We start from the raw sequence: 241357 nt of genomic DNA on the forward strand, positions 1-241357 counted from the left end.
CCTGATGCTTTTACCTATCGAATTGCAGACTTCTTCAAAGGAGAAGGAATAAGCAGTTGTCATAACAACAAAGCTCTTCATTGCCACAGGAACCTTTGACAGCTTTATTTAAAACATTAAAAAAATTAAAAGAAAAATCCAACCAATTATTTTTATCAGTCTGATTCATGTTCTTCTTAAACAGATTACAGTGTGTTCTCTAGCAGTTACACTGTGAAGGGAGTATGGCATGAATATTTATGATAATGTAAACTTTGGGGAAAAAAATGAAAAGTGAGTTTGTTGTCTTTATGAGCTTCCTGTGGCAATAGCTCACCTTGCCTTTTAATTAGAGGATATGATGTGAAATTTAAAGGTAGAATTTTTCTTTTTTCTCACATATGTAAAGCAAAATGATCATGGCATGAAATAAAATACTGAGTTAGTCATCCATGTGTCCTAGAAAATTATGTCTTCCATTTTTCAAGCCAAAAAAAGGATATTAGGATCCTGAAGCTAGAGGAGGAGTGATTTGTTTGTTAAGAGGTGGAGGCCCTTTGCAAAGTTTAGAACTGTTCTGTTTTTAATTTTCAGTTCCCTGAAGCTGAAGGAGAAGAGGACAAAAGATCAAGTATTACTGTCCCATCTTACAGGAGAGAAAATGCAGGGAGGTGTTGTCCACTCCCAAGAAATAGCCTGTTTAGTGGGAAGAGTGACTTGCTGGGGCAGGAGAAGCAGGAGGCTGATCTGGGGGCAGAGTACTGCCTGGCCACAGGAAACAGGAGCCAAAGAGTTCTTGTATTTTTTCACACAAAGGAGGTAAATAGCTCCAACTTCTTCCTGTTTAACTTGTGCACTCAAACTTGAAAGATGCTTTTCTGGATTTCACATTCTAATTCTTAGTCTGAAATAAAGGCTAAATGCTTTTCATGCGTTCAAGTCATTTATAGTATCCTTAGCAAAAGGATTTTTTTTTAACAGCAAAGTGAAGGATAATAGTGGAATTGTTAAACTCGTACCCTTAAAATAAGTCACATTTGTCCTCAGTTTGAACAGTGATGTTTCTTGCTGAGCGTAATCAACAACTTAATTCTCTCCCTAAGCCAAGGGAAGAATGAATATCTGCAGAGACCTATCATTCTGTCTTCCATCCATAAAGGAATCTAACAAGCAGCTGTTGCATTTATCTTAAGAAGACGATAACTGTAAATTGCCTCATCTCACAAGCACTTCTCCTGCGGATGTCCACATTTTCTCCATCAAGAGGATGACCATGAAAAGCAGGGAAAATCCCAAATATATAAGGTCAGCCTCCTCTCCCACAATAGTAGATTACTTAACCTCAGACATGTTGGGACCGTGTTTTCTGCCAGTTTGGGGGCAGAGAGGTTTTTATTTACCTTTAAAAACAGGCTGGCCACATGCAGCAGAACTTGTTTTCTCCCTGAGCAGAGGGGATGGGGTGCTGTAGGTATTATTTCCTTATTTCTTTCGTCCTCCATCTACCCACAGGCTGCGTTTGATGGCTTCCCTCCGAGGGGGAATATGGCCCTGGCTCTCCCGTTACACGAGCTGGTGTTGGGAGTTATTATTTAATTATGACAACTACACACATACAAGGCACTGCATTAGGAAACACACACACACCATCTGCTAGATCCCAGGATTTAGCTGTGGGCGTACAAGAGTGGAGTCTTATGAGCATTAACTTTATTCCAGGAGACCATAAATGCAGGTCTCCTTGCACAGGGGGAAGAGCATTCCTCCATGATATAGCCATTACTGCTTCAGCAAGATGTTAATTTTTACAATAAATAAGCTTAATCTTTTTTTATGCAGATCATTTTAGAAAATAAACAGGCCGTTTTTATGAGCTACTCAGAAGCGGGGCTGGGATGGGATTTGTGGTAAGGTCCTGCATACACTACAAATTGTAAGCAATTTTGAATTCCTGGGGAGCTACTGCAGTTCTTTTTTTTCTTGTGGGTTTTTAAATAGTTTATAAATGCAATATTTTTGCTTGTTTCAGAGCATTTAGAAAGCAGAATCATTGCCTGGTGGAAGTCAATTCCTGATTACTAAAGAAAGAAGATGACCGCAATCCATGGGCTGAGCTTGTAGTTTTACCACATTACCTTTCTCTGATTGCTTCTGGAGAACTTATATGGAAAATAGGGACTGGGGGACCTGCTGTGGGTGGGAGACTGGGACCACCTTGGGCTTCAGTGTGGTCTCCTCTGCTAGCCATATTTGTAACTTCAGCAGAGGTTAGCAAACAGCAGGAAACCCAGTTCAGGTATCTTTAACCACAGACCTGACTTTCAGAAAGAAAGTAATAATGCAGTTTTGCACCCCTGAGGATATCAGTATCCTGCCTGACGTGGGCTGTGAATAGTAATGTACAATAGATGTGTGATTCTGATGTGAATTGTTGATTAATGTTTGCTGAAGGAATAATGCAGCTGTTGTCTTGAGGATAACAGAGATGTTGCTTTTTTCATGAAATATTAGAGAAAGAAATTATATTACTAGCCAGAGTTAGGCATTTAATATCTCACATGACTAAATCTCAAGAGGGGACTGATTTTGCCTTTTGGCCAGCCCTGAGATGAATTCATTTGTATGACAGCCTCTGTTCTGACACTAGATATGATATCATGTCCTGGCCAGAAGGTTTCACAGATTTGGTGAGAACCTGTGAAGGAGATTAATCATTCCAGCCCAAAACTAGCCTGGCTTTCAGAAGACAAAAGTGGCCTCCAGGTTCAGCTGCTCCTGTTGACCTTGTGAGACGTGGGCTAAGTTCACTGATTTTAAAATCATAGAATGGTTTGGTTTGGGAGGGACCTTAAAGTTTATCTAGTTCCAACCTCCCCTGCCATGGGCATGGACACTTTTCAATAGATCAGGTTGCTCAGAGCCCAATCCAGCCTGGCCTGGAACACTTCCAGGGATGGGACATCCACAGCTTCTCTGGGCAACCTGTGCCAGTGCCTCACCACCCTCACAGTAAACCTGCCTTGTGTCTGCCTGGGAGTCTGTGGATAAGGCTGTGCAGCCTGAGCCTTCATTCCTGTCTTGTAAACAAGCTGATTTCATATTGTTAGGAAATCTCATTTTCTCTTTATCTGTGGAAATGACGCCCAGGCACTGTGGAAAAGGGGATCACATAACCAGGTTAGTTTTGGCTGCATGCAGGCACACGTTGTGTCACTCCATCACAGAAGCATCATCATTTCAACAGCTACAAGTTTATGTAAAACACTTCTGTTCCCCATGACAGGAAAGTTTATTAGCATTGTATTCCTCCTCTTGCTATCCACTGAGCCAAGCAGCTGTGTCTCACAACAACAGAAAGAAAAAATATAATATCTGGGCTGGCTTTCCTAGTGTTCCACATCCTTTACAGGACACGGGATCCCACTGACATCAGGCAGCAGCCCTGGTTTGCCTGTCCAGCTCTGGATACAACAACAAGACAGCAACAGAGGCCCTGTTAAAAATCCAAGCCATGAACTGGAACTAGAACAAACTGGCAGCAAACTGAAGCTGACCCTAGGGACACACCTGGGACATTCTGAATGAACAGTGCTCCCTCCACACCCTTGGGCACAATCACTATGGGATCTTTAAACTCTGCAACAGTCAAAGAAACCACTTATTTTAAAACATTGGCTTTTAGTCAAATTCTAGGCAAAATAGCAAGCACACAACAACATCAAGAGTTTCATTTGCTAAGGTAGGTAGAGGTGTTTGTGAGTATTTTTTTTTAAACATGTTTTATAATGCAAATACAACCAGGATGAGAAAAAGAAAAATTGTTTCCATCATGAAAGCAACTGTAATTCTCAATTAAACAACTCCTAATAAATGTTGGTATTGTTCAGTCTCCGTGGAGGCCACCACTAACATCATACAGCATGTAGGCCCCCAAAGCTCTTGTTTGTTTCTAAAGCGATCAGGTCACACCACTCAGTTCCCCCCAATTTATTTAAATCTGTTACTTTATTTCAAGTGCTAATTATCTCTCACAACAAACAGAGCCTTGTCAGCTGCAATTACTGGCATTACAATAGATTATCAACAGAAAAGTGTGTCTTGAAGCAAGAAGTGTTGCCTTGGTTACCAACTCAAAACGCTCCTGGATTGCATCTGTAACCACAATTTCCTGATTATACCTGAAATATTTCACGAGCCCTCTTTTCCTCCTAAATTAGTACAGGGCATCACGAGCCAAAATTTTACCCTCCAGAACCGTGATTTAAATCACAACAGAGCAAGGTTGGAGCCAATGGCAGCATATCCTAAAGGCAAAAGGAAGGGGCTACATTTTGCATAAGTAGAGGGGGATGAATTTTGCTCTTGTAGTTAGCGTTAGAACAATTCCTGTGCCTTCCCAAGCACAAGTATTCCAAGTTGTGCCTGGCTTCTTAAATGACAAGAGGCTCTTGCCCAGCGAAGCCAAGCGAAGCAGGTGTGTTTCACAAGGCCCTTCTCCTCCCTCCCGAACACTCTGACACGTGCAAAGAGCTGGCACGCGCTGGGGAGCCTTGGGCTGGTTGTGAATGCAGCTTTCAGGATGGCTGTGAGTGAGAGAGGGGCTTGATTTGCCTTGGCAGAAGGAGAAATGTCAGCCGCGAAGGAAGCGCGAGTTCAGGCGAGAAGTTGGGAGGTTGGGCGCATCTCTCATCCTTGTGTCACGCAGCCAAAAGTGAAATGCCTCTGCCTGAGAAGTGTGTGCTTGTCTTTCAGCCCACGTAGACTTGTTTCAAACAGGAGGGAATCAAAGCCCAGCACGGATGCAGTGCTGGAACTTTGTGACCTGGAACTTTGTGACCTCGTCAACTGAACGGGGCTCCAGGGCCGCTCAGGGATGGTGACAGCCTCCAAAGGGGAAGACAGGAAAGAGCTGGGGTGCCTAAGCATTATTTCCTTTAAATGCCAAGTATATCCTAAACTGCAGTCCTGCTGAGCACCATTTATTTGGACCCCCAGGTTGTGACTCTTAATCTTTTATGGGCAGCTTTCCCTTCCTGTGCTTCCTAAAAACCTCATGATCCATCTGAATGCTCAGGAATCAGCTTCCTAGCCTTGAAATGGCTGACCAGCTCTTTGACTATCTTTATGCCTATGCCTGATCAAGATCTCTGAACAATACATTTGTTTACCCTAGAGGAATCTAAAAATTTGGGGAATCTAAACATTTTGGGTAAAATATGGTCAAAGTCTTTGCTTTTCTTTAAGTTCTTTTATAAACTGAGATTTTCTGGTCCTGTGAGTGGCATAGTGTTAGGAAATTTAGCCAGAGAGGAGGAGCCCTGGACCTGTTTCCACTCCTCTCTTCTCAAGGTATGGGTCTGAGCTGCCAGCACAGGGCTGCATTTTCCAACCTCCCTTTGGGTAGCTGTAACATGGCACAGGATAGATTTAGTGGGTGAGAGGGAGGGAGAACATAGCCAGCTGTGTGGTTGTGGTATTTTGCTTAAAAGATGCTGAGTTCCAGTCTCAGCTCTTTCTGTATTTTATCTGCGTAAAATCCATGCAATGCAAAAAAGATTAGGAGCAACCTAGGAGGGCACACTGGGACCAAATACTCTTGCATGGATTATGTGTTTCTTGCTTATGCACCATCTTTCTCCCCTCTTCCCAGCTCAATTCAAACTGAAGCTCCTTGGTTTTCAGAGGAGCTCCTAGCTTCACTCACAGGTGTTATGGCATACAGGAGAGCACTCCCACACCTGTGGAGGTACCGTGTCCCTGCTGGGCTGTCCCTTGGTGCTAAGGGAAGGACATGCAGATCTGGGCCCTCTTACAATGAAAAAAGACATGTCTGGATGTGCCGAGTCTCTTCAGGTGCTGTAACACTGCAAAACCCAATGGCCAGTGGTGGCAAATGAGGGTGAGCCAAATTTTCCTCCCCGAGTCTCTCACAAGGGCTGGATCAGTGGGACTGCTAAGAAAAATAAATCACTGCTGATGGAAATACCACCTTTGAACCAATCGAAAACCACTCTAAGGAATATGTTTTTATTTCAGCTTTGGAATCACTGTCTAGGAATAAATAAGAGGGTTTGGGGGCATTCTGCAGTTCATTGGAGAGCATACTGCAGAGTCTCATCTTCACTCACATTTTTCATCCCCTCAGTTTGCACAGCAGGAGCACTGATTTGTACTCACAGCAGAACTGGTTTCTGTTTATCCAAACCCAAATATAAATATTTTCACAAAGATAAAAAATTAATGCAGGGCTTTATGACAAAGGCTGCTATTTGCAGGCTTGCCATTAACAAATCCATGCTGCTGTGGTTTAAATGGAAAAAATTAGGGCTGATTATAAAATGTTGTAATCAGGTGCAGCTATGAAAATATGATAATACCTGAACTAGAGGCAGAAGGTCCCGTTGGGGATGGAAAAGCAGAGTGAAGGACTAGAAGCCTAAAAGTGCACAGCCAGTTTCTAGCATGGCAGCACCATCTGAAGAGCATTATGAGTTGCATGGTAAGGCTCTCCCCCAGAACAGACTTCTATGAGCAAACCCAGGGAGAGTATGGGAATCAACACAGCTCCTTCACAGATACATTTTTGCCACTTCAAAAATTAACTCATTAATTCTAAATAAACAGAAGTTCAAATAAAAGTAAGGTTCTTTAAGAGAGAGTAACTGGAGCAGAGAGAAATGGTAAAACAGCAAGAGAAAAGTCTGGATACCCAGAGAGGGACAGGTTAGTCCATTATGATCTTACTAAAATGAGACTCTTCCCATTTTCTCCTAGCTTTGGTATATGCATTAGTTTTGATAACATCCTCTTTGATATCCTAAACACATCCTAAGGAAGTAGCACAAAAGGATTGCAGCCAGGCTCTGGTGTTTGCTGAGCCTGCAGAGGAGGAGGAGGAGAGCTGGCCACAGTGTGTGGCACACAGGGCTGCTTGGGATGGCGTGGGCATGAGCAGGATTCTGTGATTCCTCAGATGTGGCATTTGAGTGGCCTTTAATGTGTTTTGTCTGCATGAAGCCAGCCCTGGAATATGTCTAAAAGGCTCCCCTGCCAGAGTGCAACAGGTTTTGACAGCCACCAGTGCTCAGAGGAAGAACAAATGTGTGATTTGGGCCATTGTTGAGGATTTTTTCCCTGCAAAGAGAGTTGTCACATTGCAAAATCGTAAAGCTTCATATAATGGGATGCTGACTGCACAATATGTTACAGCTGTGCTCACCTATTATTTAAGAATTGGTTATTTACCAATCTTAGATTGCCAAACCACAGAGAAACAAAACTATGTGAAAAACTTAGCATGTCTTAAGCAAAAAAATTGTTCTATCTCAGGCCATGTTATTATATTTTAAAATTTTATTAAGAAATAAACTTATTGAACATTGTTTGCCTTAAAGGTGAGTGGTTCTGAAACTCTATTTCTTGTTTCCATGTAACCATGCTTCAGTAAATTTTGAAGTTTTAACAAGAGTTTGGGGTCAGTTTCCTTAGGCAAGCTGAAGAAATTATTTCTGGTGATTTAGTTAGTAGTGGTGCTGTAGTCTTCTGTAATCATACATCAGGCAGCTGGAATGAGGTGGGGAAATTGATCTCTGGAGCACCTTTAGAGTAGATGGATAAATCCAAAAGAAATTAAAAGACAAGCATAACTTTAGACTGATTCTGGAACTACTTTTTTTTTCTGCATACACTAGAAGTTTACATTAAGAAGACTGAGTGAGAGTCACTGGAAAAGTTAAAACAACTCCAATGGATAGTTTTCCCATCACAATCTAGAATTAACAACATGGCACTGTGCAAGCATAGAACAGAGGGAGCTACTTTATCCCATAGACTTTGCAGTAATTAAAAAAAAAAAAAAAAAGGCAATTTTAAAATGCAGCCTTTGATTTTCTCTGAATGTCCTCTATTTGTAATGCTTGCTTCTGCCTTTCTGACAACCCCCAAATTCCTCAACTCCAGGAACTGTGGACACAGGAGGGCTGGCAGATCAGGCCTTGGCTTTCCTTCCTTTGGAACATGCTCCCTTCTCAGATGGGGTGCTGCTCCAGAATAGAAACAACTAATGACAGTGTGACTGCTTGAAAGCCACATGGAAGGAGGGAGGAAAGAGATGCTATTCACTTCAGCAGTGCAAATAAAGTGAGAGCTTTCTTTCTACAGGCATGTGTGGGAAGGGCATCAACAGAGCAATTACATGGTGGGTGGGAAAGGGGATTTTGTCACTTTGGCAGTGCTGGCAGACAGAAATAAAGTGCTTCTAGGGGAATAGCAGGGTAAGAACTTGCACATCAAGAGCATAAGCAGAATTAAAATGGGCCCTTAAGGGGATTTATTGAGAGATTTTTTTTAAGTGCCTAAGGCCCCTCCTACTTCACTGTGTGCAAGGCAAGAATTAGAAGCAGGGTGAAAAAGTGAGCAAGTTGCATCAAAACTAGTGAGAAACTGCTCTGACTGCAAGAATTTGATGGCAACCCTTACGCAGCTGCTACAGATGTGGCAGAACAGCACATTCAACATACAGGGCTGGTGAGAGGAGTAGTGGTCAAGAAAGCTGCATGTAAGAAACCCTCTTCCTTTTTGAAACCAAAAATGGAGTCAACTTCCTCTTTTTTACAGGATAGGATAGGATAGGATAGGATAGGATAGGATAGGATAGGATAGGATAGGATAGGATAGGATAGGATAGGATAGGATAGGATAGAATAGAATAGAATAGAATAGAATAGAATAGAATAGAATAGAATAGAATAGAATATGCTGAGTTAGAAGGGACCCATCAGATCACTGAGTCCAACTCCTGGCCCTGCACAGGACACCCCAAGGACTGCACTCTGTGCTGGAGCTGCTGGTGCTTTTTCCTGGTTTCCATGGAATTCCATATTACTCACATGAACACACAAGGCAAAGGCTGCTCCAGGTTGACTGGAAGAGGGAAAGGAAGCATTGCTGCTCTGCAGCCACAGCTGCAAGGTGTGCTGGTCTTTTCTGGGAAATAAAAAAAAAATCTGGCATGGGTTGCAATGACAGTAGATCACTGATAACACATCCGGGTGGTGGAGGTGGTTTTGCTTTTTCTCATGTTTTTTCTTGCTAAAAGAAAACCAGTAGTGATGTCCACCAGGGTAGATGAACACAGACAGCTGTAATGTGATAGTGATGAATTGGAAATTGCAGATTGCTTCAAAAGAAAGATAAGAAATCCAGCGTGTGGAACAGAAAGGGGTCCCTTCACATGTAAAACACACTGCTATTTCATGGACCCCAGATGCCAACAACCAAATTTGAGTCACTCTTCATTTAGTGGAGCAACTCATCACACTCATCTGGTGCAACATTGCTCCTAACAGCAGGCTGGGCTGCCATGCAGAGCACTGCAGCTGAGACAGAACAAACCTGCCTTCAGCTAGACAGCCTCGAGACTTTTTAGATGGCAGATGATTGGTGATGTCACATAAAATTGACAGCTCTTCAGACAAAAGGAAGGAGCTTGACTTAATGAGTGCTATGGGTGGGTGTATAAGCAAAGACTTTTCTAAGAATTATCATTACCTAGGAAAGGCAATTTTCAGCTGAATTGACATTGCAGTAATTAAGGGCCAACGTAGAGAATCTTGGTCATTATAACTATTTAAATTTCCAAATTGCTTAGTTTAGAATTGCTTATGCTTGAACTGCTACTGACAGCCCCATCACTTTCTATTCTCAGCCAGCTTGATTGGCAAATTGATGAGGTCTGTACCTCACAGCCACAGTTCCACCTTGGTGCCAAAAGTCACTAGCTGGAGCAGAACAGCAAGTACCAACCTGGGTCAGATCAAACCACAGTGAATCCAAGTTTTAAGTTCCCTCCTTGATAGTGGAAACGTACATTAAATGGGTCACTGGGTGGCAGATGCTTGAAACCCGTGGTGAAGGATGTCTTCATATTTCAGTATTTTAAATTTACCTTACCTGTGAACGATCAGCCTAGTTGGAATCCACACTGCTGGGCTAGTAGAGAATCTAATATTTTTTTCTGATTTTTTTTCCTCTGTGTTGCCAGACTTGGATGGACAATGCTTTTCAAATGGCAAATGCTCCTCTGTGGTCATAGGAACTTTTTTCAGAGATGGATAAAAGAAACATCTGAACCATCTGAGGGGATTGCATTATGTCTTGAAGCAACTCTCCTAATTCTAAAAATGAATCATTATAGGTCATACCTGCCAGTTGCTGTAATTCTCTTGTCAGAGCAAAGTCAGAGAGACTGGGAGACACAAACCATATTTTTATTTTAACAATTTAGAAGACTTTGTGCATTATTCTGCAGGAGTGGAGGTACTGGTCTCCTTTATCTTTGGCATGTTAGCCTCCTTTTTTTTTCCCTTGTAAAAATGTATTATTGTGTACTTATTGTGTACTTTTTTTCTACCAACTTAGAGAGAGAGAATTTTTTTTTAGCCCCTCTTTCTCTGTACTGTCACTTTTGATTCACAGTTGCTAAGCGTTGCAAAAGCTCACCAGAGGGACACTCTCATGGTGTGATTTGCAAACTTTGAAATAACACCCACCAGCAGAAGCACCATATGCTACAAAGTTGCACAGTAAACTGACAGCAGTATTTCATTTATAATTTGAATTTCCAAAAATGTCAGCATTTTTCACATCAACAAATGCCTCTCAGCTTGCAGTGCATGACTCTTTCGTCTGAGTGGACATTAAATTGTGCTAATTCTGCTTGAATTTCTACAGACTTTATTAATGACAGACACATTAAAATCAATTTGCCTTTATTATGGTAACTTGTCCTATTGAGACAAAATAAATCTGTGAATTTTCTGAATGTGCAGATATGTCACTGGGCTTAAATGCAACCCAAAATGTGTGTGTAGTTTATGGCACGTGGACTTCGTGTCTCTTTGTAACACTGATAATCCAGTGCACCCTCTTTGATAATAAAATAAAGTACTAAGGAATAGTTTTTTAATCAATCAAAGGCAAACTTCACATAAAACACAAGCTGTTCCCTTTGTGGTTAATTTTCATCCAGCTGCACTTAAGTACAACAGAGCCAGCAGAGAAAACTACTTGGCAACACTTCCTAATTAGGGGACGTTAATTACAGCTAAATACTATACAATTTCTATGTTATAAGAGTTCATCTAAATCAATGTTATTATGGTACTAAAGGAATTAATAATGATTTCATACGTAGAAGCTGTTGCCAAACTACCCATTAGTTCAGAGTTTAAAATGACTTTACAATGAAATCCCTAAATCTGCTTTGCATAAAGCACTGGAGCACTCGCAGACAATCACACATGGCACTTGCATTGTGCATTAATAACTGTGCCTGATGGCATCCCCTGCTCCTGCTGGAGTGTTGATGGGCTGGGCGAGGGAGGCAGGCAGGGAAGGGCCCTGTAAGACAAGGCATACGTCCCACAGAGCTCCCTGAGAGCAGAGATCTGCCCGTCCCTCCACGGGCAGGTTTGGTCCTGATTTTATGGGGCAGAGCCCCTGGCAAACCCACAGACACTTCCCAGTTCAGGTCTCAGGGCCGAAACAAAAACTGGGGGATCACAGTGTAGGGTGGGATCACAGCCCCTACCACAGTTCAGACATGCTCATTCACCTAGGATAGAGAATTTCTTGTGGAGCTGATCCATGCTAAAGTGTCCTTGACTGCATCTACTCATATTGTTGCTTTAAATGCAACACAAGGATTAAAACACTTTTTCTTGCACTTTGCCTGTCTGGCAGCACCTGTCTTGTTAAAATTAGGGCTTAGCATTTCTAAATCAAATCCACATTTCCAAAAAAGGGAGGAAGATTAACGTACTATGCAGACACAGAATTTCTCCCTGATTTATTTATTTATAGACAATAATATTATTTTATTATTATTTTAATATTTATTTATTTTATCCTTAAATAGAGATCTATTAATATCATAGCAACCACAACAAGGCTCAGCAGCCTTGTAAGTAAACTGGGAAGAGAGATCAGTGCTGGCCTGGATGCACAGAGCATACCTGGTCTGTACAGAGCCAGGGAAAGCACGAGGGTGCAGTTCCTCAGCTCAGGCTTTGCACAAAGCAGACCTGGATGGTTTAAAGCCCTCTTTAAGCCATTTAAACATCATCTTTAGTGCCCAGCTCCTCTTTCTCCCAATCTGCCCCTTTTGTTCACCGTGGTGGATGAGGTCTGATAGGTGCAAAGAGATACCTGAATTTGGTGGATGGCAGAGGGGAGCTGCTTTACAACTTCATTGGTTTATTTCTCAGAAGTAGACAGAGAAAGATTTGTGGTTTTGCAGGGAAAAGCTGCTCAATTCATGTTTTAGAGCAAATCAGGATCAAAGCAAGTTACTGATTTATAAACGCCGGGTAATTAACTGGCAATCAGTGAACTATAAATCCAGGGCCAATATCGGCACCACAACAGATAAACCACAGCACGAGGTGCTTTCAAAATGCAAATAAACGCTTGTAAATCCAAAGAGAGCCTTCCACACCTAATCCCCAAAAGGCTCCCACCACATTCTCCCTACAGGAGGGTGCAGAGGGACCCCACCAGGCTGCACATGCAGCTTTAGGTCCCCTGAACTCTCAGTCCACTCAGGCTGTGTGCCCACAGGGAGAGGGCCCTCCTTGCCCTGCTGGGCTGGGGATGTCAGGGGCTCTCCCCAGAAGGGTGAGGGAACCTTGCAGGAGTTGAATGCCCAGCACAGGAAAAGTCACGTTCAGCAAACACACGCAGAGTTTTCTAAGGCAGCTCCTGAGCTGCTGGGCTTTGAAGAGCCGACCTCCAACCAAGTTATAAAAGTTGTTTTGCTGCACTGCCCCAGGATGGGAACATCAAAAAGATCAGGAGATGGATGCAAAATTAACCCTTTCTAAGGAGTCAACTGTGAGAACGTGTGGAGGAAATGTTTGTAGATCAATACAGGTATCACTAAAGAAGGCAGGCAACACTGGGTGATGTGCAAGCCTTTACCTGAAATCATTACCTAGGCTGACTTCTTTTAGAGTTTTGATCCATCTGGGGACAGTAATGACCACGTGGGGCTAATCCAAGTGTATTCCAACACTGGGTACTGTGCATGGCAGCCCACTGGGACACCCCCTTGCCACCCCAGAAGAACAAGAGGCCAAGCAGGGAAGCCATGCTTGCAAGAGCAGAAGCAGGCAAGCAGGAAAGCTGCAGGGAGGTTTTTGTCCATGGCCCAGGGTGTCACTGGCTTGGGGCAGGGTCACCTGACGTGCCCAAATCTTGGATTTCCCAGATATCCCAGTCTTCACTGCCATTGCCACTGCTCTTCCTTGGATAACCAAGAGAGCACTCTGCCTGCAAACCAGAGTGTTTCGCCTTTCACTCTGTCACGAAAGCACTTTTTGTTTAAGAAAACATATCTGTATCAGCACTAGAATTGTATTTTAGTGAAACATTCAGCAATATTTACACTAGCAGAACACTAACAGATAGTGCTGCATCTTTTACGTATGGAGCAAAGGGCTGACTTGCAACAGACTGCTATTTTGATAAGAATACCTTCTGCTTAGGAACTATTCTTAAGTTTATTTTTCAAGTGTTATTCCAAATCCATGCTATAAAATGTTTATATGTGCACTTAGGAACATGGTTATGGTATAGATGTAAAAAGAAAAAAAAACAAAACCAACACCCCACAACTGGTGTCTTTTCTCATACTTAAAAATGTCAGAATGGATTTGCAGCTCTCTCACCCACGGGCTGTGTAAAGCCAAGCCTCACAACTCAGGGGATGCTGCTAAAGTGCCCATATGCCCCCCAACCCCCAGCACCGTAGTGCTCACATCCACAGGATAGCCCAAGAAATCCAGAGGGAAGCAGAATGGGCCTGTCACCTTAAGAATGTGAAAGGAGATGTTCCCGTGACAATAAAAGCATTCCTAAGTGCACCTCCAATCATAAATCATCTTCAAAATTGCTCCTGGCTTTTTAATTTCTTTCATTTGGAGGATTTATAGTGCTCTGATGTGCCAGAATGTTTATTCCATGGGCTGCCCGTCACGTGGCACCCCACTGGCACAGCACCAGGCTCCAGTCCCTGTTAATCTAAACCTCTGCAATGATCATCTGCAGCTTCTAATAAATGACTGATAACTCTGGGTGTAACTCTTGCAGTGATTAAATTTAACATCAGCACAGAGTGCTTCAGCATTTCAGCCTCTTTTTGACGGCTATTTGCCATTCTCCCTTTTTAGTATTGCCATCACTGAAACAAAAAGCTTCTTGTTTGAAAATTATTTATGGAGTGTTGCAGTGCTTTATAAGATTTTCATACAGCGCTCTGTGAGCTGGGATCCTTTTGGATTGGAGTGTACTCTCAATTTCAGTCCACGGATGAGAATGACTTGATTTCTTTTCATAGTTTGCAATTCCAGAAATGGTCATGAATATGTATTCTGTCTTTTGACACTCCTTTGTGCTGGCTTTTGGGGAAGGCCGTACAGGATCTGAAAAGTTAAAGGTGGAGTGGACCACAAGACCCATCTGTCTTCCTGTGCAGGCTTGTGCTTGCTGAATGTGGCCCTTTTGCATGGTCGGGTCCCAGCTGAGGGGCTCCTGCTGCCTCCCCAGTGGGCTGCCAAACCATCTTAGATAATGACTTACAGAAAGACTTGCTGGCACACATCCTAAACTCCTCCTTTGCTATTTTTGCCTGGTGCCTCTGATATAAACCAAACACTTTGTATCAAACCATTCTCCTCCACTGCTGGAACTCACATTTACCTTCACGGACACTTTTGCTTCTATGATGTGCAAAGGCTCCAGCCAAGAACCACAACACATCCCAGCAAGGGCTGTGTGAAAACGGGACCAAACAATCAATCCCTGCCTCAATGAGTCAATTTCCCAGATGAATTAAATTTACCAGCTGTGACAGGAAACAAGGAATAAGCACTGAGGTCTGGAGAGCAAAGCATTTCAAAGTTATAACAGACTAAGTTGCCCGTGCAACCATCTCTCAATCTTTGTAACTTTCAGTGACAATGTTGTTTCCTGGTCCATCTGTCTGTCTTCCAGCCATTCCCAAAACTGAACTGGGAGGAGACTGATTGTGAGCCATTTTCTTTTGGTCCTAGCATTCCTCCTCTCCAGACGAGGAACCATGTTTCTGGCAGGTTCACTTCCACTCTTCTTGGATCACCTCACTCTTGCTCTGCATCTAGGGCTTCTGAGTCATTTCCTTCTCATGCCTTTCCTTCCACTTTACCGGTTCCCCCTGGCACTCCCTGTTTCCTTTGTTCCTCTAACCTGTGCCAGTGCCCTCCTCCATCTCCAGTCCAGCTCTTGCCTGCTGGTGGAATTACGCTCTGCCTGGCACCACAAAGGCAAGTCCTGAGCAGCAGGATCATTCTCCCCCTTGCCACGGGCTCATGCTCTGAAACACTGGAATTCCACAGATCTCAACTGCCCCAGTTTCTAGGTGTGGGCTGAAAACTCCCAGCCCACTCCTTATTTTTATTCAGCTTTAACTTCTGACACTCCTTTTGTAAGGAAGTTCAGGCAAGAAAGACACCTACCTGGAAATTTTCAGTCCAAGCAATTAGCTCGCCAGCGCCACAATTGGAGCATAATGGAGAATAAAACGTTTATGACTCTTATAAGTGTTTGAGACTGTAACTTCTGCCTGGAATAAGTGTAATTTCTGAGGAAGGATTTAAAGCTCTATTTGTGCTTTGCTCATGCACTTCACTCCTGTTCTCTGGAAACATACCCTATTGACCAATTACGCTGTGTTCAAACACACGGGCAGCAATTAACTTACTCATCTGCCTCACCTGTCACACGTGTATTTAAAATTCTCTCTTAGCATCTCAGCGTTTCTTAATCTCGTCAGCAAAACCCAAAGCACTGATGTATTCTTAGGCACAGCACTTTTTTTTCTGCTCTCTCCGTGTGTTGCACCAGTTTTACACCCCATTGAGTTCAGGAGAGCTATACAGCAGGAAATTAGGCCCAAAGTACATATAGAGGTTTAAATCCAATCCTAAAACACTGTAACACACTGCTCTGAGGCCCTCTAATGGAGGCAATGGCAGCCACGATCAGCAAAATGAAGTGGAATTAACACTAAACAAAGGAATTTCCACTGGAGGAGGGAGCTCAGGGAACACATACTCAGTGAGGAGTGGATAGATACTTCTCTGCAGTTGAAGTGATTTTTATTTATGTATTTATTTGTTTATTCAGAGCAGAAGGTCAAGAGGATTTTTATTTTTTTTAGAGAAGCAGGGGTGGGAAGTGAATGAAATTTGATCAGAGGGAAGAGTACAGGTGAGGTCTCTTGAAAACCTCTGCCTGCACAACTTTGGTGGGGAGGTCATTGCTACTAGGGACATCCCTGCTGTATCTCAAAGGACAGTCTGTCCACCCTCTCTGAAAATCCTGCCTGATTTCCCTGCAGTCTCACAAAACACATTTAAGCAGCTCTGTACCCTCCTGTGTTGTTAACACGCCCCTTTCACCCTGACTGGCTGTGTGGAGCCGCTTTGGGCCACATCTGCTCCTTCCTCTCTGGCAAATCCTAGGCCAGCACAATGCCAAGATCCTGCTACTCATCAGCAGCTCTTCTTAGGGATCTTGCATTGGGATCTCACCTGGCATTGTCAGGGCAAGCTTAAGAAATGTTTCAGAAATTATGAAACAGCTTTGACTTCAGTCTGCTGGGGATACCTTTTTCTTCTGTCTCAGCTGCCTCCTCCTCACCTCCTCATCTTGCCTTAAAGAAATAGGAGTTGTGGTAATTTGCTCAGGGTAATGGTAGAGAAAAGTAAAAGTATTTTTCTCAATCACTGTAGGAATATAGTTGCACTGGATGCCATCAAGCTGTTTGAATATGTTGGACATCCACACGATAATAGCAGCCAAAGATATCTGTCATTTCTGACTCTTTCCGTAAGCTGAAGCATTAGTCACAGAGCTGTGCTTTTTCATTTAAACCTGCATTCCACACTCAGAAATAAAGAAGGAAATCATGTAAAGATTATTCCCATTTCATTAGCTGACCTGAGGAAGCCAAGCAACCCATGCCACCTCTCCAAGAAATGGCTCGCTGTCCAGCCTCAGTATGTCTTCAGGTATTTATTTAAAGCTCCTTGAGCTTTAAACAGGTACAGGGCAGGTCACTTGTCAGGTCATGAGTTTTTAGGGGCCGCTCTGAAGCACATTTAGCAGAAGAGACCTGGGATGACACTGATTTACGGACTAGCACAGGCATTCTGTGAGCATTTCCTATCTCCAAGGATGGGTGCGGTTTGGACTGCCATGTGGGGAAAAATATGTGTCTGTGTAGATGTTCCCACCTCTGCTGTCATCAAACACGGAAATAACCCATTTAAAAGTGCTGAAGAAACCAGAAGTCAGTCCCTGGTGCCTAGATCTATAGTTAGAGGGGTATTACTGGATGATGTGATCCTACCAGAATGCAGAGTTTATTTCTTTACAACATTAGAGGACTTGTCAACCCTGAAGGGAGTAAGGGAGGGAGGATGGAGAGGATGAAACCACCTGGATGAGCAGCACTGCAGGTTTAAAGCTCCAAGTCCCAGAGCTAGGCTCACACTGCATCTATTTAACATCCTTGCAGCTTCTGGGCTTCAGCCTGAGAATTGCTCCAGCACCATGAACCACAGAGCCTCCCCTCTGTGCCTGCATTAGGCTTTTCTTAACATTCAGAGGGAAACAACAAAAGTTCCCCTTTTCCTTTACAGCTCTTTCACTTTTTGCCTAATGAAGGTGGAATATAAAATGTTGAAGGAAAAAGCAGTTTTTCCCCCTACAGTAGAATTTCTTTTTCAGTTATTTTTAATCTGACATCTGTTTTAACATGCATTCACATGCTGCATTTATTTTAATTTTTTCCCTCCCTTGTGTTTTATTATTTACCTCCCGTTCCAAAGAGATCACAAAAGATTACACTTCAGTGAAGCAATAACAGTGGTGGCAATGATCTCCCTTATTCCTCACAACTTTTCTTTACACCCCTCTATTTTTCCTTTATCTATATCTTCCAATCACAGCCATCCCAGAGGCCTCATTACAGTTGCTATCACTCGGGGTAGAGGCATTCATGGGTTTTTTTTTGGAATTGGACAGATATGTGCTAACTAGAACACAAAGCCTTCTTGTTCACAGCCCTTATAGTCATCCTTTGCTTCTCATGTTTCAATTCATGCCTTTAAGAAGTTCTACCAAGAAATCATGCTCTGGGTCAGCTGTGGTGCCTGTGCTTTGAAGAAAGCCCCAGACCCTGCAGAAGGCAGCAGAAAGCAGCCAGCACTGAGACATGCCAGCCTTCAGCCAGCCTTCTGACATGATGCTGGCTGAATGTTTCATTTCCCCTGGAAATGAAGATAACATCCTTAATCATCGTACATGTAATTAAATTAAATTGTGGAGCATTACGCATTCCTCGCCTTCTCCTCAGGAGCTGGTTGCTCAGGTCTGAGTTTTAGGGTGGAAAAAAAGAAGAGTTCTCGATGGACCAGTAAAGACTACAGAGGGTTTCAGCACTTTGCAGCCCCAGGGCAGCCTCTCAGGCAGTGAGAGCCTGGGCTGGCTGCTGCAGCTGGCAGGCTTAGAGGTGAAGCTCACCCAGCTCCTCCACCATTCTATTTTCTCTTCAGGTTGTGACAGTGGCAAGGACCTCTAACCTGTTGGAATCCTGGAAACTGAGAGTTTGGGGCTTTGATATACAGAGGTGTGTAGGGGGAAATATGGAGGATTTAAGGTGTTGTCTAAGTCCTTCTTCTTCACCTTCTTCCTTCCTCTTCATGGGTTTGGGTGTTTTTCTGTAATTTGTTAATGAAGTCCACATTGTGGATTTCAAGTGGTTAGTTACTGGGTTTAAAGTATAAATAATTAAGGTGGCATTTCATAATTGGATGGATTGTCCTTGAAAAGACCTTGTAGAGACAGAGAGGTGCTCCATTTTACCTTCGTTTTCTAACTTGCCGGTTAGAGCTCATGGCTCCCAACCATGGCAGAAAAGAAGCCAGAACTATCACACCAACCCATGGCATTACCAAAACAGCCTTGGCCCAGACACAGGGAGGGAACTGGTTCCCTGATTTGCTCATTTGCTTGTTTAGCAAAGAGGTAAGAACTCCTTTAAGACTTCGAGTAAAAACAGAGTTCATGCTATTACTGGGATGGAGAAATCCGGTTATGAAGCTTTCCCTCATCCTTCTGGACGAATCATCATCCATCTTTTGGTTTTGTTTGGTTTTGGTTTTGGGTTTGGTTACTGTGGAGAGTAGAGATGATCCTCATCTCCACCAAAGGGCCTGTTCGGCTTCAGGACGAGGTGACTGAGAGGAGACTTCATCAATTGCATTAAAATCTGAAGGGAGAGTGTCAGAGGATGGGGCAGGCTCTGCTTTGGTGGTGCCCAGCAAGAGGACAAGAGGCAGAAACTGACACCCTGGAAGCTCTACATGAACACGAGGAAGAACTTTCCTGTGCAGTGACCAAGCATTGAACAGACTGACTAGAGAAACTGTGGAGTCTCCCTCACTGGGGATATTCCAGACCCCTCTGGACACAATCCTCTGCTGTATGCTCTGGGATGGCCCTGCCAGAACAGGGAGGTTGGGCCACCCATGGTCCCTTACAACCTCACCCTTTCTGTGATTCTGTGATTCCTCTACTCCTCCCATACAGAAAGCAAGGCTTGAAAAAACAAGTGTAATAATTTCCAGTATGGCTTCCTCAGTTTGTTAACATTGCTTAAAAAGCCCTTTGTTTTCATCTCAGCTAAAAAAGCAATTTTAAATTTATGCTTCCTCAATTCAGTGTTTTCAAACACTCCCTGTGATCTTGGAGATCTGAAACTTTTATGTCTCAAGAAAGCTTTGCTGTATTTTTCTGCAGCCATCACCTACTTACTCCTGCTTTTAGGGAGTGCAAGGGCTGCAAACGTTATTAGTGCTTCTTTCTAAGTCATATCACCTCTTAATTTTACATTGTTCTGACTTTCTGGGACTTTAAAAGTAACAGGAAATCAGTAATTTTACCAACAGTGTCTTTATATAATAAGAATACACTTCTCTCTGGTAGCCCTGTTACATAAGGACTGACCAGAAGGACAATATTCTTCCTCTCCTGGGCAGGTTGCACCTAAATAAAAGCAGTTCCCTCCTTTTACTCCTACCCCACACAATACATATCCAGCTGTGATTTCAGCAAAAGCTCATCAAGATTTGGATAAAACTTGCTGTTGTTGTTTAGGGTTTTTTTTCTCCCCAAGAGAGGCGAGGAACCAAAGTTCCAACTGAGCAAAATAAAATTAAAAGTAGATCAGATTTTTCGGTCTCAGTGGCATGTGCTATGGTATATAATGTATGTTCCTGCTTCACAAAGGAAATGAAAGAATGAACTTATATGACTGATGAAATAAAGATATCAAAGTATTACTTGCCCCAGCTGATACGTGCACTTCACATATAATTACTATTTAATATCTTTGTTTCCTACAAACCAGGAAAAAAGCTTACCCTCTCTCCCAATTCCCTCTTCTAGTAAATAAGCTGATGCAGAATATTCTAGATTTGCAGCTTCTACTTTACTTTCTTCTTGATATTATTCTCTTCTTTGCAAAGTAATGCGGTCTACAAAATGAAGCTATTTAAAATCCTAAATGAATAAGTGTTATAAAAATAATAAATTAGTATACAAGACTGACTTGCACAAAACATATGCTACACTCTGAAATATATTTAGACATGAGTGCATAATTGCCTGTTCCTTTTCTAATGGCCTGAAGCACAGAACTAAATCGGAACTTTTCCCAGAGTCTGTGCAGTGACAGAGCTGCACGCTTCCCGGGAGTTCAGGTCCTCACGTGCTGCTGCAGCGTCCACAAACTTCAGCTGACCGCAGCTGAAGAGTAGCAAATGGCCAGCAGGAAAAAGATGGGAAAGGTGTAAAAAAGGGCAGTGAAGGGTTAAGATGAAGGGCAGCAAGCCTAGGAACCAGCACACCCAGCTCCTGATGGGTGGGAATGAAGATCCTGCCACACCACCTACAACCTCAGCTCAGAACTTAGGGGAGTCCCAGTATTTGGCTCTCTCACAGGCTCAGTGCTGGCACGAGCCCAGGAATGCTTCTGGCCCTGCACAGAAGCCCCACTCAGCTCAGCCGCCCTCCAGCTCTGCCCCATCCTGGGATAGATCCCATCCCTGCTCAGCTGGCAGCAGTCTCCTGGACATGCCCCTGGGATAAGCCTCATTCCCTGTCCCCAGCCCCGTCCCTTGATGCTCCTGATGGCATCCCTGGCCCAGGTTCAAACCCTCACATCACCAAGGGCTGTCCGCAGAGTAATTCTTGGCTGGTACCAGCAGCTTCTGCAGGAAGGGTGAGAGACAAGGCTCTGGGTTGTGTTGGTGGCCCACAGACAGACAATGTGAATATAACTTGAATCACCACAGAGTTAAACAAAGACAAGCAGTTGCTCTGAAACACTGAGCCTTCTGCTAATTTCTTGAAAAAGAACAATCCCCAAACCAGAATAATCTTTATTTGGATGTGTTTACAGACTCTGTTACTTTTTTTTGTTTTTTTTGACAAAAGGTTTCAGCAGAAAAAAAAAAATGTATAGACTACACTCCAGTCCAGCTTCTCTGAAAACAATGGTTGGCTTAGAGTTGCCCAGTATTTCACATAGGTGTGTTTTTAACATTCATGGAGAAGGGAAGTGGCAATCCTCAACTCTTCAAGAACCTCTCCCTCTGCAAACAGAGCTTTCACCCCTGAAGTCACCACCAGCAGCCCATGTGCACATCAAAACTGCCGACAGGATTCCTCCTGGCAACTTCTTTCATCAACAGAGTTCCCATGGAGACAGGGAGGTTGTTCTCAGAGACTCACCTTACACAGTGAGGTGGCAAACTTGGACCTCCATTAATTTTAAGGAACTACACAGAGTCCTCCACCTAGAAACTAAAGCATCTCCAAAAAAATAGTGTCTATCTTCACCATAATTGTCTGAAAGACAGCCAACAACAAAAAACTCTGGTTTGCAAGTGGCGTTACTTCCTGCTATGAAAGTAGGGACATTTATAACATTAATAACATTTACAGAGCTTGAGCAACAAAATACAGTGTGTGGTGACTGGGAGGGCACGGCAGAGGGTCAGACTGGCAAAAACCTGGTGAGAGCTGACTTCTTGTAAGAGAAATTTCTGAATTTCTGAATGCTTTCTGTATTTCTGAAAAGTCAGCAGCAGAATTTTCCCCTCTGTAGGCAGACAGGCACTTGGATTTTTCCTTGATGAAATTGTCAATGAAAGCAGAAAGAAAACTCATGGTAAAAATGGGCCATTTTCAGGAAAACAAATGTAAAAACAGTCACAGCTTAGCCTTACCTTCTGTGTTGAGACCTAAAGCAGAAAAAGACTGAAAGCCCTGGATGAACTATGTCCTGAGAAATTAAGGCCCATTTTTAATCCTGAGCACTTCATATAGGATTTTGCTTTCTGTATATGTTGTTTTTCTTGATTTTTTTTTCCTAATCAGCTTTCCTATCTGTCCAAGGTGTTTTGTAGCACTCTAGTGATTCAGGTGGTACAGCCAGACAAATAACAGAGTTATTATCTTTACAATAAATCTCTTTGTAATAAATGCACCTTGTAGCTTGATTTACAGCAAAATCATCCTCCTCCTCTTACTTCCATGATGAGACCTACTTAAGTCAGTGAGACTAGTCATGATGATAAGATAATTAAGTTTTTAGTACAACTCTGGTTAGTGAGCAGAATGCAGTTCTGATATAATGAATCTACTAGCTCCAGTCTGATATTCAAAAGATGTTGGTGATTTGCGTGTTGTTCTTAAAGTGCTCTGAAAAAAAGCACTTTTTTTTTTTTTTAATCAAAGCATTAAACCCCCTATAGGACACAATTTAAATAATCTTTAAAATTAAAGTATTTCTTTTAGAATGGCAAAGTTGAAGTTCAGCCAGCCTAGCACTGACACTTGCAAACTGACAGTCAAACCCCCCTACATTAAAATGGAAAGATTTGCATGAATGTGTTTTAAAATGACAGGAGACAGGAATTGAAGCTTCTAAGCAAGTTAGACTAAAATTTTAAGAGTGAAATGCCTAAAAATAGGCCCCTGAATGCATAGTTAGGCACCTATATAGAGACTGCTTGATTTTCAGTTGTTCTGATCACCCAGAGCTCCCATTAACTTCAGGAGCAACTGTGGATACTCAGCTGTTCTGGAAATCAAGCCACTTTTATTCAAGGGTCTAAATATGGATGTCTGTGCCCAAGTTTGGGGGGGAAAATACAAAAAAAAAAAAAAGAGGACTGGTTGCCTTTTTTTTTTTTTTTTTTTTTTTTTTTTTTGCTACAGGAGATTTTATAAAAGAGGAGTAATAGCCAAGTTTCATTCTTTCCCGTTACAATGGTTTAAACTGAATCAACAGAACAATTAATAGTGCAACACATCTGTGCCAGAAGATTTTATCTGAGGTCAATGGAAATCTATTCCAAGATCAGTAGCTCTTAATTAGCAATCTGAAACATTCCATAGATATTTCATATTCTGAGACTGCAAAGTGTTACCAGGCCACCTAAATCTTTTTCATAGTATTTCAGCGTTGCCATTAATGAGCTTTTCAGGCTAGTCTGAGAGATTTTGCAAGATTAACTTTGCAAATCTGTATGTATTAACCATTTAACTATTTCAGAAATGCCACCTTTTTTCTGCTTTTGGATCAAGTACAACCAGCAGACTTGAGCATATTTTTAAATACCATAAACTATGAATAAGGGAGAATTAGTCCTTTACTTCTATCATGTGCACTTGGTTGTCAGAAGACTTCTGAATGCTGTTTGCTTAAAGACTTCTTTTGTAAAAGTAATCCTGAGTTGGTTTTGTGTCTAAGCCATTGCCAGTTCATGCTGAAGTGCATAAGAGCCAGTCACATGATAAAAAATCTGCAAGAAAAAAAGAAAATTTATGATGGAATTATATATGACTATAAAGCTGCAAGTGTCAAGGAAGTAACAAATTAAAGGCATGCCAGATGAAGATGATAGATATTTGTTTGTGTGTGTGCATAAAATAAGATATCCCTTAATGTATTTGCTTGTAGGATATGAACTAAGGGCTCTTGCTGCTCTGTTTTGAAAGAAAAAAGTAAAAAGCAAAGACTCTTATTGCTCTTAACTAAGATTTCAAAAAGAGCCAGGTAGAAGTCAATGCTTTCCTGTGTCATCTGGCTTTGACTATTTCAGTATGCTTGTTTAAGTGCATATTGACTGGGACATTTTATGTTTTTAGACTGCATAGAACAGCAGAGCTTTGGTCATGGCTGGGGCATTTGTGCTATCCCTGGCAGATAAAAGACAGAACCCTTAAGAAATCAGAACAAATGGTGTAACAAAATCACTGGCTGTGCTCTAACACCCAGCAGTGATAGCAGTGGCAAAGAGAAAGCTCATGCTGCTCTGTCATAACCAGGGACATAATTTTAGGTCAAGAGTGAGGCAGAGGGAGCAAGACAATATTATTCTCATTGCAAGAGTGAGCCAGGGGTTTACAGCGGTCATGAATATTAACCTGACACCTCTCAGCTGTTCTTAAAACATTTCTTAAAATGTGTCAGTATTTCAATTGCTGGGAAAGGTGAGGAAAGGAAAAGATTGGTGCTTTTGTCCTCCCCCAAACCCCCTATACCTTATGTTTTCCCAGCAGCCCAAACAGGATAATCACTCTCAGATATTTTTCTTGGTTAAAGGTAATATCATCTCCTTTCCTGGGCTTAATGAATATGGGAGTCAAGACCAGAAGCCTTCATGTTTTGGTAGTTCCTGTGACCCTACAATGTTCCAAATTGCACTACATCCTTCGGGGTTGATACCCTGTGCCACTGCTGTAGAGATCATGGATGAATAGGTCAGAATCTTTCCTCCCACTGGGAACTTCTTCCCCAGGAAACAACCAATGTTAAAAATGGTCTACCAGTAGCACCCATATGTAGAATGAGATGTGATTTTCTCCACAGGATGGCAATGCACCCTGAGGAGTTGTGGCACAGGGAAATGAGGGGTCTGCCAGGCTCAGTCACAGCTGGGATTGAAGAGAAGAACACTGGCATGCATTTGAAAAGACTCTGTACATGTGCAAACTGAGCCCTTTTTGCCCAAATTTTGTAAAATTTTACACTGCAAACATGGCCCAGACCATGGTCAGCTGCCCCAACATCAGATCCCCAGATGTCTGTACGGACAGCTCAAACTTAAAGAAATACTGAGCTGGAAGTGAACCTGTCATTAATAATGAATTAGATGGATGTTCCATTTCTGCAGAAGCAGTGAGCCAGCACATTTAGAAAGATTACTTTTGTTCTGCACGAGCTGTGAGCTGCCAACAACCCACCTGTTGCTCAATGTCTCCCAGTAAACTACTGGCACCCAGGCGGAAGAGCTCTGGTGTCAGCCACTCTACTCCCAGCTCCTCCTTCACCAGCATTAGCCAAGTAATAGCTTCTTTGGCTGTCCTAATGCCCCCTGCAGGTTTAAATCCAACCTTGAGAGAGAGAGAAAAACAAAAACAACAACAGCAACAACATTAAAAAGAAGTGCAATCCACATTTTCATCCATCAGCAACCCCGGAAGAGCAATCAATGTTTGTACTGCTGCAGCCTCCAAGTGTTGGTGATGTAACAGCTCTACCTGGTAAGGACCTGGTTGCAAACAGGACAAGGTCTGGACTAGCATTGGGAGCCATCAAGCCTCAGCTATTAGTCAAAGAGAACATTTTCATCCTGAGGGAGCAATACTTTTGACCCCTGTGCACTTTCTCAGGAGCTGGGCTTGAGGTCTAATGGGAATACCTAAATCCCCAAGAACAAGGGCTTTAGGCAGGACTGGGATATCTGCATATCTCAGTCATATCTGCATATAATCACATAGTGCAGATATCCCAGATATCTGCATATAACCACACAGTGCCCAAGTCATCATCACCTACTGCCAATCTAATTCCAAATATAGAACAAATATACAACAATAACATAACACTAAAGATGCTGCACGTGAGGTGGCTGACTCAGAACTGGCTGCTATTTTATAAAAAGTCTGTGCAGCACAGTTACATATGGTTTGGCTGTACATTCATACCTATCAGAGGTTTAATTTTCACTAAAATTTTCCAAATGAGAATTAAATTATGTCTGTTTTCATCAAAAAATTGAAAGGTCTCTACTTCACAGGAACTGCAAAATTCCTGTCCCCCACCACAGGCTGGACGTGCTTTCAGCCCCTCGGTGTGAGATGTGTGTTATATCTGAAGGTGAACTGCCATGTCTGCAAAGGCACAAACATGAAGTAAAACTTTTTTTTGAGGTAAAACATGTCTTGAATACCATGATGGACCTGCTGTGCACTTGGCATACACCACTAATGCCAGTCCCTTGGTTATGTGCCATTTAAACACGTCTCGTCCTGAGATAGAGCTTGTGACACTCAGCTATCAAATCCCTCATCACAAATGCCAAAATGTTGGCCTGTTTAACTACCTAAACTCTTGAAAAGAAAGGAGAATCAGGAAAAATTCTTCCTGCATTTAAAAAAGTAAATCGGAACAAAATGTAGCACACAATGATTCTTCCTATGTTTCCTTCTGCCATCAACCTTTACATTCTTCAAGAATTATCATTTTGTTTTTGCATGTAAGCTCCCTAAACCTCAGTGCACTGAGGATTTCTTTGTGCCTTATGGATATAACAGTGGAATCAGAAAGTATCTGTTTTTAAATGTGTTTGGTAATCTGTTTTATATAGTGATTTCAGGACCAACAAACACAGAATAAATCCTTCTCTCATGCTGGAGCATTGTGATAATGGCATATTTCCAATAAGATTAAAAGGAACAAAAGCAGGAAAAGCTTGATAAATCCAAACCACGAAGACTGTGTTTTGTGGATCGACAAATAGATGTGTGAGTGTATGCATGCATCTGTTAACATTAGATTTCCAAAAAGAATTTAAAGCCCAGCAACTGGAAAAGCATCTTCTAGATAATAAACAAAAATAGTTGGAATGTGTTTTCCCTCAGGAAGAGAAATCCTAATGAAATTGGAATTTAGATCTCTTCCTAGAAATACTACGTCTTGTTGAGATAATCTGTGCCAAAAACAAGTGAAACAGAGTTAGTAAGAGAATTAAAACCATCATTCAGAATTCCTTCCCCTTTTAGCAGATTCTGAAAGCTCTTTTCTTTGCAAAAAAAGCTGACAAAGACAAGCCTGTCCTCTCCTCCATTTACCAGCTTTCCAAACAGCACATCTGACTGCCATAAAAAGGTAAAAAAGAAGGGGGGTTGGAATTTAATTCAAGAGCAGTACAAAGTCCAGCTACCACTTTCCTGCTGTTTCACGGCATTTCATTATTTTGCTTAATAAGTTCATCTCCTCAAGAATTTTCTCTTCACCTTACATTATTAAAAGTAATAAGTTTTTCTGGATTGGGGGTTTTCCCAACAGAAAAACCAATTTATGTATGTCCTTCAATAATGACAGGAAAAGATTATTTCCCATTATATTGCACACTTTTCATATCACCACCACAGCTTATCAGTCAATAAATGTTACTCTGCAACTTGTTCCTTTCCTTGAAGAAGTTTAATTTCTGTATTAACCTGTTTTTCCCAGGCAACGCCTTGCTAGAAATCATCCCTACAGCAGCAAAATTAGTTTGTTAAAGAAACCATTTAGAATTTCCTTGTCACTGATAATATTGTCTTGGGTTAATAAAAGTACATAAAGTCAGTTTACATCTAATTCACTGACACGCACATGCACACGGACACAAGCACTTACTCTTAACAACACATTTCATACCATGAATGCCTTCTTTGGAAGCAAAAGGTGAATTCAACATTTATATCCAATTATGGGGACAAAGCTGTGCTAATGCAGCAGGGACCAACTTGTGGCACACAGCTCTGGTGCCCAGGGGAGCCGCTGCCCCCAGGGATCTGCCTCACGCTGGGGCACTCATGGTGCACCCACAGAAGCAACTATTGGAGCTGCTTAAATTATTGTGTGGCAGAGAGAGAGGCAGGAGGGGGAAGGAGGAGTGGGGACAGCCCGGGGATCCATGCTGGCCTCATCTAGATGGCTCCAGAGAGTGGATGGACACACATCTAAGCTGGTGCCACATGTTCCTCCAGCTCCCACAGCCCCAACAATCTCCATCTCACTGCTCATCCCATGTCCTGACACTGTCCCTTGAAAGGCCACCTGCAGAAGGGACAGAAGGAGAAGCTGGAGAGGAGGGAAGGGCGGCCAGAAATGGGAAGAGGCTCTTAGCTAGAGATGTGGCTTCCCGCCCTGGTGCTGAAGGTGATGAAGCCCACTGCTGAACACCAGCACCAGATCCAACTGGCAGCCCCCACCTGCTCATAGAAAAAGGAAGTGAGAGGTAGCTTTAGGCCCTCCTAGGAATCTCCTCCTTTCTCAATCTTTCAGCGAAAGGATGAATGTTCATCACTGGCTTTGCTGTACATTCCCCTTTGTCTACGGACCTCGTTTGATAGCGACCTGATAGCTAAACATAATGTTCTTCCAACCCCTGTTCCCCCTCTCCTTTCTTCCATCCCAGGCAATGGGATACAACTGGATCTGCCTCCTTGACCCCTCGGGAAGCCCCTCTGGCAAGGGAGGAAAGAGCAAAACGTATCCCTTGGGTTGCCAGGACAAAATCAGAAAATAGAGTTGTGTACACCAGACAGACTCAATGGCTCTACATTTGCATAGCTCTGATGAGGTTTATGGGAGCATGTCAGCCATGGTCAGCCCTGTTATTGAGGGACACGGCCACTAAAATGGTGAAACAAAATTCAAATCCAGATGCAGCAGGGAACACTTTGATGGCATGAGCTTTTACGGAATGAATAACAATTCTTCAAGGGAGAAAAGATTAAAGTAAAAAAAAATTAATAATAGCAAATCAATCCTATTACATTCTTATTTCTTTCTGAGTGAGCCTGTTTGGTTAATTTCTACAAAGGAAATGAGAACTACCTTGTAGCCAGTTTGCCAGTAGTACTCCTTAATGGCTCTCATCATGACTATGCCAACGGGAAAGGTTGCATTTTCCACCTCCTTTCCTGTAGACGTCTTTATAAAATCAGAACCTGAAAGGAAGGAAAATGTTTTATAGAAGTTTTAGAACAGGAGTCCCTCTGCACATACAGGTTCACAGCCTCAAAGATGCCCTCCTGCTTCACAGCAATTCTGAAGCATTCCTTTGCACAGATGTCCCTGTGGTGTACATAAATCAACATTTTAGTATTTCCACAAGGATCTTTGAGAATAGAAACGATTTTCATCTGTTTTTTTTTAATTCAACTTCACATCTACTTGGTCTCACGTCTGACAGTCTGCTATTGTATCTGCTGCAGCTGTTTTTAGGAGAAGGGGAAGATATCTCATATGTATTTACTAAACCAGCTGTGTAATACTGCAACCAGAGGGAAAACTCTCTTTTTATGCATTTTTCAATTATAACACTGCAAGTTACTATACTTAAATCTACAGTCTGATTTAATGTAGTAACAAGGTCAAAACACCTGTGTTCTTTAAAGGACAAGAGTTAGCCCTGGCTTATTTTTTCCTGTTTTTTCACTAGCGAATAATATTCTCCACTGCCTATCTTAATACTTGTGTAACATTCTTGTGTATTCTTGCTGTTCTGCCTTGGCTTGAAAGAAATCCTGAAGCACAGTGTAACAAAAAGCTAAGAAACTAACAAAAAACTATGTGCCTTGCAGTGCATGATCCAGCATTGACAGAACACAATGACAAAACTTCTCTAATTTCATTAGGACGCACTTCACCCCTAGGAACCTACTTCTTAGAAAAGGTGTACTGTGGGATCATTAATTATCAAAAGTAATTGGAAGAAGAAGAGGGATAATTCAAACATCATGTAGTAGTGCATCATCCACTTAAGTCAATTGGAACTGCATCTGCTTCCACTTCAAATTTGGCTTGGGGTCCATTTTGTCTCTTATGTGAATGATGATGCCTCTACAACATCCCCTGGAGTAGGGAAGGGAAGTTTCAGCCCTGGCTCCAAGGAGCTGCCTTGACTGCATTCTGTGAGCTGCAGCTCCCTCCAGAGAGTGCCTTCCTGCTGGCACAGCTGACGGCCACACAGATGGGTCTCAGCCTTGAGGGCAAGGCAGCACAAAGCCAGGCATGCTTCTGTGACTTTTAAACACAATCAGATGGTGTCACCAACTTTGGGGTTTCGAAGACCACAGTTTTCTCTGTAGGCTTCCTGACTAGGCACCATGTCTGCCCAGTGGTGATTCAATTGCACCCTCCTGTGACAACTTCCATCCTGGAGAGAAACAGCTATTTGCAAGAAAGATTCTAACTCCACAGAAAGTGCAAAAGAGGCAATTAATAGTTGACAGAACTTTGCAAAGAACGGAGCACACAGGAGAGACAATTGAGTTGCACATTTCAGAGCTGCTCCCTTCCAGAGAGACACTACGGACATCTGATAGTCACATTAAAACAAGGAGCAGTGGAAGTGAAACTTCAACATCACCAAATTATATTTTTAATTTCCCTTTCGAAATGTAGCACTTAAAGTCCTTCAGTGCAATACTTCTCATTTTTTCTGCTATAAGGTAAGTCAAAGCTTTTATAAGTCTTATAATTACAAATCTCTATGGTACAGTTTCATTAAAAACTTTCATTAAACAACAGCTGCCCTTGTATATGGTCTTCTAATCAATTTGGTCAAACAGAATGACTTCTAATCAGCTGTTGATAAAAATAGAAGATGAAATTTTAATTCTAATAGATTAACCACAAACTCAAGATAGTCTTCAAAATCCATCTAGTTCTATTCTCCAGTGGATTTAACGACTATTCAGCAACTCATTACTAAATAGAACAAGATGAACATTTTCCAGTTCATTAAAGAAATGTACTATGTATTTTTGCATTGTCCTCATGATTCGTTACAGGGAGTCTTAATTACAAGATAATGGATAATGGTTATTAAATGCAGACTCCAGTAATGAAGCTCTATTCATTTGCGAGCCTCAGAGACTGCAAAGAGGGGAAAATAAAATTACTAGCTTCAAAAGATTAACGGATCAAATTATTATTCAATTTTGAAAATCTCATTCAGACTTCATAGAAACAAGAAGAGATTAAAAACTAGTATTAGTACAAAAGTTGTGCATTTATATATTTATTTTTAAATAATATCTTAAGGCTATTACGAGAATAATCAGCTTTAGATGTGATTATTAGACAAACATACAGCCAATTTGGTAGCATCCTCTAACAATGAAAACAATACATTTTTATTTCCAGAACAAATTCTTTTTATGACACAAGAGCTTGCTAACAGGACTGCAGGCAGCCTCTTCCAGGAGACAGAGGACTCACATTAGCACGGAGAGCCACGATGGAAGGTGCTATTAATGTTTGGATTTCAGCAATGAAAAAGGAAATCTAAAAATCAAGTGCTGCTGTAAAGGGCACCTCAGTAAGCAAACTTTATGCCAGCCTTGTGATAATAAGGGCGTTTCACCCATTCCATTTCTTATTCAAGTTTCTAAAAAGACAAATTTATGGAATTAAGTTCAGAAGGAACTTCACCTGGAAATTTAGGTGATGATTTAGAACCCAAGTTTCATCACCCATCTTCTCAGCCTCCTGTGAATGAATGCACTCAAAAAATCAAGGCTAAGGCTTTCCTCTCCCTTCCAGTAGATGACACGATTCAATGAAGCATTAAATCCAAGATTTTACAAAATCAGTTATACAGGGTAGATTTCTAGGCCCAGTGAGCCTCGAAAAGACCACTCTTTCTACTTTTAATTTCCACTGTGAAGCCACAGCAGTACATTTCCTTTCAAGGCAGCAAGTCATGTGAGACTCACTGAACCAAGGAGATGGGATGAGCTCAGTTGGTTAGAACATGATGCAATAACACCAAGGTTGTGGGCTCAACACAAACAGGCCCTTTACTTCAGAGGAATTCCATTGTATTTTTTCTCTTCTAGATACACAACCTCATTTATGAATGCTGTGGTCTCCCAAAAGGTCAGAAGGGCTTCCAGAACTGGCCTACCCTATGGTTATCCTGTACATCTGCAGAGATTTCCAGTCCATGTAACATTGAAGCAGAGCATGAGAAGTGGAGAATCTTATTTAGATGACAGCATCCAAGAAACATACTCTGATTCCATAATTAAGCAATAAGGAATAATAAGCGGTAGAGCAATCGTGGAGTAATCACAACCTTTTGGTTGTGAAGGGTTCCAAATGCCCTTGGGGAATGATTATCTCCTGATACCTACAGACTCTATGTTGCTGCCTTAGTCTTAATAAAGAACAAAGATGTGGCTGGTAGTTTTAAACAATGGTTTAGAGAGAGATGCTTGCAGAGGGACAATTATGCCGTGCTACTTTGTAAGTATTTACAACGAGCATAGATATATCTTCATTGCTACAACTGAGATATAACAACATGCAGTGACACAGGGAGAACACACATCCTTCCAAGACTTCCAGGATTTTTGCAAAAAGTGGCATTCTGCTCAGAGGACCTGCAAACCCACCTGCTGTTTCTGCTGACAAGGCAGCAATGACAAAATAGTACCGTATCAAATGTGCATGAAGTCCCATTAGCAAGTCATCTTTCTATTTTATGAGCACCTAAACTAAGGGTCTTCAGATTCACACACAATTAGTCTTACTAGGGGTGACCAGGTTAACAACCCTCTGAAAATAAGAGGCAGGGCAAGATATAAAAGGCTAATGTAGCAGCTAATTCTTGTCAGTTGAGTCATCCTTAATTGTCCCACTTACATGTACTCATCCTTAACTGTCCCACTTACACGTCCTTATCCTGCTCCAGCAGCAAGATGAAATACATTCCCCATTTGCTTAACTTTACTATCCAGGAGAAAAGAATAGAAAGCTGTGACAACTCACTTGAGCAGTAGCTCACCAGGTAGCTTTAGCTCCATGACAAGAGGCTACACTGCCAGACCCTTTGGTGAGGTGTCTATGAATGTTTTCACATGCCTGTGTCTCAGCTACCATTGAAAAATGCTGGTTATTAACTTGGTCTGCTGAGAATTTTTTGCAACTCTTTTCAAAAAAGTGCCTGCACAGAGGGGAAAAAAAAAAAAGTAAAAATCCCATCATAGGACTTCATGTTTAATGTCTGTTTACAAGTAGGACAACCTTCTGAAAACCCATCCTTCCAGCCTAGCTTGGTTTCCAAGACTGAGAATGGATGTTTCCTTTCTTGAACAGCACCTCCAGCAACAGGGGTTCTGCAGGCCAAACTATGCCCTTAGGAACACACTTACACATGCACACAAAGGACAAATTATCAAGTCCATATCAAGTTATGCAAAATTCTCTGTAGATGATGTCTGACAGAATTCAGCATTGCTGAATTATGCACAGCTTGCTAATGCACTGTTGCAGCGTCTACCACAGGTCTCCACAGAATACTATTACTTAATTAGTATTAGTTTCTTGTGTGTTCATTTAAAATGTTTCTTCAGAAGGTTCAGCAGGAAGAGCCACACCACCTTCTGTTGCTCAGCTACATAGCATAGGCACTTGCTATTTTTAGAGCATTCCTTCCAACCCAATCCCTACGTGGCATGGAGAAAGAGGAGATAAATAATTGAGATGTGTTGGAACCCTGGGCACTGAGAATTTTAGACTTTCTGTGCTGACAGGCACTGACCCCCAAGAAAACACTGCATTTCACCTGAGGCTTGGAGAAGGCTTCCAAAAATGAATGACAGCGCGAGGATTATGGGTGTGTAGTTTGAGTAGAAGTGTGTAATATCATATGGTGAAAAACTTAGAGTTTAAGGTTTTAGAATATAGTAATACATATAAAGCAAGATGGAGGTTTTAGGGTGGAGGCTAAGTCCTTTTCCACCTTCTTTTTCGTGGGTTTGGGTGGTATTTTGTAATTGGATAGAAAAGTCTGCATTTCAGGCCACGGGTGGTTGGTTATTGGGTTAAAAGTAAAATAATTCAGGTGTCATCTCTTAACTGGACAGTTTATCCTTAAAAGGCCTTGTAGAGAGAGAGAAAAGCTCCATTTTTAGTTTGCTAGCTAGAAGTGCTGTAGCACTCACGGCTTGTGAGACTGTAATGTAGATAAGAATTAATAAACATCTGAGTCCAAACACAAAATACCATCTTGAGCATTTAATCCTGACCCTGAAAAAAAAGGAAGATAAAACATGACAGACATGTGCTCTGGATCCAAAGACCACAGCTGGAATCCCTGTCACTGGTGGCAGCTGGCTTGGAGCCACACTGAAGCCCAGAAGGAAAAATGCTCCCAGTCACCTCCCCGCATTGCTGTGCAACAGCACTGCTGGGACATGCCAGGGTTCAGGCACTTATGTGCTGCTGGAACAGCCATTCCTCTTCCTCTCCAAGGAGGAAGCAGCAGGAGTGGCTTGTTGTGAGACAACAAGGAATTCCTGTATTTTAACCCTCTTGTTAAATCTCATGTTTCTTTACCAGGATCCCATTTTTCCTCTTTAAAAGGGCGTACCACATACTGCACTCAGGGGTGCTACAGTGTATGACCTACATTAACCTTATTTCTTTTTGCAGATGGCACTGCTGGAACTGCTGAAGCAGTTTGCCTAATGACATATGTCAAGCCAAAGGCTTGAAAGAAGAAATAAATCAAGGCATCCCAACACCTAATCCTAACCTTACCATCACTGGGATAAACCAGACCTTTCTCTCAGCTTACCCACCTGCAGTGCTGATTTCCTCCACAAGCCATTCTGTGGGCTATTTTTTCCCATACTGCTGATTTTGGGCAAGATTCAAAATACAAGAGACATCAGTAGAAACCTCCTGTGTAGCACAGCTTGAGAGTGCAGCACGGTGCACCCAAGGCAGGAGGCAGGACTGACAGAGTTCTGGCCCCAGATTCCCAAATCCATGGCCTCCTACAGCAATTACTGATGAAGAAACATAAAGCTTGGCCTCTCCTTTCAGACTGAATGCAAGCACTCTCAGCACTGAGCCATGGGCTCTGGCTAGGATGAGAGGGATAAAAACCCCAAAACTAAGTGGGAGAAACTGGACTCAATTTGAAAACCTCTCCCTTTAAGCTTGCTTTACAAACACTGAAATGCATTGCATCACTTCCTTGTTCACACTTAAATTAAGCTGAACAATGATAAACTAGCTTAAACTGTAATATAATTAAAACAGCACTGGTCTAGGTCAGGCTTTTTCCTTCTTGGCATTCTTGGTTTTGGATCAATACATCTCAGACTCTCAAAATGTTGTTCTGGACATGACATATTACAGACTCAGGCTAAAACCTGATATATCTACCAGTAATAGCAATTGCAATTGGAAGAAAATAATAAATATGCATGATGGCTTAGAACCACAGCAAAGGTATATTGCATTCCATGTTTAAGTAACTACATTTAGCTTTGTGCTTTTTAACGTTGATAACAACTTTGAAACAATATGTTAACATTAAAGCTCAGGTACATTTAGGTATTGTCTATTAGCTTGTAACAAAATTACTCAAATTGAAGAAATAGCTGTTTAAAATCAAATTGGAAATACTCCACACTGAATAGCAAGCAGAAAATCAGTCTACTTTATCAAAAAGGTGCTATGATTTTAAAGATTTTTAAAAATCTACCATCCATAATACAGCCAAAATCATGACACTTCAATGTCATTTTGAGTGTTTTTCAACACCTGATGTTAAAAGCAGTTTAAGATTCTGTTCCTACGCCAACCCAGAGAAAGGCAGGATTAATTGTTGAGATTTAAAAGTCCGTGTCTTAGTGCCACAGTCAGAATCTATCCAGCATCCAGCCTCTTTGTCAAGCAGAGGACAAACCGCAGCATCAGCCCCTCTTCCACACTGTCCCCTGCAATCAAAGGCAGCTAGCACAGCTGAAGGCTCCAGGGGGACTTCCAGGATCAAAGGCATTTTCCTTGGGCAATTGGAAGGCTCAATGTTTTGGCTTCTGGCTTTGCCTGAAAACCAGAAAATAAAGGAGGCCAGAGCTCACCAGACTCATCTGCAACCTGTTTGTTTCCACCTGGCTTTTACAATTCAGGTAGAACAGATTTCTTGAGGGCTTGCATAGAGGGATGAATATTCCACTTGATCACACAATCACCAGGAAAATATGAAGCACTTTCAGCTTATTTTTTGTGACACTCAAACATCTTCAACACCAACAAGTTGCAAACACATCGAATTTATTATGGACTTCCTGGATTTCCTGATGCAAAAAAATATCCAAATGGGAACATCCTGGATGGCCTTACCTATACATATAAAGCATCACAATGCTTGTTTTTAAAGTGCACAAATCTTACTTAAAGCTCCTACTTTTCAGGAAATTTTGTGCCCTCAGAGCGTTTCCTTTTTCTTTCTCCACCTTCATAATTCGGCAAAACTGCAAAAGCCCACATGTGTAGGCTGCAGTGTAGGTGAGAACTTCCAGGTACAGACAAATGTTTTCTGTCAGTAGAGTTGTTTTCAATGTTCCCAACTCTTCAGGCAGCCTGAATACCAAAAAACCTGACAGCTCCCTTCAATGAAAAGAAACAACCAAAACCCCTGACTGTGCAGCCCCACTCCAAGAGGAGGCACCTCTCTGCTGGTGGCCAGGGAAAGACACTTCTGGTTTTTTAAGAAATCCTTTTTTCCTCCCATTGCATTATTAACAATGCTCACATGACAAAACTAACAATTTTATTTCAAAGGGATGCTTTATGAAGGTGTGTTGCTTGATAAATTCAGCCAGACTTTTCTGGCATAACATCTGCTGAGCACTACCTGAATGAAGGAAACAAAAAAGACCAGTAAGCACCATCACAAATATGGAGCAACTCATAAAAAGGTATTTAATATGCCAGGGGATTGTTTCTCCATCTCCCTTTGCCAACAGCCTGTGTGCTGATCTTACCACAGACTGCAATTATGGTGAGTATCTCAAACCAAAAGCACCAATGATATGATTAAACAACTGCATGGGTTTGGGTTAAAAAAAATATATATTGAAACCAATGGAGAAATGCTGATTTCACCAGTCCACTTGCAAAACAAAGACGATATTCCAGTCTTCAAAATTATATTTTATAGATAGGTTTTACATTTTTAAAAACTTACACTAAATACATATTATTATTTTGAGCTTTGGCATTCCACTCTTTTTACTGAAACACTGTGAATGAAAGAAATGGAATATCAAACTCTCTTTGTGATATATATAGATATATATATATCTCCTCACAGGTACTTAGTGGCAAGTTATTAAATGTCACTCCTCATTGAGACAGCACATTTTATATCTTTCTTACAGGGATAAAGGAAAAAGCAACAAAATCCATCTATGTAAAATATGTCAGAGCCTCACTCTGGTATCAATGACTTCTTCACTCAGATGTTCAGGAACAGAGGTGGTCAAGCAGAACATCCCCTGTGTTTTGCTGAGCTGTCAGGTGCCAAACTGCAAGAGGCAGTGGGAAGCGCGACCACCCTGTCTGCACCTTTCCTTCTGGCACAAACAGCGGAAGAAGCCTGGAGGAATTCCGTGTTCAGCATTTCCCAACATCAAATCACACGCAAAGGTGTCTGATAAGTATTTACATTGGAAGATGCTGTTCTGGGGTGAAGTACAGCAGTGTTACATATTCCTTATCTACCAACTAAGCACTGTATTCACCTCCGCGGAGGGCTTTAAGGCCCCCAGACATTAGCCCGAAGCAAAACCACATTGTCTCCATTTAATTACCTCTCTTTTCATACTTACTGTGATCCAAATGACTGAGTTAAACAAAATGGTAACTAGTAACAGGAGACCATTGATAACCAGCAAGCTGAGGTGAGTGTACGTGCATAGAGTTCAAAAAGAAATGATGCTGCTGCCTGCTGTTTACTACTCCAGCATGAATTTATAAAGTGAATTAGCAAGAATTAAAAGGATTAAAGTCCCAGGAACCGATGAAGTCAAAGAGAAATAGAAAATGGATGCAGTCCTAAAAAGATAAAATTATTTAACAACTTATTAAAACAGTTCATCACTGTAATTAAAATCCAAGTGCCTAGAAAAAAGTGCCAAAGAAAGGTAATTATTTATGAGGAGACTTTAAAAAGCCATTCACAGTGAATTTGGGAGAGAACCAGCCTGAAAGAGTTGGTAGTAAAAAGAAATTGTTTGTTTATTCATAAAACTTATTTTGGTCTAGCCTACCACTAAGAATCCCTAACATCTGCTCAATGGCAGCTGTAAGTAACATTAGGAACACTCAGCCAATTTATATCTTTCCTTTTTATTAAAAAGTAAACAGGTCTTTTTAAATTATTCACTAGTAAATTAACATAAAAATCAGTGCTGTAGCTAACCACATTTTGTGGAAAGGCATCTGCAAGCTACACATGATCATGATGATCTCCATCTTTCTACATTTCACTGACTACTTTACTCTTTATGTGACGCCCCACCCAATTTAGCAAATGAAAACCTAGAAAACTTAGAAGCCATACAGGAGTCACTGCCATGAATAATACAAAATGCATCACTGATACCTCAAAAGCCATATTAGTTGTCCCCTTCTGACTTTAACTGATTCTGTTCTTATCTTTCCTTTTCCTTCCACTGTATAAAAATTCCTCTCAAATAATCTCACATCTCTCCTGCTTCTGTCTTTCACAAACAAGACATTCATTGGACAGGAAGGAATAACAAAATACAGTGGTGTTACTAATTAATAATTATTTGTTCTCATCTGCAGCACTTTCATACATAAATCACAAAGTGCTCTGCATGTTCCCATGTTTCACTGCAAAACTGTGTTCTTAAGACAGTAAAAAAGGCACAGGAACACTTCAAACCAAAAAGCTTCTCTTTATCTCTCACTACCTTTATTTTTTTACTCAATCTCTTCAACATTTTGGAAGAAGAATATATTACTTTCTTCTTGAGTTTCTCTCCCAGCTTCAGTTCTTACTTCATAATACAAGCAAGGGCCTGCAAATGAACTCACCAAGAAGCTGTTCAAGGGCATTGAGTAGCTCTGTTTATTTTACTAGGATATTTTTGTTTTGCTTCTAGGGAAAAAAAACCCAAGCATTTCTACCTAGTCTAAAGCTGAGCTGTAATTCTAACCCAGGCACTGGAAATGGCCTGGTTACAACAGCACAGAATTCACCCAGCTGAAGTTCCTGCAAGATTCTGCCTTGAAGCTGCAAGCTGTGACCAAGCAAGCTGCTGAGAAGCTGGATCTGCTGAGATCCAGAGCAGCTGCAAGCACAGTGTCTGCTTACAGCATAAACCTAACCAGTTAGCTGTCAACAGCATGTATGTGGTATCTGGATGGCAGGGAACCAGCTGAACAATGCCACCCCTTTTCTTCATCTCTCTCCATCATCACCCACAGAGCTGCTTCCACATCCTGGGGTCAGGTCTGTTCCAAAGCTCCATTTATGAGTCAGGCCTTGTGGTTCCTTTGAGTTCTCCACAGGTTTACTTTCCAGGAGTAGTGAGAAGGAGGCTTTTGGAGATATATGCCTTAAAATCTCATATTCCATAATTTAAGTTCAGTGTGATGCATGGAATATGGAACATCATCCCTCATTTCCTTTTTGGTCCATTAGAGATGAATTGACACATCTTGGGTGGCAAACTACAAGATTTCACTCCTTCACTACTGTGATATTTGGGATAGGCTGGTAAATTGGACATTGGACTGGCAACATGACTGCAAAGGTGATGGAAAGAAGATGTTATACTCAAGGAGAACTCCTGGTATCACCAAGGAGGAATCTATCCTACACCTTAGCTTTAGGGAGAAGTCAACTTTAGAAATCAGCTGCAGCTGTACACTGCAAAGAAATCACTTTATAGCCCAAAAGGTAGCAGGAAAGAAACATCAAAGGTACAAAAGACAATCAGATGTCAGATCCCTGTTGACTTGCCATGAAGACTATGGCCTTTGCTGTCAATTTAGTCTTTGAAAAAATCCCTCAGAAGGAGGACTACTACAGACACCTCTGGGAAAGTTATAGTCCTTAGTAACTATAAAGTACAGGCAGAAATCTTAAATTGTTTTATCTGATGCTGAACTTTAAAGCTACAATTTCTGAAAAAGAATTTAAAAAAACCCCAAGAACACCAAATCAGGAGCATTTCCCAGGGGATGAAATTTCAAAGTATATTATTAAAGAAAGGAATATCTTCCATTCTCTCCAAGATCTCCCCAACACAATCTGAGCTGTAACAACAAGAACCAGAGAAAAGAAATTCAAGTTCCTTGTGTAACCCATAAAAAACACTGCAAAACAACCACAGAGGCAAGCTGGAAGAGTCTCTTTCCAAACACCATTGAAATGAGTACATTCCATGATAAATGCTTTGCATTTGACCAGTCCTGTGTAGCTCAGTGAGGAATGTGTTCATGCAACCCAGCAGTCAGCTGGGGTACCCAGTGTTTCTCTGCACTTCATGATGTAACTCTTCAAAATGCAACATCAGCACCATCGGGACATGATTTGATAAAGGCTCATGGATGTCTTTATATTGATATCAGTGTGTTTCAACATACAGCTTTAACATTCAGATAAGGAAAAGAATCCATGCCTCCTTATGGGAAACTTCTTCGTTTTTGTCCTGCTTTCATGCCTTAACTGGCATTTCACTTATGTTTGTGCTCATCTCTTGTTATGCCTCTTTGTTTTTCCCTGTGTCCTTATGATTAAAAGGTATATTCAAGTGAGTATCCATAGTCTTTTGAAATAGCCTAATGGTGTTCAAGATCACATATTCCTGATGTATTTTTCCACTCAACACTTTTCTTTTCAGAAGTCTAAATCCACACTGCTGCTGCCAAGAGCACATGTCTTCAAATTAGACAGGCACAACCACCAGGCCTTGATATCTTAAAAAGCAACACCAAACAAAACAAAACAAAACCCAAAACAAACAAAAAAATGACAACCCCCCCCCCCCCACAAAACCCAAAACAACAACAACAACAACAAAAAATACAAGGCTTAGTTTATTTCCACATTTATATTAAGTTTCTGTTAAGGAAATAGATTTTCTAACCAGTGTTCCTATTTGCAGTCTCTAAAAAGATACTTTAATATTTCATAAGCCAATTTTATATAATTGATAGGTACAGTAAATTAAATATTTATTTATATATTTCACTGGTTTAGTAGAATTTAACACCTGCTGCTGACAGAATAAAAAAAAAAAAAAACCTGAAATATCAGAGAAATAAATAGTACCCAGCACATCTCTTGATTTTACATAATATTTCCATGTTTTAAAATTTCATTCTCTCAAACCATTACCTTCAATACCAGAGCTTCACAGATGCAAAGTTTTTTGCCAGGAAGCCCTGTTATTTTGCTGGCATGTTTGACTTGAACTATTCACTGTGCAACAATTTCTGAGTCTGAGGTGATATGAAACTTCAGAAGTTTTAATTCAAATTCTAACAAGTTATTTAACATAGAGACAAGGTTTCATTCATGGGGAAAATTAACCCAACAGGGGTGCTTTCTCACCTCCCTGCATCAGTTGTTATAAATTGAAAGTATACCATTTAGATATTCCATAATTAACATGTTTTGGAAAGATCTTGAATATCAGCAAAAGCAAAGTACTACTCAGGCACTGAGGATAATTTGCTAATAGAAGGTTGACCCCTCTCAACAGTGTGCTACTCTGTCAGTACCTGCCCACTCACTGCAGCCTGCTATTTCACAATCAGTTCCAAAGCACAAAGAATATAATAAAGAACAGACCCTTTCTTAAAGGTCAAGAAGCAGAAATCAGCACCCAGACCTTTACCCTCAGAGAGAAGGACAAGCCTGGGATTTCTAAGGAGCTGTCACACTCCTGCCCCTCTGCAATTCCACTTTGCTCAGGGCAGGGAGAGCACCAAAGCACGACAGAACTCTTCCATTTGGAAGCACATTTTAGGCAGAGTGCTGTGAGACAGCTGCAGGAAGGGGACCTCTCTGCTGCTCCTGTCTGCTGCAGTGCACAAAGCACCAACTTGGAGCTCTGCTGGCTCCCACCACCACCGTCACTCCCAGGGTTGGTTGTACCACGAAATCACAGCCAGCAGCTCCCACCAGAAAATGTCCAGACCTTCTCTTGCACCATTTCCCAGTCTGAATCGTGATCAAGCATTCCATCTTCAGGCACAGGCACAAAAATTTCTACCTTCTAACAAGGAGAACACATTCTGGCTTATATCTTAATTTACTAAGCCTCAGAGAGGTTCTATAAAGTGCACAAATGTTAATTTTGCACACAGAAAGCCAGAGAGGCAAGAAGAGTTGTCAAAGTGATGATATGCTAGAAGTCATTCTGCAACCTCAAACCCATCTCCTGGCTTCCTGACTTGGTGTTCTTCTGGTGAGAAGTGATTGGAAATAGCATTGATTCTATTTGTAAGTGGAGATGGTGAAGGGAGAAAGTCAAGTGGTGGTGTGGGTAACACAAAATCAAACAAACAGGTATAGAGCTGACAAGTTTTACACTGGTATTTCTTCTTTGACTTCACTGGAGAGTACATATTCTTATTTTCTGACTACAGGAGAATACAATTAACAGAACAGACCTAGCACAAAATTAGCAGAGTTGCCAGGCATCCTGCTCTGACAAATATGAATGGCCCCAAATAAAGATCTCCCCTCAGATATGGCTGTGTAGGCAGGCACACAGTTCAGTAAGCACATAAATAAATGCATAACAAAATGTGCCATTGCATGCACGTCTGGGTTTTTAACAAACTGCAAACAAATGAGGCTTAACTGTACGCACTCTAACTCTGTTCTCACTTCACAGACTCTTTGTATCTTTATTTTTCCCCCAACATCTTTGTTTCTTTTAAGTGTTACTTCTGTCCTCTATTTACCCATGCAGGGTCTGTTGACTCAACTGGAAAGACTTTTCATGAGAGCCTGCCCTAGCCTGTCTCAACCACTTTCCATTCCTTCACTTCTGATTCCCTATACACATATTACTTAGCTCAAACAGATTTTTAAGTCTCATTTCACATTCCTTCAAGGTCTGCTTTACTCAGGCTGATTTTTTTTTTTTCCTTTCTACTAGTCTTTGTATGGCCTCTCATCAGCAATTCAGACCTGAGGATATTGTGATTGCATTGTTGGAACTTTTCAACTCCAAGCTTATCTATCACGCCTACATTATTTCTAGTGATTAGCTGCAGTATCACTGTAAAGCTTGTAGGCAATTACCTCATTTAAGGAGCATCCTTGTAGTGCCTCACTGAACATGCTGTTATCTGCATTTTCATACTGCTGGCTTTTTTTATTTCTCCCCATTCTGTACCAGAACAAATGAAGTCACTTGTTTCTGTTCCAACCTCTTTTTGGCTGACGGTATTTAAAGATACTCCATCTTTTGATCTTACTCCTAACTCAATAACTTTGTTAGTCCATGATATCATTCAAAACTTTGAGACAGATTGTCATGCTGCATCTTAGTCTTCCACAGCACATTTTGAGCTTGTTCCTTGCACTAAACTTCCAGTGGTGTTAACTAGAGCTCTGAAGGTGCAGAACAACCATGGACTATGCAAGAATTCAAGATATCTGCTGCAGCAGACAGGGAAGTGATCGACTCCCAGTATAATTCCACAGCAATAATCACTGTCCTGATAAGCCCCTTAAGCAGCCAACTGCAACCACCTCTACATTCAACACAGTGTCCAAGAAAGCCTCAGTTACCATCAGTGCTAAGCACTCTTCCCACACACTCCTAAGTGTAAGAACTCCCTGACTTGCCTCCAGCCCCACACCGGATCTCCAGAGCAGAGCTGAACATCATCTGTCATCCTGAGGAGCATTCAGAGACAGATCACATCCTTAGAAAGGAGTTGCTTCTAGAAGACAGACACACATTGCCCCTGGTTTCTGACGGATATTTTACAGGTAGAGTGTACCCTTTACAGACACGCCATAAACTCAACACACTTGGTTGTATTTCAGACAAGTGAAACAAGACACAAAGTGAGATTTTGTTTGTGTGTTACCAAGCCTCTTCCCTTGGCCCTATATGCTCTGGGCTCTAATAACTGACTGACTTGCTATCAAAATACAGCTGAAGTTGTAGACACACCATTAAAACAACTCATAATACAACTCACATACTACTGAGGGGAGACCCTTGATTTTTGGATTGAGCAGGAGATTTAAAGCCAGAAACTCACAACTGATCTCAGTTTGATTTTTGCTTTGTCTGTTATTATCTTTGTCTCATATTTTACAAGGCAATTGTAAGATTTACTCTGCTAATGTCAGTTATGTGCTTTGAAGACATAAGGTACTAAGTGCCAAGTATTATTGCTTATTCAGTAGTCTTGTTTCCTATATTAGTAGCATTTGAGCAAAGCATGCCTTGCTTTTCAGTCAGTTTTGCTACTTTGCTTTCCTTGGTCTCTCATTTTTCATGAAACAGTTATTTGGCAGAAGTTTTGGTTCATAGCAGTCCACATCCAGCAGAAGGAAGTCAGCCCTTGAACTCAGATGACTTCTAGCATGTTTACAGCCACACCTCATAACCCTGCTCAGAACAAATCTGTGCAAGAAAGTGCTCAGAAAAACAACAGCTATTGGCATCTTAGAGTTTGTCTTCCCTAATATTAATCCCAGGATAAAAATCTTATTTAGAGCTGAGGTAAAAGCTTTGTGTTGCCAGGCATTATTTTGTGATGTTCCAAACCATCCCTCTCTCCTGTGAGCTGCAACACAAAGCTTTTCCTCACTGTTTTGGCTATGTTATTTCTGTTCACTTTGGAATGAACAGCATCAAAGGATCTAAACCCACTTCTGCTCACATATTCAAGGTGTTTTAATTTTCTCCTTCTAGACAACAGAAACCTTATTGCTTCAGCCACCTGCTGCTACTACTTGCAGGATTTTTAAGACTTTAGAAGTTGGTTTATTTTAGTACTAATTCCCTTCTTAAATTCAATGTTTACATTTGTCAGTATCTCCGCATATCACTTATTTGAATAATTCTTTAATGACCTATAAAAAATTTGTTTTAAACCCACACACCAGTAGAGCTGCAGAAGAACATAAATCACTGTTTCCTGATTTTTACACAGGTACTTGTTCGGATATATATAAAGAAAACAAGTATCTTTCAAATGTCACTGCTGTGCTCCCTCAGCTTCCCAAACTGTGGTGTAAAAGCAGTTCTCACAGTCAGTGACAAATTTTTGTCATTTTGTCTTGAAAAGATCAAGTTTTCACTTTCAAAGTACCTTTACTTAATCACTTCCTCCCCCTCTTTCCTGGCCTGTGTATCTTAATGATTACGAATTGTTACACAGTACAGTAAAGACTAGTAATTAAGTAATATGGTTTTCCAGAATAAAAATCCTATATATGAGCAAAATACGCAATTAAGTCATCAACAGCTTTACTGAAGTATTCCTTTCCCACTGCAAGTTCATCTTTCCCTTCCTTGTCTGCCTTCCTTGGCTGTTTCTGATGTTTGCGGCAAGAAACAGAAGTTTAAAAATGGTCCACCTCTCACACTATGTACAAGAATTGTTTCTTGAATGTTCTCAAGAAGAAATTGAGAAATGTCCTCTTGAAAACTCCCAGTGAAGTAATATGTAATAGTTACAATTAGCATGGGGGAGTCAGGCAGCCATTTGTGTTCCTTAGGATTGTTCATTCCAAGAGATTACTTAGGCACAGACCTGAGTGTCTCCTGTAGAAATGGACGTGATTGACACAAGGATACACCAGACACTGAACACCACTAAATACTTTACTCTCTGTCCCCAAAGCACAGTCAAAAATGCAGTCAGTTTTCTTGAGAAGCTCATGCACTCAAACCACCACCAGGACTTGAAGAAGCACAAGAAATGGCAGTGAATGTTCTAAACCAATGACCCAAAATTCCTTGATTTGGTGCTAGACATTTGTCTCCAAAAAATCAATGTCCTCCTTTGGCAGTGGGAAAAAGGCACTGCTGTGCAAAGCTCCCTGCCATCCTGTCCTCCTCAGCACTGCAGAGATTATTCTTGCCAGGTGAGTCACTGTCCTTAGAGGGATGTCAGCCTCTTTCACTCAGAAATAGCTTCTTAAATATTCCACAAGAATTTATGGCGTGTCAGTCAAGTTGGTAAAGGCATGGTTAAAAGAATTTAAAATAACTGTGTGTCTCCTCCCATTCTGATGCCTTTCCCCTTGTGGACTGTACTGGAGAAGGAAGAAAAAGTAGCCATGTAGAATTATTTCAGAGACAACAGGAGTCAAGAGCCACCAGTTCAAATAGAGGAAAATTATATATAGTTTATATTATATAGCATATAAACTTATATGATATATCATATAAACTTATATTATATGTATTATATATAATACAAATATATATATTATATATAATACAAACTATAATATAGCATAATATAATATTATGTATACTAGTTTATATTATATATAATATATCTAACACATATCTAGTATCTAATATAATGATAATAATAACATTAATATTGTACGTCTCATATATTTAAATTATATTTATATAATACCTCTGGTGGCTTTGTTCTTCAGGATTTTTGGTGAATGTGTGCATGCTCAGCAAGGCACTACAAACATCTGTAACCCCAGGATTTTGTGCTCCCCACATGATAGGCTGGCATCGTGGATAGTGGAGTGAGAACACTTCAAGGACTGCACTGATAGAACTGCCTGCAAAGCAAGGCTGTGAACCAAATTACTGAGGATGTGACCATTTAAAAAAAAAAAAACCTAAAACACTGCCAACGAATCAAAAACTGCACAGCAAACTAGTTAACCCTTTTCTGGAATAATTTTCAACTGTAATTCTTTGCAAACTCAGCTTACAATGACACATGAGAAGCAGTTCTGACAGCACAGCTGAGGGAACTGTATTTTGCTCTAAAGGACAGGAGGAACAGGTCAGAGGCAGCAAAAACTTCTAAAGCCAGTTTTTCAGTTGAATCCACTATACTGTGGATTCACTTTCTCTCCAAAGTAATACAAATATACAAATAAAACAAAATTCAACTGGAATTCAGGGCTCTCAGCAGTTCTGACAAGTTGGAGTCTGAATGCCTGGACCTCAATGCATGTATGTGGAGCACAAATAAATTTTTATTTTTATGCATACCCACAAAGAAAAAGCAAAAGATTGAAATAAGGAAATTACTGAATATATTCAGATGGATAAGTATCTTGTAAAGTGAATAACTAGGCAAAGAAAAATCATTAACAATAGAGCCATCTGCTGTATTTCAAAAAAACTACAGCAGCAAAATTCTGAAAATGATAAAATGCTTTATAAGCTGAATTCTTTACTACTCAGTGGAACAAAAAGTGATCATAATGATTAGTGCATCAGTTTAAATAAGAAGAAATGTGTATTTCTTACACCTTTTCTAATTAAAAGCAATATTTAGTGGCATAATACTGATCCTCTGTGTCTAGTGATACTAATTGACATTGTAGCTGGGCTTGTTAGAAGCCTGGAATGCTCTTCATTCCACTCGAATCACAGAAGCACAGAACTGTGTATGGTAACAGTGAGGTCAGCAGCAAGCTGGATATTTATTTAAATATTGACAAGACACTAGATTATTTTCTTGCTTTAAAGTAAGTATTTCAATCTGAAAAAAAAGGAGGAAAAAAAATCAACACAAAAAATGAGGGGAAGTTTAGAAGATAGACTAACCCAAGTGGTTCTTAGAAGTGTGATTGCCCTAAATGCCTTTATTAAATATTCTGATCAGATCAGATGTATGACAGCAAATTTTACTTGTTCCTACAACCCTTGCCATTCAGCAGTTTCTTACTTAACATTTCATGCAGGTTTTTTGTAGGTTACACAAAACAAGTGACACTTCATTACTCCACCTGCAGCTTCAGTAATTGCTACACAAGTTTTTTTCCCACGATTGACAAAACCAAACTTCCACGACTGGAATTTTTTAAGCCTCATAAATAATATAGCAGAGACATTCTTAGTTTAAAAGGAGAACCAAGAGCTTTTTACCTGCCATCATAGCTATCATGCTGGCTTTGTAGACATTGGCAAGGGAGCCCAGTTCACCTGTAGCCAGTATGGTTTTCATGTGAGCTTCTCCACAGGCAGCGCGGCACAGACGGATCTCCTCATACAGACCTGGGGACAAAGGCATGTGATCAAATGAAATGATCAAGGTTGCCTGAGAGGTATTTTCAAATATGGCTGTAATTTCCACTTCTGGATTAATTTCCAATCTTATAATTAGTTGTAGCATGCAGGAACTTCAGTTTCGTAAGTTCAACAAATTACATGACTCGAGGTAATTAACAACACCGTGCAGTTTCAGACTTTGCCTAATAGCTATTAATGTCCGATTTCTCCAAACTACAAATGTACAAAATATCCAAGAATACATCAGCAGTAAAAGATGCTATGACAGTAAAGATTGATCTTAAACCAGCTGGTTTATATGGTAGTACATTGAATCAGTACTCAGAGATAGCTTTGTTTTCCTCTGCACCTGGCCAGTGAAGCCCTCCCACCCTTCCTGGTAAAATTCAGCAGTGCTCCCACAAAAGTTTACACACAGGGAGACTAAAAGAGCTAAAAATAAATGTGAGAAGTTGGCTGCTTGGGGATATTTAAGATTGCTCCAGTGTGGGGAGAAAAGCAGCTCTTACAGTGCAAAGTCACCATTTCTGGATTTTGAACTTTAAAAAACTAAGATGCAAAATAAAGAAACATTATGCTTTGCATGAGGGTCGTTTTGACAAACTACTCAACATTCAAATACATAATCAAAAAGTTCTTTGGCATTAGGCTAAAATGCAGCTTTAAATAGGTCTTGCTAAAACAGTCCAGTCTATGAAGACTTTTTTTTTCCAGCAATACTAGACTTCTTTTTTCCTCAGCCCTTAAGTGAGACCTGGAAGCAAAGAGCAGGGTTTGCCAGCTGCGGCAGGGCTCTCATCTGACTGATGCCATGGGCACACCAGGATGTCCAGGGCTGGAATTGCTGGGCTGGCCTTCTGAGACATGCTGCACACATTAGCAGACAACTGGCTGATGCACTTAGCAAGTCCCTTTATAGACACCAGGCTTCACCTTGTTTCTTACTGTGTACCAAAGGTGTGAATTAATCAGTACTAGCATGCAGTCTAACATGTTTTATTGATCAATTGATGATGCTCCAGAAACCTACATCAAATCAAGGCTCAAAAAGGAAACACAAAGGACCTGTGCTATTTTTTCATGTGTGTGCATTTAATAACCCTGCTCATGTTAGATCCAAATGAAATCTCTTTTAGTAGGGTGACTCCTTCCTGAAGCTTTTGAAAACCCAGAGAAGTCAGCTTTCTTCTTCTGCTAGTTTCGGTAACAAGAGGAAAAAAAGTTTCCTCTACCTTTGAGATACACTACCAAAAACGTCAAAATAAAACCAACAAAATGTACATTTAGGTTGGATTCCATGAAAAGAAATTACTTCCTCACAGCTGTTGCTCCCTGGCAGTGCAGCTCCATCACCCTCCCTCATAGTTGGAAGGTACTTTTACATGCAATTAGCGTCAGGCTCGTTTGAGCAGGCTCACTGCCTGCCAGCACATATCATCCCACGGACAGGAACACTCAGGATCCTCACTCATCCATGTCTGCCAGGTTAGCTGAGGTGCAGGAGAAGTGGGCACACTTTAATGGGGCAGGTGTGTAGGTAAGAAAGGCTGTTCTTTATTCAGAGACCAATTATTGCAAGCAATAGCTGACATTCACAGGGCATTTTCAACCCCACAGTAGAAGTACAGATAGAAATGCAGCTACATTTGGGACAGAGCAATTTAACCCAGTCCCAGTGCAAGCTGGAAGTTCTGCCTTGATACAGAACAAGGGTAAAAATTCCTACTCTTTTTGATGCCTTAAGTTTTAACTTTCACGTATTTCACATTCTGTGCTGCCCAGGGGTGCAGCTCTGAGCCTCACATTCAGTGTCAGTCAGCTCTCTGCACAGAGTAGGGAGACAAAACAAATCCTTTTCCTGCTGAAGACCAAGGACAACTTTCAGGCCCAAAAGCACAAACAATGGTGGCTGAAGGGAGGAACAAGAAGGATGGGACCTCACAACCTGAAGCTGTAATTGGACAATTAAATCCCAATATGCAAATGGACCAAAACTTATAAAAACGTAAGATCTCGTGACCGTTTGCCCTCGGTGTAGCCCTGGTCAGGCCCTGTCCTGCCCAAGGTGTACCCTAAAGGCCTTTCAATAAATACCTGCTTTATTCTCTAGCTCTGTCCAGTCTCTGTTTCAGGCCAGCCTTCCCAAAGCATCACTTTCAAAAATAAAAGGAGAATTTTCAGTATTCAGTCAGATATAAATCAAGGTACAAGTAACATGATTATCCTGAAAATCCTGAGCAAATATGAAGTATGGGTGGGGTTAGTCACCCTTCAAAATGTATTCAGTGTTCAAGGAGTGCTGGGCTTCCTGTGGGACAGTCTGTGCTGCCAAAAATCCAGCACTGAACGACACAGTTCCATCAAGCTGAATAGCAGCAGGATTAAAGCTAGATGCTACAAATGCAGGAATATCTGTGACCTGTGCAGAACACCAGCAACTGCCCCAGCAAACACAGCACCTCTGGTTAGCAGCAGCGGCACAACGATTTTTGTCAAAAAATCTATCATAGGAAACTCTGCAGGCATATTTTCAACTATGAGCTAAGAGCACCATGAAGAGGCTGCGAGAGACTTTCTTTTTGACTGTTAAAAACAAAGAAAAATCAAAACCTCTCAAAGCGAATATCCCGTACTCTCCAGCATATTAAACAAAGCACTAGTATTATTCATTCTAAAAGCAGTCTAAATCTTAAGTCAGAAAAAAAAAAAAGAAAAAGGCAAAAAACCCAAGAAACCCCAAACCAATAAACCCACAAAAAACTCCAAAGCAAGTCAATCTATATAGAATATACATGGAGCCAGCTGCTCACTAATATAGTAATGCAGTAGCTCTATTGACCTGGCTGTTAAAATGAATTTAACACAAAAACTCTTCTACTTTGCACCACTTGAGATACCTGACAGTTTTCATGAACTTTAGATCTGCTTTTACTAGACGCATTTAGAGAAGTCAGAAAAATTCAGATTTTGTAGGGGAAGAAAAATTCTTTTGTAGATGTGGTTTTAATTTCGCTGTTACAATACACAAGAGTTTTAAGCTTTCTTGTAATTTTACTAACACTGTAAATATTCAGTACATTATATTGAATGTTAGCAGCTATTAAGTACAGCAAAGAAAATGTTCCTTTCCCTATTACATTTCCCAAGCAAACATCCCTGATAATTTCTGCTGGCTGTAATCTGCACTAGATTGTCTAGATGGTGTTACTTTGCTGTAATACATTAGTCCTAAAAAATCACAAAATACAGGGGATAATCCAGATCTCCTACAAAGGAAATGAAGATATTTAAGGAGGAAAAAAAACATACTGCCTAATTTTTTATGGAATAGCTCTTCTTCAAAAATGTGGTCATAAAATCACTTTAAAAATCAATTTCTTCAGCATTTTTATCTAGTCAGTCACAATGACTGAAGTCAGGAGTAGAAACTGAGATGAGAAGATGTTTGGATTTCTGTTAGCCCAAAAAGATCAAGGTGATTGTGACGGGGACACTGCAAAACGAGCTGGAGCTCCTTCTGTCTGGCATGTTAATGGCAGGTTTGTTCACAAAATGACAAGCACGAGGCTATCAGCACAACACAGCCCCCTCAGCCCTGCTCCCATATGTGCAACTCCAGGCTCCAGGGATTCACACGGAGCTGGAACACAGAGCTTGGCTTCAGCAGCCCGAGCTGCTGCTGACAGCACCAGAAAGAAATCCTGCAGCAAGGCAGCCCGAACATCCAGGACTGGTAAATCCAACCACAACCTTCCTGAACAACGTGTGGAGTCTTCTCCAAGTCTCTGGAGCAGGGAAGGTGTTTTGCCTGCGCTGTTTATGAAGTTTGTAGGGTCCCAATCCCTGATCAAAGCCTCTAAACATGTACCTGGAAAATCAGCATAAATGAAAAGCACTTTCCATAATGAGGTTGTACCATGGATGCAGCCACGCTCAAATTTCTCAGAGTATAACTTGGTTTTTTTTTCCCTTTTCTTACAGGAAAATTCAACTGTCCCAGAGCAAATGATGGATTAATAATGCTCCTGAAGCCCCTGAGAGTGTAGCAGGTATTTGCTAACAGCTGTGGAATTAGCACCAACATTACTGCACGCCACACAACCTCAAGGAAGTACAGCAAATATTGATAACGGAGAAAAAAGATTAATAGATCCAGTTGTTGCGGATTTTCTTAGAGAGTGAGGACATGATTTATATTTGGATTGAGGGTTGAGCAACCACAGACTGAGCCTTTGTCCTGCAAGGCCTGTGGGCCCCTGGGCACAGGTGAAAATTCATGTTAAGGCATACCCAGGGAATAGTGGTTTCTAGATGTAGTGTTGTGGCAAGAACAGTTCAGCCACCTTAAGAATAGGATTAATAGTGTTTGTTTGCATTCTTTGCAAACAAACCTACCATTTTAAACTATACTAAGAATCTATATAACCCATCGTCTGAGAGAGAATGAACGGAGAATGCCATGATAGCCACATTGTGCCATGATAGTGTCGTTTTGCTCTCTGACCTCCTATTATTTAGAGTCTTGGTCAACATCCAGTCAATCTCAACAATTTGTTGGCCAACTTGATCGCTCCTTCCATAAAGACTCCACATTCTGTGTCTAAAAGAAATACCCAAATTGCTAATTTATGTTTAATCCATACTTTGTCAAGTAATTAATACAAGACAATAGCTGAGTAAACTACTTTAAAGCAGTACTGCTTTAAAAGGTCATAAAAGGTATGTAAATTCATAAACTTCTATTTCATTTAATGTTATTTTCTGATGTAATTTCGCTGTCCAATAAAGTTACTTTCATATTCAGCATTATTTAAAAGATCTTAACAATTACTTCGCAAAGATCTGGAAAATACATTCTGAGTGTCATAAAGAGCTCCAGCAATATTCAAGAACTGCTTTAAAATAACTTGACATAATTGGACATGCACTAAAATATTTAATAACCAAACAAGCCTTTGAAGCAAATCACAAAGCAACACTATTCTACTGTGGTGACCCCAATTATTGCACAGGCTAGAAGAAAAGCTAAAAATGAACAGTGAGATAAAGCACTCTACCACACAGATTTTTTTTCAACAACTTCTGAAATTGTGAAGCCTGTCAGCATAAGAAAATACTCATAGAAGTTTATTGTTGCTATTGTTATTAATAATATTATTGTTATTATTACTATTACTATTAGCATAAGTTATAATAGAACTGCAAGGCAGCTTAGTTGATGAAGCACCTTAAACACAGGCACAGGAACTGCACTACCTAATTTTATGTAATATAAATAAATTAGATTTAGCCTAAAAATCCTTCTTTCTCCCTTTTTCTAGATTCCTTTAATGTATTTTATAGATTATTCTGTATTATCCCTAATGACACAGGTAACTTATCTATTGAAAGCTAAACAGTAAAACAGAACACTAGATTTTCACCAAAATATCCAGATTACCTAAAGAAATACTTTTTTTTCTTTTAAATAGGAAAGTTAAATATTGTAATTTTTCACCTTCTGGCATCTCTGTGGCAAGTAAATTCTGTTCCTGAAGTAGCTTTTATTCAAGAACATGTAGACATGTATCACAAACAGATTCAGATTCATTAATAAATGTAAGAAATCATTTTAAAATAATTTGAATTCTGCCATTGGTGAAAAAGAAATAATATATATATATATAAGCCATGCCATAATGAGGATGGCTTTCAACCTTGTCATGACTTCAGCTCTGGATAAAAGAATAAGCATACCAAATTAAAAGCCATCCCTAATTTACTTACTTAGTAAACTGACAGGTTTATATCACATCCATCATTGCTGTGTTTGTGTACTCCTCCCTAGTGATTTGAGGCCACAAGGAGTAATTCATCTCCCATGCAGAGAAAGCTAACAATGTATGTCCAGCTCATTTCAGCCATGATCCAAACTCTGAATCCAAGCCCTGACTGGATCTGAATCCAAGCCCTGGATTTCTCCTCTGTATTCTCCTTCACATAATCCTTAAACAACTAAGACCAAAAGTATGGAGATTGTAAATACTTCAAAAGAGGCCAAGATACTATATAGCAAGGAAACCAATCCTGAAGACACAGATGCAGAAATATGTGGGGGTTTTGGTTCAGTTTTAACTGTTAATTGAAAGAAGACCAGAAAGCATGATCTATTACCATGATTTCTGTTATTTTCTTAAATAAAGTCAGGTACCAGGAGTCCATTAGAAAGTCTTCCAAGCAAATAGGATATTATGGCACTGCATTATACAGCTAAATGGAAAATTCATTCCAAGACAATGATGTGGCTACCTTCACATGGAGATTAGTTATAGAAGCACTGTCAGCACTTAAGGCAAACCATTCACAGTACATTAAGGATGCAATTAGAGCAAAAACCATCTTCAGCATTATTGTTCTTACTAATTAGTAGTAGTCTGCAGACGCCAGAACATCAATAATAATAGGAACAGTCAATTTGTACCCTCAACTTTCAGGAAAAAGAAAACAACTCAAATACGTGTTTTCATCAAGAATTGAAACATGTATATTTAAAAAGGTATCATCTACATTAGCAGCCCCTTGGGCTTTCTAACAAAACTCTTCAAATAATTAGGCTTTTACTTGCTATTTTTTTTAATGCTGTACACAAAATCCTCTATAGGCACAGAGGGAATAGACCTGAATTTTCAAACCACAAAGTCATTCCGCCTGCCCAGCCTGACACAACTTCCAACAGCATTCCTCTCAAAAAAAATGCAGCCCTTTGCCATAAATCGATTAAATAATTTTTATTTAGCTCAGAGCCCCAGATTATCAGTTACTCTGAGGTGAGAAACCAAATTCTTCAAGGACTGATGGAGAGATTTGGGGAAGAGACAAAGACAGAGTTTGCATGTTCGTGTAGAAAGCTTTAGGTTCCTTGCCACAGGAACTTCTTTACTTACCTTCCCACTGGCCAGTCAGCACCAAACTCCTGCTGATGACAATGTCAATCTCTCGGGCACCATATTCCACTGCCAGCCTTATTTCAGTCAGTTTGGCCTCTAGAGGAGTTTGTCCAGATGGAAACCCAGCAGCCACTAGCATGAAAGGGGTGCAGGTAGAGGGATGAAATGTTTTATGAATGTGTTGAAGTTTTATAAATTGACCAGTTTTATAAATTGACCAGTTTTATAAATTGACCATAAATTGAAAATACCAGTGATATACCAAAAAGTTTGAATGTTCTTCTTTTTCTTAATGCTTGCCATAATTCAAAAAATCTAAAGGCACCTCATCCTACCCTCTCTTCATCCACAAGAGGCATTAATTATCTCTCCCCTCAAAAACCAATGTCCAGCAAGGTAAGTGCATCTTGTGAAAAGAACTTTCACGTGCATTGATGCTTTCCAGACCAGCTTACATAAAAGCACAGTATCTACTGCTTCCAGCAGAATTGAGCAAGCAAGGAATGAGCTCAGATATGAAGCAATATGTGAAATTTAATTTTCTCCAATTATTTTAAGTAGTTATTTGAGTTAAATCATAATAATATTGTTTAACAGCTAAATCACTATATAGCAAAAATTGCCTTCAGTGTGTTCTATTTAAGATTATGTTTATGATGTTAAAGTACAAAACCCAAAGGTTTACTTTGGAAATGGGAAAAATAATGTCTTTGTCAGAGATTGTCTTTCTCTCCGACATATAAATGCATTAATATGTATTTTTCCCCTACACAGCAATGAAACAAGAACAAAACCTCACATGTATCTTAGCATAAAATGCCTGATCTAACTTCAAAGTTTGCCCCTGCTTTGAGCAGGGGGTTGAACCAGATCACATCCAGGGCTCCCTTCCAACCTGAGTAACTCTGATTTTACTTCTTGCTTCCTGTACATTCAGGACTCGTCTCTCATGTGCAGTGACTGGAGAAGAGCTGACCCTGTTAGATTTGGGATGTGAAAGTCCTGAACCTGTGGCTGCTCAGCAGGCAACACGCCCTGGCCCTGCACACAGCTTCCTCGAGGTCAGCCAGTGGGATGTGCTGACTTGGGCTGGGATTGTTATCCTCTTTGTAGCTTGGGTAGTTTGGATTTGTGCAGGAAGCAGCATTGGTTCCACAGGGATCTTTTGGTAATTACAGCACAGAGTCAAGGCCTTTTCTTCGTGAGTGGGCTGGGAGTGCACAAAAAAGCAGCTCTTATCTGAAACCACAAATTTTCTCACTTCTACTCTTCAAATTCTCTTTTTCCCTCCATCCTTCAAATGGGTATATGAGCCAGCAGCTCTGTGGCACACATTTGCTGGCTTGGGCTAAACCTTGATACAGGATTATACTTACAAGTCAAACATGTTAGGGAAAAGAAACCTTTATTAGACCTCCCACCATCATCATCATCATCATCTACTTAGCGTACACTGATACTTGTCCAGCATTCTATCTCAATTTCTTATGTCCAGGTGAGAAAAACACCAATATATTTTAAAGGCCTCTTTGAAGATCTCCCAGCAAAAAGACTTGGCATTCCTGATAAGCTTGAAGTTGAAGGACAACAAATATTATACCAGAATAAAATCCTCCTTCCATTCCTTTCCCTCCACCTGTTACCTTTTCACTTTACTCCCTGACACAAAAGCAAGTCCAAACTTCTGGATTTTTCCTACATATTTTAAAACATCAAATTATTTAATGGGATATTTTTGAATAAAGCTTACCTGAAGCCACTGGTATGTTACAACCAGCAGCCTTGAGGGTGTTCACAGCATCGGAGACTCTTGCAGGATACACACAAACTGCTGCAGCAGTGATACCTGCAAAAGCCACAGTTCCCTTTTTCATATAGAGAATTCCACCTTCTCCATGACCTCCTGTGCATTGTCCTCACCTCCCACTCCTGTGTTCTCACAAGGATCTTAAGCACTACACTGGGGATGTCTGTTATACTGCTCAAACAATTCAGATAATTCTCGTGCCATTTCCTCCCTCACATTCCTTCACCTGACCCTGGGAGCAAGTCTGCATTAGCAGGAGTTAAAACTCCAGCATTTTTATCCACAGACTCACAGTTTAATGCCAACACACAGAGTTTAAGACATGCTTGATCAGCGAACTGCTGCAAGAGAAGCTGCACTGCCAAGCTCTGTTCTTACTTGTGGAGCCAGACTGAGCCCAGTAGCAACTGAGCAGTCTTTATGTTACTGCAGCCCTCCTGCATTTCTAGTAAAAATGCTCTCCTCTCAAACTCTCAAATGCTTGACCTCATATTTTATACTTCAACCATCTGAAGAGCCCATAAATTCAAGAAAGACTTTGATATTTTATGAGTATGGCTTCAATCAGAGGCCTGATTCCCTCTTTGGTCCACACAACTTCCTTCAGTGGACCAACACCCTTTCCAAAAAGTGAGGAAATAACCAGGAAATGCAGACATTTCCTTCACAAAACTCGCACACCAAAATCTACCATACCTTTATCATGCATGTCCAAGGCTTTGAGCAGATCCTCTCTGATAGGGTGCTTTGCTTTAAAACACAGCCTTTGAACATTTGAAGGAGTGTCGTCGCCTGAGAGGGTGGTGAGGTCGATACAGGTGACAGCTTTCAGCAGCCAAGCTGCCTGCAAAGGGAACAAAGCAAGGAAAGGAGCACTTCTGTGCACACTTCCAAAGCCAAACTGCCTTAGAAGAGGCAGGAATCAGAAGCCTGGCTCTCACTCTGGCAATGGAGAAATGTATAGGATATAACATGGAGGATAAGCAAATAATGGGTTCAGACAGACAGGGCTGGCAGATATTTATTTTTTCATGTCTTCAGCAGTATCTAAGATACAGAAAGGATCCACTTCCTTTTTGTGAACCAGGAATAAAGAAACATCTCTAATTTTGATGGGGAAAAAAACCCCAAACAAACCAAAAAAAACCCCAAAAAACCCCAAGAGGTAAGTGACAAGGTTAAAGCACTTGCTAGGTGGAAATGCTTCAGAATTTTAAAAGACTTACTGATCAAAGAATAGAATGAAGCATACCTAAAAATTTTATCAGTTGGTTTTGGTTTTGTTTTTTTTTTTAATTTCCTGAATGAAAATTGAGCTTAGGACATTTTCAAATATCTGTTGAAGGTCTTCCAGAAAATGCTCATTTACAGTGATGCCCTCACTCAAAGCTGAATTCTCTTACACAGTACTTGTACAGGGGGAAAGTTTGCAATGGCAATGGAGTAATGAACCACCACTGGCCTCTGTTAAAAACTAACTGTTTCTGGTTTCTCCTTTCATCCTATAATTCTTTGAAAGGGGTTTTCCCATGAAAGAGTTTTATGTTACTTTTTCTTGGACTTTTTTTATCCTCTGAGGGAATTTTTGTCTCCTCTCTTATGACATGAATCATAGTCTTCAAGACAGATGTAGTGAGGGGGTTTCAAGAATTGGTATAAACTTCAGATTTTTTTTAACGGGTTTTTCAATCAAGTATTTTGGGAAACAGGCTACAGAATTTGAATCTGTGATGCTGCTTGCATTCAAACATGTGCACGTTCAAAATCACCTCTGTTAAGAAAACAGCACATGACTGCCCTGCAGTGACAATGTTCAAACAGAGGAGAGATGCTTCTGACACCCTTCGAAGAAAACCTTGTTCAAGTACTGGTGCTTCTGCACAGTAGAGGGGAGAAGAGTTAGGAATAAACATCAGTCCTCCAGCTGTGTTGTGGGAGTGACACTAAAACCCTTTCTTCTCAATAAGTCTCTGTAATTAAAGCCTATGGCTCTCTCTCTTTGTCATTTACATGGTAACCTCAGTCAAAGGAAGACTTTGTTTTTACATTTCTGCACCTGCAGTATCTGAGGATAGCCATGGTTATGGAATACTATCTGGACCTTCTCACTGATGCTATTTCCCAGCTCAGAGCCACTGGACTGATAAACCTGATACCAAGTATCTTTTTATGCATAAGAAACTCTGAAGAAATGCTGAGCTGGTGTCTAAATCTCCTCTGTTATCTCCATTTTTTAAATCCAATCATAACACAAAAAGCACAAACTTTCAGGATGGAAAAACAGGCAGGAAATTTTTTTCTATCACTTTCCAGTGGCATCTTACATCTACATCAAATTATTCCCAAACTGTAATCCCAAAATCTGTGCTCGTTGTGAACACAGCTTCAGCTACTCCAGAATGGTTGCATGATGTCAACTACTTTTAACAGCTTTTTTTAAGAATTATGTATAATTAAATGATTCTTGCTGTGTTCTGTTACGTTCCCACTCTTAAGATTGATCCTTCATCCCCTCCATCCCTCCTGCTTCCAGGTTTTCAGCTACTGTTGCACATAACCAACTTGGTCAGTGTGCAGAGGGGAGGCATCCCAAACACTGTTTGCAGAACAGCTGCTTGGTGAATGGAGAAACAGTTTGTCTTTTTATACTAAGGTGGACAATAATCAACCATTTACCTTATCTCAGCAGCTGAAAAGCCAGTTTTCCTAACATTAGTGGGCTCCTTCCCCCCACCAAATGCCACAGCCAGTCAGGATTTTTGAATTTTAGCTAAAAAACTAGTTAAGCAATGAAATCGCACACGCTGAGAATGTTTAAGCAAAGAAAAATCATCCAGGTAGGTCAAACTTGACAGGGACCATGATCATATCTTACAGCTTTAAAATTAAAAAATAAGAAGGCAGCATGCAGAGAAGTCTGTCTGGGAAACAGAATAAATGTGGAGGGATAGTAATATACAATTTAATCCACTCATGAATAAAGATGACTTAAATCCATTTGCGGTTTTGCCAGTCATGAGTTATAAGGTTTTTAACTTGTTTGGATAAATGCGTCACCTTATTCCATCCCATCATCATCAAATACAAATTACTAAAATAGGACATGGACAAGCACATCTTTTAAGTTTACATGTATCTTGAAAAAAATTCAATATTACAGCCTGGAGAGAGAGAGTGACTGCTTTAAAAATACAGGAACAGAATGCATAAGAAGAGCACTTACTTGCCAATTACCTTTCACAGTTTTCCATTTTTTAATTTGTTCTGCATGCCTCACCACTGCAGGTCGATTCACATATACTTTTGAGATCCAGCCAAGTTCTGGGGGGAGAAACAAACAAACAAAAAAAAAGCCTCGTCTATTTCTGTGTCTTTTTAATATATGGTGGTACTTCAGAAGAAAGTTGTACAAAGTTAGGAACCTCTGAGGTGCATGTCATCCTTCTAAGGGCTTGTGTATTTAGCAGCAGCCCAAAATAAGCTCAGCTTCTGTTAGGGGATGATCTGAGTATTTCACACAGCATGTTTTGTGTGCCATTACAAGTGAATTAACTGAGTGCTGATGAGACAGAGACACTGTGCTGCCAGCCCTGGACTGAGAAGTTTATTATGCATGTAGCATGAAAAACAAAAGCAACCCACAAAAACCCAAAAACAATGAACAATGAACAAAACAGCCTTCTGCCATTGCTGGATGACTTACTTCTAGATTCCAGAATTCCCAAAGAGCAGCAGATGCTCAACATGTACTAAAATAATGAAACTGTCTAGAGCCAGAAGAACAAAATATTGGCCACTGCTTAACTCACTGATAAAGGAGAACTGAGGGCTCAGGCTCTTGAATCTTTACATTTCTGCTTAGTTTGGTAAATCCAGAGTGTAATTTTTAATATTAACAAACACAGACTGCTCATAAGAGTACACAGGAAAAAGAAACTGGAATATCTTTAAAATCTCTCACATCCCAAAACATAAATAATTCTTCTAAATACCGATCGTATGAGCATTCCATGAAAGCATTCTGTAAATAACATCAGCAATCATTAACCAGCAATCATCAGCAAATCACCACCATCAATCATCAAATATCATCGCCAGTTAAGGTCAGAATATGAACATGGGCATAGACAGATACTAGGAAATAATAATTCTGGGTGACTGAATTTATTAAGAGCATGTCACTCTATGAATCTTCTTTACTACAGTGTTAAATTGCATTTCCCTTGAGCATATTGATTTTTAAAAAAAAAAGGTTTAAAACTTAAAAAACCTACCAAAACTGGTAGACAACATCACTAATTTTGTGCAGAAATCCTATACTTATTTTTTTCTTCCTACTGAATAGCTTTAATAGCAAAAAACAAACAAAAAACAAAAAAAAAAACCAAAACAAAACAAAAACCCGAAAAGAAAAAGAAAAAGGAAAAAAACCCCTAATATACTAACCAAAGTATGTGTAAATAAAAGCTTGTTTTCTGAGATTTACAAAGACCAATTTAGGGTAAAGATGACTCAGTGGAAATGCAGGACAACATGAAACAGCTGAACAAAATCCTGTTCTGATCATAAGTAACCTACTGTGCTACCACTCTCCTATTACCACCACATATTAGTGAGTGGTACCCACATAGTATTAGCTAAAAGCAGAAAAAAATAAATCAGTGAAGGAATTTCAAAGGGATCCTAAAGTATTAATGGATTTTTTTTCTTTAAGAGTTCAGCATCAGGCTCACTGCACTGCGACAAGGAAGAGGGGGAGCTTGGAAAGTTGCAAGGGAATAAAACAACAAACCCTTGTTACTTCTTTTCCAATTTCAAATCCACAGGTTTATCCCTTCTGCCCCCAAGGCAAGGAGCTCACATCAGCAGACTTGTAGAAGGCAGCTGAGAAAAGCTATTGCTACAAAAACTATGGCTACAATTTTCCTCCTTTTTTTGCCTATCAGTAGACACATAGGATATGTTTGACAAAGTCCATGGAGGAGGAAAACACAGATAAATAAATAAATAGAGGAAGGACACACAAACTCTGTATTATGATTCTTCTGCTATGTGCCAAGTGCTGAGATAGCATCATTTAATCATAATCCCATTTATTATAATAACTTTTGAACCGTCCTGGGTGCACAGTGACCTTTCAGCCCCTTTGGAAAATGTGATAAAACCAAAGGAAGCAGTTTAAATGAGCAACTCAGCTTCTCCCTCTCTAACAAGGATCCTTTCAGTTGGTCTGCTCTAACCTACTCCTTCTACATTTTTGAAGATAACAGAGAAAATCAACTAGTAAGTGATTTATAAAAACAATTCTTTGGGAGAACACGAAGACAGTGCCCAGTCTCTTAGGGAAAATTCAAGTTTGAGATGAAAATTTAAACGAAAGGACACAAATTTTATCCATGAGTAGGTTAATTCTTTATTAGTCATTGTTTGTAGAGGATTCAGTCTCTATAAACAGCTGTTGTATCTACCCCACCTGACTCTTGAGCATCCTGACTCAGGTCTAAGCAATCTTTTTAGGATGTAGAGCCCTGCACACTAGATCAGCTTAAAGGAAATAATCAACTACAAAGCCATTTGGAGAAAGGGAAAAAATTTTTTTTAAAAATGGAAGAAGACAATTCATAATGGGAGAAAAGGTGTGGATGGAGAGTGGAAGTGGAAATGAGCTACTACTTTTGCTTTGTCCAAAGTCACCTGTGAAAGTCACCGAATATCAGCTGATCAGCAATAGCTTACTGCATGCTCTTTCAAATATGACAAAATCCATTGGTTTAAGTCCTTTTCACTGTCTGACACATTTTAGTGTTTTCAGTGACTCAAAGCTAATCACAAAGGTAGCTGACACATGGCAACTCAGTAATGTCTAATACCTAATTTTAGTGAATGGGATGCAAGACTGTCTGAAAGACCACAGAATTTGGATCTCCAAGTATTTTTTTTGAGCATGGGAACTCTGCACAGCACAGGCAGAAAAAAAATTAAAAAAAAAAAGTTATAATGTAACAAAAAATCAGAACTCCATCCTTTGTGTACAACTTAATGTGAGACATCATGCAGCTTACTACAGGAAATAAAATGGTGCAATAAAAATGGTACAGCAAGGAAGGACAAAGGTTCTGGTAATATGCAGCAGCAGATGGAGACTTCCATATAACACAGACCTTTTATTCAAGCCCATTCCTACATTAATTAAAGCAATGGGTAAGTGAAAACAAATATGTCTCAGCATAATTGTCTCTAAATAGACTTTCAAAGTTTGCCATGTGAAGTCTCATCAAATCTTTAGATCTAAGTGCCTTTATTCAGAAAAATCACTCACAATTCCAGCTTTTCTCCTTTTTTTCATTAAATATCAGAATAAAACCAGTTTTTGAAATAGAACTGACTGCCTTTGGATTCTTCCCCTCCCTCATTTCCCCAAGCTTTATGATTTAGTATCTGGCTAAGGAAAACTATATTTAATTAGGCTCATTAACCTTGCAGTGTGAACATGTCTTTTTTTTTCTTTTTTTTTTTTTTTTTTAAGTAAGTCATCTGCTAGTCATCTGCACAGTCATGTGGCTTCAGGGATAAAAGTAATTAAAGCAGTTACACTACAGCTAATTAGCCAATATTCTGTAATCACTCTTTTAGTTTACTTTTTTCTCTGAAGACATTTGAAAAAATCATATTCAATTCCTTAACAGGAAATTCATCTCCTCTCTTTGAAGAACACAAATCCAAAAATACCAAGCATTTCCTCAGAAAACAATAAATAAAACCACTTCATTAGGATAATTACATAAATATCTAAGCCTCCTAACACATTCCTCGTAAAGCAGACTAAGCTTTACAGAAGCTTTTAAAAAAATGTGTTGATGGCATCCCTTCAGATGGTGAAACAGAAAGCTCAAGAATGCCCGAGGCGGTAGTTTCACAAGCATTTTAAGGCAGCACTGTTCCTAAAAGGAGCTGCCCCCCTCAACTGGTTATTTCATTTTATGTGCCAGAGACAGCATGTGTGCTCCTGCTCTTACCATGAGCACACGATGAAACAGGGAAGGGAAGTGATGAAAGCTGTTATTTTGGGAGAAGAGCCTGAAACTGCGTCCTGAAGCTTCCGTGGAGAAACGAGGAGTTCAGCTGGACACAGGCTGACCCCAGCTGGCCACGCAGAGCTGAGCAAAGCCACTGAAGGGAAAGAAAAGGCTTTGGGATCAGGTCTTGTTACAGTTGTCTTACCATGTAAGCTGTTCAGAGATCTGGGGGTTATTCAGCTTTGTCATGCCAGAAGCCGTAGGTATTCTTCCATAGTGACACTTGAAATGGACCAATAGATGTTTATTTCATGTGGGTCTTCCTCTATACCACAGAAGTTCAGTCTCCAAGTTATCAGTACCCAGGTACTCAAAGCAGCACATCAAGGCATGAGAAAGAAGAACTGAACAAGAAATCAGCTCTGCTGTCTTGTGCCACCAGTGACATCACACGGTGCTGCCCATGGATCACACAAAATGGATCATGGCATCCTCCTCCAAAGCACTTTGGAACCACCAGCAAACCTTCCCTCAGGAAGTGAACATCAGGACCTGGTTTCCTGCAGGTCCAAGCCCCTTGTTGTTCCTTCTATTCTTTCCTGGCGTGAGAAATCTCCTCACCCCAGAAACCCAGCTGTCCTCATGTGGTCTTTATGACTATGAGTGAAACAGGACTCAGTTACTTGCACAAAGGCCAAAGTAAAACAGTCGCAATGAAAATTCATGTAATTGCTGATCTGTACCTGACTTTCCCTCAACAAAAAGTGATTTGGTCCCTCCACCCAGTGCCTTACTTATTTCCAAGAACATCTACTAGTTCTTCCAATTTGATTAAAATTACCCAGCAGATTTAAAAGGCGTTAGAAAGGTGAAGAACCAGATCCACAGTACAGGCTAAAACCAGCTATTAATATATTAGAACAGGATTATGCTGTCTTGAAAAGGGATGTAACACTTCATTATCTAAATGCCACTTACCAACAGGCTAGCTCTCACATGTACACGGCTCAGAAATACCAACTATAATTAAAAATATCAATTGAAACATAATGAATGTATTTTTGGTCCTTCAGCTAGAGGGTCTGAACCTCACAGACAGATAATGGGGTTTTTTTTGAATCCAAGAATATTGCAAAACAACTGCAATTAATTACTCATTGCTCAAAAAACATACTTATATGTGTGCATATATATATATATATACAGAGGCAATAAAACACATAATCATAGAATAATTTGGGTTGGAAGACCTTTGAAGATCAATTGTCCAACCTCCTGTGCAATGCAGCATCAGCTCTGAGGTCAGACCAGGCTGCTGAGAGCTTTATTCAGGTGGGTTTTGAGGGTCCCCAAGGATAGAGATTGCACAGGTTCTCTGAGCCCAGCACCCGATTGTTCTGCCCCAAGTTTCCCCTCATATCCAGTATGAACTTCTCTGCCTCAGGACCCCTAAACCTCATTTCCCTGGGCTAAACCAGCCCAACTCTTTCAGCCTTTCCTCACAGGGCAAGTGCTCCAGCCCCAGCACCAGAGGAATTGTGCTGTTCCTCTGCTGAAGCTGGGACAGTTTAATCAAACTCTCTTTCCTACTGGAAAGAGAAACTGGACCCAATTTTCCATTTACATTCCAAGTGCTAGGCAGATGGGCTGGTCCCTGTGTCCCCACACATCTGCATCCCCACAGTTAAACCAAAGCAGTGTGCTACTAGCTTGCACTTCCAAAACAGATGCCCACTGCTATGTCCCAGTATTTCCTTGTGAAGTGACATTAAAAGTTGCTTTGTCCAGCTGATTTACATGACTCTTAGATGGCAAATGTATCAGTGTCTGAGCCTCTGACTGTGCACATCAGAGTCTTTTCATCTGTGTAACATCTTTATTCCAAGGAAACACCACCTCCTACTAAGACACAGTGATGGGCATGAAGGAGGAATAAATGAATTTTACAAAAATGTATTTATTAAAAAAAAAAAAAAAAAGCACACAGGAAAACACTACATGCCATGATTTGTGAAGTTTGGCTTGTTAGTGATAAACAAACTGGTCCTCCCTAATGGCAACATCAGAGACCTACTGCTGCAATAATGACACTATTAAGTGTCAAGCACAGAAACAGCAGACATAGGAAAGGACACAATATATTTTTAAGTAAAATATATTTTACCACTAGATGTCCCTGTTAACTATAATTCTACACAAAGCTGTGTGGGAAACAGGGCAAATCACCCGAATTAAAGCTGTTGGCACAGGTTTGTAAAACCTTCAAAAGCTGAAGTGTCTAAGTCACAGAAGCAGTGAGTATTGTTAGCAACCATGAAAGATAAAGGTAAGGGTTTACTCTGTTCTTTCTGAGTACTGCTACTAGCTAAGGTAAAGCACTAAGATATGTTAAGTGCTGTGTATGCTACTGTATTTCAGAGAGATATTCAGTGGGAGAGCAAATGGCAGGGAGGTGCAGTTCTCTCTTTAAAGCAGCCAGCATAAGGCAGGTGCTAGAAGCTGCCACTTAAACATGCTCACAGGCACACCATTCCCTTTCCTACACCTGCCCTGAACATCTAACGCAGCTCATTTCGACCACAAGTGGTTCAAACAAAGATCACGGGGAAGGGATGGCAAGAAGTGTCAGAACTGAGCTGACTTCACTTTCATGTTCCTGGACTCCCCACACGTCAATTTTAAGCTTGAATTAACTAAGAAAAAGCATGACACACCTCTAACTTTAACTGGAGTGCACTTGCAGACTTCTGTGCTAGCAGTTTTTCCTAACAGATAATGATGTTTTGTCACTACAAATTATTATGTTTTTAAACTATTAATGTTTTTTTCAGCTCTTCAGACGGCTGCAGTTTAAACTCACCTAGAAGCAGCCCATGAACAAGGACATCAGAGAGCAATTAGAAAGACAGCTCTCACTTGTCCATCCACAGGCTAATCATTTAAACTGCATGTTGGCTCCGTAAAAAGCTCCTGTGCTTGTTCTCATGACAGGCATGTGATGCCACAGCCTCCTGAACTCTGCTCGTGCCAACTTCGAGACCCACCTGTCCCACAGAGGCTGGCCTTTGCTCCCCCTCTTCGCTGAGGCCACCCCCGTGTCTCCTCCACTTCATGGTCCACCTCCTCAAATGACCAAATCATCACCCCTCAGAGGCAGGCTGTAGGAAGTCTCCCCCTTTAACTCATCCCCACTGCTGCAGCCAGGTTTTGCCGAGGAAGCTGTAGCACTTTCCCCTTCCCCAGCAATGAGGAGAAAGGGAACTCCAGGAAAAGGCAGAGAAAGTCCTTCTTGGCTGCTCTCTGCCTAACCTGAGGCACAGCCCTTTAGGGCCTGGAGACCACCTGCAAACAGCTGGAAAATCCCTACCACTCCTCAGAGTGCAAGCAACAAGAACGACCAAAAGAGGTGGAGTCTCGAGTTTGCAAATCAGAGTCCAAATTAAGTGGTTTTAATCTCTTAGTGAGAAAGAGGGGAGGAAGGATTATCCCGAGAGAACCAGAACGGCGTGCAAGGGAGAACCATGTCCAGCTCCGTGACAAGACCAGGGATGCGGAGCCGCTTTACAGCCCCTGACCCTGCTCGAAACCCCTCAAGCCAAAGCCACGTGTGACACGGAAACTCGTGTGTAACCCAAATCCTCCTCCCGGCGTGCGTCAGAACACCCACAGGAAACCGTGGGGCTGTTCCTGTTTCGGCTTTTCGTAGGAACACGGTTCGGCAGCCGCCGGGAGGAGGCTCGGCCGGGCGCGGGGAGCCGCCGGCACCGCCCCGCTCCGCCCCAGCGGCACCGCCCCTCCCGCACCGGGGACCCGCAGCGCCCACCGGGGACCCGCAGCGCCCACCGGCGATGCCCGGCCGGGCCCCGGCCCCGCCGGCCGCCGCTTACCCAGCTCGGTGCCCGGGTTCCGCCCCGCCATGGCCCGCGATGGCCGCCCCCGCGGCCCGGGCAGACTTCGGCCCCGCCGGCCCCGCCCCGCACGGGCAGGAAGCGGCGGGGCCGCCTCGGGCGCGGAGCTCCGCCACGCGTGGGGACCGGGACCGGCAAGGCGCACACAGCCCAGGAGCTGCGGGGATGTCCCTTTCCCCTGGTGGTACATGGACATTCCGTTTCTCTGGCAGTACGCGGATATCCCGTTCATCTGGAGGTACATGGATATTCCGTTCCTTTGGCGATGCGTAGCGCTGATCCTGCCGTTCGCCTGGTGATTGACTCAAAGCGCTGTCTGGTGTCTTCGTGTTGACTCCTCAAGGAGGAACTAGTGCCACTCTCACACACGGGGTCAAAAAAGCTACCAACCTGTAAAGCTTCTAATGGTACCTGCAGAATGAATTTCTGGTAACTAAGCCACTGAAAACTTCAAGGCTTTTTTTCCAGACCTGGAAAAACGCCACAAAGTCTTAGGAAAAATATGTTGTACCTTGTTAATATTGTTCAGGTGAAACAGTTTCCAATTTAGAGAAACCTCAAACTCCCAATGACATCGGGTGAAGCAGGAAACGGCCATAGCTCTGAAACCCGAGGACATTTCTTTTTTGCTTTTCCCATACCAAAACCACACGTGTGCTTTGAGAAGCAATGGTTTCAAAGACAGCAGCCACTCTAGACCTACATATCATTTGCACTGTGTACTTTAGGACCCGTCAAAGCAGTCCGAAAATCACAAGCTTTCAAGTACTTGTGGTGTGCGTCCTCCTCCCCCTTTTCCAGGCCACACTGTCATCTAAGAAATACTTGTGATGCCTTAGCCTTGACAAACAGCATTGAGGTCAGCTCCTCTTGAGCCCATCAGAAACAGGCTGCCTTCAGGAACTGCTGCTGTCTAGCAAGCTCTTGTTTTCTTCATGAACGGCGTTGGAAATTATTTTTCCTGCCCAAATGGCATTACATCCCTGCTATCACACTTTCAAACTAAGTGCCAACACTAACTGTGTCTGGGATAAAACACTGTTACTCTAGATGTCTAAGGCTTGTAAATCCTAAATTAGGTTAAATACTGTTAAGTGTTCTTCTCTGTTAAATTGTTACAGGAAAGTTCTAAGTTAAGCTAGGTGTAAATTAAGCGCCATCCATCTGTAAAGTTGTTAGGTTTAGGAGTTAATATTACTGTTGGGTGCGGTTAAGCTTTTAGGCCTCACTCTTTTTTTGTCGTTGCCCTCACTATACCGCCCACATCCCTCTAGCCAGTTTTTGGTTAATTTCGGTTTGGCTTGCCTGGATTTTGTTCGGTTTTGTTGTTGCTTGTTTTTTCCTCGGCGTGCCTTAACTGTCCTGTAAGTAGTAGAGTGAATCTTGCCAACGAAGTTTGTTGTTCTGTTGCTTAATATTAAATATGGGTTTTGCTGACACTCTTACTGGTGATTTTTCAAACACTTGTTGATAACAGGACTTCAGTTTTGTCAGGTTTTTTTTCATTTCTTCCAGTATTTTAGTAGCCATTACTAAATATTAGTTTTTTATGACTATTAGCTGTTTAATTTTTATGCATCACAGAGCAAGTTGTAAATGCAGAATGAGGGACATGGTTTTCACGTGAAGTAGGGAACAACTAGGTTAACAGTTGAATTTGTTGGTAAAGGGTTTTTTTTTTTTTTTGCCAGATAAATGATTCTGAGATTCTATTCCAGATCTATCAAATGCTATAAAGCTTATTGCAAATATGGAATAAAACCCACAGCATGCAAGGAGTTTCACCCCGGCCTAAGGTGTTCCAAGTTCCTAATTTTAAATGCATACAATTTGTAAATGTTTTTTTTTTTTATGTTTAAGTACTAGATACAGAGCCCTCATAAGCCTTACTGGAATTAGCCAGAGTGAACCATTTAGCTCTAAATCTGAGTTGCTTGTTTTCAGAATAAAATTCAAACAGGTAATTGCAAATACGTGTAGTCTGCAAAAAAACAGGACAGTAAGGAAAAGTATGACTATGAAAAAATAAAAAGGTGTGTAAATAAATAAACCTCTAACTTTCTTCTTACCACACAGAATGCATTATGTAAAGCTTTCAGCGTAACATTAAAGGAAATGACAAGTGGAAGAATGGCAATTACTTTCTTTAATGAAGAAAATATGATTTGTAACCTTGAAAGAGTAACTTTTTTATCCAGTCAGGAGGACTAAACCCAAGCTTTACACAGATTTGCAGCCAGCCTCTGATATTTTCATGTACAACCAAATACTTCAGGCAGCACGTTTAATTTAGGAATTTTCACTGTTTTTCTTTTTAGAGACTCATGTTTACATTCAAACTTTAAAGAATAAAAAAGATACAAAGCTTACAGATCAAAGAACTTGCCACCCTCTGTCCCAACACTAAAACATTCTTTTGCTTTCTCTCTGTACAGTGTAAACCCAAGATGCCAAGGATTACGTGATTAATGTGGTTGGCTTTTCCATTTCATGAACCCAACGCTCAAAAATAATGTACGAGTTTGGAGAGGCATTTTATTTAGACAACTGAAAACAGTTAAACATTCAGAAGCAGCATACAATGAAACAAAACCCAAACCAAATACTTTGAAGTACATAATCCCTTCTTTTCAACTAGAGCCAATTTTTTCCAACTTTCAAGGAAAAAAAAAAAAAAAAAGGTAAAAGCCATTGTATCTCTTCTTCGTAATAATGAAAACACACTACAATGGGTCTAATTGAGATTGGAGAGACTGGATCTTGGCTTGCACACTTCTTTGAAAAGACAGTAGGCAGTTATGCCAAAAAGCCAGCAGAACTCTACTACTTGTCTTTTGGGTTTTTATTTGGATGCTCAGTTCTCTTACAGACAACACCTAGCCAGTTCCACCGCACTCTCATCAATTACTGCCCATCTTTGCCCCGGGAGGGAGCGCTCTCTGGAAGGCTGCTGTCTGTCACTGCTCGCTTGATTTAGTCTCACATGTCCGTGTGCCACGTAACAGCTGCAGTCATCAGGCTTTCACTTCAGGAGTTGAGCTGTACACTGTATCTGAGTTTTCAGAGGCAATCTCTTCTGCAACTGAATAAAAAAGAGTGGTGTTTAACTTCCCTTTAGATATATAAGCCGAAGGAATGTTGCAGGGATTGCTTAAAGAGACCAATTCAGTTTGTTTTCCCATTCAACCTGATCCAGCTGTTCTACCCAATCTGTTCTGCCTGCACAGCTCCAGTCACCAGTCTGACACCACATAATGAATGTCAGGCAAATGCATTCAGAGACCTTTTGAAAAGAGTGAAAAATACCAGAAAGCACTTGAGGGAAAGTACTTCTTCCATACTAAGGAATGCTATCATCCTGACTATCTTTTAAAACAGTTGAATCTGACAGTTCAGTTCATTACCTATTTCCTCCTCTGCAGTTCCTGGAAGGGTAGTCCTTGCTTTTGCTGCTTCTGCATTCTCCTCTTCTGTAGAGAAAGAGTAGAAAAACAAGCAATCAATACCTTCAGTTTCACCCACTGACCTTAATTAAAAAAACAAACAAACAAAAAAAAAACCAACAAAAGCCATTTCCATGTAATTCAGTGTTGAGGAGAAACACTTGAGCAAGCAATTCTGTTAATGAATATCCACAAGTAGTTATTGCTTCCCTCTCTGCAAGCTGAAAGAACCAATATAAAATACAATACAATATAAAAGTAAACAATTTATATACAATATAAAATACAGTACAGTATAAAATAAAACTACCATCCACACTTCTTTCTAGAGAGCCTCTTTCAGAATTATAAAAGTGGTATCACATATTTCTCACTCTCTAACATAAAAATACATCAGGCTCTTGGAATGAATATCCACAGTGTCTATATTCAAAAAGCTTACAGGTGTGATGTTACATGACAGCTACAGAAGTACATCCTTCAATCTAACAGATTTGAGTAGATCAGAAACCCTCAGAAGACAGGAGTTACTGCATGAAACTCATGATATTACTTGAAAAGTGCACATGGAGTTGCGAAGTTTGAGAAGGACCAAGCACACACTTACCAGGAACTACACACTTCCAAAGGCCATAGGTTTTCCCTACTGTTGTCTGCCACAGCCTTAGTGTACCATCCTCAGAGCCACTGGCATATAACTCTCCATCGGGGCTAAATCTCACGCAGTGAATGGGACCAAAGTGCCCTTTGTAAGATTCTGAAGGGAATAATATGTCAAGACCATCAATTTCAAATTTCAGCCAACAAATGAAATTTAGGTACAAACAGAGCAGTCTCTGATACAAATGAGAGTTTCCAAGTATGGGTGTGACAGCAATGGTTACTTCAGGCAAGATACTAATGTTTCATTAACTTCAAGGAAAAAGGTGCTTAGTTACTCTAGACAAAACTGAAAAGCAAGCCAGCAGCATGGAGTTCACAAGCTCTGTTCCTTCAACCAACTCTTTCCACAAACAAACAATTTTAAATGAGGGCTGCATTAATGAGAAAATCTGCCTTTTTTTTTTTAAACAAATCTGGCCAACACATATTTTCACAAAATGTTGTAACTGACGTAGCTAATGAATAGAGTGACAATTTAACATACAGCCATCACAGCAATACAGAATGAGAATTTTTTTAAAATAGGTGCAGAATTGTTGAATGGATGCTTTAATTAGTTCTAAATAATATTAGGCACACTGTGATAGCAAAAAATTTTTAACTAATTATATACCTTTTCATCATCTCTTGCACAGCAGCATGCTATGCTAAAACCTCATCTGAGTTCAACAATTTCATTTACTGGTCATTATTTTATTAATACCTATTTCAGATCACCTTTATGATTATAGGAGACAAACATACCTAATTCTTCTCCTGTATTATAGTCATATTTATAGAGTTTAAAATCTTCACCACCTGCAACCAAACATTCTTTCGCAGGGTGAAGTGATGCAGAATTGATTGTAGCAGGTGCTTCAAATGATTTAATCTGCTCTAGACTAAGAGAGAAAAGTTTGTTAACGAAGTTCATATTTAAAAAAAAAAAAAAAATCCTGAGAGCAAAGAAACTGTGATTCTACTGATCTCAATCTGCTTTTACCAGAAATAGAATACAATCCCACAGAGTTTCTGAAACAAGTTTTGATACTTGCAAATCATGCTTTTCAAGTTAGAAATGAGCTTAGAATAAGCAAAACAAAAGCTCACGTAAACTCAATATGTTTCAGCATGTAACTTCCTTTCTTGAAACATCACAGAGATGCCAGATTTGACAACCTGATGATTCTGGCCTTGTAGAGCCACTTTTTCCTCACAAGAAGCCCATTACTCCACATGTGAAAATTTGAGTTGTGGACTCACGTTTCTGCACTATGAAAAGCAATAGTCTTCCCATAGGTTATCACCAGTATCTGTCCTTCTGGAACATACTCCATGCTGCTCACTGACATTGCCACATTTAGTGACTTCACCTCAGTCATGGTACTCCGGTCCCAGAGACTTAAAAGGAAACAAAAAGGGGAAAAGAAAAAAGACTGTCAGACTTCTGCAAATCAAACAATTTCCACCTCACATCCATGGCAAGACCTGAATCAAAAAAGGCACCCATCAAGAACGTGGTTTGATTCCAGAGGTACTTTAGATCTTCAGTGGCTTTATCTGAATTCTCACCTAGTCTGAGCTTAAGACACATTCTTTTTTTAAAAATACAGCTCAATGCCACAAAATTAAATGGTATCCACACACCATTTAACTACTCAGTGTTTCTCCTGGAGATTAAAAATCATGGTTTAAGTCTCCTAAGCAATAGATCCTGAAGCAAAGCTTGAAGATTCTATTTCTGTCTTTTTACTTCCAAAGACAAAGAGCTACTAATCCAAATTTACAGAGGTTCATTAAACATAATACAGTTTTCTATCTAGCAGTGCAAGAAGTATCTAAACAGAAATTAAATTGTGCCGCTGTGACAAACAAAAACTTGTATTCACTAGCTGACTGCTGCATTTCTACTCCTACAGTTTTGACAAAAACAAACAGAACCAGGCTCTTGCCTCTCTTGAAGGCTAGGAAATTGAAGAAGACAAAGGAGCAATAGCTCAGGACAGTGTGTATGCAAGAGACTTCATCTATAAATTCATCTTCTTTAGGATGACAAAAGGCATAAACTTATTCTATGCAGTTCTCAAAAATCACCTCTTCTTATAAGGGAGAACACAACTATGAGGAGCACAGGTTTATGGGTTAAATTAGAACTATTAGTAAAATGATCTCTGACAGCAAAACAGAGCTGTATCAGGCATACAAATACAATAATCTAGGATCAGGTAACTTGTGTTACTCATTTCCTTTACCATAATAACATAACTATATCCTCACACAGAGCATGACAAATAAATAAAACTGAAAGTTACTTTTTCTTACCGGACAGTTTTATCATCAGCTGAAAGAATCTGTTTATCATCACTGCTCCATAAGGCTTTTTTAATGCCAGAAGTATGTCCACTGACAACATCAGGTTCTTAAAATAAAGTGAAATATTTTAATACATGTAATCACATGAAATAATGGCATGCAGCAGTCTGGGGGTTTCCTTAAGCTACATAAATTTCCATCGACTAGAGACTGTACAATTACTTCAAGCACTTAGGATCTGATCTGTAAAACTTATTCCAGGAATAGGATAAATGCAAACTGGGTATCTGATTGCCTAGCTTTCAAAAACTTCACTCGGTGTACATCAAGGTTCTCTGGCTTCCCATCAACCATCAATAGTTGAGCATCTACATGAATTTAAACATGCTTACATATGTGGAGTCGTTTCTTTCAGATGACTAAATCTTAATTAATTAGACCAATTTCTAGTGTGTCTGCACTGAACTGAAACATGCTCTGCTTGATGTCTCATTCCTGGAAGTGTTCAAGACCAGGTTGGATGGGGCTTTAATCAACCTGGTCCAGCAGTCCCTAGAACAGAGTTTGGAACCAGGTGATGTTTAAGGGCCTCTCCAACCCAAGCACAATTCTGGGACCCTTATATACCAAAAGGTTATAGACATTACATTTGTAAAACAATTCTCAGCATTGTTCTTTGTGATTCATAACAGAAAGCAGCCCCTTAATTTCAGAACTTTTACTTAACAAAACAAAAGCCCCCAAGAATCAGTTTTAAAAGCAGACTCACCTGCTTCTGGCTTGCTCAAGTCATAGATACGCAAGAGCTTATCTTGTCCACCTGTTAACAGATAATTGCTATCCTGAAACAGAAGTTATAGAGAGTCAACTCTATTTTGAATAGAAATACAGCCTTTGTCTGTGAGTTAAAATCACAGATTTCTCTCTCAGACAGCCTCTAACACTCTTGTGACATTAACCCTACAATCTTAAAAACGAGCAGCAGTATTTTAGATTATTTACCTGTTAAGATATATAATAAAAAAGCAAAAAAGTAACTAATAGCAAAACATACTCAAGAGCTTATTTCCCTGGTGAATAAAGTACAAAGGTTTCTCATACCTGTGTAAAATCCACACTTTTGACAATGTGTTTGTGAGCCAGTGTGATCAGTTCATCGCCTGACACAGCATCCCACACTTTGCTAAACAGCAAGAGGAAATATTCATATTTTAGAAGCACCAAGACAAATGGACAGTCAGATGAATTTGTAAGAAATCTTTCCTGATACCATCACAACATTTTATCCTAAGTGCTACAGTCTTATAAGTCGTAACCCAGTTAGTCAGTAAGAATTTTTTATATTTTTTTACTAGAGTTTTTTTTTAAAATGTCCCACCACTTTCCTTTATGTTCTTCTTCAGGACCACAAAAACTAATTAACATTTTAGGTTGAAGACAAATGTGGCGCTTCCTGCAACTTCATTAATAGAATTTGCCCTCTACTAACAAGATGCAACTTGCAAAAGATTCATTAATACTGCAAACAGCACAAACAAACAACAAAAAGCATCAAAGAACTGATTCACTAGAAGTTTCTTGTAATAAAAAGAGGCTAACTGGAAGATGAAAAATAAAAATCCCCCTCTCAACTCTGCTATAACTACAGTGCCAGAGATGAGAGCTGCACAGAAAAGTTAAGTAAGCCAGTATGACAATCAAGCACATCAAGAAGCAATCATAAGTTGTTTACCATGACAGGACTAACTGTAGCTGCATTCAAGAAGGTAAAAGTCTAGGTTTCAATTTGACCAGCCAAAAATAAGCTAACAGCTACTAAAGAGAAACAAACAAATCAGTAATTTAGTACAGCTATGCTGTCACCGAAGAGTTACAGAATAAAATCAAAATACAGACCATGAAGACAGCTCATCACTTACGCTGTAAAATCTGCTGCTGCTGTGGCTGCTTTAGTGGCATCCGTGTTCAGGGTGGCACCCCAAACAGCACCTTTATGGCCCAGAAACGTGCCAATCCAGTCTCCTGTGTCTCCTTGGCGCAGCATAGGCTTCCCATCTTCACAGAAACAAAACCAATACTCAGGTAACGTGGTAAAAGGAGGAAGCAGTTTTTTAAAAGGAAAAAAAAACATTCCCTTGCACTGGGGCGTGGAAGTCCCCCACACTTTACGAAGCCACTCCTTGCAGAGGGGTTTAGCTGTAGAGTTTAGACGTGCAGCTGGACTGGCTGCATGCACCTAACTCTACCGATATTCAAACGCTACTGCAAATGAGATAAAACTTCCCTGGTAAGAGTCTGTGACTTTGTTTTAAGATAGACGGAAGGTCTATCTTAAAAGGTATATTCTTTAGAAAGGAATATTTCACTTAGGTTTTATTTTTACTATTTTTATTTTTAGTTTTCTTCAGGCAGGACAGATTTGGCTTGCCTTTTTTTTACTTTGGAACAATATTATGAAGTCATCAGTATGTCAAGTCTCATGGTTGTAGTGAGACATGATTAAACCATACAGCGATATAAAAATGAAGTAGTAATAGGAAATCTTTCTATCAACAGCTTTTTCTGGAAAGCTATCGAAGAGTTGTTCACACAAAATGAAGAGCTGAACTGGAAGCATTTCAAGGCAGAAGGGAATGCCCTTAAAAACTTAAGCATGTAAAAAAGATTTAAGTATACATGTACGAAAACAAAATGCTATTCCCGCAGAGAGCTCTCATCACGCCGTGCACAGCAAGGCAAGGCAGCTGCCCTGGCCAAAGCGGAGCTCGCTTTAAATCTACAGCCTCTGTGCACGGGCGCTGGAAACGGGAAGTTTTACAAACAAACCATCCCGGAGACATCCCACCCCCTCAACAGCCGGGATCCCACCCGGGCGCATGCGGGCTCCGATACCCCCGGCTAACCCGGCAATGGAGCAGGAAAGAACACCCGCTGCCCGCTCCCTTCGTCATTCCAGCGCACACTGAGGCGGTGTCACCGCCCTGAGCGGCCAGGACCAACCCCCGACACCTCTCCCGCCCCACCGACACCCCTCGGAGCGGCGATGCGCGGCCTACGAGCGGCGGGGCTCCCCCACGCCCACCCCCGGGGCGGGGGATCCCGAACAAAGCGGCCCGTCCCGCTCACCCTTGCAGGCGCTGATGAGGAAATATCCGTAGGGGGTGACGCCGCTGAAGGCCAGGTCCACCACGGGCCGCGTGTGGCCGGAGCAGGTGAGCGGGGTCTGCCTCATGGCCATGGCGGCGGCGGCGGGGGCCTGGGCAGGGCACGAGTCCGGCGGCCCGGCGGGAGCGGCGGCGGCGGCGGCGGGGGAAGTGACGGGCAGGAAGCGCTTCCCGGCGGACGCGCGTCACCGCGGGGCGCGGCCGGCACCGCCCCGCCGGGGGCCGGGCCCGCGCTGCCCCTCGTCCGCTCCCTGAGGGAACGGCGGCGGTATCCCCGGCCCGTTCGGCCGCCGTCCCGCTCCCTGAGGAAACGGCGGCGGTATCCCCGGCCCGTTCGGCCGCCGTCCCGCTCCCTGAGGGAACAGCGAGGTCCTCGCCGTCCTCTTCATCCCCTCACCCCGCTCCCTGGTGGAATGCCGGGCTCTCCGCCGTCCCGTTCAGCCAGCATCTCGCTCTCTTGAGGAACAGCCACCATATCCCTGTCCCGGTCATCCTGTCAGGAAAGTTAATCCACGTACGCCAGAGGCTTACGTCCAAAGAGGAGACGGAGGAGTCCTGTAACTTCATTCGAATAAAGAGAGAGGTCATGGGCATTTCCCATGGGGTCTCTCAAATTATTAGAGGACGCAGCCTCCTTTTTATCCTAATTTCTAGGCCACGTTTCCTCCTCTCATCTCCCATTTGCTGAGGTACTTGAGAGGCACGGACTTCCCGAATCGCTTAATATAGACCCCTTTGTAATGTGTATCTCCCCTGCCCTTTTCTTTTTCCTTGTGTTCTTTTTATTTAGATCCAGAGATTTAGCACAGTCTTAAGTGAGTAATAGTCTCTGTCAATTAGTGGAATTTATGATCTCCCCCTTTGCTTCTTTCACCTCTCAGAATCTGGCCTTACCTACCATCAGGCACACAGTTTTTTGGTGGAGACATCTCTTTCCTTTCAGTCCCCTCATCCCTCTTCCTGAAGGAATAGCTACCTCATCACCATCCAGTTCATCCTCTCATCCTGCTCAGGGAACAGCAAGCTCCTCACCATTCCATCCAAACATCCATCCATCCAACAATCTATCCATCCATCCATCCATCCATCCATCCATCCATCCATCCATCCATCCATCCATCCATCCATCCACAGTCATCCCCGTGGCTGCAGCCAAAGCCCCTCTGTGCCCTGCTCGCTCCTACGCCAGCAAGTTACTCCTGGCAAAAAGGCAACCCCGCTTTTCCTGCAGGGCCAGCTCCCCTCACAGCTCACTGTGGGGCCTGCTCAGCCTTTCCAGCCGGGAAGGCAATGGCAAAGCCTGCAGGATGTGGGGACTTCAGGGATACATAGCAGCACCCGCCTGTTTGGGCATTTTTATGCCAAAGACAAGCTGCTAGTGGTGTCTGGACTTGCCCTCAGAAGCGTCTAAGGATGGCACTTGAAAATGTGTCACCGTCCTGACTCAAAGATGAGGAAAGGTGTTTCTCTTAACTAAGAATCAGAATGACTGACAGTTAATCATCTTTTTCTCCTAAGCCTTACAACTAGGAGAAGTATTTAAATCATTAACCGAAAATTGAAGTTGAAGCTAACTGCAGACTTCCACAACTTTTTATTTAAAAGCTAGGCACTGTATTTCACGTTCTTCTAGTATTTTTATTCTCATCCCAGGGTTCTCAGAAGTAGCTCCTAAAGATTTTGTAACTTCATGACTCATTTTCAGGCATACTGACACTGTATCATAGATAACCAGTTTTTCCATTCAGAGCCGCAGGTTGCCACGTGGACCTTTGCAGTATCTTTAAGATTTTCTGGATTTTTTCCAAACAAAAAAATTATTACTTCTACATGTACATTTTTCAAAATTCTATCTAAGCATAGGGCTATGTCTCCTTGCTAGAAACACTATTTAGGTTTACATTTTAAAAAGCTCTTCTGATAACTGATTTTGTCAGCTTTTTCAGTGGGAAAAAAAATGATCCTAAGGGTCAGTACAAAGAAAAACTTAGTAGTAGGTTTAAATTACCTGCTTAGATTTCAAAGTTGAGAAACAGAAAGAACGGGAAGATTGTGTTAGGGGATGTTTACTTTTAATGATTTCATAGCTTTGATTGATTTTGTCTTCTGTTAAATGGAGCATGATTTTCCACCTGCACAAAGCTTATGACATCCACTTAGGAAGACACAAAATCCATAACGGGCAGAGAAAGGCAGAAATATTTCAAATTTGCCAGTAAGTAGCTGAAAATCAGAAAAGGAGAAAAAATATGGAGATGTGAAACCTATAAAATCTAGACATCCCACTAGGCTGAGCAGAACTACAAGGTATTGGAAAATATGACTAAGGACATATGGAATTAATTTTGGAAATAAACCTGTCTACATTTTTCCTTGAAGTCTCCAAAGTTGGTGCTAGGCCTAACTCCGGATTCTGTTTCTTTAGCAGCAGTCTCAGGCTTTCTCCCTTGAAACAGTTTATTCCCCACTGTCTGAAAATGTTTGCTTTAAAAATATACTAATTCTGTGCCCTCAGAAGGCACAACCCTCTGGGGCTGCTTCGCTAAATACAGAAGTTTTTTAAGGAGGTAGGAATGGTGAAATAGGCTTTGGTTTTTCAAGAGAGTCTAGACATGGTACAAGAAAAAGAAGGAAATATGAAAAAAAAGTTATTACTTACAAATGGAAGTTTAGCAAGCTTAAAATAAAATAAAATAAATTGTAATACTGAGTTCTATTGTTTTAAACAGGGCCATTATGTATCACACTCCAGTGATTGAATTCTCTCAGTAATGTTGCTGACAATAAATAAAGCTATCTTAGTGAAACGCTATGATTCTAGTGCTATGATTACGATGAATAATGCAGAGAGTCAATTAAGTAGCTGTTTTAATTATACATATTTACATTTCCAAGACTCCTTTCTTCTCTTGTAGGTATTACAGTTGAAGATACATTGTCTTGCCACTGAGTGGAGCTCCTTACGTATTTATTAGTACGGTAAAGCTCTCACAGAATTCCTACTGGGAGGGGACCTAGTGATGGTTATTTCAGCTTGTGCCTGGCAGCTGTGTGGACACAGCGCTCAGGAAGTTACCAACTGCTTAATTCTCTAAAATTAATTAGCTAAATAGGTAAATGGAAATATCCAAGACACGGCAGCAGGGCAGACCCTTTGTTAGTAGACCTCAAATATGAGTTATTTTAACGAATGGTGAAACATTCAGTGTAGTCATTGATGTTCTCTACCTCTGGGGTTTTTTTTTTTTTGTTGCTGTTTTATTTTGTTGGTTTTTGGTTTTGGTGGTTTTTTTGGGTGTTTTTGGTTGGTTGGTTGGGGTTTTTTTTTTGGGGGGGGGGGGGTTGGTTTGGTTTTTTTGTTTTGTTTTTTTTGAGAAATGCCCTGCACTAATCTGTACAGCTAATTTGGAGGGGGGGGGGGGCGGGAAGAAGAAAAAAAAAAGAAAAAGAAGAGGATTTGCTGTTTTCTGAAGGATGATGTGTTACACTACAGATGCTGCATGCAGATATGTGAGAGCAATTGCAGAGCATGTTGCTGGGTTTCCACCGGGGGGATAATTAAAAATGAGTGCCAGCCTTGAGCAGTCAATTATCACTGAGTAACAAGATGAAAGATAAAAGGGAGATGTAATCATATTTCACAAATAATACATCAGTGTGCCTCTAGTTAAGGAATCCTTTCTACATCAGCTTTTCACAGCTAGTGACCATATTTTTTCTATTTTCCTGCAGCTTCTTTTAGCATTCATCTAGGGAATGTGAGTGCTGGACCACAGACACTCTTGTGATGGGTGTCTGTGGCTGGACAGTCTACTGCAGTGTATCCTGAGAACATTTGGGTAGAAACTGGGGATCCAGTTCCTTTTCTTGGATTGCGCAAGTTTGGTAGTACAGTTTATGTGTGTGATAGAGACCAAGGGGATTAGACAGGGAAATGGGATATAGAGGAATAGGGAAGGGTGTGAAGAGGAGTTAGAGACAGCAGCAAGGAGGAGAAGTTGTTACTAGGAGAAATGGCAGCTGGATAGGAAGGAAAATGGGAGATTTATCAATTGTGTTCCTCACAGTTGCATTTGTACCTTTTTTCCTGTCTCTTCTGGTGAGGTCACATATAAGATCACTTCTTTATCCATGTTAGTGCCAGGATCTCAAAATTATTTGCTCTTATGAGAAGAACATTGTTCCTAACATTGTCAAGAACCTTTCCATCTGTCTGGAGGGCAGGGATCCAGCACATTCAGTGCATGCACCAACCATAGAATGATAAGACCAATAAGGGATATTTAAAATTGTTTTATCTCTGCCATAATAGCTTCTCTGTCCCTCAGTCTTCAGGTCCCTTTCTGGTTTTTTGAGAGGTAACAGTTGGTAGTTTTGGCCAGATAGAGAGGAGATTAAAAGGAAATGATTTCCCAGTTTCTATCCAAATGTCTTCAGAACGTAGTGTTGATAAAGGTAACCCTCAGGAAATAAAGAAATGTAAAGTAAAAATAAATGTAATATTATTTTGCTGCTTCTATTCAAGCCTCATATTGGACCCACTTGATATCTCAGGCCAGCTAAATACACATTTACCTCTGCAAAAAGAATTTCCATTCATAATAAAACCGAATCCAATTGTAAAGCTCTCCTAAAGCAGAATTAAAGTTGCCTGTCTGTTTACTTGCTTTCCAGGGAACAGCTTAGCAAAATTCTTATTCTCTAAGGATCATCACAACTGTAATACCTCTCTGTGAGCTTACTGCACAGTAAGAAACAGCAAGACAAGTTTCCAGGAATGAGCTTTACCTGAGCTGGTTCATAATTGTAGGCTGCTTTGATGTTTTCACTTGGAAGATGTTTTTCACAATGCAAGACATTTGTACTCGCTATTCTAGAAGATTAATTCCAACATCAGCCTCTGAAAATCAGCCAGAGCAGACAGTCCTACTATCCTAGGAACATTTGAACTGATCTGACATAGAAAGGACATTGGGATTTTTCCTTGTTTTCAGAGGTAAAAGCTTTGCTGACAAGACAGAAGCTAACCCAGGTAACATCAGTCAGGCTTGTCAATAAGGGTTTTCTAATCATTTTTTGAACAATCATGCAGACTTTCTTCAGATTCTGTTTTTTAGCAGTCACTTGCAAGTGCAGTTTTTGTACCAATAATATTAGCGGTATAAAACACTCTAATTTCTAATAAGTAAGACTTAGTTTGTAACTCCACTGTGAGCCTCTCTTCACCAGGCAATGTGACATTTGCTGGTTTATGAGAGCAAGTCTGGCACTGCAGAGAACTGGAACACAAAAATGTTGTTCTGCTACTACTCGCACAATAATTTAGCTTCGAAAAAATAGATTTTTTTTTTATTATGGAAATTACTATGTACTAGACTGTGTCTCCCTATTAGGACACACCAGAAAAATAGATGAGCTTGAAAATAGAGGATAGCAAGAAAAAGAGAAGAAAGACTGGTATGTGGCATATATTTGTGTTATTTAGAAAAAAAATACTAGATTCTGTAAAATTTCTTTGCATAAGCAGCAATTCATACTATTCTCTCCATTCTCTGGCCATAAGAATCTCAACTTTTAAAGAAATATTGTTGCTCTTCTGAGATTTGAGAATATGTTCCATTTCAAAACAACTTTAAGCTACATTTGTCTCTGGACTGAATCCACCAATGTCATCACTATTAGGTCATGGATTAATTTGGCTCATGGTGTTATGCTTGGAGTAACTACTGTTGTGGGGTTTGGTCTTTTGCCATGATCAAACTTGGAAAGAACTTAATAGCACTGATGGTAGAAGATGATGGCCATGCTTTTACATGTAGGGGACAGAAGACAAAGATTTGCAAAGGGTTTTTCTCATTATTACTGAGATAAGACAAAGATTTGCAAAGGTGTTTTTTTTATTATTATTATTATTACTGAGATTTTGGGGAACAAAGATTATTGTCCCAAGATGCATAACAATTATATAACTGGGAGGAACTGAAGATATTTAATGGTGGAGTGAGTCAAAAGGATAGGAAGTACCTTCATTACTCTTGAATAGAATTTCACCCACTATGCTTATACAAATATTTGGAAAATTCATTAGTGCAACGAAATTATTTGCCAGTTGGGTTTCTGTGAAACTTTCCCATTTGGTGCTACACATCCACATCGCTACGATGTGTAAAGTACAGACTAGGAGGATTCCCAAAAGTGCATTTCATGTTTCTTTCTTTTTGTTTCTTGATGATGACACAGGAACAGCTTGACAAGATGGAAGAAGACTTTAGTTCACCTCACTGCCACGTCCAATCCAGTCTTATACTAGTAACGGGTCACCTGTCATTTCAAGCGCTAAAAACAAGAATCTTATTTGCATCTGAATGTCGGTGTCACCCAGGTTTTGTATAGCATTTAATATAAATATATAAATAGTTTCATATAACACAGCAGTTGAGCTTTGGGCTAGAAGTGGCTGTCTCTCAGACCGGGTAAAAATAAAACAAATAATCTGTGGACACCCCTACTGCTTGATTCCATGTGAAAATACCATTTTTGCTTCTAGTTAGAGGTTCATCAGCTGGCTGAGCATGAAGCAGGGAGAAATCAACAAGCTCCCAAGACAACTTCACACCCAACAAGAGCCTTTGAAGTTTAACAACAAAGCCTGACTCTAAGGGCATAAGTATTGGGCCACGTACGGAAAAGTCATTAAGCAAGTTAATATTAGGCCTTATCTCAAACTACTCCATTTCTATGGAAACTGAGTACTTGGCTCTGAACACCGGAGCATATCCCATTGTAAGAGTATTGGGGCAGAGATATCCAGTTCTGCCAGCCGCGATAACATTCTCTAGTTCTGCTCGTCACCTCGTCATCCCTCTCCCCCGATCTCCCCCACACCAGTTTTATAACTAATCCTTTAACTTGATTTTTGTCCTCGTGATTTACATCTTTGTGGGCACATTAAAGCCAAAGAAAGCACTGCAGAGGTGTTCCCTGAGATAGTTGGGGCACCCTTGATTTACTAACGTAAAGAGGATCTCTGTGGGAATTTTATCAAGCTCAGGCTTTTGGGAAGGAGTTTTTCTGGCAAAGAAAAAAAGTCTTTTTACAGAGCTAGTAACACTCTACAGCTCCTACAAATCCCTTGAACATTTTGACCACTTAAGAGTTGACAGCTGCAAACAGACAGAGGCAAAGCTCTCTATCAACAGTAGCATATCTGGGGTTTTCAGCTTGATGTTTTTATAGAAATAATATGCCTAAAAATAATTAATGTGAATATAGAACTATAATCAAAAACATGCTTCCAGTCTCATTTATTCGAGGCACTGAACAAAAAATCGTATGTGAAGTGGGAAATGGGAGAAGAGTTTGGAAAGTAATGGCTGGTAACCTACCGAAACGATATGAATAATTTACCTGCATATTACGTTGTAGCGTAACAGTAAAAAAATAAACTGTCCATTAAAAATCTGCGCAGCACCTGGGAACGGGCTATTACTGCAGCTGGCAAGAGCTACAGAGATTTCCCTCTGTAGATCATTGGTCAAGTATGTGCCAGCTTGAAAGACCAAAACCTGCTATCAGTTATTTTGTTAAAGCCTTCCTACTGACAGCATCACAGGAGAGGCCAAACGCTGTTGAATCCCATCCTCTGAACACCCTTCCTTCTTTTTGAGAGAGTTAAAACACTTTGGCAGAAAGTTTTGAAGTTATATATTAGAACATTCATTTCATTCTACTGAAAGAAGTTGATTTGTTCTGCGTGTTCCATTAAACACCTGGCAGATCACCACCTTATCTGTCGGATCAACCAGCGCTTGGAGCACTGCTGATGCAGCTGAGTGCGAGTGGATTGCCGGAGGTGAAATATTTTAGTCACTGTAGTAACTGCAGTAACCCTACCTTCCAGAGGGACTTCAGGCTTTTGTCCTGGGGCTCCTGACCAGGCTTTGATACCTCTCTTGACTTTATCTGTTACCTATCTTTCCAGCCTCTTATCAGCTCTTCCGTGACAACCACAGCTGGTTTGCTGGACATTATCCTTATTGCTTTGCAAATGCTTTGCTAACTAAATTCATGTGTTCCCTTCTCCCCTTTCCTCCACCCCCAGCAGAAGTTGATGACAGTGCAGAAGAGTCAGATGAAAGCTGTCTTTTGGCTTTCTGTGCGACCTTTCATTTCATTGCCTGCGAGTCTCCTGGTCTCAGGAGTGGCAGCTGCTGGTTTGATTCCATTTGTGAAACGCGGAGTACTCAAAGGGAAGCGAATCTGAAGAGAAACACAGTTACTGGATGTTTGTTCAGAGCTATAATGAGATTGAGTAGATAAAAACAAACATAATGCTTTCATAGGCTCTTGATCTGGCTGCAAGTACAGTGGAAAACAGTGTTAGGAAGAACAAAGATATCATGATGAAAAACTTCTGTTAATTCCTTTGCTGAGAATCTTCGTACTTCTACAAAAAACAAAAACAAAAACCAAAACCAACCAACCAACCAAACAAACAAAACCAAAAACAAACCGAAAAAAACCCACAAAAAACCAAACCAAGCCGAAAAAAACCCAAAAAAACACCAAACCAACAGTGCTGTGCTTTTTTCTTAACGGCTGTTACTGAAAGTAGCTCAGATTCCACATCCAGATACCACATGATTGGCATTAAGCTTGTAGTTGCAAGATGCTTTACAAGTCGATTCCTACTTGTGTAATGCATTAAACCAAAAGCCAAAGTTCCAACTCTCTAAGTCTATATTTGGATTGTTTTCACAAAACAAGTTAAATTAGTCTAAGATTACATCTAAAATGTTTTCCAGAAATCTAAAGTTAGCTTTTAAACCCCATTTCCACTAGAAAATGAAGGTTAAATATTTTTGCTTTGAGATCTGGGTTCATTGAACTCTCCCAAGTCCTAACACAGGCACAAGCCAAAAAACCCATGAACTAACAGTTCATACAAACTCCTGAGAGCCAAATCAGCTGACTCTGGCAGAGCACAAATGTTTTTTAAACTCATTTCATCTTCTTTTATGAAGATAATCCAAGCAGTACCAACTTGCTTTTTCCACCAGCATCTTCTTTGCTTCTCCCAGGACAAAATGATAACACTGGGCTCAAAGACTTTCAGTGTCACAGAGTCCTGGCCTAGATTTTTTTGTACTGAAGCAGCAGATCTGCAAGAGAGCAGATACTTGTTTTATAATATAGAAAACAATGTTGGAAAATAACAGAAACCATCATCTTTTTTTTTAATTAGCCACAGTATTTTAGAGAAGGCTGGAATGCCCTGTCTCTCATGTAAATGTACAGTACTCATTTAACATACTTCTTTTATTTATTCAGTCTTGGTAATCAACTGCTGCCTTTGAGAGGATGATAAAATTAGTTTTTATTCCCACGCACAAACACACACATACAATGTAATGTATCATGACCGATTTACTCTTTCTAGAGAAGCTAAAAAAGGAGAAATGCACAAGAGCACCCTTGTTTGAATAAATACTGGGCTGTCTGTATGGAATAACAATTATATGCTGAAGCTAGAGCAGATGTATGGGTGTGAATCACATAAGGGTAGGTTGGGGAATTATAATCAGCTAAACAGACCTAGGAATCAATCAGCAGTGGAAATTTTTCTCTGGTTAAACAGCAGATTTTTCTATTATAGGGCAGGATGGGAAAAGTGATTTTTTCAGCCCACATTTTGCAAGTGTAGTGTAAAAGATCCTGAAATGTAGGACTTATATTTGTGGCACAGAAATGCAAAATGAAATGAGAACTAGCACTGCCATTGGCAGCCACTGTTACAACTGATGAAGAAAAGTTTGTCGATCTCTTCTTTAGTACTCTGCTAGAAGAACATCTCTTGAGTAAGGACTAGATATGAATGCTATTTTTCCTGGGTTTTGCCATACCCTCTGACCAAGGTCAGTTTTGAACTGATTTGTGTCACCATCAGGTATCCAAGTGTGAGTATAGTCAGTAGAAGAGGGCAATAAAAGTCGATGTCTTTGAAAGATGAGGTCAGCTTCTGTGTCACAAATGATGCAATATAATGGTATGTCTTCATGGGCATTTCTGATGTTCCTGTGGTGTTTTCATATAGATATTTTCATATAGGACATCTCAAATGTCCTTTGCCTACTTTTCTTCAAAATTTCTGCATTATCATGCAAAAAATTCATTTCAGTCATTCCAGCACTGTGTTTGTGACCTGCTTAGTCTCTTACTTCTTAAAGAGCTTTACCTGAACCACCAACATAGACACACTCCGAAGAGCAGGGACCGGAAAAGTCAGGATGCAAATTTTGTCTCCCGGCGGGTCCTTTCTTCTCTTGTTGGTTTTGCATTTCAGGGATGCTGTGTTATCTCGCATTACACCATTGGAAATGACCGAAGGCATCTGTAAGCTCAGAGTTCTGAAGCACTGTCCAACAAACTGCCAAAGCATCTTCCATCAACTGCAAGTAGGAAGCAAATGGACTGAGAAAAATGGGGCCATTAGCAGTGATTAAACAGCCTGACCTCTTTGACTGGGTGGCATTTATTCAGTGAGCCAGCGAGCCTTTTCTTGTTTTTTTGTCCGCCTCCCTAAGATGTCTGCTGAGGAAGAAAAGGAATTTTATCTGGGTGCTTTGTGGGCAATCTCAGCTGAGAGTTAAGACAGAAAGGCAAAGAAAGAGCCAAAGTCATTGCTGGGGCACTGCGGGGAAATGTGGTCTTGCAGTCCTGCTCTCGCTGCTCTTATACCTCCTCTGAGTGGAGTCTTGACAGTAATGTCTGTAATTTCATCACAAATGCATTACTCTACCAAAAGATTTTATTGTACTGCACTCCATCCAGGACTTAAGAAACTTTCTATACTATTATCCCTTTTACAGAAATTCCACGTGCATTAGCTGCTTCCCAAAAAGACATGTAGGTGCTCCTGGCACTTAAGTGATTTCTAGCCCCTGAATTAAAATAATTCCAAATAATTTGGAAAATGTATGATATTCTGCATTTTTAAACAACTTATAAAAGAAATATGAAACTTTCTCAATAAGCTTGGAAATGATTATTGAGCAGTGACTAAAAAAATCAAGCCAATTTCTAGTGATAAATACAATTACCACTTGTTTTCAGTTGATCCATGGGGCATCTGTAAAGTGATATCTTAGTGACAGTAGATAATTTCTATATCCACAATCTTGATTAGGCAAGTTTAAACACTCCATAGAACTCAGTTAATTGAAGAAAAGATGGTGCAATAAAGGCAGAAACCAAGCCTGTTGCGCCTTTCAGATTCCCACCTCTCTGAATTACTTTTACACATACAAGAAACCTGCCACATTCGGGCTCCAGAACTTGACAATCTGCAAAACTAGCCTGATGTGGCTCTGACTGCCAAAGAAACATATATTTATTAATCAGAATCACAAGCTTCCTTCAGAGAAATTCCACCTTGAATTTCGTGGAAGCAATAGGAGCCTAAAGATAACAATTGTATACGGAAGCCTCCTCATTTATCACACTATTTCATCCTCCTGTTTTTAGACAAAAATCATTCTCAAGAAACAGTAAGGCTTGCAAATATTTCTGGTGCTGGATTAACTGGATATTAGTATTAGGATACAGAGAGCAATGATGCAAAGAAAGGGCAAGACTTTCCTGTGGCACAGGCTGGAAACTGTGTGTGAATATCCCAATTTTTGATGGCATTTTGATGGAATTTCTAACCATCGATGCAGAAAGCCTGTTTACAGCACAAAGTGGAGCAGGCTAATGAATAATTTGGCCACTCAATGCTACATGAGAGTCATTCATTCCCTCTGTCATGGTTTAAAGCCAGGCAGGCACCAAGCACCATGCAGCCACTCACTCGTCCTTGGCTCTGTGCTAGCCCTGCTTAGCAATAACAAAAACACCTCTACATTATCAACACTGTTTTCAGCACAAATCCAAAACACAGCCCCATACCAGCTACTGGGAAGAAAATTAACTCTACCCCAGCCAAAAACTGCATGCCCTGTCTAAAGCATTGTGAGATCAGTAAGGTGCAAGAATTCCTTTTCTTCCAAGTTGCCCTGGACAGAAATCCTGCTTCAAGTAGTTACATGATACCATTCAGGGAAAATGGAGTAATACCAACTATACATCAAGTATAATTGTTTGGATCTGTAATTTTCCACAGAAGGATTCAGCATCAAAAATTCCACAGTATTTAATACTTGAATGAAGAACCAGTTATTCAGATTAATGGTGTGCCGTGCCAAAATAACAGTAGCTGCCTCCTAGAGCTCTCTGTGCAGTTAGAATATATTTTCTTCCTTCCATCCAGATGTTGATGTGATCAGAAATATCAGCCAATTTATTAAATTCAGAAGCAGCATGGCCAAAGCTCATCCTTAATCTCCATCCCATTTCCTGGTATCCTGCCAGAAGAGATCCTGACTACAGCACCCCATCAGTTACCTCGGTTGTCCAAAGGTAAAGACAATACCAGGGTTTATGCTGGAAAAATGCAATATCTTACTTTCAGGGAGATTAAGAGCTCCAGATATTTTGTGTCTGATCTTTTTAGCTTCAGGTTTACTCTGTCTGCCAGTTTGAGGGTCAGATCCTAATCTTCAAAGCCATCAGCAAGTTTTAATCTCTTTAATATTGGCAGAGCATCACTATCTGCACTATAGCTAAAGAGCTGCATCCTCTCAGAAAAGCAGCTCAGAGTGTCCAGGACAATGTACACTAGGGCTGAAGACAGATGGTTTTGGCAGAAGGGCTTCACTACTGGGTGATCTCCTCAAGGAGGTCACACACTCAGCAGTCCTGAACCATAAAACCTTGTCTCCTTTCAAGAGTTACCTGTTTTCCCTGTGGAATATTCTGCTCATCTTTCTGCTACATTTTTTTTTTTTTTAATATCATTAACTTAGAACTGTAAGTTAAAATTACTCAGATTTATTTACAATCTACAATGAGCAAACCTGCTGTCATGGATAAGTACTTGCACGATAATTAAAAAAAAATGTTGCTTATTTTGAGATAATTTTAACTGACATGATAGAAATCAATGCGGTTAATTCCCATATTTAAGTGATTTTCGATACACCTGCAGACCTTTCTTATGAAAAGCTTCTTTTCCAGTAGAACCGAGTTGATTTGAATTATAAAGTAAATCTTTCATTCCAGACAAAGATTTATGTTACATATTCAGCTCCCTTAAGAAATGGCCTCTTCTTCCTTTGCACATATTCTGATGGAGATAATCCCCTGCAGCTGGTGATTCATGCTGAGATTGCTCAAGCAAGGGTTTGATGCAAGATTTACATTTGCAGCAGAGTGCCTACATTGTGTGAAGGGACTCTTGCAGAAAAATAGATTTATTTTCCCTTTATAAGCAATCAGCGGTGTTCCAAGTGGTGAGGCAATGCTGGGAGTCAGGTACCAGCTTGAAAATCACCTGATCCATACAGCAGCCTACAGTTTGCTCCATTTTTTAATGGGGAGGAGGAGATAAATGGGAAATGTTAAGCAAAAACAACCAAATACTGAGTCCACAACTATTGTTGCATTTATTTTGCAGTTATTTTTCTGGCTTGGAGTAGGCCAACAGGAGAACTTTGCCTGCTGATATTTCTGTGATTGTTCACAAAAGAAAGCAAAGACTGTCTTTGCCCCAGTGGTGCTTGCTTTCATAGCCACCCTCCTATTTGGCCAGAAACACTGAAATAATGAAATCAGCACTACTAATTGCTGCAGCTTCGTTTTCAAACTTTTAGCATTTCATGGTTTTATTTGATACTTCAGACTCTGAAGAATCTCAGCCTTCACTTTTATAGAGTTATTAGGTCTCACTGAGAAAAAAAAATAATCCAAGTGCACCTTAAGGGCTCAGAGTTACAGTGGAACTAAAAATGTCTTCATTTATTATTTCCCAGCTAGATTACATAATTTGTAATATTTACAACTAACAATTTTGCTGAAGATTCTGTTCTAGATATCAAATTTTTCTGAGAGAACCTTTTTATAATTTTAACATGAAATGGTCGCCCCTCAAAGACATTTTGCAGATTCCAGTTTTGTGATTCACTTGTGAAGGCAGTTATTTTCAATCTTTCCCATGATCTCAGTGTCATGGGATTTTTGTTCTCTGGGAGCCATGATGACACAAATAACATTAACAATAACAAATGATTTATCCATATTGAATTTGTGATAAGAAATTCACTCATGATTCCTGATAACTTCTTAGTGGGCCAGAGGTTTTGTTTCCAGCTACCAGTACAAATCTATCTGTTATCAGCTGGGGAAGCTGCATAGACTCGACCAGAACTGCCATTTATTTTCACCTTTTTCTTGTGCTTTGTGTGTAATTAGTCAAGTGACATACTCTCTCTGCTTCATATAGTATCTGTAAAATGGGATCTTTTCAATTTTCTTCCTGACTATAAACAGGTTGTTACAGTGGGACAGATTCTGTCGTCTCTGCCCTTGTAGCTGAGCACTTCACAAAGGGAAACAATAGGAGGGAGAATGAATATTGAGTGTTTATCACAAGGGGCGCCTGATTTCGAAGCCTATAAATGTATTCATTTATCTGCATATAATTAATAAAGTTATTAATAAAGTGATAAAACTTTTAAATTATGTGGAGGCTTATCCAGTGTGCAAATTCCTGATACAGCAGGACTGTTTGATTGCCACACTAGTTGGTGATTTCTCAACTATTCAATGCATACAGAAAGAGAAATCTCTATCTCTCCAACACATTTCCTTGACTTCAGGCAGACTCTGTGTCCAGAGTGTTTCTGTTTTGTGGTTAAATTAAGGACATAAATTTCTTGGAACATTTCATGCTAAACTGATACAGAAAAATAAATAACATTTCAAAAGAACAGCAAAGGCAGTACCAATGTGCCTGAACATTGGGAGATTGTCTGTCCTCCTGTATTTTCTCCCCCACATGGGCTCAGTGTGCTTGGTCCAGCTGCTGGAAGAAGATGTTCTGATGAAGCTGCTGCCTGAGCCACGGCATCACAGAGAGCTGCAAGGTCACTCTGTACCTCCAGCTCCTTGGTCTGCAGCTGAAAATACCATTCTAGTGTTCAGGCTTCTGGGTCAGTGTTATCTCCCTGGAATTTGGTATCAAATGGCCTTGCCTGTTCCAGCTAGGTCACATACTGTGCTTGGGAGCTACCAGCTTGTGCTATGTGGGGTTAAGTTCTCACTGTGTCTCATCAATAGCTTGCATGTGTTGAAAGATTAATGAGGAAAATGTGGCAATATACATTGATATTCATGCTGTGTTTTGGCAAGGGAGGTTATAAAATTAATAGAGGAATTTAACCCCAAAATCTGTCATAACAAGTACCTGAAATACAGAACACCAGAAGCAGACAGGAATTTTTCATATGGTCTTTTCATTTCTTTTTATAGCGGGAATAAGTATCTTAGGGAAGTGTGTTATCTGTCTCTGTATTTCCTTCAATGAAGACAGTTTTGAATATAATCAAATTATATTTGTAAGACACTGCAAGGTATATTGTATGAGGACAGCATAGAACTGTTTTATTTTTTAAATCTACATCTGTTGCAAATACATTTGGTTTTTGTCTAGTCAAGAGAACAGAGCCATACCTTACCTATCTATGCTATTCTGGTTGTTTCAAAACATTTTTTATTGTTTCAATATGTGGCCACATGAAGTTTAATATTTTTTATGCGATCCTTACTTTACCAGGAAATTTTTAGACTGAACAATTTAAATAATATGGTCTAAAGCATCTCTAGATTGAATTTTATTTCAGAGACTGTTCTGGTTCACACTCAGCACTCTGGTCCAAGATGATAAATCCTGTTGCAAAAATGTGTGATGTTTCTAATGTGGGTAAGAATATATGTTTGCAGATTGATTTCCAAGGAAGGCTGTTTCAAATCCTTGCAAATGAGGAGAAAGAGAAAAGCTTTCTTGTAACATTGTTTTGCTTTTGTTTTCAGTCTCACAGCAATTGGATGCAGAACCGGTATCGTCTCTCAGGCGTTTTTTGCTTTGCTGCCAAGGTCAGCTCTGCAAGCAAATTTCATATTTTACATGTGGCTGTTCCATGCTTAAGCTATTTCTCTGGTGTATTACAAACAAATAGGCTCCTCTCCAACTTGCCTTTGGTTCATTTCTTTGTCTCCTTTTTAACCCTCACGTCTGTTTAAGCCCTAGGATGGTGCTCCCATCCTCTTACCTCAACCCATCCTCTGCTGCCCATTCTCCACCTTTGCTGGCCTCAGCAGGAGCTGAAGGACTGCCTGCAACATATTAGGCTAGGAAGCTGATAAGGAGGAACTCTTACAGAGCCCAAAATGGCCATGAGGAAGGTCAGGGGTGCATAAGGATTTGTTCCTCTGAACAGCTGGGGTTCCAGAATTGCATAGAAGATGGTGGTAGCAGTTATAGGAGAGTGGTAGGACTTTGAGTGGCTTCTCTTAGAGCATCCCATTGTAGCTACAATAGTTTGTTTTGTCCCCTGTCTCAGGTGTAGGACCCAAATATTAAATACATATTTAGTGGGTGTTCAAAATGACCTGAAAATTGCATTGTGCCATTTAATTGCAAAACACAAATGTTCTAGACTAGTTAAGCTTTCATGTTTTTGCTATTACACACCTTGAGTGCTGTGGGAGTTAAAGTTTGGGTTTTGGTCTTGAGTGAGCTTGGCTTTAAGTGTTCACAGCTTTGAGAGACTGATCTAGCAAGCAGTATCTATATTCTTACACCCACTGGTACCTAATACACGTGTCCTTCTTATGCTCATAAAATTCCAGTTGAAGAACCAAGTAGAAAAAGCACTTTGAGTAAATTTTGCCATCACTTTCAAAATGAAAAAATAAATCTTGATTTGTGCCTGTGTTTCTTGCTTTCTGACACTGACAGGACTCTGCTGCAGAGGTGCTGCTCTCATGAACTCCCTGTTGAAACATGCTGAGAAAGCACTTAAAGAGGTTGGAAAAGAAATCCTCTGTCCAGGAGCTGTAATGCTGATGTAGATGGATATGACAGGCAGCCTCAGAAGCCTCACTATAGTGTCCATAAAAGCAGCTATACATTATCTATATAGTATTGGAAGTGAAGAGGGTAGCTTTGAAAAATACAAACAGCTGAGCCCCTGTGAGAGCATCCTCTGGACTGTTCACTGTCCAAATTCCTCAACTTCACTGCTTTGTGCTTATAGTGCCCTAAAAGTTCAGATAATATTTCGATTTAGAAGCCTGATCCTTTCTGTCTTTATAACTCTGTAAGCCAAATAAATCCTTTTCTGCTTTATATCTCTAAATTAATTACAAACTTCCTTTTCTAATAAGTGCAGCTGTGACAACACACGCCTAGAATCCACAGAATGCAAGAGCAACCCTTGGACTAATGAGGTGTTAAATGTTGGTAAAAAAAAAAAAAAAAAAGTATCTGCAACTCTTCGTATGAGCCCAAAAGTTCTGTCATTGGTAAGGTAATTCTAAATTACCTCCTGATGTGACCTATAAAATAAAAACATATCTGACAGCCAACTTTTTCTATTCCCAAATATCAGTACAGAACTACAAACCAAAACCAAACCTGAGAATGAGTCCCTGCAAGGTGAAATAAAACATACTAAAATTTGTGGAACTTAATGAGAAATCAAATGCAATTTCTTTGGCATATTCCCACAGTTTAAGTTAATGCAAACAGTAATGCTGTAAGTAGTCAGGTGTTATTGCTCCCCTTGTGGGACTCAGGAGGAGACCTGTACTTCATTTTTATTACTATATGGTCAAAACTGCCTATAAGTGAGAAATAATTTAAAATGCGGGTCATTAAAAATCTCATTCCTCTAGTAGAAAATAATAAATCCTCTGAAGAGAAAGGTCTACTCCAATAACTTTAAAGATTTACTATCCTTAAATATCCTAAAGATAGAAATTGATGACTAGAACCAGGATAAGGTCAATATAACATTGTATCTCAATGAAATACATCAATAAGGATGAAAGATATAAGAAATCACATGCTGACAAGTGATGATAGGGGACTGTGAGCTTTTTATTTCCAATGTATTGTGAAATTCGCATCAAAAACTTCTATCTTGTCATCAGTTAACCAAGTTCTGTCTTTCTTTTCTCTCCCCTTTAGCCTATAAAGCCTTGTTTAATAGAAGCAATTACATCTTCCTAATATGAAAATATAACTTTATGAAAAAATGTTGGTAAGAGGAAATCCTTCTTATTGAAGAACAGGTCTCCTACCAAAGGAAATTATCTTTCTCTTATGGCTGTTATTCAGAACTATGGGTTTGTTTGTTTGTTGTTTTTGTTGTTTTTTTTTTCACTAGAATAGACATACTTGTAAAAATATTTATGTGTTGGGCAACAAAAGAATTTTATTCATGCTCAGAGAATCATTCCAAACTATGCAATTAATCCTTTATATTCCCTAAGAAGATAGTGACACTCTCATAGAGAGAGGAGCTGAAATAGTTGCAGTTAAGTGGATGCAATAGTCAGTGAAGCAGTTTACATTGATATGAATCCTTTCATTTCCCCCAGATTTCTGTGACCTGATTTGTTACACTGCTGGGCTAATTATTAGGATTATAGGTTTTATAACATAGAACTACTATATTATAGCTACTAGAATAATAGTACACTGCATAACCAATAATCTCATTATTAAATATATTATTATTATTAAGATATATTATTATAATGTGATTAAGAAGACTATGTCATATATGGTCTTCTTCTTGGTATTTTTCTTTTACTCATATTATTAAGATATATTATTATTATTATTATTCATATTATTAACATATATTATTATAACATGTCAGTAAGAAGAATATGTCATGTATGGTCTTTTTCTCCTTATTTTTCTTTTACTCACTCTCAGATTTTGTAGACAGTACCATATTATTCTTTGGTGGAACAGAGTTGCTGGAACTCACTCAAACCAAGGTTATGCAGTAGTCAGACTGTGGCAATGGACACACATTGACCACACTCCAGATTCCTTAAAATCAAATGCAAAATGCAGAACACCAGTTGAATTCAATGTACAGAGGTTTGAAAAACACAACTAAGCATGAAATAGCTATAGGGCTACAGGACTGGGGACAAAGCTGGGGACTGACTGGGAGAAGGAGTTGGTTCCATTTCTCCAGCAGTGTTTGTGAAGCTGTGTGTAGAGCAGGGTGTCTGGTTTTGGGCCCCTGAACACAAGAGCAGTATGGCCAAATGGAAGTGAATCTAGTGAAAGGTCATTAAGATGATTTATTTGGGTGCTATGATGAACAAAGAGAGTCTGCAAAAGCTGGGTTTCTTCAGCCTGAAAAGAGAAAGTCTGGTGGAGACCTTACTGCTGTCTGTAGCAACCAAAGAAAAGTGTGTGGAGGAGACAGAGTCAGGCATAGCTCAGAGGTGCACAAGGAAAGGATGTGGAGTGATGGGCACTCGGGTAGGAACATGGGAAATTCCAAGTGGATAAAAGGAAAAATAAAACTACCATGAAGTTAGTCATCACCAGAACACAAACACAGGTAAGTTGGGGAATTTTCATTTCTTGGAGATATTTAAAACTCAACTGTAGGAGTCATTTAGTAAACTGAGCAAACTTAATTTTGCTAGCTGTCATTTATGGTACAACCTCTTTTACTCCAATCCTTGCAGTTTTTTAGGGCTTTCAAATAAGTGTAAACAAATAAACAAAATACCCATACAAGTAAATACAAAGATTAAATTACACTGCTATCTATAGCAGAGTAAACAAGAATCAGGTCCATCAAATCTCAGCTTTGGCCTTTCAACTCATGTACATAGTGGTGTGTCATGTCAGTGGCCAATGAGAGCTAACTCCATTAAAGAGAAAATTCACTCATAGCAACATTTTCTTTAAAACTTCCACTTTCTTGTTCAGTACCTCCTCAAGGGAGCTACACACGGAGTTGAAATGAAAATTCTTGAAATGAAAATCCTCGAAATGAAAATTCTCATGTCCCTGTTAGGACAACCTGATCTATTGCATGTGTTCAATTCCAAGTAAATGGAGAGTGCTGACAACACTGAGGAACAGAACGTGTCTGTCTGTCGGTCCTCTAAAGAAATAAGCTCTCAAACTCTGTCTGCCTATGCTTCCTGGGAGAAGCAAATTAAATGAAGCACACCAGAGGATTTTTCATTTACCACTAAGCCTTTGGACTCCTTCACAACTGCTCTAGCATCTACCTCGTAAATGAGGAAAATTAATTGGAAATTGCTCTCAGCACAGAGAGCCCGACACTGGGGGAGTATTGTCTCTGTGCTATAGTGATTTGATTGGGGCTGCTGTCACATGTTATATATGTTGTGTTCAACTCAGTGCTGAAAAACAGCCTTTGCCATTTGCCCTGTTCTCACAGACAGGGAAGCTCAAACCATTGTTCCTGGTTTGTTTTCAGTTGTTGCAGTCTTTGTGCTGATAATTTAACAGCCTATAACTTAGGTGGGGATAGCAAGAATATATCTTTGAAATAATACAATGCAAAGGCACATGAAAAGATAATTAATTCTGGTTTCATAGTGCTGTGCGCAGCCTGACTTATCCTTTGCCACAGCCCTCTAGTCTGTAAAATTCAGTAGTAATTTTGCAGTATACATGGGCTTGCTCCATTGTCCCATAAATTAAAGATATCCTTTGGGGCTTCAGAGGACTTTGGATTCAGTTTTAGCACACTTCTCATCTCGGGATCTCAGAGTGTTTTGTAATTATACCTAAATAAATCTTCACTGTGTCTCACTCTCCTGTAAGTAACAATTCACTTCTCCAGAGGGAAGGTTAGAATTTGGAGGCAGAGAATAAGAGAAGAATGCAAAGCTGGCTCTAGTCCTCTCTTGTGGGTGCATGTGCTAAATCTCATTTCTGTTTGCTTTGCTTTTGTTCTCAGACTGAGGAGGAGGAGGAGGGATGTTCCAGACATCTGAAGTTCACTTTTCTCATCTCCATCAAAACAATAGAAATATACCCACCCCCAAGTTTTAAGGCAAGGAAAAATCAAGTTGCGAGTTGCAAACCTGCAACACTTTCTTCAGATCCCAGAAATCTACAAATACCGTGGATGAACAAATCTTTGAAACGAGGTACTGTAGATCAGGTAGGCTATCAATGCCTGCTGTGTACATTCCTGGCATGTACTGCTGTCTTACAGTTGGGAATCAGAAAGCTCTTCAGTCCTCTCAGGGAATTTTCCAGATTATCTAAACTGTTATTTCCAGTCACTGTTAGTTTGTTTATTTTACTTGGGGATTAACTCAATTCCTTCTCTTCCTACTTTTCTTACAGTCCAGAAATATCTGTATCACGAGTGTGTTCCCAGTCCTTAGCTTGTTCATTCTAGGGGTTAAATCATCCATGTCATTCTATAAGGGTTTCAGTCCTTCTCAGTTTTTCCTTTTGTCTCCATACAGCTGCACCAGCCACAAGCATCGCCTGATCCAGAGCATTCAACCCCCCTTTTTTAAATTCAACAGCAGTCCGGGTGCTCTTTGGAGTGGTGAATTCTGCTGGCTGACACCACTCCAAAGGAAGAAGAAATTCTTCTCTTGGCCAAGTACTTGCTTATTCTTTTAACATAGGCTCGTGGAAAGAGGAAGGACTGACATTATTTTTGTCACAGTTTTGCCTGATTTGGTAGGATACAGAGATTTTTCTCAGCACAGAGCCCTGGCTGTGCTAGACACTGGATACCTATATATGTCTGAGGACAAGTCCCAGCCTTGAAAATCTCACCCTTATTTAAACTGAATCCACGGAAGATGTGGGAAAATGTTTCTGTAAACAAACAGGGTGGCTATCATTGTGTGCAAGCTCAGTTTCTTCCTTCAGCTCACTGAAAAGCACCCCTGGCAGGGGTCAGGAGGGGAGGGCAGCTCAAGTTTCTCCAGTTTTCTGTGGTGCTTTGCAGAGGCACTGAGCAGGACACAGCAGATGCTTTGTGGGACCCTTTCTGCCCACATGCCTGTCACCTGCAATGTGGCATGGTGGCATTTCCCCACTCTGTACCTGTTCCCCTCATCACCCCCTTGGGTGTGGGATCATGGAGGGAAGGAGAGGTGCTGCTGCTCCTTGAATTCATAGGGGAATGGAGGGGAACCAAGTTCTGCAAGTCTCACATGCACTGTGTGGCAGTGATGGGCACATGGAGGGCAGGGGCTGTGTATCTTGAAGGACACATCTCTGATTTTTGGGGGTAAAATGGCTGGCCTCTTACTGCCCCCAGAGAGGACGGAAATTATTTGGGCCCATCACTGTGTCAGTGAGTGCACTTACTCACAAATGAGTAGGAAAAGTTTTGTGGCATCACAATATAAAGGGAGGGAAGAACATAAAGGACTGATGGAGAGAGAGTTTCACGTGCAAAATCTTGTTATTGGTGAAGGAGGACAAGCCAAGGATTTTTTAAAATCTAATTAAAATCTTAACATGACAACTAATACACAACACACAGTTAATTAGTTGTAGTACAGGGATGATACACAAATATTCGTCCTCCAAATTATCTAATTAATATAAAATAAGCTCTGCCTGGCTCATTCACAGAGGTGACTGGTTTATCACTCTAAAATCTTTAGTATAATTTTGTGCCTGTAGTTCACTGGACTGCATCTCATGTCCCCACTCTGGAGGCTACTGCTGTCCTCCTGCATCATTATACCAGGGCTATAAATATGCCAGAATACACAGACTATCAGCTTGTTGCTGCTATCTGTATAAAAATTACTATGCCATATGGCTGTAACATATGATTCTGCCCTGTGATTTTGCTCAGCTCCAGAACTAAGGGAAAATTAAGTTCAGCTACACAAGCTGATGGCAGGATAGCCCCTAAAGCATAGTGCTCTCAAAGACCTCTCAATCTAGCTCTGGTAAAAGGCAGTGACCTGCAGACAGGAGTTTTCCCAAGTACTTTTTCCATGCCCCAGCCATTTCTGTCCAAGAAAGGAGAAGGTGTGCTGTGGTAGGCAACTTCTTGCCTCAGAATATTTGAACAAATAATTGTGACCACCTCAACATGAAATCCATCACTGGCCAACTAATGACCACAACAACCATAGAGTTTAATCTCTCTTTTAATTCTTGTTAACTGCTTCTTACTTGTAACAATCTCAGGGAAGGGCCTCTTTGATTTGGTAGTACGTGTGTTTCAAATGCTGATATTACCATGGGGACTGGGGTGCCTTAAGGCAAAATCAAGTAATGCAGCTGTAGACCTGCCACATCTGTCATAGACTGAAACAATTATGAACTTGGACATTACATATTTTCATCTGAAAACTGGATGGAAACTAATCTATCTCATGGGCACTTTCTGTAGGAAAGAAAAATCTTGAGTCTGTCTGATTGAGTTTGGGAGGCAATTCTGAGGTCTGTGGCAAGAACTATGTAACAAAAAAAATTATATTAGCATTATTAATTAGCTCCCTCAGCTAACAAAATAATTATTTAATTAGAACTAAGCAAGTATATGCAAATGCAGAATTTCAGGTGACCAGCACATTCTCTAATCAGTTTGGACAGTTAAAGAAGGCCCTTCTGTCTTTAAAAATAGAAACCAGGACAACTATTTTCAAAATAAAAACTCAGCACAATTAACAATAATAAAACAGTTTACAAAGTAATTCTGTTCAATCTAATTATGTTATTATTGTGGTAATAATATTTAATATGTTTCTCAGAAGCTTAACTTTGTCTTGTGAAAGCCTCAAATCCTTGTTATTTGTTACAAGAAGAAAGCCTCTCCCTCTGACATTTCTTCTAGGAAGCATCAAATCTATGAACCCCAAATCCAAACAAAAATGTCAGCATCTGTTTTATCAATACCTCATGATTATCAAAGTAATGTATTGATCCTAAATGCATGACTCAAGACCCCTGAAGGCTTTGGGGCATGGGAGACACATGGTTAAGACTGTTCCCTCTCCAACCCAGAAGTAGAGATCAAAACCCTAGAACAGAAATGAAAAACCAGAAACTTCTATAAATTCTGGGAAAACAAATGATTTTGTTTCTAGTAGTTACACATGTGCCCACCCTCTTTCTTTTCTTATGAATACGATACAAGGGAAAATAAATATCTTAGGTTTAATGCTCTATCTCTCTTTCAATAAACATCCAATTGTAATAAAACACATTTGTATGCTTCCCTATAAAAAGCAGAGCATGGATATAAAATGACTGATTGTCTATGTCATGTTTCTTTTTTCTCTCTGTAAGATGGAAGCATCAAAACTTACAAGAACATTTCAATTTGCTTTGTAACCTGCAATTTATCTGCTTGAATTCAATTAGAGTCTCATTCATCAAAAACAATGTAGCTCTTGAGAGGTGACAGCTCAAACTCTGGCAATCACAAATGTGCTGAGTTTTGCCCAAATTATGGCAAAGGTTTCTTGCACCTCAGGTTTCTTTTAGGAGTCTTTGACTTCCAAATCCGAGTGTCAGCCAACCAGCTCTCAGTACAGAGATTAAGTAATGCGCAAATTAAGGGTTTGGGGCTGATTCTATTCCTTCTGATATAAATGGCAGTTCTCCCCATGGCTCCAGAGGGAGAAAGTTTCTCTGCACTGCTTCACTGGCTGATTGCAATCCACCCAGGATCGTGCAGAGAGAACAGCCAGATAACTCATAACGTCACGGAGCCCTCGTCTTACTGCAAGGCTTTTTATCATCACACATTCAGCTTCAGCCCTAGTCACAAATTACATGGTTTGTAATTGATGCATTAGTAGTCAGAACAGCTGGATGGCAAGTTTTTAACTCATCAGTGGAGGCAGCTTTGGGCTGGAGAGTTTTGTGCTCAGGATGAAGAGTTGGCTCATTTATCTCAGTCAGCTCAGTCAAATAATTTCTCTCAGGGCTGTAACAATAATTTGGAACAAGGAATAAAAATCTGTAAACCCCTAGCAGCTAGACTAAGGCACAAATATGGAAGGTGTGCGTTTAGTGATGCAAACTGCAAATAACATTAAACAGAGACCAGAACACCCAGGAGATGTAACTCCGTGTTCCCTGACTTGGGAATGGCAGGCACCATAAGGACCATGAGCAAACAGCTGAGTGTCCTCTTTCTGTAACAACATCAAACTTTTCTGCTGTACAGAGTGGTCCCTCATTATAACTTAGGCAAAGTTACTCACGACGGCTCTTTGAGGCACTTTTATCTGTCAGAGTCACTGGGAGCCTCTGTGGAGTTCCATGCCATGATGCACTCTCACAGACACCTCACTCTCACCTGATTTATTCTCTGCCATATCCCTGAGCTCTTCTCAAGAGTCATTTCTTACGTGGAAATGAGACTTGTGGGAATTCTTTGTGCTGCTTTGGCTCTGTAGCTGGGATAGAGTGTATGAGTCAGCCAGGAGCAGTCCAGACATTTTCCCTCTGGTTCGGAACTGAGTCTGGAATTCAGTTTCTGTGAGGATTTCAGACACACTGAGTTCCTCCTTCTTTTCCACATCTGGATTGTAGGTAGCTCTCTGGTTTGCTTTACTTTGTTTGCCTGAACCAATCTCCCTTAGAAAGATGATTCAAGAAATTGCAAATAGTTTCTGTAATATCATATTAATCAACTAATCACAGGTTTTTCTATAAGGAATCAACTAATGAGGAGTGAGGAGATCTTCTAATAATCTTTTTATATTCCTTTTTTTTCCTCTGGGAAGGGAAATCAAACCCAAACGCATTAGAAGATTTTTTCCAAAGGTAATATTTTGGGGAGCAGATGCCATTTCTTAATTAATGTAGAAGTGTATAGAATATCCTGAACATGTTTAGACCTCACAAATTTTGAGGTCATTATGTTATTCATAGATTTGATACTCAAAAATAGTAAACCTGAATTTAGAATAATTAATCACATTCACTTAGTGTCTTCTAAAAGTGATCTAAATATATGTAAACACATTTACGACACAAAGGAAGACATTTTTAAGCAGAGTACCTTAAAGCCAGACCCACCCAAAAGAAATCCCCAAACAAGCTACAAATTACTTTGGGACTAGAAAAATCTATGGTTGTTCTTCAAATCTTACCTGCATAGTTTTATAGATTGCACCATGTTTAGTCATGGTTAAAAATATATTCTACAATTTTAATAAAGCAGCAAATAAATATTTTGGTTTTGTCTTTCATAGCATAAAGAATGGAGTAGCATGGACCAAAAGCCAGTCTCTTTTGTTTCTCTCATTTGCTGTGGATTCCTAGGGGTTTATCTTGCATTTTTATGACCTAAATCAGGAACAATTCTGCTATTTCTCACTGAGCTGCACGTGCCTGAAAATCAATAGAAGACTCAGGCTTGCTTTGTATATTTTTCTTCTGAGAATTCTATGGATACAGTGGTGTCTGTTTTCAACGAGAGTGGAAATTCCAGTATCAGCAGCTAACCTTAAATCTCTGGGCTTGCTGCAGCTAATACTGCACAAACCGAACCCTTGCCCGTGTGTTTCCAGCAGAGGGTGAACAAAGGTGCTCCCCAGGAAGCTGCAGGTTGGTTCCATGGCGTGTGCACCTGCAGAGGAGATTGCAGCTGGAGATTGCAGAGCTTTGGCCGCATTCCAGGCAGGAAAGGGGCTGGCGGCAAACAGGCTCTGATGGACCTGCCAGACCCTTGTGTAAACCAAACCGTCCTGCAGGTTCCCAGCCCAGAAAGGCTGATCTCCAACAGAAGGAAATTCTTTAGCGTGTTTCGTCTTTCCTCCAAGCAGACAAATATTGGTGAAACGCCTTCTTCATCCCCTGTGTTACGCTGTTCTGGCTTCCTTTCTGCAGCAGTGTTAGCTTCATACTCACGCAAAATAATTCTATAAATGTCCATACCTGCTGTACACATCTTGGAGAAAAGTCATAGAGAACAGAAATGGAATTTATCCTTCCCCTAAATCTTTCTCCCATTTATCCTTCTGGTTTCCCTTCTCTCATTCTCACATCACACTTTCTTTCCTCTTTATTGTCTCTGTTCCTTTAAAATGTTTTCTTTCCATGGGAAACCAAACAAAATTATCAGCCCACAGTGGTCTTCTGCATTTGTGTTCTGTCCTTTGTCAAGGGGAATTGGAGCAGGGGGTGGGCTTGGGCTTCTATCCAGGAAAAAGGGGGAAGAGAGGCACTGTTTATCGCTGCCAAGGACTGAAGCCGTCCCCAACCTTTTTTTTAAGAGAATCTCTCTATTTCTTTCTGCATCTCATGGGGTAAGCACTTTAAAGCATCAATTGCCGTTATTATTTACCTAGGGAGTGTGTGTATGGCATCTGGCATAGTTTGGAAATGTCAGTGTTCCTGTAAGTTTCATTCACAGCAATCACGTAGGTAGCCTTTCCATAATCAGATTCTTTCAAGATTTGAAGGTTTGTTGGAAACAAACTAGGGAAGCGTATGGTATCTGCACATTTCCATGCTTATTTGGGTCCGTAGAAGTGGATTTGTTTGTTTGTTTGTTTTTGGTGGGTTTTTTTGTTTTGTTTTGTTTTGTTTTGCTTATTTTGGGGGTGTGTGTGTGTGTGTGTTTGTGTGGGTGTCCCCCCCTCTCTTTTTTTTTTTTTTTTTTTTTGCTTTCTTGTTTTGTGGATGACTTTCTGGACCAGAAAAACAGCAAAGACAGAACTGGTAGAAGATGCAGTACGACAAGGGGCTTTGCCAGCTCCGAGCCAGGAAGGGGAAGTTGGCTGAACTGCTTCTTTCTCTCTCTCTCTCTCTCTTTTGTTTCTTTTAAGCAGGGTTAAGGTGAACTAAGCAATTGTGGAGTGAGGCCCCACCTCTCCCAGCCTGATCTGCAGGCTCGGGTTACTCTCTCCTGCCTGGCTCTCAGGAGCCCACAGCGAGCTTCACGCCTGCCTGCTGCCCGTCTTCAGAGCGAACCTGCCAGAGCCTGGAAAAATAACACCCTTTGTAGAGCTCAGACCTTATTGCAGGAAGATTTGCTAGCAAACACCAGGTCAGCGATGGAATAGCACCACTTGAGAAGAGATTCAGCAACCAAACTGCTGCAAACAGTAGCTGAGCAATATCATCCTGTTCACTTTTTGTCAAAATCGGGAAAATCCATGTCCTCCCTGGAGAAGCCGTCAGGGGCATGACTCTGGCAGTGATGGCTCTGACTTCACCTGCTTCTGCAAATGAGTCACGGAGTGTTATAAAAAGCAAGGACCTGCCAAGTCTCATTTCTTGGAAGTGACTGGAAATTTCAGCAAGCAGCTGCTCTTTCGTGAGTTTATACTTTTCCTCTGCAGGTTTCTTGGAGAAGCCCTGGAACTACAGAAACTTTGCAGCGTAAAGGACCTGTTGCTCCGTTTGGATAACCGTGGCTCAGAGGAAATAGCTGTTTGGTCCAGATATGATTCTGATCTTCCTAAGGGATCTTGGTGAAGCCTGGAAGGAGCCTCGGGAACGTAATTAAGCAGGTGTGTAAATCTGTCTGGATTGGCAATTGAATGCTATCAAAAATCAGGAGCGGGACCTCAAAAATCAGATTAGCTCTCCTATGCACCACTTGAATAGAGGGTCTTTTCATAAGTCTGATGCTGTTAAAAGATTTATGCTTTCTAGCTTTTCTCTGGAGTCACATAAAAAACTTATTTGAAAGAGAAATCCGTGCAAACAGATTCTCGTAGAACAGCCCGGTTTTAGGAGGGGAAGTGGCTCAGTGTAGCAATCCCGACTGTGCTAAGAGTGTAGCGTGAGGACTTCGGCTACCTGCAAGCGTGCCGATAGGGACCATTCCCCTGCGCTGAGCGAAAGCCACGTGTAAGTTGTCAGAGTGGGGAGGAATGTGGTGCCAGATGGAAACAACATAAGCAGCTGGGAGATTTCATCCGGGATTTCAAGAGAAGACGGGAGACTTTTGTTCTTGGTAGACCAGTCGTTCCAAAGGTGGTTTTAGCTACACCTACTTCTTCGGGGAAGGATGTTGCTTTGGAGTCGTGGTAGGTTCTGTGCGGGCCTTGTATTTAATTTTGTTTTGGTTTGGTTTTTGGTAAACCTTACGATGACTTTAAACTCCCACATTTCAGCCCAGCTCCGGGGCGCTGCTCTCAGCATCTTTGCGTGGCGTGAGCCGTGCAGGGAGCGGGAGGAGGGATGCGGCTCCGCGGGGCCGCTCCGCCGGCGCGGGAGCTCCGCGCTGCCCCTCCGCGGGCCCGCCCCGGCCGCGGGCTGGGGCTGGGGCTGGGGCCGGGGCGGGGCGGGTGCCCGGCAGAGGGAGCTCGGCTCCGCTCCGCTCCGCTCGCCGCGGCTGCTCCGCTGCCCGCCCCGCTCCCGCACTTTGTTGGCGGCGCGGAGCGGAGCCCCTGCCCGGAGCCCCGCGGGCACCGCCGGCCACGGGCCGGGAGGAGGACTCGGGGCAAGGTAAGGGGCTTGCTGGGGCGGGATGGGATTTCCCCCTGGCGTCGAGCCGCCGGTCGTTCCGCGACCCCAAAAGCCGCCCGGGCAGCCGCCACACGGCGGATTTCGGGGCGCTGCCCCGGGCCTGTCCCCGCTCCCGTGGGCGCTGCCGCCGCCCTGCGCTCGGACGGGGGCTGAGAAGTCTCTCCCCGGCCCCCCGGGGACGGTGGTCGCTACTGCAGCTTTTCCCCCGCCTGGCTGTACAGCCACGGAGCCTTCCGTGTGTGCATAGGTGTGTGTGTTTGTGCTCTCCTGCCGCTGCGGTACCGCCACACCTGCTCGCACCTTGCCCGCCGGGCTGGCACCGCTGCTGGGCATCCCCGCCGGAGCCCGCGGAGGGCACCATCCGTGCCGCTGCCCTCCTCCTCCTCCTCCTGCCTCACCTTCTACCAGGTGACTCGTCTTTCAGTCCTTACTGGGGTATTTTTTTTTCCCCTAGTGGTTCAGCTGGCTTTCCCGTCTCTGTTGTTGGTAGCGGGCAAAGAGCAGCTTTGGGGTGGGATAATCCTGTTGAATGTCCGCGTTTGTTTGGTGCTCTCCCCTGCTGTCTTTCATCTCCCCCGCTGTTCAGCCCTTTCATTCTCTCCGGTAACTTTCCCTGGCGTCTTTGCTCCTTCTGCTCCTCTCATCGCCATGACACGCACTCGCTTGCGCGCTGCCAGTGTGCGAGTGACCTGGGCACACCTTGGAAAACAGGTTCGTGGCATTTTGAGGAATGATTTAAGGTGCTCCTGCCTCCCCCGAGACCTCAGTATGGCTTGCACTGAATCCAAGAAAAGCGAGATGTTGCAGCTTCCCCTGAAGCATAATTTCAAACCAGGGAGTAGCAGGCAGTAGAAGAAAGGGTGGAACAGGTTTTTCTTAAGGATGTTGTTGGAGAACCAATCCTCCCACTGAGAAATTGTGCTTTGCCTCGGCTCGTGAATCTTGTACCCTTCAGAGTGGTGTGACCTTTGGTGGAGTCTGCTTTGTTTACTTGAGGTGAAGTACTGAAGGTAAAAGTATTGCTCCTCTGCATTGTGCTTGCTGAAATATTAACCAAATGATGGATGTCGCATGCCTTTGCAGCACAGATCACATTTTAATTACTCTTCTCCTTCATCATCAAAAATGTGGTCCTCCTCCCTTCCTATTGACTGTCTTTCTTCTCGTTTGTGATTGCGCAATGCCTATATATCAGCTACAAAAGTTGCTTACATGGGAGAATATAAAAATGACCATTTTTGTTGTTAGCAACTGGAAATACTTAATCAGCACCGTGTGGCCAGTCTCCTTTCCCTGGAATACCCATGGAAACGCTGCCCTCTGAGGGGAAGAAAGCTCTCCCCGGCCAGGCTTGCAGTGAGTTGGTGGTTTCCTCTCAGCAAGTGGGGACTGCAAAGAGCTTACGGAGTTTCCAACGCGTAAGGGAGACGCCCCATCCCTCCTCTGATTCACAGTTCACAGGGAGTGTAGCGTTGTTAGCATTCTGGTAACGAGATACTGTGCTCAAAGCTCCACGGGAGCAGGCTGTGGCTGCTTGCTTTTACTGGGGAAGCTGTGTGAGTGGAAGTGGCCTTGGGCTTGAGTTGTCCAGCTGGCTTGTGCTGTCGCACACTCGTGGAGGCTGGGATGTTGAGTTACGCCTTCTCATGGCTCTCAGTGCATGTTTCTGAGTGATTCTGTAAGTCTGGAAGGAGACAAAGCGTCCCATTAGATTTATTTGGAGGGAGGTAACGCCCCATGAGCAACAACACCCAGTAATGATTAGGCGCTAAGTTATACACAGCAGTAAAAGAGAGGGCAAGATTAATCTGAAGTTACTTACTTCTGCTGTGAAATGCACAGATGGAAAAAAGTACTGGAGTTTTTCACTTGGTGACAGCTAAATTCTTGAAATGTGGTTGATTTTTCTCTGTCCATAGTCCAGCTGTAAATGGTGAATCAGTCACATTAACCACTGCATTTTTTTCCCTGTGGGTGACAGCTTATTAAAATCTAACATTTGAAGTCAAATAATTGAAGCCTCAAGGGTCAAAACAGATTAAATATATAAGAACTCTTCAGTTACTGTGGGGAGATAAGAGAAGACTTGAAATCCAGACGACAAAGATTGCACGAATAAAGTGCTTGCTAACTTTGGTTTCAGTGTCTACCACTTGTTGCTCTTCTGTTCCTGGTTATAATTCCTGCATCTCTTCTCCTACAGTGAATGGCTAATCAATGCATAAGATTTTTTCAAAGACAACTTGTGGCTATAGCAGACAGAAAAAGGAAGCCCTTTGGTCTGTGACCCCTCCAGACTCCTCTCTCTGCGGTGGGGCTGGTGGCCAAAAAGAAAAGACATTTAACACCTTGGAGCTGTGTTGCTTTACAGTACAGCGTGCATGGCCAGATCCTTGTATCTCCATTCAAAGTGTATTTTTCAGTGTGAAAATTCAGTATATAAGAGGCCCTTTTCTTGTTTTCAGTGCTAGTTCTCTAGTTTTTCCATTATTCAAGCCTGAAGAAAATTCCTGCTTTTGGGGACGGGACTGTAACTAGTGCCATTTTGTCTTAACTCCAGAACTGGACTCTGATACGTTCACCAATCTATTCATCCAAAACAATGACATTCTGTTTTGTACAGCTTTTGATTTAGCTCTGATAGCTAGGAATTTCAGTTTTCTCCCCTGAGTTCCATCTTAGACGATGGACTGCATCTGCACTTTGTTTTGCCATGAACTTCAGATGTTAGTGCAGTCCTGAGCGACCACGGGCAGTTTCTCCCTGTGTGCCTGTAGGAGAATTTAGGTATAAAGTCACTGAAGGTTTCACCTAAGTCAGTGACACTGCTTTGGGTGTGTGGTGAAAGCGTTTTCAGAACTGTTTATAAAACAATGCTCTGCAGTCACTGACACAGTGTGTTAGGACAAGGTGTTTTTTACAGCTATTGACACTTGGGGAGTCACAGCCTTCTTGGAAAGACAATGATGACGTGGGAAGAAGCAACCTCCACATCTTTATTTTTATTTTTCCTCCTGATTTTGTGTAATTGACACTGGGGAATAAAAAATTAATCAGAAATGGAAATATTGTTAGCATTAGCTTTTTAAGGCCTGTTTCATTTTGAGCTGTGGCCATGAGCCTGCAATCGCTAACACATGTCTTTAATTGCAATGTCAGTTTTAGTAACATTATTAAATATTAGGCAACTCAGGGCCTTGAATTGGTACGAGTTGAAGGCTTCCAGCCCTTTCTTCCCTTCCCTCTCCATGCCACTGTCTCGGTAATTAAAGTTAGGCATGCTGTGAATCTCCACAGGGTTAAGATCTGACACGGAAATAGCAAATTACAAATTACTTTCTTTGCATTTATTACCTTTGTCTTTTGATGAATAGACTTCAGCGACCTTGTGCATCCTGAATAGACAAAGTCAGCGGATGTCTCTAGCCTCAAAGGTGCATAGTTAGTATTTTCCATGAAGTTATCCATTTCTGTGGGATTTTCTATTGTGTAGTTTTCTGATACATGACAGGCATCTTCATTACTGTGGTGTGGTGACAGGGGGTTCTACTTGCCTTTGTTCTTAAAGCCTCACTCAAGTTGTCACTTTGACCAACCATGGAAATTGTTAGGTTCTCTATAAGCTACAGAGGAAAAAAAAATAGCAAAAAATCCAGTATAAACACAAAAATGGTTTAATAATTCTCCTGGAATACTCTGAAAACTTTGAGTATTTCAACAGAATATTTAATAGAAGTTAATTTTAAGAACGATATCTGTTGAGTGAAGGTAGGTGTTATGAATGTCTAGTAACTTAAAAAAGGTTTCATATAGAAAACGTAGTTGTTTGGGTTTTTTTGGTCCTTTTGTTGTTTGTTTCGTTATTGATTTTATTTTGTTTGGGGGTTTTTGTTTGTTTTCTTTTCAAGAATGCATTGGTTTGGCATTAGAGAGAGGATTTGTCTTTGAATAATCCAAAATGTTACAGTTCATGGATTTTATAGATTACCCCTGCTGGTAAGGGAGCACCTGATTCCTTTCAAGTTTTCCATGGGTGAAGGGGAACTGTATTCAGTTGAGTTAATTGTGAAACTGCCAGAGCTGGTTCTTGGGGCTGGAGTTTGCTGTAGCTGCTGGATGCTTCAGACTAAATGTACTACAAGAGTTTCTCTTATTGTCTGTAGCTCAGGAATGTTCATAACTGGAAAATAAAGACGTGACTCCTGATAAATTTGTATTTATTACTTTGATTTCTGCTCCTGCATATAAAAGCATTTTTCAAGATTTGACCAAGCAAAAAATCAGGCACTAGGATTGCTGCTTCTCCCATCAATACTCCCTTCTCCTCCCCCTCCAAAAATTGTCTCAGGTGCAAAGAGGAGCTGCAAGTGAGATGTTGGCAGCACCTGGGTGTTGTCCATTAGATAAGCCCACACCCATTAGTAAATTATTTTTAACACCCCCTCTCCAGGACAGCTGCATCAAACGTGTTCAAAAAAACAAGTACACGAGCACACAGAAGTTCACTTGCTCGTCAATACTTGCAGATACCTGGTGAGATACAAGATTATCCCAATTTCCTCAATGTTTTGACTTTAGGCAGGCTTTGATGTTGCTGTGTTTTGTTCCGGTAAAGGTCCTAGTAAATTGTGTTTCACCTGAAATGTGAACTTTGGTTAATGAGCACGTTCTTTCATTCTAGGGTGTTTCAGAAGGCTTAATTCATCCCTCTGAATGCTCCTTTCATGAAAACTGAGGACTTTGCGCTTCCTTCTAATGTACTCTTCCTTCTTCCGAGGCCACTGATCTTTTTATTTGTTTCCACAGTGTGTCTGAGGTGTAGTATTCTCTATTTCCTCAGACAAAGATCTCTTTGTTTCCAGTGTAAAATATAATTTGAAGTAATTAGCCTGAAGAAAGCTTTTTTTCCCCCCTGCTCCATAAGGGATTAGAAAGACACTTAGGGTTTCTGGGTGTTGGGTATATGATTAATGCAGGGATTCACTTGAGAGTTCAGTGCCTGTGAGAATCCCAGTGTACATAATAAAAATATTTTTGAATGAGCTGTTCTATTACTCAGAGCATGTGAATGTGAGACCTTTGTACAAAGAGTGAGACATTTATCTCGTACATTGTCTTATGCACTCAGATACATGGAGAACTCAATGATCTGGCAAGGATAATGCAAGGAAATTGAGTTACATCATAAGGAGTTTGTGATATCGTGTGCCAATAAAATTTAGCTTGATGATCTTCTGTGCCATTTCAAAAATGGCGTGGAAAAGTCAACCATTTATACTTGTGCCCCTAAAGTAATTTTCAGCTTTGCACAACATGTCTTGGGAAGGCAGTGAGTGCATTGTTCTGCCTTCAGCTGGAGATAAAAATATACATCTGTGTTTCACATTCAGAGTTGGGTGGCAGGCTGTGTATTAAACACATGTGTTTTCTTATTTCCCTTCAGTCTTGTCTCAGACTTGCTTTTCCAAAGTGGAATTATTTATTTTCTGCTCTGCTTCCAGCATTATTTACTGCTTTGCAATTCTTCCCGTGCTCTCGCAACCCTTAGTCTAATGTTTCATCTTTCTGTTTCCTTCTCTTCCTGTATACAGGGATAAAGTCTTGTCCAGGGCAGTGGGCCGTAAGGTAGGGGGTGGAATCTGTTTCTGTTTTAGAAGCAAACTTTGTTTGGGCTATGTGGTAATTAGCCTCTTGGTGCTATCTCACATGGAGAGGGCAGGAGAGCGTGAGGAATCTGGACTTTGTGCCTTCGTGTCTCTTAGGTAAGTCACCCCTGGGTGACAAATGTCCTGCCTCTGCCAAGGAACAGACACAGCTTCTCCACTGCAGTCATAGTGTCCCTTCTCATGGTTGCTAAAATGCTGCAGCCTTAAGAGCCTTGGCCTCAGCTTTGGTCTCACTTGTCCCTGCTCAGCCTGGCCACTGGGTGAATTCTACAGGTTTTCCTTCTTGCTCCACTTGCCTCAGTCCTGTTTCTCCACCATCTTCCATATTATTGTCCATCCTACTGTTGAGTCTTGATAAAACTTTAGTCTGCTACTTATTTTTTTTTCTCTTCTGTTTCTTTATTTAACCCCTATTTTCCCTACTCTTTTTGCTTTACATCATTTTTTAATTGCACATAGTGCTCTGTGTTCAGCTTCATGGCACTTCTTGCAGTAAAGCTTTTGCATGCTCGAACCCCAATTCTTTTTCTCCTTTTGTGTCCTTTATTCCAATGTCTTCTCTAAAGCATTTCAGATCCACTGTTCTCAGTGGGAAACGTTGCCTGTGAAATTATATGGGTAGTCAAGTCTTTGTGGGTTAAGTCATGTCTTCCCTATAATGCTGTGTACTTTGTCGAGGCAATAATTTTAAGCTCTCATCATACTGTTCTAGAGCTTGAGACCTTACTGGGAGGTGTTAGAGTGTGTGTAGGCATTTGTTTTCCCTGTGTGAGTGAGGTGTCTAATACACATCAAAAAAGGCTCTTCAATAAATAGTCTTACTGAATATGAATGTAAGATATTTCCAGAAGTGTCTTTGTTATGTGGTGGAACAAGTTCTTTTCCACTTAGAATTTACAGGTTTTCTCACTTTTTATAGGAAAGTGAATGTTCACATGCAAGTGGCTCGGGACAGCTGACAGCAGGGAACTGTGTCTTCCCAGGGACAGCACTGATTTTTTTGGAGGAGGAGGTGGTGGATGCTTACAGCATGAGAGTTTATGTCCCATTGGGCTCTTTGAGTATTTTAAGCTGTCCCTTTATAACTCTGAAAGTTATTGTCCAGAAATCTCCAGTCCCTTTTAAAAAAAATAATCTAAAAAACTCGATTTTGGAAACAGCTATTTTGTCTCTGTCTCAGTTTTCCTATTTATAAACAAAAACCGTATATGTCTCTCAGGAGTTTTGTGAGGCTTAATTAACAAATATTTATACAGGCTTTTGAAGCTGTAAAGCAGCATATAAATGCTAAGTAGTGTTATTATTACCACCAGCTGCTTTGTTGCAATTGAAGTAATAAAAGTTTCAGTGCCAGTGGTTGTATTGCCATTGCCTAAACAGAGTTTTTGTGAACTCGGGAGACATTGAGGATGATGGCAAAGTGATGGTGTAGACAATACTGAAATACAGTGTGTGGGACACCTGAAATCTTTGTGAAGGACTTAAAATAAAATTAAATAATGGTAATAAAAAAATAAAAGTCCATAACTGGAAAAGAATAAACCTTCTTCTGCAGTATGGCAGTGTTTAGAGGTCCCAGGACTAACTGGGGGTTGTCTGTGCTGTTCAGTGTCTCCCTGGTTAGGAATGAGCTGGCAGCATTTGCATTGATGATTCTGGCATATAAAAGAAGGATCTTTTAGAGATGGTTGATAAATGGTAGTATAGGAAAAGTAACATGGTATAAATCACAATTAGCCTTTACCATTTATTATTTTTTAAGGTCTACTTTTATAAAATGTTCATGACTTAAAGCTGAGCTATTTTTATTAATGCTCTTGTGCTTATCTCACATAACCAGCTTGTTAAAAGCGGATATGAACACTTTTTAAGCCTCTGGCTTATAAATTGTGAGAAGGAGAAAAGAAGATTGATTCCAACAGGCTTGAAGGTAGATTCATTTTCCTTCTAGTTAGCAAAATGAGAGAGGGGGAAGAATTAAACTGTAGGTTTAGTAAGCCAGTCAGCTTCAGCCAGGTTGAAAATTTTTAGATTAAGCTCTAGTGTATAATTTAATTGTAAAAGTCTAATTTAAAAGAAAATGAATTCAGGGGAATTCTGTTTTGGTAAATTGATGATAATATCTCTAAGTTATTTCTCCTGAAGTAACAGGAGTATGGAAAAAATAAAGTAATAACAAAGGAGCAGTGAGGGGGAACAATGATTTTGGAAACATCTCCTGGGGTTCAGAGGGGGTTAGTTTGCCATATTAAAAGAAGAATATTGTGCTGCTTGCATGTTGGAGAGGACTGATAAAAATTGTGGTTTGAAGAAAACATCTCTGTTCTTTTTACTGTAAACGTTTGAGATAAGATGGAAAAATTTAGAAGAATGCAACATCATCTCTGAGTTCTTTCAGCATTCTTAATTGTTTGTTATGAGATCTGGGTTTGAACACTGGTAGATATTTCTGGTGGGCTTTAGGGGGTTCTAATTTATTAAGCTGAGCTGTCAGACTACCTGTAGAAAGTAATCTGTCTCTAATCATATTTTAATATTTCGCAAAATGCTGGTTTCAGTTGTAAGGGATGTTTCTTAGCAGCTTCTGGATCAGTTTTCTTATGAAGCCCTGGGTTAGTTAAGGCCTTAGAGAGATCACAGAAATCTGGATTGTGGGTGTCATGATTTCATAGTGGCTGTACTGCAAGGACTTTGAAAACAGAGAAGGATGCAAAACAGGGAACTTAGTCCTTTATGATTATAGGTAAGCAAATTTTCAGACTGCTTTGAACATTATTAAATATTGAGAAAAGTCCCCAGCCCTTTATTTTTTTCTTCCCAGTTTTAGGCAAATCTTACTTTAAAAACTACTATAAAATGTGCAACCACAAAGTTGTTCTGCATAGAAATAGAAGCACTTTAAATACACAGAGGCAGGCAATATAGCCCTGAGGCACATATGGAGACAACCCCAATGCTGAATGGTAGGTTCAGAAAAGGTTACTGCTCAAAATATTTTCAGTAGCCAAGTGGAAGACAAGTCGTAGCATTGTATTAGAGCTGTTCTCTCTTTATGTAAGACTGGTGACACCTCACTGTGAATAAGAGTCTGGGGATTTTTGACAGCTGTGGGAAAGAGCCGCTATTTTATGCTCCCTCTATACAGTGGTAGAACAATTATATAGGAATTTATTTTTTTCTTATTCCAGACTGTAACATAGAGTAGCATGATAACTATCTTTTGAAGTACAAAAAAAATCTGCCTTGGGGGCTATAGTTTTAAGGCATCACATGAGATGCTGATTTAATAAGGTCTGCTCCTTGCACATTTTAAGTGCAAGGAAATGTCTGTGTCGAGACTTTGCTAATCCTTCATTTGCACAAAGTCTTTGGCTTGTTCCCTAACTGTCAAGGATTTAATGGTGTGCTCCAACGTGATCCTGCATTACTAGACTGTAATTATTTTCATAAGAGATTCTGCACTGCATTTGGTGGTGCTTTATGAATTATCGTAATAAATAGAATGAAATTGCTGTTGTCAAAACATATGAGCAAAGTAATCTGATTCCCATTGTTCGTGTACTCAGTGGCTCATGGAATTAAGTGATACTCAGTGGACTTTCAGGCAGTTCATGCAAGCTGGCGAGGTTTGCTGAGTAGGGTTTTCATGCTTGTGGCAAATTAAACGGGGATGTAGCTGACAAGGAACAATTCCATGGAGCCAGAACCAGGCTCCAGTTGCATGGGACACAGTGGCTTTTGTGCCTCTTGGCTGAGCATGGAGGTCCTTGCTGCTGTGGCATGTCCCAAACCTGGGTATGGTTCTGCACTGCAGACACATCCTGCATGCTTTTATGGAAATCTGCACCTAGCTAAAGCAGTCTGTACAGAAGATAGCATATATCACTTGCTTTTCAGGTGGAGAGAGTCAATAGCATTCCATTTTGGAATATCGACCCAGGATTTTCCCTTTAGTTTATTACAAATCTTTGTATGGTTGTAGTCCCTCCAGATCTTAGCCAGTGACTGGAGGTTTGTTGTACCAGACACTCAATTTCAGGAGAATATTATTATTTAAACATTATGTCTATTTTTAAGTCAGATAATCTATAAAACCTGTTTAAAACCACAGGAGATCATTACATCATCTAGTTTGACCTCCAGAGTGTACGAAGGAGGAGACTTTCTGCCCTTCTATTTCTAGTAGAAAAATATTAATCAAGTTTTCTTGGCTTTCCTCTCAGAGCAAGATAGACACAGTAATTTAAACTACCTGCCCCTGGCAAACACTGGCATTTTTCATTAAGTACATTACTGAATTTTTAGTGGTTCTTTGTCTGTAAATCATGTGAAGGCCAGAACGTGGTGCAACCCTCTAGATGCTGTTGTTTTTGTGTGTATATATATATATATATATATATATATATATATATATATATATATATATATATATATATATATACAGGCCCATAACAGATGCAATCCAGGTTCCTTCCTCTAGATACACACCTTTTCCCTGAAAGCTTCATAGACTAAAAGCAGGTGATCTTGGAGTCTCTACCTCCATCCTTCATGGTTCACTGGATAAATTGTGTAAACTCCCATCACTCTCTGAACTACTGTGTGCTTGTCTATGTAATCATTTTTTTTGCTCATGTGGCAGACTGAGGCACTTGTTTACATGGCAGTTTTTAAGAGTTAAAGGCTGTGTTACCCTGTGTGGGGACTCCATGGGAGTTTCAGGGAGGTTCTTGTGTAGGTTCACTTTGATTTTTGGGAGATTTGTGGCCTTTGTGCCTCCTAGAGCACAGAACTAGTGCTGTAAAGACTCTGGGGCGTCCAGATGCATGCTGTGCTAGTATTTCCAGTAATGCCAGCAGTAACTTTTTTTTTCCGATATTGTCACGTCTTCCTCATGGCTTCTATCAAACAAGATTTACAGATGTCACTACGGGCAATTTAGTAAATTATGTCCCAAAATTGAGTTTCTGTGGGAATGTGTCACAAGTGATGTAAGTCCTCCTTGGTTTTCAAACCTTCCTTGTAGAGTTTTAGTGTAATGGCTTCTTGAGGATGTAAAGAAAAGTATGTGGTAATTTTATAGATGACCTTGCTCTTTATGCTTTCCCTGCATGGGACTCTTGCTTCCAGTAATGAGGAAATGTTTTGAGGCAATGTTCTTGCCACGATGACATAAAATAACAGAGACTTCCAGTTATTCCCCTGTTCTTGCCCTGTAATAGACATATGCCTTCAGGGACCAACTGACCTTAAAAATGATGCATATCTGGAGCTTGGGGTCATTTCTGTTGTGCAGTTTGTTTTTTGTTTTGTTTTGTTTTGTTTTTAAATAGTCATTGGGATGGTGATACTGCACTCACTGATTAGAAACCATATGTGATTAGTATTCTTGATCCAAGTGGGCACTTTCTACTCTGGACACACCTTCCGCCTAGAGCTCCTAGAAATGCACTCAATTGTTGCTCTGACAGGAAGAAAAAGCAGGGAAACTAACCAACAATTGCCTAAAATTTACCTTTACGAGTTGGAAGCCATTTTTCAGCCCAGGGATAGAGATTGGAAGTGGTGTTCATGAGCTGTTCAGCTGTGAGTGGGAGGGTTTCTGCAGCATCAGATCCTTGATCTTTGAGTAGTTTGTTCCACTGATATTAATAGAACAAATTGGTCTACCTGTTTAATGATTTTGAGATTGAGGCTCAAAAATCTCAAATTAAAAAAAAATACCCAGGACAAAAAAACAAAGCAAACCCCAAGATAATTCATGTACTTGTTTTGTTAAAGGAAATATGGATAATTTGGGAACAATTTAAAAGAATTTGTCACCATTCTTGTTACTTTTTTCTGCCCTCATCTTACTGTGAGACACATCTTTTATTTGAAGTGTGTGCTATTTTAAACAGGCATTATGTTTTCATGAAAACTCTGCTGGGCAATGTCTTAACTCCAGACATAAAAGCAAATAAACTAAGAAAAATCCTCTGTTTATCTGGGATGAGAGGACTTTTTTTTAAAAAAAGGGGAGAGAGGATCTTAACCAACTTAATAGTTTCTTTTGTCTCTATGTTCCTTAATGTTCTACTGCAGTCCTCAGGAATTACGTTATCTCATTGCTATGTCACTGGGGTAGTACTACAAAGGAATCTCAAAATGCTACTGTGTTTAGACTGTACAGTGAAGAGAGGCAGAAAGGGCTGCAAGACACTGTTTGATCTAGGCTGATTCTGATTTTACTCTGTTTGCAGGTTTCAGATGAGAGGGGGAAATTCAGAATTGATGTGGGTGTTTAATGATGGATAACATTTTTTGGATGCTTCCTGCACCTCAGTGAAGTAAACCTGAGGACTTACATCTTTCTTTTAGGGCTATTAATTTTACATATAGTTGAGATCTCTCGTGTGCAGGGTTGGCTATTTGGGATTTCTAATTAATTAAATCCGACAGCTCATCCTCAGTTTTACTACTTGGTATTGTCTTAAACAAAGCTAAGCAAGCTCACAGTAAACTTGCCTGGGCTCCTCTTTATTGAAATCTGTCACGATTTCCTGTCACTTGCAAGACTGTTGAAGGAGCTGTCACACAACTGAGTACTGGGATTGTAGAGGTAGGTGTATCAGCAGTGCTAAGTGCAGTGGAGATGGAGAAATGGCGGCTGTTGACTGGGAAATGAGCAGGATGGTGTTGTGGAAGACTCACTTAATCTCCATTAAAATCTTCAGGATTTGACTATTGAGAGCTATCCCAGGGCTCCTGGCCATGAGGCTCTTTGGTTTGTTTTTACTCAATTCTTCTAGCTAGATTTACCCCTGTGAAGGCTAAGAGCTAAATGGAAAATGAAATTAACCTCTCCTGATTTCTTCCTTATGACCCCTGTGTTTTTCATGGCATCCACTGTATGGATGGAGGGCTTGTTTTCATGTATTTTTTACAGTCTTGAGATCTTTTGTGCTGACTGCAGACCTCATTGCCAGGTACTAGACAGTGAAAGCTGAAACTACCCCAAAAATCCCTGATAATTCAATCCCCAGTGATGATACCTGGTGAGCCTAAGGAAGTGGTACCAAACAGAGGTCTGGGATGGGGAATATCAGTGCTGCTACTCAGGAAACCAGAGCTTGTAGCTTTTATCCCTCTTTTGCAAAGCCCTGGGATTCTTCTTTTATCTTGGTTCAGTCTGCTAAGTCTTGTGAAAACAATAAACTGGCTCACCTCCAGTCTTGTGATTTTTATCTTGAATTAATAACAAGTTGTCTTTTCTCACAAAGATAAGTACTTTTCTTTGAAACAAAAATTGCTTCATTTTCTTGAGGATTCCACCATGGTAGTTAATACATTAAATATGGTGGGCTTGTTTGGTTTTTTTTTCTAATAATTTTTGTGCTATCAGGACTGTTGTTTTGGTCTGGATTTTAGTGAGCCATTTAAAAGCAGAGGTCACTTTTGGCAATTTGACTGTGATGCTCCCTCTCAAAAAAAATCGGTTACCATTTTGAGAATGACATCTGAGTCTGCCTATGTTTCTGCATGACTGGAAGCTGTCACTACTCATTGAAACTTATTAGTGCTGGAAATGGATATGCTGGTTCATCTGCAGGGGACGAAACATGAGGCACCAGCAGTCGAATTTAAATGTTCCCATGAGGAAAGGAAGAGGTGACTGTAGTGAGGAGAGCTTGGACAGTGAGGGGTGAGAGGCTCCCAGAGAGGCTTTGGGAGCTTTGCCTACAGGTTGCTGAAAGCAGGTTGTGGCATTTTTTGATGGTTCAAGAGAATGCTGTGCTTTAAGGTCAAAGTCTAATGGGAGGATACAATGCTTTAGCTGAAGATTATACTGTGGAAGACACTACATTTTCTTGAAGAGGAACCAAAGTTAGGAATCCTCCTTTTGGGGCAGGGGAATGAGCACTTGAGAAAATAGCCTTTTAAAAGGCCAGGTGCAAAGTTTGACTCAAAGCCAAGGTTCTCTAGCAGCTCCTGAGAGCCCACACATACACGGAAGGGATGCCAAATGATTCTTAAAAATACAGACCTGGGGAATGAAGGCCATGACCCTCCACATATCTTTAAAGAACCTGAAGCCTTCAGCACACACAGAGAGTGCTGCTGACACATTGTCACTTTTTTCATCTGAAAGGGCTGTGAGCCAAAAGAGCAGAAACACAAAAGGAGTCCCTGAGCTGTAACTGGCCCTCAACACACCACTGATGCTGTTTGTTTTACAAGTCTGTAGTGGGTGATCCTGTATATTGTAATTTCTTTTTTTTTTCCCCTCACTTTATTATATCTAAATATATTCCCAGTGCAGAGATTATTTTCCCCTACCTCTTCTTCCCCTCCCATGCCTAAACACAAGCCCAAAGCTTGCTTGTGATAGGAATCTTTCATTGACAGTGTCTTCACCACTTGAGACTAGTGGTGTGCTAAAATGTACAACTGGCATTTCATAAACTGTAAAACTGACCTGACAAAGTGTGATTTTCGTTTGTTTTTTGTTTTTTGTTTTTTTTTTTTTCGAATCTTCCCTTTTCTCAGCAAGTTGTAGATGTACCTTGATTCTGATCTGTCACATTGTTGTGTCACTGGTTAACATTTCTGCAACCTGTAGAGAACAATAGAACACTGAAACTCATACACTCTGAAATTCATAAATAGAATTGAAACAGCTTAGTTATAAATGAATCTCGATTAAGCTTTTTTCTTTTTTCTTAAATAGAGTTCAACTTGCAGCAGAAATTCAGCAGTCTGCAGGTGACAGAGTGCAAAGGTGACTTTCAAGGTGATAGGAATGGTTAGGACACACCAGATTTTACTAATGGATTTGTTATCTCCACACTGCCTCTGAATAACACATTTATTTCTCTGAAACAAACTGAGAGTTGTTGCTCTTTGCCTAAAGACAAGCATTTTTAAAGCAAGCTTACAGTTGTCTCTGTCTCCCATGCAACAGCTTGGAGGCTTTTCCTTGACAGATTATAATATTGTGAGGAAAAGGAAGTTTTGCAACCCTTAAACTTCCTAAGAAAAAAGTGCTGCTAAGATTCCTTGAAAAAAATAATTAAAAGCACAACAAAATATTCAATGAGTCATAACTTACAGGAACATCAATTTTCATTGATGGTAACAAGATTTTTTTTCCATTTATCCCAAAGAAAGGCATACTTTGCCAGCTATTTTGCTGGTGTTACACTTCAGTATTGCAATCATATTTAAAGGAATAGTATCCAATTTCATCCATCAGTAAAATGAGGAGGCTCCTGAATTATTAACAGAAACTCTTCACATCGGGTTTAAACACTGAATAAAAGGAAATGAGGAATCAGTTGAATAAAAGAATGAAAAATTTCTAAAAGACATGGCATAAATAATGAAGTTGGACATTTGGGATATTTACTAAGGAAAGCCATTCCCATTGTAACAGTTAGTCTGCAGCTTAGTGTTAATGCAAGAGAATTCTGCTTCAATTAACAAAACTGCTTTCTGTAGCACAGTGGTGAGACTGCCTCAGACTAAAATTGAAATGTTCTCTTACTAAAGTACTAGTGCTAATTAGTAAATGAAAGAACTCCTCCAAGTAAAGTCACATTTCCTGTATGAACTAATGACCCACTTTTAAAGAAGGCTCTTACCTGATCAACCTTTGAGGTATTGCACTAGGCATTACAATTTTACAACTCTTATGCTAAATAACATTTCTGGAGGATGTGCCTTTATATAATGAATGTGTGCTGAATGTCTGGTTTTAAGCTCATGGGGACTTGTTCTCCTTGATGTTTTTTTCCCCCTCACATCTCATTGTGTTCTTCCTTTTGAATGTCTGTTGTGCACAAGGTTTTTTCTTGACCTCCTAGAGAAAAACATTTGGTTTATGATCCTAAGTGAAATATTTTTACTTACTTTCCTGGGTTTTTTTTTTCAGGTATTCTAAATAGCAATGTATCAATAGTGGTCTTTGTCCATGTTGTTCCCACAACAGTTGCAGGCAGTAGTGTGGAGCATCAGAAATCTGGATTGTCCTGGACCTTGAAAGTTGCTTGGACCTTGTTGTCCTGCACCTTGAAAGTTGTATATCCCACTGGGGACTTGAGTTAGGTGTGCACACTTCATTTATCTTTCTAGCACTTCTCTGCAAGTGTGTTAGGCCTGTGAACTCCATTAAAACATCATCTCTGGTGTACTGAGGTAAAGGAATCCCTCCCTCTGTCTCTGCCTCTCTTTGCTGCAGCCTGTGATCTCCTCCTCACTCTGCTGAGTGGGGAGCTGAAGATGCTCGCCTGGAGCTTCCTACGTGCTGATGGGCACTGATGGAGGGTCACATTAGCAGAGTTATCTGCCTCACATAGGGGCACCAATTTTGTTGGATTATACCCTTTTCTGACCCAGAGATGGGGCAACTGAGAGATGTTTTAAAAGCTTTTATTCCATTTTCAGTCTCATGTGAAGAGAGAGACAGTACAGATGTTGCAGTTCATACCATCACAATCAGAAGCCAGCCATTTCCTAATTACAATACATTAAAAGCATTTCTTGGCCTATCAGCTCTTGCCACACAATGCTGTTAATGCCTTAAAGCAAATCATCTAAAATTACCCCTCACAGGTCTTATTACAATGCACCTTTCATAGTTCTATTTCTCCAAAATATCTAATCTTATTTGCAAGGCCATCCTTTAAAACTTGTTTCTAGTTCCATTTCTATCTCAACAATGTCCATCCTATTCCATAGCATTTCTAAGTCAACATTTCTTATCTCAAAGTTTGCATACAAATATGGATTATGTGAGCCTTCTAGCAAGCTTTAAAAATTCTTTATGAATCCGTTTCCCATGTGGTCCAAGCTCTTGGTCTCCATCAGTGCCCTGGCTGTGGGAAAGGGACACTTGAGGAGCTGAGCATGACACGAGGACACCCAGCTCAGTCAGTGCAGGGGCTCCTGTTGGGTTTGGGCTCCTGGAAGTCAGTTTCTCTTACCCATAAAGCAGCTGGCATCCTGTGCCCTGCCTGGGCATTGTTTCCTTCTGAAGCACCTCACAGGTAAGGGCTGACCTTCAGAGTTAATGCTCTGGAGGGTGGACCTTGTCCAGGGCATCTCTTTTCATCACCTCCTTCCTGGTAATACAGCAGGAACTCCATATGGGCTTAAAGGAAAGAAGGAAATCTTCATGGAGAAGAAATGTAAGGAACCATTGTGTCATTGTAGAGATGGTCATGACACACAAAGTGACACAGTATTGAGTTTTCAGAAGGCTCTTTATTATAGTTGCATGCTGTCTTTTATACAGTTTTTACAAACTTTGAGGGCAACTTTTAATTAGGTAATAACTTTTTTGTTCATTATTTTATTAGTTAGTAAAAGACATTCTACTTGTTTATCAAATCTATTCTTAAATTGTTTACATATTTTCTTTACTAATTCTCATCAGACAAATCCATTACTATTGCAAGTACATTTGTTTTTCACTTTTAAAATAAATTATTGTCTTAAGAGAACTTCCCATTCTTAAAATAATTTCATATAAAAGCTTAGAAATTGCTTATTAACTACACTTAAAAAATCAGCAAGTTAACTTTTTACTCTTTTCTTAGAATTGTGTAAATATTTTTTTACATTATATAGTGAGAATTATACCCTCCTCTTTGATTTTTAATGCTTTTATTTTTGCCAAACTCTAATTCAAAGGGTTATTTTAGGAAGCCATCATCTCCCACATGCAAGAATGTGATGATTTCTCTCCTTCTCTTTATGTGTAAGATATTTTCTCTTAATTTGGGTGATGTTTTACCATCATTCCTTCTGTGGTAGGACAGTGAACCAACCCTGTTGGTGCCCCCCAGGCATTCAATGGAGCAGAGCATAGGCTGAGTGCCTCCCTGAGCTTGCAGCTGGGTGGAATTATGTTTGGGTTCCTTTTCAGTCTGGCTGAAGGGTTTAGGACCATCTGTGAGCTGTTTGCAGGCAGCAGTGAGTCTCCTGTTCTGGAGTACCTTTGGGTGAGAGAGAAGAGGGGTTGGGAGGTGTGGCAGCGCCTGGTTTTGGTGTACTTTGTGTGCACGTGTGGTTGAGATGTGCCTGGACTGGCTGCCAAAAAAATCTTCAGAGGGTTTTTCTCAAATCCTGCTAGCTTGCTACACTCAACTTTTGTAGGCTTTTGGGTACTTTTGGTACCTTTATTTTGGCTTCCTACTCAGTTCCAGCTGTTGGCTTCCTGTTGCCTACTTCTCATCATCAGTTGGTTTGTGGCATTGAGTGATTGATGGCTCTGGGGCCTTTGAGGTAAAAAATGAAGACCAGATAGATCTTTCTATGGGCCCTGCTCATGGAGGTGTTTCCTTGGCTTTTTGATAAGTAGAATTCCATTTTCCGATTCAGGAGGTAGGAAACTGTATCTTACATTTGCCAGGATATTGTGAGGTGGGAATTCTTCCTCCCTCCCCAAGAAGCACAGAGAGAATCTAGTTCTTATCTAATCCTGCCCATTCTTCTTTGCCCTTGGACAATATTCCTCTATAGATTTTGTGGGTTATTTTTGTTTTAGTTTGTTTTCGGGTTGGAGAGGGGGTTTTTCGTCAGTTTTGGTAAACAAGTTGAATTTGCCCAAGAGTAGAGATACAAAGAAATTTAGGGTGGTGACATGAACCTTTATGTTGAGACATTTTTGCAAAGCAGCTCTTGTTACCAGCTTGCAAGCCCCAGGTAATTTGTTTCCTCTGTAAATCTCCCTGAAGAGGAGGCAAGTGTAAAATATTTAAAAAGACAAAACTTTCTGCCTTTCCTGGAGATGGAGGAGAGAACTATTATGTATTACCACAGTTCCTTTCTTCTTTTTCTTCTCTTTCGTGGTGTTTGATACTTGGGAGTGGGGTGACATTTTACATAGTAATAATTAGAAATCTGTTGTTGATGCTTTGCATCTCAGTCCTGATTGGAATGCAAATAACCATCATCCAGCTTGGTAGAACAGGTATATTTTATACTCCCAGGACACTGACTGAGGATAACTGGGCAAGGCCACAGATATTTGCAAATTCAGTGGGAAGTGTTTGCCCAAACTCCATCCTTGTCCTGCTGTTCTGCTTAAGCTGGAACATAACGCAGTGAAATGTGTGGAAGAATAAGTACAGACACTTTGATATCAATATTTTCTTTCTTGTTGGGCACAAGCTGACCAGAGAGCTCCTGCATCAGCTGCTGTGTCCCGGTGCTTGCCCTGGGAAGTGTTCAGCTGGGGCAGAAAGTTCTCCTCTAGGCTGTGACAGAAGAATGTAATTTTCAGCACTGGTTTTGCTAGGAAATTCACTGTGAAAATAGTACTGGAAGCTGTCAAATCGCAAAGGATTTGCAGATTTCTGAAAAAAACCCAAAAAAACAAAACAACAACAATAAAAAAAAAACCAAACCCAATATGCCAAACTTAAGTTAGGGTTTAGGAACTGTCTAAGAGTTGATATATGGGGAAATAATTATTTTCTTGTGTGGCTAGAGGACTGCCAGTTTTCATACTGTCAGGAAGAATGCACTTGTAACCTGAATAACACATAATCGTGTCTCACTGGAACTTAAAGATATGATTTACAGGACTGACAGGCTCTTTGTTGTATCAGCATTGAGGAGTTGCAGCACAAAGAAAAATGCACTTTAAGTACCTAGGAAAGAACTAGGCTGAAAAATAATGTCATGGTTTTAATTCTGTGAATTGTTATGTCTCCAAGTAAGCCTTGTATGGAAAACATTTTTACTTCTCTCAGGAACGTTAAACATAATATTTTCATTTTCCTGTTACTGCAGCATTTTTGCAGTTTGGTAATAGGTATTTCTTCTTCTAATCCATCTGTGCCCACTGTGTTTGGTTTTGCCCACTGCATGCAGCATTTCTGGCAGTTTCATGGAAATCTGAAGCATTCTGGGGACAAAGTTTTGCTATGGCATTGCAACTCACTGCAGGAGGAAATATTTAAATTCCCAATTTCATGTTGCCAGCACTGTGGTGATCACTTTCTTTCTTAGTCCTTTCTGCAGCAATTCCATGATTGCCAGTATCAGGATAAATAATGAGTGGCTGAAAAAAAAAGGAACCGAGTGACTTTAACTCCCCTTTCTATAAATACAGTATCTTCCTGCCTAATTTTCCCGAGAGAATTTGTTCCAATGTTGTTTGTTCTTACAGACTAGGGAGTGTGTTAATCTCCTTTCTTTCACAAGAGTCTATCAGAGGAATCTTGTGAAGTCACTGGCCCAGCATCACCACTAAGCAAATATTTACTTAGTTAATTTCTGGATGCTATAGATGATAAAACTCAGAGCTACTACAGACAAGTTTTTGCCGTGTAAGTGGGATTTTTTCCTCTCTCAGGGAAGGGCTGCCTCAGTCTGGAGCAGAAGGTGACAGGCACAAACTAAGTTTTTTACCTTTGTTCTCCAGCTGTACTCAAAGTCATACCGTGTCTACATGAATTTCCTACAAGGAGAGATTTAGAACTTTGAGATCCTGACCTGAGTGTCATTCTTCTGAATTGGCACAGGGCCTTGCCATGTCATGATTCGTTGAGGTCCTGAGGCAATATTTAGTGTAACAGAATAAGCAGTGCTCCAGTTAACACAGTCATCTCTTATGCAGGGAGATGCATTTATGCCTTTCAAGACAAAGAACCTTTTCACTATATGTCCAGCTATTATTCTGTTAGTTCTTTGTGGGGAATTACCACATCTTTGTTTTCCTTTGGGCAGGGAAAGAGTTTTGCATGTTCTCACTGAAAAGCCCAGTGTTTGAAGACACAACACTTACATGAGGATTAACTTTTAAAAAGACTCGAGGGTCCCTGTGGAGTTGCCTGAGCTCATTAATAAAAGTTTGAATTTTCAGCCTAATGTATTAATTATGTTTGTCCAATTCCTAGAGGACCAGTAGATCAAATTAATCTTAATTAAATTTAAGCCTGTGATAGGAAGGAAAAAAAATTAACATTGTAGAGTTTAAAGCTTGAAAGTCATTAGACAAGCAGACTGTTACTCTTTCTGGTTAAAATGTATTTACATTTTAAATTTTGATTCCTGTAAATATGGTTCAACTTACTTGTTTTTGGACTGGAGTTAGACCTTCAGTAATATGGCTTTTGTCTTCATGGGAAGGTTGTTTTTCAGACCAATAGGTTGAAAGCTCTTTTGGTAAAGCCTGTCATGTCATGCTAAGCCTGTAAATTGTTTTGATGAAATTTGCAACTCTAATAGTAATATTCATAGTAGAAACAATATTTCTATGGTGGATGTTTCCATATACTCAAAAGAGAAAAAGCTGAAAGATGGAAGCCACTTATATTTGTCTTCTCAAGTTGACTTAAATCTTCCATTCAAATCCTGCTCTAGGAATCCTTAGATGTGTGAGACCATGCAGAATTACTTAATCTCCTGAGGATGTCTGCATTTTAATAAAACAGATGTCAATTTTGCATCTTGAGGTCTATTTCTTGTTTCTGAGGAGATTTTTTTCTTTTGATTTAGATCCAACAGAAAGCGGTTTTTAAAATACTTTATCAGACTAATATTTCCCTCTTGTAAAGCAACAAAACATCTCTCTATTTCTTATTCTGAAGAGTGTATTTTGTGCTCTTTCTTATGTCATCTTGTTTCATAACAAAATTTGTGTACAAATAGGCATCACCATATATTTTTTTTTCCCATTATATTAATTTTCATTGTTTTAAGGCTGCGAAAATTAGCTTTGGTCTTCTAGAAACATTCTTGTTAAGAGCTGTCATTTGCCACTTCCTTTGGCCTGGATTTTCATGCACCTTGTTTTAAAACAATTCCTAGAAGCTTGCAGGAAGTTTAGCACAAGATGTTCTTAGTGTAATCCAGTGACACAATAGATATATTTTATACATTTATGTCTTAGGTTGGCAACATGAAGTATCTGGTTTATGCTTGGGGGTGTTTTTGGCCTGGAAAGACACTGACAGCAGTGTTTTGATCCTCCTGGGAAGAGAAAATATTTCCTCTGGAGTATGATTTTGATGCAACAAAAACTTGCTCTCTTCTTTTCCCTATGTGTCTGTCGTGTACGTCTTTTCTTTATTTTAGCAGTCTTTATTTCACCCTAGCAAACAGAGGAGAAAGTGTGGATTTATTATTAAACTCTAATAAGAGTACACAAATTGTTTAGGAGTTCAAGACAAATGACACCACTTGGGCAATGTAAATAATGCAGTGGGTTACCTGACAGACTGGAGACACTTCTAGAGTTTCTCACTTCATCACATCTTCTGCAAACAGTTGGAAAAGGTTAACTTCCACTTAGGCTGGGAACTGTTGATTTCTTCATTAGGCTTAAAAAGATTGTCCCCATTTTCTTATGCTTCTTTCTCTATTTTTTTCTAAGCCTCATAATACAAGTGAGATGTATTTTGCTTTTCCATTATAATCTTGTATCTTAAGTTTTATGATTTGGCCTCAAGTTTATGCCTCCAGGAAAAGATGTGGAATAGCCTCTTTCAGTTTACAAGGAACAGCATTTTATTCACATTTTTCTTGAATTTGTTTACCAATTTGAGGTTTTTATCTTTTCATTCATCATCATGAATTGATATTTTATGGCTAGAATTGCAAGTCTGAAAGCAGCTTTGAATACATAAAATAACAACGTAATGAATGTTGTTTGAAATGGCTAGAAGAGATTTCTGATTTTATTTATTTTCTCCAGAAATATTCCGTTGGTATGATTAAAACGATGAAACATTGGATTAGGAATTGTTTGTTCAGAGGGATTTTATGTTTGAGTGTGTTCAGCATTGGTAATGACTCTATGCAGTGAAAAATACCAAACACAGTTGAAATATTTTGTTGAAAATAGCAAAACAAAATTGTAGGCATTCTTGGGAAACTTAAAGGCTTTTACTTTTTTTTCCCTTCTGGATGGGATGCACAAAAGTCCCTTTTGGTTGTGCAGAGTTTTAATGTCTTCACTTTGTTGTCTAGCAACGTTGATTTAGAGCTACTCTGTTTTGATCATATTGCTAGGCAAAAATAGTGTGGAAATATGAGAGATGCAGAATGGTCACTACAGAACCAAGCAAAAGTATCTGTATAACCGTGGTGGGATTTTTTGTGTGTTTTTTTCTGGTTTGTTGGGAGGTTGAGCATTTTGTGTTTGTTTTTCTGTATGATCAGAAAAGCTGAAGATTAGGCTCTTTTGTTTGTGGTGTAAATCCTGTTCTTGGCCTACAATGCGTATTAATTAACTTCTGTACTTATATGTACTGTGGTTGCAGAATCAGTGCCTTATTAGTAAAGGCAAATAAAAGCATTAATGAGAGGATACAAGGAAGTCAAAGAGAATATGGGATTAGATCAAGGGCAAACCTCCTTCTTCCAAAATTATAAAACAGAGGAAGAGAGATGATTAGAAAAGTTGGAAGGTATTTAAGCATGAGGATTTCCTTTTTATGCACCGTTACCTTTTAGAAGGGCATTACTGCGAGACATTATTGAAAGCATTACTTTTTAATAAACTCCAATGAAATAAACATTAGCAGCAAAACCTTTATAGAGGTAAGTGGTGCTGTTTGTTGTTCTTCTGGGGTTTTTTAGGAAGTGGAACCTTTTAGAAAACTGATTTCTAGCTCAGACTTGATTAAAGGAAGATTATTTTGTAGCTGGCCTTTGCAGGGCTCCTGATGAGTACTTGGCCATCACTGGTACCTTTCATCATCTGCAGGAAACTGAGGAACGGATTTGTCCTACAACAAAGGAGGAGCTGTGGTGTTTGTTAATCTCATGTAGGATCTGAAGAGAATACCTAGGTCAAGGTCTCTAGAAATCCTTGCCTTTCTGAGTTTTGTGCTGGCCAGAGTCCTGCTCCAGACTGGTTTGCCCATTTTTTAAAACTTAACCAAAGGAAAGAAAACAACCAAAAAACCCCAACCCTCCCCCCACCAAAACCCACACTGAAAAAACAAACTGCATTTTTATAGTTCTTATCACTACCACTTTGCTACCACTTTTAATGTGATTTATTCTCATTGCGATAGGAATTAGAAGTTACGCTCTATTGGGAGCATTGCAGGTTCTTTAGAAGGAACAGAACAACTCTAAGAAAACTGCCACCTTGTCCTTGTTGTAGCCCGTTAGGTTCTTGATTCTTCTTTTCAAAATAACATGTCATTTTTTTTGTTAGACCTGATAGTTGGCCTAAAAACAGGTTTGCTCTCTTTTCCTCCCCTTTTTTTGTCCACATACATTAATAGCTAATAAAGGCCATTACAAACCTTGCTTTTCATAGTTGCATTGATTTTTTTAGGTAGATTTAACTTGGCGTGTGATTTAATGTGCCTCATTGCATTGTAATAAACCATTAATTCGTGGAGATCAATAATGAGGGGTTCAAGGGCTGTGGTCAGCACCAATGATGGAGTAGAAGAAAAAAGGTCCAAGCTGCTCAATTGTGTAACAGGTTGCTTCGAGTCAGAGCAGAGGTTTTCTGGCTTTGGTGGGCAACATCAGAAGAGATTGGAAAACATCCCCAAGACTGCAGTGCTTTGATCCCAGGAGACTAGATGAGCTAGTCAGGGATTGTAACCGGGGATGAGTGTAAAGGCAAAGGTAAGAAAGAACATTGGAGAAAATGAAGAGATGGGTTGAAAATTCTGGCATCCAGATGTCTCAATACTGTGACTCTCTTGTGATTCCCAGGTAAAAGATAGTCTTCAGCAGTTCATGCTACCTGGTTTTATAACTGTCCATAAACCATGTGATTTGATGGTAATGAAAAAAAATTAAGAGGTTGGTAGAAGATTTAGGCTGTGTCTATGGTGTGCTCTGTCTTCTCTTGGGATAAAAATTTAATAAATCCAAGTTTTGATACAGCTTCAAAGTAACTTCTGATGACATCATGACAGGGAAACTCCCCCTCCTCCTCAGCTACAAAGAGAAAATTATTGACACTAAAACTAATTTATTACTACAGACCATGCTTAAAATAACTTTTATGACCACAGTGGCCATAATGTAGTGGATGTCTATAGGTGTATTGATGTGAAAACCCCTCTGCTTTCTTTTGAGGAAGTGATTTCAAAGGGCTGCCTGAATTTGTGCTTTCCTTAATAAACAGAAAAGATTCAGGATCTTCCTGATGATACAGTTCTCCAGTGCTAGACAGGACCAGATTCCTAATCTGCGCACTAATAAGTGCACAATATTAAATTTATATAAGTCTGAACCAAATTTTCTGTCATTCACCTTTTGGCCCTGAGTTTTGTTAACTGTAGAGTTACTGACTGTTCCTTCATGCTGCTTCCCCATCCTTCTTTTAATGGAATTCCTGTTTTCTGGCTCCCTTCTTCCACACCTTGAGAAGCCTCACACAACAAATGAGCTATAATAAATTTGCACAAGGCAAGGTTAGCATATTTTTAAACAAACTTCTTTGTTAAATTTTCTCATGAATACGTGGCACTTTTTTATGGTGTACTTTGCCCTTCTGAAAAAGTAAGCCTGGCTTTTCAGACTACAGCAGGACAGTTGCCTGGATTATTTCAGCTCTCATTTTACAAGAGGGCCAGCAAAGGAAGGACTTGATAGCAGGCAGCTGGGAAATTAAGTTACTGTGCTACTGAGCACAGTGGTAATCTCTAGTGCTGACATATGCCAAGGATGGGTGTTGTTTTACACTAGCCTGTCCCTGTTCTCTGTTTTGCTGTTTCTGTGGAATGTCACATGGGGTTTTTTGTTTGTTTGTTTCCCCCCCCACCCCAAACTGGGGATTGAATTCCTTTTCTAGGAAAATGAAACTAAGAAATGTCAGCTAGAAAAACTAGTACAGTTCAGTTACTTTTCACAGCTCAGTTTCTGCTGCTCTGAGCACCTGTGGCAAACAACCTTCCCTTCCAAGCCAGTGGTAGAATGGAAAAAACCCCCTGAGATAAATGCAGAGTCTTTTGGTGGTGCAGAGGGTGAACAGGGATGTGAGAGGTGTTTTTGCCACAAGGCAATATCTGGAAGTTGGTATTTAGAATGTTCCCCAAGTCCCACCAAAGCTGCCAAGCCCGAGAATCAAGGGCTGAGCATTTCTCCTCACATTTTAGAGTGACTAATAATAAACCAACCCCTTCTTGTGCTCTCCTGCTCCTTTCCCAAATTATTTTTCTTACTGCTTTTGCTGAAACCACATGTAATGCTTCCCACAGATCTCTTAAGCTGCATCATTCCATGTCAAAGGTATGGGAACTGATGCAGTTTTTAAGAGCATTCCCAATCTTATGATGTCCCTTTGTGGGAGTGGGTGATGAATTTAATCACACCAGTAACACCCTATGTCTGCTTCCAATTGCAGTGCTCTCCATGCTCATCCTTTTGATCTGTAGTGGTATTTGAGGACAATAATCTAACCTTCCTAAATAATATCCTGCTCTCAGTTTTGTTTGCTTACCCCATGTGACTATCTAAAGTGGCAGGTTTGACTTTTGTAGTGCTAGCAAGAAATCCCAGATCTGTTGAAATGTAAGACCAACTGTGCATTGACTTCAGGAAAGTAGAAACTTAGCCTCTTAAGGATTTTTTTTTAATTAATAATCTCTCTTTGTTTCAACTGAAAAAAATAATAATTGCAGGGTTTCTACCAAGATATGCTTCTAGCGGTTAGAATAAAGGTTTACATATGAATATATTTGACAGTGTAATTTTAATGCACTGAGGTTCAGAAGTGGATCCAAGCTGAATAAATGAAAATTTTTGTAATACCTGAGACTAATAGAATTTGTCTCCTATTTCAAAATAAAAGCAGTACTAATAGACTTTCAATTTATTAAACCTGATCCTTGCAGAGTTTGAAAACCAAACATTGTGGCAGGAGGAATCTGAAAGTGAAAACAGGTTTCATTGTCTACCCTGTAAGGAGCTGAAGCTGAAACAAATGCAGAAGTAAACAAGGAAATAGCTCGTGACAATAGCCACTGAAATCTAATATGTGGCTGTGAATAAACTGAGTCTGACATTGATGTACGGAGCCAAGGAAAGCATAAACACTCAAAAGGTGACAATAATAATAATAATAATAATGTCAATAGTAATTTTGAACTCCTATGGCAATGAAGATGGACAATTTTTAGACTGGATCAAACTGGATTTACAAAGCTTTGCATCAGTATAAGTAACATAAAATACATTTTGCGGTTCTATTTTCTTCCCCTCAGATTTCTGTCTCTATATCCATCCCACTCTTGTGGTATTTTATTCCTCTCTGTAGAACAGCTATTATACAGTGGAATTATAGTGCAGCATTTTGAAATTATACTGTTGAATATAACCTTTTAAGTGTCTGACTTGTACATGAGTGGTGTGGAGGCTTCCTTTTCCTTTGGCAATCTGACAAATGACGCAGCATCTTAGCCCATCAGAGAGAAGAGATGGGCATTTGTGTGGCAGATGGAAAAACTGTAAAACTAGGAAAATCTGTACTTTTAGAGATGCTGGAAGTGTCCTTGCATTGTGTATCTGGTGAAATGAGCATTTTTTGTTAGTCAAGAAGCTTTCATAAATGTATGTGTAAGCAGACCTGCTGCAGGGTTAGACACTGATGTGTTTTTTGGGGGTCTCAGTATCTCCCCGTAGGGTAGAGGGTGTGTATTATGTCTTTTAATTTTAAATTCATTAGTAGTTCTATAACAGGGATTGCAAATGCATCACACTAAAGGATATGTTGTCTCTTTTGACCTTACCAGTAATGCTTTTATCTTTCTTTTGCAAAGAGGCTTTTCTCTGTGCAATTACCCATCAGCTCCTGAAAGGCCAGAACAGGTAAAAGCTGAACTTGGAGGAGGTTTTTTGTGGCTTTTGGATTTCTTTAGTTTTTGTTTGTTGCCTTTTTTTTTTTTCTTTTCCCTTCCGCCCCCCCCCCCCCCCCCCCCCCAGATTACATAAATGACTGATTTAGGAACATAATATGATGTTAAATAAACTGGTGTATGATGATTTCAAGTTCTTTTTTCCTGTGCACTGTGTTACCATCTTAACACGCTGTTTGTCTCTTTTCCACATCCTCAAACTCTGCTGGTGTGCATTAAAAACAGAAAGAAACAAAAAGGAAGAGAGTTAATCACAACTGTTTATAATGCTGCAAAGGAAATATTTTTAAAAATAGCCATAAAGCCCCTTCTCTCCTATTATTACTAATTTCACAGGAAATCAGCTTCTAGATCTGTTCAGGTGACCACTTCCACTCACTTTGAAAAGCATGATTGTACTTTTCCAAGACCAAGGTTATGCCAAACTAATTGATTCTTTTTTTTCCCCCCTTCTTATTAAATAAGTTTGGCTGGGCCACATTTACTTGGATTAAATACAAGCAAAAAGAAAACTCACATTGGTTCAGGAAGTTTGTTTTGTGGTTCTTTGGAAAAGAACATTCTGTCCGCTCTTTGCAAAACCAACACAAACAGTCTCTTGGCACAGACACTATTCTTTGTAGATACCTTACTTTAAATTATCTCTCTGTTATTTTGCAAGATTAAGTATCACAGTCCATATTTCCTGACTAAATCCTGCCTTGTGTAATTGCACTTTCACTTTGTAAGTCCCATCTGCAGTGGTGGTTGGCAGTTTAACATGATTAAATCCTCTAAACACTACTTGAGATCTGCTGATGAAAGATACTGAATAATGGAAACAATGTTTATAAATTTTAGGATAGTAAACGTGGTTTATGTAATAACACTTACTTAGAAGTGATTATATCTCACTGTAGAAATGATCATGTAAATATGATGTTAAGGATAAAGAGCTGTAGAGGAGTAAAACTGCAAGAGGTTTTTATTTATTCTGTAATTGAGGGATTGTGTGTGAGTTTTGTGGAGAAATGTCCTTTGTTGGAACCCTTTTAACTTTTTAAAAGATATCATTAAGCTACTCTGTGCTACTGAAGGAGTACTGGGATAAGGCATTTCATGTGCTTGTAGCAGGCATTTCTCACCTGTGGGAATCTGGCAGGAGCTGCCAGAATTGGGAATAACAGCAGAGAAAGAAATGTACACTGTGCAACCTTAATCAAACAGGGAGCAATCTCTGGTGCCCTCTTTTGATAATATATTCAGTGGAACCAATTAGGGGAGAATCTTAAGTGATGTTAATAAGTTATTGGACTGATTCTTCAAGTGTCTGTAACTTCTACTGGCTTGGGCTCTTACTGCAAGGGAAAACAAAGATACCTTGTACCTTGTTCAAGGAGGCAGTTCTACATGCAGTAAATAATATTCCCAGAGAGTGATAAAAGCAAATCAAATCTGTCCTGTAACAGCTTTGAGTTGAGCTGAAGGTTTACACACACATTTGGATGTAAGTTTTCAGAGCTATGTTTTTTAACATAAAAGGAAAACACAATGGAGTACTCCAACCTTTTGAACTTTCTATTTCCATACATTTAAATCCAAAGACTAAAGTATTTTGAATGTCATGTCAGTCTTATCTTTCCAGCAAAGCCTTTTCCTATAAAGGGCATCAATTTTTCTAATTGTTGCCAAATCCAATCCAAGCCTCCCACACAATCATTTCACCCTTCCCTCCTCCTCCCATCATTGTCTGATATTTTGTTTGCATGGTCATTATTCATTAACTGTGTTCATGTCCAGGCCAGCAAACAGAGGAATCACATTAGCAAGGAGGAGCTCAGAAACTCACCAGTGAAATCTGGTTTTCCTTTTCTGTTTTACGTTGGCCTTTGGATGAGAATCTCAAAACCTGTAACAAATTTCAGAGATAAGGAGCCTGGAAACAATGCGTGTGCTACTGTTTGCTAATTCCTTTTCTTAGGAGAATTCTTTAGTCTTCCATTCTACTGAGAAGAATTAATTTCTCTGTAAGAAGCTACAGAGATTACAAGTTACTATTGGAAAAGAAAAGAGGTGTAGTCTGTCCTTTTTTATTTTTTCATACATAATCACGCACAATCATTAGTTAGAATTGGAAGGGACCTCAAGAGATCATCCTCATCCAAGGGTAGGGTCACCTGGAGCAGGTTACACAAGAACAGCTGGGTTGTGGACTGTCCAGGAGAGGGAGATTCCACAGCCTCCCTGGGCAGCTGTTCCAGTGCTCTTACCTGCTTGGTGTAAAGTTCTTCCTTATTTTAAAACTTACTGTCTTTTAGTTTATGGCCACTACTCCTTGTCCTGTCAGTGAGCAGCACTGAAAATAGTCTGGCGCCATCCTCTTGGCACCCTTTTAGATATTTATATTTATTAATGAGATCCCCTCTCAGATTTCTCTTCCCTGGACTAACCAGGCCCAGCTCCCACAGTCTACTCTTGAGAGAGGCACTGAAGACCCCTCATCATCATCATATCCCTCTGCTGGACCCTCTCCAGTAACTCCTTCTCTTTCTTGGAGATCTTTATCCATGTTTTGAAGGGAATGAAATGGGCATGGAAAGCTGGAGAGTCTTGGCCCAGGTCACTGAGCTGGGAAAGGCTGAGGCTCATGAATGGAAGGCAACCAACCTAAAGGTGGTGTGCCCGTGTGTTTGTCCTTTCTTCTGCGAGGGCTTCCTCATCGGAAAAGAGCTGTTAATTGTTTATCTCCCCTTCAAACATTAAAATGTTACGTTTTCAACAGAAGCAGGTGATTAACAGATAAACCACCAGTAGAATCTGTTCATATTAGTAAGCAGATTGCTGAGGTTAAGTACAAAAACTACCTCAATATACTTCCTTTTTGCATTAATGTGCAACCACTTGATCAATTCAGATTGACTGAAGTGACCTATTGTCATTTGTCCTATCAATGAGTTGACTTGGTGCTGCTTCTTCCTAGTTCTGTTGCTATATCAAATTGATCTGCATGTTTTAATTAATTTTAATTGGATTTATTGTAAATGGCTTTGTAAGGGAGAGGAAATAGAACCCCTCATGGCAGTCACAGAATTGTGTTAATGCCAAAATGAAGGCCTAAAAAGAGTAACTCATAAGAAAATTCTGTTTTAAATTGGTCAGATTTGCTAAAATTTGAAGAACTGTTCAGTGCTTGGGATAGTGCAGCTGTCAAGCTGGAAGTGACTTGTATTACAGCTAAGTTAGAAAAAAATGTTGGATATCAATAAAGAAATGAACTAGAAAAGAAATATCAGATTCAAAATTGAGAGGTAAAATTTGAAGGGTTTTAGTGTGGAGGCTGTTCAGTTATCCTGACCATGAGGTTCCTGTTAGCTGTACAGAGGCATTCTTTCTGCTATTACAGTTATTTAGTAAATTCACACTGACAGTAGTGGATGAACTCTACCCACAACTGTATTTCTCCCTGTCGTGCACTGAGGGAAATCACATTTTAAGAAGTCAGGGATTAGCAAGTTGAACTCATTGTATAATGTGTAGAGGAATTGCAAAGCTGAACCTGTTTCTTTTCTGGTTTTCAGTGATTTGTCCTGTTGGGCGGCTGCCTTCTGAGTGCCTCTGGAGAGATGCCAGCCAGCTGAATTAAGCAGTAGCAGGGACAGCATCTACCCAGGCTGAAGTTTTAAAGCCAGGCACGTGGCATTTGCACAAGTGATCACTGGTGAGTTGTATATAAGCACAGCTTCTCTCTTTCCTCTCTGTCTCTTTAACATCTGGCATCTGTAGCAAACTCCAAGTTTCTGGATGCACAGACTGGCCTGCCTTGCTTGTTTTTCCCAGAGTGTGACTGATGGGCTTAGAGAAAATGAGAGTGATGCAGGTTACCAGCTAATCTTAGGAAATCCTTACTATTTGTTTGTAGTTTATGGATTCTTCCCCCCCCCCCCCCCCACACTCTCTTTCTCTCCACTGAATGAGTAACATCCTGGTGAGGCCAGACGTCAATTCTGTAGCATTTGTGTGTTATACTAGATGATATCACTGTGCTTTTTAACCAGAGAAGATTTTATACCCTCTTCCTTAGCACTTCGTAGCCTGGAAATCCAAGCTGTGAGGTTCTGATAACAGAAGTAGTGACTGGCTGCTGTCAGCACAAGGGTGATTAAAAATGTGTGTGTGTTTATGCTGGTTCACTCCCTTTCCAGCTGAATAGAAAATGAAACTACCCAAAGCCTTTTATGTAAGTGCTTTGGGTAGTGGATTTAGTTTTTTTTTTATTTTTCCCTGTTTAAATCTGTGTGCAGACAAGCTTCATCCCCAGCTTCCTTTTGAAGATGCTGTGTAAAGAAAAGAGTGAGCTTGTTCTGACCTCTAAGGTGTGATCCTGTTTCTGGCTCAATACTGGGCATGACCTCTCTACAAAAGACAACAACTTACAATTAATTTTTTTGGGAAAGGTGATTTCTAGTAAATTTTTTCAGTCTGTGATCATCCTTGATAAAACAGTGGCAATCTGCTCCTTCCAGAAGCTGAAATGCTGTGATTCTTTGACAGCAAGTGTGTGGAGAGCTGTATTACACCTTTTAACACCCTGCTTAAATTAAGACTGCCATGCTGGGCTTACTGCTGTTTTCCTGAGAGTGTGGCACCAAGGAATTATTGATGAGATGCAGCCTGCTCTGTAAAACACACGTTTGCTATTAAAAACAACATATGTCCCCTTAGTTATAGCTAATAATTTAAAAATCTCTGTGGAATTTGGTGGAGATACCCCCTCTGTACATGGAAAGAATCCCATTAAAGTATCAGCGTGACACAGCTCAGCATCAGGTGCTGAATTATCCTGTGAATATCAGAATGGGGGCTTTATGCTTGAGGCACAACTACCTGAAGGTCTCTTGTTGAGCAGGTTGGAGGAGCCTCCTCTAAGGATGAGTGCAGGAAGGGTAAAATCCATCCAGAGCACTTGTCTGGCTCTTTCAGGTTCTTGCCATATTGTTAAAAAGTCTTGTTGGAATATTTGGACAAAAACCTGAAGGTCAGTGCTGTCCTGAGTTATATATGCTACCTTGATTAGCGACAGAGTTGGAAAATTACCCTGGCCTGAAAAATTATGAGGGTAATTCTGCTTCATGCTGGAGGAGGCAAAGGCAGAGCAAGCAATACAAGTACATTATTTCAAGGTCCAGTAGCCTATTAAGCCAGACTAAAATAAGTAGGCTTTAATTAATGGAAAGTTTAGGAAAACAAATTTGCTGTTATTTTCACATAACCACAGCATGCTGGAACATACCTGTCCTTAATTTTCTTTCCTTTTTTTTGCTGCTGCTCTTCCTGCTTCAGTTCAAGTGTAAACAGGTGCTATCTTGGGAGACACCAAAGGTAGATGCAGTTCTTTTCTGCTGCTGGAGAACTCTGAAGCCCAGCACTTAAATAATACAGCAACCATAGTGCTAACAGCAGCAGCTTTGGAGAAGAAAAGTTTTTAAAAGGTTGTAACTGATTTTCAAGGTGTGTAGAAATAGAGAAAGCAAGGTAGTTATTGAAGGAATGTTTTTTATTTAAAATCATTGTCGCTTTGGTAGGTACACTTCTTTATTGCTTGTAAATATTTTCAATTATATTAGTGCAGATTTTTCTAGAAGCCAGATAATTACAGTGGAAGCACATCTGTGTCTTGATAAGGGGGACACCAGTTTAGAACAAATGTCGTGTCTGAGGTCTCAGTCTGACTCACAGGATGGAATGCCATCATGAGGGAGAAGAAAAAATCCTTTGCTCCCATGTAACATGAGTGGGAAGCCATGGGTGTGGAGAGGTTCCTTTAGAAACTGCAGTTCATCAAGAAGGTGTTCTGAAAAATGTGCTGCACAGATAAAGACTGAGTCAAGCCAGTGCCTGCTTGTCACACCAGGTGGTGACTGTGCTGTGACATAAATCACAGTGTACTCTGAGTACCTCCAGGTTCATGGGTTTGCCTGTGGCTGCACTTAAGATATGTGTGTGAACTCAAACGCAGGGTTTTGGTTTGCTGTTTGTTTCTTTTTTTTCATATTTCTGAGAGCATAGAACTTCAAGTGCAGAGTGTCTGGAGAGTGTCCTGCCCTTGGGGTTGAGTGATGTTTTGCACTTGGCTTGCAATTCTGCTCGATTGCTGTTTGCTACCTGCAAGTGCAGCCTGGACTTTTGAAACCATCGTTTTAGCCTTCATCTGGAAGTTGAATTGTCTTACACCTTTTTTTATTTTTTTAATTTCTAGCTCTTAATTATAGTGTCAGAACAGTAGTATCATAAAATATTTTACACTAAGGGATCTTAAAAAACCATCTAGCACAGCCCCCCTGCAGTGGGAAGAGACATGTTCAGCTAGACCAGGTTTCTCAGAGCCCCATCCAACCTGGCCATGAATGTTTCCAGGGATGGGGCATCCACCACCCCTCTGGGCAACCTCTTTTACCACCTTCACTGTAAAAAACTTCCTTATATCCATTCTAATTCAACCTTGTTTTACTTTAAAACCATTCTCTATTGTACTATTGCTGTGGGCCCTGATAAAAAAGTCTGTCCTCATCTTTCCTATAGGCTCCCTTGAAGTATCAAATCACTGAAGTCATTGGCTAATAGAAATATTGCAGAATCAGGTAAATGAATCTCCTGCCTCAGGTGGTTGGATGCTGAAACACACTGACAGAAATTCTAAACCATCATAAGCCTGCAAAAGATTAATTTTTAGCTACCATTACCACTACTGTCTTGAAACTCAATAGCTTAAGCCATTGGTATAAATCAAACCACCCTTTCGTTAAAATAAATTTTGCTTAAATCCAAAAACACTTAAGCTGGATGGGTATTTCTGATGTTTTTTTCTACAGCAAAATTTAACTTCTATTTCTTGACAAGAGTAAATGAGAGATAATGGGATTTTGTTATCTGTTCCAATCACCTGTGGCTTTGATTTAAAAAATAAAATTCTGAGGAACATTAGATTTCTCTCTCCCCCTCCCCCCCCCTTCCGTAATTCAAAACAAATGGTTACTCTATCTTTTTAAATCCTGAGACCTGGCTGCTCAGGTGGGGGATGTGCTTTGGGACAGGTAGAGAAATCTGGGCATTTTCAGTGCTGTCATTGCATGTGGTGTTGGCTGCTGGTGCCCATGTGCCCAGCTCTGCAGGCGAAAGCTCAGTGTCACAAATGAGAGCCGTGCTGCCCGCCGAGTGTTGACAGCTTGTCATTGCAGACAGCGTTTTTTCCTCCTGGCTGGTAGCTGAAAAGGTTTAGAAATGATCATAATCTCTTTCCTCGAGTGACTCAGGAAGCGTCCGGGTTTGTTCTTTCCGGATTTAGGGGGGAAAAAAAGACACCCTGCTTTTCATTTGTGCTGAGTTTACAGTCGTTTTGTTGGGTTTTCCTAGCGTGTCCAAAATCGTTTGTCTCCCGTGGAGTGAGAGAGGCTGTGAAGAAAAGAATTGGTGAAGGGAGAGGAAGGACAGAATGGGGTTTTCTTGGGTTTAGGTGGGGTGTTTATTTTACAGCAGCTGTTCCTGGTACCTGGGGGAGCACGTGGAGAAGGTGGGGTGACACTGGCGTGTGCTGGAATGCGGCACTTGCTCGCCGTGTGGCAAGAAGGAATTGTGTATCTTCTCTCTTCTTTTATCTGGGCCTATAGAAGAATTTTATTGTTTGATACGTCTATGTGGCCATTCTCTGCTCTGGGATGCTAAAAGTGGAATTGTGAGATCCAATGACATAAAAACAAACCCAAGCAATTAAGTCTCCTGTAGGGTGCAAGCGGAGAGCACCTTTGCCCTCTGCCATCAGAGGGGCAGGGCTGGGTGAAGCCAGTCAGTTTGACTGGGCTCCCACCTTTGTTTGGAGGTTGCTGTGGTGATGAATAACCTTTGCAGAGAGTGTGTGAGCAGCCAGTGTGTGCTCCTGCCTTGGCCCTGGCAGATAAAACAAACCCCACGGATTCTCACCCCCACGTCGGAGCGTGTACCCTGGCAGTGGGTTGGGCTCCCAAAATAAATGAAAACTGCTGTCTCAGAGCTGGTTATTGACGTGGTAGAGATCTGCTTATCACTTCCCCTCACTGCTTTCCTAGGAGGCAGCAGGAGCCTGGGTGATGGCAAGCAGTGGCTTTGTTCCATTGCATGGAAGGGGAGCTGATGTGCCTTATTTGTGTAAGATTATGTCACCTGGGCTATGTCTCCTTACCTGGCCTTGAGGAAGGAGAGCAGGTAGAGCAACGGACTGCCAAAAGTACTCTGTAAAAGGAAATATTACAATCTAAAAGGCTTTTTTTTTATTTCCCCCCCTCTACTGTTGCAAAGATTACATTTTCTATACTGAGGAAAGCTTTGCTTCTTTTTACTCTTTTTATATCTTTTGATATAAATATATCAATAAATGTTGCAACAAATTATTGTTAAATTCTCTGCAGCTCAAAATAGAAGTGTGTTTTTCATACTAAGATGTAAAAGTCTCATCTAACAACTGCACAGTGATACAAAGGTGTGTGAAATTTGGAATTCTATGTAAGCATTACATGCTCTCTTCAGGAATTCACACAAGTACAAATGTACTTGGATGATACAGGTGTTTGAAGATGCTATAAATATTACTTCTAGATAGGAATTGCCTTCAGAAAGGTCTTGGAAATTTGTTTTCCCTACTCCTAGAAAACCCTAGCAGGAGTTGGCAAGAATGAATTTCCACCTGAGGCAACTCATGGAGAATTTTCCTCCCTGCATATCACCCTTCTTCCCAACATCTGTGAAGCTGCCCTGTGCACAACTCACAGGAAGTGCTCTGTGAAAAATTGGGTCGTTCAGAGATGATCCAGCAGCCATGACAAACACATATTTAAAATGTCTATTTTTCTGCATAATTCCTGAAATTAAAATAAAAACAAAAGTGGATTGCTCAGCTTTATGTCAGCTCTCCATCTCTCCACAGAGCTTCAGAACAGGTGGTTTCATTTATCAGGTTGTGCCTTGTTCTTGGCTGCAGCCACACTGAAGGATCAAAGAGGCAGATGAAAACTTTTTAAAAGCAGTGAGGCCTCTCACAGTATTTAAGATGAAGGAGGCAAAGGCAGGTCCGTGGGCCTCCATTGCATGACTGATGGATCTTCTTTCTGAATTAGAGCACTTGGGGAAATAACCTCCTCTCCTTTCAGCAGTTTGAGGCTTGTAATCTTGAAGTTTTCTCCAGCACAATTTAAACATGCTGCCAGCTACTTTTAGCGACTTACTTAGTTACACCCTTATTAGGAGTATTTAAATACATCTTTTAATAACTTATTCAGGCTGTCCTCCTGGATTTTTGAGAATCTGGAGAATGCTGCTAATAGAGCAGAGCCAGCATTTACAGGAATAAATTAATGGCAGTCCCATAGCTGTGCTTTTTACATCTGACACATTCTCCAAGGCTAGCATAGTACCTCCCATACTCCTTCAAATTCATTTGTTCCATTTCAGCTCAGCCTTTTGAAATATTTTGTGATGAATGAGTGTGCTGTACAAGCTAGTGATCAGGAGCAGCTGTTCATAGTCATGCATTAAATTGAACCCATCTGTCAGTGGGCTCTTTAAAGTGTGAGTTTCACATTGTCAGGAGACCTGATTACACCAGAGCAGTATCTGGGTGCTGTTTGCCAAAAAGAAAAGGACAAATCTAAATGAAAAGTGCTTGGATGGGCTTTGGGGATACCCCTGTGGCCTCATCTGCAGAGCTGTGATTTAGCCTGCTGAGATGAGAGCAAAGTGGTTACAAGCAGCACTTCTGCACTGACATGCAGGCAGTGGTTCAGATGTAGACTGAAATTAGAAGCTGACTTGCAGTAAGCTTTGTAGAACTCATGTGTGGTGGTCGCTGCTTGGGTTTTAATCCTGAAACTTTGACCTCATCACCAGTTCTTGAATTTTTTTGGTTGTAGAGTTTTTCCTGAGAGGAAGAGCTGAAGAGGAGAAGCATTTTATTCAAATCAGCAAAAGGAGGCAACACTGGTTGGTGGGTTGGTTGGTTCGTTGGTTGGTTGGTTTTCCCCCCAGTATGCATGTATCATTTTTTGTACTCATTTACAAGTAGAAATGAGCAAAATGTATCTCCTGAAGCTGTTCTGCAAACTGCATTTAAGACAACATTTCAGCCCAACAAATAGTTGTTTCCTGATTGCAGTAATTGTTCTCATAATTTTAAGTGAAAGCTTCAGCCTGTAATACTCTCTGTAAATGACACACAGGATATGGAAGCCAGCTGATTCATGGCCTGAAATATGTTGATCTTATCCAGGGATAACTTCTCTTGGTTTCCTTCTGCCAGTCTGCTCCTCAGTAAGACTTTAGTGGTGAGGACTGTGTTTGTGCTGGGATGTGTGTACACCTCTAGGGAAATGCATTTTGTTACCAGAAGCTTATTCACCCAGGTATACCATCTTCATTACATCATTTCACTTTTAGACAGGCAGCTTTTCTTGGAGGAGCAGAACAGAACTTCCTTTGCTGCTGTAAAACCTTTATTTAAGTTGCAGGAGGGCCATATTTTATTTCTAGGCTGTGTCATGGTCTCCAGAGCTGCAGAACCCACTGGTCATCAGCTCTCCTGTCACCTGCAGCAGCAGCAGACCTGGTGCAGTGGGGGAAGCCCACTCGTGTTTCCCAGCAAGAAGTTTCTGCGTCTCACTCTTGCTGTGATAGCCTGCATGCACTGCAGCTCAAAGTGCAGCTGCACTGCTGCTGCATTTCTGGTGCAGGGCTGAGCCAGCCCTTTTTAATTAACACTAAATTCAGGGCTGGCAGAAGTGCGGGGGCGGGGGGAGGCGGGGAAGGTAACACACTAAAACAGAACACCCACGTTGGCTTTGTGAGCTTACATTTTGTGTCTGTAACGCTATGGTAAGAGAAGAACTCTTAGCTTTTCTTTCATGCACAGAAAGCAACACTGAAACCTCTTATTTCTGTGTACCTGGTACATATAGGTGTTTGGGTTTGTTTTGTTTTTTTTTTTTTTTTTTTTTTTTTAGTGAAAACTCATTAATGTGTTCCACCTGGAGAGGTGAGAATAGCACTTTGAGTGGAGAGATTGATTGATGTTGGCTTGTATTAAGAAAATGTGGCTAACAGAAGGAGTCAATACATGCTCTTTTTATTTTTTCTTTTTCCTGTAGAGTACATTGGTTTTCCTGGATGTTTTTAATGAGGGAACTTAGCGGGGCAATGCTGTTGCTTAATAGCCGACAGTATCTTGTTATCTTCCTTTAAAATACTTGAGAGTGTTAAAATACAGCTATTAAGATCTGGCACTCATTTAAGCACCCACTTGGGACTCTGGATTATAAACATGCAGCATCTGTAAATGAGCTGCAGATGCAGAGTAACATTCAGTCCTTCACCACATAACCTTACAAGCCGTAAAATCTGTGCACCAGTGAAGTATGTGGAGCCACAGCATTCTGCAGACCTGTGCACAAGCCTGTCCTTCCTCTCTGGGAATGCTCAGACCTGTGAAACCTGCTTGGTGCTCATCCCTCTCTGGGCTGCTTGTTCCAGTGCTCTATCAGCCTCACAGGTGAAAAAGCTTCTCCTGATACTCAAGTGGGATGTCTCATGTCCCCACGGGCAGGCCAAGGCCACTGCTGCAGCACTGATACTTCAGAGAATGATGAATTAAATCCTTGGTGCCTTCTCTAGACTCTACTGATCATTAAGGATGAAATGATGTGGTTTTAAATCCAAGTTATTTTATTTTGGCTCTTACAACATGTTTTGAAAAATGAGGAGTCTTGGCACCGTTATGTGCTGTAAGCAGAAAAGCTGATTATTTTGGGCAAAGAGGTGGCTGCTGTGCTAATTTCTTGGTAGACTTAATTGCTGATAAACAGGGATCTCTGATTCAGCTTAGACAGCACTGCCCTGTTCCTATGAAATTGTGTTGGGTTGGGTGATGTGCTCTCCAAAAAGTTTCAGGAAACCAAGCACCTGCCTACTTGGAGGAAGGTGCAGTTGGTTGCAGCTAATAATTCCTATACTAGAGGTGAAGTGCAGGAAAATACACTGTATAGCAAAGAAGGAAATGCACATTCTTTCTGTGAACAGGAAGAGTAAATTTCAGGATACTGGCAAGGCATTCATATGCCTGTACAATTTTATAACATTGAACTGCAAGCACCAGATCAAGGTTTCAAAGAGGAGAATGGTATTTTCACATTATTATTATTATTATTACTATTATTTATTCCCTACTTTTAAAGAGCGAGTTATTTTAAAAAGGAAGGTATCATTTTGGTTTTCATGCTGATCTCCCTTCAGCATGAGGAACAGACTTTATCTGTCTAAAATTCTCAGGTGAGATGATGAAGATCATCTGCTTTATGTTGTGGTTGACCATGGGGCATTGGCTGTTAGCAAACACAAAAAAAATAAAGCAAATGGCTCAAACATGAGTTATTATGGCTAAATCTTGCAAAGATGGAGTAAGTTTTCCTTCTTTCCCATAATTTTTTTCTCTTTCAAATAAAACTGTGGCTTCTCCTTCTTGTGTAAATGGATTATTCTTATAGTTCTTGCAAACCTTTTCTGGATACTTAAGGGAAAAAAAAGGCGGAATATTCTTTCTACATGTTCATGTTTCTCATGCTTCTTACTCTAGTTTGGAGGAGTGAATTCAGACCAGAACTCTTTCTATGTTTTTACTATCATTACTTATCTCAAAAATCCAAAAAACCCCAACAAACAACCCTCCCTAAACAAACAAACAAAAAACCAACCAACAAACAAAAACCCACAAAACTTTTCTACCATGTGACCATTTAGAAAAGCAGTGTCTCACTTAAATATTTAAGTATATAGATTATATAGATAGATAAAAATTAAAATTAATATATAAATAAAAGCTTTTATATATATATATAAAAAATAAGAGCTCACTTAAGCATGCTTTTAAAATTCATTCTCAAGATGAAAAATACAACTAGTCAAGTGATTGTAAGCCACAGCCCTCTTTTCTCTACTCTCTTTCCCCAATCATTTCCTACTTTCTGTACTTCTGGTGCTCCCTGAGCATGTGTGAGTGAAAATTGCTTTCCCTGCTCTCTTTTCACTGAGCTTATGTCCATTCCTTGCTGTTAAACAAGCCCTTGGTATGGAAACAGCAAAACCTTTCCGGTGCTATTTATCATTTACTTTCGAGATTAGGTGATTGTAAGTGGGAGGAGTTCCTGAAACCTATTGCTGTTCTGACATTCCAGCTTTGGTTTGAGCAGCTGTGGTGTGCTCTGGGCTTTTCCTCAAAACTACACAGGTGAGCTCAATTCCCAGGTGTTTCTAACTTTTAGACTCCTGCCTTGGTACCCAAGAGCTGGGTGAGCTGGCAGAACAGAGTTTTGGGGAGGTTTTGTAACTTGCCTGATGTTGTGTTACATCCAGAATACACCCAGCCTGTCACCTGGTGCTCTGAATTGCTCCATGCTCAGGTGTCAGGTGCTATGTTTGCTGTTGAAATAATAGGCATGACATTATATGTCCCGTCGATTATATTTCCTATATTTTTATTTTTTTGAATATGACATTATTATATGACTCATTTATTTATGACATGATATCCCCTGTAGATCTCTGCAGATTTCATCTCCTTTTGACAAATTTGGTGTGGTTGAAATGTTATGGCGTTCTTGTAAATGGGACATGATAGCCATTTTATCTGCTTGGTTTTCATTGTGAACTGTGTTTACAAAATATATTCAGTGAGGTTTGGATTGGAAAGCATAGCCCTGCAGACAGCATTTCTGTCGCTAGAAATTCTTGCTGTTTCTGCACTGCTTTGTAAATTTAGAATTTTTTGTTGTTGTTGTTGTTTTTATTTTTCTTTAAAGCTACATGCTTTAAAAATGACAATAGACAAGTATACCTCTGAAAAGTCCTTATCTCCTGTGGTATGACAGCACAATAAAATTGACCTTGGTCCTGGGGGCTTTGAAAAGACTGCAGTAAGAGTGTGGATGTTTACCTTGCAAAATTGCCTCCTCTGCTTTGAAATACAGAGTGATTTAGTGCTTTGTTGATAGCGAATTCATGATGCCTTGAGTTAAACCACTCCGAGTAGCCCTGCTTTGATTCTCCTCTTCCCTTTTACAATGGTACCCACCCCTGTAAAATGCTAATGAAATGTTACACAGAAACAAGGTAACCACTGACTTCATAAAGGAAAGAAACCTTGTTTAACGCCCTTGGAAAACTCAACAAGGACAGTACTTTACTCACAAAGACGATGACATCTCTCTGCTGATACGCAAAGTGATTTGTCATTTAGGGAAGAGGTAAAGCAGCCTCTCCAGGGTCAGTAATGCCTATCTGTGTCTTAAAGCCTTTTTTTCTTTTTGAGGCGGAGGTTCGAAAGGATTTGTTATTAACTATGAAAGAACGTGTTGTTTGCTGTTTGAGGATTTTAATTATTTTAATTGTCATTTGTTAGTTACTGCAGTTAGTGCAGGGTAGACCTTCTACATCTGATAGCTCTGGGATGATAAAAGTATGATTATCACAACTTCTTTTGAAGTTATTTAACTGATACTGAACTACAAAGTTTACACACTTCTGTTTCAATTTGTTAATAAAGTAAAGTCCTGGTTGATCTTTTACTTGAGAACATAATCTAAGTCCCAAGGATTTCTTTCCTAAATGTTAGGATCAGCACTTGGTTAAGGCTTAGGAGCAGTGCAGACCTGCAAGCAGATGCTGCAGTAGAACAAATAAATTTTGTATTTAAGTATAAAATGCTTGGCTTAAATGAGACCTAGTTTTTTTTTTTTTTAATATATATATATATATTTAATTTGTAATCAAACTGAAATGGTTTTCAAATGGTGACAAATCACTTGTTCTGAGTGCTGTCCTAAAATAAAATGATGTTTCCATGTTAATTTTGCTCTGAATTGTCCTAACCATTGAGAGAGGCTATGATGAGGGCAGACAAGCTTGTTCCTAGTTTGAGGGGTTGGGAAAAAGAATTACTGGGATGTGAATAAGTAAGAATCCATGGTGAATCTGGTTAAGGAGGAGAATGAGACGTGTCTCTCTTGGGAGATAATTTTGTTTACCGAAGATAATCTGGTTTAGGGGTGATGTACTCCAAGGTGATTGGTTTAAAAGTCCTGAAGTGCTGCCTGCACTTCTGTTGAACTGTGCCCACGGCTGTGGTTGCAGGAGCAGCCTTTGTTTCAGCTCAGAGCAAATCCAGTGTCAGTGGGACTTGCGCAGGAAGATGCAGGACCTTTGCTGTGAGGGCATTTCTTTAGTTTGACAGATGATAAAACATTAATTGTTCCATTATTAACACATTTCCATGCCATTTACTAATCAAGGCCTAGTAAAAAAAAAGATCAGAAAATTAAAGTATCGTAGAAGATCCCATTCTATTTTCTTATATCTTTGATGTGGACACTTTTCATAACTAGAGCAAGTGTTTCTAATTATATTTTCTCAAGCAGTTCTGAAGAGGTCTATCATCTTTTGGTTCCTAAAAATGACCTACTTAAATTCCATTCAGGATCTCTGACTTTTATTAGAACCAACATTTTACATATGTAGATATCATTTGATCTTTTCAAAACACATTCATTCTCGTTTGGTTAAGAAATCTTATGTTTCTACCTTAATCTTTACTTTTTTTCTCTTTTTTTTCTCCTCCAACTAGAAATGGTTGGAGTAAAGTGCTTGTCCACACTTTATTGAGCAATATGAATGGCCTGAGTCCAAGGTAACTTATGACACCTTGTTTGTCCTGTATCTTGATGTATTCCAATAACACAAACTCCTTCCAGGATGTAGGGAACACTTTGAACTCTGATCTTGTGAACGGCAGAGGCAAGGTTGGTTCACGTACATGTAACCACGCTATCTTTGGATCAGTCATTTTCATAATGAAAAAATTGAAAGTTCTGGTTGTTTTGGTTTGATTTTTGAAGCTCTTTTACTAAACTGAACTTTGAGGATTGTCTCATGCAGTAAATGTATTCTTTACTGATTGCAGTGGATTAATATGATAAAGCTAACCACCATTGCTTCCTTCCTCACACAGCTAAATTGCCTGGGAGGACAGCAGGAGGGGAAAAAAAAAAAAAAAGGGATGCCACAGGATGGGAGAGAAAAAAAACACACTTTTGAGCAAGAAAAGGTTGGGTTCAATAACTGTTTGGGCAATCCAGAGATGGTGGTGTGGGGAGTCCCTTTGTGCTCTGTGGTTACTCTCCCAGGGTCCCAGGGCAGTGACTCATGGATGGAACACTGGTGGACACACCTACATTGTCACCTGTCAGCTCTGGGCCTGCTGGGAATGAAGAGAGGTGCAAGCTGGATCTGAGTGCCAGGATGTTTGACATGAAGAGGAGGCTGCAGGGAGGTGGGACAGAAGGATGTTCCTGAGTACCCACTTCCCTTTTCCTAGGATTTTAATCTAGGGGAAAGGGTGGCAAAGAATCTCTCACCATCTGGAATCAGCCTACTGGAAATTAGTAGAGACACATTGAACTGAACTGCACTATTACTCCACTGCTCTGGCATTAGCACTTTTAATTGCATTGGGGTTTTGTTTTGGAAATACTTTTTTTTCCCAGGTACAAGGTCTTCTTGCCCTTTGACCAGTTTGGCTTCTCAGTTCTTTTGCTAGAAGCATCCTTTGGAAGGCAGTGTCCTGTTCTTCGTGTTTGACCTTCACAGTTAATCATCTAATTGTGGAGTGGGCTGACCCAGGTAGTCTGTGTTTGACCAAATTGCTGAGAAATAACTGTGAATACTAATGATGCTAAATATGGGCCACTTGAAATCCCAGTGCTTGCAGAAGCAACTGAAGTGTCTTCCCCTCCCGTGTTCAGGCAGTCCCAGAAATGAGCAGTGTGATTTAGTATAAGTGGCTTTTTTGCTCAAACTCCTTTTACCCAAAACCTGGTTCAAGCTACACTTGAAATGCCTCTCCCCATTTATTTCACAGTCTACTTTTTGTGATCTGTGTTGTTTTTTAATATTGAGGTGATATTTCAAAAAGTATTGTGGTAGAAGGGTTTCTTCAGGAGAGACCCCACACTGGCATTTAGACAATGTTATTAAAGTTTGAATTCTGAATTAAAAATGATGCTGAAGTTTGGGGCTTTGATAGAAGAGGTGAAGTTGATAGCAGTAGGAAATGTTTTAAAAATACAAATTTTACTTTCCATTTGAGGTTACAATAAGTTATAGCAAGGTTTAAACTGAAGTTTTTCTTAAAGTTTGTAAGCTGGCCTGAATGTCCTCCCAATTTTTGGAGAGGACATGGTTCTTAGTCACCGTACCCTGATATTGTTACTTTTATTTTGCACAGTTCAATATCGATACTTTAATACTTAATTTTATATCATTTGTGCTAAATAGAGTGTTAATATTTTCTCATCAGCAAAACGGTGAAATTGCAAACAACCGTACTTGGATGTGCTTGGGAGGATTTTTTAGAATTTTTCTATGTATTTTTAAAACACCCTGAATTTGTGCTCTGCATACTGAGCCACATTAAAGGACTCCCTGGTGCAGCTTCCCTGGGTCTGAGTGCCTTTTAATATGATTTCAGTTACAGTGTTGCCCAGGCTCCAGCAGCCTGGTGAGCAGTGATGACTACTTCAGATGCAGCACTGATGGCTGTCCTACTTTTGGATTTATTCTATCCCTCAATTGCCTTCTCCATAGCACCCAGCCTCCCTCTCCTCCTGTCCTGTCAACTCCTCTATATTTAAAAAAAAAATATTGTATATATTTCTTTAGTGCGAGGGAATAACACTGCTGAGAGTTCATCAGACTTTTTACAGCAGTGTTTGTAATTATTTGGCTTTAGAAGGAGAACTTTCATTCATTTTCATTTGAGTGTTTATTTATTGGGCCCTGCTAAAGCTCTTGCTGAGCTTCCAAAGACAAGTTCTGAACATGAGCTAAGTGGATGTTTTCAAGTAGCTGAATAATAATTAAGGACCTCAACATGTGGGAAAACTGGACTCTCTTCTCTTTTCTTTTTTTCTTCCCCTCTCTTTCTGAAGGTTATTTTTTTTTTTTCCTTCTTGTTACCACACTTTGTATGCTAGGCTTTACACTGATATTTGGCACTTGCATCAAACTCATCCAAGTCTCAATTCCTTTCAGTATGTAATTAAAGAGAGCAAAACAGAAAAGGCTAGATTTAAAAATTTCATTTCTCTGAGTTTTATTTTTCTTTTTCAGTCCCAAGGGATGCAAAGCCATTAAATGAGTCTCTGCCTCTTCCCTAGGAGCCAGCACTCCCAGCTGGGGTCAGGCTGGACTCTACTTCAGTGCTCGTAAAACCTCCTCTGCTGTCCTTCAGTTTTTGAGTTTTCCTCATAATTTAAGAAGAGTGATGTGAGTAGAAACCACATGAATGAAAGTGCAGGAAGTCCGACTTGGAGCAGCCTCTGCAGGAGTAGAATTAGGTAGACAATCTATGAATAAATTCTTCTTTTTTTTTTTTTTCTTATATATATAACATTGTGCTGGTTTTCCAGTCACCCCTTCTCTTCTCAGTAAAAGTCAGGTATGCAAATTTAAGTTGCAATGGAAGAGGCATGCAGAAACACAACTGAAAGCACCCTTCCCCTCCTATCCTTTTTTCCTTGTTGTTTGGTTGTTTGTTTTTTTCTTTTGTTTGTAAAAAGAAACAGAAGGTCTGTCTTTGCTTCAGAAGGAGATCTTTCAGCACTGTATCAAAGTGCAGGGGGCTGTTAATCACTTACACATTTTCAGCTGGAAATAGAAAATCAGTCTGGTTATTCACTTCTGTGATCAGCCAGGGAGATAACTCTGAGAACTGCAAGGCACTACTTTGTTCCCATTTTTATCTGAATCAGGAGGGAGGGAAAAGCATTGCAAGTTGGTGACAGTATAAATGCCCAGCTGTGAATACTTTAGTAACCATCATGTCACATAAATCCTAGATAACTGTCCAAACATCAGGGTTAGCCTAGAAAAAATATTGCTATTTATTTTGCTACCTGAGTTGTTAGTGTCTACTAAAATCTCTGTTTGCAGCTGAGCTTAAATGTGGTTTAATTCTGTTTGTAGTAAAAAATGCTTGGAAAAGCCAAAGCTATCACACTGCTTATGAATTAGAACACACCATTTTTAAAACTTTCTAAACAGAAATACAAAATGAGAGCCTTGTAGCATATCAGTGGATTTGATAAATGGAGAGCTGCTTATCCAGAGCCAAAGCTCCTTGAGAGTTTTGCAGTGGTGTGGGGTAAGTTGCTGTATACATACAGCAACCACTTCACCAAAACAGCACCCAGATTTACTAAAGGGCTGTGCAGAGTAGCAGGGCAAAGCTTCTGAAGTGTTTTAACAAACACAGAGCCCTGTAGAGCTTTGTAGAGTGATCTCAGAAAGCAACAGTCAGCTGAGGATTGGCAGTGCAGCTGAGAGAATGACTTTTAAAGTCTACAGAGGTGGCATGGAAAGGATAATTACTGCATGTGGAATGCCTTGCTTCATCACCTGATTGTCCATGGCAAGTGGAGAAAAAGGTGATGGCAGAGGCAGCTCCTTAGGAGACTCGTACAGAAGATGCTGGCCAGGAGGTAGAAGGGAGCATGGAAACAAGTGCTGATGTCCTTAATGTTTTTAACCAGCTGGATCAGCTGTGTGCTTGGTTTATTGACCACTTTGATTTCTTGATCTGTGTTTTCCATGTATGCTCTTTGTAACAACAGGAGGTTTGACACCAATGCCCTCTGGTAAGCACCAGTCCAGTAAGAACCCATCTGCTCCTGCAGTGTGTGGTGTTTGCTTGCAGAGTTGAAGGCAGGTCCCTTTCCATTGCATTTGCCAAAACAACCTGTGTAGAGGGTAAGAGCTCTTGCTATTGCTCTTGCCAGCACAAGCAGCAATACAGCGATGCTCAAGCAGTGCTGCTTTTAAGGCTGAACCAAAAAAAAAAAAAAACCCTTGCTGTGCTGCTGTGTGGATGCACAGGCTCGTGTGAAAGGTTTTTGATGTATTTCTCTATTGTATCATATATGTATGATCCAAATTTAGGCCATGCACAAACACAAGAGCTAATTGTACAGCAGATTGGTTGAGCAGGTGAAAGAAATGCCAGCACTTATCAGTTTTTGCTCCTCAAGCCCAAACAAGGAAACAGTTCATAAATTTGAGAGAACATCTGATAAACTCTGCAAGTTTGCCCCTGTCTTCCCTCTGGGCCATAAGAACTGGCACAAAAGTACACACCTTGGCAGCTCCTTGTGAAACAAGAGAGCACATCATGCTTCTCTTGGACTATCAGAGATACAAAGGGACATTTTCCTGACACCAGTTTGGTGCTTGCCTGCTGACTGAGAGCACTTGCTTGCAAAGTCTTGTGTGAGAGGAGGTGAAGAGAAACAGTCTGTCTCCTGTGGTGAAAGATGTGCTGTACTTCCTGATTGAGGAGGTGTAGAAGGAGCCAGATGTGAAATGCTTTAGATGACTAGGATGTGGCAGCCTGGGCTAACAGAGCTGCAGTTGGTGTGAGGCCTCAGAGGAGCAGGAATAACCCTCAGCCTGCTTTGGGAGGGATAGCTAGAAATGGTTTTCTCACCTTTGAAATCGTAAGATAATGATACATTCTGCTTGCACGGCAGTTTCTCACCAAAATGCGTGTTTATTCTTAAACCAAGCGTCACCATATGAAACGCATGGAAATAAGCTGCTATATCTGTTTCTGGTGTGCAAATGTTTGGATCATATGTAAGCACATATTCCACAAAAGCCCAGAATTTCTCCCATGCATCCCAGGCCTGTGATGGGATCAAGATGCTTTGCAAGGCTGAAGTTAGACTGATGCCTTTGGAAAGCTGACCTGAAACAGAGACTGGACAGAGCTAGAGAATAAAGTAGATATTTATTGAAAGGCCTCCAGGATACACCTTGGGCAGGACAGGGCCTGACCAGAGCTACACCCAAGGTGGATACAAAATGGTCACAAAATGGACAAACAGTCACAAGGTCTCACACTTTTGTAAGATTTGGTCCATTTGCATGTTGGGGTTTAATTGCTTAATTACAGCTTCAGTAATTAAGTTCCCATCCTTCTTGTTCCTCCCTTCAGCCCACCATTGTTTGTGCTTTTGGGGCTGAAAGTTGTCCTTGGTCTTCATCAGGGAAAGGATTTGTTTTGTCTCTCTGCTCTATGAAGAGAGCTGAGTGACACTGAATGTGAGGCTCAGAACTGCACCCCTGGGCAGCACAGAATGTGAAAACCATGAAAGTTAAAACTTAAGGCATCAATACTCCTGTCTCCTAGTGCCTTCCCTGGGGCACAGCCTTACACTGCACATCTCTGAGCAGCTCAAACAGCTCAGGGTGTTACTGGGGTGAAGAAGAATGTAATACTGCTAATAAGTAAGTGCAGGAAGGTGAACCAGTGGGAGAAACTCTCCCTCTGCTCCCCAGAGCTACCTTGGCTTGTAGGTGAGCACTGGCAGAGCTCAGTTCTGGCACAGAGACAGCTCTTCTGAACCTCAGGCTGTGGAGCTCCTGAACTGACAGCTCTGCTGATGTTCACCTGATAACCACTCAGCCTTTTATGCCGGGTTAACTCGAGCAGTATTTAATTCTTGCAGAAGCTTGGCACAACTAAAAGGCTTGGCAGCTTGTGTTATAAATGGCCAGGAATTTGAGAGAAGTTGATTTAGTTTATTTTATTGCATGCCAAAAGCTCTATCTAAAGTGTCTGACCTCAAGATGCAACAAAAAAGAAAGTTCCTCTGATCTTCTTTGGCACCATTTTCAGAGCCTTTCAATGTAAGGAAAATATTTTGTTGATGTCTACCATCCTCTGAAATCTGAAATATGCAAGGAACGAAAAGCTCTGATTATCAGTAACAACATGAAAGTTTTAGTGGATTTGTTTCTGTTCCCTGACCTAAGTTCTTGACTTGTTCTTTCATGTCGTGAAATGAAATGCCTCTGACATATCAACAGCACGTACAGAGTTACTGGCACAAATGGAGTGGTTTTAGCAATGCTTTTTTAGAAGAGACATTGCCTACAAATTCAGTCTCTCTATCTGTTCATTAAGACAAGTAGCTTTTTAAAGCCTTTACTACTTCATTGAGGCAGAACTTCTTAGCTAGAAGAGAGAAATACTGCTCAGCTTCTTTATAGGAATTTTCAGGCTTGCTATAATGACTTTTGCGAGAACTTTGTGGAAAAAAAGGCCAGTGTGATATGCAATAGCATCTTATATCATGCATACTGAGATGCTAAAAAGGATTCAAGCACTTCCAGATGGAAATTACATGTATGCCATGTTTTATTTAAGAGAAGTAGTTAGTTTTCAGGAGCTTCAAGTCAGATAATGGTAAAAAAATTGTGGTGATATATTTTTCTATGAGTCCTGGGCACCTCTGAGAGCAGGTCTTATTCCTATCTATTTCTTTTTCAGAAGCATCCTTATCTCTATGACTTTGAAGTTCTGAAGAGCAGACACTGTTTATTTCAAGTATTGTGAAAGTATACTCTAAAATATTTTAGATCCTCACTTTAAAGGATGTGTGTTCTAGTAGTTTTTAAAAAGCTTGCAAGTTCAAATGCTGAGAATTTGCTTCTTTTCTATCACTTAGCAACCCCTCCTGTAAATTAAAATTTGGTCATGTTGTGGTAGTATGATAAATTCAAATAGGTTTTTCCTATGTTCTTCCTTGAAGTGATGAGCTAGTGTTCATATATATATACAAATCCTATTTATTTTATGTACTATACCTGCAGCCTACATGTGACACTGAATGTTGGCAGTGAAAATTGCTTGATAAATCTTTTTTACTTTTTAACTTACTTTTTATTTTTTCCATTTGATTTCATCACAGCATTCTACAGAAAGAAAACTGCAGCTCTTAAACCTGGAAAGTGCTTGTTTAAAAGCAGCTTTACAAGGCAGGAATTTCTGTTTGGCTCTGAGTGAAGCATTTCCTAATCTGGCAGACCCATCTCCCTTCCTGAGTGTTTTCGCATCATAAAGTTTGTGCAGAACAGAGCATGCTCTGATATTGTCTCTGTATCCCATTACCTGCTACTGAGTGGTGCAGCAAGAAGTGTCCAGATATGTAATTGAAAATTAATGAAGAACTTAGCTTTTATTGAAGACACTAGCATTCAGTCTGCTGCACAACAATAGCACTGATATCCTGTCTCAAACAAGCATGAAAGCAGTAGAGCCTTGTTTATCTCACTAGTCAGCGGCAATCACTCCTGACTGCACACCAGAGGCAGATCTGCTGAGTGCAAAGGTGCCACTTTTATGTTCGTATTTATCAGACCAGAACTACTGACTTTACTCTCAAAGCATTTACTTTATTTATTCTGGAGATTGGTACTCTTCCAGGAGAGAAGTAGAAACCTATTTGAGGAGAATCAGCATCCGGGAAAAGTGCTTCAAACCTGCTTTTAGAAGTTACTTCCTTTATTTCCTCCATTATTTCAATGTTTATCAGACAGCTTCAAAGAAACTTTCTGTTTAAGTCACCTTTATGCCACTCTAGAGCTGTTGATAAAGTACCTGTGGTAAAACACCCATCAGCCTGCTTAGAAGTGAAGCAAGTTGGAGCACAAGATCAGCAGAGAGTTTTCAGACACTTCATTTATTCCTAGCATTGCTATTTTTTTTTTTTTTTTTACATTTTCTTGGCTTTATTTTTTTCATTTAGCCAGTGGCTAGAGGTACAAGAAGGCTGTTATGGTACTATTGGCAAGCACATGAGAAGATGCAACTTAGCTGTAAACAAACAGGGAGTGAGTTATGATGGAAAGAGGAAATAAGAGAGAATTAATTACGTTAGAGTAATATTTTCTCTGGATGCTGTTAGAGGTCTGGGATTTGAGGCTGACTGCTGTAAAGAATAATTGCTACCAGTTTCTAAATATATGTTTTAACAGGAGGATAGCTGTAGGGGCAGAGAGAGGGAGAAACAGGTTCAAGAGTAATGAGGGGAGTTGAGGTGGGTGTGGATTGATGCAGAGGTTTTCCTGGGAGGCTGCTGCAGCCACTCTTGAGTAGTGGGATTGCAGTGTCTGGGGCAAATATTCCTTTATTTAATGTATATTCTGTGTCTTCTGACCCAGGTTCTCATTTTGAGACACCCTGAGTCTAGATGGCGCATGTGGCATACAGCAAACTTTTGCATAAAATTAATTTGAGGTTGTTTCTCTTAATGGTAAAGCAGTCAATGTAAAGGCAAGGATGCTTGTCTGATAGAAAAGAAAAGAATGATGAGACCTGACTGTGCAGAAGTTTGTAAGTCACCTCTCCAGTGTATGGAGAAACTGTCTGAACTGACTTCCATACTATGGACCATTTTTGCTTCTTGGAGCACAGCAGGCAAAAAGAGACTGGGAAGAATAAAATACAAATCAAGCAAATCCTAAGAGTGATCTGCAAAAGCTTGAAGTGATTTATATCAGTGTGCAATATACAGGACAAAGTGAGGGGTATGTGAATTTGGAAGCAATCCCCTCATCCCATTCCTTCCCCCTTTTCCTTTTGTGGGTTGGTTGGTTTGTTTGTTTTCTGTTTCAGTAGTTTCATGTTTTTGAGGTTGTTCATGCTGTTGCTTCCTTGACTTGCAGGAAGGGATTGTTGGGGGGCCAGGGGGTCTCAGATGGTTGTTCTTGGAACGATTGCAACTTCTTTTAAGTTGCAAGACTTAAATGTTTTTGATTAAGTTGCTTTTGTCTTCAAAATAAGAATTTAGTACTTCAAATCAAATAGTGTTTTTAAAGACTCTTTTCTCATCTACTCTGACCTCCTCCCACCACAAAGGTCACTCAGCTGTACTGCAGAGAGGAAGCGTGGAAGGAAAAATATTTTCAGTTTGCCAGGAACCACTACAACCTCCAGGGATTTTGAGCAGTGGGTCATTTTAAGAACTGCAATTTGTTAAAGTACCTGGAATTTGTTCAGAACATTCTTGTTGTTGCTGTTGCTGGTAGAGAAGCAGTTATTCAGTTTTCCAGTATGGTCAAAGTGCGAACAGCAAAATTTGTTCCTGTCTTTTGGACGCATCCTGTAACACAGACCTCTTTCAGCACTATCCAGTGACCATTTTTAAACTTGTTAACTTCAGAGGGCTCTTTTCTGCACATGGGAGCCATGACAAACTCTACTGTAGGATGGTCAAACCATTAAATAATGTCCAGCCTCTTGCTCTTGGCACAGCTCCTTATTGTAGCCTGGATGTGTATGTCAAATCCGAAGAGACAAAATCAGACTCGTTGGGGCACACTGAGGTGCTACAGGTCCTATTTAAATCTTCATATATGTATGTATGAGTTATGCTAATGCCAAGCAATTATATCATTTCACAGCTTGCCAGATTGTCCGTGCTGGATAGGAAATGTTAATTCTCTGCTCTAGAGGACGGGGCTGGTTGTAACTCAATCGCTCCTCTCCCCGTGGCCCCGTAGTGAGGCCTCGGAGAAGGGGAATGTATAAACAGCTGCAGCAAGGCTGCTCAAATACAGATGTGTCTTCCTGCAGGGAGATCTCTGGGTCACCAGGTGTCCTGGTTTTGGCTGGGATAGAGCTCATTTTTCTCCTAGTAGCCAGAACTGAGCTGGGTTGAGAATAATGTTGATAACGCCTTGATGTTTTGGCTGTTGCTAAGTAGTGCTTGCCCTGAGTCAAAGACTTTGCAGTGTCTCATGCTCTGCCAGCCAACAGAGGCACCAGAAGCTGGGAGGGACCAGGGCAGCTGACCCAGGCTGGCCAAAGGGATATTCCATACCACAGAACGTCATTCCCAGTATATAAACTGGTGGTAGCTGGCTGGGAGGTGCCCATGGCTGCTGGGGACAGGCTGAGCATCTGTCAGCAGTGGGTGAGCAATTGCATTGTGCAACCCTTGTCTTTCTTGAGATTTGTTTCTTTGTCTCTTAACTTTCCATTACAAAAATATTTTTTAAATTATTATTATTATTACTACTACTACTACTATACTTAGTTTCAGTTATTAAACTGCTCTTGTCTCGATGCATGTGTTTTACCTTTTTTTCTGATGGTCCTCTCCATCTCACCAGGGGCAGGGAGGGAGGCAGTGAGCAGCTCCGTGGTACCTGGTTGTCATCTGGAACTAAACCACAAAACCAGGGACCATGCAAGCCGTACTAAATGGGTTTCAGGAACCTCTCCAGCTAACCTGGGTTAGCCAGCTGACCTGTGCTGCTTTTCTCTCCAGAGAAATGCTCTGCTACTTTACACCCATCAGGCTGTCCTTGCCTCTCTGGGTTCTGGCAGCTTTCTGTCCTTGACATGCTGCCTCCTCCTTAGCCTGGTTGTCTCAATACCATGTTTCTTAAAATGCTGCTGAGCTGTACTTGAAGCCCAGGTTGGCATCTGTGCTCCTGCCAAGACCTTTACTTGTGTTCTTGATCCCGTTCAGATGTATCAGGACAAAAGCATGGGACCAAAATGGGAGAATTAATTTTACTTGTGGTCAGGAGCTGTTTGTGCTGTATTTCTGGTGGCTTGAGAAGTTGTTGTGATTATTGTACATGATGATAAATTCTGGTTTGGTCTAACTTCCAAGTTACTCTTGTTTTGATCAGATGACCTCAAGAGTTCACTCCTGACCTAAATTATTCTGCAATTTATACTGCTATTAAAACATAGTACAGATAAGGAGCAGATGGTGCAGTAAAAGAACTGGTGAGCATAGCTCAGAATTCAGAAACAAAAGGTAATTCATGGGCTAAAATATAAGAGAGGAGTCAAGTGTGTATCTCTATTTGCAACTCAACATATTTGCATAGGCTGATATTCAAACATTGGCTGGTCTTGACATGCCACTATCTAATTGATAGGCCACAGAAATAAAGGTCTGACATATCTTTTTTTCATGAATGTTGTTTGAAATTCTTAGCCTTAACTCTTCTTAAAAGAGAACTAGACATGGAACGTTCACTACTAAGGCTACACAAGTGGCAGGGGAATCAGCTTATAAAAGAAGGATTAATTTGTAGTTTTTTGCACCTCCGACAGGTTATTAACACATTCATTTATACCTATTTGGAAACAGCTCAGTAACAGCAGGGCGATCCCAGTTGTTCATCAAAGTAAAACTTTCTACAACAATAGGTTTTATTAGTGATGCATTTGGATATATTAATTTTGCAGATGACTTGTTACATTACTGAATCATTGAACTTTCATTCCTCATATAACTAAGCATTTGTTTTGCTACTGCAAACATTCGCACAAGAAAAACACCATTGCTTAGCTATAATGATATGTCCTCTCTCAAAGTGTTTATTCTACACTTGGTAATTTGTTCTCCAATGTACTTTAACTCTTAGTGCATAATGTAGCTTTTTTTTTTTTCGTTGAATTAGAAGAAGAATCATATGCTTTTGGAACAATGAATGTTCTTAAATGGTACTAATACCTGCTTGAAAGTCAGATCAGCACAGGAATTAGTGCATGTTTTATATCTTGTCATCTTCAATCTTAGTTACCTGAAACTACCTTTATTTTCAGAATGCAGATAGTGAAAATTTTGCTCTTTCGGCTTGTAGGATTAATAACTATACTGCAAAGTTGCAGCCTCCCAAACCACTTGGGTTTGTTGGTTTTTGGTTGTTCTTTCAGGATCCTCTTTGCAACTTATTCCAGCCACCATCAGCCTTACAAGTTTGTGAGAGTGCTGGCCCCATGCCGTGCCTCCTGTGTGCAGTGAGAGTTCCCTTTAGGGCCATGATGGTTGCTGCAATAAAGATGCAAGTGTGGAGGTACCTGGGATGACATCTAGTCCAAGCTGTAGAGTATAACTCTTTTTTTTTGGTTCTTGTGGCACGGAGGTCCTTCTGCACTACTGGGTGCACTGATCACCTGTGGTCAAGGTCCCTTCCAGTTCTAGGGGTTGTTTGGGTGGTGTAAAAGCTGCTGCCAGCCCCTATTGCTGTGCCTGCTCTCAGGTATATTGTTTCTGAAACTCTTGTATTTGCTTGGCTCATGAGGTGTGTGCTCTTCCTGTTCTTCTCTACTTCTTGAGCAGATATATTTACCCTCTGTCATGTTTTCACTCGTAAAGTCTGTCCCATAGTGTTATTTAAGGGTGGGAAATCTCCTTACCTTATAGCTCTTATTGAGTGCTGGTGATTGCACTACAAAAATAGAAACCAGTGATTTATGTTTGTTCTTGGTAATAAATGACCTTGGTACCTGGTCTCTTAGGACCTAAACTGTAAATAATTAAGCTTTACCTCTGTGGAGCCCTCACTCAACTCAGGCTGCTTTTAGCTGTAATTTTATAACTGTTAAATTTTAATTTCTTTCCCAGACACTGTAGCGTGGTAAAAAAAAAACCCCAGAAATTAAAAGCTATGCACATCTTTTTTTTTTTTTTTTTTTATGTGCATGAGATAATAAATGCTGTGCAGTCAAAAACCCCAAAGCTGATGTAACTGCAGAGCAGGCAATGTTAATTCCAACTTCGCCTAGCAATTCCAGACAGGAGCAGGTTTTCAAGCTCATTGATTCCCTGTTTATTTTTCAAGTTTGTCAAAATATGAGCTTTGGGCATCTGATTTTTGTTCTTGACTAACCAGATATTGGCAACTGAGATTTTTTTTTTTTTTTTTTACTTCATATTCAAATAAAAGAGAGTGTGAAGGAAACAGGGAAGGATGCAATTTTTCAGTATTAGCCAATGAAGGGGATGATTGTAAATTTCTGAAAAGATTAAATACCATTTCTCATTTTGGGGGGGTTTTTGGGTTTTTTGGGTTTTATTTTGTTTGTTGTTTTTTTGGGGGGGTGGTTTGCTTTGTTTTCTTTGCTTCTTATTTTTAGTTTGGGCCATTAAAAGAGTGCCAGTCATGTCTCATGGTTTAGATTTTAGCTAGGAAAGGCTAATTTATGTTCTCGGTATTCTAAGTAGACTGATCTGTGAACAGCAATGCTCAAATTAAAGTGCAAGATTTAGTCCTGCAACCGTATTGTGGTATAATAAATTATTGAATGAAACATTTGGAAGTGAGTGTTAAAAATGACAAAAATATCCAGCTGAGTGCACTACTGCACACCCAAATGCTACATTTTCTTCTGAGAATAATCTAGGTGCATGGGAGAACCTTGATTTTTAGGACATAGGACTTTTCAAAATCAGTATTTAAGAGACACTAATGGAAGCGGAGCAATTGGCTGTTCTGTGGTTCCTTCTACCTCTTCCCCTGAAAATCTCTGAAACAAAGGAAGAAAAAATGGAAAACTGTAGCTTTTGTTTGGAGAGAGACTGGTCTGCATCTCATGATGCTCTTTTAGAGGTTTCTTTCCCTTCTAATCCATGCTGTTAACTCATGGTTGACTTGTTATCCATGGTTGACTAATTATCTGTGTTGAATAACTTTTTCAGTGTCCAGGCAGTTCCACACTCAATACACTGTTGTGACTTTATCCCTTCCACTCTTCTTCAACGTAGTTCTTAAAAGTTGTTTGCATCTTCTGACAGGGTTCTGTTACTCCTGCAACTTCTTTTTCTGCTTTTGTAATTTGATTTTAAATGTAGACCTGTTGATCCAAGTTCTTCTTGTGTTAGCAATCACTTTTCAAGTGTCTGTTTTTTATGTGCAGCAAGATGGGGATTAAAATTCATCAAGGATTTAAAAAAAAAGTGTGAATGAAAAATAAAGTGGAAGCAAAGTTTTCTTCCTATCCTTCTTTGTGTGTTTGTTAGAGAACAACAGAGCTGACTCGAACTCTGTGGGATGTGGACAGTAGGCAAAATAAATTGTGGTGATACAGTTCCCTCTGGAGAATTCAAAAATACCTCCAAAAATCATTATGCTGCTCACAATTTCCTTCATTACTCTTGTGGCTTGAAACAGGTATCACAGACTCCTCAAGTTTGTGCAATCTTTTTTTTTTTTTTTTTTTTTTTTTTTTTTCGTAAATCTGGAGCTGTAAATGCTTCCTCCCTCCTCTGCTGTAGTTTACTCCCAGAGAGGAGGGGATGTCCAAATTCTATTTCTGAGTAACAAACCCTCTCATGGTCAGGCCAACAGCGTGAGTCAGGAGTGAGAGAGTTCTTCCACTCCTTGCCTCCACTCAGACAGGTTTGGAAATCTCTTGGAAAAGCATTTGTGGTCAGTTTGACATTAGTTTTTATAATGCATGTGGCTAGTCTTCTGCATATTGTGTGTTATCGTATTGGATGATATCCCCCTGGAGTACACTAAAACATGAGAAAGAGGAACACTAGATAAGGGCAACCTACTCTTAGGGAAATGCAAATTACACGACATCACAGTTTACACATTTCCATTTCAGGAGCAATCCAAGAGGATATCATCTCCATCATTAGAGAAGTTTAATTTATGCACTCAGAACAATTTGCAGTGGTTAAAGTCTTGTTTGCTAACCATTGAAAGCAAGTTCCACCTGCTGCAGTTCTTTTTATTAAGACTTCATTACTGAGAACGAGGGTGCTGTACATTATATGCCCCAAATTTTGAAGGAAAACCATCACCACTGGTTTCATGCTACCCCAGCACTTTGCCCTTCTTGTCACCTGCCAGAGCAGTCTGGTCACTGTGCTCGTGCTGCAATGCCTCTTCTGTTCACAATTGAAAGGGAAGGGGCTGTTTAACATCTGTTGAGCTTCCAGACTGCACCAAACCTGAGCAAGAGAGGGAGGCCATGCTATTGCTGGTGCAGGAGTGAAGGGAGTTGGTGGTGAAGCCTGGGAAAGGAGGCTTTTGCTTCTGGTATGAAACCATCCAGTGCCAGGGAGGGGAAAGCCCTGAACACAGTGAGAAGTAGCCAACTGCTAAGTCATAGTAAAATTTGGCAGGGGTGAACTGCACAGGAACCCATGGTGCTTGCCAATCGATCTGGGCAGCAGGAAAATAAAATGTTAGGACATCTGTCCAGGGATTTCCCTGCTCGTAGAGTAATGGATCCCCTCCCTTACAAAAACCTATGGTTTTCTAATATGTTTCAAGCAGAAGCATTCAAATAATCTGGGAACTTTTAGAAAACAGAGCTATTCATTTCCTTCACTGGGGAAAGAGTCAATGAGGAGGACAGGGGCAACAGGGCTTGACCTTTCAGAAACAATACCAGTGTTTGAGACTGATGACCACAAGCCCTTTTTTGGAACCTAAAGCTGTGTGAGTTCTCTCCATCCGGAGACAATAAGCTCTCACTATATTCCAAATAAGCATGGGTTTTGGCAAGTCTCAAAACTGCCAGCTGAAAGTTGTCCTTGGTTTAGCTTGGGTGTGAGAATCCAGGTGTGAGGGCCCCTTACAAAGTTCCAGAGAGACTCCTGGGTAACAGGATTGCTGTGCAAGTGTGACAGGAAAGGGAGTGCAGTGGTGTTGTGCACTCAGAACTGCATTTCTACTGGCTGAAGAAATCCTCTGTCTCACCTACTTTTTTTGTTGTTGTTGTTGGTTGGTTGTTAAGGTTTTCAAGAGGCACTACTCCAGCAGTAAAACTGGAAAACTTGTATTTAAGAGGGTGGTCTTGTAGCAGGAGAAGGGCTGAATCCAATGGCTTTCTCACTTTGTAATTCTGTAAATCTTGACAAACCAATGTAATTAGAGCTATGATCTTTGTATTTTGTTCAGCGAAAACGGGTGGGAATATCTCCCATTAGCATCAGCTGAGCCCCTGGCAGTGGCTGAGATGTTCCTGTGCTTTAAAGAACTGAGTCTCAAAGCTGAATAATGGCAAAGGAAGCAAAATTTTTTGGATGTCTAGTTTGTCTAAATGTCACCTTCAGTGCTCTGGACTGCAGCTGTGCTGTTTTCCCTTCAACAAAGGGCATGAGGGTGGTTTGGCCAGCCTGACTAGATATTAATTGTGCAGATGCCTTTAGGGAGAAGTATTGACCTTGTGCATGGGCAGGGAATGATTTGGTGACTACCCTGTTCCCACCAGGCAATGCCATGTCCCAGTTTGTGGCTTGGCTCCCAGCAGCCCTCCTGTGTGGCTGGTGAGGAACAGCCACAGCATCCCTGGGGTGGGTGACATGCTTGGCCCATGGGGTTGTTCCTGGAGGTGATGCCTCATGTTTTAGCTTTCGTATTTTCCATGTTCTATAGCATTAGTATATAACTGAAGCTCATGTAAAGTGTTAGTAAGTTCTCCTCACAGTTCAGTCAGACAAAACAATCCTTTTCCAGCCACAGAACCAAGGACTCCATTGCAGCTTCAGGCCCAAAAATTATAAACAACAGCAAATTGAGGGGAGCAATCTGGGAGGATGGGACTTCAAAACTGAAGCTGTAATTGGACAGTTGACCCCAATATGGAAATGGACCAAAACTTATAAAAGTGTGAAAACTCGTGACTCAGAGTCCATCTTGGGTAGAGCCTTGGCCAGGCTCTTGTATTGCCCAAGGTGTATTCTTTGAAGGCCTTTACATAAATACCTCCTTTATTCTTTTATCTCTATCTAGCCTCTATTCCAGGTAGCCTCTCTAGGCATCAGAGGAGGTGGCTCAGTGTGACCCAGAACCAGGCCCACACATGTGGGTTTTCTGGGGACTGTTTAAGCTCTTAGTGGTTGGAGAAATGTGGGACATCTGACAACCTTCCTGCTATCCTATTAAAATGCCTTATCTTTGTGCTTATTTGGGCTGTAACCTCAACTGCTGCAAGTTGCAGCTTGCTCCTTTTCCCTGGATTTCACACTGGCACCTACAAAGAAGTTGATTTCTGTGTCAACATTTTTGCATCCGTGGAAAGGCAGAAAGAGGTCATAGCCAATTAGAGCAGTAATTGCTTCTGCCATTTCACCTAAACCTGTCTGTGAATGAGTTTTTAGAAAGCTTAATGCAATAGCTGGGAAAAGTAAATTACCACCAAAAAATAAATAGAATCCCAAGTCTAATTCTTTTGGTGTCTCTGTTGGGAAAGGCAATATTTATAATTGTCAATGTTAATTTTCTCAGTAATCATCCAACCCAATCAGACAGGAGATGAAGGACAGTTGTAGGGTGGATGACAAGCTGGTGCCTCATCTTAAAGACTTTGGACAATGTCAGGAACTATTTTTGAGTCTAAACTTGAATTATTTTTTCTTGAATAACTTATTTTTTTCTCCCAGAAAATCTGCCATAGATGTGCATGAAAAAAAGGAAAAGGAGGAGAAAAGCATAAGACTGCATTAAACAATATGAGGAAAGAGTAGAGGTTATGCAAAGTTCAAGAAGCAAAGGGGATATGGTTTAGAAAAACACTGAGATAATGAAAGATAATATATAGATGAAGTAACTGCAATATTGTTCCCCCTGAAACTTGCATTGTGGGCTCCCGAGGGAAAATAGAAGTTGACATCTGCTTACTTTGGATTGCCTAGCTGGAAAAACATATGAGATGATACGCATGAGATGATATCCTTGTGGGCCCATTGCAGTGCTGACATGAGGGATAAGTTCTAGAAGGGGGAAGAGGAAGGAAGCAGCAAGCCAACTATTCTTGATCAAACGAGACAGGGAAATAGGATATTGTTATAAGCCCAGTTTAACCCTGATTTGATGCATGTTGTTACATTTTTTCTTTTTCTCAAATTAAGAATCTAGTGTATTTTTGGGGTGTGTTGTGGATAGAAGCAGTGTCAGGTGGGTTTAAACTGCAATACGGATTTAGATCATTTATTGAGAAGAACTTTTTCACAATAAGGCTAATGAGACCCTGGGTTTCCCCAGGCTTGGTTGGTAGCCTCCCTTATTAGAGGCGCAAGGAAGAGGTTGGGAAGTACTACTTTTTGGGAATTACCTTGGCCCAGTTGCTCCTGCCTTAAGGTTGTGAGATGACTTCCTTCCTTTTCAGGCCCATTTCTGTGATTGTTTTGGAAACTGTTTCAGAAAACACTGAGTTTTGGGGAAGCACATATGAACAGGCAATTGCTTTGTTCTGAATAACTTCCCAATAATTTGGTCCAAGCTCTTTTTTGCCCTGGGTCTGTCACAGATATGCCTTAGTTCAGCAGCAAGTTTCTTGATCAAATTCTCTCATGAAAGGAATTTAAGTATTTATGTCAGTATTCTCCTTAATTCTTTATGTTTCCTGTCTAAAATGTGAATATACTTTAGTCTCATTTATCATTTTTAAACAGCATGGAGTTCAAAAAAGTACTTGCTTAATGTAATGCTCAATTTGGAACATTGTACAAAGATATCTGAAAGCTCTTTTTCATACAAGGGCTTTTTTAAAAGCTTTGGGTTTATTCTTTAGTCTTAATTTTTTTCTTTCAGTCTCTTCTCACAGTAGCATAAAGGCAAATGTAATGGAAAAACAAGTACTAAGCTCTGGGAATGGCAAATAGAAAAAGGGTAAGTAGAGAAAGAAAAGTTCTGCTTTTCATAGGACTTCAGAAGTCTTTGGGAGCCTGCTAGAAGTGCTGGCTCTAGTCCAATGTGCTTTTATTGGCATACATGAACAAATTACCCAGGGCACAGCTATTTTTCTTACTGTAGTAAAAACAGGGCCTCTGAATAGAGGCTTTGTGTAGGAAAAATATTTTTCCTTTGAAACTGGCTACGAGTTTAAAGTTTATCTAGTGTGCCTTCTGGAAAAGGGGAAAATACACTTTTCAATCTCACAGACTAGCAAATGTATTCTAGTTTAGGCAACTCAGAGGTCTATAAGCAGAATTTACGTGTTGGTGAGGAGCTGGTATAGTTTTATAATAAACATCATCATTTCTTAGTTGCCTAAAATGTGGGAGGAAGCTTTGTTTATATTGTTTGCAGCTGTGGCCCTCAAAATTTTTCTATGGATCCTTCCCCTCTGGCATGTCTTGCAGGTCTCTGATGTTTTCTAGCCACATGGGTGTAGCCAGGAGGATAAGGGCGTTATGGAAAATAATTTTTAAGATAACATTCATTGCTCTGAGTACTGTCTCCATGGGTAATTCTTCTAATTCCAGCTGGAGCTGTAGTTCACTTTGTTGTCATGTCATTGCTCTTCAAAATCTGGCAGTATCCAGGAGCACCAGGGTCTCCAGTGAGGGTCATTTGTGCAAGATCCCCATAAACTGGAGAGTCAACCTGAAACATAAAAACCTAATTATTTAACCTTTCTGAGGTCTTTAGAAGGGTAACCTGAAGGAAGATTTTAGGTGAGTGCTTCTTAAGTAGTGTGTAAGATCAGAAGAATCATATCTAGAACAATTCTTGTTGAGGTTGGAAGTGAATGGTGCAGTCAAACTTCCCCAGCCTCACCTGTCATTCCTCCAGCCAGGAATGGATCAAAAAACATTACCTCATATGGCTTTTCAACTCCTTCCCTTTCTCCTTTCCACCTTCCCACCCACACTTATTTCGCACACATTTATTTCTGATAAAAGCACCAGTTGAAGAACAATAAATTCAGGTTCGGAAAGATTTTTGAAAATTATCTTCCTTCAAAACCTGTGGGAGCTTTCCAAAGAGTATAGCTCCACTGAGGTTTCCTGGGGGCAAGGTATTTGGGCTTCTGACACACACTGCCTGACATTAGTTTTAAGAAAATTTGACATTAAAAAATGCCTCAGCAAATGTTTTCTATTGAATGAATGAGCAAATTACAATAAAATAACTGTTGTAACATTTCAGAACCCCTTTCTAATGACAATTCGTTAAATTTGGCTTGGTAACCATCAGTGACAAATTCCAAGGGAAAATTTTCTTATGCATTTCAAACTCATTTGAGATAATTGCAGCAAAAAACATTTGGTGGTGGTTATGGTTTATCTTTTATAAAGGTTTCTAATTTTGTCATCCTTTAGTCACTAGATGTTTACTGGAAACCAAATGTGTGATTGTAAATGCATTAAAATTTAAAAAGATATATATACTTTTACTTCTGAAGGTCAAGCATGTGGACTTGCCAAGTCTGGGCATTCACAGCAGAGACTGCTTTGGAAACTGTGAATCAGTGAGTTGAGTTGGAAAAGATTCATATTTATACATTTGATTCAGGTAATTTAAAACAAAACCTCAAAAATACGACATTCACTGAATATATGTTCCTGGAATCGAGATACACATAGAGGAAGGGCTTGGCCCAGATGAATGGATGAGAAAATTGTGTCTGTACAGCAAAGCATAAATGACTGCAACTAAAAAACCAGAGACACGGAACACCAAAAGCTTAAATCTGTTTTCTCCCCACAAATTGTGGGATCTGCTATTGTTCAGCCTATTTTCTTCCAGGAAACAATTGCTGAGTTACATAAGCGCACTGTAAATACTGTGTCAGGGTGTGACTTCAGTCAGCTGTGACCTCAGTTCAGTGAGTTCTTTTACACTTGACTCACTTTGTGCTGAATAATCGCAGCCCCGACGTGGGGCCCATCACTTGTGCTCAGATATTTAAGATAGAGCATTGTGTTGGCTCACTGAATTGCAATATATTCCTTCTGCAAACAAAAAAATAGATGCTCAACTTTTCTGGCGATCCCAGCAAACCTCTCCAGGTGATGCTGGGATGCAGGTGAGTTATTTTGTGTCTGCAAAGTGCTGAGAGCTGCGCAGACCACGGTCAAGGTCATGCATCCTCCTGCTCAGTCGTATGCCTGTTTTTAACCTCAGGTGAGGGGGAGCTGTCCTTGAGGCTTATTGTTTCAGATTCATGCTTCAGAAGGAAAAATCATCAAGGAAATGCTGTATGATAGAGGCTGTTTGACTTCACTCTTCTGTAAGAGCAAACAAGTCACGCAGCTCTTCTCATATCTCTACTTTACTCTGCTGTGGAGTAGGAAATGATTTTGGGTTTCCTGATTGGTGTTAAGGAGTTATATCAAGTAGAAAGGAGAAAAATGCAAAGTAGTGTTCCCTTGAAAAATATTTTTCCCAGTGCATATTTTTCAGGGAAAACAAAATAATTGTGTTTTCTGACTGTATTAAACTGAATATCTCAGTTGGTCTGGTGATGGTGTTATGGGTTCTTTTTTTTTTTTAGAGATGGGAAAATTGAACAAATTTGTTGCTTGTAGAATTCAGTGACTGCTGCTCCTAGGGTTTAAAATAGCTTATAGGGCAACTTACCCTCCAGTTTTATTTAAAAATTAATTGGATTTCCCTGCCTTTTCTCTCTTCTGCCTCATTTTCAGAGTCTCTGTGGATTTGTTGTTACCATGTGGACACTGAGTATCTAGGCCCCTTCTCATGGTGTCTCCTCCTGGTAATGAAAAATAAAACAGGTAGTGATCTGGCTGGTAACTCAAGAGCAGCAATTTCCCCCGTAGATTCAAGACAAAGTAGTTTTTGCAGGCCCTAGAGTTTGAAAAATAAAAAAGATTCCTGTAACACAGGGCCGGTTTTAAAGAAAAGACACAGTTCTCTGCTGAAAGTGCCTTGTGAGCCAGCTTCAGTCAAACCTCTGTGCTGAAGCAGGGCACAGGTTTGACTCAGAGCTATTGCCATTGTTGCTGCTATTCACTACAGCTTTACAACCACATGTCTTTGAGAACAAATTTGACTTCTTAAATGCTTTATGTGTGTATGACAAGTGAAAAGCTGGTCCCTTTTAGGAGGCTTGCTGACTAGGTTTGGAATTAATTAAAATACTTTGCAAAATCAAGTGAATTTAATATTTTCATATGCACAACGTTGCAAGTACATTGACAATATTAGGGGAATATCTTAAATTACTTGTGAGAATATGAATACTCTGATGACTTTTCTGGCATTAAAAAACTTGTTTAATCCCCGGAATTTTTATTGGTGACATTTGGTTTAGATTGTGTTACGTATGGTCGTGAGCTTTTGCATATCAGTCTTGTGAAACCTTGTTTGCACATTATTTGGGTTAAGGAAGTTTGAAGAGTTAGTCAGCATCATTAGAATAGTATGTGCTTATTTATTAAGTTTAATTTTCAAACTTTAAGATTTGCTATTGAGCTCCACTCTGAGCTTAGCCTTATGCTCAGCATTCCTGATTTGTTCAATACTTTTGATCAATACTTTCCAATTGTACCTATTTGTTCTCCTTTATTAAACAGAGCTTTTTTTTGTTTGTTTTCACTGAACTGCATAGAAACTGCCTTTTTAATTTTTTTTTTTAACTGGGGAGTGAGATACCATAGAGAAAATCCAAATCTTACAGTAAGACACAGAGCATGGACTCTTGCCATAGTAAAGTTTGAGGCCTTCCAGATACATGTTAGTTTGCATTCAGAGCACTTTACTGGTGAAAGAGCTGAAGATTCAATAAACAAAGCTAAATCATCAAGGAATGCCATCAGTGGGTGGCTCACAATGGTTTGGAGCCTGAGTGTTTAAGATGATCAGGAAGCCAGTGGATGTTGCTCCTACTCAACTTTATCCTGTTTAACTCAAAGTTGTAACTACTATGACATAGAAATTGGTTCTCAATGTGAGTAGCTGATGGACTTCAATGACTTCACCAAAACTGAAGAAAGCAAATTTGTGAAAACAAAAATCTTGCCACATTTCTAGTAAAACAAATTAGAGAGGTATTGAAGAGTGTCCCTGTCTTTTTTCACCCTCCTCCTTTTTCATTTATAGTATATATTCCAGTATTATATATATAGTTAAATTTTATAGTCTGGTTGGAGTATGTTATTAAATGATTTCACTTCAGCTTTTGTTATGAGCTGTGCCATGCCAGTTTTAATATTGTCCCTGTGTCATGTCATAGTTATTAACTGGCTAATAAATGTGGTTAAGCCAATTTCATTTGGGCAACTTGCAGCAGTTTTTTACCTATGTTGGAAGTTCTTCATTTTGTGGTCAGAATGAGAGGAAAACTTTGTCTAAAACAACACCTAAAGACATTCTCTTACTGACCCTTATATACTTTAGAAGTTTCTAGAAGTTGCCATTGCTGAAGTGATGGCTTTCAAGTTGGCTGAATACTGCAAACTGACTTTCAAATTAGTGTCTGGAGTGCCCTCTTTTGAAATCTAATGATCTCATTTGAAATATGATGTATCAAACAACAAAAGGAAATAAAAGGAAAAAAAAATTCAGGGAGTACGAAGAAGGGAATACAGCTGTGGTTTCTGTGCTGGATCAGCAGAATTCACTAGTCAGTGATTTCAAGGCACTTTTGGATTTATTAGAAAATTAAAATTTAAAACAAAACAAACAAATAAAAAACCAAACACAAACCCAGCAAAAACCCAAAGCAGAACAAGTTTTGGTACATCTTTCTGCAAGTGGAGGCACTGTGTTGTTGTAGCCACATTGGAATTGGGATTTATGAGTACAAATAGTATCTTTTGCCAGCCCACTAGTCTACATTGGCATAGACTCACCAAAAATACTGATTTTTATGGCACATTATACTCCCTTTTTTCTACTTTCTTCTACAAATTCCTTCATATGCCATGGACTACTTCCTCTTTAGACTGCCCTGTATGTATGGAAGGTTTTTTGTTTGGATCTTCGGGTTGTTTTTTTTTATCCTTTCTTTTTTCTTTTTTTATGAGATATTCCAGCTGTGGTGATACATTCTGCAAGGACTGCATAATGGTCTTGATCTTGGTAATTAATATTCACATTGCATTAGATGAGGTGGTTAATTCTCTAATTAAAAATAGCAGTGAGTGGTGGCTTCAGTCTTGGCATATTTATTAATGTTCCTTTGTTGCAATGGGCATTTTTAGTCTTTGAAGCTTTTGTCTCTGTAAAGCTGTTTTATTTTCTTTCAATGTGGTTAATTATAAATCATGGCCCAGACCTGAGTGAAAGGGATGGAAATAGGTTGCCATGCCAGAATAAGAACTTGTTTTCAAGCAGGGTCTACATTAGTGTGGCAATAATAAGGGTGAAGTCTATGAATATGAGCTATCTGAAGTTTATTCATTCAGTTCTTCCTGTTGCTCTTTGTATTTCTTCCCTTTCTCAAAATAAAAGATAGCTATCTTAACTGTATTGTTAGAATATTTCTTTAACAGTGAATCACTGGAAAATATCATAGTAGGAAAAAGAAGACTTACAGGGCATTTTTTATCTTGTTAGTTTTTCCCAATGGAAACTTAGCTAGCAATTACTGTCCTGAAGACAGGTCTTGCATTAACATATTAAGTCTTCTGCTGTGTTGATAATTATGGCAACAAATATTCTTAATAAATTTATCCTATCTGTCCTGCTGAAGGGAACGGTGCTGATGAATGCTCCTTCTTAGTGAAGGACTTAGGCAAGAGCATGAGATTTCAGAAAATGTCGGTGAAAATCAAAACATTTTCTGAAACTGGCAAAACCAGTATTGATCGAACTTGTCTGCTCTGTGGAGAAGGATGTGAATTCATTTACAGTACACTTACAAATCCTCCCTGGGCACTCTGTGTGCCTTGTCATTGTCCCCTGCCTGGACAGAGTTGCATTTTTGTCTGTCACTGTCTTTAGTTGCTTGAAATGCTTCTACCCCTGTGACTCCTTACACAAACAGGTAAATAATATTCTGGGGTTAAGTTCAGCTTTCTATAAGGAGTAAAATTCAGGCAGGCGAGGGAGACACATCCAATCCTTTCCTCTCTACCACCAGATTTGCTCTAGCAGGAACTCCAGCTGTTATTACTGCATCCAGCATTAAAACCTAAAACCAGGATACAACAAAGTGCAGGTTTGCATAAACTAAAATGCAGTGAAATTAGTGCTGATGGCATGCTGAACAACTGCTCTGAATGCAGAGGTCCTGAAGGAAACAGCATTTTCAAAATTATTTTAATGTGCCTATTCTATTAATGTGTTTCCTGGTGCTTGGATGGAGGAGTGAATACTGGAATATATACAGCTTAGAAAGCTTCAAAACGACCTCATAAACATAGAGTGGCTTGAGAAAGGCAAAGGGGACAGCAGTCACAGTGGGGGGGGAATCAAGTTCATCTATTTTGTGTTCAAACTGCAGCACTTGCAGGTCATGGCTTTCAGTTTTCTGCACTGATTTTTGCTGTCATCTTTTCTACCAGCTTTTGGAAGCTCCAGCCTGGTTAACAGGAAACTGAAAACATTACAGAGCAAAGCTGCTGCCAGCTGAACTGATGGCAAATTTTCTTGGGGAAATTCTGGTATCAGTGCACTGAGGATGGAAAATCCCCAGGGATCATTTCAGAGGTATTGCTTACTTATGCATTCATGTGCATTTTGGTGTTTCTCTCGAGGCAAGATGTCCAACAACCAGCAGAACTCCTGTTTGCTCTTGGTTGTGCTCTGAAGTGAGTCCCAAAGCAGAGGGCAGCAGCAACAACATTTCATCTGGCTCCTCAGGATGTATTTCTGTCAGCAGTTTCCCATTTGTAATATCTGTGGCTGGAGTGATGATCCAAATAGATGAGTAATGGGTCAGAACAACAAGGTAGACACAAGGAGATATTGCTGTAGTATGAGTAGGGAAAGTGTGTGTAGGTGAACAGGATGAGAAGAAACAGATGAAAAATAGCAAGTCAGTCAGCAAGTTAAACAATTTTTGTACATTCTGTAGGTCAGCAGTGCTGACTGCTATGGGATAGCAGCAAGAGGCATTTTTACTGAATGCATAGTGAGCTCTGAGAACATGGATTTCCCGCCCCCCCTCCCCTTTCCGTAATACTTTTAAAAGGGGAAGGGCGGAGGGAGAGTGTCCTTATTTGACATTGCTATATTCTCTAGGGAGTAGTGTTACCTTGCAATAGTCCTCTGTTTTTTGTTTAGGCTGAGGTTACAGCCTGTGCTCTGGCTGGGGGAGAATTTTGGGAGGTTTCGGGGATACACGATAACAATGAGAGTTTCTTAATCATTAGACAATAGTCATTCCAGGCATTATTGGCTTTCCTGTTCCCTCCTGTGCTTCCTTTTCTCCTTAGCCTTTCCTCCTCTATAATTTCGATAATATCCACATCATTAAGTTGTTTCTCTTTTGGTTTCCATATGATGTTGTGATCTGCCACTGGGTGGGACTGATGACTTCAGGATGAGTGTAAAAGAGTACCAGGCTCTAGAATATGTAATTTTCTCTTATGATACAGCTCTTCCTTTCTAGAAAAAGTGTTTTGGGGTTTATTTTTTAATAAACTGGGGGATTTTGTTACTTTCAAACTCCTCTTAGGAAATGACGTGGCAGAACCTGTGAGTTGTTGATGTGCCATATAAATTGCATTGTTTTCATAAGGCTGCTGTGATACAAGATGGAGAAGACAAATAGTATTTTTTGCATTTTGACATTTTTTAAAAGATGAGTATTTGTGAATGATAAACTCATGCTGTATACTGGCAGGATTACCATCTCTTACTGCTGGCCAGTGAAGAACCAAAATACATCTGTCTCAGAAATGGATTCTCTATTATAAAGACTGGACCCTTGTCATTTACAGAGCTTCTGACTATCAGTATTCCTTCAGAAATAAAGGGCAGCAAGTCCTAGGTGGATTTGTTGTTGTTGTTCAGACAATTTTGTGGATTTTTTTTCCCCAAAATATAGTATTTATAACTTAAAAAACTTATTTTAATTATGAATTATTTTAACATACTTAAGGATAAATGCCATTATATTTGTCTCATTAATTATTATTGTATCTATTTTCTTATTATTCTTTTCTTCTGGAAATCTTACTTAGCTTTCCTGGTTAAAAATATTTCTATTTCAGAGCAGGCATGATTTTTTTTTGCAGGATCCTGACCATTTTTGGTCATATTCACAAGTAAACTGTTGATACTTCAGGCCTAATTGAAGAGGGATTGTACAGTTAATTGTGAAGGATGTTTATTTTTAAGTCTAGGACACCAGCATAGGTTGGGCGGAGGTGAGAGGGAAGATTAAAGAGGAAGTGGACTTTATTAATAGACTCCTAGTTGACAATGGCTTTGCTGTGTGCAGGGGGTGGCTTTTGCTACAGGAGTGACTGGTTATAAGAGATGAAAGAGAATTTGAGATGAGAAACATAGCAGAGAAAGCTGTACAAGGCAATAATAAAGCCCTGCACATACTGTTACCCTTTTGTGGTTTTTCACTTTTCTTCATCATGCACTTAATTAAAAAAAAATTAAAGACTTTTCCTAAATGATTTTTTTTCTTTTTGTTTTGTCTGAAACATATAGATTGAATGAGATCAAACTGATAATTTTGGGGTGCCACAAGTAGCTTTTTAGATGTTGTTATAAATATTTGAACTAATTATAAATAATTAAGGTAAAGGGTTTGTTTGTATTCACATTCAGGAGGTTTCTGGAACCAAGTGACAGAAGCATTGCATGAAATTGCAGTGGCATTGAAATTGTCATGTCAAGGTACCTGTCCTGGCATTCCAAAAGCACTGGAAAATTGCATGAGGGACAGGAAATATTGTTGGCTTTGCTCAATTATCTAATAGCAAGTGATGTTTCATTTGCATATCAGCTAAAGCTGGTTAAAACTCTTGCTTGGCAGAACAAGCAGCTTGCTTTTTTTTTTTTTACTAGTCAAAGTCTTTGACTTCAGACTTTCAGTATCTCTTCATTCAAAATATAATTCTGAAGCTTTTTGTATTTAAGTGGTGGTGTGCCTTACAGCAGGCAAGTATTTAGTCATGAGAGATGGTTTCTTTCCCCTTTGTGAAAATCTGCTGCTCAGCTTTCTTGCTGCTTTCAAACTCAATGTGTCATGCTGACTTCAAAGGCTGGAGCTTGAAATTCTAATGTATTGCATTCTAATATATTACATTCCTTCTACTTAAAATATCTGGTTCACCAACTCCATAAATTTGAGTGAATACAAATACAACCCAAGTATTTGTCAGATTAAAATGTCAGAGCAGTGGAATTATTCTGAGAGAGTTTAAAACCAGTTTCCCCCCCCCCCCCCAGATCTCACTTTAAGGCAAATAGTTGCAGAATTTGTTATAAATAGGCCTATGAAAAAGACTACAAATCATAAAACATCATGACAAACAGAATTACCAAATAAATGCTACCTTAAACAACACGTGGATGGAAAGTAAAGAGGGGATACCAAACAGCATTGGAAATAATTTGTGTGTTTTGGATGTGGTGACTCTTCAGAAACCAATCACAGGGCAAACTGTTAAGCAGGGCAGCAAATTGAGCGTGGTTGCGGATGATAAGAATTAAAAGCTGATAGGAAGTGTTGAAGAGCTCAGTGGCAGCCTGAGGTGGGGAGGAGCACTCCGAGCTGCTCTGGTCCAGGCAGTTGCTGGAACGGAACAGGGAGTGCACAGTGAGCTGGCACATTCTGCTGAGAAAATGAATGGTTGTATCCTTTCAAGTCAAGGGACAGTTTCAGGATGCTTCCCAAAGGTTGTAATTGCTAATGAATTGAGCAGCACTCAGCATGGGTAGTAATTTAATGGAGACAGCTGTTAAGGACTGTACTCCATAAAAAGAGTCTTAGAGCAGCCAAACAGGCTACCAGCCTGATATGTGATATATTTGTGGGGCAAAATGTGCTCGTGCCACTAAAGAGGTTCTGCAAGGAGCAAAGATTTCAAAGAAACTAAAAAAGAATAAAAATAAATAGATAGATAGATAGATATATAAATAAATATAGCAAGTATGGACCCATTAAAAGCAACCACCCTTCCCCATGATTTCACTTGGCATGTCAAATACATCTCTGTACTAGTTAGTTTTGCTAACTGCATCCGGAGCAGTGGGTGCCAAGTGTTCCTCAAGTATAAAAACTCTGTTCTCAGCTAGTCTCAGACTAGCAGCCTTGTATGTCTCTAGAACTGACTGATGGATTCAGGGCTTAGCACACTCTTTGATTGTGTTTTTGCATGGGAGAAGGAAGTAGCAGAATACATGTGGGTCCTGGCAGGTCAAAAAGCTGTTCCTTTGTAGAACAGGAGGAGAAGAATTCATGTGAGCAGCAAGCTGACTCAGGGCCTCCAAAGATAAGCTGGCTGCAAACAGAGCAGGTTGTGCTTATTTTGGAAAGGGAGCTTTTGCAGGTACAAATTTGATTTGATATACTTCTGACTGTTCTGCATGTATGACTGAAATGTGGAGAAATATTCAAATTTGTATTATTCACGTATATATGTAAATGAAAGGATATTTGCCCACAGTGAATTTGAATATGAAAGGGTTATGAAAGTCACTTTGCAGAGCTAGTTTTAGTTTCAATAGACCTGTTATTAAAGGGAGAAATTTTTGAACTGTTTTATCATAGCCTTTTCAGCACTGCTTTTATAGGAAAGGTTGCAATTGGCATGCCAAACTTTCAGGATGTTAAGTACTGCTTAACACACACACACAAAGTTTTCTTAAGTACCAAAATAGCTAACATTTCCTTTTATGCGAACAATTGTGTTTTAATTTGATAATGCATCTCTCTAACAATTCAGCTGATATGTTTCATAGAAAATGTACCAAAAGGTCATTTCAAAAGTTGCATTTGAAAGACATGAATTGAGGGTTGAAACCAAGCATGCTTGAGTAATAGAGTTGCCATTGGGAACATCATGTTCACTTCTGCAGTAGATGTTGTTCTTTGCTTGGTGAGCCTTTTATTTCTACAGCTATTCCTAAAGACCATTGTACCAAAAATAATAGCTTTGTTCACTAAATTATAAATTATTTGAAGCAATAACTATCAAATTGCTACTGGGAGAAGTTCCGTAGCAGGTCTTTGAGGCATCACTGGGATGCAGTTAATAACAATTGTGCTTGTTGATGCAATTTCTTTCCCATTTCAACCATAATTTTCTCATTAGGTTTGTATTACATCTGTATTAAACCTTCATCTTTTAGGAGACTTCAATTCATGTGCTATTGTTCCTTTTCCCAGGTCGTTTCTCCCAGTGAGTGACGGTGAGAATGAATGGACACATATCAAACACCCCTCCCGGTGGATATGGAAATTACTTTCCTCAAATGAAGTAAGGTTATGCCTTTGACTTGCCTTTTATAGACAAAATAATGTTGTGCTTCCTTCTTTAAGCTTTCATTTCAGATCGAGCTGTAATTAGTAGGTGCCATTGGAATTATAAATTGGCTTTTTCTGTAGAAGAGTGAGGGGTTTTCAAGCAGCAGAACCAAAGTGACAGATTACATTGGACTGATTTTTGTGTCAGTGTAAGGGTGTCTCAGTTTGGAAATACAGGTGCCTGCCAGGGAAAGCTGGGGCTTCTCTTGAAATGGAGAATGTAAACCCCCTCCCTCCAAAGTATTATAATTTTGCAGTTAAGGGGGCTTTCAGGCAAAGAGATGGGAATAGGAATAACAGTTCTTTACTAAGAATATTAAAAAAACAGATGTAGTAGTACAAAAAAAACCCCAAACCAAGCAAACAAAAAACATACTTAGAAACTCTGACAGAGTCAATATATGACCTGACACCCTGTTGGTCAGGGTGCTGGGAGCAGTTCAAGTAAGTCCTCCTGGAGTGACAGATGTGGTTCTGTTGGAGCAGAGATGATCCTGTAGAAGGGTCTAGTGGTGGCGAGATGGATCTGGTCTTCCTCTGGGAATCCAGTGGAAAACAGGCTGTCCTGGTGTTCTGAATCTCAGGTTTTATCCAGGTAGGAATGCTTGGCTCTTCCCACTGGGTGGAGCATCTCCCAGTGGGATGATGTAATTGTATCAGCCATGCAGTGAGCCTCGATGGCCCATGAACAGCAGATATCCCCTGGAGGCAGGATGGGTCATGGAAGAGATAAGAACACTGCCCCACTTGGTTTTAACCTGGCCCATTTACAGAAGGCATCAGCCCCCTCCCCACCAGAGTTATGAGAGAAAGAAAAACACCTCTTCCTTCAACTGGTTTCAACAGATGGGGAATAGAATACATCTTGCATTGCAGCCCAAAACAAAGGGAAAACTGTGTTACTGCATGGACTCATCTGGAACAGGAAAACAAATTGCTGTAGCCATAACATCCTTATTATGTTACTCAGAGAAGTCTTTGTGTGTCGGAGATGTTTAAGGTTAGCTCTGAGTGAATGCATTTTTATGCATAAAAGATGAGGCTGCCTCTCCCATCTGTGAGAACAGACTGTTTCCCAGTAAACAGAACTGAGCAACTGCTACCTGAAAGCGTTACCTTGCCTAAGATAAGAAGATGATCCCTCTATCAGGAGCATGGCACTAGACTTACAACACTAATGAGAATTAGTGATGCCAAGAAACACGTATTCTTATATGAAGCAGGATATCTATGGTGTTTTTTGCTTTTCATATGATTATCCCTTTAAGGTGAACGCATATAGCACTCATTCTTGAAACACTTGTAGTCATATTGCCTTTTCATTTGTGTAAGACAATGACAGTAATTTTAATTTTTTCATTAAAAGTAATTATAATTGTTAAAAACAACCAACGCTTGTGTACACAGGAAAAAAACCCACAAATCCTACCCAATTCTTTGGCATAGTCATTATTATTATTATTGTTGTTATTGTTGTTATCATATTTATTACAATTGAGCAGTGAAGTTTGTTACTTGAGTTAAGGTGGTTTTTATTTGTATACCACACCCCAGTCATGCATGATGTATTAATGCAACAGAAGAGAGCTCAGAAAGGCCTGCAGTCCAAGTGAAACATTATCCCTCATATTTATGGTATGGAACAAATATCCAGTATTTTATACTTTATATCTATAAATATTAAATATCAAATATTGAAATAGTATTAAATAATTTTAAAACAATATATATGATATTCTATATAAAATATTCCTCTCTTACTAATGCTGTAGATACTTGTAGTCCTATGTAAGAGGAGGGTTTTTTTTTTCAGTGCCTGCCAAATATATCTATACAGAAGATAATCAGTAATGTTTTCTTTCAGTGGCTATGGCTCCCCAACGTTTGCTCAGGCAGAGAGGGAGCAGAATTCAAGAACAAGTGCAAAAGCTCTCTATGGTAAGGTGGCAAAAACTCTCCAAACTTCTTTGCTAAGCTGCTGCTTAAACAAGTTTATAATATAAAGTGATTATTTATAAAGTGATTATATTATAAGTGATATATTTTAAAGTGATTGTGATGTTGGGGTGGAAATATTTTATGCATATTAATCTGAAAGTGTATGTACATACATGTGGGTGTGTCTGTCAACTAGAGTGAAAAACAAGTGTTTTTATTCCTGCTAAAGCCAACTAGAAAATGCTCAGTTTACTATGTAGAGAGCTCCCACCTGCTCATTTTTCAGGCAGCATTCATCACAAAGCTCAGAGTTATCCTATGGCTAAGGTATGCACCAGGCAGAAGGCATTCAAGGGTTTAGCTGTGCTGTGGCTTTTATTTCTCCTGTACCTCCCTCTGCCTCCCCAACTTCATCCCCCGCTAGCAGAAAAGGCACTTACAATATTCCTCTTCTTTGACATAAGGATTTAATGGAAATTAGAGTTGGTGTGACAGATTTGGAGTCCCACTTGGCGTGCTGTGTTCAGCAGGCTCTGTGGCTGTCAGATGTGATGTTACAAATGGCTGAACGCTGTTGCCCACACCAACTACAAATGCTTGTGTTTGTCTTGGCTGTGCAGACTACTCTACAGCCTAAAGCCAAATCACTGTGAAGGAGAAATGTAGTCATGTTGCTTGCCAGCCAAATTGCAGCATTTTCAGGTCATCCTCCTCCACTGTGAATACATCTCACTGATAGTAGTGCTGGTAATGGAAATAGAAGCAGCAGTGAGGCTGTGAGAAGTTCTGCTTTGTAAATCTGTGCTTGTTGCTAAACGCTCTTTTGAAAGTCAGTGCAACTGATGAGACTAGAGGAACAAGGCTTCCCCTGAGAACCTGGCCCTGTGTTGGACCCCTCAGACATCAGGCAGCTCTCCCTTTGTGCATCTGCCACTCTTCTGCAGGTTAACCAGCTGTAAAGTTCCAAGAGTAGTGGCCAATAACTGCAACATCCCAAGCAGTAATCTTTTCTTCCTTCTGTTTCGGGTGGAGTGGTGGCTGGGAGTGAGCTCAGAGGTTAGGGGAGTGATGGTGATGCTTTTAAGTTTTAGCTTTCATGGTTTTCACAATCTGTGCTGCCCAGGGGTGCAGTTCTGAGCCTCACATTCAGTGTCAGTCAGCTCTCTTCACAGAGTAGGGAGACAAAACAAATCCTTTTCCTGCTGGAGACCAAGGACAACTTTCAGCCCCAAAAGCACAAACAGTGGTGGGCTGAAGGCAGGAACAAGAAGGATGAGACCTCACAACCTGAAGCTGTAATTGGACAATTAAACCCCAATATGCAAATGGACCAAAACTTATAAAAGTGTGAGACCTCGTGACTGGTCGTCCAGTTTGTGACCATTCTTAGTCCACCTTGGGTGTAACCCTGGTCAGGCCTTGTCCTGCCCAAGGTGTATCCTGGAGGCCTTTCAATACATATCTACTTTATTCTCTAGCTCTGTTCCAGCTCAGCCTTCCCAAGATATCAATGGCAGCATGCTTTGGAATCTTAGAATCATTTTAAGTTGCAAAAGAACGTTAAGATCATTGAGTCCAACCATTAACCCAGCACTGCCAAGCCCCCACTGAACCATGACCCTAAATGCCTCACAAACTCATCTTCTAAACACCTCCAGGGATCAGGTTTCAAGCATGTTACAATGCTTGACATCCCTTCTGGTGAAAACATTCTTCCTAATTTTCAACCTAAACATTGCACCACATGTGAATAATCCTGAGTTCAATTTTACTTTGTTTTAGTGCTAGGCTGCAAAAGTCAGTTTCTTGACATAGTGCTGAAAGCAGGAACCGAAACTGAGGAAAATTCTGAGTTGATAATTTTAAAGAGTGATTTCTGCATCCTGTATGGGTTCAATCAACAAAACTGATTGCAAATGTTGACAGAAATAGTAGGTGACAACAGAAACCAGCAAGAGACACTGCTAAAAACTCTTAGCAGATTATTTCTTTATGAGATGTTATGAGAGTGTTGTGAATCCTTTTTCAGTTTATGTCATCATAATTTTTCAGGAGTACGTGGTTTGAACAGTGTGGCAGCATCAGTGTCTTAACTTGTGTCCTTTAATCTTTGTGGGCTTTTAAAATATCTCTCTGAGCTTTTTCATATCAAACATGATGAGATGGTCATGTGTCAGGAGAAGATAGGGACAAGTGAATAAATTTGATGTATATAGTGGTATTTTTGAACTTCCAAAGTATTTAACTGAATTCAGGTGCTAATTGAAAATGCTTGCCATGAAACTGCTGCGTGGTGGCTCTTGTAAAGTGAATTGTTGTCCTTGGTTCACTTCTGTTGCTGGTAAATGTATCAAAAAACTGTAGTTGCAGTTGCCAGGAGCTGAATGAAATAGAAGGATAAGTTGTTCTGGAGCTCCAAGTGGATATGTATTGGCACAGCTTTTAGAGCGGAGTTTGCACATTTTACTACTTCTGCTGTTTTCGAACCAGTCTGTTGCTATCACCCCATACATGAGCTGAGAGAACAAGGAAAACACCTAAAATCTTTCTCAGATTCCGGGCAATTATGTTTCTTCTAATCTTTAGGAACTAAGTTACTATTCCACTGCATTCCACATGTGCCTCCACTTCCTTTGTGATGTTACATTTTTTCTGCATACTGCCCAAACAGGGTGGAAAGCAGCTGAGGGATACCGAAATTGTTAAAGTGTGTTGGAAATGCTCATTACAAAGTATTGTAAAATTAATTTTTATATAATTAATTTTAAATTAATTTTTAATTTAATATTTAAAATTAATAACTAAATAAAATATTTTATTTGAGATTCACGAGACTGAAATCCTGTAAAGCAAGAGGAAGCTGGTTTAGCTTTCTTTTTATATCTAGTTGTGTACATATATTTTAAATGTATGTTTTATATCATTTAGGCTAATACAGAAAGCTCATGGTTTAAGTAGACTCACTTATAACTGGAAAAAAAATGCAATTTTACTGTAAAAGCAAAATGCATTCTGGTTTTATTTGTTTTACTAAAATGTGACATTAGCAGCACTTTGCCCATGAAAGTATTCCTTTTCTTGGAAAACTTGAGAGTCAGTTAGAGTGAGCTGCCTACTCCTGACTGTCAACAAGTGAAAATGGTACCTGGGCTCCTAAGTGACCACTTGACCTTGAACTCAATTTCTTCCAGTCACTGTAAAGAGTAAATTAAAATAAACATTATTATTATTATTATTATTATTACTTACTTACTTACTATTACTATCATCACCCTTATTGTCATTATTATTGTTACTTATTATAATAAAAATCATCATTACTATTATTATTACTTATTATTGCTTATTGTTATAGGTGTGTATGTTTATGTATATACACAGGCATGTTTATGTCCTGGCATGAAGTTTATGTCTTAGATGGCATTGCTGAGGTGACTCATGAATATTCAGCCCTTCAGTCACCAGACAGAAGGTTGGGCCACAATGCTGTGGGAAAGGAGGCTGGAATATTATTGGTGTTACCAAGAGTTCAGCTAAAAACCAGACCAGAGCCATCACTATCTCTGATAGTGAAAACTTCCTTGCAATTGCTTTTTTCCTGTGTCAAATATCCCCTTTGTTTTCACTCATTTCCTTCCTAAAATGAGCTGTTTTCTATTCACATGATGAATCTCTCTCTGAACCACCAGGGAAGGTGCTCTCTGCACATTTTTATGGGATTTATTTCATTGTTTGCTTCCCAATCTTTCCATCTGAAATGGGTTTTGGCTCCTGCTGTCATCTGTTGTTCTAGCCTTGGCTCCTCCATCTGTCCTGAGCAGTTCTGCCTGTGGGGAGATGAGCAGCAGTCTTGGGGCTGTGCTGGGACTTTGCCAGCCAGTGACACAACGTGGAGCAGCCCCATTCCCCAGGAAAAATGAACCAGGAGCTCACTCCAAATTGTCAGATTATTGTACAGCACAGAACTGAGAATTGTGGCTAAAATTGTCTTCGCACAGCGCGTCAGGAAAGACTGAGTGTTTTGTGCACTGAGTTTATGCTCTCGTGGCTGTGATTTGGAGCTGGATGTGAAGTTTCCTGTGACTTTTTGCGTTGCTCACATGCCTCGTTCAGAGCAAGAGCTGCAGTGTAACAAATTCAAGGAAACCTCAAGCAGCTCACAGGCAGGTAAATGAGTGCACTGAAAGAAGCTATCCATGTAACATGCTTGTGGCATTTTGATTCTCAAATTAATATAACAATTGACTTGCAAACAGCACACTTCCTTTGTCAACTAGTTCTACATAGCCATCAGAGAGAAGCTTCTGGCATAAAACTCTGAAAGTGATAGTGTTTGCTCCTCTGAGAAGGAAACTTGTTTTGAACTTGAGTTCTGACCTTTGTCCCCGGATGCTTAGGTCATGTCTCCTGCACTTTGCTCTGCCTCAAGCTGATTTTTTTTTCCAGTTGCTCTGCCATTTATGCTTAAAGGCTATCAACAATCAGTCCAATGCAGATAGATGGCACTAAATTAAGTATTGGGCTTTTCTGCTTGATGAGGTGTGGAAATATTTTATGTTACCATTCCAGGATTCATAGAATAGATTGTGGGGGAGAGTCTCAATCCATGTCCATGTGGATTGCCATCAGATTTCAGAGCAATCTACAGTCCTGTTTATCTGTGTCATGTACTGTCTGACAGAGTCTTTCACCTGGCTGAAAGGCTTTGGTTAGGAGGTTGTTTTTTGTTTTCTGGTGTTTTGGAGGCTTTCAACCTCTGTTTGAAAACAGAAACATGGTCTGTTCCCGATGATTGATGAATTCAATAAGTTCACAAAACATGAATCTGTCCACATCAGACATCAGGAGTACTACTAGATCAATGTTCCCGTTCCTCTGGAAGCAGCTTTAGTAGTTAGCAGATCTTACATTCAGGACCTATAAGAAATGCTGTGCTGCTTTCACTTTATTGCCTTTGTGTTTTGAGAGATTTTATTTTAATTAAATTCTTCTGGGTTGCATTTGCTATAGATTGTGGTTAAGAATCTACCTTAAGTGTCTTCTGCCATGATCCTCTTTTTAAATTTATTTATTTGTTTGTTTATTTATTTCTTTTACCAGAGGAAAAATCCTTTATGTAAATAGTGTGCAGCATATCAGCAGAGTTTGAGCAAAACTGCTCTTAAGGCTGCCTGTAAGAGCTGCAATGAGTAGAGTATAAGGGAAAAAAAAAATCAATAATTTTGATAGTTTTATTCATCTTTTGATAGTTTTATGCATCATATCTAGAAGTCTCCATTGTAGTATTTCACTTCAGCTTCAATAGCCTCTTCATGCATGAAGGGACCTGTGAGAGGCTGAGATTGATTGGGAGGATTAAGAGAGTGAAACAGAGCATACAAAACATTATTTTGTTTTCAGTGTCAGGGGTTGACCCCAGACAGCGGCTGAGGACCTCCCCATTTGCTTGCTCATTCCTCCTGTCTCCTCTCTGCTGCAGAATAGAGGAGAGGATGGGAAGAGAAAAAGCAAGAAGAAGAAAAAAAAAAAAAAAAAAAAAAAAAAAAAAAAAAAAAAGACTGTGATGGATCAAGAGAAAGATGGCTTAATAGGTGAAGAATAACACAAAGGGATTTACTCACAACTTTCCACAAGCAGAGCAATGCCCAGACTAGCTGGGCAAGGAGTCTTTGGAAAGACTACCTGCCAGCTTTAACACCCTGAGCAAGGGCGTTAAACAGTATGGGATATCCTTTGGGTCAGCTGTCCCAGCTGTGTCCCCTCTCACTTTCTCTGTGTCCCCTCAGCCCACTCGCTGGGGCAGCAGAATAAGAAACAGAGAAGACTTTGACACCATTCAGCAACAGCTAAAATATCCCTGTGTTATTGCATCCAAAATTATCTCCATCCTAGTCAGACCCAGTACATTCAGCACATCAGCAAATTCTGTTGCTCATTTTTCAGTAGCAGACCATGTGTTATTTGCATTTTGAAGTTTGTGTGATAAGTAAAGGGATGTTTCAAGGTTTCTGTAAAAGCAGTCAGATTAATATTGATAGGTAATAATCTGCCTCTTTGATATGTGAAAGAGTTGAGAGAGGGAAGCTACATTTCCAGAAGAATGGCAATGGGTAACTCCGTAGGAAAAGAAAAAGAAGGTTTATACAGATGAAAAAAACCTACGAGGGTCACGTGCTGAGATCTCCCTGACTTGGAAGTGGAAGCACAGAAGTGTTGTAGGAGGAGGAGCAGCTCCTCCTGGCATCTGGATAGAGGAGGACAGATAACAGGTTTGCAGGCTTTTATCAGCTTTTCTAGAAGCTCAAGAGGAGCACTTCAGCAGGAGGAGCTGCAAAGGGTTTGTGTCATTTCTGACAGCAAGGTGAGAACTTTTGGAGGGTTGTAGGTAGAACCTGGCATAGGAGCCAAGCACTCGGTGAAAGCAGAGCTTGAAGTTTCATTTTGAGGTACTGGCAAAACCCATGGGACAGGGCATGCATTCTAGCTGCCAGTCTTTTTATTTCCTTTCCTTTTCCTTTTTTTATTTTTTTCTTCCTCTTCCTTTGTGCTATGTTTGTATTATTATGGAGAGACTATTCTTACTTCAGTGTGATTCATGCCAGGCAGTCAAGAAAATCATATCTCAGGGAGCTGTAAGGGAAAGGAGACCCACTTATGAACCATTGGATTGCAAAAGGTTTGAAAAACAAAGGCTGAAGACAAACCCTTCCTCAATGGGAGAATTTTGCCTCATGCCAGGATTCTTATTAGAAGATTCTTATTTTGAAGGATGAATAATTTCAGGGTGCAGCTGTAGTATCCACCTCCAGATCCTCTATAGCAGCCTTTCAGTCTCAACTGAAATGTTCTGTTCTATTCTAAATGATAACTTGGGTCTCTAGCAGGTTCTAATTCCCATTCCACCTGCATTAAAGAAATTAATTTGTAAATATGAATTGCTCTCAGTGTGGACTCTCAGTTGTTGTGTCTATACTTTCTGTTTATTAACACAAACACTGATTGACTTGTGCTAAACATAAATTTTATTAAAGTTGTTGTTAATTACAGCATAATAGTAACAAGAACTTTAATCAAATTTACATTTAATCTCACCCTGACAGTGTATGTTGAACACCTTTCCACCCTGTCTGGGAGTGTTGTGCTGCTCTGGAGGAGGATCTATTAATCCATGCTTCAAATGGTTTTGAAATTCCTGTCTTAACACAGGACAAAACTTACGTGAAGCAGAATAAGGAGCCTCCTGCAAAATTTTCTCCCTGCTTTTTAATTTCTTTGGAGCCTCTACAGATGCCAGGCTTGCTTTGTTTATTTAAAGCAGCTCCAACTGTTACTGTTTGCAGCATTTATAAACTTTACAATGGATGTCAACTTTCTTATGCTTGTTAAATTCAATAGCATAAAACTTATATTTTTATTCACCTAAAAGAAGATAACACTCAAAATTTGGTGTATTGTTAATTTAAAGAAGTAAATTTTTGTTTGTTTGTTTTGTTTAAAGCATATATTCTTTCTCGCTGGACAGTATTTAAGTATCATTTACAGTCTATAGCAGAAGACTGCTAACTGATCCCCTTAGAGGTGCAAATAATTCTAGTGGGATTAAACTAGATACTGCTTTTTAATCCCCTTGTTTTATTAGGAACAGATGGACTTTACTTCTTCAGATCATCATCCAAACAAAAAAAGAAAGGTAGCACTTCAGACAGTACTGCTTTACCGACTGTGTTGTTGGGGTGTGCATGTGTGTATGTTGTGGTTATAAAGACAATCAACTGAGAAAATGCTTTCAGTGACATGCTGCAAAAGCAGAAATTGTAGATACAGATGGAATAATCAATGTTGATCCTCTGCCCTGGGATTTCAGAATAATGCATAATGAAAGCAAGATATCTATTTCAAAATATTCACATACTTGGCTAAAAATTCTGATAATTTGTGGTGTTCTTGAATTTGACAGTTTTCTCTGCACACTTCTCTTGCTAAAACAAACTGAGCAGCTGCTGTTCAGGATTAGGATGGCTCTGTTGCCTTAGTGGCATTTGTCACCATAGGAGGGGGGCTTCAAGCCAGTGATGTATTTCAGAAACTTGTTTTTTGCAAAAATCACTGAGAACGGAAGAGATAATGGTGTGTTTATAAAATGTGACAAATGCTTCCACCAGTGACATCTGAAAATGAGGGCACTTCTGTCTCTGTACCTGGAATTCCTGAAGGAACTCTGGTCACAGAAGACATCTTTTATGGAGTCCTCACAGCAGATCTCTGTATGTCACAGAACTTGGTAGTATTTAGATTTTTTTTTTTTTTTTTTTAATTTTGCAAAATGTCCCTTAACCTTCCTGTCAACAAAATCACTTTTATTTTGCCTCCAATTACTCCAGGTATGACGAAATTGATGTATTTCATACGTACATTTTGTATCTTCATATTTGTATGAAAAAAAAATATCAAACCACCTATTTTACTTGAAGGTCAGAAATCGAGATTTTTAATGAAAAGAATTACGTACTTCCACAGTTTCCTTAGACCTCTCTTGGCCATGTCACCTACTGACTTTTCACAACAAAGCTCGTGGTGTTCCAGATCAGGCACTTAAGTGGTTGTAGTGAAAAAAACCACCAAACTTCCAAATGTTGCATTTAATTTTTTTCCACTAGAGCTGAAAAGTGTTCTTTGGTATTCGTCTAAATTCATTATTTTGTGGTGTGGGTGTGTGTTGTGTCTTCATCTTGCTTTTCCCCTTCCTTCTTCTCCTGGCTTAACGTGACTCTCTCGTACAGAGAAAAAGGCACATAATGTTTCTGGTTTTGCAGCATTGTGTTTTGTTAGCTGAAAAATATTCCTGTTTAGAGATCTTTTGGTGTGTGCATGTGTATTTCCAAGCCTACTTCTACATTAGCAATTCAATGAATTGAAGACTTTATGAAGAAATAAAGGATGAGTCAGTGGGGTTGTTTTGTGGTGTTGTTTTGTTTTGTTTTGGGGGTTTTTTGGGGGGATTTTTTTGAGCTTTTGTCATCTTGCAGACTTAACATGAGGATTATTTGTATATATCAGAAAATACTTTTGCTTTCAAGGATGGTCATACATATACAGCGAGCCCAGTGCTAGTTATCATACAGTGGCAAGGCAAAGATTTTAATAATCAGGCTTCCCAAGGCAGTGTTTCCAGTCAGAGCACTGCTCCCCTCGGGTGTCCTGACTCACTGGATGAGATAAGTGGCTTTTGTGGTGGGCACCCACCAGCTCTCTGTTAACATTGCTGACGTAAAAATGGTCCTTGTGCTGAAGCATATGGGGCTGGAGGTGTTTTCTGCTGAAATACAGAAATTAACCACAGTTTATCTCCTCTTCTCGTGTATACAACTTGTCCAAAGCATCTGTGAGAAACAGTCAAGGCATTGAATGAATAATTATTCTTTCTTTTCCTCCCATCTCCAGAACAAAGAAAGAATTATGCACGAGACAGTGTCAGCAGCATATCCGAAACGTCACAGTACCATGTAGAGGTGAGATGAGACTGATACACCAATTACAGCTCTCAGTTACATGTGGTTATTTTTGCCTACATGGTTTTGCCTTTTTTATTATTATTACTTTTGAGGATGTATAAGCTTGAAGGCACATGCATCTTCCAAAATATCCTGCCAGCCTGGGGTCACTTCAGAACAGATTACACTGAAACGTCTCAAAATCTCTAGCTTTGCCATAATGAGCTGAAATCTGGATGTAGAAGGATGTAAGCAAAGTTGTGGAGCTTGGCAAACAGACAGGACTTCTCAACAGGGCATCAATTCAACATCTTGTGCTGCCCTGTCTCCGAACCTGGCTTCTTGCAAAGATGAGGCAGAGCTGAACGGCGCTGTGCTGCTGGCAAGGCACACTGGGTGATATTTAAAACTAATACTCTGATCAGATCTAATCAGCAGTGGTATTAGAATATTCATGAAGTGCTGAGCATTAACCCCTCAAAGCCCCAGTGAGTGGAATACATGGTAGTTAAATCCATTCTGCCTGCACAGATCATTCCCCAATGTGAAGAGCAAAGTGTCTGACTTGCTGCCTTAAGCTGCTTTGCAGAGTTACTGCATGCTGCTCTCATATTTAAAATATTCAGCTTGAGTGCCTGGATGTAGTCTGCTAAGCACTTTTGAATGCAGTGCCTCCTTTTGTAGCCCTACTTTGGCTCAAACTTTCTCCTGCTGCCATCAGACCACTGTCATGGGTTAAGCCAAGTGTTTCAAGCACCACAGATTCTCAGCTCCTTTTTGCAGGGTTTTAAATCATCTGTGAATTGGGAGATGATATGCAGAAGACTCCTAATTTCAAATGCATCAGTCCTATGATCAGCCTGCAAATGAACACGTGTTAGTTCTAATTGTCTGTCTATTATTGTGTGGTTTCTTCATAAGGTTTTGGTCCTGTACTGGCATAAAAATTAGTGCTTGCATTTGGAATTTAAGCACTCCTGGCTAAGCAGCCAGTAGAGAGTTTTTTTCACTTTACTTATTTTAAATACTTTGATTATATGTGGCTTACACTTACTTTCTTCTCTGTAATTACCATGTGCTGTAAAAGAAGAAAGCACAGTCAATTCTTTTTTTTCCTATTATTTTTACTTTTTAAAAGTTATTTGGAAGACAGATATGCAGGCATACATTAAACATGGTTCAGCTTGAATGAGTGTTACCAGATCTTCAATTAGAATGTGAAGGTGGATTTATGCCTGAACAAAATGAAATAATTTTGTGTAATTTCTTGCACGGTTCAGTTGGCATGCTGAAGGAGAAACTGCCACAGCCATAATGACGGGGAAGCCAGCTGAGGTGATGTTTCTGAGGTACTATTTAGTTTCCAGGCCATTAACTGAATCTGGAGAATATTCCAAGCTGCTGGTGAGCAAAAGTAGTTACTATTTTCTTTTGTGCTGCACATAAAAGTGACCAGGCGTCCATAATGTAGCACAGTCAGAGGCAAGTCCATCCTGATCACCACCAGCAGGCTCCTGGCAGCTCTGGAAGAGATGAGGACACTCCAGGTCAGGGTGGTGGTGGAGATACATTGGCAGGGAGCTTCTGGGAAGCTTCTGCTGGCACCTCCTGAATTCAGCTTGCCAAGAGAGAGACAGGTTTTCGCTCCTCAAGAAGGCTAATTAAAACTCGTGGTTTAATTCTAGCTTTGATACCTGGAGGATGTCAGAGTGTGCCTTCAAGCCTTAACTGCTTACAGTAGTGAGGAAATGACAGTGGGTGTCAAAAAACAGGCTACAAAAATAAGTTGACTTAAAGCGACATTGTGGACTAAACAGCTTTCCTTATGTCTTAGAGGTGGGCTCTGTCATGTACAAAGGCACTTTTACTCATGAGTAATTTGCATGGCTCCTTCCTGACAATTTAAATACTGACACTCCTGAACAATAGGGAAAATTGCAATCCTAATTTCTTTCAAATGTACGTCTTACTCACCAGCACTTGACCACCTTTGTTCTGGACCGAAAAGAGGCAATGATTACAGTGGATGATGGAATAAGGAAGCTGAAATTGTTGGATGCCAAAGGCAAAGTGTGGACTCAAGACATGATTCTTCAAGTGGATGACAAAGCTGTCAGCTTGGTGGACTTGGAATCAAAGGTAAGATCTGTGAGTGACAGACTCATTTTCAGAGAGAGAGAAAAAAAGAACGAGCAGAAAACCACGTATGTGAGATTGAGGATTTTAATTAGCTTATTATCACTCTCCCTTTTTTACCTCATACAGTTTTCCTGAGATCAGGACACTGTATAGTAAGGTGGTATTTTGTGTTTTCTTCTTTTTTTTTTCCTCTTCTGACAGAATGAACTGGAGAATTTTCCTTTAAGCACAATTCAGCATTGCCAAGCTGTGATGAATGCATGCAACTACAATTCAATTCTTGCATTAATATGTAAAGAACCAACCCAAAACAAGCCTGATTTGCATCTTTTCCAGTGTGATGAAATTAAGGTAAGATAAATGTGGATTAGTGGAGATCTGCTGTGACTTAATTGAATAGGGGAGATTGTATGAATTGACCAGTATAGTAGATAAAGACAAATGAGCTGATTCATAGAAAATAATTCTGTACTTTTATTCTTGTAAATATATGCTGTAAGTTTAATGTACTTATGAAATCAGGACTACTTACAGTATGTTAGTAAATGTAGTGTAGTATGTATTGCAAAGGAATAATGCAATATTTAAGCTGAATCCTTAATGCATGTTCAAATATATCCTTACTTTAAATATTGGTTCTTGGACTCCACAGCCGTTAATTTAGGTTTGCAAATGTATAAGGGTCTGGAAAATGTCTATTTGGTTTGCTTTCACACTTCTGAAAAAAGTGGTGTAAAATAATTTGAGTTATCTCACATTTATTTTATAATCTGCAAAGAGCTCATCTGAGCCCTGAGTCTTACCTACTCTTTCTCCTCTTTTTGTCACTGAACAATTAAACATTCTCTACATTCTCACCTCTCTGCATCTCTGCTCTGCTGGAGAGATCTTGAAAGGGAAAAGATTCCTGCCAGGAGGGGCAAACACAAGGAAAGAGCTTGTTTCTGATTAAAATATTACCTTCAAGTGTATTTTTTTAATGTATTCTGCAATACTTCTTTATTTCTGAGATTATGAATTTTAATAGTTAGTTATTCTCTGTAATTCTAGTTGATAATTTAATGGGGGATTTCTTAATTCCTTTGTAGTAGTTTGTATTATTGTGTTGAAACAACAGACTGTTAATCACACTGTGCAACAGTTTTGGAATTAGCATGGTGAGAGTGGTGTGAGGATGATTACTTATTGTGTGTTTTGTTGCACAGAATTTGCTGTTTTAAAGGAAAGTGGAATCCTGTCAGAAGTTCAGGGGGTATTTTGTTAAATAATGCAGGGATCCCTTTTGAGATCTGTTTGGAGCCAGCTTCTCTATGATTTGATCTTATTTCATTTGTGAAGTTGTTCCTCTGTGTACATGTAAAAATGTAAAGTACATAAGCATGACTTAGAAGTCCAGTATCTCCCTTTGTTCTGAAGTATTGTTTGAATCTGTGGCCATATGCTGGGTTTTTTTCCTTACCCATGAAACTTCTCTGGTTTTGAAAGTTTAGGTCTTTCTCTGTTAGCTTCTTCCTGCTTTTGTTAGAAATTGCAAGCAACTACAGGAACCTCTGCAATAAAAATAATTGAAATCAATACAATTTTAACATTTTATAAACATTGTAACATTTTACAAACAAGAAAAAAACTAAATAGCAAATACCAAGAGTATTGGATTAATGGAATTCTTTTGGGTTTAAGTTCCTCTGATCCCATAAAGTTTTTTTTTCTATTAATTCTGTAAACTTAAAGTAGCATAACTATTCTGTAATGCGAGCCATTATAAGCCTGAAAAGTCTCATAATCCCTCTTGAATCCTAAATTCAACAATGTATTCTGATCCTAGCAGAAGTTACATATTTCTCCCAAAAAGGTACACACATCTGCATTATGAGGGAAAGACATGGTCCTTGCAGAGTGAGCGAGGCACTGACAGATTTGGGCTTTGACAGCCTTTATAGGAAATTAATTTGTCAGCTGAAGACATGTAAGAGAGCATTCTAAATCCTGTGAGAAGCCATGACCTATTTAATGCAAGAGCTATTAAAATAATGCTTTAGACGTGCATCAAAATTTCACTTGTGGGGCCACTGGTGGAGGCAGACTGCAGTTGTGGAGTGGCAGGAATGTACAGAGCAGGGAATCTTCTGAAAAATTCATCTTCTGTTACATCAAAGAGCGATTGGAGGCTGTCATTATTTCTGGAAGGAAATTGTGCCAATATGAGTTACTTTCTTAATGCTTATGCTGCTGCCATCCATAGTAGTTTTGCTGCTTCTATATTTAGTAGATTTTTCTTTTTATAGTCTGAGACAAACAAAATACTTGAGACAACCAAAAATTACGTATGCAGAGGGAAAAAGTAGCTTATGCAATAGTGGTTGACTTGAGATAATTACAGCTGTTGAGACAAATTTGGTGTCTGGATTACGTATTTGTGTGATGAGATTGGAGTAGTGACAAAAATACCAACTCCCAGATTTTGTTCTGTTCTCTTTTTTTTTTGTTTAGGTGTAAAATAATTTGTCCCAGTGCTTTTAAATAAATGGGATTTGATAATGCATTCTCTATCTAAAGGTGAGATATTTATTTCAAAAGCCTGGATACAGCAGCTGATTCCTGATGTTTTCTGCTCCTGTCTCCTTAGGCTACTCTTATTCATGACGATATTGAAAGTGCAATCAGTGACAGCAAAAGTGGGAAACAAAAGAAGAGGCTTGAGACACTGAGGTAAAAATCCAGCTTCTTGGCAATGTGTAGGATCATCAAATAGTGTGACAGTATTCAGAGGCTCTCCAGGCCTGCCTGCTGTCTTTTTGGGTTTTTTGGAGGGGCTTGAGCTTTTTTTCTTCTAGCTGATAATATACTTCCAAAGCCATGTGTATTAGAGCCATATCTTGCTTTAATAATTTTTCTCATGTTCTTTAAATTTATAGTGTCAGTCTTACCTTTCCTAATTCCACCTTAATGATGGGAACTGAGATCAATTCCACTTGCTGGAGAATGGCATTGCATGTCTCAGTTCTGCATATGGGTCAAGTAGCTCAGAATTTAAATTAAAAAACCACAAATTCCCCATAACTCCAAGTAAATAAGATTATGCTAAAAGGTTTTGGGATCTGAAGATGTTAAATAAAACAGCAACTGAAGATTGAATAATCTTCCTGCCCGCCTGTTTAACGATGCCGAAGACTTCTTGTTTCCCTGGTAGCAAAATCTTCTCTGCCAGTTGGAAAAATGTGGGGGAAAGAATCTCTTGGGTTCCAAGAAGATTAATACAGAAATGAGATGTTGCAAACAGAGGCATAAAAGCAAGGGCACAAATATATTAAATACTGAATGAGGATGGTAGTAGCTTGTTAGAAATTCAGTGTGTAACTGCATGCTGATAGCGTCTCTCAATAATAATTGTGCTCGGATAGAGAAGTCTCTGTTGGACAAAAAACAGAATGAGCATATAATAGTTCTGGATACCTGTTAAATTCAGATGTGCAACTTACAGAGATTTCCTAGAGCAGAGGGGACTCCTAGAAATACAAAAGAGAACCTGAACTGCGTCCAACTCTATTTGCAGGTTTAAAATTAAATTAATAGGCTTTACCGTTTGTGGCACTGTTGCAAACCAGGTATAAGCACTAAGAGGCAATCCAGAGGGACTCCTACACAATGCATGTGCCAGGAAACTAATGAGATTTAATTGGGGGAAGAATGTAGGTCAATACATCTGTTGGGACAAATAATCTGAGATATCAGTCTCCCAGGGCTGTGAGGCCCAGAGGTCAAACGTGGGTGGCAGCTGAGTGCTGGTTCCTCCCTGCTGGCTCATGTTCCTGCTGGCATTGGCTCACAGGGAGAAACTCCTGCCTCACTGAGGGTCTGAGGCATGGTTGAAATGCTGCAAGGTTGTTGATGGGTGAAAGAGACTGGAGGAAGGAAAGGCAAAGGAAATATTTTGTTGTTGTTGCTATTTGGTTTAACGACCAAGTGACATTTGATGTTTTGTGGTCTTGTTGTCGAATGCTGTGAATGAGATGGGTTTATAAAAGATGAATTTAAGATGAAGATCTAGTTTTTAAATTGAACTCTGGGGAAGGAGTAGGGGATATGTCCGACAGGAGCTACTGTGATTTCTTTTGTCTGTTGGTATCAAGCTGCAGAATGAATTCAAAGATCTCTTTCCTTACAGTATTTAAAAGTGCACTAAGAACTGGAAAAAAATTGCAGGTGGGAGCATTGATGTGTTTGTATCAAGAGCGGATGAAAAGGCCCCTGTTAAAAAATTAATCACCCAGTGAAATTGGCTTTGTTGGTAGGGTTTTAAGAAAAAGGTGGCTGATAACTGGCCTGACTTAGGGGACCAGATACTTGATTTGTGATGGTTGAAAGGTAGCTTCAAATATTCTCATTTTCTCTCACACAAAAGGCACCCTTACTACTGCATGTGGTGATAAAAATGCCACCTAATGCTACCTAAATGCCAAGCCACTGAATTTATCTGTTTAAACTGTTAGGTCTCCTCATGTTCTTTGGCACTGCTTGGGGATTTCCCGGGTGACAAAGATTTGCTAACTCCGTCGTGGAGTGGGTTTCCTGCCGCATTTAAGCATTTATTTACCCATTGTGGTCTTGAGTGCTGCTTACTTGGCATACCCCATAGTAAGCAAGCCCTGCAGTTGAAGAGGTCTTTCTGAAGCCTCCTCATTTACTCTGACCAGGCACTAGAGAAGTCTGAAGGTTGTGAGTTTGATCCTCACACTGGGCACCATTTGCGATGGTTCTGGCTTCTTTTTCTGCCAAGATTGATACACAGGAGTCAGAGTTTTGTGTTCGGAATTGGATGTTTATTATTTCTTAACTATATTACAGTCTCACAAGCCGTGAGCTCTAATTAGCAAGTGAGAGGAATGAAGTAATATGGAGTATCTCTCTATCTCTACAAAGTCTTTTCAAGGACAATCCCTCCAATTATGAAATGCCACCTAAATTATTTTTACTTTAAACCCAATAACTAATTACTTGAAGTCTACAATGTGGACTCTATCAACCAATTACAGAACACCGCCCAATCCCATGAAGATGAAGGAAGAAGAAGGCAAAGAAGAAGGACCCAGACAATGCCCAAAGTCTTCCATCTTGCCCCATACTTTACTATATACTAAAATCCCAAATTCAAGTTTTTCATCCTGTGAGATCACACAGTGCTATTCAAACTACACACCCACAACCCCAGTGCTATCACTCAGTCTTGGAAGCCTGTTCCATGGCCACAAATCGAATGCAGCGCCTGCCTGAGGGTCAGTGCTCCTCAGCACAGAAAGCCTGAAATTTTCAACCTCCAGGGTTCCAACAGAGAACAGGACGTTTTACCTTCCAGTGTCGCTCATGGGGTTTTTCTCCTCTTCCTCCAGGATGCTGTCCAAAGCTGACAGTGCCATCCCGCCGCCCCCACGGGCACCTGCCCCTGTGCCCCCAGGGACCATCACCCAGGTGGATGTGCGGAGCCGTGTGGCAGCGTGGTCGGCGTGGGCCTCGGAGCAGGGGGACTGTGAGTACTCCCGGGGGTGACAACGGGGGGTTTACGTGGTGGGTGCTCCTACCAATTCCCCAACAAGCATCTCCTGTGGGAAGGCTGCCTGGAGAGGCATTCAGGTAAAGCAGTCAAGTCCACACACCACACAGGCTACGGCTAGCTCAGCAAAGAGAGGCAGGAAGGGCCTTTTGTATGATAAATTCCAGTGGTTTATTCCAGTACAGCAAAGGGGATAAGGGACAAAAGACAACGCCGTGTGGTTTTATCTTCTTTTTTCCGGAGTAGGGGTTAAATGCTCGAAATGGTATTTCATGTTTGGACTCAGATGTTTATTAATTTTTATCTACATTACAGTCTCACAAGCCGTGAGTGCTACAGCACTTCTAGCTAACAAAATGGAGCCTTTCTCTCTCTACAAGGCCTTTTAAGGATAAACTGTCCCATAAAGAGATGACACCTAAATTATTTTTACTTTTAACCCAATAACCAACCACTCGTGGCCTACAATGCAGACTTTTCTATCCAAGTAAAAACACCACCCAGACCCATGAAAAAGAAGGTGGAAAAGGACTTAGCCTCCATTCTAAAACCTCCACCTTGCTTTATATATATATTACTATATTCTAAAACCTTAAGCTCTAAGTTTTCCACCAGGTGATATTACACACTTCTATTCAAACTACACACCCACAATCCCAGTGCTATCATTCAACTTTGGAAGTCTGTTCCATGGCCTCAGGTGAAATGCAGTGTTTTCTTGGGGGTGTCTTGGGGGTTCTTTGCCTATCAGCACAGAAAGCCTAAAATTCTCAGTGCCCAGGGTTCCAACAGTGATGTGCACAGACCTAAATAGGGGCTGGGGGCCAGTGGTCTGAGGGCACAGGGGTGGTGCAAGGGGCAGGGCAGAGGGCAGTGCCCTGTAGAGGACAAGGGGAAGGTTACCAGGGGTACCACAACCAATGAGGAAACAGGGAAAGAGAAATCACGAGAATTTGGGACATACAGGGAGAGCAAAACTGGAGTGGATCACATAAAGTTGCAAGACACCATGGGGGAGGTTTTTTCTTTTGATGCCTTGGGAAGGCTGACCTGGAACAGAGATTGGACAGAGCTAGAGAATAAAGTGGTATTTATTGAAAGGCCTCTAAGATACACCTTGGGCAGGACAGAGCCTGACCAGGGCTACACCCAAGGTGGATGCAAAATGGTCACAAAATTCCCAAAACTGACATCTTACATTTTTGTAAGTTTTGGTCCATTTGCATATTGGGGTTTAATTGTCCAGTTACAGCTTCAGGTCGTGAGGTCCCATCCTTCTTGTTCCTCCCCTTCAGCCCACCATTGTTTGTGCTTTTGGGGCTGAAAGTTGTCCTTGGTCTCCAGCAGGAAAAGGATTTGTTTTGTCTCCCTGCTCTGTGAAGAGAGCTGAGTGACACTGAATGTGAGGCTCAGAACTGCACCCCTAGGGAGAACAGAATGTGAAAAATGTGAAAGCTAAAACTTAAGGCATCATTTCCCCCTTTTAGAGGCATCACTTTCAGTTTAGGTAAAGACTGTATGGTATATTCTTCCAGGGCAAAGCCCTTGGAATTCCCCTAAAGGGGTTCAAGGGATTCCACACTTGAGGGACTTCTGCCACACAGGGGGGTGCCAACTATGAGAAACTCTGAGATAAAGTGTGCTGACTTAGAAAGGCCGTGGGATAGAAAAGATGTTGTTGAGCGAGAAATTGAACTGGAAACAAGTTTCAAACAATGGCCTTGGAAACAGACCAGATATTCTGGAGAATCAGAACTGTGAAAGATGCATTATAGCGAGAGCACGTGGGGTAAAATAGGTGTCAGCATTGTGTGGCAAAAGCTAGTAGGCTGAAAAGGTATCATAAACAAGAAATAGCTTGTCTTCTGATAGAATGGCATTGAGTTTTACATTTCTTGTGTCTCACTCTTCCACAAGATTGATAATGGAATAAAATCCTTTAAAAACACCTCTCAGTTGCCCTGTCTCTGTAAAGCTGGGTTTTTCCAAAGCCAAGGAGTGGATTTTTATGATGCTTGGTAGCAACAGAAGTACTCTGGGAAGAGCACTTTTAGGATGACTGTAGCTGGATGCAGAAGTGGCTGCACAAGGTTGCTCTGCCCTTGCTGGGAGCAGATTTTCCCAGTCTAGTTTGAAATGCCCCAAGCCACTGCTGCCTGATCTGGGGAGAAAGATCTGTCATAAACTGACCATCATTTACTTGCATTTACCCATTTTCTGTATTCCTGTTCAGAGCTGCTTTCACTTGTGCTTAGCTGGGTCTGGGTTCTAGATTTTGATCTGGGCTTTTTTTGTGAAGGTGGTAACAGTAAGACACTAATCTAATGATGATCTCTTCAGTAGCAGGGCCAGATATTTTAGACAATTAAATAGTATAATCATGGATTAAAAGGTGACTTGAGATCAGTGTCTTTATTTATACTGTATGTATCTTTATAATGACTAGTATGGCTAATTAAATGGTGTTTTTTTTTTTTTTTTTTTTTTTTTTGTGGTTGGTTGGGTTTTGTGTTTTGTTTTGTTTTTTGGGGGTTTTTTAAGCCTTAACTAGAAAATGCTGTAACTTTAACATTCTTAATGGGCTGGGATATTTCTGATGGGTATTTGTTCTGATTTTTTTGATGGCTGTTTCTGTGTTTTTTACATCTTTAAGGGGATGTAAAAACATCTTGATCAGATTTCTTAAAAAAAAAGTTTTTTAGAAAGAATAAAGTTCTTTCTATAAAACAAGCTAAAAAAGTTAAGAGGAAGCCACTTTTTGATTGTTTCCTTGGGTTCCCTTAATAATAGATATTAAGACTATACCATTAAAAAACCTTGGACCCCTTATAATTTTTGTTTTATTAAATTATATCCATATCACTTAGCAAAGTATACAATTATTCAAAGAAAACTACTACAAATATTCAGGGAAATCTTTAATCTATGTACCTATAGTATTACATCTGTTTTCAATAAACACTTTTGTTTTTCTGCTTGAGTTCTCACATCAAAAAAGTTTTTTTTAGTTTAGTGTCTTGTCAGACCAGTTGTGGATCTGAGTTCCTGCAGTTCCTTCTATTCCACTTCAGGTGGATCTTTTCTAAAATGTGTTTACTAAAATCCCACCTGCTCACAAATGCAGTGTGGGTTAAAAATGCAAAACTTATAATTCTTCAAAAAAATTCAGCTTCGTTATTTTCAAAAGAATCACCGACTCTGGGTGTTGTTATTTAGAAATATCAGCTTTATCACATCATTCTCTCTTCTTTCTGTGTTTCCAGACTTGTTATCTTTTTGCTAATAACTTTTTACACAAGGATCGTCTTCAAAGCCATTGCACTCTTTCTTGCTCGCTTATACTGGAAGCATATAGCTTTCAGCATATTTTTCAAAATGAGATGATTCCTAATTACTTGTATTTATAATCTGCCCACTTAGTGTTGATTTTTTTTTTTTAATTTAAAGCCTGGTACCATACTTCTGCAGCTAACTTCATTTATGCAGTTAATTAGACTGAAAGCACATACAGAAGCTTTTTCTGTGAGCCTTGAAAGGATCAGGTATTAAGGTGCAAGATTTTCAGCTTGTGTGGCCGTTCTTGCAAAGGGAATGGTAGAGTGTTGTCCATCTTTTTCTTACAGTAGTGTACTTTAAAGCGTAAAGTGTACAGAAATAGTTATATACTAATACACTAATCCCACATATATGCATATCTTATTCTCTTCTTCCTCTTTGCAGATGAAAAGCACAGACAATACCATGAGCAGGAAGAAAACAGCAGAGATGATAGCAGCCAGGATTGACAGAGATGTTGTAAGTGAGAAGCCTCAAATGATATTGCTTCATGTCTGTGAAGTTTTGCAACTTTCCTTTGTGGGAAGACTTCACTTCACAAGGGAAATTCAGTTCTGGAGAAAGCTTTCCAAGCAGCCCTCTGCTTGTTGTGGTAGATCTAAAATGAACAGGTGGGCAGTTTCTTTTCTTAATTTTCTTTTCTAAAAAGAAAGAAAAAACCCACTGAATGTTAATGGCAAGTTTCTGCTGTGAAGAGCTGGAAGTAGAAATTGTAATATTTTAAGTAGACTGATTTCAGCAAACTATGTAAGGATAAAAAAAATTGCATCAATTTACAGGACTTGAGTATGTGTAATACCTGGAAATAAACATGATCATTTCTGAAGACAGGTGGACCATGTTATTTATAACTTAAAGCATTCTTGCATATAAACAACAATATTGGGTGTGTTCATTGGTATATGCAAGATAAGATATTGCCCCATGTGTCAGTTGTAACTTCTAATTCTCTCACTCTGTGCTCTTAGCCCTCAGCAACATCAGAGGGTTGAGAAAAAGCATGTATGGGACCTGATGGGACTTGATGTCTCTTGGTTTTTTCCCCTGGGTTCATTCATTCCTTCTCCAGTTACTCTTGAAACCAATTCTTCAAAGAGCACTTCTCCACAAACAGCTTAGTTGTAGAGAGCTGCACTAAATAGTTTAATACTTAGTACTAAAGGAGATTATGAAGGTTATACTCTTTACGAAAATGCCATCCATTCAAATAAGTTGCTAAATTTTTTGTGCCTCTCAGCAAAAATGTAACGTGGAAGTAAATTGTGTAATTGCAATCTGAGCTTAACTATCTTGTTACACATATTTTAAAAACTTCCAGCGGGCCTATGTTTTTAAAAAAGTCAAACCTAAAATACTTTACAGGCACATAAATTTAAAAAAAAACCCAAAAAACAACAAAAAACCCCAGGAATCTAAATATGGAATGTTCCAATACGGAATTTGTTTCAAGGAAGCTATTGGTGTCTGGGAGTCTGACATTTCAATTTCTGGAGTATTTCTGCTATAGATTCTGTAGAGAAACAGTAAACTTTCTTTTCCTCCCACAGCAAATTCCTGAACCAATATTTTGGATGACATAGAGTAAGTTTGTTACCAACCTGCAAAAGGCTGCTGAAGCATTTGCTGAAACTTTCAAAGAGGAAGAAGAACTAACAAAAAGTAAAAAGAAAGGACCTGGAGGTAAGAGGTCATACTGCACACAACTTCTGTTTCTCTCAGGTATCATTGAAGGAGATAGGAAATGTATTTTTGTGTGGTTTCTCTTAATCAGTGTAGCAATTTTCTCACAGTTTGAGCACAAAAGTTTCCTCTGAGATACATATGGTATATATATCAGAGAGAAACTGTAGTGGTTTTGGTTCGAGTTTCCCAGCCATGCAGCACCATTTATGTGGTGGTTTTCACGTTTCGCCGAATTTGTTTGCCAACTGGGGAGGTAGAATTTTGAGAGAAAAAGGTGGAAAAAAAAGCTCGCTTAAAGGTAACAGATAGTTTATTAACCACAGTAAGGAAGAAAAGAAATGAACTTTTAAAAACTCATCTCCTCCTGCCCCCACAGAGTGTTCACTTTCCTACAAACAACATAGAGAGACAAAACTTGTGACATTCAGTCAGTTCACCATTTAAATATAGTCCTTTAGTCAGTTTTCAGGAGAGGAGGGTCTGCTTTGTTTAACCATGGAATTTTCCCACTGACAACTTAGAACTAAGTTCTATTGTTGGCTGTAACTCTCGCACAAACAGCCACTGGGGGAAAACTGCTTGCAAGTTGGTCTGCCTCCCATTAGCATTTTCCCAAGATGCTTATGGTGTGGTGAAAAAAACCAGATTCCAATACAGTACAGTCCATGCTCAAACACTTTGCGTCAAAAATCACAAATCAGCTCCTCAAATGCATATTTTGTCCATGTTTTAAAAGGACAGTCTAACCTATAGAGTTCATTGCAATAAGCTCAAACAAGAAAGTCCAGCCAGCAGGCAACTCCTCCTTCATCCTTCCTCTAATTAAATCTCTTTCTTACTCTCTCCAATCTGACTGTTATGCTGACTCTTCTCTATGGCTCAATCAGTTTGTCTGTTCCTCACTCTAGGATGAGCCAGTGCTCATGCATAATAGTGCTCCTGCCTTGGTTTCTGGTATTACAAATCCTGCTGAAGATGGGTAAATTGTATTATGGTATTTTGTGGTTACTATATCTAGAAACCATATTTAGTGGAGCTATATACATAATAAATGGGTGGAGAAAAAATATTCGTCTTTCTTCACCAGAGGGTGGTTCTTAACTCTCCGTGCAAAGCCACCACCGTCCAGATGAAATTTGTTGAAAACTGCTTCCAAAAATTCAAGCATGGCTTCAATCTTCTGTAAGTGCTAGCAGCTAGTGGGTATGAGATGTGAGGCCACACCAGGCTGGCCACCTCTGGGCTGGCTTGGCCTCTGAGCTTTGGGATGCTGCTCCTCAGGTTCTCTAACCCAATGACTAGATGAGCATATTTGGTGTTCAGCACCACTTGTGTTTTTCCTTTCCTGGTTCTTTAAAGCCTTCCACTTGGGAAATTTGGTGTTTGGATCATAAAAGAATTCCTAGGAAGGTGTGGTGGGGCTCACAGCTCTATTGTGTGTTTGCCAGCCATCACCAGTTTTAGTTTGATTTCATTCAGCCATGCCATCAAGACTCCCTGTGCTTTGTTGCCATCATGACTTCTGGCCTCGGAACCTTCCACCCAACAAACTGCTGTCTCTTTATAGGTTCTCAATAAACAGAGATGATAATTGAAGAGCCTTCTGCTGGCATCTCCTCTTCTGCAAGGGGGAGTCTCCCTGTTGAGGGAGGCAGCACATGGGACACCTCCAAAGCATTTGCTGTCAGACACTGGCTTCTCCCTTCCAGCTGCTGGGGAGGCTATGCCAGTGGGAAAAGCCACTCTTGAATTCCCTGAGTCAAATCAGCTTCTTTCTTCCTCATGGGGAATAAATTCTGATTGCAGGGCTATAGGAAATATTTAGAAATGTTAAAATACCTTTTTAAAAAAAAAAAAAAAAAAAAGAAAAAAAAAAAAAAAAAAAAAAAAAAAAAAAAAAAAAAAAAAAAAAAAAAAAGCTGCATCAAGTGTTGTGGCTCTGATCTTAAGGGATTGCTGTTTTGAGGGAGGATGAATATCTTGGAACATGCTTATCCTTCTCAGTGAAAGATGTAATTTCCAGGTTTTTTTTTTTTTCATACTTTTTACTTATTCTGCATTTAAATTGGCTTTTATCCAAGAACAATCTGTGCATCTTTAAATCTTTCTGTTCTGTGCAGGAGAAGTCACAGCTCTTGTTTTGATGCTCAGCAGCATCTGAGACCTGGTTCTAGTGTTGCTTTTGAGGATTTGTGCTGTGACAAAATTCAACGTCTTTGGAGGAGAAACAAAAGGCTGAATTTTGTGCTTTATGTTAGCAAGGAGAGCTGTAGAAAACGAAGAATCTGGTTTAAAAAGAAAACTTGTAGCTAGAAGAATAAAATAAGGTAGAATGGAAATTGCTTTAAAATCTCATGCTGGAAGCTTCTAGAAATGACTGCCATCTGTCAAAAAGCTTTAGATAGACTGGGACTGGGTTGTTATGACTGAGGAACAATTTTAGGAAGTTATTAGAAGCAAAAAACACATCCTCCTCCTTTCTTCATTTGGAGGGACAGTTGGATATAAAAGCAGAACAGAGTAGCCAAAAGCAGTTGAGGAACAGATGGCAAGATGCAATGAAACTACTATAAGTCTTTAAAGCACATTTGGGCTTATTATTTCTGGAGCCTGCAAAGCCAATGGTTGATCACTAGGTAAAGAAATTCTCCAAAAGCCATATCAGTGAATTTTAATGGTTTGAGGTTTTTAGGATTTTTATTTTTCTATGGTGGTGTTTGGTCATAGGTTGGACTTGATGATCTCAGAGGTTTTTTGTAGAAACTATCTTATTATAACAGATAAAGTGATAAATGAAATTCAGTATTGATAGATGTGAGGTGCGGTGGACTGGTGAGGGAAAATCTCATAATAAAACAAATCAGAACAAATGTTGATGTAATAGAGATTCCTGGGAAAGACATCTATGTTCAGGTGGATCAACCAAGCAAATGGTAAAAGCCATCAGGGAAAAAAAAAAAAACACAACAGAACATTAACCAAGAGCATCATATGCCATTATGTTAACCTGCCTGATTTTTTTGCCAGTGTTGCAAATTGAAGAGGTGCAGGGTGGACAAGAATGCTTGAAGGAATTACTTCAGCTTGGAAAAAGACCAGATTCAAGAATAATGTAATAAGTCTGTAAATGTTTATGAGAATTGCTGTAAAAGTGAGTTGAGAAGGACAATTTAGTTTTATTTGGAGAGTTTGCAGAATACTGATGAAAGTAAGAGATGTCAGATTGCCAAAGGAGATGCTTCTCCACAAAGCGTGTAACTTGGTTGTGGAACCTCTTGTTTGGCACAACAGGTGCTAAAATATGCATGGAGTCTAAGGGCACTGGGATGGATGAGCACTGGCACTAAGTGGATGTTGCAGGCCAAGCACTGGACTTGCCGGAGCTGGGATGGCCATTCTTATGTGAAGGATTTATTGTCTTAATATGATAATGTTTCTTAAAATGTACCAATTTGTTTTATTCTTTCAGGCCAAGTTGAAGTTCCATATCCAAAATCCCAGTGCAGGCTGATCTGGTTCATTTTCTCTTTACCCCCACTACATATGGTAAGGTTTTGCAGTTTTTTAAGGAATTACCTTCAGAACTCTTGTATTTATATGCCCTGTAACCTTTTCAGTGATAACAAGATTGAAATGTTGTGTCCCTGGACATTAAGTAGAGAAATGTTTGTATCTCAGGATGAGTTTTCTTTAGAAAATAATTTATATATATATTTTGCATATTGTCGCTTCTATTAAATGTATTTATTTAAATAATCTTTTGCCTTCTGCTACACACTTTGCTATTATAAATTTTAATTAGCAATAAAAAATTGAGGTTCACTACATGAGGTTCACTACAGGAGGAGAGCTGAAAGCATATTATGAGCATGGAGATGGTTTAATGGAAGAATGGGTGGCTTTGATCAGTAAAGCAAAAATAACATTACCCAGAATGGGTCTAATAAAAAAAATGATTTGTGACAGACAACAGTTCTCCAGCAATAAATAGTTTAGGTGTAAGTTTGTAGGTACATCGAGACATGCTGTTAAATTCTCAGAGGGATTTTTACTTCTGGGGGGTGTTTTATGAGTAATGACTGTTCCTAGCTAGCACTGTAGATAACTAAATTCACAGTCACTTCTTTACTGATGATGTTGTTGTTCTTGGCACTGTTCTAATCCTTGGATTCAGGGGTACAGACAACAGGAGGTCCAGAGCTTGCTAGCACAGTGCTGAGCCCCCTCCTGACAAAAGACACCATAGACTTCCTGAGATACAACGGTCACCAGTGAGGAGGGGCAGCGTGGGATGTCCCTGGGGATTTCATGGACCAAAGCCAGGTGAGAAAAAAAAAATCAGTTTTAGAGAACATTTCTCTATGATCGAGTTCATTGATGTTGGTCTTAGCCAGGGTATCCAGCCCCCCATAAATTCAATATTATTTTGTTAGGATTTGGGCTCTTGAGAACTGTTCTTTCAAGGTTTTGCGGAGGAACTCTTTAGCTTGCTGGGATTTGGATCTCAAGAAGAGACTAAAATGCAGAGAGAATTTTTTTTTGTCAGTTGATATCCAGAACCTCTATGACATAATCTTCTGAGTAGCTTTTGCTGAACTGTCTCTTGCATGTTTCCACTTGTTTTTCACTGTTATTTTTCCAGTCCTTCTCTCTGGACTTCATTAAAAAACAATTTGAAGATGCAATAAAGAGTGACAAAATATTAAATAAAAGCTACAAATGTCGTTTTCAATTTCCATATAATTATTAAAAGGTTAAAAATTTGAAATGTCTTCATTTCTTTAAAAAGCATCATAATGCCATAAAAATGTTAATAATTATAAAAATAAGTTCATTGACTGAACTGTGAAACATGTGCATACTTACAAATTGCATTTCATGGATTCACTGCCATGATTTAGCTTAGCTGAAAGTTACTTCTTCATGCATTTGTTGGATTCCAGGTAATTCTGTAGTTGAAATTAAAAAAATCTTAAAGTTAACAAAGTGCATTTGATTCTAGTAATCTGTGGTAGATGTGTGGTAGATGGACACATTTGATGTTGATGAAGTATGCAATCACTTGGGCTGGTAATGCAGAATGACTTTTTGTCTTCATTCATCCTTGCTCTTAAATTTCAAATTGGAACACAAATGTCAACCAGATGGATTTTGGTTTTATTAACTATTTTATTAATTATTTGATTGAAAGCTGTAGAGGGTAAGCAAGGTGCATGGAAGGAGTGGAATGGGCCTCACAGCATTGAGCCCCATGCAGGGAAAATGGATCACTGGGCAATAATGGGCTCCTTGTCTGGGGAACTACTCCATTTGTCTAGTCCATTCTGAAAAAAGGGTAATGGGAAAGAGAAAATAGCTTGTGTTTTTGTAGTGATGAATGAAGCACTTAAAATGTAGTTGACTGCTCTGGTGCAGATTAGAATTGATGGTGAGATAGATCTTAGTATCCAGAGGTACCCTGGGTGGGATGGAGGGGATGATAAAATCAGGGATTACTGACCAAGCCTGGGCCTGACAGGCTGGGAATTGCTGACTGTTGATGTGACTGGTAGCATTTCTCTCTTGATTTTGAGCAGTGTCATCAGGAGCCTGTTAAGACTGCCATGTAGATTCTGTTTCTGCTTCCACTGTGCAAGACACAGTAATTTCTCTTGGGGACAGAGTGTCATGTGTAGTGCAAGGCAAGAGCAGGAAAGCATCAATTTAGGTGTTTGTATTACAACAGAGAATGCTAATGGAACTCTGAAAAGCAGTCCAGTATTTTATAAAGATCAATTTGGACTATAAAACAGCAAATGTGATGATAATTCTTGTGTCCTGAGCATGTAGACTTGAGGTGGGGTTTATTTTCCTGTAAAGCCATTGTTTGTTTTTGTTTTGGTGTAGTTAGGCCCCCTTAGGCGTCCATGCTTCAGACCTGCTCTCAGGTGTTCTTACAAAACCGGCTGTTCTCTGAAGTCTTTGTTGGTGCTCTCCACACAAATAGAAGTAGTTGCAATATTTTTCCCCATATCTCAACTTAGAACAAGTCCTAGATTTGTTTTGATTAATTCTTCTATTACCCACAGCTTTGCTATAAGGCAGTAGTTATTGTGTTTTAGCACTGACGTGTCCTGACAGAAGCAGCAAATTCCTTCTGCAGGGTACTGCAGGGAGGATAGTTGAGGTAAATAAATGTGTTCTACTGGTTCTCTCTGTTCTAGCATGATTCTGCCTGCGCTACAATCCCAGCCTCTCCTCTCTACTAATGAACATTCCAAAGCATTTCAATTTCTAAGAACCCTATTAGACCAGCATTTGTGTGGCCCTTGACTTCAATTTCCAATTTACTTTTCACAGAGCTGAATGGCCAAAAGACCATTTTATCCCCCGTACGTCCCTCGCTTCCGAAATGGTTGGGAGCCTCCTCTGCTGAACTTCATGGGAGCTCCAAAGGAGCAGGAACTCAACCATTTGGCCGAGTCCGTGGCAAATGTGGCAGAGCAGCAGCGGAAGCAAGAGATGAAAAGACTGTCAAGTGAGGTAAGGCACTGCAAAAGTACGTTGAAACCCTGGAAACATAGATTTTAAGATTTTAGTATATAGTAATAAATGTGGGGCAAGATGGAGGATTTAAGGTGTTTAAATCCTTCTTCTTCACCACCTTCTTGGTTTTCGGTGTTTTTATCTTAGGGTGAAAGGACCTGCATTGCAGACCTTGGGTGGTCAATTATTGGGTCAGAAGTATAAATAATATAGGTGTCATCTTGTTATTGGGTAATCAGCTGTCAAAAGACCTTGGAAAGAGTTGAGACATCCATTTTCCACCTTGTTAGTTAGAGCTCACAACTCGTGAGACTGTACCTGAGATAAGAATTAATAAACACCGAGTCCAAACATGAAACTGCGATTCCCATGTATTAAGCTCGGCTCTAACATGAAGAAAAGAAGATAAGAAACCAACAAAAGTGTTCTGGTAATTAGCTGATTAACACCAACCCCTTCCTTCCTAAGGACAATATTCTAATATTGGGGTTAGAGTTGAGAGACAGGACCACTGAGAGGCATTTTAAAGGATGATTTATTGCTTTTATCTCTCGAGTCTCATGAAGGAGTGAGGGCATCTTCACAGCATAAGGTAGAGGTCAGTGGCCTGTGGTCAGCGGTCACAGACCACAGGTTACAAGGTCTTTTAAAGGTTAATTAGCCAGTAAACTACTGCCACACATATTGTGTTTAACTTTCACACCAATGGCTGATTAAACTGTACCACGCATCCTGCCGCCATGTGGCTTTTTTTTCCAATAATACAGTGACACACAAACTACTTGCTACACCTTAAAACTTTTTACTATTTCTGTAACTACTTCTATATTCACACTTCAAAACCTTAAAACTTGCCACTACCTAGCTTAATGTGTTTCTATCTAAACTACAAGTCCACATTTTGCCTGAAGTCTCTAGGTCTGGAAGCCTTTTCCAAGGCCTCGGGTCAAACCCTGAGTGTTTCTGTGTTTGGACTACATGCACAAGATTTTGAGAATTTTCTGGGCCTGGAATTCTCACATTTTGGGACATTCCAGGAGTAACCATGCTCTGTCAGTGGAAGCTCTTTATACTTTATGTTGAAGTTACAGGAAACCAAATGCCTTCTCAGCCACCAAAAGTGTAACTAGGAAAATATAAGTGGTTTTTTGCCTACTACTCTCCTTTTACTTGTGCACTTCCCTGCCTTGGCTGGGAGGACATTCCAAGCCCCCCAAGGTTCAGTTTGTTTGAGCTCTGTTATCAGATCCCATTGATTTTGAGCATAAATACTTTGGGCAATGTTTGAACCCAAGTGCTGTCAATCACAGGCACATAATCTAAATCTAATTCCACCCTTTTTTGAATTTGATTGGACTTAAACTGCTTCTTCATAAATACGGACTTTTTTATTCCTTTCATTAATCTCTGATACTTTCACTGTATGCTTATAAATATTCAGAGGTGCTCTTAGGGCAGTACCATGTCAGGTAGATTAGGACTACTTAAAAAAAATCCTCTGCTGATTAGGAAAATGATTGTATAAAACATTTTCCCAAACTTTTCTTTGAAGGAATGTCACAAATTTGACAAAAGTTAGGTTCTTCTCTTAAAAAATGGAAATATGCATCAGTATCTAAAGCCTTTAGAGAAACTAGAGTGCATTTTTTGACCAACTTTATAGTCAGCCCTGTGCTCCTCAACCAAGATTCTGTCCCTTCTTTTTCAACAGAATTTATCAGAAAATGATCCTTGATTTTTGTGAAAATTTTATGAATATTATGTGGATTTTGTTGCTTTTTAATTAACAAAAAAGGATATTGTCTTTTTAAACATACAAATATTTTCCTTTTGGAAGGTTTGGACTTTTGTTGGGAGGACACAATTTAATCTAAATTTTTATTTTTCTCTACTGGTTTTAGTTTAAATCTAGTGTTAGTTAATCCAATGTACCCTTTTAGCAGCTGTGAGATGGAAGTTCTCCTAAGAATTTCCTAGGTTCAGTTTAGAGTGTTTTCTATCTTGGGGAATTATTATTGGCTGTTATGAGATGTTGTTTTCTTGCAGATCAATTCTGTAATTTGAGATAGCAAAGCCTCCCCAGCAAATACTTCCCAGTCACATTAAAACTATTTTCATGAAAATCTCTGTTAGTCAAAAATAAAAGGTCTACTCAGCTATACAGGAAAAAAAAAAAAAAAAAAATTGATAAAAACCTGCCAAGCAAAGTAGGGATAACATGATACATATTTGATTACTTAAAACACTGTATGTCTTTATGCCTAACAAGATACACAAGAATAAATGGGAGAAAAAGTAAGTTATTGCCAGTGATTAATATCGCAAACAAAAGCATTTAGTGACATTAATGGGCACAGTAATGTCAAATGTACTTTTTGACATTGCTGTCACCACCCCCTTCCCTACTGAACTCCAAAAAACATCAAACATTGTCTCATTTTTCACTACTGATCTACATTTCCATGGGTTTTTGTTTATATTATGTTCCTTCTAAATAAAATAATAATAATAATAATAATGATGATAATGATAACAAGAATGACAACAGACAACAGTACTGAAAGTTTTCAGATAGTATTAAGAAAAGATCGTTCATTTTCTCTTCTGATGATTCTAAGAATTTCACGTTATTTATTTTAAACAAATCTGAAAGGGGGAATATATTGAGGTATTTCAGTTGCTTGTGTTTCAGGGAGTTGGTTTCACTCTAGTCTTATTCCTGCATTGGTAGCTGTTTATGCCAACTTAACCTCTTTGTCTTAACCTTCAAAAGACACAGATACAAACACACACACACACACGCACACAAAAAAAAAAAAAAAAAAAAAAAATTAAATTCTCCCAATTAATTGTAGCTGTTTGTGTGCCTGGTTCCTGGGATGTCAGGCATTGGTTTCATGACTGTCACTGATTCCCACAAGGTTCTGGGCAAATGATTTAACCTTGGTACCTTTGCTCCCTGTGCCCATGCCTCCTAGCACATCCCTGGGGGAAAAGGCACTGAGCTGCTTAATAGCTGTGAAATGCTGCAGGTGCTCAGCTGGAAAAAACTGCCTGAGTGCAAAATGCTGTTTTGTCTGCAGCGAAAGCACCGCCCTGGAGTGGGTGATACCAGGATAATTATTCTTTCCTAAGTCTGCTGTAATAGCTTGTTCAACGAGGAGAAATCAGCTGAGATTGAGAAGCGTTCATCTCTTGGGGCTAATTGGCCTGGAGTGTCCTTGTGGAAATCATCTCCCCAGAACCAAGGCTGCCTGTGGAGAGCTGTGCTGGGAGAGGAGTGAAGATGCACGGCCCTGTCCTCCCTGCTGGGCAGGGCTCTGGCATCAGGAAAAGTGTATTGGAGGTTCTCACTTAAAAAACTCTTCTTGCCTTTCCTGAATTCCTGAATCTTGAGATCCAGCCACACATGCAGTCCTAGCAGAGGGGTTTCAAGGTGGAGGCAGTTCAGCAATGAGGACTCAAACGGTGGTGAAACAACCACGCCAGAGAGTGTCCAGTGAGGCTAAAGCAATGCAAATAATTTGTGTGTGAAGCAAAATGAATTCCTGCTTCCTGGCTGTCTTTTGATGTAAGGCATAAGCCAGGCGACACTGGAGTTTTTTTTCCAAAGACGTCTTAATCACAGTGTTCTAAACAATTCTAGTTGTGTGGGGAGTTCTGTGGGGTTTTAATTGCTTTTCCTAAACCCTCAGTCCTCATAGTGAATATCTGGTGCCACCTCAGACACTGGACGTAGAGATTAGGTGAATAACTTTTCTGTAGCCACATTAACAGAGATAAGAAAAAAAAAAAAAAAAAAAAAAAAAAAAAAAAAAAAGACAAAAGCAAAACAACACAGAAGAAAACTAAAAAAACCAACAATCCAGGCTTAAAGATTTGGCAAGTTCTGGTGGATCTCAGCCAGTCTAACTTGTGCAGCTGGATGGTAAAAGGAAAGGATATGAAATAAGCTGTTTCAATATCATAATACCCACAAATGAACTGTTTAGCTTGGTCTTGTTTTTGGAAATGTTGATTAAGATCTTTCTTGCCTAGAAGAGGAGTATCAATGCTGAATTCAAGATAGGGTTTTTTGTTTAAAAAAAAAAAAATTCCTAAAGCCTTGAATGTTCTAACATAAGGTATGTATTTTCCCTAATTAAAATCCATAAGTGCCAACTATCACACTGTTTTTGCATTTCTTCATGGACTACAGCTGTATTCAGTGAGAGTGTGTGCTGAATGAGCTTTTTCATATTATGGTCTTGCAATAGAGTGATAATTTCACTTCATTTCTTGCACAGACTTACTGTTGGCTGTCTAGAGGTTTGTGGCTCAAAGTACATGCAGAACAGAAGCTCGGAGCAGTTTTACTGTGCAGTTTATTTTAAAGCAGCTCAGCTACTGTTTATAAGTTGTGTTGCTGTAGTGATGTCTGAGAGATGACATGGCCCCTTGCCCCAGAGAACTGTTTTTCTGAAGAAATCCAATATTAATGCAGTGGGGCGACTCAGGATAGAAATTCCTTTATTCTCATCTGTTTGATCTTGAAATGCAGAAGTTATTAACTTTTCATGGCAAAACCGTGGGCACCTGAGGATGGGGGAATGCTGACAGGGCCCCTGGGGACTGGGTGAAGAGCAGGGGGGATGACACTAATCCACGTGTGGCTTTGTTCCCTTTTGTCTTGCAGCCTCCCGGAGTTCCCGACTACCCCCGGCGGATGGGTATGCATTCAGTAACACGGCCTACAAGAGAGGGCCTCTGCTGGACCAGGGGGCAGCTGTGGCTGCCTTTAAGCAAACTGTTAGCCGACATGTAGATAGGTAACCCTGACCCTGGTGCTGTGGAAAACTGTCCCCACTTCTTGCTCTTGGGTGGTGGGGTATGAGACTGCCTCTGGTTGTGTTGATGCCTTAAGTTGATGCCCCGTTTGGGGGCCACCAGAAACTGATGCCTTGGGAAGGCTGACTGGAACAGAGACTGGACAGAGCTGGAGGATAAAGCAGCTATTATTGAAAAGCCTTAGGTACACCTTGGGACAGGAAAGAGCCTAACCAGGGTTACACCCAAGGTGGACCCGAAATGGTCACAAAATGGATCACCGGTCATGAGGTCTCACACTTTTATAAGTTTGGGTCCATTTGCATTTTTGGTTTACATTGTCCAATTACCAGCTTCAGATTCTGAAGTCCCTATTTCTGTGTCGCTCTTCAGTCCATCATTGTCTGTGCTTTTGGGCCTGAAAACCTGTAACAGTTGTCCTTGGTCTTCAGCAGGAAAAAGATTTGTTTTGTCTACCTACTCTGGGGAAGAGAACTCACTAGGACTTAATATGAGGCTCAGAACTGCACCCCTGTGCAGTTTCAGAATGGGAAAAATGTGAAAGCTAAAACTTAAGGCGTCAATATCACTGTCTCTACTGGGGAAGTGTTTTGTTTAGCAGTGTGGTATTCCTGCTTTTCCTTATCTAAAGTGTAGCATTAAGACTCTTGTTGTACGATGAAATGCTCTGTTTGTCTATGATTTTAAATTGCTGCTTTTGTCAAAAGTGATATGGTGGATTTCCAACCCAAGTGCAAGCACAGGATCCACCCACTTCAGTTCAAATTTTAGTTCTGATTTGTTTCATGTTTAAATACACTCTTTGCTCTTTTCAGAATTACAAAAAAATGACAAGTTTGCTCTGAGATTCACCTGTCCTCATTTGATTGATTGTTTGATTTTCTTAGCTGTTCACTTAGTGCTCCATCGTCTCCTGCTTTTGTTTTCTGGGGCTAGTGGATAAATACCTACTTTCAGGACAGTGACACCTTGTCCTTTCCATCCTCCTTCAAATGTTACAGAAAATGCTCTGAAATGTTTGCATAGCAAACAGTGTCTTTTTGCACATCCTCTTTCACCTTCTTAATTTTATCCTAAAACTGAATAACTTGACAAGATGATATGCAGTGATCCTTGGCCTTGTCTCTGGGGAGAATTTATACCAGCACAAACTGTGGAAGGAGATCAGAAAGAAGCATTGCAATTGCTCTCCTCTACCAAACCATATCCCCATATATACTATATAAAAAGTATTTTGTCTTACAAGCCAATGGGAAGAAGTTTAAGCTAAGTTTTGGGGACCAACTTGCTGGTTAAAGCATCCTCAATATAACTCTTTGATGAAAACCCTTTCAGAATCCCTTGTTTTGAGCCATGTGCTAAAAGATCCTGCTGTTAATCTGCGTGCAAGCCATTCCACGTGGTGTGCAGGTTGAAGACACAATTATTTTCCTGATTTATTCTTCATAGCACAGCAGCAGATTAGTCATCTCTTAATTGTTTTCTCAATCTTGATTGCCTGTTGCATTCTTGTCTCGAAATCTGGATGATCTGCACTCTAAATTCCTTTCCCTTACCTGCAATGTGGTAAGACCTGTTTTGTCCTTTCGGAGTAAGAATATTCCATGCAAAGTTTTAGAGAAAGAGCCTTAGTGCATTGAACTGTTGATGATATCAGGGTGTCTGTCTGAAACTGAAAGAATTATCCAAGCCTCCTTTGTGGTGGGTAAAGAGAAATGGGTGTTTCTAAGGAGCAGTTCATGAAAGGTGAATTTAGTCTTTGGAAAGCTGTGGAATGAGACCTGCTGTAGTGGTGCCTGTCTCTCACCACTGATGTAAGATATGCTTCCCTTGGGTGATGCAAAGAAAGTGTCAGAATCTCAGACTGTCAGTGGATATTAGGTATTTCAGGAACTCTGATGCCACTCTGATGCACTGAATAATTTTCAGCAAGTTTTGTGCCGTTTCAAAGTAGCAGTTTTATGCTGTGTAGTTTGGCTTTTGCTGTCATTTGAAGAAAAAGCTCTCTGAAAGTTTGTGTAATCCTCTAGGCTCTCGAGCAGTGGACAGTGAAGAGCTCAGGCATGAAATTATGGTATATCTGACAGGCAGTAAGAAACACAGTGGAGGATGGATGGAAGGAAGTGAACAGTATATTTGTGCCCAGAGTAAACTGGCACTTTAGGGTGGGCTTGAAAAATTATGGTCTCTTCAGAAGCATGCATCCATTGTCTGGCCCATGCTCTGGGCATGTTGCTGAGTTGAGTAAAACTAAAATGTAGACATTTAAAGAAATTCCTCCTGAGGTATATTTTTTGAAGGAATCAGGATAGTTAGGTGGGAACAAAATAGGGAAGACACAGTTATTGAAATGATTTTGGAAAGGCTGCCTAAACGTAAAAGGTACTGTCAGAGCTATAGCAGTTATATCTCTGAGAGAGTAAGAAAGAAAATCAAAATTAGATGAATTTTCAGAGGGTAGCAGGAAAAATTGGTATTACTCACATTGTTCAGCCTCATAACAGCTACTCGGCAGGCTGGGGATCTTCCCCTGCTTTTCACTCTCTCCCTAAATACTGTGAGTGTTCTGTATTCCTTTCCAAATAATCTTCAATCTAAATAGTATTTCCTTGTTCTGCTCTTCAAGACAAGTGAGACAGTTCTCCACAGCCATGCAATAGCCAGGGAGCTGCTGGATTGCTCAGGTCCAGCTGGATGCCAGAGTTACACAGCAGCAGCAGCAACCACCTGTGTTCATATCCCCAGGCTGTGACCTTGTACCCAGCATTTCAAGCCATGGATTGCTTCATGTCTTAATGTTTTAATTAGCTGTTTGGATCTATTTATTTATTTATTTATTTATTTATTTATTCATGTCGGGATTTTTTTGTTTGTTTGTTTGCTTGCTTTTTTTTTTACTGTCCAGTAGGGGTTTATGTTGTTGGGTGTAGTTTGCAGCAAGTGTATGAAGTTACTGGGGGGTTTTGTGCACCTGTTTGGAGTGGGCTGGGGACTTCTCAATGGAAGAAGTGTTATGTCAAAGAAAGTAGTTGCTCTGTAACCAAAGGCATTCTGGACAGGTCTTTCATATGGAAACAGAAAGATACAGAGATTATTGTGATGTGCCTTGTTCTACAATGAATCCTGTGTGTAACTGGCAAGAAGTTATTTCTCAGTCTTAATTGATAAAGTAACTTTAAGTTGTTAAAGTTGATGGCACCTTACGGTCAATTAAGGACACTGATCTACAATAGGTGAACATTTTTAGAGTTTAACACCATTAGTATTGATGGCAAAAAAATTATTTATCTGTTATGTATTGGAAACAAGCTGTGATGAACACTAGAAATACAATTTCATACAAAGCCGAAGCTACCAATTATATCCTAAATATAGCCATTTATTTATATGGCAAATGACTGTTTAACCTTCTGTAGGAAAACGCATTAAATATAGAGTACATGTTTATTTTGAAACAATAGCACCTGTTAATCTACTTTTTATCATACATCTTGCAAGCAGCGAGCTGATAAGGTTAGCAGTGTTTGAGGTCTGTGTTTTTTCAGCCACTTCTTCATTTGTTTTATCTGTACTTCTTTTTTTTGGCACTTAAATAAGTGTGTTACGAATAGGTAGTTCTAAGCAGCATGATTTTATGGTTGAGAGTTTTTGTTTTAAAAATGTTTTGCAGGTTATTCAGAAAGGGCATTTTGATTTTTTAGTTGCTTGACTGCCTCACTGAACAACAGTCTGATCTTTGCTCTGCAGAAACTATGAAGCACACAATAAAGCACAGGGCAAGAAATATGCCAAATGCAAGTACGAATTCGTGGCCAGAAACAACAGTGAGCTCTCTGTCCTGAAAGAAGAGATTGTGGAGGTAATTTTGTTTGCAAAGACAACACACAAATTTCTGCTGCTGCTCAAAGCTGAGGGTACCTTTCCTGTGGACAGTGTGTGGCTTTCCTTAATGTTTGCTTCACCGTGTTTGACTTAGTATGGCAAGTTCAGTTAATTTGTTTTGCACCAATTTTGCTGACTTAGAAGGGTGCTGTTAGAGATCTGTGCTCAAAATACATTTGTGTGTTCCTTCCACCTTTTCTAGTGTTGCTTTTAAACATTAAGTAGTGTTTAAATAACTATCCCTGTCCACACAGGGTATAATGAAGGACTGTTCTTCCCAAGAGGATGTGGCACCATAAAAGTGAGATACATTTGAAATGGAGAGAGCAACAAAAAGAGAAAATGCTGAGTGTGAAAATGTGGGGCAGGCAGTCAGACTTCTGACTGCTCCTGGCCATCCTGCTCCCATTCCCTGATTACTAAGAAGTGTTGTGCCTCCAAATTGGTGCTCTCCCAGAGCTGCCTTTACTTGGGTTATTAGCAGCTATTTATTCCTTTTGTCAACAGCATGTGGGTTGCTGAGATGGCAGCATCTCTGTGCAAGTATTTGATTTTTGTTCCTCTGTTTGATCCAGCCCATTCCTGAGTTTTACAGAACTTCATTACCCACTTACATATTCTTTCTTGAGAGCCCCATTTTGAAAAATGCAGTAGAACCATGCAGAATAATGATGGTGAGAATCAGAGAAGGTGCAGGGGATTTTCAGAGACACATCTGTGCAAGATCTGCTGGCAGGCCAAAGTTGTGGATTTTGTATTGAAATTATTCACAGCCTAAGTACTGGCAGGAGGAAAGTCAGAAAATCTAGGTAATTAATTTACCAATTTATTTCAGATTCTGGATGACAGAAAGCAGTGGTGGAAGGTTCAGAACAAAAGTGGCAGCACAGGCTTTGTGCCAAACAACATTTTGGACCCTCTGAGGAACACAGAAGGCGCTCAGGGCTGGCCGGAGCCTGCCTACACCCGCACCATCCAGGTACTGTCCATCCTGGGGGGAAAATCCTCCTCTGCAAGTGTCAGTGTGTGCATGTGGACGAGAAACAGTCACAGCAAGGCTGAAATAGCCGCGTGTTCCACTGATGCCTCACTAAAAACGTACATTTCTTCTAGAGGCTGAAGGTGATGTCTGTATTTCACAGAGAATGCAGTTGACAGAGATGCAGCAAAATGTTTTACCTCAGAGGTGTTTTTTTTTGTTTGTTTGTTTTTTTTTTGTTTTTGTTTTTTTTTTTTTTTTTGTTTTTGTTTTCCTGCTTATTTGCTTAGAGGTGGTAACTTCAGTCCTAGTAGATGTGTATGCATTCATTTTAATTGCAAATATCCTTTGTGAATTGATAGCTGTTGATGCCAAAGAAGGAGTTTGAATTATTTAAGGTAGGGTCATCTTTTGTTTTTCCTAGAAGAGTGAACTCTAGCTTTTCCTTTTATTTTCTGTCTTTGTGTGTCTCTACCCCAATCATGAATTTATTTCATTATTGTAATTTTGGAGTCATAAAAAGCAGATATATTTGCTTTTGAATTCACAAAGCAGGTATTTTTCAATTATTATGTCTGTGCATCAATAGCACTCTATTATCCTGGCATAATTTTAATTTTCTTTCTTTCATGTAGTGGTGTGGAACTAATATTTTTGTTGCTATTATTTCTTTTATATGTTGAACAGAATTACAGAATAAATTACTTAAAAAAATTCCTTCATCAGCACAATTATCCACCCAAGTAAGGATATACAGGATAAAGTTGTAATATGTATTTTTAGACAAAATTTAGGGGTTTAGAGGCTGCTGAAAGAAGGTATATTTTCTAAGACCTCTTTCTTTCCCTTTCCCTTTCCCCCCCCTAATTATCTTGAAAGTTTAGGCAAACAAGTTTGGATTAAGCAGAATGTCCTGGCCTGCCTCTAAATCAAACTTTTAAACCAAACTTCTGTTGAAACTTGAAGTTTAATAATTCAATCTAATTTAATATTCATTCATTGTGTCTGCACCTTCCAGCTGATGACTGAAACACAAGAAATGCCACAATGTTTTGCCAAATAATGTAGCTGACCTGCCTTGATCTTGGTGGGCTGGAATCAGAGCATTTCTGAGCTTTTCTCTCCCAAATTGTTTGCCTGTAACATCTTGGCTCATTCTGCACTGATTGTGGATTTGCCTGTCCGTGAAGTGAAGCATGCATCTGGAGTGCTTTTCAAATCCTGATTTAAAGATCTGGCTTGGTTTTTTTCTTCCTGTGCATGTTATTTTGTGTGTTTGGAATTTGCCACCGAGTCCTGAGCAGGATGAGTAGTTTTGAGTTGAGATTCTCTCACTATTCTTCTGTAGTGCACTGCAGGGTTTGAACTTCTCAGTTTGAAATAATGACAAGACATGGCACATAATAAAGTGATCATTTCCACAAAGCATTCTCCATGGACTTAGGAAAATTAGGGTCAGGGAACACCATTTAAGAGAAATTTGTTAGTTTGCCCTCTGGCAGATTATTCTACAGCTTGATCATATTCAAATGTCAGCTGGAAATACTGTGAAATTATTTATGATCATAACAAATTGCACAGGATAAATGAATTCTTTACCAAGACATGACAGTAATGCTGTTTTAACTTCATGGTGATTATTAGAATTTTAGCACTCCTGAGCATTCTCATCTGTCTGTTTTCCTGCGATGGTTCATTTGGGCAATGTTTGCATAACTCCATTTATTTACACAGCAGCACTATGGGACACTGCTGATATTGCAGAGAGAGCTGAGGCCTTGAAGGGATGAATGCCTTGCCCAAAGCCAGACAGGAGAACTTATGGGTAGAGCAGGAAATTGAAGTGGTTCCTATCAGTGCCTTTGCCAGACCCTGAACAACAGCAGGCTCAGTGCCTGGTGCTGTACAGCTTTTGCTGCTCTCCCAAGTCATCTTCAGCTTTCAAAAACCTGCTTTCAAAGTGACCTGGCTGCTGTGGCCACCTGTAGATAAGTGTTACGTGCAAGGGAAGTGTCTTCCTTTACAGACTAATAACCTTCAATGCACTGCTCACCAAAGGGTGTTTGTAGATTACTAGGAAGAATTAAGGATTCCATTAAACGAGGATTTTTTTCACTTCATTATGCTACAGACACCCCTTCTTTGAGAGGTGGATACCTCATTATCACAAATATTCTCAGGGCTGCAAAGTTGTTTTTTGTTTTGCACTCACTCTGTCCCCCTGCCCAGTGACCTCTAAGGCCACTCATTACTTTAAATCCTGATTTTTCACTCAAGTGCTTTCAGGTCCCAAACAGCCACTTAAAAACACTGATGTGATATTGCCAGCAATACCCCAGTTATTTAATTATCTTTGTGAGTCAGAGGTTGTAATATTGTTTGTCTTCTGGTCAGTTGAATTAGTTCCAGGAAAGAATATTTTTACTTGTTTGGTACTTTTTACTTTAGGAAAGCATTTTGCTTTCTTCTATTTTTTGCTATTGTTAATTATTGTTAATGAAAGTTTTCTGAGGTGTTGGTCATTTAATCTGTTTCTTTATTGTGAGCCACCGCTGGGATTTCACCATCCTATTATATGTGAACATAAAGAGTTTCCCAAGCACTCTGATTTCTCAATTTGTAAAAATATTACTGGAGAACCTATAAAATAATCCATCATAGTATTCCGTATTTTCTGTGCACTTTATTAACTTTGTTTTAACTTTGTTTTAACACTCTTGAAAATGAAATTTGAAGAACATAATTAGGATAAAATTGTGTATCTTGGTGGGCATGCTAATTAATCTCCTGACACCCTTTTGGAGGTGAGACAGTTATATTATCAGTGATGTGTACAAAATCCTTAGGCAGAGAGTAAATGTTTAATAAGGTGCAGTTTGTCTTTTTTTTTTTTTTTTTTTTTTAGAAATGAGGACTAATCCTAGCTAATAACATTTTGAATAAGTAAATTCTGTCTAAATTTCTTGTAAATTCAGTAAAACCACAAATGTGGCATACCCTACAAAGACATGCTTAGCTGGTTTTTAATGGGATTTTTGTAGGCAGCTGTTTGCATAATAGCTGAGCCCACCAAAGTAAACTCTGGCAAAAGACCCTGCTTGAAATTTTCTCTTCTAGTGTTGGGTACCTCATTGGCCCTTTTGGTGGAAGATGATGGGTCAGTTCACTCTTGTCCCTTCAGTGGAGTCCCAGGAAAAGATCCAAACCTCAGTGCTGTTGACAAAACTGAGGCTGAATGCCCTGCAGCCCTCTTGGTGGGCTCGTGTCACTGTGCAAACAGTAACGTGGCACTGACACGTTCAGAAAGAGAGGAAACTGAAAGCTCTGTGTCTGTGTTAACCTATGATGAGAAATGAGAACATTTCCCAGCCCTAACACTGCTTTTGGCTGTTTCCAATGCTTCTTGGTCTGGTTTTCCCATAGTTTTAATATGTATATTCACTTTTTTAATGCCAAAATATATTTGAAAATATATAATTCCCACTCTTTTACACTGATCAAGAATTAGGGTTGGTACCATTAGCATTTTTACTCAAACTTATTATTTTGCTTCCATTAAAAATAAATTGAATTATACCCAATATTGGTTTTTTTCATCAGATGCAGCCTGTGCTGTTTTGAAAACAGCTTTGGGACTTAGTTTTTTTTCCTGTAAAAACAAAGATTTTTCTAGCAAGAAATAAGAAAACAAAATTTAGTCCCAGTAAGCTTTTATGATATATCCAGATTTTTAATGCATATGTGTGTATCATCACCATTCCAAACAATTTAAAGCACTTGTTCCAATTCACTGAATTAAGGAGTGCTAGTTAATTGTTAAAAGAAATAAAAGTGCAGGGAAGAAGGAAAACTAAACCCCAGAAATGTTCACAGTTCTTTTTGCTGTGAGGAAATCAGTGAGTCAGCAAATTGTCCAGGGAGAGGGACTTTTCCAAGGGCATGGAGTCTCCGAACAGGAGGTAATGGCTTTAATCTTTAAAGAGGACAGGTTTGGGTTCGATATAAGAAAGAAATTCTTTACTGTGAGGGTGGTGAGATACTGGAACAGGTTCCCAGGGGAGCTTTGGATGTCCCATCCCTGGAAGAGTTCAAGACCAGATTGGATGGGTGTTTGAGCAATCTGGGGTAGTGGAAGGTGGCCCTGCCCATGGCAAGGGAGTGGAATTAGATGGAACCATCAGGTGCCTCCCAACCCAAACCCTTCTGTGAGTACATGTCTGAGAGCAGCAACCTTTATCCCACTTGCTGAGTGAGCCAACGTTTCTTCAGCTAGAAAAATGAAGCACTTTTTAATACCTGCTGTGACTTAACTCTTACTTTTCTACAGTTACAAATGTTTTACATTCAGCTGATGATCTTCAATCCATTGACAGTCATTTCCTTGGGTTTTGTTTTCTATTAAACGTGTTTCTAAGTTTCTGTCTGGGTAGGTGCTCTAAAAAGAGCTGATTGCTTATATGGCATCACATGTGTCTGTTTTGCAGCCAGAACTCTGTTCCCTATTCAAAATAAGGATATTAGAATAAATCACTGTTAGTTTTCTAGTGAATAAGAAGAGGTAATTACTAAGACTGATGTTCCTTTGGTTTAAATTGCTAATGTGTATGACATTTCAGGAGTGATGTGTGAGAATTACTTTTTACCTTTCTAACAATACTATTTGATGTGATTTACTCCATTTTCCTCACAGCAATTACTGGGAGAGCTTTCAGAGGTAACTGAATTACTCTTCTGATATTGAATCTCAACAATTCCTCTTTTGGACTATGTAGTCACCAAATTCCATAGTGCATGCTTGGTTCTTTTTATAGCAATGAATAGAAGTGATGGGATGAATGTGTGGATGTCCTCAAAAGATCTGGAGTTAAAAAAGAAGTGTTAAAAAAAGAAATTTAAAATAGGATTCAAATATATGATTGGGTTTTGGGCACTGTTCAGCAAAATGCAAGCAGTATTTTAATGTGGTTGCATTTGTAAATTTAGAGTTTGAGTGACGTTTCCAGATTAATTTTTGTTTTCACTGCAGCAAGTTGTTTTGATGAGGCTCATGATTGCAGTACAACATAGTTTTGCAGCTCCTTCAGTAACATCCATTGAAAGTTACATGTAGTTTTTGGCTTTCTCTTTATCTGCATTGTGATTGTGGCAATGGGCAGTGGATGCCTTGGTTTGTAACGAATCCTCTCTATCATAAAAAAGTTCAACTTTTTCTTTGTGTTTTTTTAAGAAGGTAAAAACACACACGAAGAAGGTACATTGTGAGGATGACAGTCTAGTAACTGGAATCCATGAACAAGATTAAAAGATATGACTATCATTAGGACTTTTTAGTAGCTGTGAAATTTTTAAATTTATTGACAAGATTTTTGAGTCTATCACAGTACATCTATATACAATAAATGATGATAAATTTGCTATATACCTATGGGACACTACACCAAAGGGCAAGTTTCATAAATATATTTATTCTGCTTGTTCACTTTTATATCATGCATTTCACTTTCCTTGTCATTTGACAATTAAGAAAGGATTTGATTTAACATTAAAGCAGTAAAATACAGAAAACTCAACCATTTTTTTTTTTAATCTCCCACATTCCACAAAGCAGTTAAGATGGATGCCTTTGTACAGCTAAATGTTGAAATAAATACAAATGAACAAAGGAAAATCTATAATGGGAGATGTTTTGCTGGGATACATGTTTGATTTAGTAACTGACTATTATGGTTTAAGTGAAAAATCATCCAAGGGAAGTAAGAGTCATTTCTCAGGCTTTATTGATTGGCTGGAGAAGCCGATGGGATAAAATTTCTGCAGGTTTAAATTCACAAAGAAGTCCCTTGTCCATCAGCTGGGTTTCACTGATCTGGGGATTCCCGTACAAAGGCAGTTGCTGACATTTGATGAAAGTTTGATTGTTGTCAGGGCAGTGACCTGCTGCTCAAATTCTAACATATGGCTCCTACAAATATTTCCCTACTTGATCCTCTGTAAAACCCTCTGCCTCCAAGGAAATAGGGAAAGGTATTTCAGGAAAGAGCAATGAATCTGGAGAATGCACACATCTCTCTTCATACCAAAGTAAGCAGACTTCTCATAACTACGAGATGAGGCATCCCTATTGAGCAAACAAACTTTATTATTGAACTTTCAAGCTGTGTTAGTCCAAAACTGTGGAGAAGGAACGCTGTTAAACAGTGAGATACGGAATTTGAACTGCTTGAAGGAAAGGGACAGCATAGGTGGCTTATGGATTTGTTTGTCTTTATGATTGCTCTGGGAAAATACAGGTGTTCTTCTGTAACTGGTGCCATTTTAAGAGCAAAGAAGAAATTACTGGCCAATGTTATTCTTGAGACACCTGCTAGTTAGTTATTAGCAGCAAGACAACTTACATGCTGTTAAAACATTGCAGGGAGTGGAGAGAGTTGGGGAGAAAGAAATAACAGCCCTGTTCCAAGCATTGGGAAATCTGGGAGTTGTTTTTTATCAGATTATTGCATTGAGATGGCTTGTACTGATCACAGAGCTGAAAAGGCATAGATGAATAGATAGGTGGAGCAGGAACATCTTAAATGCTGTCTGCAGTTCAAGAAACAATGTGTTATACTATCCTCAATGACATTTATAAACTAAAACATTAGTTGAGTTTAGGATGTATTCATTTTTCAGTTTTTTTAAAAGAAGATCTCTGAAAAATACATTTTTACACTGAGTAAACAAGTCAAAAGTTTTGAAAGCTGTTAAAAAGTGCCAGTTAACGGAAGTTTGGGATTTAAAAATTATCTCATTTATAGAATTCATTTGCTTGAAAGAAAGAAATGTGTTTCGGAGGATTTTCTTGCTGTGGGTCTTTTGTCTGACAGAGAAGGAAATTAATACCAAACCTTGATGCCAGATCAACTTTTGGCAGATTTTGGAACTATATCTGGCAAAGGAGATGAATAAATGACACCACTTGGTGCGAAACCTACGTCTGTCTGACGTTGTGCCCAAATTCCGTTTCCTGACCGAGCCTCTCTTGCATCCCACAGAAACAAAGGACGGAGCACGTGGCGAAACCACCGGAGCTGGTTCCCGCCATGCCCTCACCACCCCCCACGCCAGCTCCTGTCCCCGTGGCTGTCCCCCTGCCCCCCAGTGCCCCGGCCCCCATCCCGGTCCCCGTGCCCAAGGCGCCGGCCGCCGTCAGCCGCCAGAGCAGCACCTCCAGCGACAGCGGCGGCAGCGTGGCCCGTGACACACAGCGGCAGAAGCAGATTCCTGTGGATCGTAAGTTTGCCCTAAGAAGGCAGATTAAAAAAGAAAAAAAGCTTTCCTCCCATTCCCCTGTGTGTTTGGCTTGATTCTGGAGTCCCTTAAAGTTGCGTTTCAGAGGAATCTTGAAATCAAAAAAAGATAAATTTGAAGAATGTGGTTGTAACCTTATGTTTAAAATACAGGTTTGTTGTGGGTGTGTGTTCTGCCCCTTGCTGTAACTACCATAATGGTAATTAGGGAAAACCACTTTACACTTGTCCAATAGGTAGGAAGAGACCTTTAAGATTTTTGAGTCCAACCGAGCCCTAACATCTCAACTAAATCATGGCATCCAGTGCCACATCCAGACTATTTTAAACACATCCAGGGATGGTGACTCCAGCACCTGGGCAAACAATTCCAGTACTTTATCACTCTTTTAGTAAAACACTTTTTTCTAACATTCAACCCAAATTTCCCATGTCTGGGATCTCTATTCAGTGACTTTTAACACTGGAAGTGCCCTTACTGATATGCTGGCTAATGCACCTTTTCCACATGAGCTCACTGCCACATTACAACCTAAATCACTTTTAAAATCCGTTATGTTGTTTTCACACTTCAGTCTGTGATCATCCTTATTTCTAGATCATTTGCACCATTCTGAAACACTTATTCAGGGCTTCAAGAACACTTGCTGGTTCTTGAAGGTCTGGCTGATGCATAGGAACCACGTTGTAATAGTTTTGTAGAGTTACTTTACAGTCAGGGCCCCCTGGCTTGGTCGAAGCAGCGGCAAGTGGCAGGCCATGGAGCAGAGTTTGGTGTCCTCGTCCCAGGAGGATATAGGGACATATTCCATACCTCTATAGCTGGAAAAAGTTGGTAATGTGCATCCAATTGCTTGAGAAGTTCTGATTAAGGCCACCTTGTAAATATGCCAGCTGAGGCATGCTGAGGCTGCTGCTCTGTATTGACTGAAAGCAGGCAGGGTTAGAAAAGCTTGTTTAGTCAGTAATTTCTGTCCTAAATACACTTTAAGGAATTTGATTGCTTGGCTTAGAAATAACTGAAACATGTAGGCAAGCATTTGCCACAGCTTTTAAAGTAATAGCTGTAAAAATAATGAGCATTTTGTAGTTCAAGAGTTGACAGCTTTTCATATCCTCTGCTTCACTGCCTGTACCAGCAAATCCTGCTTCCAGCTAAGGTCAAAAACTGGCACTGAGCATAATCCTTTCTGGGGAAGGGCTTCTTTCCCCCCTGTGCCAATGGATGGGAAGTGTGTCTGTGTGGATAATCCTGTTGGTGGGGTCTGTGGTGACATTGCCCGGTGGAGGACAAACTCCTGCCTAAGCTCTGAGCTCAGGAGGGCTCTGAGAAATTTTCCCCATATTCACCTAATGGACTGTCTGGCTGGAAATTATAACTGGAGAACAGCCTGGTTGGTGGAACAGGCTTCACTGCTGCTTCCCAAAGAAAGAGTTTTTTCCTTAAATAAAACCAGGCAAATAGACAGTTACAAAAAATGTGGAAAGTGAGGGTGAATTTCCCCATTGCACACAGAAATGATAATTTTATTTCTGGGGAAAGACTTTGCTGTAGCATGGTTGTGCCCTTGAATCCACAATGGCCTTCTCTATCCATTCTAGATGGAAAATGAGAAGACCATCCTGGTTTTAGGTACAGGGCATGTGTGAGGTGTGAAGATTTACTGTAGAGATGCGGGTCACACACAGGAGATCCTGCTCCCTCCTGGAGCTCTCACTCCAGCCCATTTAATGATTTTCCAGCACCTCAAAATCCTGACAGGACAGGTCACACCTCTGCAAAGGTGATGGGAAACCTGCTGGCCAAGTGCCCACCTGAACCCTGCAGAGAGCTCTTCAGAACCTGCCCCACGCCCGGGGCATCCTGTTTATTTCTGATAACACATCTGACAAGTGGAAGGATCTCTTACCTAACAGCTAAATATTTGTCTCTTGAGACAGTCTTGGTCTGGATTAAGCATAAGTCTTTCAAAATCTGTGTAAACAGAAGGAAGATAGCAATGTTCTGTGTCTCTTCCTGCTTGGGAATACAGGCTTTGATAACACAGCCTAAAGGCTTTCCTGGTATAACCCCTGTCAGATTGGCACAAATCACTGAGCTCATGTCATTGGGCTTCTGATTCACACTCAGGGTGGGGGGAGAGGAGAAAACACTCCACAGTAGGGCCTGAATGCCTCAAATATTATACTAGAGAGAATTTTTCCGCTTCCAACCTGAGGCTATTTTGTAAAAGAAAAAAGGAAATGGTTCAACCAATGGTTTTTCTTCTTTTTGCTGTGGTGATTAAAGAAGAAATCCTAGAGGCCTATGTACAGTTTGTTTTTATTTGTTTAACTGGCTAGAGATATTGATCCCTGGAGAGGTTTTGTGAGAAGCCCTGGAGAGGTTTAGTGAGAATATAAAAGGAAAGTAGAGAAAGCAAAAACGTTTCTATCTTGCAGGGTTTTTTTTCTCATATTGAAGTTGTGTTGATTTCATCTGTTCCTATCAGTGTAATGGGAGAAAAGGAAGAGGTTTTGCCATCTGAGTGCATTGAGAGGGTGGTGTAGTTACTGTTTGTGTATCAAAGTGAGAAAGTTGAATAAAGATCACTAAAAATATCTTGGCAAGGAAATCCTGAGAATTTTTGAGATAATTCGAGTTGTTTGTCAGAGGATTTTTATAGTTGTTCCAATGTTACGGCACAGAGAGTTTAACTGTGCAAAATCAGTATTTTCTCTAAGCCCAAAAGGTTATTTACACCTTATTGAATTCTGTCTATTTTTGTGAACTTATCCAGATAAATGTTTAAAATAATTTTTATCAATTCTCACTGTCATTAGAATTGATCTTGTTGAAATGACTCAAAAGCATTTCACTTGGTTGCCTGCTAATGAACAGCAACTGAACTAAATGTTTCAGACAAATGGGTTCTGGGGGATAATGAATTCTTACAGTTTTGTTTAAAATTAATAAACAAATAAACAAATCTTGCCCAATTCTTGAGTCTCTGAGAGCAACTACCCTTTTTTTTTTTTTTTTTTTTTTTTTAATTCCTTTTTTAATGCAAAATGTGACAATGTTTCAGCTAAGCAGCCACTTCAGGCTTGGAGTGAATTCAAATTTCTCAAAACCCTGTCAAAAATGTGATTGCTATAAAAGCTCATTAGATGTAAGTTGCTATGTGTCAGCAGCTGTTAAATTAAAAAAAAAAAAAAAAAAAAAGTTGGACTTTCAGCTAAAAAACTGTTTGTGGAAAGTGCTGCCTTCCCCCAGTGTCAGCAATCTTACAACCTTTCTCATAATATTCTTGTTTTCATTTTTAAACCCTCAATACTCTTAAAAAAAAAAAATAAAAAAAAAAAGGGCAGACTGTGACAATTGAATAACCCTCAATTTCCATTTTATTCTACAGCTCGGGTGCTGTCACACTGACCTGCACCTCTCTGTGACACCCAGCTCATCTCTGCTTCCTAGGGTCTGAGTTGAATTCTGTCTGGGGTTTTTTGTTTTGTTTATTTCTGCCTTTTTTTTTTTTTTTTTTTTTTTTTTTTTTTTTTTTTTTTTGCAAAGAAAGGATTGGGAATATTGAAATATTCCCTGGGGAAAAAAAAAAAAAGGAGAGTAATAATTCAATCAGATCCAATGAATGAATCTTTAAAGAAAAAAAAAAAAGTTTACAATTTCAAGTGAAGAAATTCTTCCTTACAAGAAATGACTTGGCTTTGACAAAGCAACCTTGAGAAGCACTCCTGTGAAATTTTTTTTTCTCTCTCTCTCTAGGCAGGAAATCCCAGATGGAGGAGGTGCAGGATGAACTTGTTCACCGGCTCACCATTGGCCGCAGCGCTGCCCAGAGGAAATTCCACGTGCCACGGCCAAACATCCCGGTGGTGAACATCACCTACGACTCCTCTCCTGAGGATGTGAAAGCCTGGTTGCAGTCCAAAGGATTCAACCCTGTGTAAGTTCCAGGGCAAATGGAATAAAACTTCTTTAAATTGTTTTTCTATCAGGAAATAGGATGAAGTCTGACCACCTTTTAAAATCAGCCAGCCTTCTGAAAATCAAGAGATGTCAGCTGTGCTCTTAGAAAAAAAAAATTCATTTTACATATATATATGTGTGTGTTTGTGTGTGTGTATATGTATGTATATATATGTATATATGCATGTATATACATATTTATGTGTGTAAGTGTACCTAATACATATATAAATTGTTTTGGCAGATTATATATAATATAATATAACATATATTATATAGAGATTCTGCAGATCTCTAACCACATTGCCATATACATGTATATATACATATATGTGCCAGTGTGGTTATAGATCCTACAGAATCTATACATATTATATTTTATATAGATAGATTCTATACTTCTATATAGTGTATACTATATGCATAATATATGTATAATATATATAATACATATATTATAATATATATTTTAGCCTCTACCAAAAGATGTACTTCTATACCAAATTGACTTCAGTGGTCCTGCTGCAGAGTTTGCTCTGATTTTAGCAGCCCTGCCTGAGGCAATGTGGGCACTAAAAAAAACCCCTATTTCACCGCCTTGGCCAGTGTGGTTTTGCTCATTTGCTGTTTGTTCCCTTGCTGTGTTGCCAGGACCGTGAACAGCCTTGGTGTGCTGACGGGGGCTCAGCTTTTCTCCCTCAATAAAGAGGAGCTGAGGACTGTTTGCCCAGAAGGGTCAAGAGTCTACATCCAAATCACGGTACAGAAATCTGCCTTGGAGGTATGGACAACCTTTTTTACTCACCTAACCTGGGGCACCACTCCTGAACCTGTAGGATTAGACAACTCCTTCTGTGAGGCAGGTGGTTTTTCCTCAGTTCCAATCAACTTGATTAGATGTTCTCTTTATCTCAGTTATTTCTTATTAATTCATTGGAACAGCATTCATTCAAAAACACCAGGCGAGATCTTCCCCACTTCTAAAGCGGTCCAAAAGCACTAGAAATAGCCTGCAATTTAAAGATATTCTGTGGTGTAATGAGACTGCAAGAAGACAAAATCAGCCAAAAAGAGCTTTGGGGAAAACAATGGCAGAGTAAAATGCCCCTTTTCCTGCTTCTTGCTTTGCCTGGTGCTTGGAAAAACACGTACTCCCAATAATTTTGGTGGTGATAAGTGATTTTGCTTTATCTTTGCAGAGGAGATTTGATTTATAGCCCACGAGAAATTGGTAGGGTCAGCCCACTGCTGTTGGCCTTTCAGGTCAAGGGCTGGGGCACCTGTACTGAAGGGAAAACACTCTGGACACTGTGCTAGCAGAGTTTCTGAGCCAAGGATCAAGTCTTGTGTCTCTGTATTTATTGCTCTGCAGCAGTTTGCTTTAATTGAAGAAGTATTGTCTCTTAAATACCTCAAAGCTTGTAGCCAGAGCTGTGCTAAGGACAATTCTTGCCAATTTTAAACCAGTAGAATTGGAGATGCACCTACTTTTTTTAATTAACTTGTTGTGGCAAGTGGAGAAATTATCTAGATGTGAGATCAACCCAACTGAGAAGTTACATTCTCCACATCCTATTTAGAAGAAAATCTTGAAGAGTTTTAAAATACTTTTCTATCTTCTCCTTAATATGAGACAGTCTCACTTAAATGATTTTAAGCATTAACTACCAGGCATATTTTTAAAGATATATTTTAAAGACAAAGATGCATATTTTACACTTTAGATGATCAGTGTGGCTCAGAGAGCATCATTTTCACTGTCAAAATTGCTTAATTTCCTTCCTTCTTCATGCCTTATTTTCCTGTTAAAGGAAGGGAAAAATATTTCACCTTTACTCTTAGGAATATAAGTCACTACAGCCCAGAGCAAACCATCATTTCCTTGTGAAGATATATTTGTATTCTTCAACTTTTTTGCATGCCAGCCATCTTATTTCAGTGTACTGAGATGGAAATGGCTTTGCAGTGAAATTTGGTCTGAAAAGGAGAGTTGCATTGGCTCAGAGGGGTCTTTTCCCCTTCATGCTGTTACTCTGCTTGCCCCAGTTAGGCCTCACTGTAGGAAACTCAAAAGTCCAAACTTGTCTAATAAATGCCCTGCAAGAGTTAATTAGCAGGTACTTGGGGTCTAACAAGGTCATAGTTTGTCTGTTTTGTTGTTGTGGGGGGGTTTGGGGTTTTTTTTTTTTTAGGTTTTTTGGGGGTTTTTTGTGTTTAGGAAAAGATAATTGAAATGTTCTGCCTCGGTTATTTGGAGTTGAATTTCAGGATTTATGCAATTCCTGATGGCTTTAGCTGAAATCCTTTCAACTTGAGCTGCTCAGTTATTCTCAGGAAAATATCTGTATGTGACCTCTGCTAAAGTACTTCGTTGGTGATCTGCTGATGTTTTTTTCTGCATGCCTTCAGTAATGGGTGATGCACTTGTTCTGTATCTGAAACCAAGAAGACAAGGACAAGATGAATTAAGAGATAAAGCTGCTCCCTCACTTTCAGAGAGGCACTTCTAGGGCCCCCCACTGCTTTTCCTTTCCACTCTGGAGAGGAGAGCAGTGGTATTTTAGGTAGGAGGAGCACTCTAGTTCATTTAGAAATGTTCTCACTCCTTGTGGCAGCAGGTACTGCATTTTAATGGAAAGAATGGGGTAAATCAATATGAAATTTTATGAAATCATTAGGATGCATTTTCAGAGCTCAACTGCAGGATTTCCCCCTTAACAGTCCTGGAATTTGTTTTATAAATTTCACAACCAGTTTCTGCTTCCTTATTCAGACGCCTTTTTGGAAGCTGATTTTGAAGTTTTGAACATCATGTAATGGCCAGATAGTACAGCAGCAGATATGGCTCTTGGTTTATAATCCTCTAGTTTTATTCCAAGTCATGCACACTTTGGGAAGTTCTGATCTAATGAAAAGGTGTCCTGGCCCTGCTAATAATTTCATTTATGTTGAAAAGGCAATGTTTGCAGCTGGTTCAGCGGATGTGCTTTTCACTCTTAAAAGGTGAAATAAAGCCTTGTCCTCAGGATGCTTCACTGTTGCTGATACTGTAATATGGTCCAATTTCTGTGACTGTGCTTTAAATTTTAAACCTGTTTCTGAGCTGCAAATGGTGAATTCTGAGAGCCCGAGGCTGAATCCTTACTTAGGTCCTGCCTATGCAATCCCAGGTGCATGTATGAGCTCTGTGTTTCCATAAACCTAAACCCACCAAGGATTCATTTTCAGGTTTTTAATTTCTAAATATTATTGCCCAGATTTTTAAGAGTGGAATTCTAACAAACTCATTGAGCTTTAGCTCTGCTTTTGCTGAAGCCATATCTTATGAACCCCCTAAATATCCAGCATTTCCAGGGCCTCATGTGGAAATTAAAGATGCTCAGCAGTGATGAAAGGCAAGCTTAGGCTTTTAATAGTTTGCAGATTTTTCTTTTCTGGTCTGTATTTAAGGACAGTGTAAATACTTTTCTATTGGAGCTGCCAGGTGAGTTTGTTCAAACAACTGTCTTAACAAAATACTGGCAGAGGAATTTCAGCACCTGTTCCAGCCACAAGTAAACTCTTCTCTTTTGTTTATAGGCTAACAGTGGTAGTTCAGAACTGCAAGAAATTATGAGAAGACGGCAAGAAAAAATCAGTGCAGCTGCCACAGATTCAGGTGTGGAGTCCTTTGATGAAGGAAGCAGCCACTAAATATGTTTCCTATTTTCTTTAACTCCATTGTCCATAGCATTAAAACCACCCAGCTTTGCTTTAGGAAGCAGTGAAAGGGGAATGTCTTATTGTATTGTAAACCTAACTAGCCAACATAAAGAAAATTTACAGTAGTCTCTACAGAAGTACCTGCTGCTGGCTCCCCATTGTGAAAAACGAACAGATGAGAAATGCAGTGGAGATTCCTGACAGGTGAAAATATTGGTACATGATTCATTCACACCCAGAGATGAGTCTTGGCTTTATGGAATTAACATGACAGATAAATTGGAGCCTGTCTTTGTTGGTGATTCATGTGAGGGAAGCTGAGCCAGCAATAAAAAATCATTTGAACCCTTCAGTAATAATAAGATTCTGAATCCCATCTCTTGCTGTAATGTGCAGTTATGTCTGTTTTGGCTCAGTCTTTCTTGTCAGGCATTTGGCTGCAGGATGTTTACTTAAGTTGTCGACTCCAGCAAATGTAGAGGAAATGTTTAGGGAATGAACAGCAGCCCAACACAGACTGAATTTTTCCTGCATCACTCCCAAGATGTTTTATTACTAATGATGCTGTTTATAGCACAGTAATATTCTGTACATTGATTTTATCTGTATTTCACCTGTGATGAACTATAATATTGCACAAGAAGGAGTAACTAGAAAATAGTAACATAACCCAGCTCAAAGAGGTGATGAGATCTGCTGTAGCCATGCGACAACTCACAGTCCTTTTCTTTAAATATAATTGCATTTTTTTTGTCTGTAACTTAACCCATCAAAAAGAACAGTGTATAATCTAGACTTCTCTGTGTGTTGATCCCAGATATCAATTTTTCCTCATGCAAAAAGCCTTTGTCATTTCCTTTATAAATGTAATCTTTTGGAAAAGTGGATTCCTGAAGGCAAAACAGGGGAAAAAAGGAAAGAGAAACATCCCTTCCAGAAAATGTTATTTTTTGGAGACGCAATGATTTTTTTGTCACAAAATGTTCTGTTTCACATGGTCATGTGATTTTATATATAATATATGTATTATATATAATATATAATATCACTCAATTTAGACAAATTTAATCATCTAGTTTGATTAAGTTTCATAGTGCCTTTTTCACATGAATCAGCTTAAAGTCTGCAATAAACAGTATTTGTCTGTTAAAATTGTCGTATCTTTGTGTCTACAAAGAGAGTATTGAAATAAGAAAGTAATCTGGATTTTTGCCATTAGTTTGCTTTTCCTCTGCATACGAGGGACAAAAAAGAAATCAATTCGTTTTTCACAAAGGAAAAATTAAAATCTTAATAAAGGTGTTAGTGCAATTTATTGTAAATATCCTCGCAAATACTACTTCTGTGTGGTTGGTCGTGTGTCCATGTATGTTTTTACATTTAATATATATTCTTTATGCCTATCCGCACAAAAATGGCTTTATTCAGAAATGGGTTAGGAAGAGATAAATCCCATTACCTGTAAGTGCAGGAGGAGGAACCTTTAAAAAGGTCTTTGAAACTCCTTTTTAAAACCTAGGGTGCCTGTCTTTTCTCTCATGGGAAGGATGTCTGATTCCATAAAAAGCACTCTGCTGGTAACCTGCACCTCCGCTCCCCTGGTAATTGCCAAAATCGGAACGCAATATTCATCCTCTCTGCTGGATTTTATTTCACTATTCAGCCCATGATTGGTTTGCTTTTGCCTGGGAAGAGGCATCAGCTCTGGGAGGTGCCAGACTTGGTGAAGTTTGGCACTCTGAGGTAGCGGAGGAATAACTCACATTTCACCTCGGAGAGAAAAGAGATGGCTTCACAAATGTTTAGGGTTGTTTTTTTTTTTTTCTTTTTTTTGAAGCTGGATTTCTGTGTAGCTGAAGTTTAGGAAGTGCCAGACAAGTCTGAACGTGGTCAGTGTGCTGAGAGGCTTCTTGGGAGATACTTGGGGGGAAAAGAGGAAATCCCTTCCCCACTCTGAGGAATAAGCAGAATCATCTTGGGGCTTGGTTGCTTGGCTTGTGCCTTTTTTTCACAGTTTCTGAATTAGTAATGAATTAACAACCAAGTGCTCCTTGGGTGTATTTACCCTTTAAACTTTGTTGAACTACTAACCACTATCATTTCTGTGTTACAGTCTGTGAAATCTGAATGGTGTTGAGACAAATATTTCCCTGTTTGCTGGAATTTCCTCGGTGGTTTAAAGCACTGCAGGGAGCTTCGCCATTCTGCTTCTGTGCAGTTTTTGAATTTTCATTTTGTTGGCAGCGGTAAGAAGTCAAAAGGAGATCTCATTTGGGCTTCCCCAAATGAAAATAAAATGCTTTCTTCAAACTATTCCATGGTAGAAAACAATAGTAAAATGCAGTATTGCATTCAAAATGTTTTCTCTAGGATTTGAGCAGTGAGGCTTATTTTTTCAATAGGAATACTTTAGAAGGATGTGATATGTCTTTGAGAAGGAAACAAAGCAGTTTTTTAAATGCCAAAAGCAGTGCCTAATCAGACATTTGATAAGAGGGAGTAATTGAGGAGTGATTTACTGTTTTGCTGCCATCAATCTTCCTTTTTAGCTGGGTGGGAGGGAGGGTCTTTCAGCAGCCTGTGTTCACTCAGCAGCTCTGTGCTTTCAACCAACAAACCTTTCACCATCAGCAAGGCACTTCTTCACACTCCTTTAGGCTGCTTGTTCCCTTGGGACACCGTGGGGAGAGCAAGCCACTGGGAAACCTCCCATTTAACTGAGCCAAGAGCACTTCCAACCAATATTGCTGGGTTGGAGCAGTTTATTTACCATCTAGCAATTCAAATGTGTACCAGGGCTTGGCTCAGACCAACAGTGATCTGTGAGATTTGATACAAACCGTTATTGCTCCAAAGCACTGAACTGGGTAAAATATTGGTGGTTTGTTGTCTGGTTGGTTTTTGTTTTGAGTGGGGTTGGGAAATAAGTGCATCTACATCCATGAACTGATGTGTGCAGAAATAAAAGGTTTATAAAGCACAAGAGATACCATATCCAAAACGACAGTGAAAGTCTGAAATGTGCAGAGTTCTCAGTGTGTTCATCAGTGTTTGTGAACTTTTCTTGTAACATCAGAATTTTGGTAATTTAAGGGAACAAAGGAAAAAACCCAGGAAAAACTGTAAGATATAAATTCTATCCCATTAGGACACAGGTAAGGCACAGAATTTTTATTTTAATGTGGGAGTGAAGGATTTTCCTGGGCTGCATTTCAAGCATAAAGGAAACACGATTATGAATGGGGAACTCAATATGCTGCTCAATTTACCCTTTCATAGGAACCTCGTTTTTCTACTGTGTTGAGCCTGGTCTCTAAACCAGCCCTGTTTAAGGATTGCTTCTACTGCATTAAAAGTATTTGAGGGAATACTTGGGAGATCAGTCTCCCACCTCTACATGAAAGCATCAACATTATATAATGGGAGGAATGTGTATTGGTTCTGCGTTTAAATATTTCACAGACTTTAGATTTCTACTGTAGCTATATTAGCTTTTTGCTCACCGAACACCCGCGGGACAAAAGCGGACGGGGAAAAGCAACACAAAAGACCCTCTTAAGGCCGCACGTAGCAAAAGGCGGGGGCGGGGAACACCGAAAACAAATACACAAAAGGTTTAAAAGACACAGAAGCGCTTGTGGCTCCCATCTCCCGGCCCGGAGTCCGCCGAGGCTAGCAGAGCCGCCGAGGCTGTTGGAAAGCGAGAGCAGGAGAGAACGGCAATGGAGCCCTCAGCTCGGGGCGGAGCTGTGCCGCAGGAAATGTGCTCGGGCTCCTGCCGTGTGCAGAGCTCGCGCGTTCCGTCCGGAGCTGCGCACCGAGCGGCGCGCGGGGCTCCGAGGATTCTGGAGGCTCAAACTCACGGCGCGGAGCTTCCCCCGGGGACACGGTGTCCGCACGGAGCCATTGTGCGGGGGCACGCACACGGGTTCCCTCTCGGAGCGGGAGCAGCTCCAAGGTCTCTCACGGGAAGCGGGAGACCGCGCGGATTTTACCGCGCCTTCAACCCCCCCGGCCGGGCCTTACCCCGCGCCTGCGCCCCTCCGCAAGGCTCCGCTCCGCGGCGCCTAAATACAAATTACGCATAACACATAAGCGCGTAGTTTATTACTACGCGGCGCGAATTTTCACACTCCGCGGCGGCAGGTAATTTTCATACTACGATACGTGTCTTTTCCATACAATGCATCACGAAATTTGCATACTACAAAGCGCGTAATTTGCATACTACGTATGCATTCAGTCTGCGTTTGCATACTACATCGCGTAATGTGCATACTCCGCGGCGTGTAGTTTGAATACTCCGCGGCAGGTAACTTGCCTACTGCGCAGAGTATGTTTGCCATAGTAATCAGCACATCACTTCATTACTATGCGGCACGGCGCGTAATTTTCCTACTACGCGGCGGGTAATTTCCATCCCACGCAGCCCGGCTCACAGATTCACTACTGCGCGGGGGCAGTCCCACGCTGCGCGGCGCCTTCAGCCATAATTTGCGGAGCCGCTCTTATCTCCATAATGCGCGGCCCGGATCGGGCGCCGCTCTTCCGCTCTTTCCCTCCTTCCCAGCGGCCGTGGTGCATTTTCCGATCCTTCCTCCTGGGCGGGGCCTTCGGGAGCTCTGTGCCTGAGTTTGGCACTGTGCTTGTCCCTGTGTCCGTCCCTGTGCTCCGTGCGTTCGCCGCCCGAGGCTCGTTCGCGCCCGGGCTGCGCCGTCTCTGTCCCGGCCCCGCCGCCTTGTCCCGCCTCGGGGTGGGAGATGTTGGACCGAGGCAGCCGAGACTCCGCCAGTTCTTTATTCACAGATGCACTTATTCCTCAACCCAAGAACAGGTTGTTGCGTTAACCAACCTTTCATACCAAGATTATTTTCACATGAGAATTTACAAACCGCTTAATTGCACTTAGATGACAGGCCAGCTATTAGTTTAATAGAGCAGGCCTGATTTTAGGAGGCCTTTCTTTTATAATTCTCCCTGTCACAACACACTAACACCAGTATTGTCTCACAAGAAAGGGCTGAAGTAACTAACACCTTTTGCCTGTCTCAATGAAATGACAATTTGGACACAAGCCCTTAAAAAGTTACAAGTGGGAGGCAGGTGCTGTGGCTGTGGTTAATGGGGCAGGGAAGGGCCATTTTAGAGCATAAGATAATGATGTTGATTCTTTGACGGGGGAAATTCATCCCATTTAGGTTTAGGGAAAAAAAAAACCCCAAAACCCAGAACAATAAACTGAAATAAAGCACTAGTAAAGACTTCTGACCTGTTCTTAATCTTCTGGTGAGGTTTGAAGGAAACAATTCTGAAGAGCCCAGGAAGTCAGGGATGCACAGGATATGCAGGGAGAGGCCACACTTTCACACACTTCTAAAAGCTTCTTAGGAAAAAGCAGTCGTTCTTAAGTTTACTTACTTTTTGCTTCTGTGGCAGCACAGACAGCGTGAGACAAGGGAAAAAACCCGCCCTGGTTACAGTTAATGGTCACTCACTGCACAGAGCCGCTTTTACAGACATCTGGGGCAGTAGATGCTCAGCAGAGCTATGGAGAGGAAGCCCATAATTGAATAAAATCTATTACCCGAAGCTTCAGACAGCTTTACAGCCGTGATGACTTGAGAGCTTTATTTTGACAGATGCTGGAAACAATATTAACGTGGAGCACGAGTCCAAACCGTTGTCCTTTTGGACTTAAACTGAAGATGTATGAAGAGGTAAATCCCAAATTGTGTCATGTCAATTCAGGCTAAAAGGCTCTGCACGAGTCTTCTGAACCACATCGTCTTCCAGACTTGCTTCACTCGTGTCTTGAATGCTGGGAGAGGTGGTTTCCTTTGCCATCCCACACGGCCACTTACCC

At 40.2% G+C, this 241357-nt stretch overlaps 3 protein-coding genes across 4 annotated transcripts; 1 reads left to right on the top strand and 2 right to left on the bottom strand.

Moving 5' to 3' along the window:
- Positions 1–21509: 21509 nt before the first annotated feature.
- Positions 21510–67951, bottom strand: DERA (deoxyribose-phosphate aldolase). 2 transcript variants are annotated; one of them, XM_066319531.1, is made up of 9 exons: positions 67898–67951; positions 60218–60315; positions 57691–57838; positions 56938–57033; positions 55185–55319; positions 48118–48246; positions 29048–29160; positions 25399–25548; positions 21510–23954 (listed from the first exon to the last, which is right to left on the bottom strand). In XM_066319531.1, the coding sequence occupies exons 1-9, from the start codon at positions 67926–67928 to the stop codon at positions 23898–23900; spliced, it is 957 nt and encodes a 318-aa protein (XP_066175628.1). In that variant the 5' UTR covers positions 67929–67951; the 3' UTR covers positions 21510–23897. The 2 variants fall into 2 exon arrangements, with proteins under 2 accessions (XP_066175628.1, XP_066175629.1); XM_066319532.1 differs by lacking the exons at positions 21510–23954; positions 29048–29160 and having other exon boundaries at positions 25417–25548.
- Positions 67952–70049: 2098 nt separating this feature from the next.
- Positions 70050–77638, bottom strand: STRAP (serine/threonine kinase receptor associated protein). Its single transcript, XM_066319534.1, has 10 exons — positions 77443–77638; positions 76236–76371; positions 75418–75499; positions 75086–75158; positions 74326–74422; positions 73267–73404; positions 72769–72905; positions 71969–72118; positions 71323–71388; positions 70050–71000 (listed from the first exon to the last, which is right to left on the bottom strand). Exons 1-10 carry the CDS (start codon positions 77552–77554, stop codon positions 70933–70935), a joined length of 1059 nt encoding a protein of 352 aa, XP_066175631.1. The 5' UTR covers positions 77555–77638; the 3' UTR covers positions 70050–70932.
- Positions 77639–106783: 29145 nt separating this feature from the next.
- EPS8 (EGFR pathway substrate 8, signaling adaptor) lies at positions 106784–236803 on the top strand. Its single transcript, XM_066319538.1, is given in 28 exon segments — positions 106784–106845; positions 137914–138053; positions 180051–180141; positions 182053–182126; positions 191568–191635; positions 193595–193756; positions 193958–194107; positions 196383–196465; positions 199144–199280; positions 203025–203059; positions 203061–203159; positions 204227–204320; positions 205413–205453; positions 205456–205509; positions 207793–207828; positions 207830–207869; positions 208498–208583; positions 208585–208646; positions 210663–210685; positions 210688–210845; positions 215524–215539; positions 215542–215656; positions 219423–219534; positions 220393–220536; positions 227571–227808; positions 231589–231769; positions 232444–232573; positions 235372–236803. Coding segments are annotated over 26 exon segments (2514 nt in total). The 5' UTR covers positions 106784–106845; positions 137914–138053; positions 180051–180079; the 3' UTR covers positions 235486–236803.
- The last annotated feature ends 4554 nt before the right edge of the window (positions 236804–241357 follow it).

Source organism: Sylvia atricapilla, chromosome 5 (genome assembly GCF_009819655.1).
Source record: "Sylvia atricapilla isolate bSylAtr1 chromosome 5, bSylAtr1.pri, whole genome shotgun sequence".
Classification (NCBI taxonomy): domain Eukaryota; kingdom Metazoa; phylum Chordata; class Aves; order Passeriformes; family Sylviidae; genus Sylvia; species Sylvia atricapilla.

What these genes read in the sequence shown, in the direction of transcription:
- DERA (XM_066319531.1), bottom strand. Translation starts at nt 67,928, where the DNA reads ATGGCGGGGCGGAACCCGGGCACCGAGCTGG. An exon ending in GAACCCGGGCACCGAGCTGG is followed by an intron (nt 60,316 to 67,897) that starts GTAAGCGGCGGC and finishes TTCTCCCCCCAG; the next exon opens with AACTTGGCTGGATCTCAAAA. An exon ending in TGGGAGACATTGAGCAACAG is followed by an intron (nt 23,955 to 25,398) that starts GTGGGTTGTTGG and finishes TTTTTCTTGCAG; the next exon opens with ATTTTTTATCATGTGACTGG.
- STRAP (XM_066319534.1), bottom strand. Translation starts at nt 77,554, where the DNA reads ATGGCCATGAGGCAGACCCCGCTCACCTGCTCCGGCCACACGCGGCCC. An exon ending in TAATACAGGAGAAGAATTAG is followed by an intron (nt 72,119 to 72,768) that starts GTATGTTTGTCT and finishes TATTCCCTTCAG; the next exon opens with AATCTTACAAAGGGCACTTT. An exon ending in AACTGCAGAGGAGGAAATAG is followed by an intron (nt 71,001 to 71,322) that starts GTAATGAACTGA and finishes TTTTTTATTCAG; the next exon opens with TTGCAGAAGAGATTGCCTCT.